The sequence below is a fragment of the Ursus maritimus genome, unplaced genomic scaffold, assembly GCF_017311325.1.
Source record: "Ursus maritimus isolate PB19 unplaced genomic scaffold, ASM1731132v1 scaffold_6, whole genome shotgun sequence".
Classification (NCBI taxonomy): domain Eukaryota; kingdom Metazoa; phylum Chordata; class Mammalia; order Carnivora; family Ursidae; genus Ursus; species Ursus maritimus.
In genome coordinates, this window is record NW_024426774.1 from 47,320,177 (window position 1) to 47,549,948 (window position 229,772).

At 47.5% G+C, this 229,772-nt stretch overlaps 8 protein-coding genes, 3 long non-coding RNA genes and 1 pseudogene across 29 annotated transcripts in view; 8 read left to right on the forward strand and 4 right to left on the reverse strand.

Annotated features, from left to right (window-relative positions):
• The window catches only part of LOC103671410, a 6,999-nt gene extending 4,872 nt beyond the window's left edge, over nucleotides 1-2,127 (reverse strand). Inside the window, exons 1-2 of one of the 3 annotated variants that reach the window (XR_005832876.1) lie at nucleotides 2,064-2,127; nucleotides 1,206-1,310 (exon numbers count right to left, since the gene is read on the reverse strand). This is a non-coding gene — a long non-coding RNA (uncharacterized LOC103671410). The other 2 variants (XR_005832875.1, XR_570885.2) reach the window with 2 other exon arrangements.
• RTKN (rhotekin) overlaps nucleotides 1-15,809 on the forward strand; it is a 30,008-nt gene extending 14,199 nt beyond the window's left edge. For 6 of the 9 annotated variants that reach the window (XM_040623285.1, XM_040623284.1, XM_040623282.1 and 3 more), the window contains 11 exons: nucleotides 9,230-9,429; nucleotides 11,186-11,247; nucleotides 11,352-11,405; nucleotides 11,504-11,621; nucleotides 11,834-12,043; nucleotides 12,787-12,881; nucleotides 12,982-13,088; nucleotides 13,325-13,453; nucleotides 14,102-14,270; nucleotides 14,431-14,535; nucleotides 15,115-15,809. In XM_040623285.1, coding sequence (XP_040479219.1) covers nucleotides 9,269-9,429; nucleotides 11,186-11,247; nucleotides 11,352-11,405; nucleotides 11,504-11,621; nucleotides 11,834-12,043; nucleotides 12,787-12,881; nucleotides 12,982-13,088; nucleotides 13,325-13,453; nucleotides 14,102-14,270; nucleotides 14,431-14,535; nucleotides 15,115-15,449 — 1,545 coding nt within the window. In that variant the 5' untranslated portion in view covers nucleotides 9,230-9,268 and the 3' untranslated portion in view covers nucleotides 15,450-15,809. Of the gene's footprint in view, nucleotides 1-839; nucleotides 1,088-2,951; nucleotides 3,181-7,251; nucleotides 7,598-9,229; nucleotides 9,430-11,185; nucleotides 11,248-11,351; nucleotides 11,406-11,503; nucleotides 11,622-11,833; nucleotides 12,044-12,786; nucleotides 12,882-12,981; nucleotides 13,089-13,324; nucleotides 13,454-14,101; nucleotides 14,271-14,430; nucleotides 14,536-15,114 lie in introns of those variants that run through there. The other 3 variants (XM_040623278.1, XM_040623279.1, XM_040623286.1) reach the window with 3 other exon arrangements.
• A 131-nt stretch (nucleotides 15,810-15,940) lies between these two features.
• WDR54 (WD repeat domain 54) lies at nucleotides 15,941-19,571 on the reverse strand. 2 transcript variants are annotated; one of them, XM_008700019.2, is made up of 10 exons: nucleotides 19,487-19,571; nucleotides 18,876-19,156; nucleotides 18,644-18,706; nucleotides 18,195-18,261; nucleotides 18,049-18,102; nucleotides 17,699-17,826; nucleotides 16,720-16,820; nucleotides 16,483-16,645; nucleotides 16,204-16,278; nucleotides 15,941-16,127 (listed from the first exon to the last, which is right to left on the reverse strand). In XM_008700019.2, exons 2-10 carry the CDS (start codon nucleotides 19,095-19,097, stop codon nucleotides 15,996-15,998), a joined length of 1,005 nt encoding a protein of 334 aa, XP_008698241.2. In that variant the 5' UTR covers nucleotides 19,098-19,156; nucleotides 19,487-19,571; the 3' UTR covers nucleotides 15,941-15,995. The 2 variants fall into 2 exon arrangements, with proteins under 2 accessions (XP_008698241.2, XP_040479234.1); XM_040623300.1 differs by lacking the exon at nucleotides 18,644-18,706.
• Nucleotides 19,572-19,667: 96 nt separating this feature from the next.
• On the forward strand, nucleotides 19,668-25,158 carry CUNH2orf81 (chromosome unknown C2orf81 homolog). Its single transcript, XM_008700018.2, has 4 exons — nucleotides 19,668-19,768; nucleotides 23,026-23,256; nucleotides 23,352-23,573; nucleotides 23,742-25,158. The coding sequence occupies exons 1-4, from the start codon at nucleotides 19,751-19,753 to the stop codon at nucleotides 25,098-25,100; spliced, it is 1,830 nt and encodes a 609-aa protein (XP_008698240.2). The 5' UTR covers nucleotides 19,668-19,750; the 3' UTR covers nucleotides 25,101-25,158.
• A 659-nt stretch (nucleotides 25,159-25,817) lies between these two features.
• Nucleotides 25,818-26,830, forward strand: LOC103671831 (dehydrogenase/reductase SDR family member 13). Its single transcript, XM_040623702.1, has 4 exons — nucleotides 25,818-25,995; nucleotides 26,131-26,370; nucleotides 26,623-26,712; nucleotides 26,820-26,830. Exons 1-4 carry the CDS (start codon nucleotides 25,818-25,820, stop codon nucleotides 26,828-26,830), a joined length of 519 nt encoding a protein of 172 aa, XP_040479636.1.
• Nucleotides 26,831-29,043: 2,213 nt separating this feature from the next.
• Nucleotides 29,044-31,561, forward strand: LOC121100954. Its single transcript, XR_005832738.1, has 3 exons — nucleotides 29,044-29,737; nucleotides 30,206-30,359; nucleotides 30,471-31,561. It is a non-coding gene; the product is annotated as an uncharacterized LOC121100954 (long non-coding RNA).
• A 12,720-nt stretch (nucleotides 31,562-44,281) lies between these two features.
• DCTN1 (dynactin subunit 1) lies at nucleotides 44,282-74,079 on the forward strand. 7 transcript variants are annotated; one of them, XM_040623301.1, is made up of 31 exons: nucleotides 44,282-44,373; nucleotides 56,962-57,207; nucleotides 57,474-57,552; nucleotides 57,753-57,787; nucleotides 62,323-62,343; nucleotides 63,591-63,782; nucleotides 64,130-64,327; nucleotides 64,473-64,677; nucleotides 64,754-64,832; nucleotides 64,953-65,112; nucleotides 65,225-65,329; nucleotides 65,504-65,695; nucleotides 65,784-65,900; nucleotides 66,135-66,287; nucleotides 66,922-67,082; nucleotides 67,189-67,357; nucleotides 67,629-67,697; nucleotides 67,926-67,988; nucleotides 68,101-68,250; nucleotides 68,413-68,574; nucleotides 68,660-68,791; nucleotides 69,012-69,137; nucleotides 69,384-69,526; nucleotides 69,813-69,979; nucleotides 71,316-71,330; nucleotides 71,522-71,655; nucleotides 71,770-71,962; nucleotides 72,224-72,303; nucleotides 72,391-72,528; nucleotides 73,102-73,191; nucleotides 73,601-74,079. In XM_040623301.1, exons 2-31 carry the CDS (start codon nucleotides 56,980-56,982, stop codon nucleotides 73,736-73,738), a joined length of 3,894 nt encoding a protein of 1,297 aa, XP_040479235.1. In that variant the 5' UTR covers nucleotides 44,282-44,373; nucleotides 56,962-56,979; the 3' UTR covers nucleotides 73,739-74,079. The 7 variants fall into 7 exon arrangements, with proteins under 7 accessions (XP_040479235.1, XP_040479239.1, XP_040479236.1 ...); XM_040623305.1 differs by lacking the exon at nucleotides 72,391-72,528; XM_040623302.1 differs by lacking the exon at nucleotides 71,316-71,330.
• Nucleotides 74,080-81,059: 6,980 nt separating this feature from the next.
• On the reverse strand, nucleotides 81,060-82,920 carry LOC121101064 (annotated as a pseudogene).
• Nucleotides 82,921-83,605: 685 nt separating this feature from the next.
• Nucleotides 83,606-87,073, forward strand: LOC103671403. The gene is made up of 3 exons (XR_570882.2): nucleotides 83,606-83,655; nucleotides 85,629-85,798; nucleotides 85,896-87,073. It is a non-coding gene; the product is annotated as an uncharacterized LOC103671403 (long non-coding RNA).
• Nucleotides 87,074-111,898: 24,825 nt separating this feature from the next.
• SLC4A5 (solute carrier family 4 member 5) lies at nucleotides 111,899-202,314 on the forward strand. The gene is made up of 26 exons (XM_040623308.1): nucleotides 111,899-112,534; nucleotides 118,951-119,142; nucleotides 130,876-131,005; nucleotides 151,828-151,988; nucleotides 152,757-152,912; nucleotides 154,199-154,294; nucleotides 156,631-156,686; nucleotides 159,884-160,041; nucleotides 160,496-160,583; nucleotides 161,484-161,638; nucleotides 161,996-162,184; nucleotides 163,834-164,008; nucleotides 164,506-164,639; nucleotides 165,335-165,606; nucleotides 169,735-169,793; nucleotides 172,048-172,248; nucleotides 176,239-176,352; nucleotides 177,578-177,739; nucleotides 178,560-178,738; nucleotides 179,958-180,030; nucleotides 192,030-192,098; nucleotides 192,758-192,931; nucleotides 195,321-195,476; nucleotides 197,248-197,332; nucleotides 198,352-198,419; nucleotides 200,363-202,314. Exons 1-25 carry the CDS (start codon nucleotides 112,456-112,458, stop codon nucleotides 198,384-198,386), a joined length of 3,348 nt encoding a protein of 1,115 aa, XP_040479242.1. The 5' UTR covers nucleotides 111,899-112,455; the 3' UTR covers nucleotides 198,387-198,419; nucleotides 200,363-202,314.
• A 706-nt stretch (nucleotides 202,315-203,020) lies between these two features.
• Nucleotides 203,021-215,514, reverse strand: MTHFD2 (methylenetetrahydrofolate dehydrogenase (NADP+ dependent) 2, methenyltetrahydrofolate cyclohydrolase). The gene is made up of 8 exons (XM_008700012.2): nucleotides 215,367-215,514; nucleotides 210,024-210,208; nucleotides 208,561-208,683; nucleotides 208,003-208,155; nucleotides 207,429-207,536; nucleotides 205,916-206,008; nucleotides 205,371-205,496; nucleotides 203,021-204,211 (listed from the first exon to the last, which is right to left on the reverse strand). The coding sequence occupies exons 1-8, from the start codon at nucleotides 215,465-215,467 to the stop codon at nucleotides 204,048-204,050; spliced, it is 1,053 nt and encodes a 350-aa protein (XP_008698234.1). The 5' UTR covers nucleotides 215,468-215,514; the 3' UTR covers nucleotides 203,021-204,047.
• A 13,484-nt stretch (nucleotides 215,515-228,998) lies between these two features.
• The window catches only part of MOB1A (MOB kinase activator 1A), a 19,233-nt gene continuing 18,459 nt past the window's right edge, over nucleotides 228,999-229,772 (forward strand). The window contains exon 1 of one of the 2 annotated variants that reach the window (XM_008700011.2): nucleotides 228,999-229,740. In XM_008700011.2, the coding sequence (XP_008698233.1) occupies nucleotides 229,727-229,740 (14 nt within the window). In that variant the 5' untranslated portion in view covers nucleotides 228,999-229,726. The remainder of the gene's footprint in view (nucleotides 229,741-229,772) is intronic. The other variant, XM_008700009.2, reaches the window with a different exon arrangement.

Sequence of the window (229,772 nt, forward strand, 5' to 3'; positions counted from 1 at the left end):
TTGGCCATCCAGCAGCAGTTGAAAAATACTATTGAGGTCAATTACCAACTCACCCTCTTAAGGCACTTAAGGTCTGGGTCCAGGGAGCTGAGGTCACCTGTGCCCCATCCAAGGGCACAAGGTGTTGCACCTGCGTCTTTATCTTCATAGCTCCACTTACGGGGCACTTGTTTTATGTGAGGCACTATGCTGGGCATTTTATAAAATACCCATGCTCGTATGTAATCCTCATAGCAACCTGAAGAATGGAGATCACTATATCCCCCAATTGAACCGATGAGAAAACTGAAGCTCAGAAGGTTCAATGACTGGGTCAAGCCTCCACGGTTAGTAAGTGACAGAACGGGATTCCTAGACGTGCTTAAGCACAGACCGACGAATTGGGTGGATGGGCCGGTAGCAGTGAGTGGGGAACTTAAAGCGGGAGGGGGACGAAGAAGGGACATTTGGGACTTCAGGAAGTTGAAATGATCACTTCGGAAGCTGCTTAGGGGTGCAGTTGGGCGCGGTCCCAGGGCCCAGCCAGAACTGCAGTGTGCCACGCGGCTATCTCTGTGGCCAAGGGATTTTCCGCGCGCAGGGAGTGGGGCTTGCCAGGTGGGGGTGGCTGGTGGGGCGGGGCTTCCCTGGGCCCGCCCCTTGCCCAGGTGAGGCGCCTGAGACTGGGACGCGACCCGATGGTGCGCCCCCGCAGTGCTCGAGAGGTGTAGGGTGCCTGGCTGTTGGGTTGTCGGGCCGGGCCTGCTTGGCGTCTTGGGACTGGCCGGGCCGGGCCTTTGGCGGGGGTGGAGAAGGAGGGTGCCGCGCCCTGCCCGGCCCAGGTGTCGTCTCCGGGGGCGGAGTTTGGGAACCGGGCTGCGGGGAGATTCCCGGCCGGACTGGCGGACGGGCGTCGAGGGACAGAAGCGGACGAGACCAGACACAGCCAAGCGGCTCAGGGAACGCACCGAGCAGGTGAAGGTGCGGGGCCGTCAGCATGTTCTCGCGAAACCACCGGAGTCGGGTCACCGTGGCCAGGGGCTCCGCCCTGGAGATGGAGTTCAAACGCGGCCGCTTCCGACTCAGCCTCTTCAGTGATCCGCCCGAGGTGAGACCCACGTCCCTGCCTTCCCCTTCCCCGGCTCCCGCAGCCCTAGCTGTCTCGGCCCCCCGCCCCCGCCCGCGCGCACGCCGAGGGGCGGAGACGCCGCGGTTCGGGTACAAACCGGTTGTTGTTGACTTCAAAAGTGAGGCGCGGACCGTCAGGAAGTTCATCGGACCCCTCAGAAAGTTCGGACACTCCCTGCCCAGTTGCGATGACTTGCCTCTGCCTGGAAAAACTCCGGGTTGGCTTCAGCGTAAGGGTCCGCAGGCTCGATTCCCAAAATATGCCTGGACCAGGCCCCTCCCGGGCATCCCCCGGCAAAGGGCGGTGGGCAGGTGGGCGGGCGCCAGACCGCTCAGACTCGGCCGGGGCGCCCGCTTCTTCCCCGGCCGGCAGCCCCGTCTCACAACCGGTCTCAGCCGTCTGCGACAGCCTTCATTCTCAACTGGACTTCTAGGCCACGTCTGACCACTTCGCTGAAGCCCTCCCCAGCTGCTCCTCTGTGCCCCTGAAGGGCTGGGAGTGTGTGTGTGTGTGTGTGGGGGGGTCCCTTTTAACGATTTGGGTTCTTTACCACACCAAAACTTTGTAGTCCCGCTTCTAGTCTGACAGTTTCCTCCCCCGGCCCACCGCTCTACCCTCGCCCGGGTCCGAGCCCTACCTGTTACTCCCAGTAGAGACTCGGGAGTTGCTGAAAGGTGTGGGCCTGAGCTAGGACTGAGAGGGCAAGTGGCGACAGCAAAAAGGCTGTCCCTGAGGTCAGCTCTCCTACCCTGCTGGGCCAGAAAAGCGTTAAGTGAGGGGGCCTTCCTCCCGCCCCCCTCTCCCTCCGGGCCGGGATTCCAGGCCTGGCTTCTGCCCTTTCCCCCCAGCCGGCCCAGAACAAAGGCCCTTTCACATCCACGTCCTGGTGTCCCGGGCCTTTTCTGACTCAGGAGCTAGAGGACCTGGGGGAGAGGGGCTTAGTCGGGTCCCTTACCAGCAACCCGGTGCGGGGCCAGCGTGGGGGAGGGAGAGGCGAGGCCCGGGGACCAGGAGGAGGGGCCTGTGGGCTGGGGCCGCCCCCGGGGTAAGTTGGGCCTGCGGGGCCGGAGCAGAGGAGCCGGGGCGGAGTCGCAGGGTCCGCCGGCCGCCGAGGGGAGTGTGACTCCGTGGGCCCGGGTTGGAGGGGGGGGGTGGCAAAGTTGCAGCTGGCTGGGAATCGGGGCTGGTTTCCTGTCTGGAAGGGAAGGGGCCCGCAGAGGGGAGCGGGGGCAGCAGCAGACAGGCACACCCCTGCCTTTCTCCCTCCCACACCTCCCTTCTGCTGGAAAAGCGAGGTAATTGTGAGCCCAGGGTGGGGCAGGCTGGATTAGGGCCCCAAGTTGGAAGAGGTGGCCCTGGGGGTTGGGCCGAATTTACCCCTTTGTCCCGCTCCCTGGGCTCACTCTCCCCACAAGTCCTCAGCTCCATCCCTCTTCTTTAGAGAGTGAGAACCCCTCTCAGAAAGCTCCGACCTCCTGCCAACCCCCACAACTCTGTAAAACCTGCATGAGGCGTCCCCTCCCTGCCCCCTTCCAGCTGTGCCTGCCCCTCACGCCCTACCCGCACACAGATTCTCTGTCCACCAGGCCAGGGATGTGGGCGGGGGCTGGGGAGGGGCCAGAGTCGGAATGAAAGGGCCTTTTTCTTCCACAGCTGGGAGAACAGCTGCCACCAAAACAAGACTGGACGCTCTGTGCCCAGAGCCCCCTCTGCAGCTGGCCTCTCTTCCTGGGACCCTGCTCATTCTCACCTCGCTTTCCTTTCCTCCCCATGCCTGGCTCCCAGCAGGGCACTGGAACAGTGGTAGGCAAGGAAGGTTTGTCACAGCAGCCAGAGGGGTGTAACAGGAGCGCAGAGGGACAGGGGCAGCCTCTGCCCTCTGCCCACCTCTTTCAAGACCAGGGGAGCAGCGGGAGGAGGAATTGTGGAGCAGCGCAGTGCCTGCCCAGCACCCCCCCTCAGGAGGGGTCCACAAGGGAAGGGGAACTGGGGGCACAGAGATGCAGGACAGATTGCACATCCTGGAGGACCTGAATATGCTCTACATTCGGCAGATGGCGCTCAGCCTGGAGGTAACGCCCCCACCCCCCGGAGTGCACCTCCTCTGCATGCAACCCAGCCTCAGTGTGTGCCCTGTCCAGTGTTGCCCGGGCTGGGATGGGGGGGCTCAAAGTGGGGAGAGGGACAGGTGGTCCTGTATGACTTGTGTTAAGTGCTGTGTGTGGACCTACGCTCAGTTCCGCCAACCAGCGCATTACGTTGGTAAAAGGGTCTTTACGCCGATTTCTGAAAGCTCTGTGGGTGGGTGTGGATGTGTGTTTTGGGCCTGAGGAGTCCTTTTAGGTGTGGGAAGAAAAGACTTCAGTGTAAGAGAGGTTTGCAGGAAGGATGTGGCCTTGCTAGAGAAGGGGAAGGGGACTCTGTGACAGGTTGTAAGGATCTGGTGGCCCTGGAGATGGCAGGGAGCTGTTTATTCGTTTATTTATTCTTAAACACTTTGAACACCTCCCATTTCTAGACCATGGGATACCTCAGTGAACCAGACAGGAAAGGCCCATTCGCCTGGGGGAACACAATAAACACGCGAACACAGAGATCATCTCCCATAGTGAAGTGATGATAGAAATGGGGATGTAACACACATCAGGTAGGGAAGGCGGTGTTCAGTGTGGAGGTCAGAGAAGGCCTGTGATGAGATCGTGAGCCGAGACCAGAAAGATATGAAGATATGTGAAGACTGGAGGAAGGGCTTTCCAGCTGGAGGGCATAGCAAGGGCAGAGGCTCTTAAATGAGAACGTGTCCCAGTTCCAGTGTGGCTGGAACATAGGAGTTGGGGCTGAGATCATGGGCAGAGCCCAGATTAAGGCCTTCGGCAAGGCCTTTTACTCTAGGTGTGATGTTGGCCTACCCAAGAGTTTTAAGCAGGGGAACGACCCATTTAATGTTTTAAAATAATGGCTTCTGTGGTGAATAGGCTAGGCAGGCGGTGGGGGGGGGCAGGGGTGGGAGAGAGGAGAGTTGACAAGAGAGGTCGCAGAAGACCACCAGATAGGAAGTGGTTATGGCCTTAGGGGAGTGAACCTGGTGGTATGGATGGAAGTGCTCATGGTGGAGACAGAGAAGGGGGTGGATTTCATATGATGGTGGTAGATCACCAGGGCCTGTTGATGGATTGGCTGTGAGGACTGGGCATGGATGGATTTGCCTCATGGCAAAGAGAGAGCTCTGGGGTGATTCCCAGGTGTGTGGTTAAGCAGCTGGGTGGTGTGGCCATTTACTGAGATGGGGGAGGTGAAGGAAGCTATGGAAGTGACCTCCTGGGTGAGGCAAGAGTTTGCTGCTGAGGAAGGTCTGAGGTGGGACTGTAAAGAGTCCAGATCAGGAATGGCAATTTATTGCCAGTGTTGCCCCTCTCAGCCCCGGCCCCCACTCCCTGGACCTTAGCAGACACTGCGAGTCAGTCCCGGCGCTCTTGACCAGCTAGCCAGACGTGGACTCCGCAGTCTTGCTCAGCATGTCCTTGGCACAAATTGGGCAGGTTGTTTCCTTCACAGGGGCGCCAGCCAGAGGCAGGAGTCCCAGCCGGGTTTCGGGGTATATCAGGAGGGGCCACCTTTATCTAACTTGCAGAAAGGTGCTCAATAAGCCGGTTGGGACTCTGATACTACCTGTAGTCCGGTATTAGCACATGGGATACAGTCTCTTCCTCTGCACCATCGGTGTTGGTAGTTACATGTGGCTACTTAAATGTGTAATTTAGTGACTTGAAATGAAATAGACAATTCCTTGGTTGCTCGAGCCACATTTCAAGATGGCTATGGAACATTTTCATCATTGCAGGAGATATTATTGAACAGAGCTGGTCTGGGTATTTAAATGTTTAAATTCAGCATCCTCTCTGGTCTTCTGTGCCCCCGCCTTCCCCATGTAATTTTTCTTCATGGGAGGTCTGTCCAGAGAAGGAGGCTTAGATTTCACTTTGGTCACCTCTCCTTCAGCTAGGGTACAGGCTGAAGCTGCTGTGTTCTTTTTCCACGAAACTTAGCAGTCCCCTACCCCCACTCCCCACTCAAGAGAGAGGTCCGTCGATAATTCAGAGATTGGCAGAGAGATAGTCATGGCAAAGTAAATCCAAGAAGACTTTCTGGAGGAAGCAACTTAAACTGCAAGTAAAGGGAAGGTGGGAGTGAGAGAAAGGTTGTTTTTGAATATGTGCTGGGTCAAGGTAGCAATTAGACTTTCTCACTTAATTCTCAAACAATACTATGAAGGAGGTGGGACACTCCCCAGTTTACAAACAGTCTCCAGAGTCTAAGTTCTCACAGCTAGTCAAATTCCCAAGCCAGGATTTGGATTTAGCCCCAGTGGAGATTCTGAAGGGAACAGAGGTGATGAGAAGCAGAGCAGTAAGTCAGGGATAGAAAAGAATGGGAGGGAGGGACAGGAAAAGACATCCACGGAGGGCCTAATGTGTGCTGGCTTCTGCCCATGACTCATCCTCCTTCAGCCCCTTGGGCCTTGACCCAGGTCCTGCTGACATCCAGCTCTAGGCTCTTTCCCAGGAGAGTCTGGTGCACTGCCTACTTCAGGAGAAAGGGGTTTGTGGGTGGGTGGGGGGACCAGAAGCTATCCCTGGGGTGGCGAGATGGGGACAAAGCACAGGGATCAAGAAACAGTGCCAGGATTCCTGAGATGCTCTGCCCAAAGGGTGGGAGCCAGGATTTCTAGGGCCCTCTCCTCCCTGGAACAGTAGGAGAGTGGATTTGGGGCCAGAGTGGGGTGGGGGTGGTAGCAGGGGTGTTCGGCTCATCCAGGCTGAGCCCAGAGACTTTTCTACAGCCCAGTTTTTCCAACTTATACACATTCCTCCCTCCCCCATGCTCCTGGGCAAGGGGTCACCTTGGAGGGCAACCGCAAAGCAGGAGGGGCCTCCGGCCTCCTGCAGCTCTATCGGCACCAAGGCCAAAGCCCTTTCCAGGGCGACATGGGAGCTCCAGGAGGCAATGTTGCACACGGCTAGGTCTCGTGGTTCCGCTGCCCCGAGCCCTGGAGCCTAGCCCCGCCAGGCACAGGGAAAGACCGCCTGCACCCTGGAGCCCCTTGACCGCTCTCGCGGCAGTTGGGAGCTGATGTCACCAGCGCCCTGAGCGCCAGGGGCGGGCGGGGGCACTTGCGGCTCCCCGACCGAGCGCGCCGCCAGCGTTGGTGCCTCAAGCGCAATGGACAGGGCTAGGGAAGGATCCGTGAGTGCTGGGGCCCGGACAAAGAGACTAGCCAGGAGAGGGCTTGAGAACGCTCCTCTGTCCCTACCCTCCCCCCTTCTCTCATCTGTCGCTGGTGTTTGTGGCAGAAGCTGGATGCAGAATGGGATGGGGGATGGCAAGCGGGAAAGCTTAGCAGAGGTGGGACTCTGGTGCAGACAGACTGAGAGGCTGGGGGAGTGGGGCGGCGGGAGCTGTGTAGTATGGGAGGGCTTCCTGGTGGAGGGGGCATTGGGACTTAGTTGGCCTACTTCTGAAGGGTCAGGAATAGAAACTGTGGGAGAGGGGTGATGAAAGTCAGGCCTAGACTGGTGGTGGCCCAGGAAATAAATTGTGAAGGAAGAGTGTGCAGGGAGTCTGGACAAGGCTTTTGAAAGTAGGAATTTAGGGTGTTTGGGTCTTGGAGACTTGAAGGCTGGAGCCACCAGGGACAGAAGCAAGTGCACAGTGTGAGAGCTGGTGTGAGGGAGAAGACAGGTTTTAGGTGATCCCATTTACCCCCCTCTTCCAGCCTGGTGCCTCCAGCTCGCTTTCTCTCGAACTGATCTCACACTGTAATGCAGTTCAGTCTTCCCCCTCTTCTCTGAAGCCTTCCCTGTCACCTCAGCCAGAAGCAAATGGGGCCTGTCTCCTGTGAGCATGTGGATGCCATGACAGGGCACTTATGGGGCAGCCATTAGTGTCTGCATCTCTCACCGCCCAGCTGGATTTTATTTATTTTTATTATTTTTTAAAGATTTTATTTATTTATTCGACAGAGATAGAGACAGCCAGCGAGAGAGGGAACACAAGCAGGGGGAGTGGGAGAGGAAGAAGCAGGCTCATAGCGGAGGAGCCTGATGTGGGGCTCGATCCCGTAATGCCGGGATCACGCCCTGAGCCGAAGGCAGACGCTCAACCGCTGTGCCACCCAGGCGCCCCCCAGCTGGATTTTAAATGCAGACCCTCAGACAGCGCAGGGATGCTCCAGGGTGTGTTGGTAAATGCTACTTCCGTCAAAGTAGCATCATTTAAAAAAAGCATCCTCACCATTCGTGGGTACTGTGTGCTGGGCACTGTGCTAAGTGCTTGACATTCCTGGTTACTGAGTCCTCACAACCCTAGCATGTGCGGACTATTTCCAACTTCATTTTATAGATGGAGAAACCAAGTCTTCGCGAGGTTGAGTAAATTTTAAATAAGTTTCTTCCCAGCTTCTCAAGACTGGCAGGACTGACCCAGACCCAGGTTCGTTTTATGTCAAACCGGTGCTCTCACCCTCCGGTCTCTGTCAAGACCTCCAGGGCTCCTTCTGAGTGAATGTTCTTGAGAATCCTGGTGCCTCTCTCAGTGTCTACCCCGCCCCCCCCCCCTTATGCACAGCCTATTTAGCCTCTCACTCCTGATCTCCTGCCCTATCTGCCTTCCCATCCCCAATCCTTGCCTCTGTCCTCAGCTTCCCAGCCTCGGAGGGCCAGCAGGTGGCAGAGCCCCTGATTTGGAGTGTGTAGAGGGTTCTGTGAAGTATGGGTGAACTCTGTAGGGGGTATGCTCCTTCTTCACAGGTCCCTTGTCAACTAGATTCCCCCCCCCCCCATCACTTGAGTCTTTGGGTAACCCAGGATGGTCTTTACTATCTTGTCTGTTTTCTTTAGTTGGTGGTTCTCAACCCTGGCTATACCTCAGAATCACTTGGGGAGTTAAAAAAAAAAGTACCCACTTTATTCTTAGAGATTCTTATTCTGCAAGTCTGAAGTAGAGCCTGGTAATGTGTGTGTATGTGCATTTAACTGAGAAGATTTAATTTTTTAAAAAGGTAACACAAGGGGTGCCTGAGTGGCTCAGTTGGTTAAGCATCCGATTCTTGATTCTGGCTCAGGCCATGATCTCAGGGTTATGAGATCCAGCCCCATATCAGGGTCCCCATTGGGGGTGAGCCTGCTTGAGATTCTCTCTCTCCAAAAAAGGGGGGGTAACAGTTTCCAATAGTACAGTAGTAAAGAAGGGTATATATTTTTTTAAAAAGTAGTATAAGTCTGTTTTCCATTCCTGGCACCCAGGCCCACAACCTCTATTTTATGCACATATATATATGAAGTGAGAAAAGAGAGTAGAACAGTATTACAGCATGCTACCATTTGTGCAATATAAGTATACTATATACGCTGTTTTACTCCTTGGGTTTTTTTTTTTTTTTTTTTTTTTTGAGAGGAGCGAGCGCATGTGCAAGCACAAGCAGGGGGAAGGACTGAGGGAGAATCCCAAGTGGACTCCTCACTGAGCACAGAGCCTGACACAGGGCTCAATCTCAGAACCCTCAGATCATGACCTGAGCCAGAATCAAGAGTCCGATGCTTAATGGACTGAGCCCCCAGGAGCCCCCTCACTTCATATATTTTGAAGATTATTTCATATGTGCATATATATGTCTACCTCAGTCTTTGATGTCTGCAATATTCCATATTCCAAGGGAATGCCGTAACTTACTTAACCAATGCCTGAGTGAAGGACTTTTAATCGGTGTTTTAAAACAATGTTGCGATGAATATGGCTTTGCTCCCATGTGTAACTCTGTTTGTAGGATAAACGCCTAGATATTGACTAGCTGGATCAGAGGATATGTGAATTTCTAGTTTTCATAGATTTTTCCAAATTGTGCTCAGAAGCAGCTGAAGGCATTTATACTCCTACTGTCAAATGCACGAGGACATCTGTATTTTCACAAAGCTTCTCTGGTTATTATTGGGCAGCTGAGGTTGAGTTGCCTGAAACATAAGTTTCTTTGTTTCTCCTGGGACACAGCCCGCTTGGGGACTGGAGGGTGCTTCAGCCTGTCCCCAGCTGCCATTTCCTTCTCATCCTTTTCCCCACTGTGTCTAGGACACAGAGTTGCAGAGAAAGCTGGACCATGAGATCCGGATGAGGGAAGGGGCCTGCAAGCTGCTGGCGGCCTGCTCCCAGAGGGAACAGGCTCTGGAAGCCACCAAGAGCCTGCTGGTGTGCAACAGCCGCATCCTCAGCTACATGGGCGAGCTGCAGCGGCGGAAGGAGGCGCAGGTGCTGGGGAAGAGCGGCCGCCGGTGAGCACGGGGGAGGCAAGGCCTCGTGGGCGTAGTAGTGCGGGGCGCGTGTGTTCGGAGCGTGGATCACCCTGAAGATGACGTCCCCACGAAGCCTTGTCAGAAGCCTGGGAGACCCCTTGGTCTTTTATCACTACACTGTGCTGCCCAGAGTTGCACGAGTGAGTAGCTAGGGCTGGACTCAGGAAAGCCATCGTATCTGGGGAAAGGCTGGCAGGCTAAGGGGTTATCATGTAAAAGTGCTCATTTGCTAGGCCCTGCCTGTGATCTGATGGGGCGGGCTGGCTGGCTTCTGGAAAGCTAATTTTCTTGAAGTCAGTTCACCAGATGGCCGGTTTACCACAAACTGAGTGTTGTGTACCTGAGGTTCACCGTCACGAGCAGTGCTGGAGAAAGGAAATCATAAAAACACGTTTAAGGGAACGCCTGCCCATTCACATAAATTAGATCACGTATTTTGAAAGGGGTCAGCTTTTGGATGCGAAGCACCAGCTACGCTGACATTCGATGCTGCCGATCTGACAAAGCTGCAGCGAAATGGCTGAGGCGAGGCTCTAGTAAAACTAAAATGTTGGAGAAAATACCTGGCAAATTTATCATTCTGAGAATTGGCCACTTTTGGTAAACGGATCATTTGGAAAACTGGCTTCTGGCAAAGTAAGCCTGCTTGACTCCACAAGGCTTAGTGGGGAGAACGTCCCAGCTGCTCACTGGCATGATGCCCATCCCAGCTCTGCCATGAAGGCTGCCACAAGGAGAGGTGGCCAGGAGCCCTCCAGAGCTCACCCGTGAAGCCCCCAGGGGAAGGCAGATAACCAGCTCTGTGGCTTCCCCCCAAAGCTAACGGGCGAGCAGACAGGGGGCAGGTCCTAGTGTGAATGTGCTGTCTCCTGAGAGGCAGCCATCAACAGGCTCTGCCCTGCCCAAGTCCCCACACAGTCTAGGCAGTGTGGGGTGAAGTACACCCCAAATCACTGACAACTAAACGCATTGCCATCAGTGCCACATCATTTAGCTTAAGGCCCTAAGTTGCTAATTACATTAGTGACATTATGAATTTGTATGGCTAAACTGACTGTCACCTTAGGAGAGACACATGCTTGGTAAGTCCTGCTGATGGGTGGGGAGGGGAGAAAGGCCAGGTGTCTGGGGCCCTGCATTGGGGGCTGAGGAACTTGGGGTACTGAGAAGGCTCAGCCGACCTAGGGACGGAGGAGGAGAAATCAAAGCTGAGGGGGAGGGAAGAGAGAGGTTTGTGGCAAATGGAACACGGATGTTCTTTATTTGGGTTCTTGATTTTCTGACTGACCCAGTGTTCTCCTATATCAAAGAAGTGATAGGATGGTGACGAACAGCCTCCTCTGTTGTTAAAAAGAAAGCCTGCGAACTCCTCCAAGTCTGGGGTTTAGTGGAGAAGAGCCCTTGAAAAGGAGTCTTTCTGCAGGCACCTGTTCCCTCAAGCCTCACTTGTGCCTGGCAGGGGCCTGGGGGGATGGTCCGAGAGGGTGCTTGGAGGGGGAGGAGCCTGGAGCTGGTACTGCCTGTGAGCTAATGTGCTTCTAGTGACCCAAGCCCAGAGAACCCCTGGGTTCCACTGACAGCTGTAACAGTCCCTCAGCCCTGCCCTGTCAGCCTGGCTGGGGACCTGGGGGCTAGGCCCTGGGCTGGAGGTGTCCTAGAGCCCTTGGGAACCAGAACGGGGGGACGGGGGAGTAATGACTAGAGGCCAGGCCAGAATATTGTGATTTGCCCACAGGCCTTCTGACAGTGGGCCGCCTACTGAGCGCTCCCCTTGCCGAGGCCGCGTCTGCATCTCCGGTAAGAAGAACAGCCCCCTCCCCCCCCCAGCCCCTGGCACTCCTTGCCCAATCACAAGAACTCCTGCTCGTCTCAACGTCTCTTCCTGCCCCTCTGCCCCTCAGACCTCCGGATTCCACTCATGTGGAAGGACACAGAATATTTCAAGAACAAAGGCGGTGAGTTCTACACATGCTGGGACAAACTACGGGGAGTAACCTGAGGTCGGAGGTTCTTGTGGGGCACTGTCTTTACCAGTTTGGGCCTCTGTCCCCAGACCTGCACCGCTGGGCTGTGTTCCTGCTGCTGCAGCTAGGGGAACACATTCAGGACACAGAGATGATCCTGGTGGACAGGACCCTCACAGACATCTCCTTTCAGAACAACGTGCTCTTGTGAGTGCCTCGGCCCTGTGGCTCCCTCCTTTCTCCCCTCCGCTGCAGCCCTTGCTGCAGTCCTCCGATGGAGCTGCAGGGGAGGAGGGGCCTTCCCTGGGGAGCTGTCCTGTACTGGCACCACATCCATCCTCCAACCCCTCCCACCCCTCGTGCCCCCCCCCCCCACTTCCCCAGGACCAGCCTCCTCTCTTCCTCCCACACTCCTATAGCACCGAGGCAGGGCCAGACTTTGAGCTGCGACTGGAGCTGTATGGGGCCTGCATGGAAGAGGAGGGGGCCCTGGCTGGAGCCCCCAAGAGGCTTGCCACCAAACTCAGCAGCTCCCTAGGCCGCTCCTCAGGGAGGCGTGTCCGGGCATCGCTGGAGAGTGCTGGGGGTTTGGGGAGCAGTCCCATTTTGCTCCCCACCCCGGCTGTGGGGTAAGGCCCTACATCCCCCCACTGCCCTCATCTGTGTCTATCCTGGCCACAGGTGGCTTCTGAACCGCGTTGAGCATGCAAGCCCGTTTTGCACTGCTGCCACAGCGTGCGTCCTACATGAGTAAGCAGCGGCTGCACAGCTGGGAGGCACCCTGGCCTATGCCCTGGAGCTGGGCCGAGGTCCCCCGAGAGGACCAGTAGGAATGCAGGGAGAGCTAAGTTCTCGGGTCTTCGGTTTTTTGCAGCAGCACATGCCTCTTATGTGGATAGAACAGAGTGCCCTGGTTGGAGCAAAGTAGCCTAGGTCCTGAGGGGTTGCCTACTGGCACCTGGAAGCACCCAGTGGAAACACTGGGTCTCTGAGAAGCAGGTTGAGAAGCTCTAGGGCAGTGACTTTGCTGCCTTTGGAGACAGACAGGAGGTCAAATTCTGGCTCCACCACTACCAACTATAAATTATGGGCAAATTTCTTGACTTCTCTAAGCCTCAAGCTGTCTCATCTATTGACGAAATAATGCCAACCTCCCAAGGCTGTTGTGGGAATACAGTGGGATAACATGTTTAAAGCACAGGACGCAGCACTTAGCAGGAGCTGGGTCAGTGTTCTCACCCCGGTGGGGAAGGCAAGCTAGTTTGCTGTGGGACAGCCTGAACAATGGGGCAGATCTGCTCCGCCCTCAGAGCTCCTGCGGTCTAGGATGCCCATCGCTGGGCTGAGGCCCACTTCTCTGTCTGTCCTGCAGTGGCCCTCGTTACCACCTCTTGGCTCACACCACGCTCACCCTGGCGGCAGTGCAAGATGGGTTCCGCACACACGACCTCACCCTCGCCAGCCATGGTATGTTATGGAGAGGAGGGGATGCTGGACAGTGAGAAGGGGGGCTGTTGGATGGTTCCTTCTCGTTCCCCACCCTTACCCTGCACTTCCTGTCCCCCAGAGGAGAACCCCGCCTGGCTTCCCCTTTATGGTAGCGTGTGTTGCCGCCTGGTGGCTCAGCCTCTCTGCATGACTCAGCCTACTGCAAATGGTACCCTCAGGGTGCAGGTGAGGGGCCCTGAGGTGTAGAAGGGAATGTGGAGGAGGCAAAGGAGAGGTGGATCATTTAGGCACCACAGGACTATTGAAAACTCAAGGTCTGGGTGGAGGAAGGAGGGTTACGGCAAGAAGACAGGAGGATCAGACACGAGGGTGGGCAGAAAGGAGCAGACTGTCAATGGGGGAGTGGGAAGAAGGGTGTTGGGGGTGTGATTCCCCCAGGAAACCTTGAGTCATTTATGCAGCAAGCTGGGGAGCTGCAGGACTGGGCGCGAGTGCATGGAGTCCTGAAAGGCACAAGCCTCTTCTGTTACCGGCAACCCGAAGACGCAGACACTGGGGAAGAGCCGTTGTTTACTATTGCCATCAACAAGGTGATGGGTCCCTTGGTGGTGAAGCTACCAGGTGCCAGGGCCCAGGAGCATCTCCTTCAGGTCCCAGGAGGGGGGTGCAGATAGATGGAAGTCTAGCCTCCTGCTCCTAACAGCACCATACCCAGCTTCAGGGCCCAGAATGTTCTAATGAGCGTCACTGGAAAAGGCTCTTCTACTCACCAGTTTCAGCCCCTGCCAAGTCCCAGAGGGTCTCGCGGCCAGTTTAGGATTTTCATCCTCTTTCCGCCTTTTCCCTCAGATTCCAGTCTGCATCTTCTTCACCCTCTCCGGCTTTCTGTCCCAACCCAAGTCCAATGACCCCTCTTGAATTCCAAGCCCTTTTGCTGGCTTTCCTGATGACTTTTACGACAGTACTGAGGGACATTAGGCCTCGGCATTCCTGCCCCCCCCCATGCCTTCCGTGCCTTACTCAGTCTCTCTTGCCCTGTCTCTGTCTGCTGCTCTTTCCTGACTGAGGGCGCAGTCTCATCACCAGTCCTTTCCTGCCATTCCTTCCCGCTCTGCTCAATAGGAGGCAAATGAGAGACCCAACCAGCAACTCCTTCTAAGCAGGGCTCTCCTCTGAGATCACTGCTGACTTCTGTGACCAAGGTGAAGGTGGAAGCAGACCCCTTCTTTCCCCTGCAGGAGACTCGAGTGCGGGCAGGTGAGCTGGACCAGACTGTAGGCCGGCCCTTCACGCTGACCATCAGTAACCGGTATGGGGAGGACGAAGTGACACACACCCTTCAGACAGAGAGTCGAGGAGCCCTGCACAGCTGGATGGAGGCTCTGTGGCAGCTTTTCTTTGACATGAGTAAGAGGAAGGGGCTGGTTTGAACCTTGGGGAGGGATGGGGTTCATTTTTATCAAAGGCCTCTATTTCCAGAAAGTGTGGAATGGAATGTAGCAGGGGAGGGGATGGCCTGGCCCTCTCGGTCTTCCTCTGCCCACCCCAGTAATTGCTGTCCCTTCAGGCCAGTGGAAGCAGTGCTGTGATGAAATTATGAAGATTGAAACCCCTGCTCCCCGGAAAACACCCCAAGTACTGGCCAAGCAGGGGTCCTTGTACCACGAGATGGGTGAGTGAAAGTACACTCTGGGAACCTGATGGGAAGTGGGGTTGGGGGCTTCAGGGGTGCCCAGATAATGGAAACAGAGAGAAAGCAATAGGCTGAGGCAGAGCTCTGGGGACCCAAGGCCCTCTCAGTCCTGTTGTATCTGTTTCTCTTCTCCAGCTCTTCTTAGAGCCATCTCCACCAAAGTTCCAAACAGACCCCCAAAGAGCCAGATTCATTTCATGGATTTCTTTCCTAATTTCTTCTTCTCTGTTTCCCTTTCTGCATGCGGATTCCTGTCTCTTCCTCTGACCCTTCACTTGCCTGGCACTGCTTTCAGTTTCCTCCTCTTTCTTAATTTTTTTCACCCACTTTTGCCCACCCCCTCATCTCCATCCCCCCGCACCCCATATCCCATAGTCTTATCAGAGCCCGTAGCTCCACGGGGCCCAGGTGAGGGGCTTCTCCTGCAGGATAACACAATCTCAGCTGAGATCCGGGCTTTGCTTTCCTATTACAGTGACAGGTGATGATCAGGGCTGGGTGGGCCTGGGCCCTGAGCTCTGACTGGCCCCTCCCCTCAACCCCTTCCTGGTGTCACAGCTATTGAGCCGCTGGATGACATCGCAGCGGTGACAGACATCCTGGCCCAGCGGGAGGGCGCAAGGCTGGAGACACCCCCACCCTGGCTAGCAATGTTTACAGAACAGCCTGCCCTGCCTAACCCCTGCTCACCTGCCTCAGTGGCCCCAGCCCCAGCTCGGACCCACCCCATGCCCTGGGGGCGACCCCGAACATTCTCCTTGGACGCTGTCCCCCCAGACCACTCCCCTGGGGCTCCCCGCTCGGTTGCCCCTCTCCCCCAGCAGCGATCCCCACGGTCCAGAGGCCTCTTCAACAAAGGCCCTCCCCGCACTTGGCTCCAGTCACCAGTATGAGAGAGAAAGGTGCTGGCAACAGGATCTGGCCAGCGGAAAAGACGACCTATGTGCAGTTGGGATCTGGACGTGGCGCTGTCAGGAGCAGGTTGGCCAGCTTGGCCTCCCCTTCCTCTGCCGGACTGGGGGGAGGCTAGGGAGGGGGAGCAGAAGCCCCTCTTCAGCTGTGTTTGCCAAGGTGCTGAGGGGCTCATTCCTGGGACTGGCTGGGACCCCCTAACCCTTCCTGGGAGAAAACTGGAACCAATCCTGCCCTACCTCCCTGCACTAACCAGCTTTGAGGATGGCACTGAAGAGCCTTGGGAGGGAGTGCACCTCCCTTGTGACTCTCACATCAACCATTAAAGTTATTTAACTGCAGCCCTCACCTGGTGCTTGAGGACGGGTTGCCTCTCTGCTTGGTCTGGGCCTGCCCCATCCCCTCATCTCTGGAATTTAGTTGACCGGTAGTTGTGAGGTACAACTATGGTACTGAGTAATCAGACAAGCGCTGGGTGGAGGGGTACTTTATAAATACCACAAGGAGAAGGGAGGGCTGCTCTTCTCTCACACGCTGCTGAATCTCAGGATCTCAGCAAGGTCATAGCCAGTCACAGCAAAGGAGCTGCCTGAGGGGTCACAGAATCGGGCACCACACACCTGGGTGTCAGGTACACACTCACCATGACAGTGTTCCACCTGGGGGAGAAGAGGGCTGTTCAGGGCCTGCTGCTCATGCTTGGGCCCCCCTTTCCGCTCCTCCCACAACACACACCTCGGTGTGGCCACTCTCTGGGCTTCTGCTCAGCTTCCAGATGTGTACAAAGGTGTCCTCAGCTGCAGAGAGAAGCTATTAAAAAAAAAAAAAAAAAAAAAAAAAAGGAGGTTGGATGAGTGGGCATTCGCACGTGCTGACGGGACAAGTAGAAGCTGGAATGCCTTGCCCAGGTGCCCAGGGAGAGGGCTCCACTGAGTAGCAGACAAGCCTGTGGAGTTCTTCTCAACATCCCAGCACCAGGAACACAGGTATGTAGGGATGGAAGAGGAGACTGACCTTGCCCACCTCGGGAGCCAGGTCCAGGGCACAGATGGCCCGGGCGTGGGCGCTGATCTGGACGTGCAGAGTTCCTGTACTGGCCTCGTACAGACGCACTTGCCCATCCCCGTAGCCTGCTGCTACTGTCCCATGCCACAGTTGCACGGAAGGGCAAGGGACCCTGCAAGGGTAATAACCCACTTTAATTTCCTCCGACGGCTCAGGAAGGCATCAGCCCCCTTCCACCTCACCTACCCAAATCCTGGAATTTGGGTCATTAATTTGAATTCGGGACCTGACCGCCAGACACACAGCAAGCCTGAGTCATCTGCCGTCACCATGTCAGCCACACAGTCCTGAGGAGAAAAGCAGGATCAGTCCCTCCCTTCCTGCCCTGCTGGGTCCTGTATACAGAGCAGGAGGGGAAGAGAGGCAGATGTGCGTCTTTGCCTCTCCAGGGAAAGGGCAAACTGTGGAGCCCTCACCGGCTGGATGCAGGGTTCCCTCAGGATGCATAAAGCGCCTTCCTTGGCTTCCTTAGTCTCACTCCCCCTGACCTGACAAACCATGTGTGGGGAGCAGGGTATATAACTGTCCTCACTGGATGGATGATGAAGCTGTCCTCACCATAGTGTGAGGTCTTGCAGTGAGCCAGTCACAGTCATGACCAGAGTCCAGGCCTCTTGACATCCCCCAACCCCAGGCAACCAACATAGCTCTGGGCCCAGCTCTGGGTAAGGTGCAGTGGAGGATATGAATTAGAACATACATATCCTGTTCTCAAGAGGTGTGTAATCCAGTTAAGGAGACGAGTTCTCTTTGAGGGTAGTACCAATTCAGGGCTCAGCCAAGGGAGGTCAGTGAGAGCAGGAATAGGGGGATGGCTTCCCGAACAGAGTGGCACTGGAGGTGGGCCTGAATAGGTAGGACTTGCCCAAGTCCAGAAAAGGAAGCTGCACATGTCAGAGTCGGAAAGCATCTTAGACACCATCTGTCCCAACTCCTCAATTCACACCAGTGTTGAAAAGTGTTCGTGAACTATTACATGCCATGTAAATGGACAATCAGGCTTTACCACCGGACTTGAGGTTGCTGAAGCCTGGGAAAGGGCAGCAATTTGCCCAAAGTGATCCAGTGGCTTGGCAGTGGCGTCAAGACTTAAACCCAGGTCTACTGCCTGGCAAAGTGGGAAGGCTCCCAGGCTCACTGGAATTGGTAGGGGGAATCCACTCACCTGTCCCTGGGCAGGCTCGGTTGCAATGTCTGTGACTGATGTCTGGTGTCCAGCCAGCTCTTCACTCAGTACAATGTTGGGACCCTTGGCTGGGATGTCAAACACCAGTACACGGCCCGACCACGTTCCTGCAGAACCAGTGCCCCACTGATGGCTTCCTGATCCTCCCGAGTCTCCAGGCACCACACATAGCACTCCCTCCATCCCAGAAACCTTCATAACAAACCCACCACTCACTGCTCCAACTGCTCTGCTCCTCCGTTGATTACCGTTGTTTCAGCATCCTCCTGGCCAAAGCCCACACCCTTATACCCCAGCACCCCCCAATGCCCGGCCTTTGGCCCCCTCACCCACACAGATGAAGCGGCCACTGGAAGCAATTCCTCGGGCAAACACAGCCTGTACTGAGAATGAAAGGGGAAAACTATTAGAAATAGCATCTCCTCCAGCCCCACCAAACACTTCCTACCCCCACCCCACTCAGTCCTGCAGGTACCTGGAGACGCATCTCCAGAGTCCAGTGCGTGCCAATAGACCATGACAGAGCCATCTGACTCATACATCTGGAAGACAAGAGCAAGGATGGGGGCACAATCCAGCTCACCTTTGCTGAGCTATGCCAAGTACTTCACACATTCATGTTAGCCTTAGCCCGTTTAATCCTCAAAACAACTCTGGGAGGCAGGCACTACTTCTATTCCCATCTCAGGCCACTAAGGCTCTGAGAAATTAAATTGCCTGAGGTCATACATCTAGTAAAGGGGCAGGTATTGGAGATGGCACTTGGGAATTGGAAAAGATGGAAGGAATGAAGATGAGAAATAAGGAAGAATGGGCTAAACGTGAAAAGTCTGTAAGTGTTTAGAGGCAAGTGGGGAAGTGTTTACAGGCCTGGGGGACGAGTTGAGAAGCCTCTAGTGGGGGAGGGTAGGAAGCTCTTCTTACCTGTATTCCTCGATGTGAGGTGAGTACCAGCAGCACTCGGAAGGGGAGGACACACCAATGGACCTAAAGGGAAGTGGCCCAGAGTAGGAAGAAGTGGTCAGAGTGGAGGATAGGAGGGCTCAAAAGAGTGGAAAATCAGAGGGTTAGGGAAGGCCTATTCCTTGAGGCTTGGAGAGAAAGGACAGAGATCAGAACTGGGTTCAGCATCACCACTCTCAACTCTATGCCTCACCTGGGTGATAAGTGGAGGGCTCACTCCAGCTCCCTCCTTAGCGTGGAGCTTGCGCTGGGCCAAGGGCACACCCTCAGGAGCAGCGCTGAGAAGCTGGGCGCTGGGTCCATGGACTACCCCAAAATGTGTGAGGTTTCGGGCGGGCACCTGCAGCACACTGAGGTTGTTGCATAGGGCTGCAGCCGAACCTCGAAGGGGAAGAGAGCGCTCCCGGCGGAACATCCTAGCGGAGAAAAGGCCCGAATCACAGGCGCGCAGGAAACAGACGGCAGTGGTGGTTCCTGCGGGAGGAATGGGGGATGCAGTCATGAGGCACTGAAGGAGACTACTGAGAGTGGGTCAGGATGCTATGGGGAACCCGAGGACGGCAACAGGGGAGTCTGGCGTGGGGAGGTCTTGGGGAGCAGGAAAGGGGAGCCCCAGGGCTGAGTCAAAGGGGCGATGGGGGAATCCCAAAGGAGGAATGGTGATGGCACAGGACCCGGTGGCCCCATGCGCCCGAGCTTAGGCGGATGAGACAGGGTAGCCCCCAGACTCTTCTTCTCTCAGCTGGCTCCCCAAAGCCCCCGGCCCGGGCCAGAGGTCACACCCGCAGCCCCAGGGTCGCTTGCCTGACTCTGGGAATCCTTCGTCCCTGCGAATCCGCCGCCACCATAGAGACGACGCACGTACGCACGGCCATTGGGCGGGGCCGAGCAACCCAAACGTGCAGAGCGCGGCGCGGTTGCCAAGGCAACCGTGGGCGGGACGAGCCGCTCAACTCTGGGTCAGCCGCAGCGTGCACCGCGCCGTTGCTAGGGCGACGGTTAGGCGAGGCGGCCGGAGCAAGGCCGGGAAGCCGCGGCAGCCCCGGGGTTGGAGCGACAGCTGCGGCGATGGCTCACGAAGGCTCGGTGAGCTTCAGCTCAGCTGGGGGTGGGCCACAGCCGGAATCCGCTTTAAAATCGGTGTGGGGAACCATGGGTCGGCCCCATGCCCGCCGCCGCCCGCCCACCATGCGGGCGTTCATGGTCACTAAGGAAGCCACGTCGGTCTTGGGCAGAAAATCTGCACCTGCGCCACGCACACTAACACGCTTTGTCACACTCGGAACCTGAGGGAAAAAGTCAAATGTATGGTGCAGAGCCCAAGAGCAGGAACTGACTTTGGAAGCAGCTGATGCATGTAATAAGTCTCTTACACTGAGGCGCCCATTTAAATGGATAAATCAGAATTGGTCAGGCCTTGGGGAGCGGTGTTGCTAAAGAAACTCCCTTTCAAGGCTTTTAGGAGGAAGGAATTGATTAAACAACAACTCTGAGGCTGCACTTGAAAGTCAAATTGCTTAAAAACCAATAATTTTTTTAAGGCTTCTTTTTATTTTAGAGAGAGCCCGCGCGAGAGGGGCGGTTGGGGAGGGGCAGAGGGAGAGAGAAAGTCTCAAGCAGACTCCCCGCTGACTGGGAGCTCCATTCTTGGGGGCTTGATCTTACCACTGTGAGATTATGACCTAAGCAGAAATGAAGAGCAGAGGCTTAACCTACTGAGCCACCCAGGTGCCCCAAAAGCCAGGAAATTTTTTAATAAAGCAGATTTGAGGAGACTTTGTGTAATAATATCTCTGACCTCTCTGGTCAGGCCACATCTAGGTACAGTCACTATCAAGGGTGGCACAGGTGAGGCTGGGAGAGTAAGTCTAAGGAACTGGCTCTCCTCTCCCAGCCCTACCTGTCCTGCTCTGCCCAAGCCTGGACTGGGCTGTGGGCTATTCCCTGGGCTTGTCACCAGGGCTGTTTTCATTACCAGAGAAGGGAAATGAGTCGTAAGGGATTTTGAGTCCAGTGTAAGGTTTAGGAAACACCAGATATAGGGAAGAATGAATTTGAGGGGACATCTGGTATGAGGCAATAGGTCGAGGGTGAGGAGGTAGAGATTTGGGAAGATTACCTTTAGAGGTAAATTTTGGAAGGAACCAAGTTCAGGGAGACTTGTAGGAAAATGAGAAGGCTCCCAAGAATCTGCTAGTAAGTTTCCTATGTCCCTAAAATGAATTTATGGAACTAGTCTTTTTCTTTTAATGTGGATTTTTCTTGATTATAAAAGAGACTCATTGTAGAGAACTTATAAAATAGAGAAGAGCACAAGAAAGAAACATACCACTGTTACAGTTTTGGTGTTTTCCTTTTTCTTTAACGTATACTGGTTTTTATATCTGAGATGATACTTGGTATGTAATTTTGTATCCTGTTTCTCTCATTTATCATTACCTATCCTATTGCAAAATAAAATTATCTTTAATCGATGCATAAAATTCCTTAGTATAGGGTACACACAATTAGCCATATGTATTCTTTTTGTTAGAAATAAGTTTTCAATATTCTGCTATTATAAATGACAACACAGGGAATATGTTGGAGGATATATTTTTATTTTCATTTCAGGATATGCCTTTGGATGTGTTCATAAAACTGGAACTGATGTTTTTGAAGGTTGGACATCTTTTCAAATGTTTCTTAGTCATTTACAGTTCCATTTTTGTGAAATGTCATGTCCTTTGCTTATTATCCTTGGGGTCTTATGATTTTATTTTTTACATGAGTTTTTAATATACTTGGGGATATTTAACCTTTTTTATATTTGTTGCAGTTTTTTAAAATTTTATTTTGGAAAGCAGGATAAAGTCAGGCTCTAGAGTCAGACAGACCTGCATATGGATTATGACTCCACTACTTCCTTGCTGTGTCATCTGGACAAATTCTGTAAAATGAGGATAAAAATAGTATGTAGTCTAAAAATGTAGGACTGGGGCACCTGGGTGGCTCAGTCAGTTAAGCATCTTCCTTTGGCTCAGGTCTTGATCCCAGGGTCCTGAGATCGAGCCCCACGTCCCCACGTCAGGCTCTGTGTTCAGCGGGGAGCCTGCTTCTCCCTCTCCCTTTGCCTACCGCTCCTCCTGCTTGTGCTCTCACGCTCTCTCTCTCTCTCTGTCAAACAAATAAATAAAATCTTTAAAAAAAAAAAAAGAAAATAAAAATGTAGGACTTGAGTCAATGCTTGTAACTTAACTTACACTTAAGTGCCAATAAATGGTAACTACTGTCAACTTGTAATTAGGAGTGTCTTAAAAATAAGTATAGGAAAATTTTGCCTATATGTATACACCTCTCTAGCTATTTCTTTCTTATTTTGTACATGATTTTTATGCTTAGGCAGTTTTTTCTAACTCAGAGATTATACGACAATTTAACCTATTTATTCCTCCATTTTATTTTTGTTTCATTTGTGTGTGTGTATCCTTTAATCCATCTGGAGTTTATTTAGATGTATATTGTAAAATGAGGATCTAAGTTGATTTGGGGGAACAGAGGAGACTCTAAAGAACACTAACCATTTTTTTTTTAAAGATTTTATTTATTTGACAGAGAGAGGCAGCAAGAGAGGGAACACAAGCACGGGGAGTGGGAGAGGGAGAAGCAGGCCTCCGGCCAAGCAGGGAGCCCGATGCGGGGCTCGATCCCAGAACGCTGGGATCATGATCTGAGACGAAGGCAGACGCTCAACGACTGAGCCACCCAGGAGCCCCAGAACACTAACCATTTATTGACTTGTTCTTAATTTCTCTGAACTCTCAAGAAATTTGAACCTTTTGAGCTAGTGCCAATAGCTGGGACTGTGGCGTTAGAGCGATACATAGCCAGTGTGTACTCTGTAATCTCAAGCAAGCAATGGCTAACTTGTGTCCTTTCAGTTTCTTTGTAAAATGGGCTTAGTGAGCTGTTATGAAAATTAAATTAGCTAGATCAGGGGCACCTGGATGGCTCAGTCAGTTAAGTCTCCCACTGTTGGGTTCAGTTCAGGTCATAATCTCAGGGTCCAGAGATGGAGCCCCATGTCTGGCTCCCCACTCAGCGGGGAGTCTGCTTGAAAGATTCTCTCCCTCTGACCCTCCCCCCATCTCTCTCAAACAAATAAATAAATCTTAAAAAAATAAATTAGCTAGGTCAAACATCTAAAATGCATCTGAAATATAGTAGGTTTTTCGTAAATCGTTCCTTTCAAAAGGCTTTTCCTTCCTACTGGACAGCTTGAGAAAGCTTCCTCCTAGCTTATAGCTGCTTCTCCATTCCACTTCTCTGTTTCCTGCCCTGATTGCCCTGTTTTTTCATCACAGAGGCAGGAGAGACAGATCCGGGACCGCGGGGTGACCCGATCCAAGGCGGAAAAGGCGCGGCCTCTTGCGGTGCAGGTGCCACAGGTGGACATCGTGCCCGGGCGGCTCACGGAGGCTGAATGGATGGCGCTCATGGCTCTAGAGGAGGGAGAGGATGTTGTGGGGGACATCTTGGCTGATCTGCTGGCGCGTGTCATAGACTCTGCCTTCAAAGTCTACTTGACCCAGCAGGTGGGCCTGGATCCAGGTTCTCCAGACCCCTCTTCACCCACCCACCCATCCCTCCGGCCCCCCCCCTGGGCTGAGACCCTCTCTCACCTCCATAGTGCATTCCATTCACCATTAGCCAGGCCCGAGAAGCCATGCTACAGATCACTGAGTGGCGCTTCCTGGCCAGGGATGAGGGAGAATCTGCAGTGGCCGAGGACCCCACGTGGGGCGAGGACGAGGAACCCTTTGCATGCACGACAGATGCCTGGGCTCAGGGATCAGTGCCCGTGCTGCATGCGCCCGCCTTCATGGGGCCGGAGGAGATCTTCCAAGGCGAGGTAAGCCCAGCCCCCAGCTCCTTCCGACCCCCACCCCCCTACCCTGAGCCCTGCTGCCTCTTCCTTCTCCTCAGGGCCTCCCTGGACTCCTCTACCTTTAGTTCCTCTGTCCTCTTTCCCACGTCTCACTACCCACCCTCCACCCCAACCCCCGATGCATTTCCCTAGGACCAAGGGAGAGTGATGGCGAGAGGCTCTCAGGAGCAGATGGAATCTTGGGAGCATTCTCCAGAGCTGCAATTCACTCCGGGCCCCCCACCTACCCCAGAGCTGTTTCAGGAGACAGGGTCTGGGGGTCCTTTAGTGGACTTGGACGTCCAGGCTAGAGACCACCAGGCCACGGTGCGGTCCTTGAACGTGAGCCGCCAGCCGTCGGTGGAGCTGGCTCCGGATGGCAGTCCCCACCCTTCTCTGGAGCTGTCCCAAGTAGCCAGCACCCAGACCTTGGCCCCGAGGGCACAGCCCCGCGACTCCCAGTCCTTGCTGGAGGACCTCCATTATTGCACGTCCCAGCCGCATGTAGCTGGGGACGGGCTGAAGCGCAAGACAGAGGATGTGCCCCGCATCAACTCGGGGGTGTCGGGGGCCGGCCTTTCCGCGGGCGCCTCCACCGCGCTGGGCCGCTTCGCCTCATTAGAGCCACGGCAGCCCAGGTTCGCGGATGCCCTGCGGGGCCGACTTCCCTACAGGATGGGCCACAAGGCTGGGGTGCGTCTGGACCCCACGCGCCTGCCACGCCATTGGGTGCGCCCGCTCGTCGAGGTTCTGGTTCCGGACTCCGAGGCACGCCCCCTGGAAGCCTACCGCGGGCGCCGAAGGGTTGCGAAGTCCGAGGCTCCCCAGCCCCCCGCCAGACCACTAGCACCCGGACCCGGTGTCTGCGTCTCCCCGACAGTTTTCTTCTCTCTCCCACCTAGCGCTCCTTTCCATGCCTTGGGCCGGAGCCCTGGCCTCCAGTCCCCCACTTTAAGCTTAGGCCTACCATCGCCAGGCTTTGGGTCAAAATTGCCCTTTCCCAGACCTGGGCTTGGCTTTCTTGCCACGCACCCAGCCTTCCCTGATCTGGCCCGGAGCCCCAGCCCCAAACTGTGGCCTGGTGCCAAGTGGCCCAGTGGCTGGGAGGGGGAGGCTGAGTTGCTGAGCGAGATGTGGGCCGGCCGTAGCCGTGTAAATCCACAGGGTCTGGATCCCAGGGACCGGGAGGGTCAGGATCCTCACAGGTGGCCACAAACAGCACCCCGAGTCCTTGAGGCCACGTCCCAGGTGATGTGGAAGCCCATGTTGCTGCTTGATGCAATGAAGCTGGCTCCTGGTGTGAGCATGCGGAACCCAAGCACCCAGGTGCTGCTCAGGGCTGCAGTACCCCAGCAGGAGGACAAAGAAAGCGGCATCTCTCTCCCCATTGAACTGCACCCCATCCAGACAGATGCCCCAAAGCCTCAGGTGTCCGTGAGACAACTGGTGAAGCACCCAACCCCCAAAGTGTGGTCACCCCTCCCCAAGCACCCGCCCTCTTCTGGGCCCTGAAGCTCAGGCAGTCCGGTCCTCCTTTCTGCTTGCCAGAATAAACACCTGAGTCGCCTTAAGAGTTGGCCTGATGTCTCTGTGAGTTTCTTCCAAGGGTGTTCACTCAGGAGCAGTTGTCCTGCAGTTCTAGAAGAATAGAGAACACTGGTGCCAGGGAATAACCCTGTTTCCACCCTTGGGAGACCCTGCACTAGGGTCACTGTTGCTCCCCAGCAGAGGCATTCTGGAGAGCCATCCCCCTCTCCACAAAGGAGTAGCCATAAGGGCCGCAACACGGGTCTGTCTCAGCTGGAATCACTCAGAGTCTCCTTGCACTAGGGGAGGAAGCTGACGGCCCTGCTTAAGCACACGATTAAAGACAGGAGGAATTTGATATCTTGCTTCTCCAATCCCTGGAATTCACCAATTCAGTTTAGGGTGCAAGTCCAGGTTTCACTTGGAGACAACCATCAGCCTGCACAAGGCTCAAAGGAGCGCTGACTCTGGGCCAGAGATAGCGGTGAGGCAATCAAATGTCCGGCTTGCGATTTAAGGTGGAATTCACTCCCCAGTCCAAACAGGTGCGTGAACAAATCTGAGAGTCGCCTCTTTAAATCTTGTGTGCTCGGCCCCGCACCAGCCTGACTGCTAATCCGCGCGCAGCTCTGTGGGGCTCCTCCCCGCCGTGCCTGCCCGCCGCAGCCCAGCTCCTCGGCGGCAGACCGGCCAGTCTTTGCCATGTCGCGGTGGTCTCTCCTCAGTGCCCCGCTCCGGGGCCCTGGCTTTGTCCTGCTCATGCTGGTCCTCCTGTTTAGACGAAGTGTGCGGCTCTGGCATGAGTCTTATCTTTGGGACCTCGAGCGGTGCGCTGCAGACCTGACTGGGAAGACAGCGGTGGTGACTGGAGCCACCAGCGGTGAGTGCTCTTCTCATCCCGCTGCCTCACCGGGTGCCTCAGTCCCCAGCAGCCCCGGTGGGGAGGGTGGGGGTTGAGGACCAGCACCTCTGGTCGCTGCCAAGGCTGGCCTGCTCTGAAGCTGCCCTTCTATAGGCATCGGGAAGGCTGTATCCCAGGAGCTGGCCCGCCGTGGGGCCCGTGTGATTCTCGCCTGCCGCAGCTGGGAGCGTGGACAGCAAGCCCTGGCTGAGATCCGAGCAGCCTCAAAGGACGACCTTCTCCTGCTTTGCCAGGTGGACTTGAGCTCCATGGCCTCCATCCGGAGCTTTGCCCGGTGGCTTCTGCAGGAGTACCCTGAGATACATCTGCTCGTTAACAATGCTGGCATCTGCGGTATGTTTCCCCCAGACATATCTCAGGAGCCCCCTTTCCAGTTCAGGGACCCTAAAGCAGGCATCCACCAAACCTAACCTGCACCTCCTGCTGAAAAACCTGAAGTCACACACAACCTTAACAAGCCTACCTTAAGTTATTGCCCCCAGCCTTGCACATACATGTCCCTGTGCGTTTCTACCGGACACCAATCTAGCTCCCAGATCTTGTCTCCTTCCATTACCCGCTGTCTGTGTTCTCCTCTCCTCCCAGGATTCCCCAGGACACTTACCCTAGAGGGCCTTGATCTCACCTTTGCCACTAACTATGTTGGGCCCTTCCTGCTTACAAATCTACTCCAAGGTAAGGAAGAATGGGTGCCTCCCTTCTGTGCCGCCCTTACTTCTCCATTCCCCTGGCATTTTTGTGGCTTACTGTCCCCATGGCCACTTCCTTTCCCTTGGCCCCAGCTGCTCACTGAGTGATGACCCAGTATGCTTCCCCCTCAACACACATACACAGCAGGGGAGCCCACCTGACACAAGTCAGGAGTAGGAGGCTGGTAATGAAGTCAGTCAGCCCCCAATACAACCAGCAAGGGATTTAAGATCTCACCTCTCCTTCCCCTAGCTCGGCATTTTACCTAGACCAGTAGAGTCAGTCATCTCCACAAAAGCTTCTTAAGGGGAGCGCTAGACCACTAGGAACATAGACACCAAGAAGACCTACTTCCTGCTCCCAGATAGCTCAAGGTCCACCAGGAATTGAGACAGAACACATCTCTGTCTTGGGCCGGAGTCCTCTGACTTTCTGATTTTTTAATACTTTCTGATTAAGGAAGTTTAGGTTCTTCCTGGGGAGGCTGGGGCAGAGTGAGGGGCAGGCGCCTTCCTCCTGACATCTTCTCCTGGACTGTGTAATAGCCTCCTTAAAATAAAATCAATCGGGGCTCCTGGGTGGCTCAGTCCTTAAGCGTCTGCCTTTGGCTCAGGTCGTGATCCCGGGGTCCTGGGATCGAGCCTCATGTCGGGCTCCCTGCTCAGCGGGAAGCCTGCTTCTCCCTCTCCCACTGCCCCTGCTTGTGTTCCCTCTCTCGCTGTCTCTCTCTCTCTGTGGGATAAATAAACTCTTAAATCAGATCAATTGTTTGGGTTAGGTAATACGTGTCCAAAACACAAAATTGAAAGTGTACAAAAAAGATTACATTTAAAAAGTCTCCTCCTCTCCTTGGAAATCAGCTACCCATTCCCCTCTTGGGAGGCAATTCCTGTTTTCAGGATCTCATGGGCTGTTCAGTGGCTAATTAAATTAACCCCAACTGGAAAGGGAACAAAGAGCAAGGCAAAACTCTATGCATTCGCAAGTAGTAACTTTGTCCCCCTTTCGACAAATCGTAACACCCTGTCTGCACCTTGCCTAGTCGTATTTTCTTAAATTGTCTTCTCTCCTTCCCTTCTCTCTCTCTTTTTTTAAACTGTCTTCTCTCCTTCCCTTCTCTCTCTTTCTCTTTTAAAGATTTTAATAATTTGTCAGAGAGAGAGAGCACAAGCAGGGGGAGTGGTAGACAACGGAGAAGCAGGCTCCCAGTGAGCAAGGAGCCCAATGTGATGCGATGTGGGGCTCCATCCCAAACCCTAAGATCATGACCTGAGCCGAAGGCAGACGCTTAACCAACTGAGCGACCCAGGTATCCCATCTCCTCCCCTTCTCTATTCTTCCTCCTGCCACTTGTAGCAATCACTTTTCACCATACCACTTGCTTAATATCCTTGGAAGGTACTCTATCCTTTAGAGGAGAAACTCTAAGTCCCTTCTCTCCATGCACAGACCCCCCCACAGACTGAGAGCCTCACCTTCCACCCTTCCTTAATCCACTCTCTCCTCTCCAGCAGTCTGTAGCTATGCTCTGTAGCTCTCGGCCCTTGTATTTTTCCCCTCTGGCTCTCCTTTTTGCACATGTGCTCGCCTCTATGTGGAATATCCTTTCCCACTCTTTTAGCTGACAGACTTTCGTTCCTCTGCCAAGACAGACCAGATACCGCCTGTGCTGTGGATCCTGCCCTGCCTCCCCCAGGAGCCCCCCATTTACAGGGCTCCCCAGCCCTGTATACATCCCCATTCCCACATCGACATTGTTCCATGAGGACCTGTCTCCAACTAGGGTGTGAGCCCCTTTGGTCTTTATGCCACTATGCCTGCAAGTCTGGGGTCTGTTCTCTTCAAGAATAATTTTCTCTCCAGTAAATTTGGGCTAAATAACACCTCAGTTTTTCATTTGTGATTTGTAATTTAAATGTACGGCTCAAAATAGTTTTGGCATTTTTAACACTGTAAACTCGTATGTGACAACTACTATTTTTCATATTTTATATAATCCAGACTTGATATAGATATAGATATATAGTAGGATAATTTTTTAAGATTTAACTTGTAGTATTGATTGTAATTCTATTTTTGTTACTTCGGAAGATAGCTGGGTTTTTAAACATTTTATTTATTTATTTATTTGTCAGGGAAAGAGAGAGAGAGCACAAGCAGGGAGAGCTGCAGGTAGAGGGAGAAGCAGGCTCCCCGCTGAGCAAGGAGCACCGTGCGTGCGGGACTCTATCTCAGAACGCTGGGATCATGACCTGAGCCAAAGGCAGATGCTTAACGGACTGAGCCACCCAGGTGTCCTGATAGCTAGATTTTTAAGAAAACACTTTCCCAAGTATCTCTACATACATTTCTTCCACCCCTCAACCTAGCACCCTTATGTCCTTAGCATCTGTCTTGGTGTTTGCCATAGTCCAGACACCTAATGAACATTCATGTGATGAATGCAGCAAAGACAGCTTTCACAGTGTCTCCAACCTTTGCTTTTCTCTCTTAGCCACCAGTGAGGGAAAACATAAACAGGGGTCAGTTAAAGTAGCTCCAGCTGACAAGTGGAAGAAAAGCAAGACAAAAATCCAAACACTACAGTAAAAGTGGAGGAAAAATGTTAGGAAAATAACTAATGAAAACGAAGTTTCCATTCACATTGAGCTGTCCTGTGCCTAGCCCAGGGAACATGGGGTTGGGGGGCCCACTGACCCTATCCTGAAAGCCCTGGATGATCTCTACTTTCTTTGAGTTTCCTGGAGCGGCAGGCTGGGGAGTGGGTATGGGAGTTCACTCCAGAACTTGGATTGAAGGAGTGTGGTCCTCTTTCCACCAGGGGCCCTACAACGGGCAGGGTCAGCCCGGGTAGTGAATGTGTCTTCCTTTCGGCATGCATATGGGTATGTTGATGAGAAACACCTGACAGGCGCTGGTAAGCCTTTGGCCTTTAACCAGAACTATGACTGCAGCAAACTGCTCTTGACCTCCTTCACTGGGGAGCTTGCCCGGAGACTTCAAGGGACAGGTAATTGCCTCTGACACCCCCTACTCCTCTATCCCCAGCACCACCTCCTAGCACTTCACATCTCATCCCAACATGTCCTGGCCATAAACTACTCCCCGTGTCCTCCAGGCCAGCTGTTAATCTCCATTCATCACCCGTGCGGCCTCTATTTCCCTCAACCCTGTCTTCACATCTCCTCTTCAGTCTTTCCAACTCTCTTACCACTCACAACACCCTTCTCCTCTCAGTATTCTCCAAAACCAACACCATCCATTGTCCCTCCTAAATTTCATCCAGCACTTTCAAATACATCCGGCTCCTCATTGGCTTGAATGCCACCATTTGTGTAAGTTCCGGAGGACTGACTTCCCTGGCACCTCCCCGAGTCTCTAGTGACCTCTGCCCAACAGACCTGGTAGGATCCTCCCGTCATTGCACACTGGAGAACCACTTTCTTCCCAACAGCCTTTCCCTCTTTCTTCCCAACAGCCCCCTCTCCTTTTACTTTGCACTGTACCTGTGTCTCGTCCTCTCAGGTGTGACTGTGAACTCCGTGGACCCAGGTGTAGTATACACAGAGATCATGAAGCATTTCTCTTGGTCCTACCGCTTCGTCTTCTGGCTCTTCTCCTTCTTCTGTAAGGTGGGGAGGGGAGGAGCTGGCTCAGCCTGGACAGGGTGGGGCAGGGCTGTGCTTCTGTGTGTCCCCAGCAAGGGAGAGACAGCTTGGCCTGACTCCTCTTCCCCTCTACAGGACATCAGACAAGGTGCGATCCCAGTCCTCTACCTGAGCTTGGCAAAGGAGCTGGACGGTGTTTCTGGAAAATATTTTAGCAGCTCCTGTATGATAACTCTTCCCACTAAAGCTGCTCAGGATCCTCAAGTGGCCCAAAGCCTCTGGAATGCCTCGGTCCGGCTAACCAACCTCGATAAGATGGACTGATGCCCTGGGATCCCTGCCCTGACTTGCCATTCAGTCGACTCCCAGCCCTTACTCTGATCGTGCCTTTTGTTTATTGGCTCCAAGCATCAATCTTCTTGTTTGGTATAGCGATCACTTCCTCTTCTTGTTGGCTCGGGGGCATGAAAGCTCACATTAGCCAGAGGATAGTTTCAGCTTCTACTTTACTGCCAGTTCTCTGATGAAAGTATTCCTCCCTTGGCTACTAGGATCTCCCAACCTACAGAATCCCACTTTGTGGTGAGAGGGAGTCAAACTCCTTCCAGTGGGAATTAGGGGTCCTGGTGAGAAGGGAAACTTCCACGTGTACCTCTTGGTTTCTTCATGTGTGCTTCCTGGTTTGGGGCAGACAGCACCACACCGTGCCCTCTGGATTAAAGCATTTATAGCATCCTGTAGGACAGCACTCCACAGAGGGTTGTCTCCCAACTGGTACTGTAGCTGAGCAGATGATCGTTCCACCTTTCCATCAGACCAAGCCAACGTCGCAAGCAATAAGCCAAGCAACGAGGTCGGTGAAGTCTGGTGCTGGGAGCCCATTGTTTTTCTCTCAGGGTCTTTGTTCATCTATATACATTTTGGGATCAGCTCTTCAAATTTCACACACACACACACACACACACACACACACACACACGGACCCTTCTGTGGTTCCATTGCATCTACTTGGGAGGATTGACATTTTTATGATATTGTTTTCCTAGCCTCGAGCAAGGTATACTCCTACCTACTTAACTCTTTCTAATATCTTTACAAAATGTTAAATAATTTTATCTGTAAAGATTTTACACCAGTTTTATTATATTTAATTCTGGTACCTTCATTTTTATGCTATTGTAAATGATGCTTTAATCTGTGTGCTGATTGTCTATCAAATGACTATAATAAATTACTTATTTTAATGAATTATCTGTAGGTGCTTTGGGTTTTTTTACATAGAAAATCACACCGTCTAGGAAAAATAACAGCTTTACTTCTTCCCTTTCCACTATTCTTTTCTTTTTCTAGAAGAAAAAGATCTACTAGTATTAAACCAAGCTTGCATTTCTGAAGTAAACACGATAACAGCCTTGCCCTCCGGGTCACTGTGTTGTACAGACATTGCTAAATTGAGCGTACTCAGGTTTTTGTTTAGCACTTTGTACCATGTTCATAAATGAGACTGGCCTGCACTTTTTTTTTAAGTTTTAGTTTTATTTACGCCATCTCTATACCCCACACAGGGCTCCAACACATGACCCCACCCCAAGATGAAGAGTTATATGCTCTTGCAACTGAACCAGCCAGGCACCCCTGGCCTGTACTTTTCTTTACCCATATTGCCATTGTCTCATTTCACTGTCATGGATCTATTCATTTCATAAAACGAATTGGGGATTCGTGTTAGTCCAGGAGCATCATCTGAGAAGCAGACGCCAAGTTGAGATTGAATGTATAAGAAACTTGTTAGGGGAAATGGCTGCGAGAGAAAATGGGAAGGAAGCTGGAGAAGCTGAGAGGGCTACCACACTGGGATCTGAGTCTGACCCTGAGTGAAGAAGGGAAAGAAGGCTGGTTGGGCGCCTCAGAGAGTAGTGGAAGGATTTTTCCAATTTAAACTCCCTCTCTTGTTTTGAAAGTGTATAATCTGTTCTTTAGTGGTTAATAAAAAAATTTCAACCTGCATATTTGACTTAGCAGTTTCTCTCTCTCTTTTTAAAGATTTTATTTATTCTAGAAAGAGAGCAGCGAGTGGGGGGGGCAGAGGCAGAATCTCAAGCCAACTCCGCAACTCCTCGCTGAGTGCAGAGCCCAGGAGAGGCTCAAGGCTCAAGGCTCCATCTCACAACCCTGAGACCATGACCTGAGCTGAAACCAAGGGTCTGGCTGCTTAACCGACTGAACCAATCAGGTGCTAGAGACTTAACATGTTGTTTCTTTAGTCAGTATTTTTATACTTCCTTCAAAAAATACATAGACATTAGAATTCTTTAACAATTATTCTCTGTGAATTTGTATGCTTTTGTAACCTGATATTGTGATGATATTGTTATTTTGTTAATTGCACAAATCAAATATACTGTTGTTATTTTAAGTAGTTCATATTTGTGTAGATTTACCCATATGTTTAATGTTTTCTTTGCCTACTCTTCTTTCTCGTGTCTCAGATCTTCCACCTGGGATTATTTTCCTTTTACCTGAAGTACATCCTTTTGAACTCCTGTGATGAGGATTTAAGGTACACAGCATTTTACTAAGACAGTTCCCTGTGCACACATTCTGTATAATCTCCTTCCCTCAACTGTGAGCAGAACTCATGAATGTGGTGGAATTTCACTCCTGTGTTTACCTTATATGCTGACAAACGGGATTTGCTGATGTAATTAAACTCTGTCAGCAGCTGACTTTGAATTCATCAAAGAGGAGATTATTTTGGGTGGACCTGACCTATCAGGTGAGCCCTTTTAAAGTGTTCAGGTCTTCCCAGAACTCAGAAAGATCGTCCTGTTTACCATGAAGAAATAAACTGCCACACTGTAGAGAGGACCACCTGGCCTCCAGGAGTCAAGGCTTCTGTTCTCCAGCCATAACAAACTGGATTCTGCCAATACCAGTGAGTCTGGGAGAGCCCCTGCAGCCCAGATGAAACTGCAGTCCTGGCTGACATCATGATTTCAGCCTGGCGACACCCTGAGCAGAGGATCCAGCTAATCTGTACCCAGACTCCCGCCGCGCAGAAACCGTGAGGCAATGCATGGGTTCTTTCAAGCCACTGAGTGTAGTGACTGGTTATGCAGCAATAGAAAACTCATACAGGGTCTAATGATAATAAACCTTCTCAGTTTTATTGGCTTGAAAATGTCTTTATTTCACCATTTCTGAGGGATCATCTTGCTGGCTAAGGAATTATAGGCGGGCAGATATTGTCTTTTATCCAGTTGAAGATAATAATCTTTCCTCTTCTGGCTTTCATTGTTGCTATGAGAAGTCAGATGTTACTCTAACAGTGCTTTTTTTGTCTCTTGCTCCTTTTATTATGTTATCCTTGTCATCACTTTCCTGCAGTTTCACTACTGTTAATCCAGATGTGTATTTCTTTTTGTTTATTCTGGTGGGAATCCCTTGGGTTTCCTGAATCTGAGGTTATATATGTCTCCTGTATTTCTATTTATTTGTTTGGTAGATTTGACATGGTACATTTTGAAAATTTAAGGTATACAGCATGTTACTTTGATACATTTATATGTTGTAATACGACTGCTGTGGAAGCAGTATTTATCGCACCACCTCATTACAGTACAATATTATTGTGGGTATCCATCATACTGTACATCAGAGCTCTACGTCTTATGTACTACTCATTACAAGTTTATGCCCTTAAACACCATTAATCTTATCCTTCACATCCCCCCTCTCCTAGGAACCACCATTTTACTTTCTGTTTTTTCATAGGTTTGACTTTTTTTTAGATTGCACATATCAATGATGTCATACAGTATTTGTCTTTCTCTGTCTGACTTATTTCACTAAGCATAGTGCTCAAGGTCCATCCTTGTTGTCACAAATGGCAAGAGATCCTTTTATCTCATGGCTGATAATATCTCATTGTGTGTATATATACATATACACAGACATACATGTATATATGCTCTCTATATCATCTACCCGTCTAGCTAGCTAGCTAGCTATCTTTTTTTATCCATTCATCCATTGATGGGTGCTTGGGTGTTTCCATATTATTTTGGCTATGGTCAATAATGTTGGGATAAACATGGGTGCATGTGTCCTGTTGAAAACCTGTTTTCATTTCCTTTGGGTATATACCCAGAAGTAGAATTGCTGGATCGTACAGTAGATCTATTTTTAATTTTTTGAGGAAACTCCATATTGTTTTCATAGTGGTTGGACTGATTTACTTTCCCACCAACAATGTAGAAGGGTTCCATTGTCACCATAGCCTTACCAGCACCTGCTGTCTCTTGTGCTCGTAATGATAGCCATTTTAACAGGCGTGTTAAAGTGGTACCTCACTGTGGTTTTTATTTTCACTTCCCTGATGATGAGTGATGTTGAGCATCTTTTCATGTACCTGTTGGTCATTTTGATGGTCCTTTCTGGAAAAAGGTCTATTTAGTTCTTCTGCCTTTTTTTTTTTTTAAAGATTTTATTTATTCATTCAATAGAGAGAGAGACAGGCAGCGAGAGAGGGAACACAAGCAGGGGGAGTGGGAGAGGAAGAACCAGGCTCGCAGCGGAGGAGCCTGATGTGGGGCTCGATCCCAGAACACCAGGATCACGCCCTGAGCCAAAGGCAGACGCTTAACGACTGAGCCACCCAGGCGCCCCAATTCTTCTGCCTTCTTTAATCAGATTGTTTTTGTAGTTAAATTGTGCTAGTTCTTCGTGTTTTTTGGATATTAATTCCTTTTCCAATATATGGTTTACAAAAATTTTCTGCCATTCTGCAGGCTGTCATTGTTCATTGTTTCTTTTGCTGTGCAGTTTTTGAGTTCGATGTAGTCCTGTTTGTTGATTTTTACTTTTGAGTTTGTGCATTTGGCGTCTTGTCCAAAAAAAATCATTGCCAAGACCAACACTGATAAGCTTCTTCTGTATTTGTCCTTTTTAAAAAAAGTTTATTTGAGAGAGAGAGTGAGAGCATGAGCAGGGGGAAGGGCAGAGGGAGAAGCAGACTCCCCATTGAGGAGGGAACCTGATGTGGGACTCGATCCCAGCACCTGGGGATCATGATCTGAGCTGAAGGCAGATGATTAACTGACTAGGCCACACAGGCACCCCTGTATTTCTCTTTAAACACAGCCTCTCCTCCATTATCTTTCTTCTCTCTTTATGAAATTACAATTAGATAAAGGTTGGACCTTCTCACTTTATCCTTCATGTCTCTTGACCTCTCTTCCACATTTTCCTTCTTGTATGTTAAAGCTGTATTTTGGTTCATTTTTATTTATTTATTTATTATTTTATTTTTATTTTTTAATTTATATTCTTAAAAAATATTTTACTTACTTTAGAGAGAGAGAAAGTGTGTGGGGAGGTGAGGAGCAGAGGGGGAGGAAGAGGGAGGGGGAAAGACTCTCAAGCAGAATCCGGTGCTGACTGCAGAGCCCAACGGAGTGTTCGATCTCACGACCCCAAGATCATGATGGGTGTTGAAACCAAGAGTCCGCCGCTTAACTGAGCCACCCAGGCGCCCCTGATTCATTTTTTTAAAATCTATTTTCCAGTTTACTAATTCTCCCTTCAACCATGATTGCATTTTTTAATTCCATCCAATAACTTTATATTACAATAATTACGGTTTTATTACTATGTTTCATAATTGGTTGTTTTGCCAATCTACCTAGTCAATTTTTTAAAAAATTTATTTATTTGAGAGAGAGTGCGAGGGCTAGTGGGGAGAGGGGCAGAGGGATAGAATCCTCAAGCAGACTCCCTTCTGAGTGGGGAGCCCAACTCAGGGCTTGATCCCACAACCCACGAGATCATGACCTGAGCCAAAACCAAGAGCTGACTGCTCAACCGACTGAGCCACCCAGGTGCCCCTACCTAGTCAATTTTAATAATCTCTTGTTCCTTCCTTATATTGTAAATCCCCCTTTATGTATGTATGTATGTATGTATGTATTTTTAACAGGATCTTAGCAGCATGCCACCAAGATCTTGTGTTTGGTTTTTTGTGTTTTTTTTAAAGATTTTATTTATTTATTTGACAGAGAGAGCGGGAGAGCACAAGCAGGGGGAACAGCAGAGGGAGAGGGAGAAGCAGGCTCCCCGCTGAGAAGCGAGCCAGACACAGGGCTTGATCCCAGGACGCTTAACCATCTGAGCCACCCAGGCGCTCCCCCTTTATGTTTTTAAAAACATATTAAACATATTCATTTTTTATACTGTAACTGAAAATTCCAGTGTCAGTAACCTTTGTAGGTGTGAATAGTTTGTGGTAGCTTGTTTCTCTGTGTGTTTGGTAACTTCGGACACTCACGGTTCTTGGAACTATAGCTATAGGACTCATTGGAGGCCTGGGATTAAAGTGTACATTTAGTTTGGCCAAGTTCCCGGGAGTACTATATCAATTTGGGACCGTTTTAAATTAGATTTTGTCTTGGAATTTTTTTGGCCACTCATGTGATATACATTCTGGTCCCAAACTTATGTGAATACAAGCTTATTATTTTGAATTATTTTGATTTTCTCCCATTACACCTTCAACCAAGGATGAGAAGCTTTTATCCTACTGTTTTCCCCGTGGGGCACTTTTTTTTTTTTTTGAAGTTCAATGTCTGGGGTGTTACTCCTTGACTCTCTTGGCTTCATGTGTGTGTGTAGGAGGGTGGTAGTTTTCTATTCCAATCTTCTCTGCTCAACCCCAGATGTGGTCTTCTGTCCCTACTTAAGGCCCTTTAAACCCCAGTTCCAGGCCACTCAGGGTTGGTTTAGCAAACACTGGCTCCAGTAATCATCTGTGCCTTGGGATTTATAATTTCACATCATCTCTAGCTTCTGAGGAATCCCCTTACTTTCCCACCAATTCATTTAGGCAATACAGGGGGCAGGTGCGTGTGCGTGTCCGTGTGCGTGCATGTGTGAATGTTGCATTCCAGCATTTTTAGTTGCACTATATCAGGTGGAATTTCCATGATATTTAGTCCTCTATTGCCAGAAATGGAAGCACCCATTTATTCCTTCCTCTCTCCTTCCCTCCCTTCTTTCTCTCCTTTTGTGTTTGTATAGCCGATTATTCCAGCACCATTTGTTGAATAGTGTGTCTCTTTTCCACCGACCAATAATATAAACTATGTCAAATATCAAACATTCATATGTATTTGTGTTTGTTTTAGGTCTAGACTCTTTTCTGTTCTAATGGTCTCCTTTTTTTTTTCTCTGTCTACATCAGTACCATATTGCCTTAATTACAACAACTTTAAAATAAGCACTGCCCCCTGAACTGTGCTCTTTTACTGGAGGAGTTTCTTGGCTATTTATGGCCCTGGGCTCTTCTCTACAGATTGACTAATTTGATAGCATAAGTTCCTAGAATATCCTGGTAGGTTATTGACTGGGATTCTTTCAAATACATAAATATGGGATAATGACTTCTTTATGACATTAAATTCTCCTGTTTGTGAATATGCTATATCTCTCATTTATTTAGGCTAACTTTAATGTCCTCAATTTTATAATTTGGTTGTTCACATATTTTGTTAAGTTTATGACTACATGCATCAACTTTGTTTAAAAATTATATTATTTAACTTTTCATTATTGATTATGGAAATGTAATTGATTTTTATGTTGCTTTTGTATCTAGCCACTTTGCTATTTTTAAATCAAATCTAATAATTTTCAGATTCCTTTTTAAAAGACTTTATTTTTATTTTTAACTTTTTTAAGATTTTAAGTAATCACCACTCAATGTGGGGCTCAAACTCATAACCCTGAGATTTGTTGTTGCATGCTGTACCAACTGAGACAGCCAGGTACCCCTTAAAGACTATTTCTAAGTAATCTCCACACCCAGTGTGGGGCTTGAACCCACAACTCTGAGAGCAAGAGTCACTCCATTGACTGATTCAGCCAGGTGTCCCAATAATTTTCAGATTCTTTTGACATTTTCTATGTAGGTCATCAGATCATCTGTGAGAAATTACAGTTTAATTTCTTCCTTCTAATTTTTATGTTTTTTTATATCTTTTTTATCTTATCAGTTACTTTCTAAAATATAATGTTGATTAGAACCAGACATATTGGACATCTCTGTATTCCTGATTTTAGGGAATCTAATGAGATCCTGATGTAACAAAACATCTGTATTTGTAGATACGGTTTTTCCCATGATTTCTACAATAGAACTTGTGTGGTCCTACGTGCCCACTGTAGGAGAAACTTTTTATGATTGTTCTGGCTTATCCCACATAGTGGGTTCTTATTACATAGTCCTCAAGGTCCCCTGAGGGACCATCCTCACACTGTCCCCACCCCTACCCCAGAAAGGAGTGGGGAACAGCAGGCCTGGCTCTCCCTGGGCCACCTTGTCCCCTCACACTCTACTAGTGTGTGGTAACAAAGCCAAGCAATGATGAATTGAACATTCGGTTCTTTTTGAAAGGCTAGAACTCTCATAAAAGTATAAAAAAGCAGAGGGAAGAAGGGTTGAAGTTCTATCTCTAGACTGTCCGATACAAAAGCACTGGCCACATGTAGCTATTAAGTACGTGAAATGTGGCTAATGTGACTGAGGAACTGAACTTTCAATTTTAATTTTAATTAAATTTAAGTTTAAAAATGTATATTCAATCCAGTATTCAAACACTTCTAAATATGTTTCAAACAAGTTGCCTACATGAATATACTTCAACTATAAATTATTTACTTATTTAAATTAATTTAATTAACATATAGTGTATTATTAGTTTCAGGGGTAGAATTTAGTGATTCATCAGTTGCATATAATACCCAGTGCTCCATTCCATCAAGTGCCCTCCTTAATGCCCATCACCCAGTTACCCCATCCCCGAGCCCCCCTCCACTCCAGCAACCCTCAGTTTGTTTCCTATAGTTAAGAGTCTCTTATGGGTTTGTCTCCCTCTCTGTTTTCATCTTATTTTTCCCTCCCTTCCCCTATGCTCCTCTGTTTTGTTTCTTAAATTCCACATATGAATGAAATCATATATTTGTCTTTCTCTGACTGACTTATTCTGCTTAGCATAATACCTTCTAGTTCCATCTACATCGTTGCAAGTGACAAGATTTCGTTTTGTGATGGCTGAGTAGTATTACATTGTATATATATACCACATCTTCTTTATCCATTCATCTGTTGATGGACATCTGGGCTCCTTCCATATTTTGGCTATTGTGGACATTGCTGCTATAAACATTGGGGCACAGGTGCCCCTTTGAATCACTATGTTTGTACCTTTGGGGTAAATACCTAGTAGTGCAATTGCTGGGTCATAGGGTAGCTCTATTTTCAACTTTTTGTGGAACTTCCATACCGTTTTCCAGAGTGGCTGCACCAGCTTGCATTCCCACCAACAGTGTAAGAGGGCTCCCCTTTCTCCAATCCTCGCCAACATCTGTCGTTTCCTGACTTGTTAATTTTAGCCATTCTGACTGGTGTGAGGCGGTATCTCATTGTGGGTTTGATTTGTATTTCCCCGATGCCGAGAGCTGTGGAGAACTTTTTCATGTGTCTGTTGGCCACTTGGATGTCTTCTTTGGAGAAATATCTGTTCATGTCTTCTGCCCATTTCTTGATTGGATTATTTGTTCTTTGGGTGTTGAGTTTGATAAGTTCTTTATAGATTTTGGATACTAGCCCTTTATCTGATAAGACATTTACAAATATCTTCTCCCATTCTGTCAGCTGTCTTTTGGTTTTGTTGACTGTTTCCTTTGCTGTGCAAAAGATTTTATCTTGATGAAGTCCCAATAGTTCATTTTTGCCTTTGTTTCCCTTGCCTTTGCTGATGTGTCTAGCAAGAAGTTGCTGCGGCCAAGGTCAAAGAGGTTGCTGCCTGTGTTCTCGTCTAGGATTTTGATAGATTCCTGTCTCACATTTAGGTCTTTTTGTCTTTCATCTGTTTTGAGTCTATTTTTGTGTATGGTATAAGAAAATGGTCCAGTTTCCTTCTTCTGCATGTGTCTTGCTGTCTACCTTTACCCAATTGCCTCTCCAAGTCTCTCAGCCTGAAGACCACCTCCTCCCTCTAGGAAACAGCATTCTTTTCCTCAAGGGGAGGTATTCCCCTCTTGGTTCCTTCCCATGTTTTGGAATGCACAGGATTCCACCTGAAGAGTACAGATATTCTCTGTTCAGCATCACAGTTTGGGAGGATGGACTCCAGTCATGCAAATTGGGATTCCCCATCAGAGGGACCCTCAGGCTGGGACCTATGAAAACAGACATAGAACAAAGAAAATATTAATTTTCCTTGAAGACCATGTAGCCTAATCCAATGTAAAAGAAACGATATTTTTCCTATTAGCGCATACTGTCCTTTAGATTCGGTGGGACCCCCTTTCGTGGTGCTGAGAAGCATTTGGGTCTTTCCTGTGTCCCCATTCTCATTCCACCTGGGGCCTGGCTGCTTCACATGAAAACTCAGCACATCTGTTAAAGGTTGTTTAAGTCACTCAGAAGGATGACTCCAGCTCAAAAAATGTACACTCAAAAAATTTTTCAAGAGATCAATATGTGCTAATATAGACAACCTCCAGGATTTAGTTTCCAGTGGAGATAAAAACAAGGTTCGGAAGGTAGATCTAGGAAGCTGCCATTTGCATCTAAAATGCTTAAGTTTTCAGAGCCTGACACTGGAATGACAAAACAAACAAAACACAGGCATTGAGCTGCTTTGGGTAGGGATCTTGGGTGATGCGACGAGTGGGATATACATGTTTAAAAAAATATGTGCATACTCACAATAGCCAAAAGGTAGAAACAACCCAAATGGCCATTGATGGGAGAATGATGAACAGAATGTGGTGTATACACACGAGGGGATATTTTTCAGCCTCAAAAAGGAAGGAAATGCTGACACGTGCTACAATATGAATGAATCTTGAAAATGTAAGCCAGGCACAAAAGGACACATATTGTATGATTCCACTTATATAAAGTACTTAGAGTAGTCAAATTCATAGAGACAGATAGTAGAACCCTTGTGCCCAGGGTCTGGGGGAGGGGAGAATAGGGAACTTGTGTTTAATGGGTACAGAGTTTCAGAAAGGAAAGATGAGACAGTTCTATAGATGGATAATGGTGATGCTTGTGCTGGGGAAGGAAAATTTCCTTTAACCTTCAAAATTCTTCTAGCTGGTCTAAGAATTAAATTGACGTGAGACAGACTAACAGGAGAAAATCAAATTTAATTACACACATACAGGGAGTCCACACTGACACGAGATTCCAAAGCAATCAAGCAAATGGAAGTGTGTATGTCATCTTGAACCAAGGAAAGGGGGGTAGAAGTCTGGGACTACAAATGGAAGGAAAGCAAGTCATGGGCACATGAAAAGAGTAAATCTTTGGTGAATAAATAGTTGCTGGGCCATCCAGAAACAAGGGACATAGAAGGAATTTTGATCAAACAGGCCTTGCTAGTGTCCTCCCTTTCTACCACCCCTTGTTCATATTATAATGTAGTTATCTATGGTGAGAGCTCTCTTCCTGAAGCAGGTCCTCCACCTAAATTATTTTAGGCAGTTAGATGGGAGGTCAAAATTTCTTCCTCCCTTGGTCCTTGATTGTTTTAGCTTGAAATAATCTGCATGTCAAAGTGGCACATTTTGGGGCAGACTGCCCTTGGTCCCTCTAGTTGCAGAATAATGTAAGTGTACTTAGTTCCACTGAACTGTATGCTTAAAAATGGTTGAAATGGGAAGTTTTATGCACGTGTTACCACAATAAAAGGTATGTGCAGGTAGTATGTTTTAGATTTATTTTTTATTTTTTAAAAAGATTTTATTTATTTATCTGACAGCACAAGCGGAGGAGGGGGGGTAGCAGAGGGAGAGGGAGAAGCAGGCTTCCCGCTGAGCAGGGACCCTGGGATCATGACCTGAGCTAAAGCCAGATGCTTAACTGACTGAGCCACCCAGGAGCCCCTAGATTCATTTTTATACGCCGTTTCTCTTTGATTGAAGGGGATGGAGGCTATTTCTACTAAAATTACAGATGCATTTATTATTTGACCAGATGTATCCTACTTGTACATACCTGCCCACATATGAAGTGTCATATGTACAGGGTGATTCACTGTAGCCTTGCTTGCAGCTTCAAAAGATTGGAAACAAAGTATCCCACTGGAAGAGGCTGGTTCATAAATTATGTATATCCAGGCAATAGAGTTCTATGTGGTGAAAAAAATAAGAGGGGTGCCTGGGTGGCTCAGCACAGAGCCTGCTTGAGATTCTCTCTCTCCATCTGCCTCCTCCACCTGCCCCACTCCCCCATCCTCTGATTTCTTTCTCTCTCTGAAAAAAAAAAACAAAAACAAAAAACCCCAAAAAACAAAAAAAACAAGAAAACCCACAGAAAACAAAAAACCAAAAACCAAACCAAAACAAAAAACCAATAAGGAAGATCTCTAACTGATTTAGAAAGATATCCAGGATATATTAAGTGAAGAAACCAAGATGCAAGTGTATATAGCATGCTACCTTTTGCATAAGAAATGGGAGGAGTAAGGCTATATATTTGCTTGCATTTGCGTAGAGCATTGAAAGGATAAACAAGAAACTAAAAACAAAGGTTACCTGTAGTGAGCAGAAGGAAGGAGTGGATGGAAATAGGTTGAAGGGAGGTTTTTCAGTGTATATTCCTTTTTTTAAAAAATATTTTATTTATTTATTTATTTGACAGAGAGAGACAGCCAGCGAGAGAGGGAACACAAGCAGGGGGAGCGGGAGAGGAAGAAGCAGGCTCCTAGCGGAGGAGCCTGATGTGGGGCTCGATCCCAGAACGCTGGGATCACGCCCTGAGCCGAAGGCAGACGCTTAACCGCTGTGCCACCCAGGCACCCCTTCCAGTGTATATTCTTTATATTGTTTTGATTTTTGAATTATGCAAATGCATTATCCATTCAATATATTAGAAATATTGATAAAATGGGAAAAAAACGGGGCCATGGTGGAGACGTTGCCCAATTCATCATTTCTACCATTTATCCTTCCACCCCCACCTCACCATCAATTTTATGGACTTTTCAGGTTGTTTTCAGTCTTAGATGAACTGAGACAAACATAACATTACAATGGTTATTATTCAGGCTCTTTATATGGATTCATTTAAATTTTCCTAACAACCTAGTAATATAGATAATATAATTAACATTCCCATTTTACAAATGAGGGAACAGGGCCATGGAAGGGTTAAGTAATCCACCCAAGATCTCGCACAGCCTGTAAATCACAGAATTCAACCCCCCATCTATCAAAACCTGGCTCTCCCAACATCCTTGTACAAGTATCTTTGAACACTTGCCCTATTATTTCATTTCTTTGACTACACTATTAGAAGTGGGTACATTGGGACAAGGAGTTTGTCCTTTTAATTTTTTTCTTTTTAAATTAAAAAGCCAAAATGCCATTACAACTACGTTGGTGTTACTTTACTTTCCCATCGTGAGGGCATGAGAATGCCTGTATCCCCATACGGATAACGTCGAGTAGCCGCAAAATTTGGTTTTTTCCTCAAGCTAACTGACCAGATATAGTTATCACTAATGTTTTAATTAGCAGTTTAGCGCTCAAAAGCTTAGTGACCCCTGGAAAATCATTTGCGCAGAGCCAGGAAACCTCCAGTCCCTTGAGCGATGCCTCCCCTCGGCCGGCAGAGGACGCATGCCTAGAGGCGCCCCTCTCCTGTGGTCCTAATTGGCTTCCCAGGCACAGTGCGCACGCGCACATTTCGCTCCAGGTGTCCAGCTTTGTGCCTGACCCAGGTCTCCTCGGCTGCGCTCAGCCCTCAGTTTTTAACCCGGGCTGGTCTTCGGGGGACAGTAGCGTGTTCCCTGGAGCCGGAGCGTCACTAGGCCTCTGGGGCGAGCGGGTGTGGGACGGGCCTCAAGGGGTCGGGCGGCGCGTCGGGCAGCCCACGCGGGCGGGGCGGGCGGGGCGGGCCTGGCAAGGACTTGGGCGTCGGTCGCCGGTGGTGGGACCGGAGCCGGGCGCGGAGCCCCTGACAGGACAGGTACGGAGGCGGCCGCCCTGCCAACCGTCTCCTCCGCCGCCCCCCGCGTGTTCGCTAGGTTCCCGGCTGTGGACGGGGGGGCCCCGGTGCTGGGCTGGGGCGCGGCGCGGAGTCCGGTGTGCGGAGCGGGGATGGTAGGGATGGGCCGCGGCGGGGTGGGCACCTGCCAGCGTCTGGGCCTGTCCGACCCACCTGCGCTCTTCAGTCTGGCCGTGTTCTCCCGGGGTCGGAGTGGTTGCGCCCCCGAATTCCTCCGCGGCGGCGAGGGTCTCCCTCCTTTCCCGGGAGCGTCTGAGGCAACCCCTGAACCCATTCCAAGCCACAGGTTTCTGTGGGCACATGGTTGAGAAGTTTGTGTCAAACGAAAACCAGAAAACCATAGAGGACTCAAGCGTGGGGGCCTGGATATGGGTTTGGTGTGTCTGTGCCTCCCACGCTTGGGGGCCGCCTTAACTGGCAGGATGACCCTTGAGAAGTCATCGTGCACATTCCACTTGTCTTTAGGCAGAAGCACAGGTAAACACACAGATGAGGAACTCCGCTGTTTTTAAAGAGGCAGTGATTTAGAAGCTTCCCCTCCTGTATTGCAGTGATGAGAACATCAAGCCCATGTTGACCACTTACTAATCCAGTACGTTGAAGGTACTGAGAGTCGAAGAACTGCAGGTCCAGGCTGACATTCTTTACCTGGTGTACAGCCAGAGCCTGAGCTACGGGGATATTAAAGGAGATTGTCATAACCTTTTTTTTTTCCTTAAGGCATTTCGTGCTCAAATATGTTTAGAGACTTCATGGTTAAAGTTTCCTACGGAATATTTCAGAGCCTTCAATATGCTAAAGATAGTTACCATGAATCTCACACTGAAAGTATGGTATGGAGGCTTTCCCAGATTTGAACGGGAAATGCTGTTTTTCTTGGGTGCTGACTCCGTTTAACATCTGAAATAGTTTGGGAAATGCAATTCCAGAATTAGAAAATCAAGGTTTGGAGGGGACAGTGTAGGTCCGTGCTTTTCAAACTTGAATGGCGCATTGTTGGGTCTACATTTCTAACCAGTTTCCAGGTGCTGCGGCTGCTGCTACTGCTGCTCCTCAGACCACACTTTGAATAGCAAGGGTGTAGATCACTGGATTGAAATTTAGAGACCGTGTTCTCCTTCCTGCTCTCTGATACAAACACTGCTGCCTTGAGAGAGCCACTTCACCTGTCCAGGCCTGTAAAATAGGAGGCTGGACTAGAAGAGCACTAAGATTCCTTTCAGATCTAAAATGCTGTGATTCAAATTCAGTTACCCTTGTGATAGTGGAAGTCCATCTAAAATATCCTTCCCAAATAGCCAATTTGGGCTTGAACATTACTAATAATGGGGAACTTACTACATTTCATCTTGAGATACCTTAGTAAGGAAGTTTTCAATTTGCTGAAATATGTCTCTGTAACTTCTATCCTGTTGGTTCTAGGTTCTCTTTTACAATTGAACAGAAAAAAAAGTACAGTCCACCTTCAAAAAGGTGACTCTTAAAGTATTAGATGATAACTTCCCACCAAGTTTTCTCTGCTGAAATTTAGTCTTTCCGTGTGGAGTGTAGAGGGGCTTTGGCTGGCCTTTGAAGCATGGGTGGGGCTTGCAGGACTAGGGAAACGTCCTAAGCAGAGTGGTGGTGCAGAGATGACACTGCATGTCAGAGCCAGGACTGTTGGATTAAAATAAGAAATGGTATGTCAGTGAAAGATCTGGGGGCATATGGGCAAAACAGTATTTTAGCGTGTGTCATTGTCTTACGTGGGATGTAATGTGGTTGGAAATGGAGAGCGAGACAGGGAGCCAGATATGCTTCACGTATCAGTGATAGAATGCCTTATATTTATGTATAAGATTTTACAGATTACAGAACCTTTCTCTCAGGCATGATCTCATTTTATTTAATAATCCTGTGAGGTAGGCGGAGCAGTTGTTATCCTGTTTCGTAGATGAGGCACCAAAGAGGGAAAATAGTTTGCCTCAATTCTCAAAGCTATTTAATGGCCAACCAAAGAGATGACAGTGGTAATGGAGGAGAAAAGAGGGATGTGGGAGGTGCTACTAAGAATTGGTGATTTGGGCCTGACTGATGGAAAGATACAAAAGAGAAGAACTTGTTAGGGAGGATTCAGAACACATGGGAGAATTGTGATACCTTTGACAACTTCCACTCTAGATTTTACTCTCCCATCTCTGTCATTGCTAGTGGCTGCCTGGAGTTACGGGTTGGGAGGGATTGTAGCAGAGGATTCGCAGGTTGCTTGGCCTGTCTGCAGCTACTGGTGGTACTGTGGGGACTTGGGTTGTCTGCCCCATACGAAGGGCAATGAGAACTGAATCCTCAGTGTCCCCTGAGGAGGTAAGTGCTGAGCGGTTGACTGATTCAAATCTGTGTTAGGGCCCTTGCCATCCTGGAGACTCTGGATTTGGCTTTCTATCACTTTTCTTTTCAAGTTCAGGCTAGTACCAGTAGCACTTGGCTAATGGATAAATTGAGCGTCCCCATGCTCCTAACATATTCCATGAGGGATTCACTTAAGCAAACACTAGACCTTTGTCACCCCTAAAGCCTCACTGAAGCTGTTTTCCCAGATCTGCATTTGCCCTAGAGTCTAGAGGTCTCTCTGTGGTCCTTTCACCATGGAAACATATGAGATTGAGAACTAGTGTCATTACCAAATTACGCAGGACATGGGGCTGTCCCTCCATTTTTAGTTTCTTAGGCTCCCGTCTGGAGAGGAAAGAGCTACATCTGCTGGGGTTCGTGTGTACATGACTTAATTTCCTCCCTGGTGGGGGGTCTTTAAGGCTGGAGCTACTCAGGGAAACTTGTCAGAGCCAGTTTATATCCCTAGAGGCTGGTGTTGGTACAGGCTTGTATTTAACATTGAATGTCTTCTGTGTTCAGTGCTTAGGATACTGAAATGAATAAAAACTCTCTTCCCTGGAGGAGTTCATGATGGGATAAGGGAGACGATATTTTAATAAAAATGTGATGTTGTAACAGAGATATGTCCAAAGTGCTGTGTGAGGGCACAGGAGGGAATGACTAGCTCTGCATGGAGACATTGGGAATCTTCAGGAAAGAGACGATAATTGAGCTGACCCTTGATGAGGAAAGAGAATGGCCCTGGTGATTTTTGCAACATTTATAGAGGCATAAGGGGGAAGGTAAGTAGATCCATGTAGCTGGAATATAAGAACTTTGGGATCAGAGGAGAGGTGATTGATGAGACTAGATATTCATAATGAGGCCAGGTTTTTAATGACCTGAAGTGCCGTGCTAAGAAGATTCAGTTTTGCAGGCAGAGAGGTGATGTGATTGTATTTTGGGAAGCTAACTGTGGTAGTAGACTAAGGGGAGAATTTAGATCAGGGACATCAGGAGACTCTTGTAATATAACATAGGCATGGTATAACACTGAACTAAGGATTAGGTCAGTGGGGGTGGAAAGGAGATGAATCTGAGTGAGACCAGAGAGACAGTCAACCTGATGTAGTGATTAACTGTTGTTGAGAATGAGAGAGGGAGTTGTTCAAGATGACTCCGTTTTCTGTTTTGGGTGGGTGGTGGTGCCAGTAGGAAAGAGGAATATAGAAGAGGAACATTTTTTGAGGGGAAAGATACCAAGTGTGTTTTGAATTATGTTGAACTTGGGGGGCATCTGTGGCACATAGCAGACAGGTGGAAGTGTGGGTCTGAAGTTCAGAAGAGAGTCTGCCTGGGGCAGTAGGTGTAAGTGGGGGTTGATGCCATGGGAATGGATGAGTCTGGCAATGCTTATAGGAGGCTGAAGATGACAGAGGAGTCAAGAAGGATTGGTGTGCAAGGTACGGGAGAATGTTGCCCAGGGAGCTAGGAGAAGAACAAGTTCCAGGAAGAGGGTCAGCAGCTTCGCTTGCTACAGGGAAGTCAAGTAGGATGAGCTTGGAAAATGCACCTTGAGACTGATCAGTTAGGAGATTGTGGTAACCAGGGCTCTTTTACTTTTTTAGTGTGAACAGCTTCTGAAAAGTGGTAGGGACAGGAGCAAGGTTGAACCAGATAGAGCAGTGGATGGGAAAGGCAGGGAGGGTGTACTCACTTGAGTAGCCTGGCAGGGAAGGAAGGGAGATGGTGCATCTCACGGAGGAGGTAGCAGAGACTAGAGACGGTTTTTCCCAGAATAGAAATCTCGAGCATAGGTTACCTGATAATGTGTGAGAGCGAGTAGAGGGGGTGCAGTTGAAGGCACAAGAGAAAAGATGATTGCTAAATCAGGTCCTCAGCGGTGGGTGGAGGGGTTGGCCCTGTAAAGAAAGGGACCTCATTTTCTTTGAAAGAGGAATGACAGAAAAAAGAAGACAATGTAGGAAGAAAGAGGCAGTGATGGTGGCAGATATATCTAAATTTGCAAAGGAATTCTCTAATAGGTTCAGTTTTCTTTCTTAGCAACTTTAATTGCTGAGGGAGGAGGTGCTGGTGTGGGCTCAGATAGGAATAGGGACTTAAAGTAGTAAGGGAAGCTTGAAATAACTGTCCAGAGGAAAGGGGCGGAGATCAGACCCGAGACTCTCTCCAAGAGTGTTGAGTACCCTCAGAACTTAAACCTCACACTGTAGGCCCCTCCTTCCTCTTTCTCACAATAATGATGGCTGATGTTTATTGAGTGCTTCGTACCAGGCACTCTTCTGAGTGCTTTTCAGGCATTCTCACAACAACTCTATTAAAGGTATTGTTAAGGTCTCTATTTTGCACAAGAGGAAATGGAGGCATGGAGGATTACTTAGGCTTAGTAGTGCTTACGCTTGATGAGTCTCTTACCTCTGCAGAAATGGCACTCTTTCCTCTGAGGCATCAGAGGAGGCAGAAATTGAATCCCAGCTCCCAGTTTCTGGACTTTGGGGGGCTGGAGTCTAGGGCTGCTAAGAAGCAGGTCTTACCTGGCCAGTGTGTGGGTGGCATGGGTGGCCAGGGCGGTGGGGGCAGTGTGGCTCCTGGCCTTTTACAACTACATAGGGAACTCTGAAGTCCTTGAAAGAGACCAGCATCCTGACTAGAAAGACAAGTGACTTTGTTGGGTATTGCAGGCTGAGACTGTGTCACCTGAGACAGTGAATACTTAAAAGAGAATTGTCCCCATCCAACCAGAAAAAGAGAATTTTTTTCTGCCAGATACGGGAGTAGGCAGACTTATAACCTTACATAATAGCATAGATTATTAACACTCACCTTTTATGTTTTCCCCTTTAACGGGATAGAATTTGCAGGTAAGGCGCACTTGAGTGAAGGGGGAGAATGGTGGGGTAGCATGGATGGAAGAGAAACGGCTTACCTTTCGCCGCTGCAGCTACTGGAGCATCATTTCCGTGTCCTTCCTCTTGTGGTTGCTATGGATACGCCTTTGCGTGGTGACTTGAGGAGATTGATTTCCATTATGATCAAATGATGACGTGGATTTAAAAAGAGAAAGGACAGAATGCTCTGCTTTTGGGGAGTGGCCGGTGAGCTGCCCAAAAGGCAGAGCCCAAGCACAGCCAAGGTGGCTGTGGCTTTGTTGGCTGCCTTGGCTTTTGCTGAAGTTGTGAAATGGTGCATCTCTCTCTTTAGAGCGCAGGCTCAGGGTTCCCTGTCTGCAGGGTCCTAGTGCCAGAGAATTGCTGGTTGATTCATGGGGAGGAACCAGCAGGAACTTCAAACACGCTGACAAGCAGGACTCCTGCTAGCACTGGGAAGGTTATAGTTCTTGAGTATGGGGCTGGGGGCTACTCGCATACCTGCCGCCTTCCTGTGAAAGTTCCTTTATTGAGGTTAAGTGAGGCATATTGTGTAGATTTCCTTCCTGGCTCTTGGAGGTCTGGACTTTTGGAGGTGGGCCTGGCAGTCACTGGGTATTCTTGGGGAAAGGGGATCCTTTGGGAGGAGGTCAAGTTGCATTCAGATTGAGAGTGGGCTGCAGACATTTCTGGGGATAACAAGGAGTTGGAAAGGTAAAGAAAGTCCATTTAGGATTAGGCCCTATCTGTAAGAGGTCTATAAGGCAGATACTGGAGGAGGACTTTGGAGCAATGGGCTGTGTAATGTCTTCTTTCTGGGTTTCTGGGTGTATCTGAATCCCAGCCTTCCATGCTTCTAGTTCCCCTTCCAGCCTCTGTTCCCCACTCAGTGAGCAAACAGCTCTTTTTTCCTGATTCCTGAGGGACTTACATCCACATTTATGCCTTCCTTACCAGTACTTTCAGAGTTGTACAATTTTGTCCTAGTCTGAAGAAAATCTGGATCTTGCTAGTTACTATTATGTTTCTTTTATCTTTGTAACCAAACTACTGTATACCCAGTGCCTGATGCAGTGCAGTTCAAGTGTGTGGACCCTGCTATGAGACTCCCTGAGATTCATACCAGCTCCTCTATGAGAGAGATGAGGGAAATCAGACAGTTGGGTTAGCTCAGGATCGAGGTTAGGTGAGATGAGACAAGAGGAGGTCAAGGGCTCAAAGGATGCTGGGGTGCTAGTAAAAGCAAGGTAGGAATAGTACAGGCTCGGTGCCAAAGAAGTTTCTCCTTCTTACTTGTTCCTTCTTAATTCTTTTTTTTTTTTTAATTTTTTAATTTTATTTTTTTAAAAGATTTTATTTATTCATTTGACACAGAGAGAGACAGCCAGCGAGAGAGGGAACACAAGCAGGGAGAGTGGGAGAGGAAGAAGCAGGCTCCCAGCAGAGGAGCCTGATGTGGGGCTCCATCCCAGAACGCTGGGATCACGCCCTGAGCCAAAGGCAGACGCTTAAGGACTGCACCACCCAGGCGCCCCTCCTTCTTAATTCTTAACAATCTACTTGCAATCCTGTCATTTTCTGAAATAATCTCCAAGACCATTGGTTACCTATTTATCAGACAGAGATTGAGATTTTTTCCCTCCTCTCTTCCCATTTTCCTAGATATTTCAACAGTATTTAATATACCTAGGGAGGAAAATGAATTAAATCCAGGGCGTATTGGTCTCATCTCTGGCTGAGGGAACATGTAACTCAGAATTGTCCTATGTGACATGGAATGGGGCCCAGGGGTGCTATGGAAGGATCACTGTCTGTACAGCTAGTCAGATGTGCGCCCCTGCCATTTTCTGGCCGTGAGACTCAGGAGAGTCATTCGACTTCTGAGACCCAGTTCCATCACCTATAGGATAGAGATAATGCTATCTGTTTTGTCTGCATCACAGGTGCATTTTGGAAGGAGATAGTGAAATACATGTGTTCGTTTATACAGTTAAATTTGCACTAGACAAGGCCCTAAGAACAAGACTTATCTTCTCTCTCCTAACATGTTCAGTTTGTTTTCCCATTTCCTCCCAATTCTCTTAATGTTTTCAATCATCATTCTTCCATTACTCATGCTTGAAAGCTCCTGAGTTCATTCATTCATTTTTTGTTCATGCATTCATTCATCCATCCATTTATTCATGCAACATTTAAATTCCTTCTGTGTGTAAGTCATCATTGATGTATCTTCTCAATAATGATGAAGACGATATCTACATTCTGTTGAGTGTATATTCTGTGCCAGGTACTGTGTTAAATGCTTTCTTCAATCTTATTTAATCCTCACAACGTCCCTGTGAGGTAGGTATTATTTCCCCTGTTTTTCAGATGAGGTAGCTGGGCTCGGAAAGTTAAATATCTTGACCAGAGTCATACAGGTGAGGAAATACAGAGAACCAAAGCTATATCTAGGTCATGTGTGTCTCTGAAGCCCATGCAGGCGCTCTGCCTCTTTCCCCATGCGTGATCTACCCTAGGGCCTTCTCAGGGCATTTTTGTACATTCTCTGAATTAGCTCCTGTCCTCTCCTGCTTCTTTCCCTCTCCCTCTCTTCCCTGGCTCAGACCCTCCTCACCCCTTGCTCATTATGTAGCAGTCTCCTTGCTGTTTTCTTGTCTTTACTCAGTTGCTCCTGCCTCCCCTCCAGCCTGCTCTGCCACCTGTTTGAGCCTCCTGACATAGTTTTCATTATGCCAGTCTCCTGCTCAGGAAGAGACCCGGTTGTTGTTACTGGATCATGAAGATGGACTTACCTATCTCTACCTGAACGTTCAACTCGCTGACTACCCACACTTACCTTCTAGTACCTCTCAGTATTGATGTGTGTTTATTTACTCAATAAATACTTGACTCCGTGGGCTAAGGGTGATGGGATCACAAAGAGGGATGTTGTGGGCTGTGCTTTAAAAGGCTTAGAGTTAGATAGAACAACTCATCTAGAATTCTTTACTAAAGGCAACCTAGTCTTCTTTAATATTCCCTAGTGAAGTAAAATTATTTTGTCTCTACTTAGTGTATTCACAGCTTACAGCGTTTGTAGGCCTTTTCACATATCCAGAAAACAGCCCGTAATTCAAGGCATAGTCAGGTACCCCTTTTCTTTTTCTTTTTTATTTTTAACCCCTTTTTAGTTCACCTTTCTTTTGTCTGTAATTCCTTATAACATGTGTTATAATGTCAATATGTTATTTTTAGAGTTATATATCATCTATTATGTCAGCTAATTTTTTGCACTTTATAGCTTCTGTATTTTTTTGCAAAGCACTTTAATGTGCTTTACCATATTCAGGCCTAGTAACGTTAACATAGAGATGGCTGATGATATTCCCATTTTATAGGAGAAGAAACAGCTTGCAAGAATTTAGGTAACCATATTAACCTGTGTGACTGGTGAGTTGTGAGGGTTCTTAGATATGAGTTCTCCTGAATCTCTGGAGACAGTGTGGTCTAGGGGAGGAGCACGGCCTAAGAAGAAGCCTAGAGAGATGTGCGGTCAACACTGAGGCTAGTGGAAAGTGCAGAGGGTTCTGGGTCAGGCTCTGGTTCCAGCTTTGGCTCCACTCCTCACCTTCTGTGTAATTTCAGGGAAGTTGCTCAGTTCTCTCGGCTTCAGTTTCCTTGTCAGCACTGTCCCTGGCCTGCCTCTCTGTGGGGTTATTGTGATGTCCAAATATGAGGATAACAGCCTCGATAATTAGCTGACTTTTGTTGAGTACTTAGTAAATACCAGGCAATGTCCTAAATGTTTTACATGGATTATCTTGGCTAATCCTCACAACAGCTCTCTGAGATATGTTCTTTGTTCCCAAATGACAGATAAGGAAATCGAATTGCAGAGATGTTAAGTAGCTGGACCAAGGTGGTTCCCAGGTGGTGAAGCCAGGAAGTGAACATAAGCAGTCCGAGTCTAGAAACAGCACTCTTAACCATAGTACTATAAAATTATGTTTTTCAAGGTGCTCTGTAGACTGTAAAGTGCTCTGAACATGCGAAGTCCAGGCTGCAAGGAGCTGCATGGCCCTGCCTACCTGAATAAATGTGAATAGGGAAGGGAAGGGGCAAACATGGAGATTTTTGTGGGGCCAAGAGAAATGGCTCCCTAGGGGTTCTGGCCAGGATTGAAGATGTGGAGAGGTGTTTTGGGGCCATATATCTGGATGTTGACTGTCATTCTACTGTTGGGCTATCTGGCCTGCCTTAGAAAGAGGGTGAAGAGGAGGAAGATTCTGTTTGGCCAGTGAAGTCCAGCGTAGACAAGACAGGTATCCCTAGATCCACACTGCAGCTAGTGGAGTTACACGGGTCAGACCTCAAGCCAACCTTGTTGAGTGCTCAGGGGCAGGGAGCATGGTGTGTTGGCTCCTAGCCCGTGTTAGATGGGTAAACGAATTCAGTGGCATCATGACATAGCCCTTAGCCCTCTGGAGATAGAATGCTTAATCTTATTAAATTAAATATTTTTAATTATAAAAGTAATATGTGGTTATTAAAGAAATTTGGTGAAATGTAGAAAAAAAAACCATCTCGTTTTTTCTGTTAAGGAGATGGCTGGGAAGCAAGGCCAAGAGTGTAAGGGGCAGGTGGTTGAGGAGGGCTGGGCCTTGAGCTACAAGGGGCATGCGGAGCTCTCTGCGGTTATTCATCCAGTTGAACCTGATAGTCTTGGGCTTTGAGCCTGGCCCTTTATAACAGCCGGAAGAGAGAAAGGGTCTGGCAAGCTTTGCTGGTGTGGGGGGAACATGGGTACTTGACTTGCCTTACTGTATGAGGTTACCTCCATTACTGCCCTTCCTTTGCTGTGCAGCGCACGCGTCTGGCTGCTTCAGCCCAGGGTGAAATTGAAATCCAGACTAATTATAGGGGTTTGGGCCCTGAGTCTAGAGTTTAGAAAAAGGAGGGAGAAAGAAGAGCCCCAGAAAGAGGGTGTAAGAGACCCTTATTTTGGCTGCGTGGAGGCCTGTAGGTAGCTGATCTCTTTGAGTGTCACTTGATGCTGTGGTCCTGCTAAGGCACATTGTGGGGGGAAGTGTTAGGGGTGGCAGCAGTGATGCTGAGGGGTACAGACTAGGAGGACCAGTCAGGGCTGTGCTCCCAGCCCGAAATAGTAACAGTTTACTCTAGAGGTGACTGCTGAGGGTCTGTGGTTTGGGTGGAGCCCCCAGTCCTGCCTTGCTTGTCTGGCCCAGGTGAAGCAGGGGGGCACTAGGACCCAGAGGCTAACACGGTTCCTGACAAGTCTAGAGCAGCACTAGCGCAGAGTGAGACTCATCAGCTGGCAAGCAGGATTCGGTGTCTCTGGGTTCAGGAATCATCAGGCAGCAGAGAGGACTTGCTCCTCAGCCCCCATCTCTGCCCCCATCCCTACCCCGGTAGGCCACCGAGTGAGGTCCATGGACTGGGGAGGGCCGCGCCTGACGGCTTCTGTGTCTGTCCATGAGGGCCTGGAGCCCTGACCCTCCTGCCTAGGTTTTTGCCTTTTCTCTCTGTCTTTGGCCCACTGGGGGAGGGGGTAGAAGCCGGGTGAGCAACATGGCCCAGAGCAAGAGGCATATGTACAGCCGGGTAAGTGGTCCTTATCTGGGATGGCCCTGGGAGGGCTTCTGGAGAAGGCCTGGGTGCCTGTGGACACTGCTGTGGGGGCTGGGGAGACAGGCTGGAGCTAGGCTGGGGCCACTCGCAGCAGGGACTGATGGTGTTAGGCTGGACAGGCCTCCCCTCCCAGAGTTGGGCCCTCAGTGGGGGCTGGCAAGGCCTGACCTTTGACTCTAATTGGACCTCTGGCTAGAGGTTTCTGAAGGGATCAGACTATGTTGGGGACTCTCAGTGGGGCTGGTGGGTTGGAATGGCCTTACAGTGACGCCTTTCTTTAGAGCTGCTCTGTTGTCTGCCACTTGCTTTCTCTGTCTTCTGGTTGAGATTGAATCTGTACCCACTATTGTGTCCACCTGGTTCTGAGAGGCTTATTAGGGTTGGGAGGTTGAGGGAGTCTCTTGAGTTTGGGGCTAGCCCTGATGTCACTGTCAGTTCTTCTTGTTGTCAGATCCATGAGAGCAACCCTGATGTCCCAGGTGCAGTTTGGGGTCCTGGAGCCCCTGCTAGCTATAGCCTTAATCTTCCTGGATGATCCCTTTGGGGAAGGGATTCGGGGAGTGACAGGCTCTGGCAGGGCTCCCTTCTGAAGCCAAGTGGAAGCATCAGAGGGAGCCCTGTGGAATCTTTAGAATCAGGGAGTCACTTTCTCATGCCTCATTCATCTGTTTGCTGCAAGGCCCTTGGTTCAAGGAGCTGCTATTGCTAAAAATGGCTTAGGTGTGATTTTTTTCTAAACCATGGCCCTCTTTAGAAACCTAATTTCATGTTGTGTCCTGTCATCACGGATGTGTCAGAAGCTGAGAACTTCCGAAGGACAATGTTTAGTCTATTCCTTTGCCTTGTCCATCCATGGGGTGATAAGCCATCCATTTGGACCACTGGGCAGAGTCTAGGGGACAGTGTAGGTCAGATCTGAGGTACCTGATTTACGTGGCCTTTGTTTTTCTTTTTATAGCAACATAGTGTGGGGGAAGGATCTCTAGAGCTTGGGGTAGGGTTGATAGAACAGGGCTCAGGCCAGGAAGAAGGGAGCTAAATGGTTGAATGGGCTGCGGTGAGGCATTTAGGAATGTCATGGTGGGTGTGTGGATGGGGTGGGGGGAGTCGGGTCTGGAAGGAGTGATGGTGACTTGAGGGTTGGAAGGAGGCCCAATTGTGTACTTTTGAAAGGGAGAGGCCTAAGAGAGCTGTTGTATCACAGGGAAGACAGACAGCAGTGGGGAGTGGAATAGGATCCTGTGGGGTCACCCATGAGTCACCTGTCTTCTCAGCTTAGGCACCTGAGTCAGGGCACTGGGTTTTGTTTGGAGAGCCTGGTCTCAATTGAGTTATTCGCTTGAGCTTCATTCCCCTCCTTGGGGGCAGTGCTCCTGAGAAAGAAGCCATGTGGTGACATTCACAGGTCTGCATTGAATTCTGATTTGTTATAAAATTTAAATATAAACTCTTAAAAATTGTGGCAGATTCCAGAGGAGTTCGGAGAAGTCTTAGAACATCACTGGTATTTTTCAAAAGGGAATTTGGGGTCCACTTCACCCTGAACATGGGGTTCAGGGAAGTGACTTCTTGTCCTTTTTCAGTCCAGGATGCTGACTGGGGCCTTTCTGGTGCATTGGGATGACACCCTCAACCTGAGGCCTTTAACTGCGTATGTTTGCACGTGTCTTTCTTTCAGACGCCCAGTGGCAGCAGAATGAGCGCAGAGGCAAGCGCCCGGCCTCTGCGAGTGGGCTCCCGTGTGGAGGTGATTGGAAAAGGCCACCGAGGCACTGTGGCCTATGTAGGAGCCACTCTCTTTGCCACTGGCAAATGGGTCGGCGTGATCCTGGATGAAGCAAAGGGCAAGAATGATGGAACTGTCCAAGGCAGGAAGTACTTCACTTGTGATGAAGGGCATGGCATCTTTGTGCGTCAGTCCCAGGTACCTATGCGCTGTTCTGAGTGTGTGCACGTGCACGTGCTCTGTTGCTTGTGCAGCTTTTGTGGGGGGCTCCCTTTTCCTGTGCATGAGTGTACGTCTCTGGTTGAGAGAGTGGGAGGTAGTGGGGGAGGGGAGATTGGTGATCCATCCTTATGTCCATCCTTTTGTGAGCTGCCCTGTACCCCAGGCTTGCTCGGCACGTGGGGAGTGGCCCAGATCACAGTCATCCTTGATCTGGCTATATTGAGTCTGTTCTCTGGCCTCAGATCCAGGTATTTGAAGATGGAGCAGATACTACTTCCCCAGAGACACCTGATTCTTCTGCCTCAAAGGTCCTCAAAAGAGGTAACAGCCACCCAGTTAAGTTGCCTTCCCACATCCAGGAGTCCCCAGGACTTCTCCCCAGAATACAGGGCCACAGTGGTTCCTGAGATTTTTCCATCACCGCCATATTCCCTTGTTACGTCTTTTCTACCTCACCACGATGGTCTCTGCCCCCACCCCTCTATACAAACACACACTTTGTTTCTGCTTGCTTTCTACAGAGGGAACAGACTCAACTGCAAAGACCAGCAAACTGGTGAGTGGTTGGGGGTGGGAGTGGAGAGTAAGAGAAAGAGGGAAAGGAGAAAGAGGAGGGAGACCACTGCTAGGCAGGTAGAAATAGTAGGTGAGTAAACGGAGTTAAGCCTTCCAGTCTCCAACCTCCCTCAGAAGGAAGCTTTCTGGTTATGAGTTGCTGCTTTAGGGGTAAAGGTGGTAGCAAGGAAGAACTGTTAGGGCCCAGAAGTTTAGGGTCATGGAGGCAAGGCTAGGGATGATAGGAAAGACATGTGTGACCCTAGTAGTGTTGTTGCCAGCTTCCTACCTTTTGGTACCCAAGGCTTCCAGGATCTTAAAGGTCGGAGGGTAGGGGTAAGGTGAGAGCTAGAAGAAGAAGGAGCTCTCCTGTTCACAAGTGAATGGTAAGGGCTACTGCTGCCTGTTTTAGGCTGCATGCCGAGGGCCCATTTTAATTCTCCTCCACTGCTCTGCGCAGGGTGTCTGAGGTGGGGATTCAGACCCTCCAGCTTCTTTGGGTCAGGGTGTAGACATCCTGGAAGCTGATCCTTGAGGGACCCCTCATCTCACTTACCCAGGAGTTGGCAGTGACCTGACTCTACCCTTTACCTGTGTATACCTGAGTTGGTCTTAACACCCCCCACCCAGGATGTCTGGCCAGCTAGCACACTGTGATGTCTGTTCTCTAACTCTGCCCTTTCCTACTCCTCATGCAGCGGGGACTGAAGCCTAAGAAGGTGGTGTGTTTACTATTTGTGCCTGGGTGGCTGAGGGCCAGGAGCCCCCTCCCCAGCTGTCCTGCATGTCCTTGGGCTGCTGCATGCATGTTTGTGTGACCTTGGGGCTGGGATGGCCAGAGGAAATGGTGGCCTTGGCTTTCAGGTTCCTTTGAGGGATGCAAGGACATCATGCTCAGTGTCCAGGCTCAGGTGGCACTTATTAGAGATGACCTCTGCACCTACTTGTCCCCTTCCCCACTGCCTTAGCACTTCTAGTCAGAGGCTCCAAGCATTTCGACTGTAAATGTAAAGCAGCAGCATGGAGTAGGGAATTTACTGAGTTACACTGGGTTTTCAGTCTGAGTTTGGGGGCAGTGGAAGGAAACACTGGGAGGTTGGGAGTGGAGAAAGTACCAAATGAGATGATTGGGCAAGGAGGCAGGAGGCCAGGGAGCAGAGCACAGGAAGAACAGTCCTGAGTTGGAAAGCCTAAGAGTCTGTGTGTTTGTTTCTATACGGGCGCTAGCCATGGATGCCCACCCTCGCTCTGCTCTCCATCAGTCTTTCCCTGCCTCTTCCTGCCTCTGGTGCTGTGCCTGAGGCCCAGCTCCCACCCTTGGCAGCCTTCCATCAGCCGTCATTGTGTGGGACTCAACTGGGCCACCCCCAGACTCTTTTTAAACCCTTAAGTCACTGCCTTGACCACTTCCTCACACCAGCCCTTGCCTCGGGCCTGTGCCCAAGCTGTCTCTGACCTGCATGTGCCTGTCTGACCTGTATGTCCTGTGCCACATGTATGGTTTTGTGATTTCCTTGTCACCAGTTGTCTCAGGCCCTTCTGACCTGCATGGAGAGCTACTGGATTGGGGCAGTGGGTGGGGAAAGGAAAACATCTTTTCAACTCCTGGTTGTTGATGGGTCCTCACTCTGGAGTCTTGCCATGGAAGAGACCACATTCTGGTATTTGCTTTGAGGTCCTGCTCAGGTGGGAGTGGGGATGTAAGAAGGAGAATAATGCTCTAAAGGATGCTGAACCCATTACAAGGTTATAGAAACTTGGCTTCTTCCCTGGATTCTTGTCTCCTGGTTGGGCTCCCAGTCTTGCCTCAGGCCTCTGAATAGAGAAGAGCACGGACCTGCAGTCTGATATCCATGGAGGAGTTCTCGCCACAGGCGGACCTGAGCCTGGGCGGGGCCTGAGCTATGTCCGGAAGCAGGGGTTTTGGCAGCTGCCTGGGGAAGTGTGGCAAAGCCCGGCCTAGGCTACCTGTGCTGCGATACAGGGCCTTCTTTGCTCGCGTGCAAAGTGCTGGTCAAATAGTCAAGTCCCCAGCAAGGTCTTCCTCTCCAGTGGTTCTCTCACAGCAGACCATTTAGCCCAGGGCTGTGTTCTCACCACCTGGGGGGAAGAGGGAGCTAGCACCAGAACCTTAAAAAAAAAAAAAAAAGGAACTTTGAGGAGGAGAGCAGAAGAGAACCCAGATGTCGCTGCAAGGTGCCCGGGCCCTTCTGGAAGGTCTTTAGAGACAGGCTTTAATCTGCCAGCAACCAGGGGAGGTTTGGGAGAGGAGCCAAACACTGCCATTAGAGCTGCTGCTGAATGTTCCCCAGGGTTTCTTAGTGTCATTGTGTGCCCCTCAGAGCGGATGCTGTCACAGGAGGGGTATTCTGGGTGCGTGTGCCTCATGAGAGACCAACCGTCAGGGCGTTGTCCGTGTGTATGAGACAAGTGAAGTTGATGGGGCTGTGGGCGGAGGGGAGTGTATGAGAGGCTGGTGGAGCAGTGAGGCTCCGTGGCCCTGCCCAGTCATGCCCCGGCCCTGGAGAGTACCATTTCTGGGATGGCCCCTAGCCCAGTTTCTTGGAGCAGACTCTTGGGGATTGGGGGTGGGAGGGAAGGGTAGGAGGAGTCAGAACCTGTTCTATGGAGGAAGAAGCAGGGCGGGTTCTGCGCAGGACTTTGTCCAGTCATGTGGAGGAGGAGGAGCCGGCAGAGCCCGGCGGTTGCTAGGTGACCGAGGAGCAGTGGCTCCACCCCCACGGATCAGAGGAGGGTGGGTGCATGACGTCAGGTGGAGCTGGTGCTGCGGCCACTGAGGCTGCCATCAGCCTTAGCTGGTGAACTGGGCCGGGCGCCTCTCCAGTGCCTGCCGGAGCCTGGCTGTCCCACTGCGCACCTGCGGGGGACTTCTGCGTCTGAGCCACAGCCGTTTGCGGGCTGGGCAGCCGGCCTGCCGGGAAGCTGAGGCTGCATTGTTGGGATTTGATGCACTAATCTCCTGTCTCCGCCGCCTTTCCCTCTGTTCGGTCTCTTTCCCTCCCTCCCTTCGTCTGTCCTTCCTCTGTGTGTTTGTCCATCCTCCTCTGTCCCTCCTTCTCTTTCCTCTCCTGGCTTTCTTTGGTTTTCTGCAATGATGAGACAGGCACCGACAGCCCGAAAGGTACTCTTGCTTGCTCTGGTCCTGCTGCCGGGTTGCCAGGGCGATGGTGGCAGCAGCCTCCTGGGGTGGGGGTGGGGGCTGATTGACTTCATCTGTCTACCTGGTTGGGGGAGGAGGGTGGGGATGAAGGTGGGGGCCAGGGAGAGGTGTGTGTCACTGCCATGCCCCACACCCTGGGCATTTGCCCCCTGCTCTGGGCTCTGACTGTGTGTTCTGGGCCTCGTACCCAGTGGCCTCACAGCCTTGGGCTTTAGTCAGCTTTTGCTGCAAACTGGCTCTGGGAGTTTCCTGTGAGAGGATGTGGGGAAGCAGGTCCCAGTGTCTTCATGCCTCTAGCAGGCCGACCTCACCCTTATCCTTTGCTAGGATGCCTCTCGGTTGTACTCCCAGCATCCCTTCTCCACCAGGGTTTGTATTAAAGGGCTTTTCCAGGGTGGGATGGAGACCCTAGAATAGTTCTATGGGGACCATAGAACAGCTATGGAGGCTTAGCTCAGGGTAGGAGGGGTGGGGTTTGATCTCCTTGGACTCAGTGTCTCCTAGAGGTAGAGTCCAAGCTAAATATGTTTTTGCTGTTTTGCTGTAAGATACTGGGTAGCAGGAACACAATTTGGAACTTGGGATTAATCATCTATTTTTGTTTAGGGCACTAGTTTCTCTATGCTGCTGCCCACCCCCATGTCCTTTCTTGCAGCTTGGGTGGGGTTACTTTGCTGAGCTCTGGGCTTCTGGTTAATGCAGTATTCATGGTCCTGACACCTGAGCCCTCTGCCCTAGGGATGGGGACTGCTGCAGGATCTGGCCCTGGGGGAGGGGATAGGGTAGGGAGGACAGCAGCACTGGTTTGCCTAGGGGGCTTGAGCCCCCCTGCTGGGGTCATATCACTCACTTCTGGGCTTCTAGCATCACTCTGCTCACATGTTATTTCTAGGGGGTCTTCTGTGGAGTCTGGCACTTGGAGGAAGGGGCTGACCTGGGAAAGTCCTTGGGAGTGGTGGGTGGGCGGGGCCTCTGGCTCTGGGCTGGAGTGTAAGAAGGACCGTCTCCAGGGACCTCCACCAGCTGCTGCCTTTGGTCTCCTGTGGCTCAGCCTAGGAGATGGGGATTTCTGGGATTTTTAGGGTGTTTGAAGGTGTGAGATCTGCAAGGGTTGGGCATAAGTGGGACAAGCAACAAATGGGGAATAGGATTCTGAGGTCCTGGAGTAGAAACAAGGTGATTGACTGGAGGGAAAAGGGGATGGGGTGGGAATGGGAGCGGGGAGGCAGTTAAGTGTAACCCCATTCCTGGTACTTCTTCTGCTCTCATTACTGTCCCTTCTGCTGTCTGTCTTTCTGCCATTATCCTTTCTTTCCTGACTCCTCCTCCTCCTCTGGCTCCTGTTGCCTGTCCAGACCACAACTCGGCGGCCCAAGGTGAGAAAAATAAAGGCCTCTGTACAAGCCACTGCTGAGTATGGACTCACATTTCAGGCATGTGCATGTGTGTGGGCATGTGTGTGAACAAGTTAAAGGTGGTCGCAGTGCATCCTGGGTCTTCTTTTTCAGAGGAGTGTGGGGACTGAGGGTGGTGGCAAGCCTCTCCTGGGAAAATGACTTCTGGCTCTTAGGAGATTGTCTGAGCCAGTAGCCTGAGTGCAGAAGAGAAACAAGAATGGTTGTGGTCAATCAGGGCTAGCTTTCTTGAAGAAGAGCATTTTGACTAGTTTTTTGATGCATGACTGGGAGTGGAAGTTGGAAGAAAGGCGAAGAACAACTTGGCAGTGTCAGTGTCAGGGGATAAGGACCTGGGGTTATCTGTGGGTAGCATGTGATCTCTGAGTGTCAGCCCATCAGGAGAGCTTCAGGGCTCCGTACTGCAAGGGAGAGCACTGGGCAGGCCTGTCTTCTCCAGGGCCTGGGGCTTCAGGGAGCTCTGCCCCAGCCCCATGGGGGCCTGGGTAAATGTTGCCTGGTTAGAGCCCCTTTGTCTTGGGGGAGGGAGATGACAGAAGGTCAGCTGTACTGACCATGTTTCAAGGGGGAGCCTAGGAGTACAACTTCCACTTTGGCCCTTTTACCTGAAAGGTCCCTAAAGTAGATCAAGGGAGGGAGAATTAGCTCAACTCCCAAAGAGTGGGATACAGAGCTTGGTACCCCTACTTTTAGCCCAGCCTTCTCTGGGAACATGAAAGTTAGAGAACAAACTCCAATTTGTTCTTTTGCTCTGGGAATGACATTGAGGCACTTTTTCTTCCTGGGGGAGGAGAGTACAGGCCCAGAACAACGATAGGACTGGGAGTATTAAGAAATTGCTAGAATGATCACAACTGGGTCACAGAGGGGAGGTTTGGGGAGTAAGGGATTCTGCTCTAAGGGGGTAGTGCCAGAGCTGGGAGGAATATGGGGTCAGTGCCAAGGGAGAAGCATTATAATCTTACGTCTTCTATCACTTCCTCCCTCTCTCCTCTGCCCGCCTCCTGCCTCCCCCATCCTTTGTCACTGTCTCTGACTCTGTGTCATTTTTCCTCTCCCCTTCACTCTGCTTCTCTGTTCTCACTGTGCTTTGATACTCTCTCACTGCCTTTTTCCTTCTCTGTCTCCTTCCCTTGGTGGATTCTCATATTCTGCCTTTCTCACCACCCATGTTCTTTTTCTGGCCTTCCTCTGCCCTCTCTGAATAGCCCACCCGCCCAGCCAGTACTGGGGTGGCTGGGGCCAGTAGCTCCCTGGGCCCCTCTGGCTCAGCATCAGCAGGTGAGCTGAGCAGCAGTGAGCCCAGCACCCCGGCTCAGACTCCGCTGGCAGCACCCATCATCCCCACACCGGCTCTCACCTCTCCTGGAGCGGCACCCCCACTGCCTTCCCCTTCCAAGGTAAGGACTGGGGTTGGAGTGAAGAAGAACCAAGACATAGGGGAGCCTGTGACCCCAGGCAGGATCTTAGAAATTTTCCATGGTTGGGGGAGACCCAGAATTTGGCTCTGAAGGGTGGGGATGTAGAGTATGGTTCTGCCGTTCACTCAGCTACCCTTTCTTTTCTGCTTTTCTTCCACATTTTCCCCTTATGCACCCGTCCTTTCTCACGTGCTCATAGGCCACTTTTGCTTTTGACCCTGGGGCCGGAATGATGTTTGCATACATTCCTGTCCTTTTGCTCCAGCTCAGCCTTGGTGGGGAGGAGGGGGAGGCTATGCACCTACTGAGAGGTCTCTCCTTTGCAGGAGGAGGAGGGGCTGAGGGCCCAGGTGCGGGACCTGGAGGAGAAACTGGAGACCCTGCGGTTGAAACGGGCAGAAGACAAGGCAAAACTAAAAGAGCTGGAGAAACATAAGATCCAGCTGGAGCAGGTGCAAGAATGGAAGAGCAAGATGCAGGAGCAGCAGGCGGACCTGCAGCGACGCCTCAAGGAGGCGCGGAAGGTGGGACTTGGGGGGAACGAGGGAGCTGAGTTGCTTAGGACCCAAGCCGGTGCACTGGACACTAGGCCAGAGCCTGGAATAGCCTGTGCAAAAGGGTGCATGAGGCGTGTCTCTGCTTGCACTCCCACCAACCTCCACCCCTCAGGAAGCCAAGGAGGCACTGGAGGCGAAGGAGCGCTACATGGAGGAGATGGCTGACACTGCCGATGCCATCGAGATGGCCACCCTGGACAAGGAGATGGCTGAAGAGCGGGCTGAGTCCCTGCAGCAGGAGGTGGAGGCGTTGAAGGAACGTGTGGATGAGCTCACCACTGACTTAGAGATCCTCAAAGCGGAGATTGAAGAGAAGGGTAAGGGGCCAGGAGCTGCTGGGGGCCAGACAGTGGGGTTGGAACCGTGTCTGAAAATGTTCATGGTCTTCCCCAGGCTCAGACGGGGCAGCGTCCAGTTACCAGCTCAAGCAGCTCGAGGAGCAGAACGCCCGCCTGAAGGATGCCCTAGTGAGGTAGGGTCACCTCCCTGCTTGGCTCCTGGGCTCACTCTCCTGTCTGTAGATGTATTAGAGCGGCCACCGCCAGTGACTCAGACATCCTTTCTCCCTTCTCCCTTCCCTGCTTCCCCGCAGGATGCGGGATCTTTCTTCCTCAGAGAAGCAGGAGCATGTGAAACTCCAGAAGCTCATGGAAAAGAAAAACCAAGAGCTGGAGGTTGTGAGGCAGCAGCGGGAGCGTCTGCAGGAGGAGCTAAGTCAGGCAGAGAGCACCATCGATGAGCTCAAGGAGCAGGTCAGGGGAGCCCAGGCCCTGGCCCAGGGGACCCCTCTCCTCTGAGGTTGGTGTTGCCTCTTTCCAGGTACCTTTTGGCAGCCCTTCTCCCTGTTCCCTCCCTGTAACGCAGGTGGACGCTGCTCTGGGTGCTGAGGAGATGGTGGAAATGCTAACAGACCGGAACCTGAATCTAGAGGAGAAAGTGCGAGAATTGAGAGAGACCGTGGGGGACTTGGTAAGAGGATAGACCCCTGACTTACCACCCTGATGGAGGGTATTTGGAAGGCACTTGCTGAAAGAGGGACTGGCATGACTCCTGACCTTTGAGCAGGCTGTGGTGAGTGGCCCCACCCTGACCTGCCACCCTGACTCTGCCTTTCCTTTGCCCTGCTGCCTTGTGGCCTCCCAGGAAGCGATGAATGAGATGAACGATGAGCTGCAGGAGAATGCTCGAGAGACGGAACTGGAGCTGCGGGAGCAGCTGGACATGGCGGGTGCACGGGTCCGGGAGGCCCAGAAGCGTGTGGAGGCAGCTCAGGAGACGGTCGCAGACTACCAGCAAACCATAAAGAAGTACCGCCAGCTGACCGCCCACCTTCAGGTGCCCGTGTACCCCCTCCTGTCCACGCGTAGTCACCCTGGGCTCCCTAGTGACTCAGCTGTGCCTCATCGTCTGTTTCTCCTCCCAGGACGTGAATCGCGAACTGACCAACCAGCAAGAAGCATCTGTGGAGAGGCAGCAGCAGCCACCCCCAGAGACTTTTGACTTCAAAATCAAGTTTGCTGAGACTAAGGCTCATGCCAAGGTCAGGACAGTGGTTAGGCCAGAGAGTGGGGAGTGTTGGGGATCCAGCCTGGGTGTGGCTGTAGGCTGATCTGGACTTCATGTGGCTGGAGGAGAGGGGATGCTTTGCTTGGGGGTCTGGAAGCCTCTTGGCCTAGGCTTGTCCCAGAAGTAGGGGACCTGGTGGAACAAGGCATGTTAGTTCCGAGGCTCTCTCCAGCCTGGCTGAGAGCCCACCTACCTGTCCACCTCACAGGCAATTGAGATGGAATTGAGGCAGATGGAGGTGGCCCAGGCCAACCGGCACATGTCCCTGCTGACAGCCTTCATGCCCGACAGCTTCCTTCGGCCGGGTGGGGACCATGACTGCGTCCTGGTGCTGCTGCTCATGCCTCGTCTCATTTGCAAGGTATGACCAATCAGACTAATCCCGTGTTCAACAGGAAGACTCTTTTGAGCTTGCTGTGTAGCAGGCCTGGAGGATGCCGAGTGAGGATCGCAGTCGGTGTCCCTGCTCACAGAGGGTTGATCGTGGAGTGGAGGAAGGTAGTTAACTAAGTCGCAGGTGGATGTGTATTACAGACGCTGGGCTGTGACGGGCAGGTGGCTTCTCTGAAACAGCACCGTTGGGGCTCTGATTTAGGTGGAAGGGTGGCACTGGAGGAAGAACATTTGAACTGAGACCCAGAAGATGATTAGGAGCTAGTTGGGGGATAACCGTCAGGATAGAATTCAGGTAAAAGGGTAGCAGAAGCAGTAGCTTTAAGGCAGGAAAGAGCTCGGTCCCACTGGTTCACTACCTTTTCTTCTCCACATCCCTAATCCTCACAACCGCCAATAATCACAGCATTATCCGTTCCCTAGGTGAGACTCCCTCCCCATCTAAGAGCTGTTTCTGTTTTCCTCCTCTGTGTGTCCATGTGTGTGTCTCTCCCCGCCCCCGCCCCGCCCCACCTAGTTGCTTAGTTTGTGTCCTGTGTTCCTGAGTCTGTGTTCTCCATCCTCTGCTCTGAGCCCCAGGTCCCTGGTGCTTCTTCCCACAGGCAGAGCTGATCCGGAAGCAGGCCCAGGAGAAGTTTGAACTAAGTGAAAACTGTTCGGAGCGGCCCGGGCTCCGAGGAGCTGCAGGGGAGCAGCTGAGCTTTGCTGCTGGGCTGGTGTACTCGCTGAGTCTGTTGCAGGCCACACTCCACCGCTATGAGCAGTGAGTGACCCCCTGGCCCCTGGTCTGAGACCACAGGGCCAAGATTGGGTGGAACTGAGATTGCCTGGCAGGCCTTGGCCTCAGAAAACCGTTCTCTGGTCTCTAGCGCCCTCTCTCAGTGCAACGTGGACGTGTATAAGAAGGTTGGCAGCCTCTACCCTGAGATGAGTGCCCATGAGCGCTCCTTGGATTTCCTCATTGAGCTGTTACACAAGGATCAGCTGGACGAGACTGTCAACGTAGAGCCTCTCACCAAGGCCATCAAATACTACCAGGTCGGCGGCGAGAATTCGGCTTGGCACAGCAGGGAGGGAAGGTTTCTCCTGCTGGGGCTGTTGCCAGCGTGGCCAAGGTTGTGGGTCCTAGGCCGGCTGCTTAAGGCTTGGCTTGCCCCTAAAGGAGTTTGCCTGAGGATGCAGTGCCTTGGGGTCTCAGATTCTCTTACACCTCCAGAGTCCTAGGATGACCGGTGCTCAAGTTGCAGTTTGGGAAGAATTCTCTATCCTTCCAGCATCTAAAGGCTGTCTCTCTGTCATTTCTCCTCAGCATCTGTATAGTATCCATCTTGCCGAACAGCCCGAGGACAGTACCATGCAGCTGGCTGACCACATTAAGGTGAGGTGTCTGGGCCAGTGGTTGAGCCCCCTGTAGAGATCAGCAGTGGAGGACATCAGGTCAAGAGATCTGGCCTTCAAGGGGTGTCCCATAAGACTGGAACAGTCAGATCGGGGAAGGTGGAGAACCGACATCTTTGTTGGTGGAGGGTGGGGACTACTTAGAAATGGCGATGGGGCAGAAGGGCTCCTGTTGGGAGCTGACAACCACAGGCATCTTTCCTTACAGTTCACCCAGAGTGCCCTGGACTGCATGAGCGTGGAGGTGGGACGGCTGCGTGCCTTCTTGCAGGTGAGAGCACAGCCGGATCTCTTTGACCTCCTCTTCCTCATTAGTCCCCACCTCCTCACCTCCTGCCCTGATGCTGTGTTGGTTCCCCATCTATTTCCTGTTCCCTGAGTAGGGTGGCCAGGAGGCTTCAGATATTGCCCTCCTACTCCGGGACCTGGAAACATCATGCAGTGACATCCGCCAGTTCTGCAAGAAGATCCGAAGGCGAATGCCAGGGACAGATGCTCCTGGGATCCCAGCTGCACTGGCCTTTGGACCACAGGTTTAGGGCAGCGAAGGGGGAAGGAAAGGAAGCTGAGTAGAACCAGGAGGGGCCTCGAGTGTTGCGATCTGCCTCTGGTCGGGGAACAAGAATGGTCTTGAGGTAGCTGGGAGCTGTGGCGTGGGACCCAGGGTGGGCTCCTGACTCTGGACTGTCGCACAGGTGTCGGACACGCTCCTAGACTGCAGGAAACACTTGACATGGGTGGTAGCTGTGCTGCAGGAGGTGGCAGCTGCTGCTGCCCAGCTCATTGCCCCGCTGGCAGAGAATGAGGGACTGCCTGTGGCTGCCCTGGAGGAGCTGGCTTTCAAAGCAAGCGAGCAGGTGGGCCTGGACGGCTGGGTGGAGGTGGTGGTGATGGAGTCATGTGGCAAGTATGGGATCTTCACTGCTGCCCTTGCTCCTGCAGATCTACGGGACCCCCTCCAGCAGCCCCTATGAGTGTCTGCGCCAGTCAAGCAACATTCTCATCAGTACCATGAACAAACTGGCCACAGCCATGCAGGAGGGCGAGTATGATGCAGAGCGGCCCCCCAGCAAGGTGGGTAGGGAACTCTTTAGAGGGGCTCGAGGATCCCAGAGGAGCCGGACTTACAGAGCTACTGCTGGTTGTGGGAGGGCTGGGAGGCAGGAGAAGGGAATCCGGAGAGCACCACCCTGCTTGGAAGGCAAGGCTTTCCCTATACCCAGCTCTCTCTGGAAGGAGGACTTTGGTGACTTCCTCTCCCCATCCCTGCCTTCTGCTCCCACCTGACTCCTAGCCTCCTCCAGTTGAGCTGAGGGCTGCAGCCCTTCGTGCAGAGATCACCGATGCTGAAGGCCTTGGCTTGAAGCTTGAAGATCGAGAGACAGTTATCAAGGAGTTGAAGAAGTCACTGAAAATCAAGGTGAGGGTGTAGTGTAGGCTCAGGGTCTGGGGGGCCAGGAAATATTGCTGAGGTATAGGACAACACTGAGTGTTGGGGATCTCCTGGGACTGAGACGGGTTGGGGGTTAAGGGAAGAAGTGGCACCTGTGATTAGTAGGGGGAGCACCTACGGGCTCTTAGGAGCTTTCTAGTTCGTGGTCTGTCCCAGGTTCTTGGGGCCCATGAGAGGATGTAAGGGAACCAGACACTCTCTGCCCTTGTCCAGGGGGAGGAGCTGAGTGAGGCCAATGTGCGACTGAGTCTCCTGGAGAAGAAGCTGGACAGCGCTGCCAAGGATGCAGACGAGCGCATCGAGAAAGTCCAGACTCGGCTGGAGGAGACGCAGGCACTGCTGCGGAAGAAGGAGAAGTCAGGCGCCTTCCCCGGGTCCCTGGTTACTGCCCTCCTCCTTCCTGCCAGCTGCTGTCCCTCCTAACCCGTCCCCTCCCCGGGCCCTCTCAGAGGGAGACCCCTTCCGGGGAACAGATGCCATTTTGCTTCCCCACTGCCAAGCCCACTGTGTCATCCCAGCGGAGCATGTGCTGCTCCTGGCTCGTCACCAGCAGGGGTACTCCGAGGACCTGTCAGGCCTGAGAAGTGGGGAAGGGGGGCTCTGGGGAAGGGACGCTGCCCAAGCACAGATTCTCTTTCACAGAGAGTTTGAGGAAACGATGGACGCACTCCAGGCTGACATTGACCAGCTAGAGGCAGAGAAGGCAGAGCTAAAGCAGCGGCTGAACAGCCAGTCGAAGCGCACAATCGAGGGGCTCCGGGGGCCCCCTCCCTCGGGTATTGCTACCCTGGTCTCTGGCATTGCTGGTGGTGAGTGTAGTGGGATAGGCAATGTCGGCCCAGATGAGATTGAATGGCTTCCCTCCTGTCTTTGCCTCAGTTTGACTTTTGCCCCCCGCTTACTGGATGTTCAGCCAGGAATGTGTTCGCCCAGTTTCGCTCTATGAAAGCTTTTTTACCAAGTTTTTACTTCTCCTGAAGATATGCACAGAGTCCCCCTGGTCAAGGTGGGGCATTACCAGCTTTTCAGTGGAGCTCAGAATTAGAACAACAGTTATACTCTAGCAGATGTCCCTTTTGGGTCTGGCCTTTCTGTGCCAGCCCTATATCCCAGAGGGTCATCAGCCTGCAGCAGATTAGACTAACTCTGCTGCTGTATCCAGCCATGCCTGATGCTTGCTCTTGATTGCTCCTCTGCTTGCACTTTGTATTTCTCCCTACTGAGTTCACGTGACTTTACCCTGTGGTGTGGTTGTCTCTTCCATTGCTGAGTTCTCCCAGTTCCACTTGGGGCTTGTGTTCTGACCTCTGCCTGGTCTCTAGTGTGGTCAGGGCTCCTTACCTGGAGTTTTTCTAGTTCTGAGGCCCAGTCTCCCCACTTTTCCTGGACCAAGGAGGTGGTCACTGCCATGTTAGTTCTCGTCTGCTCTGTAGTTTTTCAGTTTCTTTCTTACCTCCAGAAGACAGACTTCTTGCCCTGAAGCCCTCAGGATCTCTAGAGCTCCCCTGCTATGCCTGTCTTGTTCTCAACAAAACCCCCTTCGCTGGTGCCTCTTGTTCTTGGTTGGTGACCGAGTACTTGTTGGCTTTGGACTCATGTGGTACAGTTGGCTGCTGTTCTTTGGCCAAAGGGTCTCCAGAGTTACCACGTTGTGTTGTCATAGCACAGGCTCTCTAAACAGATACTGGTTCTGATTCATGAAACTTCCCACCAAAAAAGAGCGTTTTTCACCCCAGCACAATGGGGAACCTGAGGAGGAGGGAATGCGGCTGCACCTTTAACTTCAGCTTTGCTGCTGCAGAATACCAAGGGTGCAGACGTCTTAGGGTCTCGGGAGTGTTCCCTCTGCCCTTCTTGGAGATGGAGTGTGAGGCAAGGAGCAGGAACACCTCCTGCCCCAAGTGCTTCCTCCAGCACGCACCCCCACTGCCACTCTTCCTCACACCTCGCCCCTCTTTCGCACATATTTGCTCTTCCTCCAGCGCAGAGGGCAAGGGCAGCGTCTTGTTAGGGGGGAGTGATGGTTAGGAAAGGGTTTTCCTGTAGGTCATGTCCAGGATTCCTCTGGTGTGGCCCCTTAGCCCCCAAATCATCTAACTCCTCTCTCCTCTTTTCCTGCTCCCCCATGGGCAATCCCGAGCACAGAAGAACAGCAGCGAGGTAGAGAGCCACCTCGGCGAGGGGTTACCAGGGTTGTGGGAAGTGGGTCTGGGGGAGCAGGGTAAAGACTCCCTCCTTGGGAGCAACCAGGACTGGAGGTGGGAGAGGATAAGAAAGGGGATGAGCAGGGTTGGGGCCCATCTTCCACCCTCTGCGCTTGCGGCTGATGACATTTGTCTTGGTACACACAGGCGGTGCACCTGGGCAGGCTCCAGGGTCTGTGCCAGGCCCCGGGCTGGTGAAGGACTCACCACTGCTGCTTCAGCAGATCTCGGCCATGAGGCTGCACATCTCCCAGCTCCAGCATGAGAATAGCATCCTCAAGGTGAGGGCGTCACAGGAAGGACTGGGGCGCAGGTGGAGTCTACCTGCCCCACTGATGATAGATGGCAGGGTCTTCTATCATCTCTTACCACCATTCCTCTTCTTCCCCCCACAGGGAGCCCAGATGAAGGCATCTTTAGCAGCCCTGCCCCCTCTGCATGTGGCAAAGCTCTCCCCCTCACCTCACGAGGGCCCTGACAGTGAGCTAGCAGCTGGTGCGCTGTATCGTAAGACCAGCCAGCTGTTGGAGACATTGAATCAACTGAGCACACACACCCACGTAGTAGATATCACTCGTTCCAGCCCTGGTATGGACCCACCAACCCCTGAGATGTATAACATACCGCCTCTCTTTACCCTGGGGATATAACCCCTACCCAGGCAGCTGCCATACCGTAGAGGCTCTTCCTAGCATTGCTTTCTGGCCTCAGTGGTCAGTTTGCTTGATTCACCCATTCTCTTATGTACCTGCTCCACGAGAGGGTCTAATATCTGCACGCCTAACCCTTAATCCAGTACAGCGGCCTGCCTGGGCCTTGGTGAGCCTCACTAGCCTTCCTTCCCCACAGCTGCCAAGAGCCCGTCGGCCCAACTCCTGGAGCAGGTGGCTCAGCTCAAGTCCTTAAGTGACACCATCGAGAAACTCAAGGTTAGCTCAGACCCTGCCCTTCCTCAGTCTACAGAGTTTGCTTCATAACGTTCCCTGCTGGAGCCCTTAGCACATTCATTTCCACAGGCACTGCCAGAGTTCCAGTGGGCCCAGCCCTGTGCTAGACAGCCCACTGGGGAGAAGGTAGAGGGCAAGGCAGGGTTCCTGCCTCAGAAGCTCACTGTCATGGTGCAAACAGAAGACACAGTCTCATCAACAAAATGGGTTGAGCTGGGATCATTTTTATTTTATTTTTATTATTTATTTATTTATTATTTATTTATTTATTTTATTTATTTATTTTTAAAGATTTTATTTATTCATTTGACACAGAGAGAGACAGCCAGCGAGAGAGGGAACACAAGCAGGGGGAGTGGGAGAGGAGGAAGCAGGCTCCCAGTGGAGGAGCCCGATGCAGGGCTCGATCCCAGAATGGCGGGATCACACCCTGGGCCGAAGGCAGACGTTTAATGCCTGAGCCACCCAGGCGCCCCATGGGATCATTTTTAGAGTGTGGGGTTTGGGTACAGCTTCTTCAGTGCTGAGATCACTGTGGGGTAGAATGGTTGGGGATGGCTTCCCAGAGGCTGTGGAGTTTGAGTTGGGCTTCAAAGGATAGGTATCTGTAAAGTAAGGATGTTGGGTGGGGATGGGGTTGGAGTGAGAGCAAAAGTATGGTGACAGAGAGGACCAAGTCCCTGCTCTCCTCCTGATATTAGTGTCCCTGTGAAACCAGGGAGATTTTGGGCTAGCCTTGGGGGTGTCCCCAAAATGAACCCTTGTTCTACTCCTTGCCAGGATGAGGTCCTTAAGGAGACCGTATCTCAGCGCCCTGGAGCCACAGTCCCCACTGACTTTGCCACCTTCCCTTCGTCAGCCTTCCTTAGGGTAAGAGGGAGCATGGGGAGGAGTTCAGGCAGTATCGAGGCCTCAGGTGGGTCCTTCCCCTCTCCCCCAGAATATGAAGAGGCCTTTGGGGTCTCAGGTCCAACAACTGCACATCCTGAGTTAACTGGCCAAATCTCGTAAGCAACTCAGGAGTCCTTGCAGTGCTTCCAGAAATTCCAGTATTTTAGCAGTTGAACATCTTTTATGAATTGGCACCAGGAGAGGCTCAAAACTCCATTGTCAGACTATGTACCCCAGTTCTGATTTGGAGTATGTGGTCACCATAGTCTGGGAGCCCTAAAGTCTGTCTTGTGGGAGCTGCCTTGGTCTCAGTGCTCAGGGTCCCTGTTGGGCACACAGCTCAGGTGAGCCTCTGACCTGGGGGCCTCTTCTCTTTGCCAACTCCCAGGCCAAGGAAGAGCAGCAAGACGACACTGTCTACATGGGCAAAGTGATCTTCTCGTGCGCCGCTGGCCTTGGACAGCGACACCGGCTGGTGCTGACCCAGGAGCAGCTGCACCAGCTTCATGGTCGCCTCATCTCCTAAGTGCTCCTTCCGCCCCATCCACTTCTACCCTCCGCCCTCCTCGTGCCATTCTGCCCGATGCACAGCCACCTCAGCTAGTCCCCATTGTAGAACTGTGTGTGCACAGCTGTCCCTGCCCTGTTCGGCTTCACGTCCACCTGTCAGTGCCCACCCCTGCCCCTTGACTTGGGTTCCCCTATTTCCATTCCTTGGCCTCTGCCAGGATTTGCTGTTCAGCTGCTCCCTCCTTCCTGAGGGGCCTCAGGGCATGTGGGGGGTAGGCTGAGACCCCACCACCAAAGGTTCAGTGAGGTCCCCCTGATAGAGGACTTCACCCTTTGATTAAAGCAACTTCTGCTTCAGTGCTTTCCGTGTGGTGTTGAGAATGAGACTTGGGCCTTTTGGTTCAGAGCAGGAGTGGAGGAGAAGGGATCCTGAGGAGGCTTTGGCTGTGCCAGATTCGAGGGCCCCTCTCTGTAGAGACCAGTGGAACGGTGTGCCCCTCACATTCACATGCAGGAAGTTACTGTGAACAAGGGGAAAAGGGCTAGACCAGGGGCTTGACACCTAAGTTATTTATGGAGTTAGGGGAGCTAGGACTTAGGATCAGCCACCCTACCTCCATGCATCTGTCAACCGGTTCCCACTCACAGCAGAGGGACCTTTCCAGAATTTAAACTGGGCCATGTTATTCCCTGCTTTAACTCCTGAAATGATTCTTCCAACTAAAATTTGAAATTTAAATAAAATCCTAAAGTAGTTGCTCTAAGTATCTAGAACTTAAAATTTAAATGCACTAGAATTGCACACAAGGCCATTTGTGTTTTGGGTCCTGCCCACCTCTCCAGCCTCTCTTGGGGCTACTTGTCCACGTGTGCATGGTGGTCTTCCCTTAGTGAATCCCTGCAGTTGCTCTGCCACCCTGTGCTCTCTCAGGCCCCTTGCCCCTGCCCAGAAAGCCAGCCAGCCACCTCCTGCCCCACCCCACCTCAGCTGACATCCTGTTCATTTACTAGGACAGCTCTGGCATTGACACCTTAGGAAATCTCCAATTCCTGTGACCTGTTGGGTGCTCCTGTACTGGAGGGAGCAGAGAATATGAACATTTTTTCCAGGTGTGCTTGGATTTAGTTGTCTTGTTCCTTGACAAGGTTTCTAACTTTTGGTTTGCTTTCTCAATAACAGAATGGGAAGAATGACGCCTTCCAGGGTTGCCGTGAAGGCTAAAAGAGATAATGCATGCCAGCTTCATACTGGGAAGCAGCTCTTGTCATTGTAGTCATCAGTTTACCCTTGGTCACCCACTGTAGACAGACTGAGAGTTCCTAGAGGATGTCTTTTATCTTGGCATCCCCTAAAACACAGGGAGAAGAGTACGTGTTTGGGAAGGAGAACTGTGAGTTTCATTTTGGAAATGGATATGAGGTGCTTGTAAGAATGTCTGAGTGCAGATGGCCTTTGGCAGTTGGAGCTGGCTGAGTCCTGGAGCTCAGCACGAAGTCTGGTTTGGAGATACGGTTTGGGGAATGAGTTGTGTCAGTGGTGGTTGGTTTGGGTGAGGTGTAGGGTCTTAATTCAGGTTACTTAGAAAACCGAATCAGAGGCGAAGCTGAAGTGCTAGTGCTTTATAGTAGTTGCAGTCCCAAAGTACTGCGAGTGAGGGGAGGGGAGGGAAACTAGGCAGGGAAGGAGAAGAAACAAGGTTTGTTTTAATGAGTTGCCCACTGCTTCACCAAGACACAGCTAGCCACCTGCCCATGTGTGCTGTCTCTGGTTAGACTGTTCACAAACACCGTGCCTGGCTGCAACATTACATCGGGTTGAGGGAGGGATGGAGAGCAGATTCACCTGCTCTCCTTCCTGTCTTCTGTCTTACGTTGCTCCAAGTTTGCCCTGTGAGGTGTTTGCTCTCCCTCACTTGCTGGGATTGTATTACTTAGCCACCAGGAAAGCCAGACCCCATGCCCTGCAGTCCCCCAAGTCCTGAAGTAGCACAGTGAACAGAAGGGCACTGGCCTACAGGACTTGGTCAAGGCAGAGCAAGCAACTGAAGGCCTGGAAATCAGGTGAGGCCACAAGTCACCTGAGGAGAGTGTCCAGGCGCGGGGAGGGCAGTCCTAAGTGTTCAAGAGCCTGCAGTGGGGCCCAAGGGAGCATCCATTGGAGCAGAGGCTCCCAGAGGAAATGTCAGGGCCAAGGAGGAGGGATTCAGGAGATGTGGTGAGCAGCCTCTGATATAGCTCAGAGGTAATGTGGCTGCATTCTAGAAAGTAGCACCTGATTGTCAGATGCCTGGTGAGCTGACCAGAGCAGTCTCAGTGGGGTAGAGGGAGCAGAAACTGGGTCATGGTGGCCAGAAAGGGGAGAGAGCAGCATGTGTGCACTGTGTCCCAATAATCGTGGAAGCTGGGTGGCCAGCGGATGGCAGACAGCTGATGCAAGCATCATTGCCTGTGGATGGCAATGGGAGCTGCTCATGGGGCCCAAGATGGTTCTGGAAACTGGGCTGTGATGATGGGGGAGAGAGGCCTAGTGAGGCACTCTGTACCAAGGATGGGGGACAGTACAGAGACTTGAGCCTCTGCTGGCTCATCCTAGGAAACGTGCAGTGCCCCAGAGCTGATGGTGCCCTACCCAGCCTTGGGGCTGAAAGCAAACCACGAGCACGAGCATGTGGGTTCCACAGCTCCAGGTGCCCAAATGGGGAAGCTTTGTAGGATGGAATACCTTGACCCCTGTCGAGAAGGCCCAGGGGCACCTGGAGAACATGGGCTCTGCGGGTGAGGGCTCCTCCTGCCTCCCTGTGGGTGTTAGGCTCCATGTAGCCCTCTCCTCCAGGTATATTGAGAAACATGTCATTCACCCAGGCTGCTTTCATCTGTACGATGTGTGCCAGCTGAAACAGGCACTGCTGCTCCAGGGACACATGGCCACTACCGCTGAGGTGCGCAAAGGGGTGGCCTGGGACATTTGATCTCCATTCCTCTCCGCAAGCCTGGGGAGTTTGGGAGTGAGACCTAGACTCATCTTGCCCAAATAACTGGGGTCAGAGTAAATATGTCTGTCATCCTGTGTTTTGTTTTGTTACTTTTTCTCATAGGAAATTTCAACATTCAAATGAGAGTAGGGTGTAATGAATCTCCATTTGCCGATATCATTTCATGACCAATTATATTTCCTCTATACCCCTTTGCTCTCCTTTCCCTCCAGATTATTTTGAAGCAGATCCTGGGCATTATCTTATCATTTCATTTCAAAGTATTTTAGTATCCCTAAAAGATAGTGTTCTTAAAGAAAACTATAATACCATTATCACACCTAAAAAATTTAATTCATCAAATATCCAGTGTTCAGATTACCCTGATTGTCTCATAAATGTTTTGTTTTACAGCATGTGTGTTTGGGTAAGGCTCAAAGAAAAGACAATACACTACAAATAGTTGTCTCTTGAGTCCCTCTTTCTAAATTACCATTATTGCACCAAAACACATATGCTTTGTTTGCATATGCCTTAAACTTTATTTTTAATGTGTCAGCAATGTATACATATATATATACACACAAACACACACATGCATATATATAAAATCGTCTTGAGAATACAAAAAATACAATGTGAAGGAAGATTGAGAACATAAGTTGCCAGTACTTAGTCACTAATGATTGTAGAGATTTTCCTTTTTTTTTTTTTAAGATTTTATATATTTATTCATGGGAGACAGAGAGAGAGAGGCAGAGGGAGAAGCAGGCTCCCTCTTGAGCAAGGAGCCTGACGCAGGACTTGATCCTAGGACCCTGGGATCATGACCTGAGCTGAAGGCAGATGCTTAACCAATGGAGCCATTCAGGTGCCCTGAGATTTTCCTTTCAGTGTTTTCTATTTAAAACTTTAATTTAAAGATTCCCTGCCGTGGCTCTGCAAGCATAGAGCTGCTGGAACGGGAGTACAATGAAAAAAATGGACCCAAAGTAAGGAAGAGGTAAAGGAGGGAAATCAAGAGAGAATGTATTTTGAAATTAAATATAAGGATTTCCTTCATTCAGATTGCAAGCATCTGTCTTCGCTTGGGCTGCTACAGCAAAATACCATAAACTGGCTGGCTTATCAACAACAAAAATTTATTTCTCACAGTTCTAGAAGCTGGAAGTCTGAGATCAGGGTGCCAGCATGGTCATGTACTGGAGAGGGTGCTCTTCTGGTCACAGACAGCTGACATCTTGGATCCTCAAATGGCAAAAAGAGAATAAGCAAGCTCTCTGGCCTCTTAGAAATGGACTAGTCCCATTCATGAAGCTCCACACTCATGACCTAATCTCCTCCCACAAGCCCTACCTCTAAATACTATCATTTCAACATGAATTTTGAGGTACACATACATTCGGTCCATAACAGCATCCAAATACGTGCTAAGAGAAGAAATTATGTCCTCTTATTTCTGCCTCAAGTTGCCCATTAATTAAACAAATTGATAGGGCCCATTGACCTGTGAAGGAATGTTCTCCTCATAGCACTGTACACAAAAAAGGAGGCTGGGGGAAGGGAAAGTGGTGGGAGAGCAACCTGCTTTTGAGGTTCTCTAGGTGTTGGGTACTAGAGCCTTCACTTTGGGAAGCCTGTCAATTAGCTGGAGCTATGACCCTTCAACTTTGTAAATGATAATGTAACACATTTCTACTGAAGAACTTTAAGACAGATAAAAAAAAAAAAATGTTCACAGAAATGGGCAGATACCCAGGCAGCATGGCAACATAGGTACTCATCATGAGCTAAGTGGTTTCAACCTCTCTGCTCCACAGGTCAGGTTAGAAATTCTAAACGTGCCAATGATTAAACAATGGGGCAAGCACCAAGGAAAGCTTTGCTTCACGTGCAGCAACAGGATGGAACTACAAGAAAACAAACACTTCCCTAGAATATAACTGAGAGCAGCCCCTTGTACTTCCTTCATCCAAGCCACACCTACAGGCCAAAGATATGCTTCTCCAACCAACAGAAAAGAATAGTGGAGATGTCATCGACACAACCTTCTCCCATAGGAAGGGAAGTGTGAACGTACAAGAGGGTGATGGAGCTGCAGACAGCCCTGGATGCCTTGAAGAAGGGTATAGAACAGCGCCCAGAGAGGACAACTCTCTCCATCCCTACCCCTGCCCAAATTCTGGATTTATAGTCGCTCAGGTTAGTCTATCCCTTTTCAGAGAATTAGCTCAGGGGAAAAGGAAGTGCAAGGATTTCTTGTCCCTGAAATTGCTAAGTAAGACTTCACAAAGAGGTGCGCAAGGATCATGAGATGACTGAAGGACATGAAATGTAAAAGGTGGAGAAGAATTTTAGCAGATGTTAGGGGTCATTTCTCCCTGGCCTGCTGAGCCCTTCACAGTAAGCCCCAGTGCCTGCCTTGTTAATGGGCAGGAAATGGCAGATACACAGCAAGTAACGTCAAAGGGAACCACAAACCAGCTTGCACGCCATGGGAAAGCTAAGAAAAAGACTGTCCAGTAGTTTTAGTTCTGGGACAGAGAAGGGCTTTCCAACTTAAAGATTTGTGTCCCCAGGGTCATGGGTCATCTGTTTTTAATTTTTCATATTTTATTCCTGGTATTAGTAGCTTAAGAAAGTAGAGTTTTCCCAATTACTGATTTATAATGTTTATAAACAGCACACAAAATGCTCCATTTCACAAATAGTAACATTCACCGATCTCTTTAAATGCAATTTAAATCCTTATTTTATTTTTTTCCTCTTTTTTTCTAAGATTTTATTTATTTATTTGACAGAGAGACAGCCAGCGAGAGAGGGAACACAAGCAAGGGGAGTGGGAGAGGAAGAAGTGGGCTTCCAATGGAGGAGCCTGATGTGGGGCTCGATCCCAGAACGCCAGGATCACACCCTGAGCCGAAGGCAGACGCCAAACGACTGAGCCACCCAGGCGCCCCTAAATCCTTATTTTAAACTAAGTGCAATAATAATTTAATAAAGCGTAGCTAAATACACGCAAAATACGTATATCCTGAACTGCAGGAAGGTGAGGAAGTGGCTTCCATGGCCATATTTGGTTTTAATCAAGTACGTCTTTCCACAATGAACAGGAACTAACAAATATGTTAATAAAACACTACCCCAAATGCTTATTCTGCCATCAGGTCTTTAAGCAATTCCATTCCAACTACTACTAAAAGCATGTATTTTAGAAGCTTTAATCTGATCCAGGAGAATGATTTCTCCTACAGCTTGACTATATAGTGTGTATAAGCCCCAAACCTTTCAAGTCAAAAAAGCTTTCCGATGCAAGCATTCACATGAAATTTAGTTTCTCCAAAAAATCACTTGCTATCTAATGAAAAGGATAGAGCAAATTATTTTTTAAGACATAAACATTCTTACCAAAGACTATATTCCAATATCATCTACTTAACAGAAACACAAACCAGTTCACTCTCTTTATTTTTCACTTTTTATTTAAATTCCAGTTAACATACAGTGTGATATTAGTTTCACGTGTACAATATAGTGATTCAACTGTTCACTATCTTTAATAATCTGTTAGATTACTGTTGTCTAGAAACTTGAAAATACATGAAACATATTTCAGGTATCACAGGGTCAAAAGTGACATTTAGATTTCACATATTAAACAGCTATAGTATAGCTTACAATGGCAGAAAGACACCTAATACAAGTACTACTTCATCATATCTTCGAAAGTCAGAAGGAACTGTGTGGTTCGCAAGATAAGATAACTTTTGTGTGGTCATTGAAACCCAGTAAGTAATTCAAGTATGGTAATATCAAAGCAGGCAATTAAAATCTCAAATATCACTCTTAAATTGAAGACATGAAGATTTTGTGTTTTCCCATCTTCCAATTACATAGACCTTACTGCTGAAAATATTCAGTTATTATATATGGCTGCCCCACAAGATAATGAAGCTTCAGAAATTAGAAACATGTCAGGATCTATAGTAGGCTTCATCAAATTCTTTTCCAGCCTGTTTCAATTCTTCATTCACAGTAATCACGAGTAACCTTAACAAGTTTCCCTGGATCGTTTCAAATCAAGAAGATGAAATCTTCAACTTGTTCTCGACCTTGTCTTTCAACTGACATCGCCTTGTGCATCATTTCAGTGATGAACTCTATGACAAGGTCTTCAAGAATATCTGCTGGCTCCTCTGTGTAAGTATTCTGATCACCCCCCAAAAAAATATATATTGCAATTGTTTAGAAAAAATCTCTTCTGCACCTCATCTGTTTTCTTCATCAAGGATGGGGTTTTCTTCCCTATCTTCTCGTGGTCATTTTTATTCTTCAAGTCCGTTCTTGATGTTCTGCCAAGGCTATTCAGTCCTGGACTTAGTTGGATGGCTGTGGTGCCAGGTTTGGAACAGAGCTGGATGCAGGGCCAAAGTCTCCCCAAGTCTGGAGAGACTGGAGTCTGGAGACTGGAGCTGGTGTCATGACAGGAGTAGAAGCCCATCCTAAAAGGTTATCTGTGTCACTGCCTCCATGGTTAGATTTGGAATGGGTGATGGGGGCAACATGATTGCTCATGGCATCCTCTGAGGGTGGAAGGGGAATAGTGATTTTGCCTCCAAGGGCGGTTGGGAGTAAACTTAGGTCCCCAGTGCCCTGTGGTCCTGGGCTTAGAGACCCATCATCTCTTGGTTGCAATGTTCCTACTACTCAACTTGATGGTCTGTCCTTCCTTGAAGCCCAGATCCAACTTGGGCTGAGTATCTAGTTCTTGAGATTCATTGGACATCTTAGATACTTGCTTTACCCACTTGAAGTGATTTTTGCAGAAGGATATTAAAGTCAAAGGCGTCATTTGATCTATAAAGTAAATGTCAATGAAAGCACTATGCCCAGTGTCATCCTGGAACCAGATTAGACTGTAGAAGCTGGAATCTGTCACTATCTCCTCAGCAATGATAGGGTATTATTTCTACTGGTGCCCAAACAAAGAGCTCCCATGATATTTTATACTCGAGTTGATAGGAAACCTTCCCTTTTGAAGCGATTTGGAGGTGACCAGTCTAAGTAGGGTGGCCTGAAGTCCAGCCTGTAGCTGCTGTTGGAGGCACTGGGCAGAATCTGATAGATGCTGACACTCAGCTTCATACAGAGGTCAAGGCTTGTATTTCAACTGTACTATCTTGACCCTACTCTCCATGCCTACTAAGTCTCTTTTTGTCTGTAGGTTCTTTCTTGCTTTCTTTTGCCTTATAATTTATGTGTTGAAGGAACTATTTCTCAGAGTCTGGATTTAAAATATATCCTCATGGTGTTAATAGGTTCCTCTGCCTTCCATATTTCCTATAAATTTTTAGATTTACAGCTATGATTCTCAAAGTGTGGTCTCCTGACAACCAGCATCTGCACCACCTGGAAATTTGTAAGATAAGTTAATAGCCCACCAGAGGCGCTGGCCACCCCAGAGGCGCTGGCCATCAAGGTCACCATCTTGGTGAGGCTTAGCATCCCATTTTTTAGGTCATCCACTGAAGAATAGAAGTCAAAACAACTGGGGTAGGGAGGGATAAAATATTGGGTGAGATAGTAGTTGGTCTCTTGGTGGGATGGCATGCAAGTATTTCTAGGTTTTAATCAATGAAATATTAAACATTTTTTGCATTGCATCATGTCAGAACAAACGAACTGGTGGACTTATGGTTAAAAAGTTAACTTAGTTGATTTAAGGTACTTTGAAAACTGTATGCCTACTAAGGTCCAAGTTTTCCTGCCTTTCTTGGAGAAGTGTAGGGACAAGTGTTCACTCTCCCTCAATGCTTAGGCTATCAGATCTGGGCACTTTCTAGATGACAAGGTAGCTCAGAAGTGGCAGACCCTCTCCTGGAGTTTTAGGTCGCTTACGTACTTGGCAGCTGAGGACACCTTGTTTAGAAGATCCTTGGCTGGACACTTCACCTGCGGCAATGGCTTGTCAAGTGTCCATAGAGAGTTGAAATCCAGGCCTGTTTTCCCTTCTGATCTTGGTGGAGAGGGTCAGCCCATGACTGGCCATTCTAGACAATCAGAACATATGCAAACAATTGAGCAAGGACCAACAAGTGAAACAGGTAAACTTTTGTGAACTCATGGAGTAAACACAACTTGCCTACCAAATTGTCCAATCAAACTTTGTTTTCCAAAGTCTCAGATCTCAGTGGATAAAATCTAAGATCAATTACGTGAGACCCATGTTGATACTCCTTTGTAAAAAATAAATAAATTTAAAAAAGCAAAGGATAGGTTGTATGCATTTGTTAACACTCTTAGAACTGAACACTAAAAGAGAATGGATTTTACTGTATATAAACTTTTAAAAGTGGATTAATAAAGAAAAATGGACTTAGATGGACACAATGATAAAACAAGTAGTTGACCACAACTTGTTAGAGTTTTCCTACATGTTTACACAGTGATACAGGAAATTCATTTTTAAGTGGGGGGAAAGAATCCGAACTATTTTGGAAAGTAGGCAGTTGGGCTCCCGTTTTAAATGAAGATATGTTATCTGAAAAAGAAATATCCCCACTGATGCTAGGTCAGTGAGGGTCAGAGTGAGAAAGGGTACAGAGACTGGAACTTATCCATTCTGCTCTCGATGGACACTTGGGTTGCTTCCAAGTTTGAGTACCTACAAACCATGCTGTATAAATATCCTTGTTCACGTGCTCCGGTACACATGTGCGAACGTGGAATTGCTTGGTCGTTTGGTATGTGTATTTTCTTTTCTTTTTTTTCAAAGATTTTATTTATTCATTCGACAGAGATAGAGACAGCCAGCGAGAGAAGGAACACAAGCAGGGGGAGCGGGAGAGGAAGAAGCAGGCTCATAGCGGAGGAGCCTGATGTGGGGCTCGATTCCATAACGCCAGGATCACGCCCTGAGCCGAAGGCAGACGCTTAACCGCTGTGCCACCTAGGCGCCCTGGTATGTGTATTTTCATCCTTATTAAATATTGCCACATGTTTTTGCAGAGTGGCTGTACTGGTTTACCCCCCAGCACCAGGATGGGTCCCCTTGCCTGGATTCAAGTGTTCTCCTATAGAGAGTGGGGGGAGATAAGTCTTGGAAAGAATGAGGAAGCTGGGCAAAGGGAAGGCCTTGGCTGCCTATCCAAGGAGCTCAGACTTTATTTGACTGCCCTGGAAAGCCTCTGGTGATTTTGGGACAGGGGACAAAATGCAAACACGAGGTTTTAGGCAAGTGAGCCTTTAAATCTCTCAATTGGTTTGTGTTGTGGGGAGAGTGGGGATGGTCATGGGGTTAGCTAAGGCAGGCAGGAGGTTTCAAGTTCACAAGAGAGAGATTTGTGGGGAGCTGAGCAAATGCTGCGGGGCAGAGATCCGGAGCGTCCCGGCTCTACCAACGCTTGTCCCTAAGTAACCCCATTAGACTATCTCACACTGCTTGTGGGGCTGTGAAGTACCATAGTCCTTCTGGAGAACACCGTGGCAGGATTCAGCAAAGATGAAGATGCATGTACCTAAAGATCCAAATGTCTCAAATATACCAAAACAAACAGGCAAACAAATCAACCCAAAAGAAGGGATTTCAAGAAGGAAAGAATTGTCTGCAATATCAGATATACCAGAGAGGTCTATCAAGAATTCTAAGCCCTGAAAAGCATCCACAGACTTTGGCTATTAGGAGTCTGGTGATGAGCTTTGCCAGAGGAATGTTTGTAACACAGTGGGAGCAAAAATCCCAGCACAGTGGTTTGAGGGGAGAGTGAGTGGTAGCAAAAAGTAACTGAGTGTGTAACATGCTGTCAGGATGGTTGGCTGAGCACAGACTCAGCACACAGAGACATTTAGGATGTGATAAAAGTAGCATTTCGAACTATTGGAGAGAGGATACATAGTTTGACAAATGGTGATGTAGCAGGGGGGAAAATAATAAAGTTAAATCCTTATCTTACACCATACGCTAAATTTAAGTCAGTTGACTTTTAGAACTAGATGAAAATATAGGTGTACATAAACTTGGGGATGGTTAAAGTGTTTCTGAGATTGGCAACAAAACTAGAAACCTTAATGGAAAAATATGGATAAATTTGACTTTGTTAAAACTCACACATGCACATACACGAAGCCCTTCAGTAAGGAAAAAAAGGAAAGGCCATTAAAATTGAATAAAAATGACAAACTTAGAAAAATATTACAATATATGATAAGTAATTCTTATGCATAAATAAGAAAAGAGAAACATACCAATATAAACATAAATATGAATAACAATTCACAAATAATCCAGTTGTTCAATACCAGCTGAAAAAATTCAGCCTTAATAGGAATCAAAAACTCTAGTTCAAGATGAACCAAACCCTGGGGCGCCTGGGTGGCACAGCGGTTAGGCACCTGCCTTCGGCTCAGGGCGGTTCAGGGCGTGATCCCAGCGTTGTGGGATCGAGCCCCACATCAGGCTCCTACGCTATGAGCCTGCTTCTTCCTCTCCCACTCCCCCTGCTTGTGTTCCCTCTCTCGCTGGCTGTCTCTATCTCTGTCGAATAAATAAATAAATAAATCTTAAAAAAAAAAAAAAAGATGAACCGAACCCTTACATTTACTTCTCTCTCCTCCCTAAGTTCAACTGAAACTACAGTTTTTTAAAGGAAAGAAAGAAAAGAAAAGGGAAAAATTCCAAAGCAGTGCAGGAAAACAAGTATGGTAGTTCGCCCTTACCTGTGGGGTATATGTTCCTAGACCCCCAGTGGATGCCTGAAACCACAGATGTACCGAACTCCTTATATGCTATGTTTTTTCCTATACATACATACCTATGTTAATTTGTAAATTAGGCACAGTAAGAGATTAACAACAACTAAAAATAAAATAGAACAATTATAATGATATGCTGTAATAAAAGTTATGTGAATGTGCTCTCTCTCTCTCTCAAAATAGCTTATTGTATGGTACTCACCCTTCTGGTGATGCTGTGAGATGATAAAATGCCTACGTGATGAGACTACGTGAGGGGAATGACATAGGCGCTGTGATGCAAGTAGGCTTAGGCTCCTGCTGACCTGCTAATGAAGGAGGAGCGCCTGCTTCCGGACCACAGTTGACTGCAGGTAACCGAAACCACAGAAGGTGAACCTGCGGGGAAGGAGGGATTGCTGTGCGGTAGATTCTTTAGGATCTGACACCAAGCACTTGTCCCGTTGGCAGGAAAGTCCTCCAGCCTCACTCCATGCGCGTGGTTCAGGTGGGACGGCCACGTTCCTGCAGAGCCGGCTTCCTAGCTGTGGCTGAATGGCTCAGGCTGGGGCACAGTGAGGGGAAGGGATGCCTCTCACCACCCCACCCCCCCGCCCTCACCTCGGGTTCTATTTTATGGAAGAGACACATCATCGTCGATTGGAAGACCAAATACAGCTTTACCATTGGTCAAGACTTAGAAACCCTGTGGTACGTTCTTGGATAGGCTCTCTTGAGCCTATTTAATGGCCTATCGTTTCACCCTCGTAACTGGAGAGATTGGAAAGCCCCACACCTTATTTCTCAGTGTCCCTTGCTGCTAGAGTTCTGGACGTAAACTGAACTTGCATCACACTTGCTGAGCAACTGCCTCCTCACACGGAGAGAAGAGGGATCCCCTGAGAATTAGGCAGAGTGGGACAGCCCTGTGGCCCCAAGACAGCAGGCATTGTGGCAGTCGGGGGTAGTGGGGGCATGTCAGGCCGTGTGCCCCAGCCTCCACCCTCCCTGGCCCTTTGCTCACACACAGCAGGGCAGAAAGGCTCTCACAGTCAATAAGAACTCTTAGAATTATGTGCTTTGTTTTAAGCAAAAAAAAAAAAAAAAAAGAGTAAGAATGTGCATTGGTTGACAGCAAAGGTATCATTAGAGCTGGACAGAGGAAGAGGCAAGCGCTCCAGTGAACCCTCAGTGGACACGGGACACAAGCAGGAAAGCCCTTTGCTGCCAGAGCAGTCCCCTCCCTATTTCCTTTATCAGGAAGGATCCTCAGCCTGCAGACCTGTTCCCTTGGTGCATCCTGGCCCCTCACCAACTACCCAGGGTGAACCTCACCCTCTAATTCCTGCATGAAGTGAAAAACAAAAACAGACATCAAAAGCTAAAATATCTGAACTAAATACCCAAATGATTTAAGCAAAACCTGGGTGGGTAGAAACCAAAGGGTCTCCCTGGAATGCTTGGCAGTAACAGCTCAACGGGTCTTCCCTGCTGTGCTACAATCTACTCCGAAGCCAATCATTCCATTCTCATACAAAGTCCTGCTCCACATTCCTTGGAGCTCCAACTCATTTGCTGACAATTATGTCTCTCCCTAGAATGGCCCAATCCTTTTCCTCCCCAAACCTGCCCTGTACCAGGGAAACTGCCCCCCAGTTCCTGGGGTACACTGCATTCCTCCATCACTTAGGTCTTTGTGTTTATGGCTCCTTCCCTCCTGCCTGCTGTTCCAAATTCCCACCCCTATACCCTTTTCCTTCACATCATACTGAAGGCCATTTTTTCCATGAAGTGTTTCTTTTTCTTTCCTTCTTTCTTTCTTTTCCTTCTTTCCTCCCTTCCTTTCTTCCTTCCTCCCTCCTTTCTTTCTTTCTTTCTTTCTTTCTTCTTTCTTTCTTTCCCTCTCTCTCTCCCTCCCTCCCTCCCTCCCTCTCTTTTTTTTTCCAGAGAGAGAGAGAGTGTGCATGTGAGGGGGCAGTGCAGAGGGAGAAGGAGAGAGAATCTTAAGCAGGCTCCATGCCCAGTGCAGAGCCCGACATGGAGCTCCCTGAGGGGCCCACGTGGGGCCTCTGCAGGTTGAGTCTCATGACCCTGAGATCATGACCAGAGCAGAAATCAAGAGTTGGATGTTCAACCAATTCTGCCACCTAGCTGCCCCTCCATGAAGTGTTTCTTTAACACACAGGGCCTAAGCTACGGCCCAGGACTTCCAAGGTAAGCAGTGACCATTTGTGAAATGAATCAGTCCTCTAAATACATATGGTTTTTCTTTTACTGAACCCCTGCCTCCCTTTGTGCTGTTTTATGGGGCCTTGCACTCTTCTGCTTGTGTATTTGCCTAATCCCCGATTTGCTGGAAACTCCCTGAGGCTGGAGGCAGTGTTTTCTGGACCAGGCTGTACTATCTGCCCCAGATGAGGAGTTTCCTAGGTTGCAGTTCTTTCAGAGCTAAAACCAGGAGAGTGTCTGGCAAACCAAGGCGAGTCTGTCATCCTAGTCTCGCTAGTCTGATTCCATGCATTATGGAAAGAAAGTAGGATGTAGGCTTAAAGTTACAGCTCAGCCATGGCCTCCAAAACACACCTTCCCACCTGTCTGCTGCATGAAACCCCAGTGAGCTAGGAACAGAGTGAGGACTTTATAAGATGGTAAGTTTTCTAGCTGAAAGAAATGCTAAACCCTGAAATGTGGGTTTGAAGACACTCAGTAGATCTACAGTAGGGCCTGGGTAAGAAAAGGGGTGGAGTTCATTTCGCAATGGAGCTTCCAACCCCTGTTCTGCTGCCTACATCTGTAAGTCCATGGGCTAGTATTACACTCTCTGAGTCTCAGTTTCTGTATCTGCAAGGTTTCATCTGGGGATGAAAATCCTCGCCTGGCAGGACTGTTGAGAGTTAAATAAGGAAGGTGTGTGTGTCACTGAGCCCAGTGCTTGGTGTCCAGAGATGCCTAGGCTACCAGAGATTTCAGCATGCTCCTCTTTCTCATCCCTCCTACTTAGTGTGCCAACAACCCAAAACAAACCATGTGCCCACCCCCAACACTGTGTGCCCACACCCCAGCACTGTGTGCTCACATCGCCACCTGTGTACCCACACACCAACACTGTGTGCTCACACCCCAAACTGTGTGCTCACACCACCTACCTGTGTGCCCATACCCCAACACTGTGTGCTCACACCCCAACCCTGTGTGCTCACACCCCCAACCTGTGTGCCCACACCCCAACACTGTGTGCTCACACCCCAACTCTGTGTGCTCATACCCAACCCTGTGTGCCCACACCCCCAACCTGTGTGCCCACACTCCAACCCTGTGTGCTCACACCCCAGACCTGTGTACCCACACCCACTGTGTGCTCACAACCCAACCCTGTGTGCCCACACCCCAAACACTGTGTGCCCACACCCCAACCCTGTGTGCCCACACCCCAACCCTGTGTGCCCACACCCCAATGCTGTGTGCCCACACCCCAAACACTGTGTGCCCACACCCCAACACTGTGTGCCCACACCCACTGTGTGCTCTCACCCCAACCCTGTGTGCCCACACCCAAACCCTGTGTGCCCATACCCCAACCCTGTGTGCTCACAGCCAAACACTGTGTGCTCACATCCCAACCCTGTGTGCCCACACCCCAACTCTGTGTGCCCACATCCCAACCCTGTGTGCCCACATCCCAACCCTGTGTGCTCACACCCCAACCCTGTGTTCCTACACCTAACACTGTGTGTCTGACCCCCAATGTTGTGTGCCTGCACCCATATATTGTGTGCCCATACCCCCAACACTCTGGTCTGTCCCCCAGCACTGTGCGCCCACACCCCAACACTGTGTGTCCCTCCCCCACTAGCATTTCTTTTCCCCTCACTTCCTACTCACTGTCTCTGCCTTCTCCCTGCCCTCTTCCCACTGATCGCTCCCTCGTTAAATGTTTCCTACTTACAAAGCAGTTAAAATGAGGGCAAAAATCAGCAGAAAACTTAGAAAAATCACAAAGTATTCAATGTTTTTCTTGTAGGGTTTGATTTGTTCAAATGCCTTCTTCGTTTCTCTTGTCCATGTTCTTCTCTGAAAAGTCAGGAATTGGGGCTTACTGAGCTGGAGGGGCTGTGGGATGTGGAACGTGCTTCTTGATCTCAGGCCTCTGAAGACATCTTTCCCGGGGATTGTCTCTTCCAGGAGCTGGTTCTGTCCGGGGAAACGCCTCGGCTGGCTCCGATGTGCTTGGGCAAGCTAAACCCGCAAGTAATGAACCTCCTAGGAACATGCTGATTAGATAAACCAATAAGAATTGTGGAAGACACGGACATTAGATTTAAAAACTTAAAACAAATGTTACTTTTACAGTGTCTGTGAATAGACAAAGACTTTTTGGTTCTAAAATAGTTGATTGGTGAGGTAATAGAGGAGGCGCTATGTTAATAGCGGAGGTAGGAAAAAAGGAACAGTGGGTGGGTTCCAACTGCAAGGCCCACCCTCAAGGATTGGATTCAAGGGCTCCGGGAGCAACAGGCTACTGCTCCGGGGTGAGTAGAGTGGATTTTAAATATTATGGAGTTAACAGCTTGGTTGTAGGTTCTGGTTTGGGGATGCGAATGAATGAACCCAGTAGTATAGGCAGGAATCTCCAGCCCACGGAGGGTCAGGTGAGAATTTTGTTGCTTTTTGCTAAAGGCCTATGCAAGATTTAGAGAGCAAAGATAAGGAACAATCTGTTGTTTCAATTAATTTTTAACTATTTCATCATGGTGAAGGACAGGTGAGACAATGACCAGGTTGTCCTGTGGTGGTGTTGCTATTCTGCGTGCCCCTGCCCCCACCTTGGAGAGGGGAGCATCTACGTGCACGTGCATCTGTGCAACGTCAGCTGTGCTCTGAGGGGCTGAGATCTAGATCTAGTTATATTCTCTGCACGGAGGTCTAACTGCCCTTCTTAAACCCATGTTCTTCAGCCGTGGAAGTCGTGGTTGGCCCTGTGCTTACTTCAAGCTTCTTCCAATTCAATAAGGGTTATTTCCAGCATCTTCTTGGAGGCTCCTATGAGTCCAGGAAACATGAGACTTATATAAAAATCCCCACTTCAACTAAGCTTTCCTACCAGAAGGAGGTGAACTTTACCAAGGATCTGCTTTTCGGGCTCTAGGGAATGGGAGGGAGGTGATGTATGAGAAGCCAGGGAGCTAGTCCTCATCTCTCTTCCTAGATGTAACGGACTGTAGTTTTTGCGAATCAGGACTTCTGGGGATCTAGTTGTCCATCCAAGAAAGGGTCACCCAGCCCTTGATGAAATTCTAACTTAGAAATCCAGAGCCCTCAGCTCTGTGGTCTTCTGTCCCTGAGGAAGAGTTTTTTACTTTCTTACGATTTGGGACTGAGCTGTGAGCTCATGAGCTGAGGAATGTTCTCAGGAGTATCCTAAAAAGCCACCAACTATGCTCTTTCTCCCCCTCAGCCTCCTAGCTTATTTGGGTTGCCCAGTCTGCGGAGAGCCATCTCTCCCATCCGTTGAAGGTGCTCAGGAAGTGGCTTGTGCTTGACTGAATGCCTGCCCACTCTCCCTTCAGTTCAGTTCATCTTCTCAGAGAGACAGTAATCACGCACTTAGACGTACTGATGGAGATGCTCAAATGTCTCCCCTTCTCCCTCCCCGCTCTGTGACTGTTGACGGAGCCCATGCCCACAAAGGAGGTACTTCAGCACAAGAGGTGCAGTCACATGAAATAGACGGCAGAGTGTGTTCTTCGATGTTACCATCTGCAAACCAGAATCAACTGGTCTTAAGTTTCCTTCTCATAACCTTCATCTGTGGAAAATTTTGCTTCTTGAGCTACTTGAGATCTACTTCCCTATCTAAAGAGTTGGGCTCTGTGCTGCTTCTGCTAATTTATTCTCTCAGAAGTACATAATATGGATCATTTTATATAATCTTGAAGACAGGAGCCCTTTAAGATTCCTTACTCAGAAATGGATTCAGCTTGGTTTGAAGCCTAATGGGGCACTGCCGTGTTCACTCCTGCTATCGCAGGGCGTGAGCCGGGTCTGATCACACCCTCCTCTTGGGTCTTAGCCTGCTTCCCCTTAGCTCAGAACAAGAGCGGCTCTAGCAGAGAAACAGAACGTGACCATCCACATCTACGTCCTTTCTATGCCTTTTACCCTAAATCTGGGCAAACTGCAACATCATTTTATATCAGAATTCCTTGAACACAGGCTCTTTTTGATTTTTTAAAGATTTATTATTTGAGAGAGAGAGAAAGAGAGAGATCATGAGTACGGGAAAGAGCAGGGGTGGGTGGGGAGGTAGACTCCCCGCTGAGCAAGTAGCCCAATGTGGAGCTCCATCCCAGGACCCTGAGCCAAAACCAAGAGTCGAATGCTTAACCAACTGAGCCACCCAGGTGACCTTCTCCCCCCTTTCTTAAAGTGTATTTCATGAACTCAGTGATCTAGCTAAGGAATTTCGAAAGTACTGGCTGGCTGCTGCTAGCTGCTTAGCCAGTTTACCGTGGTACACGTGTACACTAGTCATGTTGTCAGCGATACTGTCCCCACGCACCAAATCATATAACCCTATGGCTTACTGAGGACATGCAAGGCTCTTTGCTGGGCTGTGGTGGCAATATGTGGATAAATAGCACATGGGCCCTGCCCTCAGAAAGCTTACAATCTAGAGGGAGGTGCAAGATATATGCATGTTAAGTAACAGTTGAAGATACTATAAGTGTTGCATTAAACAAGCATGACTCATGGGGTAAAATCAGAAAGCAACCTGGTTTTCACCTCTGATTGCTCTTTTAAATTTATTCTGTGTGACTGAATCTTACTCTGCCCCTGGATGAAATTTAGACAAGTCATATGATTGTTCTGGTAACCCTTGGCCTTGGTCTCATTTCAGAAATTATAACGTTGATCCCAGTGATAATCCAAACCTCGATCTCAATTTAAAATTGGGGCCTCTTCCCATCCCAGCCTGGTGTTGCTGAGGAAGAGAGGCCTATGGTAGTTGCTGGTCTGGATGGAAAGTCCTGGTTTCTACTCCTCCTCACTTATTTAGCTCCCAGGGGTCTGTGAACACTTCAGGGTTATTGTGTGGGGAGGGAAAAGAGGTGAGAGGAGTAGGAAAATTCGCTCTGCACATATCTGTTCTCCAGCCTCACCAGGGTCCTCAGTGGGGGACATGGCAATTCTTTTACACATCCCTGGTCTGACCCCTTGAAGGTCAACCTTTCCACTACCCTCAAAGTCCACCCCAGGCACACACTCCCACCCCTTACCTCCTTCCTCATGGAGAAAATCTATGTGGTCAGGTGGGAATTTTCTCTGCTTCTGCCCCTACCCGTCATCTCTTGCCTTCCTTTTTCTTTCCTGTCTTGGATGAAGTTGCTTGCCCTCCTCCCTTGGTCCTGCTTCAGCCTTTCACCTCTGCTCTGTATCAGGAATCCCCCAGAAGCCAGTCAGCACAGTAGGTTCACCTGGCACGGAGAATGCCAGGGTTCGGAGACCAAGGGTCCTTTTTTAGGGCTTATTCTTTGTTGTGTTTCATACATTATAGCTCCTTGTAATCAATCTCTACATCTAACATAACTCCAATCAAAGTAAAAAAAGGACTATTTTAAAAAAGTGTTTAGGGGCACCTGGGTGGCTCAGATGGTTGAGCGTCTGCCTTCGGCTCAGGTCATGCTCTCCAGGTCCTGGGAGCTCTCTCTGTCTGTCTGTCTCTCTCAAATGAATAAATAAAATCTTTATCAAAAAAAGTATTTAAAATTATATATTATCTTATTTAAAATTAAACTTAAATTATTTATTTTTTTGTGGTAGAATATATATAACAATATTTACCATTTTAACTATTTTTGAAAGTACAAATTTAATTGCATTAAGTACATTCACATTGTTGTACAACTATCACCACCATCTGTATCCAGAACTTTTTCATCTTCCCCAACTGAAACTCTGTACCCTTTAAACAGTGACTCCCCATTGCCCCTTCCCCCAGCCCCAGATCCACTATTCTGTCTTCTGTCTCTATGAATTTGGCTATTCTAGGTACTTCACATAAATGGAATCATACAGTATTTTGGGTCTGGCTTATTTCACTTAGCACAATGTCCTCAAGGTTCAGCAATGTTGTAGCATGTGTTAGAATTTCTTTCCTTTCATTTTTAAATTTTTAAAAAAAGATTTTATTTTTATGTGATCTCTACACCCAATGTGGGGCTCGAACTTACAACCCCAAGCTCAAGAGTCACATGCTCTACCAGCTGAGCCAGCCAGGCACCCCTCCTCCCTTTGAAAGTCTGAGTGATATTGAATTGCATGGATATGCCACATTTTGTTTATTCATTCATCTATAGATGAACATTTGGGTTGTTTCCACCTTTTGCCTATTGTGAGTAATGAACATTGGTATACAATACGAGTAGCTGTTTGAGCCCCTGCTTTTTAACCCTTTGGGATATATATCCAGAAGTAGACATTTATTTGTTTTTGAATAGCAAATACATCCCTATGTGGACAATATAAAAGGGACAAGAGGCTATACCAGCGGCCTCTGAGCACCTGCCTCCTGGTTCTGCTCCCAGGAAGCAGGAATCTTCAGTGAAACCAGGTTCTTCTGACTTCTTCCCTGGAGAGGCTATGCCCCCACAAGCCCACCTGCCCCCCCAAATGGTGACAAACCATAAGCCCTCTTCTACACTTTGTTTTTTCCCCCCACTTAATATTTCTAAAGAATATTTCCTAGCACTGTTTAAAGTGTATTCACTCTATTTAAAACCTTCATGGTTTTCCAAAGTACAGACAAATCTTTTTTTATCAGTCCCTGATAGAGGGACATTCAGGATGTTTCCAGTGCTTTGCTGCCACAAACCATTCTGTAATAATAACAGCCAGGATTTATTGAGCATTCGTTATGTGTCATCTTTAAATCCTTTAACATTCTTTCCATGTATTATATCATTTAATTCCCATGATAATCCTCAGATGTAAAAATGCAGGGAGGTGGGTAACTGCCCCAAACCACACATATGTCTTTACCCACAGGTGGGAGTATATTCGTAAGATAAATTTCTAGACAAAGAGTTGCTGCTACCCAAAGGTATGCGCATTTTAAAGTTTTATAAATATTGCCAAAGTGGCCCCATAGGGTCTGTGCGCAACTGCAGGGCCACAAGCCATTGTGTGGAAGAGGGCCTATTTCCTTCCACTGCTGCTGTTGTGAAACCTTTTGATATTTGTGGATTTGAAAGCTAAAAAGAGGTATTTTACTGTGGCTCTAATTTGCTTCTTTTTGAAGATTTCATTAATTTACTAGAGAGAGAGAGAGCGCGCGCATGCATGTGGGGGGACACACGCTCACGCAGGAACATGAGTGGGGGAGGGGCAGAGGGACAAGCAGACTCTCCCTGAGCAGGGAGCCTGACTGTCAGATTCCAGGACCCTGAGATCAGTATCTGAGCCAAAGGCAGATGCTTAACCACTTAACCTTAACCGACTGAGCAAACCAAGTGCACCCCCCCTTTTTTTTTAATGAGGTCGAACATCTTTTCAAATGTTTCAAGGCCACTTGTTTTACTGATGGCATTTTAAAAACTTGACAAAATGATTTCACGGTTTATCTAGAGAATATGGGCAAGGTAGCCTGGGTTCCTTAAAATTTCCATTTTGCTTCTATTTTTTTCTGAATAGGCAATACAGTCACAAGATTAAAAATTTAATAGGAATAAAAGGGTATGGAGTAGACATCCCCCCTTTCCAAGTCTCTCTTTAGCTCCCCAGTCCCTAACCCCAGACGCAATCTAAGTTCCATTTCTTGCCTGCTCCGTGGGCATAACCTGGGCCACGCTGTTGTTGAAACACCCTGAGCTGTTTCATGTGTGAAAGATTAAGTTCAAACAGCCCATTCTAACCCAGCCAGTGTCCTCTTAACTCCACACAGCACCCGACCTTCAACCTTACCAAGACTCCTCTCTCGAGGCGCCACCTGCCCCTTCCTTTCCCATCCAGGCGAGATTCTCAGCCCCTCCAGAGGCTTCGCTTCATTGCTATGCTGTCTTCTAGCCGCCCAGGCCTGGACATTCTTACTTTCTGTTTCATAGCATCTAGCTAAGAGTTGCTCACCCACAGGATTGCTTGAATTTTAAAATCTTAACAGAGGAACCACATAACTTATTGCCCAAACTGGAAGGCTTTTGAGAATGAAAGGGGGCAGTACTCACAATGAAGCCAAGACAAGTGGGCAGATGGTGACTGTCCAAGGCAAATTGGGATGCAAGTTCAACCCCAGTCTTAAGGACTATCACATTTAATTTCAGGGCAGAGATGAATGTGCTGAGTCCAATAAATAAATACATTGCTGCCTTTGTCCACTGCCCAAGCTTCTCCTGTAAGTGGAAAATTTTTTTAATAGCGCATTTCTCCAACGCTATTTTCTTTAAAAATCTATCCTTTGGAATCCCAGTTTCAGCCTCTAAACTGAAGCATATAAGAAACGTTAGTTTATTTTCTAACAGTCTCCATATGTATTTTGGGCCCCCATTAAAAAAAATGTGCTGTCTTTTCAAATCCCTGTCAGTTCAGTTTCCGTTTCACGGTCAGAGCGGGTGGGTCGCTGGATTCTTAGGGACCTACAAAGGCCCCTCCCCTTGACATCGTCTGTGCTTGTCCCATCAGTCCTTGTTTGTTGGTACCTAGAAGTCCCTGTGGAGCACCGAGTCCCTCTCCATATCTTTGTGCCACCTTGGATGAGGGGGAGGGGACAGCCTTGATCATCATAGCCATCTTCTCCTATACTTCAGTCTAGGTTTGGTCAGGAGTCTTTTCTGTTGCCCTGAGGGAAAACGCTCCTTTTAGCTCTATTTTCTGCTTTCACATGCCCTCCCTGAGGCAAAGCATGGAATGGTCTGGCTGTTTGAATGGGGGAGAGAGAATTTGTAGTAAAGAAAATAGCAGGCTGGCCATTCATTCATTCATTCAATAGCAGGCACTAGCTAATCATTCAGAACATTATTTTGCAAGGCATATGTAAATGCCTTATATAAGGTGTGCTTCCTGTTTTAACTATTATGATTTGTAATTTTCTATATCTTTTAGGAAAACCTCCCTAACTCCACCCCCCAGGCTAGTTCAGCCATTTACCAGCTATGTAAAGTTGGGCAAGTTATTTTATCCTCTCAGAGCTTTAATTTCCTTATCTATAAATGTGGATAACAGTAGTTCATATTAATTACGTGCTTGGCACTTACCAGGCACTATTCCAAATTATCTCATTTAATCCTAAGCAGAAACTCATGAGATACATACTATCATTCCCATTTTACAGATGAGGAAACCAAGTCTCAGGGTTAGAAGTAGGCTGCCCAAAGTCATGTGACCTCCTGCTCTTAACCACTGCCCGGCCCTTTCCTTCATAAATGATAATGATCACATAGGGTTGCTATAGGATTAACTGAGGTAATTTTGTAAAGCTCTTAGCCCAGATCCTAGCACATAGTAAAAGCTCCATAAATTCTAAGCTAATATCTTAACCATGATTTTTTGTCATATTTAAAATGTATATAAATTTATGAATATTGAACATATACACCCTATTCAATTTTCCCATTCAGGAATATGTTACCTATTTTACACTTCTTAGCAAAATTTTCTCATACATTCTTATATAAAATATGCATTTCTAGGCAAGTTTATTTCTAGATGTTTTAGGAGTTTTGTTCCTTTTGAAAATGAAATCTTTCCCCCCATTATATCTTTTTATGAGACAGCGTGTGTGTGTCTCCAGATTCTTGTTAATGAATCACCATCCAGAAGCCCCCAGAGGAGTGGCTTTCCCTCTCATTTTAGGCGGACAACATGAAGATCACTTGACCCACATGGGGACACACAGTCCAACAGGGAATGAGGCACAGGGTGAGGAATGGCTTTCCAGGGTGGCTCAGGTTGGTTTCCAAGGTGGCTCAGATCACTGTCCCCAGGCTCAGGAAGTACAGCCTGAGGGAAGGGAGAAGGGGGTTCCCACTCGCTGTCCCTCCTGGAGCCTCAGGGATGGATTCCCAAGCACCTGCAGTCCCCTCTGTGGCCTCAGTGGTTCATAATTGAGTTTGTCAAATGATGGCTCCAGTGGCAGCTTTGTCAAGGGCCAAGCTTACCACCTGAGGAGTGTGGCTTGCTTAAAAAAAGGGATGGCAGGGCGCCTGGGTGGCTCAGTCAGTTAAGTGTCTGCCTTCGGCTCAGGTCATGATCCCAGGGTACTGGGATCGAGCCCCGCATTGGGCTCCCTGCTCTGCGGGAAGCCTGCTTCTCCCTCTCCCACTCCCCCTGCTTGTGTTCCCTCTCTCTCTGTCAAATAAATAAAATCTTTATATATGTATATATGTATATGTGTATATACATATATATACATACATATATATGGGATGGCTCATTTTTGTTTGAGAAATATGTCATCCGTGGAGTCCTTAACATTCTCTTTTGCCAGCCTCCACCCAGGGCCTTCAGAGGGCAGCAGAGAGCAGGTCCAGAGGAGAGAAAAGGTCCCGGCGCCCTGCAGAGGGATTTTGGTTCCTAGAGAAGTAACAATGACCGCTCCATTCCTGCAAACTGCCAGGAATACCACTCCCCACCTCCTCAGAATAGGCATGGCGTGAACTTCCTGGGAGTATAATAATTATAGTATTACTACTTGATACTAATTATTTTCAGCAAGCCAGACATTGACCTAAGATTTTATATACAGGGATTCAGTCAGTTCTCATAACAACCACTGAGGTGTAGGTATGATTAATATTTCCATTTTTCAGTTGAGGAAGTTGAAGAAAAAAGTAGACAGGTGACTTGCTCAACATCCCATAGTTTGTGGAGCCAGGATTCGAACCAACCATTTATAAGCCTGTATTATAGGTGTCAGAGATACCTCAGTAAACAAGACAAAGTCCCTGCCATATCAGAGGAAGAGAAAGTAACGAATGAACAAATACATAATGTGGTTTTGGATAGAAATATAGACCAATAAGGCAGAGTTAAAGACTAGAGAGGGGCATTTTAGATAGGCTGGTCAGGGAGGACTTTCTTAGGTATATGGCATTTGACCAGAAAGCTGAGTACATGAGAGAGCTGAAGGTTGGGGAGGCAGTAAGTGCAAAGGTCCTGAGGTGGGAATGAGCTTGGGATGTTGGAGGGATGATAGGACGTGCAGTGTGGTTGGTGCAGAGTGAGCCGAGGTCTATGCTATTGCTGGCCACAGGCCACAGCAGTGATTGGGGGCAGATGGAGATGGAGGAGGGAGAGAACCCATCCTCTGCAAAACCTGAGCCTGGCCTGCTCAGGTTTCTCAGCTTCCCTTTAAGATATCTCTCAGCTTTTCTTGCCTTCCTGTACAGTCTTGACATGCCACAGTATGTTCCCTCCTCAACCCTGGATACAGTTCAAAAGCAGCTAAAGTGGACAAGAATCTGGGGCAGCCAGTCTTGTACCACCCGCCAAAGCTTGGTACAAACAATCTGAGAGCCAAAAATCACACATACTGGCATGAGGCTTGCCCAGCTTGTGGAAAACCTCTTTGGGGCAAAAGTTCTAGGTAAGCCTGCTGGGGCCCCGAATGAATCCTTATTCCCACCAACACAGGGGTAGGAAGCTCATTTTTCCTTTGTGAGACTTCACCCCCTATGCCAGGACCCAATGTCAAATCTGCCTAAGCCCTGCCATCTATTAAACCCGGGTGGGGTTCAGGTGGCATTTAGCCAGAAGATGGAAGGGAATGTGTCCCTTTGAAGTAACCACCCTTGTGTGCCAGGTCTCCAAAGGAGATGGAGGCCCAGGTGTCAAAAACTGCAAATTACTAAGGATCTTTACCCTTCCTCCCTTCTTGTAGCATCCTGGTGATTGAGGTGAGCCCGTGTGAAATACTCTTTTGGCCTGGGTTAGAGGCATTTTGGTTTCTAGAGCCACAGGGGGCTGAGCAGTCTAATCCAGGATTCTTGACCTTGGCACTATTGACATTGTGGGCCAGCTGATTCTTTGTTGTGGGGGTGTCTTGTGCATTGTAAAATGTTAGCAGCATCTCTGGCCTCTACCCACTAGAGGCCAGTAGGACTCTCATCCCAGTGTTAACAGCCAGAAATGTGTCCAGCCATTGACAAATGTCCCCTGGGCGAGTGGGGGGGGGGCAATTCTGACTAAGAACCCACTGGGTCCAATCTTTTCCCTTGCTCCTAAGCCAATGCATTGGTCTCAGCCATTATCACTCTGGTGGTGTGGAAGGACTGAAAGCCCTCAAGATTTGTCCAAGTGCTTAATGCCAGCTGGGCAAACCAGTCTCCTTAGCAGTAAGTGAAGGAGGCCAGAGGTAAGGGAGAGGAGACAAATGAAATAGCCAGATCTTCCTTCAACATTTTTCACTCACGAAATGAAACCATGGAGAAGGGCAGGGGTAGAGCTGGCCATAGGTACCATTGGACTAGGTCTGTCTCTCTCCATTCTGTCTCTTAGTCACACACACACACACACACACACACACACACACACACACACACTTCTACCACTCTCTATCTTGGTGCTGTTCTGCTCTCCTCTCCCCCTGAATACAGGCTTTCTCCAGAGACAAAAGAGAGCTCAGTACAGGAGAAGTGTAGCAGTGGGGCTGATTTAGACCAAAAGATCGGCAGGGCAGGAACAGGAGGTTATGGGTATCAGTGAAGGAAGGGTGAAGTGATTCATCATGGGGTCCAGACCAGAATGGGGGTAAAGAAGCCATGCAGGGCTGGTGGAGGGGAAGAAGAGGAAGATGTCTGGAGACTAGAGGTCTTCATCGGGTTGAAAAGCAGAAAAGAGGAGAGTCAGAGATTAGGAAGTTGTCCGCTAAGAGTCTCAGCCTTCCTCCCAGCTTCACAAATATTTGTTCTACTCCAGAGACACAGATGCGTAGAATCACAGGATGTTAAACTTGAAGGAAATTTAGAGACCGTTTAGTCCAATCAGCTCTACGTATGCTCTTTCATTAATTCATCAGCATTGGGATCTGAGGAGGATACTTCTTTACAATCTTTCCCTCTATGCTTGGAATCATATGAGAAATAATAAGGTACAGAAGTCCCATAGGTAGAAGTCAAAATAACTTTGTAACAGGTAAAGCTGATTGGAGAATTTGGTTTAGAATGTACAACCACAATCAGGTTTCCTAATTTTTTCCCCCAGAATTAAGCTTGTCTACCCAACCCTGGAGGACTCCCTACCTGCCCTGGAAGTTTGCTGTGAAGAGAGGAGGAGAGGAGCACAGCTTGGACTTTCTCTGAAGCAGGCAGTTCTCAGACGGATCTGAGCCATGGCACGTGCCCATTTTATTCTCCCAAATGTGCCAGTTGTCTGAGTCACTCATCCTCCTCTAAGTGAAAGTGAGTGAGGAGGTGGGGAGGTAAGTGAAGAGTACTCTTTCAGACTTTGGAAAGGACAGAAGCTACTGCTTTACAGGGAAGGGTAAAGGGCTTAGAGGGAGAGGGATGAGTTTCCCCCAACAAGGTACCATTTAAGTGCAAACTCTACTTCAAGAAAACTGGACTCCAGAGAGGTGAAGTGATTACCTTAAGACTGCACAGTTCTGGGGACAGAATGAGGTTCTTCAGACTTCTTTTTTTTTTTTTTTTTAAGATTTTTATTTATTTATTTGACAGAGATAGAGACAGCCAGCGAGAGAGGGAACACAAGCAGGGGGAGCGGGAGAGGAAGAAGCAGGCTCATAGCGGAGGAGCCCGACATGGGGCTCGATCCCAGAACGCCGGGATCACGCCCTGAGCCGAAGGCAGGCGCTTAACCGCTGTGCCACCCAGGCGCCCCGGTTCTTCAGACTTCTAATGCCATGACTTTCCATTTCACACTTGACATCCCAGCAGGTCAGCTTCATCTGGGGTCATTGGCCTAAGAGTCAGTAACAAGAATCTCCTACTCTCTCATTCAGGGGGTCTTCTTGCCCCTTCCCCCATCACCACTACTGTCTACGCCACCTCCTTTACTCCTCATCACCTCCAGCTATGCCTCATCGCCTCCATCCTTACCTCCACCGCCTCCACTGATGCCTCTACGACGTCTGTGTATGCCCAGCTACCATATCGCCACTGCTACCGTTCCCCCTGCCACTTCTCCCTCTACCGTTGCCACCGTCATTACCACTAGCCCCCTTTTGGTTGGCAGGCAGCCAGCACAGACCATTTGGGTGGAGAAACAGAGGTGAACTAGAAGGCTACTCACATGGCTCTGGTCCTGAGAAGTTTTCAGGGTCTTTAAGATCAAATATCTCTTCAGCTCCTGATGTCCCCTAATTCCTTCAAAAAGATCATCTTGGAGTGTTTTGAGAAGACTGTGATAGAGATACATAAGCATAAGTACACGTTTATATAGACCTCCCTTTTTAAAAAGATTCATTTATTTACTTTAGAGATAGCACATGAGTGAGGGGGGATAAGGCAGAGGGGGAGGGAGAGGGACAAGCAGACTCCGAGCTGAGTGCAAAGCCCCAGGTGGGGCTCAATCCCAGGACCCTAAGATCACGCCCTGAGCCGAAATCAAGAGTCGGATGCTCAACTGGCTGAGCCACCCAGGAGCCCCTATATAAACTCTTTGACCACAAATACAAACTGCCACAATTTCTAAGCCATGGCCTAATCTGACAGTTGCAGATTTAGGCACCTGCAGTGTGGTCAGATTCATTACTGGCATCTCAGTGGTCCTCAAAGCTCTAACGACCTAAGGGTTGAAGATATTCAAGTGAGCTGTAATTTGGGGTGCCAGGCAGCTGGGGTCCTCCAGTACACAATACCAAACCCAGGCCTCTGCAGGCTCCTGGAAGTGCTGCCACCCATCTGTAAAATGCGTGACCCTGGGGTGGGGGGTGGTCCTGATCACCTGTAAGGTCTCTTCCTGCTCTAACATCCCTCCAAGACAGAATCCAAAAAGGACTTAGGATGGAAATCATGTAGGGAGATAAACAAGCATTTAAAAACCAAGGCTGAGACACAACCCTGCCATAAGAAGGTAACTAAGTGAAAATCCAAGAAGAAATTCAGAGCAAAGCAGTCTGCCTATAATTATGGCCAGCTCTGTTCAGACCCTGCTCTACCCTGGTATGTCAGCCGAGCAGGCATCGGTCCCTTGCCCTGCAGGAGTGTCCCTTCCCCCACCCTGGTCACATGGCTGGCCTCCACTGAGCCCCACAAGTCAATCTCCAATGCCCCAAATACTGTTCAGCCTGGAAATCACAGAGCGTCCTTCTTGCCACCTAACAGCACCAGAGCAAGTGACTCTGGCCTTCCTGAGATTGGATCCTGGTTTCCAGTGCTAAGAGCGTGAAGGTAAGTTTGCAGCTTGGAGTTTCAGAGATAGTAGACAAAACTATACAGATAAGGAAAAATGTGCTTGACAATGCAAACACAGTATTTGAGAGTGAGCTTCATGCGCACTGAGAAGGAGAATACCATGAAAGCTGAATAAATCCTCCAAATGAGCATTGGATATTTGCCTTTTCTTTAAAAAAATTATACTGTTATCGTCACCCTGGTGTCTTGAGTTCACTGGTTTGGGGCATAAAACCTCACACCAAATTAACCGAAATGGCATGAAACGCACTCTCTCTGACACTCTGGCAAGTTAGTTCATTTTTGTTCTCATCTGATGGAACTGAGAATCTTTTTCTCCTAGGAAATGCAAATTTCTTTTGTCTTTGACAAATTCACAAGACTGGCTGAAATTTTTATGGGAAGTAAGCAAGAACCCTGAGACTCCCTTCTTTCCCCGAAAACTATGGGAAAATAGATTCCATCTGTTGATATAACTTCTCAGGATAGAAACGAAATAATGGCTAGCCTCCTTTCATTACACATTTCTGTTGTTAGGTTTGGATACTGCACCTGGTTTTGTTACTGGTGGTTTGCTAGGGGATGTTTTGTTTGCTTGTTTTCTCTTCCTCTTCTGGGGCATGCATGGGCCCAGAGACAATGAATAAGCTCTCAGTTGGGAGGGTGGCCCTTCTGTAGTTTCTAAGTTTAGTCTTTAAAACCCAGCAGGACCCTGTGTCATTTTTGTCAGGTCAGCTCACAAAGCCATCCCAGATGAGCTCTCCGGGAGGTCCTTTTTTGAAATACTTTGAGCTCTCAGAGAAGTTCACTGGATTCGACATTGAGCTGGTCCCTGGTCTTAGGTATAATGTCAGATGGCTTAAAAGATGGGATGGGAAGAAAGGCTCCCAAAAGCCTGACCAGTGCATGTGACACAATGCAATCTTTTTTCTAGTTCGTTTTCCCCCTGGACATATGGATGTCCAGTCTTAAGGATTTATTCCCATTTATTTTGCCCTTCCTCCCTAGTAAACTATTTTGTTCTGTTTGTTTGCATTGTCTAGAGCAAGTATCTGAAACAAAGTGGATTTGTTGGACTGACCTGATGTGCCTCTGGGGGCTTGGGGAGGGGGCAGTGTTAAATGGCCCACGATTCAATCACCAGGGTTATGATAGTCAAAATGCGCTGTATGCACATCAGGTTGGCTGTATCAGCCCCTCCTTGCTGCAGTGGACATGAAGGCGGCTTGGGTAGGGACCCTGTGTGTCTGTTCCCTGGTGTAGCACTCTGGTGCTTAGCCTTACAGGCTTAGGGCATTGATTTTGTCAGTAGGGTTTGTACTCTCAGGGATCCACCATGGGATTCCAGGCTGGTGGCAGGGTAGTAAAGTGGAATGGGTCCCTTAAGTGACTCAGGACAGAAGAGAATTTGGTCTGATCCCTCATAGTAGAGCCATACTCACCCCCAGGGTCTAAAGATGGGAGAATAATGATAAGGGAATGAAGCCGTGGAAGGGCTGGTGTAGGAAAAACTGCTGTTACAAGTTCTTTCATTTGTAGCATGCCCGGGGCTGGTGTGTTGCTAACAAATTCCTCTGGCAACATATTGTGGTGGATGGTTGTACCTGTTAATATTCTTGGATGCAAATAACTCAAATCAACTAAAGCTAGCTAAAGAGAAAAGAGGAGTTCATTATAAGGATATTGGGAGGTCTTGGAGATGGGAATTCAGCTAGACCTCAGGAAGGGCCTAGAACTCAGAAGTCGATGGCTTCTTCCAGACTTCTCTGTCTCTTATGTCTTCACGTCTTTCTTTCCTCTTCTACCCCCCTACCTCCCTTCATTTTCTCCCTCCCTTTCTCTTTTCCCTGCCTTCCTTTCTTCCTTGGGTTGGGGAATCAGAGAGAATCCAATTTCAATCTTAGCTCTGCCTGTGACACAGGAAAAATGTCTTAATTCTCTGAATATTCATTTCCTCATCTATAAAATGGGGGTGAAAATTATGCACCTCACTGAATTTTAATCAGGATTAATTGAGATTATGAAAGCAAGACATCTGACATTCAGTTAATGTACATTATACAGAATGGTGGAGATAGAAATTCTGTTTCAAGAGATAGGTCATTTTTGCAAATTTTTGTCATCAGCCGTGCAGCTGCTGATAATCTAACCATTTTGCATATGGTAGCGCTCTTCTTGAGTTGTTGCAAACGAATGGATTCCGTTGAAGATGCTCTGGGGCAGCCTGGGTTTTTTTCCTACTTCTGCATCCTCCTGGAAGGGAGCTTCTCCCGAGTTGTGAGGAGGTAGGACCCAGCACAGAGGAGTGGGGAAAGGAATGGTCTGAACTAGTGCAGAACTGGGAGGTATGCTTCTACCTGAATATGAACCACATTACATCTCTGTGCTTCTATAGTTCCATAAAGTTTTCATCTGTTTACCTCTGTTCGTCATTTTGCATTCACTTGTGTTTGGTTTCCAATCCGAAAATCCATAGTACTTGAAATATGAAAGAATATGTTTTTAAAACATGCTGGAAAATTCTATTTCATTTGTATTAGTCAGGCCCATTCAGAATTAACTGACTCAGGGAGTTACAGTGTTACCAGTACTCTGTTTCTCTACTTTTCTTGGATGCTTCCCTCCCTGTGGCAAGCAACATAGTAGCATCCAAGCTTATCAGCTTCACCAGCCAGAGCCAGAGCCAGAGCCAGAGCAGGCAGGTTTTGGATGGATCAAGTGGAGAAGTCTTAGGAAAAATTCGGAGTGGCCCAGCTTTGGGCGTGGGATCAGCACGGAACCAATCTCTGTGATGGGGAAATGGGGAGTGTTTGATGGGCCAGGCTGGGTCACATGGCCTTTGCTGGTTGTGGCTGGGGAGAGATGGTCTCTGGAGGTGGTTCTATATGGGAAAAGAGGATCTGTTATTCAGCTTTTCTTTCCTCATGCTACGAGGGTCGAGGAAAATATCAACTCTCAAAAAATCACCAACCAATTGGAGCTACTAGTGTGTCCTTGCTAAGCTTACCAGTTCACAATGCCCGGTTTGAACGCAAAGATGTGATATTGTTATGTATGTGAAACTCATGTGAATTAAACTCTGTGTATGGTGATTCAGTTTAACAGAAAATATAAATTGAAGTTATTTCCTTAAAACAGCGGTTCTCAATGTGTGGTCCCTGGATTAGCAGCTTCAGGATCAAGTGAAATCTTGTTGGAAATGCAAACTCTCAGTCTACACCTCAGATCGACAGAATCGGTAACTCTGGAGTGGAGCCCAGAAATCTAGGTTTTAACCAGCCCTCCAGATGATTCTGACACAGGCTTACGTCTGAGAACTCCTGTGAACCATTTTCTTAAAGGTTCTTTGTTTTGCAGTTTTCCTGAATATGTAAACATGATTCACTTTGAATGAACGAATTTGAAATTAACCATGGATTTTCAGGGGGATACAATTATCACATGAAGTGGGAGTATACGTGTCATAGTAAATTATTTGCCTTAAAATGTTTAAAATAAAAATAATGTATAACCATAATTAAAAATCAAGTAACACATGTAAGAGCTTATAATAAAAAACAAGAAAACTCCATTCCAGCTTTCTAAACACTCCACTGTTCCATCTCCTAAAGATGATCACCTGAAATTCTTTTAGCTTTTTCTGTTGGCTACCTACACCCCTCTAATAATATATACATATTATTTTTATATATGTATCTCCTGCTATTTAACAGAGTTGGATATTAGCCACCTACAGTAAGTAATTATCTTATACCACACCCATCTCTTCTTCATTCTCCCAATGTAGATATATCATCATTGTTTTTATTAATTCAAAAATCAGTGTTTATACTCTTATGACCGTGTACCATAATCATTTTATTTCTTGTAACTTCAATTTTTTCCTAGTACTTCTAATTGCCTTTCTTTGCATTTTCTGTCTTTGTCACTGTCTTGAATTGTTCCACATTCTCAAGAAGTGTATCAGATCTCTGGCATTTCATCTTTTCCTTGGGTGGCTCCTTCTGAAATGTCATTTTTAGCTCTACTGAGGAGGGACTAGGGCTGCAGCGCAGCTGCCAGCTAGGGACCTCCCTTCGTTATTCTTCAGCTTGGAGCCCTCTCCTGGATCCCGTTGTCTTCCCCTTCTTGGCTCATTGTGGTAACAGACTTAACTTTGTAGGAAGTTGTAAGCGAGAAGTAAAATGGTTTCTTGCATGGCTGAAGATGTCTTCTACCCTCGCTCTTGCCTGGTCGTTTGGCTGAGTGGAGAATGCTAGGTTGGAAATCATTCTCCCTCAGAATTTTGGATGAAGTGCTCCATCATCTTCTGTTATCCAAGTTGCTGATGAGAAATCAGATAGTCTGATTTTTATTCATTTGTAGGTGACCTGTTCCTGTTTCTTTCACTCTAGAAGTTTTTAGGATTTTTTTCTTCACATTTATTTAGTGTTCTAAAATTTCACAATGACATATCAAAGTGTGAGGATTTTTCCCACCAGTCATTCTTTGTGCAGGGTACTCAGCCCATTTTATTTGAGACTGTTATGTCATAGTGGTGGGGAGTTCTCTTATTTCTTTTAAAAAAACTCATTTAAAATTTTGTAATAATAAAATATTTCAAATTTGTAAATGTCTATCACTGTCCAGAATTAACAGATATTAACATTTTATCATATTTGCTTCATTTCCATCTCTATCTATCCAAAATATCAAAGATACAGCTAAAACATCAGCATTAAACTTTATCTTTCCCCAGAAGTAACCTGAAGTCAGTGTGTCTCACTCCTCTGGGTGATTTTCTGCTATTGCAGAAAACAATAAAATTTAAAACAATGTTTTTAAGTTTTATATAAATAATGTCATTTTGTTTATGTATCTTTACAACTTGCTTTTTTTACTTCTTACGTTTTTGAGATTTATACATGTCAATACACAGAAATCTAGTTCATTTGTTTGAACTCCCCATAGTATTCCATTATGTATCAGTTAGGAAGGTCTTTGTTTTTACATTTTTATTATTATTGCTTTTTAAGTAGGCTCCACGCCCAGTGTGTAGCTCAACACAGGACTTGAATTCATGACCCCAAGATCAAGACCTGAGTTGAGATCAAGAGTTGAATGCTTAACTGACTGAGCCACCCAGGCACCCCTGGGCAGGTCTTTAGCTAAAAGTAACATAAACCTTGGCTAGCAATTTAAATATGAAAAGTAGATTTCTTTTCATATAACAGGAAGCCCAGAGATAAGCAGTCTGGAGCTCAGTGACATTATCAGGAACCGAGATTTGTTCTAGCCTTCTGTTTTGTCCTCAGCCCGAGCCTTTGCTCTTCAGACCTGTCACATCATTGTTGCAAGAGGGCTGCTTCATCTAGAAGTCTCATGTCCAAGGTCTGTGCAGAAAAATAGGGAGGGTAATTGGCCAAATGTGCATTCCAGAGGGGTCTGTCACTTTTTATTAGGGAAATAAAAGCTTCCCTGGAAGTCCTACCCAATGGACTTTCATTTAAATCTCACTGGCTTGATAGGGTTACATGACTAGTCCTAAGATTGGTTACTGGTCAAAGGCCATATGATTATCATAAATAATTTAGACAGATCACAATTCATGCTTGGAGTTGGGGAAGGTGTCTACAGCAATGAAGGACCCTGTGTTTCTACCTGAACAGAATAGGCAAGACAAGGAGGGAATGGGTGTTGGAAAGTGTAGCAGACACTGTTACATGACCACTCAGTGCCCATTCCCCTTGTTTTCCTTACTAACAGAACCCAATCTTATTTGCCCAGTAAATATGGTCCCAGAGTCTTTTGTCCTATGACCCAGGTATGGTTTTGAGTAACAGAAAAGTGAACTATAGTATTTAAACAAGTGGTTTAACTGTTCTCCATAATGGGAAACCCAAGTGTGGGCTGTCCAGTGCTGTAGAATGACTCAGTGAAGACATTAAGGATTCAGGATCCTTCCTCCCCTTGTATCCACAGTTAGCATGTGGCCTCCATTTCCATGATGGCAAGATGGCTGCTGCACTTCCGGGCATCATGTCTATGCTTCAGATACAGAGATGAAATAGTTTCCCAGATAAAATACAGTCTGCCCAGTTAAATTTGAATTTCGTATAAACGATGAGTAATCTTTTTGGTATAAGTATGTCCCAAATGTTGGATGGGACATAGTTATACTAAAAAGTATTAATTGGGTATATAAAACTCAGATTTAACTGGGGAAACTCTATTTTATTTGCTAAATCTGGCAACCTTATCCAGGAAGGAAGAAGGAACAATGGAGGAACTTTCTTCCTCAGAGGCCTCATCCAGGAAAGGAATCTTATCCTAGGTTCTTTCTCCTATATCTCTTTAGAGATTGCTGAAGGGCAATTGGGGGAAGTGATTGTTTTTAGTCAGCCTCATTGCTGCCCTGAATAAAATCAGAACAGGAAGGGGGATGGACATCAGGCAGGTAGCTAGCAGTGTCCTCTACAAGTGTCTTACAACCCTCCTCCCCCTGACAATCCTCATCTCTCCCGATAGTTACATCCAATGTAGAAATTAAAAGTATTTAATAACCCATATGGCATTGACACTGACCAATTAGAATGGACACCTGAACACCAGCCACAAACAACAACATACGCATAATACTGCACATTGGTGGAATACCAGCCCTGCTTATATCACAGTTTTTGGTTAAGTTAGTATTCATTTTTATGTATTATGACTATGTAAATATTGGTCACATTTGAGTTACATAATGTTCAATGATCACCTTTCCTTTCCATGACTCTTTATTCTTGAAAGAATCTTGGTATCCTCTCAAAACAGTGAAACACATCCAGATAATTGATGAGTTTCAGGTTTTCTTGGAGAACCCATGCAGAGCCTGATCTAAGATGCACCCACTGCTCTCTGGACTGCTACACAGCTTCTTCCCAGGGCCTGCTGTAACAATCTTCTGTGGTGAATCCCATTTTCTAGATGCTATATTCCTTTCTTGGATGTACTTCTATCTTGCTGGAGTTCTTCCTTCAACTACTTCCTGAAAAAAGTGCATACATGGTAAAATTTTAAGACATTTCTTGTCCCCAAAATGCCCTTTTTCTACCCTCACATTTGATATTTTGGTTTGGACTGTAAATCTTGGTTGGAAATAAATTTTTCTCACTTTCGGAGGCATAACTCCATTGTCTTATAGCTTCCCTTGTGTCCAATGCCAGTTCTCACATCTGATTCTTTGTAGGTGACTGATTTTCTTCTTCTAGAAAGTTTTTAGGGTCTTCTCTTTATATGTGGTATTCTAACACTTTGTAATGATGTCACTTGGAGTGGATTTTGTTTTAAATTCATTTTTGTGAGCTCTCAGCAAGTTCTTTCCACCAGGAAATTCAAATGCTGGTTTGGGAAATATTCTCAGGTCCTAAATAATTTCCCCTCCATTATTTTTTCTGATCTCTCTTTGAGAACTTCTGTTGCTTTGATGTTAGACCCCTGGATTGGTCCTCTGATTTCCTTGTTTTTTTCCTACTATTTAAAGAAATTTTTTGTATTTGTGCTTTATTATCTCAAGTATTTTTTCAACTTTATGTTCCAACTCTTTTACTGAAATTTTTCTTCTGATATGTCTTTAATTTCCAAAAGTTCTTTCTTATTCTTTAAAAGTTCCAGGTTTATAGCATTCTAGTTTTCTTTTTGTCATGGATACAAGGTCTTTTCTAGTCTACTTGAAGATGTGAATTACCTGCTTTTTAAATCGTTCTCTGGCTGCCTGTATTGCTCCTGTTCCCTTGAACTTCCTCTCTTCTTGTTTGTTTTGGTCTCTTTCTGGTGATTCTTGGCTGGCCATCATTTTGGAGTGGAGCTGTCAAAGAACTTTTTGACAGTCTGGACTTATGGAATGATAGACTCATGCTGGGCAATTGGGTGGAGCCCTCACCATTTGTTAGAGGTCCCCAAAATGTCAGGATCTGTAAGTCCTCCAATTTCCCACCTGGAGTGTGTAACCTTCATTAGAGTTCTAGGAATCAAGTAGGCAGAGGGCTGAGTGGCTTACTGCCTTCGCTTAAATCCTCTCCCCACCTCTCCCTCAATGAAATGACTCCTTCTTGCCCTTAGTTATCCAGAGGTCTTCTGGCTTAACCCCTCCATATTCTAGAGGGGGGCTCATGCTAAGAGCCTGGAGCCTGAGAGAGAGATATCTGAGGGTTTAATTGACCCCTTATGAAGATTTTCAACCAACTTTCCTGCTTTTAGTTCTACCCTGTATTCTGGTCTTTAGATGCATCTACTGCCTCCAATTTCCTTTTTTTTTTTCCTACTTTTCAAGAGCATTTTGTATCACTTAGAGACTATCTAATCCTTGAAGGTTCAGATAAAACATTTTTTTAAAACTGTCTGCTCCTGGTGTTTATTTTTCTTTTCACTATAGGAAAAAAATCAGACAAAACAAAAATAGAAAAAAATGATGATCCTTTTGTACCTATAATCCAGGTTCAATAATTATACATGGTATATGGGAAAGGCTGTTTGTAATGATTTTCCCAGAAACATTTCAGTTAATGGTTATTGGTTAATTGAGGTTTTCTAATTCTTTTAAAGTCAACTTTGATCACTTCTGTTATTTTTCTAATAAAATATCCATTTATCAGCCTCATGGCTAAGAGCTTTAATTCCAGAAACAGATTGCCTGGGTTTGAATCTCTGTTCCTTCATTTGGGCAGTCATTTAAGCTCTTGTGCCTCAGTTTCCTCATCTGTAAAATGGAAATAATAATGTTACTTATCTCATAAGGTTGTTGAGAAGACGCAATTAAGTCATTCATGCAGAGCATTTAAAATAGTTCCTGGCACATTGAAATGGTAATTATTATTATTATCAGAGTTAAAATGTATTGGCATGAAGTTTTCATGGCATTCTTTTTTAATTTTTAAATTCTTCACTATATTTTTAGTTATGTCTCTTTTTCATTCCTAATATTGTTTACTCATGAATATTCCTTTTTCTTCTTGGTTAGTTTTGCATAGTTTGCCTATTTTAATAATCTTTCAAATAATTTTCTTTGGATTTATTAACCATCTATTCTTGTTTCTATTTCATTATTTTTTGGTTTTCTATTTTTTATTTACATTTTTCTACTTTCTTTGGGTTTTCTTTTTTTTTTTCCCTAGGTTCTTTAGTTGAATGCTTATCACATTTATTTTCCTCCCTCCTCTACTTCCTTCCCTGTTTCCTCTAAATATGTTGCATCCCATAAGTTTCAACATTTAGTGGTTGTAATTGTTGAGTTCTAAATATTTAATAATTTCCATTGTGGTTTCCTTTTAAATCCATGAGTAGAAATTACTTTTAGTTTCTAAAGTTATATATATGTGTGTGTGTATTACATATATATATATATGTAAGAATATCTTACATCTTCCACACACACACACATTCTTGCTGTAGAAGTATGATACAGATTCTTTGAAATTTACTAAGGCTTTCCTGTGACCTAGATATGTGCTTTCTATAAATGTTCTATTTGTACTTGAAAAAGAGATCTGTTCTCTATTTGTTAGAGTTAGTTATTTGAGCTTCTTCAATTTGTTTTATATTCTTTTGCCTTAGTTTTTTCATCTGCTTTAGGGTGTCCTACTATGGGTGTGGATCTGGCCATTTCTCCTTGAATCCTACCTTTTTGTGTTGTATGTATTTTGAGGCTGTGTTCATTTTTTATAGTTATGAAGGTGGAAGAAGAGAAGGCTGGGGTAGGGAAGCTGGACCCCGCTAACTACAGGAGAAGATGTCAGGATCAGGAAGGTAAGGTCATTTTGAGAACTTGATGCAAATCCTAGGGGTGTCTGCCAATTTCTTAAATATCCTTATAACATACCTCCAGTGGGGAAATCTAGAGAGCTGGTCCCTTTCCCTGATCCACGCATGGTGTCTTCTCTGGATCCAATGGGACCAGGCTTCACAGTATCTTAAAGAGACCACATAGTTGGGCCAAAGACAGGAAACTAGTGCTTTGTTTCTATGAATTAGGGCATAGCATCCCCAACACAAAATTCAACTTACCTAATTTTATAAGATCTGCAAACCATACAAGATGCCACCATTATATAGATTCTAAAAATGACAGCTCCGTTAAAACTAGTGCAAGAGGATATTGAATGGGGGTATCTCTTGCTCCAAAATCGCTGATGCAGAAGACCTAAATTCCTACACTCTACAGAGAAGCAACCACAGGACTTATGAAGAGGCAACCAGACAGGCTACTGTCCTGCCACTGCCCCAGCCCCACTTGGAGGAAACACTAATCTCACTGCCCAGCTGGATGTTTGCTGAGCTGCAGAATGTGTAGAGCCATTTTGGGGCTGTCAATGGAGAAGAATGCCGTTGAGGAGTTTCTAGGAGAACTTGGCATTGTCCTGAGTCAAACTGCAAGATGTTCACAGTGAGTGGAGAGGTCCCGCAGAACGAAGGAGGAGGCTTGGGAGAGGGCTAGCCATTCTCCACAGTTCACTAGCTACTCAGCCACACTCTGATGATCATGATGGGAGCGAGGAAGAAAAGGGACAAGTTAGATCCAGGGCAGAAAGTAACATATTTTCCTGATACCTATATCCCCTGATTTCTTTAATAAGCATATTCTTCATGTGTATAGCCCTTACAATTTTCTGATGATGTTCCCATATACCATCCCATTATATCTTCTCAAAAACCTTGCCCAGACAGTAGAGAAGGGATTTTATTCCCACATTATAGGTGAGGACACTGAGTCCTTGAGAGGCAGATGTTCATGGCCATAGAGCAAGTGAAGAACAAGCCAGGGAGCATCCCGGGCAGGTGACTCTTGGCAGAGGTCTTTCTGATATATCAGCTGCCTCTCATTTCTGTTCCTGGCCTCAGTGGTGGAGAATAGGAACTCATTTGCTAAGCCTTTAGATTAAAACTACTTACCTCTTACTGGTGTCCATGGCATACTCGAATAACAGCTTGCTTAAGAAATGGTAGACTTGTGGGGCGCCTGGGTGGTGCAGTCATTAAGCGTCTGCCTTCGGCTCAGGGCGTGATCCCAAGGCATGTTCTGGGATCGAGCCCCACATCAAGCTTCTCCACTGGGAGCCTGCTTCTTCCTCTCCCACTCCTCCTGCTTGTGTTCCCTCTCTCGCTGGCTGTCTCTCTCTGTCAGATAAATAAATAAAATAAAATCTTAAAAAAAAAAGAAATGGTAGACTCGAGCAAGGGAAGTCACACCATACTGGAGGGAGAGGAGGGAAGGAAGGAGGAGCACCCAACATTCTGATATTGGTCCACTAGAAAGCAAGGCTGTACTTCATAAAAATCTCCACCTCACCTTCCTGGTTACAGCCAAGAAAGACTGGAGGTTCCGAAGAGTGAGCAGTGAGGTAAGCTCAGGTGAGCTGGGCTCTAAAGAGATTTGGACACTGACATCCAGCTAAACTCACTTTCCCATGCCTAGGAATGACTCATCGAGTCTTTTCACCAGAGTAGACACTCAACATATCTCTAAAAGGCTTAGGTAGATATGCTTCTCCAAGGTTCAGCTGATGTAGTTTCTGTGTGATATCTACAGTCAATGAATGCCCAGACATTAGCAGCTGCATTTCAGAAGTTTGAGCCAAGAGGCAGACCTCCCCTCAAGGAAAATAAAATCAAGTTAATGTAGATCTTGACGTAAGAACACAGAGTCTAATTTCCCATTCTGCAGCAGCTTTCAACTCTCAGTTGCCGTCCTTGGGCTTTAAAAAGATGTAGTCCCCCCTTATCTGTGATTTCACTCTCTTCAGTTTCAGTTACCCGTATTCAACCATGGTTTGGAAGCAAATAGATTCTCTTTCGGACACATCATCAGAAGGTTAGTAGCAGCCCAACACTATGTCATAGTGCCTGTGTCATTTATCTTACTTCATCTCGTCATGTAAGCATTTTATTATCTTGCATCTTCACAAGAAGAAAGGTGAATACAGCACAATAGGATATCTTGAGAGAGATAGAGAGAGACCTCATTCACCTAACTTTTATTATAAAATATTATTACAATTATTCTATTTTATTATTTAGTATTGTTAATCTCTTACTATGCCTAATTTATACATTAAACTTGATCATAGGTATGTATGTGTAGGAAAAAGCATGGTATATATAGGGTTCAGTGCTATCTGCAGTTTTAGGCATCCACTAGGGAACTTGGAGCATATCCCCTGTGGAAAGGGGGAATTACTGTAGTTACAATAATATTTTTTGTCCAGCCTGCTCTTTGGAAAATTGTCACCATGGAATTCCAGACTCAAACTTATCCTAAACTAGTGGTTGTCAAACATTTTTGCTGCAGTTCACATAAGCAGAGAAAAAGATCTTCCCACTCATTTACCCCACCCATTCTCATTTCTCTGCAGAAAGAAGAAAAAAAAGAAAAGACAACAAAGTGTAAAGGCCCAAAAGAGGAAAGTAGCTTTAGTATTCAGGAAGGGGAGGGATGAATAGGTGAAGCACAGGGAATTTTTAGGCTGGTGAAACTATTCTGTATGATACTATAATGGTAGATGCATGTCATTATGCATTTGTCAAAACCCATTAAACTATACAACACTAAGAGTGAAACAATGTAAACAATAGACTATAGCTAATCATAATATATCAATTTTGGTTGGTTAATTGTAACAAATGTACCACACTAATGCAAATTGTTAATAATAGGGTAATCTATTCATACCAATAAATGCCTACATTAAGAAAAAAGAAGGAGGGGTTCCTGGGTGGCTCAGTCGTTAAGCGTCTGCCTTCGGCTCAGGGCATGATCCTGGCATTCTGGGATCGAGCCCCACATCAGGCTCCTCCGCTGGGAGCCTGCTTCTTCCTCTCCCACTCCCCCTGCTTGTGTTCCCTCTCTTGCTGGCTGTCTCTCTCCCTGTCAAATAAATAAATAAAATCTTAAAAAAAAAAAGAAAAGAAAAAAGAAGGAGCCCAAGTAAACAACCTAACTTTACACCTCAGAGAACTAGAAAAAGAAGAACAAACTAAGCCCAAAGTTAGTAGAGGGAGGAGATAACAAAGATATGAGAAGAAATAAGTAAAATAGAGACTAAAAAGACAATAGAAAAGATCAATGAAACTAAGAACTATTTTTTGAAAAGACAAACAAAATAGACAAATCTTTAGCTAGACTTACCAAGGGGGAAAAAAAAGAGAAGACTCAAATAAATAAAATTAGAAATGAAAGAAAGGACATTACAACTGAAAGCACACAAATACAAAAGACCAAAAGAGACTCCTGTGAAAAGTTATATGTGAACAATTTGGACAACTTAGAAGAAATGGATGAATTCCTAAAGATACAACTTACTAAAACTAAGTAGTGAAGAAACAGAAATCCTGAACAGACAAATTACTAGTAAGGAGATTGAATCAGCAATGAAAAACCCCCCAACAAACAAAAGTTCAGGAACAGAGGACTTAATTGGCTAATTCTACCAAACATTTATATAAGAATTAATACCAATCCTTCTCAAACTCTTTCAAAAGATAGAAGAGAAGGGAACACTTTCAAATTCATTTTATGACACTAACATTACCCAGATATCAAAAACAGACTAGGACACTACAGGGAAAAAAAAATTTTGTGCCAATATCTCTGGTGACAAAGGTGCAAAAATCCTCAACAAAATATTGGGAAACCAAATTCAACAATACATTAAAAGGGTCTTGCACCATGATCAAGTAGGATTTATTTCAGGAGTGCAAGGATGGTTCAACACCTGCAAATCAATCAATGTGATATACCCCCATTAACAAAATGAAGGATAAAGATCATGTGGTCATCCCAATAGATGCAGAAAATGTATTTGACAAAATTCAACATGTATTCATTATCAAAAATATCAACAAACTGAGTATAGAGGGAATGTACCTCAACATAACAAAGGCCATATATGACAAGCTCACAGCTAACATAGTCAACAATGAAAAGCTGAGAGCTTTTCCTCTAAAACCAGGAATAAGATCAGGATGCCCACTCTCACCACTTTTATTCAGAATTGTACTGGAAGTCCTAGCCAGAGCAATTAGTCAAGAAAAAGAAATAAAAGGCATTCAAATTAGAAAGGCAGAAGTAAAACCGTTTCTATTTGCAGATGACACATTATATATGGAAAACCCTAAAGACTCCACCAAAAAATCATTAGAACTAATAAACAAATTCAGTAAAGTTGCAGGATACAAAATCAATATACAAAAATCAATACAAAAAGTACATTTCTATATACTAATATTGAAGTTTCAGGAGAAATTGAGAAAAAAATTCTATTTATAATTGCTACAAAAAGAATAAAATACATAGGAATGAATAAACTTAACAAAGGAGGTGAGAGACTTATACGCTGAAAACTATAAGACATTGATGAAAGAAACTGAAGACACAAATAAATAGAAAGATATTCCATGCTCACGGATTGGATGAATTAATATTTTTAAAGTGTCCATGCTACCCAAAGCAATCTACAGATTCAATGCAATCCCTATCAAAATTGCAATGGTGTTTTTCACAGAAATAGAACAAATAATTCTAAAATTTGTATGGAACCATGAAGAACCCTGAATAACCAAAGTGATCTTGCAAAAGAACAAAGCTGGAGGCATCACGCTTCCTGATTCAAAAGATATTACAAAGTTATACTAATCAATACAGTATAGTACTGGCATAAAAACAGACACATAGTGCAATGGAAAAGAATAGAGAGCCCAGATATATAGCCACACTTTTAAGTTCAATTAATTTATGATGAAGGAACCAAGAATATACAGTGGGGGAAAGGATAGTCTCCCTGATGAGAAAACTAGACAACCACATGCATAAGAATTAAATTGGACCACTATCTTACATCTTACACCATACACACACACACACACACACACACACACACACACACACCTCAAAATGGATAGAAGACTGATGTAACACCTGAAACAACAAAATGCCAAGAAGAAAACACAGAGGGTTAGCTCCTTGGCAGTCTCGGCAATGACAGAGAAAGACAAATACTGTATGATCTTATTTGTATGTGGAATCTAAAGAACCAAACTCATAGAAACAGAGAATAGATCAGTGGTTTCAGAGACAGGAGTTTGGGGGTGGGCAAAAGGGGTGAAAGTAGTCAAAGGTACAAACTTCCAGTTATAAGATAAATAAGTTCTGGGGATAGAGTGTACAGCATGGTAAGTATAGTTAGCAATCTGTATTGTATATTTGAAAGTTGTCAAGAGAATAGATTCTAAAAGTTCTCATTGCAAGAAAAAAGTGCAGCTGTGTGGGGTGATGGATATTAACTAGACTTCTTGTGGTGATCATTTTGCAACATACACATCTATCAAGTTAGTATGTTGCACACCTTGCACGAGTGCAGTGTTATATGTCAATTCTACCTCAATTAAAAAAAAATAAGAGAAACTGTTTGTGGAGTGGGGGTCTGAGGGTGGGTAGGATGGAAGTCTAGCTTCCTATGTGCTATCTGCTCAATTCTGTAAATATAAAACTAAATCTATTGATTGTTTTAAAAACTTTTGACCAATTCAAGCCAACATATGTAACACTGATAGCAGAATGTCCATCCTGAGAGCTGGAAAAATTCAGCGACTTTTGTGTGCAAAGGCCCCCGGAAGCGTCACAGAGCAGCCAGGCTTCTTAGTGGAATTTGAAATTAAGGTTCTTGGTGATTCTAGTTCTTGAAAATGCTAGTATACAAAACCAGCTTTGAGAAATCCTTAGTCACTCACTTTTCTCGTAAATATTCTATGTAGTCTTTGGTTATGAGTAAAAGCAGCCCTCAGTGGAAATACATACAGCTTTCCCAAAGAGGGGGGTTGGCATTTTGGACTAAATCTGTGACTCACTGAGGGACTATATCCCAGGCCATGTGTCATAAGCGTTACGTGGTTACTGATGTTCTGGACAAGCAAGAACAGAGTGATGGGAGTTCTGCTCATTCCAATTGAGTTCTAACTACAGCACTAAGGGTATCGTTTCCAGCAACTGCTGGGTTGTTCAGAAATGGAATTCTGTCAAACCCAAGACTCGGGGCAGTGGCCCTGGCCAGGAATCCCATGTCTTCCATTTTGCTTTGGTGGCCCTAGCTCTTTGTAATTGCAGGACATTAGGGAGAAACGCCCATTTTCAGTAATCCTTGCCCCACCCCCCTTTTTTGCTGTGCCCACAGATTGCCGTTCCATCCACATTGGGCTTTCAGTCCCCAGTTACCCTCAAAGGAAAAGAGACCAGCAGGGACGTCTTCCGGGCCTGCAAAAGGTCTGCTGGGGCCTCCAGCCGGACAAGCCGCAGCAGGAACTGACTGGCGCGGGCAACAGGGGAAGCAGCCGGGACAGCAATGTGGATCATGTCAGCAGGACCCGTGAGTTCTTGGGGGGCGCATCTGGGGGGAGCCATCTGCTGGGGAGCCCAGATGCGGCGACATCCTCTGGAGACTCAGTGATGTCCCACTGGGGTCAGGGGTCTCAGCACCCCCTGCTCTGCTGCCCCTGCAGACCAACCTCCTTGCCCAGGGACACCTTTAGTCAGGCTGAGCCCCGTCTCTCTCTCTAGTGACTTTGAGACTTCCGCTCTGATCCATTCCAACTTGATTTCATGGTTTAATTCTTTTCCTCATTTCCAAATTCCTAGGGGCCACACAGCCATTGCCCTAACCACAGACTTGACTGTTTGGCAGGAGGCATTGTGCTCAGTTAAACTGAATTTCACATCACATTACCTCCACCCTCTTTCCTCACCGGAGCTTGAAGGCATGGTACAGAATTGTCTAGGCACCTGCATGGTAGCTTGCAGACCCCTGGGAAGCTCTCTCCCAGGCCAGCAAATCCCCTGAGGCCTTCTGCTGTTGCTGCAGAAATCAGTTCTGGGCTGATTAAAAATCAATCTTTCATTCCTTCCTGTGGAAAGAAAAGTCTTAATCTTAAGAAAAGTGAAAAGACTGGAATCCTTAGAGCCCAGCTGTGACATTTTATTCTTTTGAGACTTCACTGTTTCTAGGGACATGATTTCACCCCAGCATATCCTAAATCTGCACAATAAATGGTATTTCATGGTCTCTATTATATATTTCCACTGTCTTGAGCAAGGCAAAATTAGTTATTTTACCATCTAAACCTTCAAAGGAATATCAGAGGCAGTAACAGTGTCTCAGTGTCCCTGTAGGAAGAGATCTGACATACATGCTCCCAAAGGCCAACCTTGCAGCTGCCCTGAACAACTGCTCTCCTTGGCACCAAGTCCACCAAGGCCTGTGGCTTTTTCAGAGTAAACGTGTCTATATGGGAGATGGGTTAATGGAAGTCCCTTGGAGCTTTCTAGCATAAGAGATGAGCGCTGATGAAACCACGCATGCGCACATGGACCAGCTCAGGGGTAGGAACATCAGAGACCCAGAGGCAAGCAACCTGTTGGGAAGACCTTCTTTTTTTTTTTTTTTTTTTTTTAAAGATTTTATTTATTTATTCGACAGAGATAGAGACAGCCAGCGAGAGAGGGAACACAAGCAGGGGGAGTGGGAGAGGAAGAAGCAGGCTCATAGTGGAGGAGCCTGATGTGGGGCTCGATCCCACAACGCCAGGATCACGCCCTGAGCCGAAGGCAGACGCTTAACCGCTGTGCCACCCAGGCGCCCCGGGAAGACCTTCTGCTCCCCATGTTGGATCTGGATGCCTCACCTTCCCCTTCTGGGGCATTCACCTGTAAACCCCCCCACACACACATATAGGGATGAGATGCCCTTTTAAAATTGAGTTTGCTGAGTCCCTCCTGAGGCAGGCAAGAAATAAATAATATGGTGGGTGTGTGGTAGGCGCTTAATAGATGTTAGTTCAACTAATACACATTAACCCAATTTAAGAGCAAGGATCCCAAGTCTTTTTCCTCTACAAGTGGATATTGGTTTGGCTGTCCTTATTGGTACCAAGGGCTTATGAGATCCTTCTGGTGGGAGGGGTGTGAAAAATTATTAAGGTCTTCTTCTACTTGCCCGGTATTAACTCTGGGGTTGCTAAAACCACCCCAAGATGAGCAGTAAAGGAGAGAAAGGCTGTTATCCAGCCAGGCATTTCAGCCTCATATTGAGCTTCATCCCAGGGCCTTAGGATCAAGGATATATTTCATTTGGTCTTCTGTTGTCATTTCTGATGAGGAAGGAGCACGGGTTGAGACAGAACACATACTTGTCTCTAAAGCGTCTCCTCCAGAATAGTTCCTGAAACAGGCTATTTCCAACATAGGTGCAAAGACAGTCGAGGTTCTTTTAGAGTTTGAAGCTTTAAAATGGGGTAGCTACCTTCCCTTTGTGTACCTTACAAATTTGTGTCTTGGAAGAATACAACTTGGAGAGAGACAGGAGAAAGGAAGACAAAAAAGGAGAAAGAATGAGGATCGTTCCAGACTTTATATGCCCCCTTTGGGCTGGGGGGGGGCAGGCAGGAAAGCAAATTAAAACATATTTCCCAAAAGAAGCATGTATTTTCTCTCTCTTCTTGTCCTTTGACACTTTAAAACCTGGATCTCCTGGAGTTATCAACATATACAGCATTCCCTCCCTAGCCATGAGGGCTGTTCTAAACACAAACAAAAAATCCTATTAGAAAAGAATCCTGAGTTAGTGACCTTAAGACCTTGAGGGGAAAATGGGGTTGAGAGTCCAAGTTTGCAAGTGAACCAAGGAAAGTGCTAATACTGGATAGTTTTCATACACCATACGTTAGCCAGGTTTACTGTGTTCCTGGAGAATTAGCTGAAGTGGTCTCCCTGGCTTCATCCTGGGGGAGGTCCACGTCTTTGCCGAAATTGCTGTGTATTCCCAGGGCTGCCAATCTCAGTGTCACCCTGGCTCCAAGTCCCTCCCTGTCATCTCCCTGTGTTTCACCTCCTATACCTGTCCTCTGCCTTCACCTCCAGGCCAGCTCAGGCATGGAGTTCATACCTTCTTTGGTTTCTCCAGAATTGGTCACATATGGCATACTTGTGAGGGGCAGGCTTTGCCAGAGTTTCAGAACCAAGTTTAATGTCGCAGAGATACACAATTTTTAAAATGAGATACTAGACATCCCTGTTCTTAAAAATCCTCTGGCCACTGGAAATTTCCCACTGGGCATTCTCCTCTGCAGTTCCAGCCTCCCACCATATTCTGGGGGGACTCCTGCCCAGCCCCTGTCCCCTCCCAAATCCCCTTACATCTCCTTGCTTTCAGCGCTGAGCCCCCTCCTCACACACACACACCCAGTCCCCTCACTTTTCAGTCACAACAATTTCTCTTTCCGCCCCTCCTTGGCTCAGGGCCCATTTTCGCATAGCTGAGGCCACATAATGAGTGGACCTAAACACAGAGACCGTCTCCTCTAAGTCTAGCCCTTCGAAGACCTGAAAGAGGCTTGCCGCTTCCTTCTCCCCCTTCCCCCTCCCCATGGGCCTCTGCAGGCCATGTCAGGATTCCCTGTGTGACTCGGGGCCCGCACATCCCTGATGGCCTAGGCAGGAGACGCAGCAACTGTCTGTTTTGATTTTAAATCACAATTTCTTCACTTTACTGCATTTATTGTCACTAAAACAAAACATGTGAATTGAAGACTATTGGTAACATCTCACACACCTTACACGATAAATAATGGCTATGGTACAATCAATTGCCTCTTACTATTTTGTCTCCCCAGAACTGTTAGAACCTCCTCCCGCAGGGCTCCAGCGAGAGGAGTGTCACTGTTCTCTTTTCTCTGGGGAGTCTCCTGCAAATGCTCCAAGTCTGATTTCCTGTTGAGGTTGATGCCCTTCCCAGGGAAGGCTGAGGGAACCTCTTATTTGAATCTGGGTGAGTCTCCGGCTTGCCCAGCACACCAAGATCTTCCAGCCTTGGTTCCACCCACGGGCCTGTAAGGGAGCCAGCAGTGCCCTTGCCAGGCTCCGCCCATCCTCTGGCGCAGCTCCGCCCTCCACCAGGGCCAGGGCCAGGGCCAGGGTTTCTTTGCCTTGACCTTACTTCTTTTCTTGCTTTTGGCCTGCTCTGCCATTGCTTTTCTCCCCTCATTTACTAATTCCCCATTCTTTCTTATCCTAACTGTTCTTACTACAGTGACTCAACGTCCTTTATAACTCTTACACTTGGGGTTCTTGAGAAGGTACATAGAAGAAAATTTCCATACCCTAGAATTTCATATAAGGGGCACTCATGATTAAGAAGGTAATTTGATCACAAGTATCCGAAACCTATCTGAGCTGGCTTGGGCAAGGAGGGAATGTGTGTGTGTGTGTGTGTGTGTGTGTGTGTGTGTGTTGATATCATAAGACCAAAGAAGCCTCTCACGGTCCCAAAGCAGAATAAACAGCCAGGCTCAGCAAGTGGACACAGCACCTCTCAATCCCCTCTCCAGGATGGATGGCCTCTTCCTCTGCCTCTCCTGTGGTTCTGCTCCATTCCCCTCCATCTGTAACCTTTTCTGCATCTTCTGTGCCCTTGTCTTCCAGTTTACATGCTCTCTCTCTTCCGGAGACCATCAGGAAAGACCCCAGCTATCTTAGAGACCCAATTCAAAGTTTCCAGGCTTGGGTCAGATGATCAGTGAACTGTTCGTGGTCTGATTACCTGTAGCCAAGGGGCACAGGTCCTACATTCCACCAACATAGCTACCAGAGGGTCATCATTTTGGGGAGGGGTATGGGCTGGGCTGAAATCTCTAAATCCCTGTAAACACTTAACGGGGGCAGATTCTCTTCATCTTCTCTCAGAGAGTACATTTGGAGTTTTAGGAGAGCTTCCTAGAAAAAGAACTTTACTGTCCATGAAATTAGGACTTGGAGCCTTCACATCGCCTCTCGAGACCCTCTTCATACAATTTCAAGAATGGCTTTAGAACTCTAGGTCAGTCTCCCACTCCCCAGTATTCAGTGGCCTTGAGCTATCCAAAGTCCCCACCCAGCTCCACCCCCAGCAGCATTCCCTTGTCCTTGGCTCCTTTCTTGCCAAGCCTAATCCCAGCTGATACACTCAGTGTTAATCAGTGAAATTCATTCACCCAGCAAATATTTATTGAGTGCCCATGCTGTGTGAGCTCTGTGCTGGGGGCCAGCAGCATGACCGGAGCAAGGCAGACTCCAACCTTGCAAAGCTGGCAAACTAGAGATCCGCGTGGAGTCCAAGAGAGAGGGAGGGAACCTCTGAAAGGGCTCCCCCAGAGCCCAGGGCCCCAGGACCAAGTCCTCATCTTGACTTCCTGACTGTCCTAAATACCTTCCAGGTCTTTACTAGGGTTGAAGCCTTGCTGGTTTGTAGTCCACTAGATCATTCTGTGCTTTGCTCATCCAGTGACTGGACAGTCCCCACTCAGTGAAAGCACAGTTCTGCTTGCCTCTCTTCTCGGGCTTCCTGAAGCTGGCTCCTGCTCGGTTATGTTTTTCCCAGCAGCTGCTGCTGGAGCCCAGTCCTCCAGCCGTCACTATGTGAGCCTCAGCTGTGTGCTGTCAACCACAGGGGCTATTATCTGTGGCGTTCCTCATTATGGGGATTAACTTCTGATGTGCTGCCTGCACGTGGGGCCCACAGTGCTTTAGAGTCACCCTGATCCGGGAGCCCTGCATGTGGTTGCGCTAAGCCTTCTGTGCGCAGGAGGGAGGGGCCGAGAGAGTGGAGGGGCCTCGGGGTGGAGGGTCAGGAGGTAGCACGGAAGCTGCGTGGGCATTTAGAGCCTGAAAAGGATCGAGCCCTTGCAATTTGAAAAGGGCCAGGCTGATGACTGGTAATAAGGGAGAAAGGCGTCAGACCCATTGGCAGCAATGGTAATAGCTGGAGCTTGTACTGGGTGGTTGGTGTATACTGAGCACTGTGCCAGCCCCATCACATATATTATCTCACTTAATGCCCACCACAGTCTAGTGAGGTATGCGTGATTAGCCCCACTTTATAGAGGGGGAAACTAAGGCTCCGAGAGCTTCATGCTTTGCCAGCTCCTACTGCTAGTAATTAGCGGAGTCAGGTGTTAAGCCCAGGTTTGGGCTCTTAAAGCACCGCAGGAATAAAGAGAAGCCTCTGGCGTCCTTGGTGCTCTCGCTGGGTGTTTCTGTGGTGTTTCGGGGCCACCCCCAGCCCCTGACCTAGTGTGGCGTGTAGTAGCCACCCAGGGGCGCTCAGGAGATGGGCTGGCTTCAGCCACATTGCAGTGTGACCTGTAGAGCCTGGGACCCTGGGGAGGGGCCTGTCTCCTCCGTGTCCTGTCCTGCTGAGGAGTCTGCCTTGGCAGAAAGTCCCGGACGGTGGTGTTTGCTTGGAGCCCGGCACCTAAACACACGTCCCTGCCCTTCCGCTGCTGTTTCCTCAACTTGAAAGCGAGCGTCCATGATCCTTGAGCCTCAGGTATGAAAATGTGATGAGTGGGGCCAGCCACGGGTGGGCAGTGTGGGTTAGAGGACGTCGGCAGACTTTGCTCTCCTCTAGGCTCCCCAAATTTGGGGCCTGCTGGGGCCTTCTGTGGTGTGAACTGGGTTTCCAGTTTCTCATCTGGGAAGTAAAGGGCTTGTGGATTCGACAGCGGCTGAACGCCGCCCTAGCGCAGAGACAGAGCAGCCCTCGGAGCAGCAGCCGCCCAGTGACCTCTAATCAACCTTGGCACATTCTAAGTAGGCAGTAAGCACTTGTTGAACCGAACCCAGGAGATTAGGAATTTCTCAGCAGAGCAAAATAATTCCCCAGTGGGGTTCCCCACACACCCTCAAGTGACCAGTTCCCACCGTCCGTCCTCGGGCTCTCAGGAAACACCCACGGAGGGATGGTGTTTGGCACTTTGTCATGGAAGTAGATGAAGACGGAGAGGATGAGGAGTTTGGGTTTAGAGTTGGGGACAGAGAGAAGCCAGGTGCATGGAGCTTTATTGACCAAGCGTGGTTGCTTTGAAACACGAGACCCCACAGCAACCCTCCCAAACCACCCGCCTCCTCTGGGGCCGTGTCCTGCTGAGAGAACGCTGCCTTGGCAGCCAGCTCTCCACCAGCTCACCTGTGGCCAAGGCTCTTAAGGAGGCCCCAGGGAGTCTCCCGGCAAATCCTACCTCTGCCTTTATAAAGGGGCCTGAGGCGAGGTGCCTGGGCTCTCCTGCAGCCCTCATGGGGGAGGGGGGACAGGGCAGTTCCACCGGCGCTCTCACAGGCCCGCCGCCACCGCCCCTGCTGCTGTGAAGCCTCGGCTGCTTGCTGGAGCCTCTGTGGCGCCACTGAGCCCTTCTCTCTCCAGTGCACTTGAGGACCCCCGCCCCTCACATTGCTCTCTCACATTCTCTCTCTCTCTCTCTCTCTCACACACACACACACACACACACACCTCTCTCATACCCACGGTATCTTTAATTCACCCTCAACACAGCCTTTCTCTCTTACATACAATTTCTCTCACACTTACTACATCTCTCTTCTCTCCCCCATACAGCCCTCTCTCTCCACCTCCCCAGTCTTTCCCACCTTCCTTCTCTGCCTCTCTTTCTGCCTCTCTTTCTGCCTTTCTCTGTCTGTCTGTCTGTCTGTCTCTCTCTCCCTCTTCTCTCCCCACACCTCCCCTGGTGCTTAACTGGAAACAAAAGTGAGTTTGTTGTGACCCGGCGGGGAAGAGGACGTTTGGAGGCAGTGGCCAGGGGGGCAGCAGCAGAAACAGGCTGGGGCCAGAGGCAGTGCCAACAGCCGGAGACCGCAGCGCTCAGCTGTTCCAGGGAGCAGGTAATGTCCCAGACAGGGCTGCTTCAGGCATCCCGCTCTCTGCCCTGTCTCCTCTCTCTATGACTGTTCCATCTATTGTCTTCTTATCTGGCCTTGAAGGGGAAGGGGAATTCCAAACGTAGGGAGCAGTAGGCAGAAGGATCCAGGGCGTGAGGTGCCCTCCTCTTCAGAGAACTGTCTGTGGTCCGATGTGGCTGCGGTGCAGGCCATCTGGGATTGGGGGTCGCTGGGGTCTGGGGGTGTCTGTGGTCAGAGATAGCTGGGGTCAAAGGTATCTGACACTGGGAGTGGCTGGGGTCAAGGGTATCGGGGGTTAAGGGTGACCAGGTTCTCGGGTATTTGGCTGAGGAACGTGATAGAACCTAAAAAGGCAGGTAAGGGCCAGATCACAAGGGTTGTTTTGAGCCATGTCCTAGACCCTCAGCTCTAAGTAATGCAGAGCCTATTAGGGGTTTTTCACCTGGAGAGTAACATAATCAAATTTACATTTTAAAAGAGTAGTTCTTGAACTCCGGTTTCATGGAGAATTGGTATGTCCTCTCAGAATCAGAGTCCTAGTCTGCTCCCAGTCTAAAGAAAAAAATAAAGTTATTTGTCCAATTGTTAGTTTTTCTTCTATAAAACTTCCTTAACCTTTGATGTCTGCTAGCAAGTGTCAGCAATCAACCCAATGAAAAGACTATGTTTAAAGTAACAGAAAAATTCAGAAATAAAATTCATCTAAAGGTAGATTGAGCTATATACAGATAATTTTACTAGCAGAAAATACTATTAATTTATTTCTAACTCCTATGCAAAATATTTTATGGTGCTGCCCAAGGAGCACCATGACTCCCAGAAGTGTATCACGTGAATATGTTTGAAATGTTTTAAAAGCAAACTGCTGCCACGTAGGGAGTGGGGGGTGGATTATGCAACCGGGGCCATAGGAGCAGTAGGAGGCTCTCACAGTGATAGGATCAGGAAATAATGAGAACCTGAACTAAAATGGAGGCAGTGTGCAAAAAAAAGTGGGGGGGGGGGAGGGCTGAAAAGCATTTAGGAAGCAAGGGAAAGAAGTTAGTGGCTGATTGGACATGAATGGTGAGAGAGAGAGAGGCTTCAGGAGTGAGTCCAGTATTTCTTATCTGGATGGCTGGGTAGCTAGCAGTGCTATCATTCAAAACAGAGAAGGGCAGGGTTGGGGTGCTGGAATAAGGAAACCGTTTTGAATATACTGAGGTTGACTTGCGAAGGCTGCAGAATTCCCAGCTGGAGTAATCCAGTTGACTGTTGGAAATGCTCAATACAGGCAGGGTCTGGAGACATGGTGACCTCATCTATAGGGTGACGCCATAAAGAACACAAGATAGTGTAGAGTGTAGAAAGAGAAAAGAAAAGAAGGCCAAGGAGAAAATCTTGGGAAAGATGAAGATTTAAATAAGACCAGCAAGAGGGGCCCAGGGAAAGATACTTAGGAGTCCACAAAGACATAGGAAAAAGTATCAAGAAAGTACTGTTATGAGACCCAAGAGTAGAATGTCCGTTCAGAGGGAGCAGTAAGCACCACTGATAAGCCAGACTTGTTGGTTTGCTTGCTTTTATTAATTTACTGGTTTGAGAATAAGAGAAGAGTGATCTGAGGGCAGGGTTGTAAACTCAGGTGCATAACATAAATGAGATTAGTAGGGTAGAGTAGGGAGCAGTGGGGGCTGTGGCAAACTAAAATGCATATGCCTATAACATTGTGTGTCAACTATACTCAAATAGAAGGACTTTTAAAAAATATGTATGCCCACCTAAAAGCAGCCATCACTCAGCCCTAGTTGATTGTTGCCAAGCAGGAATGTAGGCACAGTCATCAGAGCATCTGAATTTTCAGAAATCTGGATTGTTCTATGAAATCTCACAATTCTTTATGTTAGCAACAATTTCAAAAACTTTTATACTCTGTGAGGGCTAAATTAAACATAACTTTGAGCTGCCAGTTTGAAATTTCTGTCCCTTAGTGTGGTAGGGCTGAACCAGTTGCAGCAGATTGGAAACTGGTTGGACAAGGAGGAAGTGGAGATGGCAAGTAGAGACCACTACTTCAAGAAGTTGGAGGGAAAGGAGAGCAGAGAGCTTGGAAGGCAGGCGGGGTCAGGGGAGAATGTTCTAGGTTAGGAAGAACTGTTTATAGGCTGGAAGAAAAAGAGTGGAGATAGGAAGTTGAAGACAAAGGTAAGGAAAGGCTAGTTGATAAAATAAGAATCCAGCAGAAGAGAATAAATAGGGCCAGAGATTAAGCGGGAGGAAGGACTCCTTTGTTCAAAAATGGACTACAAAGTGGTAAGGGTACAGAAGAACTAGAAGGGAGAGCGCAATGGATTTCACATCTGGAGGCCTTTATTTCCTTGGTGAGGTGGGTAGGAGATGGACCAAGAGGCTTGTAGAGAGGAGCAAGGTTAGGAATGGCATCGAGGGACATGGGACATGGTGCTGACAAGAATGTGTGGGAGGTAGCGGCACTTCTGAGACCTGCTGGAATGGAAACCCTCTATTTGCACAGTTGGATGGTTTTCTCCATCACGGCTCATGAGCCTGGGTGCTGGGGTTGGTGGTGAAGGGGATACACTCCAGGCCGTGTCATGCATCTTATTCTCCTTATCTGACTTACCTCCTTGCTCCTCCCAACAACCCTGCTCACTCAGACTAAACACCCATGAGCAAGTGGCAACTCTTGGATTCATACCCACATCGAGCTGGATTGCAAGCCCATTGTGCGCCTTGTCTCCACCATACCACAATATCACACTGTCTCTCCCTGTGCCCCCAGGACACTCTTGTAGAGGTGGACTGGGCCAGTGAATTCTTGTTTGCCATTGGTTGCCTGGTTTTACTGGGAAGTCAAGGAATAAGAGTGGGGAGTATGATGACCAAGTAGTTGAAATTATTGACCATTGAGAATCCATGAAGAAATGAGTGAGGGCCAGTGGGGATGATAAATTGAGGGGACGGAGGGGGGAAGAGGAAGGGGAAGACTTGATGGAGCCCAGGAGACAATCAATGAGAGATTGAACTGGGCAGGGGCAAAGGGATTGGTGAAGAGGGAAGTATTCTTGAAAACTTTCAATAGGGGGATGGAGGTGAGAGAAAGTGGTTGAGGTGAAGATGACTCAAGGGTGTCTAGCCTGTACAGTTGGGTGGACAGCTATGCCTTTAACCAAGGCTTTCCACATCACATCCTGCCTCTCTCTTGCTCACCGTGCTCTAGACACAACGGCCAACACATTCTCACTTCAGGGTCTGTGAAACACTTGGAGCACTCTTTTTCCAGAAATGCAGAAGTGGCTCATTCTCCTCTTCCAAGTCACAATTCAAACACACACTCCTCAGAGGGGTCTTTCTTAACCAATCTCTCTAATGTAGTTCTCCTGTTGCTCTATTTTATCTTTTTTCAGAATGCTTATCATTACCTGAAATGATCGCTATGCTTTTGCTTACCTGTTTTTGTCTGTTTCTACCACTAGAATAGACATTCAAGAGAGCAGGGATGTATGGGCCTTCATTCCAGCTTTGTTTTCCAACACCTGGAACAATGCCTGGCACATAGTAGACTTTCATGAAATAAAGAAAGGAAAGAAAAGGGATGCCTGGCTGGCTCAGTTCATGATCCCAGGGTCAATCATGGGATCGAGCCCCATGTCGGGCTCTCTGCTCAGCAGGGAGCCTGCTTCTCCCTCTCCCTCTGCCTGCTGCTCATTCCCCTGCTTGTGCTCTGTCAAATAAAATCTTAAAAAAAAAACCCAAAAAACAGGAAGCAGAAGCATGTGTGGGGAAGGGTACATGTTCAGTGCTGGAACACTGACTTTTGAGGTACCTGAGAGACAGCCAGGAGGTGACATGCAGTGGGCAGTTGGAAAGCAGCATGGGAGCTCAGGAATAGGTTGTCACCATGCCCGTGAAGAAGGTGGGCTCCCCCAGCACACTGGTACAAGCACGTCCTTTCACAGGCTGACTGCCCCTTCAAGGCCAACACTGGGAGTTGACTGGTTTGGCGCCCAGTGGGAAAAGGGGTCCCTCTGGGTTTGTTATGCTGAAGTTGGGTCAGAGTTTTCCTCACTTCTCACTTCTCTGTTTCCCGTCCTTGCTGCTGCCCACCTTTGGCCATTTTGTATCCTTTTTCATTGTCAGCTACAAGACCCTGGTGTCTGAATGAAGACCAAATCCTCTTATCCCCTTTATCGCGAAGAATATCTCACCCACGTCTAACCCACAGAGGCTTGAGTCTAGCTTCACCTGGAAGCTGGACTTAGTTTTACTAACTTTGGAAATACTTTTCCCTTGAGCTTGGCTTCTGCTGCATTTCAGTTGGCCTTGCAGCCCTTAGCCTCCCGCAGGCCATTCAGCAGACCCTGCTGCCCTCTTTCTGCAGGGTCTCCAGCTGCTGAGCAGCTCCAGGACATCCTGGGGGAGGAAGATGAGGCTCCCAACCCCACCCTCTTCACAGAGATGGACACTCTGCAGCACGATGGAGACCAGATGGAGTGGAAGGAGTCAGCCAGGTGAGGTGGAGTCCCGGGAAAGGGAGAAGGTGGCTTCCCACGGCAGTCTGTCTGGGGCCCAGGCTGAGCTGACCCTCCTGGTGGGAAGGACCATTGACCAGTGGCATCTTGCACCTTGTGTTCAGCTGTGGCACTCCCTGGCCCCTAAAGACCTCCACATCTGCCTGCCTTGGTGTCCAGAACTGGGCTGGACACTGAGCACACAGATACTTATCACTTTCTTTATTCTCAAATTAAAATCCAAGTGGGAAAGTAGAACAGACCCCCATGAGGCCATGAGAGAATAATACAAGGACATATATTCTTTCTTGTCAAATCTTTCAAACTAAATGCTATAGGAGAAGGGAAAGCACCAAGGGGCTGGGGTAGGCAGGGAGGGCTTCCTGGAGGAAGAAAAATGTATGTCATGAAAAATCCAAGTGGAGTGGTCCAGTGGGCCTCTGAAGAAAAGAAACTCAGAGTTTGGGGTGGGACAAACAGAGTGGAGCTCTGGAGGCACATGTGAGGGGCAGAGGAACTGCAAATATAGGGGCAGTAGAAGGAGAAGAGTCAGAAGACTGTTGGGGAACCACGTGGTGAGGATGTGGGGCCAAGGGAGGATTGGAGTAAGGAGTACCGCTGGTCATAGCCAGTGCCTGGGACAAGGTGGCCTAACTGAACGGGACTGGTCAGCAACACCAAATGCCGCCAAGAGTCTAAGGAAAAGGAAGGCTATGGTAGGAGGCAGCAAGAAGAGCTGGTGAGAGAGGAGGGACCCTGGGAAGCAAGTTGAGAAAGTCCAGAAGATGGACCATACATACCAATTTTTCTCAACCTTATTTTTGTATTAGTGTGCCCTCATGCCCAAGAAACTTTAGTTTAAATTAACTTTATTAAATTAGTATTTGATTTAATTTATTTCTAACGAGAGGAATTAAATACCAAGGGATGTGATTCTGTCATGTTGGCTTGAATTTTGGAATGCCATAAACCATGGCAATCTCTAAAACTTTTTGCTTCCCCAAGACCCCTTTGGGGCTGCTATTGCCCCAGCTGAGAATGCCTGGACTAACCGCTACCTGTGTCTGGGACTGGCTCTGCCTGGGGGCCACCAGGACGCCCAGATCCTGGCCCCTGCTCCATCCATGGCCTGGGCTCCTCCCTCACCCACCAACCTCGCTCACCTGGGCAGTTGCTCTGCAGAGTAAGGAAGGGCAAGTTTGGACATCCCCAAGCCTCCCCCTTCTAATCTCTCCTGGAAGAAAGGCCACTGGGTGGACTTCCAAATCCCTGCGGGCCTCTGGGAAGGAATGAATTCTAGCCTCGTGGCCTGCCCCAATCTCTGTCTGGAAGCTCTTGAGCCTCTACTTACCAGCCATTCAGTGAGCCCTTACCATATGCTAAATAGTTTACAGGCTCATCTAAGCAAGCTGCACAATGACCCCAAGGATGTGGGAGCTATTATTATCTCCATTTTATAGATGAGGATACTGAGGTTTAGAGGGGGAAATAGCTTGCAAGGGTCAGAGTGTGCGTGCTGCTGAGTCTGGCTTCTAGCCCAGGCCTGTCTGACCCTAGCTTGAGGGCTTATGTACTTTGTCATCCTTTCCCCATTTTCTCAGCTACCTCCCTCTCCTTCCTCCAACTTCCAGGGACTCGGTTTGGGTTTTCATGAGAGTCTGGAGGCAATTTCACTGGGATGGGAAATAAATGGAGATAGTCACAGAGCCCAGGGCTTCTATTCAGGGCTGAGAAGAGAGAGTAGGATGTTTTAAAAGACCAGGGCCCAGTCTGGGCTATGGTGTCTTAATGCCTGTGAGGAGCTAGTGCTTCCTCTCCCTTTCTTGTCAAAGGTGGGCAAATAGAAGAAACGTTGAGAAGGGCCTTTTTAGAGACCCAGTAAGAAGAGGGTGTTCTCTCCCCTGGGCAAGGTCTGCATCAAGGACCCCTGGCAACAAATGCCAGGACCAGACCTTCCACGAGGACCTATCATACACGCCCACAGAGCCCTTGCTCAAAGGTCTCAGAGCCCTCAGAGACAGGATTGCCACCATAGACAAAATACTGTTTCTGGTCTCTCTGAGAATGGATTCACTGAGTCTTCTGCACTCTAGACCCTGTAATGAAACTGATAAACTGTAGGTGGTGTTTCTAGAAGGAGGCTCCTCCTGAAATAGAAAGGAGTCTGATTTGACAGTTACCATGTGCAAGCTGGTGGGTTTCCCTGCAAGGTAGGCTTTGTGAGGACGGCATCTGAGGTGATCCTAGAAGGGTCCTGAGTGGACCTCAAATCAATAGTAAGAGGAAAGTAATGGGTAGAAGAAGTTAAAATGGCTGAACCCAATTCCAGGCAGATGTGAGGGGGAAGCAGCTTGGCGTCCAACTTGGAGCAGGAAACAATGGGAGGAGAGGAGCTCAGGCCTCCCTACCTCGAGTCCCCCTTCTCTACCTTGCCTCCTTTAATCTTTTGTCCAGCTAACCACATCAGGTATGCAGCTCACTGTTGGAGGTTTGACCAACAAGCCTGTAGAAAGTTCAGAGGAAGGGCTTGACCATTGGCCAACAAATCTACCTTGGCCTGGATAGTTGTGCCGGCGACTCCTCCAGGCAAACTGCAACAGTAGAGGTGCTTGGGGCCAGGCCACACCCCCACAAAGGAATGGGAAGCATTTCCCTCAGCTGACAGGCTGTGAGATCTCCTCCGGGAAGCCAGAGGTCTTAGAAGTTTCCAGAATCCAAGAATCTGCAAATCCTAGTGGGTTCTGGCCTCCTTGGGGTAATGGGAGAAAATGATGGTGGTGTAGGGGGTGGATAACCCCTCACACAGACACTCAGGCCCTGGGAGGGATGCAGGCCTACACCCACATCAAAGGGAATAGAGGAGGGGACCCTTTAATAAAAGTATTTAATTTGTGGCAGGAGTATTTGCTTTATTGAGTTAGGAGATTAACAGAGTGAAAATCTCAAATCCGCAAGGAATTTTCCCTGGTGGTGCTTTGTCAGGGGTTATTAGTTTGAGGGATGTTTTGAGCCCTTGGAGAAGGAGTCACCTCTGGACGGATTTAAATGGCTTTTTGAGCTCCACTGAAGCCTTGCCCTGCGTGCATGTTGGAGTCTGTGTGTGCAGGCATTACTTCTAGTGTGATCAATGCTGGTAGGTCAGGCTGTTAACAAGATAGATTTTTACTAACTCGATCTCTTTAGCATTCCCGGGAGGGAAATGCAGCTGGCTGTTTGCTGATACTGACCTTGCCTGAAGGGAGGGCTGGGTCAGGTGAGTGGGGGCACACAACCCCCTCACTACTAGCAAACAGTTTACCCAGAATGCTGTCCTCTCTCAGACCCAAGTCGGCTTGGCTGCAAGGACAGGAAAAGAATGACCTGGGCTGGAACCCACCCAAGTGTGGAGGGCCCTTTGGGGTTACTCAGAGATAGCCAAGAGTTTAGAGCTTTCCAAGACTTCTGAGAGAGAATTCCAAATCCAAGCTGCCTCTGATCTCAACTCAGAGCAGACCAAAAGAGTGAACTTTCCAGAGGTTCTTATGAGACACCTATGCTTTGAGGACATTTGTGTGATGACTAGGAAAGGGCAGCAAGAAGGGCAGAAAAAGTGGGTCAGCTTAGTTGGGTCAAACCAGACCAGTATATTTTCAAAAGCCTCTATGTGTGGAGATGCTGGCACATTCCCTATGTGATAGAGGGGGAAGCCTGAACTTTGTCTCAACTTTGAAACTGCTCCCACTTAAGATCTTGTAGAATGCCTTCCTAGTATCATTTCCCTGCTTAACCTGGGAGGGGGGCAGAATGCACCCCCAGCCCTCTGGTCTCTCTACTCACCTGGGACCATTCTATGGATTAAAGCAGAGTAGGAAGCTGAGAGCTCTTAGCACAGAGGTCAGCAAACCTCATTCATTCAAGTATGATTTACAGAGTGTTTACTGTCTATAAACCTGAGCCAGCTGCTGGAGATATAAAAATGAACATGGCCGATGCCATCCCGACTCACTTGGGCCTTCCGTCGAATGGGGCACAAAAGTGGATGAACAGGCATTTGATGACGGCGTGCTGTGAAAGCACAGTGTGGGGGCACGTAGCCCAGACAGCAGGGGTTAAGAAAGACAAACAGGAGTAAGAGGTGTTCACCCTGAGACCTGAAAGATAGGTCAGAGTTAGCCAGGAGAGGGTATGGAGGGGGCCAGGAGAGGCTCTGGGAACACGGAGAACAGACACACAGAGGAAGGCGCAGAAATGCCCTGTGGCTGGGCTGCAGAGGGCCCAGTCGTGGAGGCCTACACAGGCCATGCTGTGCAGTTTGAACCTGATGCTGGGAGCTTCAGAGGACCACCGAGGGGGAGAGGAGCAGATGGTCTGGGAGAGGCCACTCTGGCTTCAGGGTGGAGAATGTATTAAAAGAGGCAAGACCATTGAAAGATGGGACCCTGAACCAAGAAGTTGGCAGTGGGAACAGAAGGGGAGGATTTGAGACCTATGTTTTCGAGCATATAATTTAATATATATACACACATATATTAATATATATATTCCGTTTAAATATACCTTATTTTTTAGAGCAGTTTTAGATTCACAACAAAAGTGAGCAGAAGGTGCAGAGTTCCCATGTGAATCCTGCCCCTGAGCATGCAGCGCCTCCCCTGTGACCGACGTCCTCCATGAGCGTGGTCCTTTTGTCACTGTTGATGGCCTGCACTGCATGTCATCACCCAAAGTCCAGAGTTTACATTAGGGTTCACTCTTGGTGTTGGACCTACTATGGGTCTGGACACACGTGGAGGGACATGCACCCACCATGAGAGTATCCTACACAGTAGCGTCCCTGCCCTAAACATCCTCTGTGCTCTGCTTATTCACGTCGCTCTCTTCCTTACTCCCCGGCAGCCACTGCTCCTTTTACAGGATGTGAGACCTGTCTCAGCAGGAAGAATTGACAGGACTTGGTGACAGGTGCCATGTTGGGGACCAGGAGAGTCCGGGAGATGCCCAGCTTTCCCGCTTGAGCAAGTGCATAACTCGGGGTAGCAATTGAGGAAACACAAGAGGAATAGCAAGTTCTTGTTGTGTTGGGCATTGTGTTTTGTTCTGGTGGACGCTGGTGATGAGGTTCCTGTGGGACACGTTCTGTTTGGGGAAACTGCAAGTGGAGGTGTCCAGCAGGTCACCATGTAGGTACGGAGGTCTAGAGCTCCATGCAGAAGCCTAGATTTGTCAGTGCTCGGCGTCTAGAGGGGAATCAAACCCATAGAAAATGGTAAGGTTGCCCCCGAGAACTGTGATGTGAAGAGAGTTCCCAGGGCAGACCCCCCAGGTCACTAACATTTGAGGGGTGGGCAGAGGGTGTGGAACCCACCACAGAGACTGGGAAGAAGCCACAGAGAAGTAGGAGGGGAGCAAGAGGAGTGCCGTGTCCTGGAAACCAGGGGCAGACATTCAAGACGGAAGGAGTGGCCACCAAGTGGGGGAGGAACAGAAGAATATCCATAGGATGGAGAGACGAGAGCAGTCTCAGGGGAGACATGGGGCGGTGGGTGGGTTCAGTGGAATGGTTCTTCCAAGATGCTTGTCTGTGAAAAGTGGCGGTGAGTGAGGTCTCTCAAGGGAGGCTTTTGTTCCTTGTCTGTGAGCGTGAGAGATCTGAGCATGCTGAACACTGATGGAAAGGAGCCAGATGAAGGAGAGTGGTGTAAAGATCCATGAGCCAGAGAGGAGCTGCTGGGGGAGGGGGCAGGGCCCTGAGCCCCCAGCTAGGAAGGCCACACCCCTTCTGTGTGACAGGCCCAAGAAAGGAGCAGAGGGCAGGGCAGCTGCAGCGAGGCTTGGGGTCTCCTAGAAGGAGTGGAGAGGGCTGGTGGTGGTTGGAGGAGGGGGTGGAGCGGAAGAGCAGACTGCGGGAGCTATAGGGGGCCAGGTGGTCCTGGGGCCTCCCATTTGAGTGCAGTGGAGCCACATATGGAGATTTGTGGTCAGATGAACATTTTGAAGGTTTTTGACTTTGACTAGATGCTTATTTCCTGGTCTGAATAGTCACACAGTCTTTATCAAGCTGCTTACACACCCAGTAGCTAACATGGTGCTTCCCTCTCCCTCGGCTAGTCAAACACTGATACCTGACACTTATGCTGGGTAAGTGGGGAAGAAGTGATTTTATACAAAGCAGAACTTGGATCAAGGCCCAGGTAGAAGTAGGCAGTGTTCCCCCAGGCCTCAGAGGCCCTGGTTGCAGCCAGCGCTCTCACCTGTGAGTTGTGTGAACTCAGAACAATGGGGGAGGGAGTACTGTGCCAGGGTGTGTGTCCCCCCAGGGATTTCCTGATCACTTCTAGTTAGCACAGCTCAGGGTGGGGGCTGCCTGAGGCCTGACACACCAGGAGGGGCCACCTTCAAAGTGCCTTCAAAGCATCAGGTTGGGTAAGCACCAGTCCGTCCCCATGGGGACGGCCAGAGAGTGACACAAGGCCATTACCTGGTGGACTCAGGACGGCAAGATAGGATTAGCCAGCCAGTGAGTGGGCTAGGAAGGCTAGCTAAGTGAGGAGAGGGCAGAATGCTTCACAGATGTGGCTTGACTGGCTGTCAGTTCCTCAGAACCCCTAGAGGCTGGCCAGCAGGAAGGATCACCTCTCCACAACCAAGGACATCCTCGGGTGGCTCCCTCAGATGCAGTTGTCAGGAGGGAAGAAAGCCCATCATCAGACGACCTTGCCTGACAAGACGACAGTTGGTTTATAGACATAGACATATACGCACATACATATATATGTGTATATGATATATATGTAAATATGTATTCATCTAAATCTAAATATATATATTTAACTTTTAAATATCTAAATATCTATAATTTTTTATTATGGAAAGTTTCAAACACAGAAAGTAGAGAGAACAGTGTAATGAGTCCCCATGTATCTATTACCCCATTTCTTTTTGTTGTTGTTAAGATTTTATTTGTCAGAGAGCAAGCACAAGCAGGGGGAACAGCAGGCAGAGGGAGAAGCAGACTCCCCAATGGGCAAGGACCCTGGGATCATGACCTGAGCTGAAGGCAGACGCTTAACCGTCTGAGCCACCCAGGCATTCCTATACCCATTTTCATCAATGATTAATATTGATCTCCACCACTTTTTTTGTTTGCTTTTAGAAATTTTGTTTTGTTGTTTGTTTCTACCACAATGTTTTAAAGAAAATCCCACATGTTGTAAACATTTTAGTATACAACTTTATGAAATTAGACTTCTTTTATAAACACAATTAGACTTCTTTTATAAACACAACCACAATGCCATCATATCTCCTGACAAAACTGAGAGCAACTCCTTAATATGGCATTTAGTCTACATTTAAATATCCCTAATTTTCTCAAAAACATCCCTTTACTGTTGGTTTGTACAACTTCAAATCAAAACAAGGTCCACACATTGATTTTGGTTGTTTTGTCTCCTGTCTTGTTGGGATCAGAGCTGTCAGACTCCGGAGATGCTGAAGGAATAGACTCCCTGGAAACACTGTCAGGTGGTGTTTGTGCTAAAGGCAAGAGCCTCCCCATCTGATCCATGGAGCTCCCCAGCCACAGCCTAAGCTCAAGTGAGCTGTCAGGGCCTGTGCAGGATGGCCAAGGGAGAGAGAAATGCCCTGTCATTGTTAGGGCATTTTAGGCTGCAAGTAACAAAAGCCTGCTCAAGCTAACTTATGCAAAAAGAGGGAGCATCAGCAGAATATGGGGTGACCTCATGGTACCCAGGGATGGTCGGATATCTTAAGGCCCGGGCCCAGGAAGCCAGGCTGCCCTCTTTCTCTGTTTCTGGTCTCTCCCTCTCTCTGAGCAGCGTCTTCACTCTTCTGCAGCTGGCTCCCCCCCCCCCGCCCCCGTTTGTCCCTGTCCTTGGAAATTCCTTAGCTTCCATGTTTACGTCTGTTCTACTCAAGGGACCATCCTACAATGTGTAGTTATTTCTTAACCCCAATTCCTAATTTTTCAAAGAGCATCTGATTTGCCTAACTTTGGTTGTCCCATCACTGTGACCCATATCAGAGTTATGGGGAGCTATGGGGTGAGCTGGCCTGGGGAACATATCCCCATGAATGGCAGCAGAACAGACATCCCAAATATGTCTTTTTCACATATGTAGTAGTGAAGATATGCACTTCATGTAATCTATTCTTTGGCTGCAATTGTACTTCTAATGCCAACCAGAATTTCCAGAAGTCTTCAGGCTTTCTCCTTTCATTCTAAAAATATTGTAGGGGATGTTGTGTTAGGTTCTATGGGAGAAATGAAATGAGACAGGTATGAATCTGTTCTTGAGATGCTTATGCTCTAGTGCAGGTGTCAACAAAATTCTTCTAAGGGGCAGTAGTAAGCATTTTAGGCTTTCTGTTCCTGTATGATCTCTTCCTCCTTTTCTTCCTCCTTTCTTACTACCCTTTAAAAATGTAAACACTATTCTTAGCTGGCCATACAAAAGCAACTGTGAGGCACTCTTAACACATAGGATGTGGTTTTTTAACCCCAATCTAGTGTAAAAGGCAGGCATGGGCTCATAGACACAGATAACTAAAACCCAGGGGCATTCCGTGAAGTGGTCAGAACAGAGCTCTGGGGTCAAAAGACTCGCCCGCAAACCCTGCCTCTTATAGCTGCATGACCTTGAGCAGGTTCTTTGTCCTCTAAGTCTCTGGCCTCCTAACCTGGACAATGAGAATAGAACAGACCTTCCTCAAGGGGCTGATCTGAGGATTAAGTGAGATAATATATGTAAAGCTCTTAGTATAACACCTGGTGCATAGTATGTGCTCAGTAAGCTTTAGCCACTGTTGTTATCTTAAGTGCCATGTGGTAAATGTCACAGGATGGGATGGGAGTTAGAGGAAGGAGGAGTCTCTTCAAGCTGGGTCCCTGGGGAGGCTTTGCATGGATGAAGTGACCTTTGAACTAGGGCCTGAATAGCAGAAGTGAGGGAGGGAGCACCCACATAGAGAAGAGTGCTTTTCCTGAGAGACAGGGAGGAGCGGGTGCCAGCAGACTCTGAGGGAGACCGTCAAGCCAAGGTCCTTCCTGGACACACAGACAAATGGCCTTCAGAGAGATCTGGCTCCAGAAGCCTTTCCCTGAAGGAACCAGTTAGGAATTTGCCGTAGCTGTGTCTGATGGCATTCACTTAGCTAGGGGCTCCCCCTTACCCCTGAATGAAGACATGATATGCAGCAGGACGGACCCTTCATCAAATGTATGACCTTGGGGGCAGAGTGCCCACCCCCATTCCATTCACAACAGCTCCCGGAATGACACAGCTCTGCCTGCCCCCTGCTGGCAAACTGCTGGGTGCACTTTCTGAGAAGTGGTGCTCCAGTAATGCCCAAATTGCACTGCATAACCAGAGGCCCTTAGAGGAGACTCCTGTGCTAGCAAAAGGAAAGATTTTCAATCACAGGGAGTTAGTCAGCCGTGGAAGCATGTGGGGTTCACTCCAGAACAGTCTACAACTGAGGTGCCCACTTGTCTGGTCCCAGTCCCAGACAAATCTCATTTGCAGAGATGTAAGATTACAGACATTTTATCCTGTCTATTAAACATTTGAGTCACTTAGCCTCAATTCTGATTCTGTATCTTTCTGATGATAATTTGGCTTTCCCCATGCATCTGCCTAAAAGGAGAGAAAGCAAGGGCTGCAAGATGACAGTAACTAACTCCATAACTGTTGGAAACCTCCTTGTAAATTTGGGTTTATACATCAGTCCTTGTGAACTTGGTTAATATCAGTCATAGCCTTGGAACTAATCATCTCTGGGACAATAAAAAGACAAATTTCTGAGTCTAGTCTGGGGTAGATTCCCCAAGAGACCTGTGAGGTTTTTCTCCTCCTGGTACCTTCTAAACTTCTGCATATACATGTTGACCCTTGACTCATGCCTGCCCACTCAGTCTTCTATACTTTATAGTCTTTCAAATTCACTGTCAAGTTTGGTTTGTGAACATAAATACAATATGTGGAATTTTAGTCAGTTGTAGAAATAACTTTTTTATTACTTTACATTTATATTTAATGCATGTGCTTATCATTATGTAGGAAGAATTTGCCAAGTAAATTGTAGGAATGGACAAGAATTTGTTTAGGAGTCCCCATTTTGAAAAACTTTTCTTCCAAGTATCATCTCTTGGTGCCTCTTTCAAAGACTGAAACTAGGGAATATCTAATGCTATTTCAGATATCTCCAGGAAGATTCTGGCTTTTGGTTTCTACTGGAAAATCAGGATATTGATATGACTCAAAGTGAAGTTAAATAGCTTTGCTGGATGATGGGGGAAAACTCACATTCATGTCACTCTTAAATGAATCTGTTAAAGTTACAAAATTTTTTTACCAGCTGGCCCCACGCAGCAAGCAAAAACACCATGTCTTGATGCTTTGTAACTGATACATGGAAGTCAAGTCTTTGGACAATGGGTGATGGGGTAGGGATGGGAGAGGTACAGAATAAAGTTAGTGAGGCCAAGTAGATGGAGAATTACCACAGTGTAGTATGTACTTCTCAACTTTCAGGCGAGTAAATGTAACTTTTTGTTTAAGTTTATTTATTTGACAGAGAGCACAAGCAGGGGGAGCAGCAGGCAGAGGGAGAGGGAATCAGAGGGAGAAGCAAGCTCCCCAGGACACTGAGATCGTGACCTGAGCTGAAGGCAGGCGCTTAACCAACTAGCCACCCAGGTGCCCCAACATAACTTTATCTAAGCAATAATTCACACAAATATAAGTCTTACAACAAATGTTTAGAGGCAAATGTTTAACCTTAACATTGAAGGTTGCATTTTATAGGAGATTACTTTTTTTAATCTTTATTTTTTTTGAAGTTTTTAGTTTATTTAAGTAATCTCTGCCCTCGACGTGGGGCGCAAACTCAACCCCAAGATCAAGAGTCGCGTGTTCTTCTGACTGAGCCAGCCCTGCATGCCTACATTTTTTTAATCTTTAAATTTAGGATGTTCTAGGGGAATTTTGCGAACAAATTAACCAGGACATAATCTAATGATAATGATATGCAAAATAAGCACAGCAAGACCTTCGCTCTAATCAAAATGTTTGTCTATATTCTCCAGATTTTACTCTTTGGTAAGCACACCTAATGGCCTGCTCATTGTCCTCTTAAAGACCTTTGTCTTTCTAAAAGTACTGATGTCCGATTCTCAGGCCCCTGAGATTCTGATGTCGTTACTCTGGGGTTCAGCCCTAGGTGTTGGAATTTGTCACAAGCTCCCAGATGACACTAGTGCAGCTGAGATTAAGAGTGATGGATACGCTAGCCAGTGCAGGGTGAGTGGGGTTATAATTTAAGTCTCCATCCACGGAGCTAGAATCAGGTCTCCTGGTTTTCGCCTCTTTCCAGGGCCTAAAAGGAGAACCCCCTCTTCTTCTCACATCCTGGGTTTAAGTGTTGGAAAGCCTTGGCTGTACCAGGTAGCTTGCCCCTATGACACTTTCTACCACTCTAGATATTAACTGAATGGTGATTTCTCTAATTGTGTCTGTGGCCGAGTTACAAGTCACAGAAAAGGCCTCTGTTCCAGACCCTCTTTGCGTGACAGGGAACTGCTTTCTGGGACATGTGACTCTTCAAGGTTCTGTTCAGCTCCACCCCAGCCACAAGAGGGGCACCTGGTGCCCGCCCCCGAGCCTGGACAAAATCCCTGCGGGTTCTTTCCTAGCGGGAGATTTTCTTTCCACTTGACCTGCTTCTCTAACTCTAATTCCCTACTTTCTTGAAGCCAACCACGGTATAAAGGTCACTTTGCAATGAGTTGCTTGGGATCACACATTAACCATTTTATCAGGCTTCTGAGAGTTTTTAAAGCAGGCTCTGGTCAAAGGCTCTTTAAAGAGCCCAAGCCTTCATTCCTTCAGAAAAGTGGTTACACATTTTATTACGGAAAATTTAAATTTAAAAGTAGTATGTAGTAGAATGAACCCCCACGTACCCATCACCCAGATTCAATGGTTACCAGCTAACTCATGGCCAATCTTGTGTCTCTCTCCCCTGCTTGCCAGCCACCCCCCCCGCCACACACACACTGGATCACGCTGACACGAATCCCAGACATTCAGCATTCCATCTGCAAATATTTCAGTGTATGCTTCTAAAAGATAATGCATCTTTCTTCCTTTCTTTTCCATTTTTTTATTGTAAAATATACTTAGCATAATGCTTACCATCTTAGCTATTTTTTAGGCATGCAGTGCAGTGATTTTGAATACATTCTTAATGCTGTACAGCCATCACCACCATTCATCCTCACAGCTCTTTCAGCTTCTAAAACTGAAACCTGGTACCCATGAAGCAATAACTCTCCTTTCTCCCCCTCCCTCCAGCCCCTGGAAACCACCATTCTACCTTCTGTCTCCAAGATTTTGACGACTCTAAATACCTCTTAGAACTGGAACCATACCGTATTTATCTTTTCACGACTGGCTTCTTCTACTTTGCATAATGTCCTCCAGGTTCATGCATGTTGTAGGATATGCCAGAATTTCCTTCCTTTTTAAGGATCAGTAATAGTCCACCGTATGCATATACTACATTTTGCTTATCCATTCATCCGTTGGCAGACGCTTGGGTTGTTTCCACATTTTAGTTATTGTGAATAAAGCTGTGACCATGGATCTTGATCCACAGACCATCTTCAAGACCCTGTTTTCAATTATTTGGATATCATTTCAACCATAGTATCACTGTCCCATCTTTTTTTTTTTTTTTTTTAAATGATTTTTTATTATATTATGTTAGTCACCATACAGTACATCCCCGGTTTCCGATGTAAGGCTCGATGATTCATTAGTTGTGTATAACACCCAGTGCACCATGCAATACGTGCCCTCCTTACTACCCATCACCGGTCTATCCCATTCCCCCACCCCCCTCCCCTCTGAAGTCCTCAGTTTGTTTCTCATAGTCCATAGTCTCTCATGTTTCATTCCCCCTTCTGATTACCCCCCCTTTCTTTATCCCTTTCTTCCCCTACCGATCATCCTAGTTCTTATGTTCCATAGATGAGAGAAATCATATGATAGTTGTCTTTCTCTGTTTGACTTATTTCACTTAGCATTATCTCCTCCAGTGCTGTCCATGTTGTAGCAAATGTTGAGAACTCGTTCTTTCTGATAGCTGAGTAATATTCCATTGTATATATGGACCACAACTTCTTAATCCAGTCATCTGTTGAAGGGCATCTCGGCTCCTTCCACGATTTAGCTATTGTGGACATTGCTGCTATGAACATTGGGGTGCATATGGCCCTTCTCTTCACTACGTCTGTATCTTTGGGGTAAATACCCAGTAGTGCAATGGCTGGATCATAGGGTAGCTCAATTTTTAACTTTTTAAGGGACCTCCACACTGTTTTCCAGAGTGGCTGTACCAACTTGCATTCCCACCAACAATGTAGGAGGGATCCCCTTTCTCCACATCCTCTCCAACAATTGTTGTTTCTTGCCTTGTCTATTTTTGCCATTCTAACTGGCGTAAGGTCACTGTCCCATCTTTTTAAGAAAATGACACTAATTCTTCATTTTTAAAAATTTTTTGTGGGGGGAGGGGCAGAGGGAGAGAATCTTAGGCAGGCTCCATGCCCAGCTCGGAGCCTGACATGGGGCTCAACCCCAGGATCATGACCTGAGCCGAAATCAAGAGTTGGATGCTTAACCAACTGAGCCACCCAGGCACCCCTAATTCTTTATTTTAATGGAATTATCTAGGCAATGTCTATATTTCCCAGATCATCTCCTATTTTTAAAAGTATAATTGGTCCAGGGGTGCCTGGGTGGTTCGGGTGGCATTATCTATCTATCTATCTATCTATCTATCTATCTATCTATCTATCTATCTATCTATAATCAGTCCACATACTGCATTTGGGAGATAGGCCTCTGAAGTCATTTTTACTCTACAGGTTCCTCCTCCTCTATTTTTCCTTCGCAATTGTTATTGCTAAAGAAACGGCATCATTCGTCCTATAGGTTTTGCACCTTCTGGATTGCATTGTGTCTCTGCAATGGTGTTTAACATCTCTATTTCTTATAAAGTGATGGTGGGGTTTAGGCTTGTCTTATTCCTGTCTGCCTTTTTCAGAAGCCTATTTCACAGGTGGCAGTGTCTACTTCTATCAGGAGGCCATTCCGGCCCCACTGATCTTTGTGTGTGTGTCTGTGATGGTGCTAGACTCATGGTCATTGCTTAGATTGTTCTCAGTATTTTTAAATACAGTTAAGACCCACCATTGTCTCTTTTCTCCAGTCATTTCCTCCTAGCTAGGCGTCCACCCAAAGTGATCAGCCTCACTACCCTCAAGCAGGAGGGAGCAAGCAATTAATGACGGTAAGGGGACACCAGTGAGGGAACAGTGGTCCTGTCCTCAAGAAGCTTAATGTCTATTTGGGGAAGCAGGTATATATCCAAATAACCAAAAAACATCATTGACTACAATTAATTGTTTATTTTAGCCTCTGAGCCCCAGAAGTCAGGAACTTTACCTAGAATAGTCTATAGCAGAGTTGCCTAGGTCCCACTCAGGTATTCTGGAGATCTTATTTATTTATTTGACAGAGAGAGCACACACACAAGCAGGGGGAGCGGGAGGGAGAGGGAGAAGCAGGCTCCCTGATCAGCAGGGAGCCTGATGTGGGGCTCGATCCCAGGACCCTGGATCTTGATCTGAGCCCCTGGGATCTCGACCTGAGCTGAAGGCAGATACTTCACTCACTGAGCCCCCCAGGTGCCCCCTACTCAGGTATTCTGATGTAAATTGGTCTAGGATAGATCTAGACAATAAGGTTTTAAAAGCATCCGAGTTATTTTTCTGTGCAGCCCGTTTTAAGAATCATTATCCTAGGATAGGCGTTCTTAAAATGTGGTCCCTAGATCACAGCATCAGCATCACCTGGGAACTTGTAAGAAATGTCCAAATTCTTGGTGCTCCTTCCCCTGTACCCGAGACCTATGAACTCAAACTCTGGTGAGACCCGGTAATCTGTGTTTCCTAAGCCTTCCAGTGATACTGATGTGTGCTTAAGTTTGAGAACCCTGTCCTCAGTGTTTACTATCGGAGAAATAACCAGGGTGACTGGGAAAGGTTTGAGAGGAAGAGGCCCTCTTGCTGGGAATGAAGTAGAGAATGAAGGGGTCAGATCTGGAAAACAGAGAGGAAAGAGGACATTTCACTGTATAGATCCATGACCCTCAAAAGTAATCTGGAGACCAGCAGCACAGGCATGCCTGAAAGCTTGTTAGCAATGCAGAATCTGGGACCCCACTCCAGACCTGCTGAATCAGAATCCGTATTTTAACAATATCTCTATGTGATTTGTATGTACATTAAAGTTTGAGTGAGACACACTGGTGTAGAGTATGTACTCCAATTATAAAAGTCAAAGAAACAAAAACAAAAAAATGGCCATGCTAGGAAAGAGACTCTGGAGATATGGTTCTGCTCTTTCAGCTGGTGTTCTCAAAGCCATGTTTCCTGTTGTATAAGGAGAGTGGGACCCATGTGCACAGAGCTGTGTGTCTGCACTGGGACCCCAGACAAGTCCAGCTATCCCTGTGTGACACAGTTCTATATGATTCCAAAGCAAGGGCTCCTCAACCCTCGCACAGTCACATAAACTGGGAGCTTTCGTGGCTAGGCCACACTCCGGAAGGGGTGACCATCCAGGCATCTGTATTTTACAAAATCTCCCCACGCACTTCTAATCGATAGCCAAAGTTAAAAATCACTGCTGCATATCTTGGGTCCTCCATGTTTCCATGTTCTACTCAAGGCAAAAGTGAGCTCAATGTCTAGTAGTTGCCACCAAAAACGTAAGTTTCAGGGTACAGGCTCACTGTTCCAACATCTGGATTCCCAAAATAGTTGCAAGGAGGACCTGGACAGCTGTTCCTAGTAAAGTTGTTGAGTATCCTGGAATTTTTTGAAATCAGTTTCTCCAGGGATGCTGGCATTGCCCTGAACCTGGAAAAGGTAACTTTGCTCTTCTGCAGACTGTGCTCAGGTAGGTTGACATCCTTGTGTGTGTGTCTGTAGAGCTGATGTTTTGTGGGGACCTAACACAGTGCAAAGAGTTGAAGTTCTGGGAGGCAGAGAGAACCGATTGTCCTTGCTATCTGGAGTTAACAGAAGATGTTTCAAAGAGAAGGTATGCTCTCACCCACTCCTTCTGGGTAGAGTTGCATTTGTATAGGCAGAAAACAGAAGAACAGATGTCATGGCAGAGAGCTGCCCAAGAATGTCCACCCAGGATGTTTATGAGACAGTGTAGAGAGCAATCAACCCTAGAGCCCCGTGCACTGGGATACATCACACCGTTGGGTGGATAGGGCAAGGCCGTAGAGTAGCAAAGGGTCTTCAGTGACAAGGTGATAGTATAATTTATCTTGTGTATTTTAGAGAAAAAACAGGGCAATATGATTGCTTGTATGGGAGAAAGACTCAGGGAGAAGGTAAGCATCTTCTCAATCAAAACATTTGGACTTATCCTTTGATCTCTTCCTTACCAACCCTTATATTAATACATCTTTTAGAAAAACTTTGTATTGACTTCATACAGACTTGGATCTACCATAATTTAGCTGATGTTTCCCAAGCAGATTTTTCCCACTTAAAAAAGTCCGCTACACTTTGGTAAACCCTGAGGCTAGTGTATGTGTGGTCTCCGCTCCAGCCCCCATGTCGTAGGTCTTCACCTCCCAAGCCTCTTTTAATCAAACCTCCCATCCTGTATCCGTTCAAGCCCTCAAGGCCCTGCCAGGCACCTGGTTAACTGGTCTCAAATAAACGCATTAAATCAGGATGTTAGACATTCATAATGCAAAGTACTCACACAATTGTGTAAAGAGGAAATCTGACAAAGGAAAACATTTTCAGCCTCACTAGTAATCAGAAGAATGCAAATGTGATGTAAAATTTCAATTACCAAAAGAACAAAAGTGAAAAAGAATGACAATACCAGGGTTTGAAAGACTTCAGAGGAAGGCGAGGTTTCCTGTACATTGGTGGAGATGTAAATTGGCAGAAGCTTGCTGGAGAACAGTTTGACAATGTATATCATACACTTAAAAATGTACAGACATAGCAATTCCACCTCTGAGAATTTATCCTAAGGAAATTATTGAGCAGGGCCAAGGATATTCAAGCCAGCCTTGTTTATAATAAAGAATAATTAGGGGGCGGCTGGGCGGCTCAGTCAGTTAAGCGTCTGCCTTCGGGTCATGATCTCAGGGTCTTGGGATTGAGCCCCACATGGGGCTCCCTGCTCAGTGGGGAGTCTGCTTCTCCCTCTTCCTCTGACCCTCCCCGTTCCTACTCGTACTCACTCTCTCAAATGAATAAATAAAATCTTAAAAAAAAGAACCTAAATGTCCACCAAGTGAGGGTTATTCATATCAATTGTGGTCTATTCATACAGTAAAATAAATACTAAACAGCCTTTAAAATGATATAAATATTTATAGACATTTGTAGACATGAAAGAATGTCCAGTAGTTATGTCCTTATGGTGTCATTAATGTAAAACTGTGTGCGCACATGTACACACGTGCTTTCACGCACACAGAGATCTATAATGATAGTCATGGAGGGGCGTCTGAGTGGCTCAGTCGGTTAAGTGTCAAACTCTTGATTTCGGGTCAGGTCATGATTTCAGGGTTGAGGGATCGAGCTCCACATCAGGCTCCACGCTGGACATGGAGCCTGCTTAAGAGTCTCTGTCTTTTTCTCCTTCCACCTTTGCCCACCCCCCGCCCTTGCATGCACAAGTGTGTTCTCTCTCTAAAAATTAAATAATAATAATGATAGTCATCAAAATATCAACCATAGTGTCCTCTGGTTGGGAGATCTTTGAATGCCTCTACTTTATTTTTTGTTTCTAAAATTACAAAAGCAATATTCTTTATTTTTACATTAATAGCTAACACATCATGTGCATTTTGTGCTGGGCTCTGCTCTAACTGCTACATAGTATTGTTATTCCTGAAGAAAACAAAATGATAAGGTCCACAGCTAATAAATGATAGAGCTGGGACTCACAGCCTGGTTGTCTGGCTGCACAGGCTGCCCTGTTACTACGCTAATTAACCCAGAGTCAGAGTCTCTTAGCCCCTCCTCCACCAGCAAACCCACCCCTCTCCCCAGACTCCTATAACTATTTGACAGGTAGCCTTCCAAAGCTTCTGCCAGGCACTTTTAGACACCTGTGGCCAAACACACGGATGCGTGTGTTTCTTTTTTTAAAATGGGATGGTATTGTCCATCCTGTCAGTATGCAGAGTTCACCCTCATACTCTACCTCTGCAGCCGGGATGTAGGGAATCGTTGTGACCTTCCTCCTACTGGAAACTGGCAGTTTCCTGTCCTTCACCTTAATGAACAAAGCTGCAGTGAACATCCTTGTATGCATTTGACTATATGCAGGTATGTAATGATACTTCTGTGATAATTTCCTGGAAATGGAACCACTGCATCAAAAGACATGCACACTAAATGCTGAAAGCAGCTGCCCAGTTCCCCACACCAGGACTGTGCTGTTCCTCTGTACACATACAGCGTATGCACACATGCAGACACTATGTACGCACACCCACTAATCTCGCACTTCCCGCGGCGATGTTCTCACCAACACCAGAAGTCACCAGTCTTTTTCACCTTTGCCAATACGAGAAATGAAGAATGTCATTCCATCTGCAGTAATTTGAATATTCTCAATTCCTAGTAAAGTTGAAAGTCTCTTGATCATCTTCATTTCTTTCCAGAATTGTTCACTTTTCAGTTGGGTAATTTGAGTTTTTCTTATTGATGTGAAGGAATTGTGTTATAAATACCAATTTTTTGATGCCCTGTGTGTTGTAAATATTTTCCCACTTGTTGCATTTCTTGGAACTTTGTCTTATTTTGTCATACAGAAATTTTATTATGTGCCAAAAGCTGCCCATTTTTCTTTTGTGGTTTTATATCTTATTTAGGAATTCTTTTTATACAACCAAGAATATAAGAAGACTCTCCTATATTCTCTTCTAGTATATTTGCATTGTTGTTTATACATTTTAAATTATTTATTTTAATTGTGGTAAAATATATATAACATGAATTTTACCATTTCAACCGTTGTTAAGTGTACAGTTCAGTGGCCTTAGATACAGTCACCTAAGGTGATGGAGTCACCATCACCACCATGTATCTCTGGAACTTTTTTCATCTTGCAAAACTGAAACTCTACTCATCCAACGGTAGCTCCCACTCCCCGCTCCCTGGCAGCCACCACTCTACTTCCTGTCTCTACGAATTTAGTTACTTCAGGTCTGGTCTCCGCAGAAGTGGAATCGCGCAGTGTTCATCTTTTGCGCCTGGCTCCTGTCACCTAATAGAAAGTCTTCAAGGTTCATCCATGTGGTAGCATGTGTCAGAGTTTCTTCTATTTTTAAGAGTCAATAATATTCTATCATAGATTTAACTTTATGTTTAGACTTTTTTTTTTTTTAAGATTTTATTTATTTATTTGACAGAGATAGCCAGCGAGAGAGGGAACACAAACAGGGGGAGTGGGAGAGGAAGAAGCAGGCTCCCAGCGGAGGAGCCCGATGTGGGGCTCGATCCCATAACGCGGGGATCACGCCCTGAGCCGAAGGCAGACGCCCAACGACTGCGCCACCCAGGCGCCCCTATGTTTAGACTTTAATCCATGTAGAATTTAATAGTTTGCTGAGAAGTAGGTGGCAGGTAAGTTTTTTTTATTTTTAATTTTTAAGTTGGTCATCTTTTAAACAACTTCTCTATCAAAACCGAAATTCCCATGAGGGCCTAGGTCTGCTTCTGGACGGTTGTTCATTGATCCCTTTGTCTATATCTGGACTGGAACCACGTGCCAGCTTTTAGGCAAGTTTCTGTATCTGCTAACAGCATAGCCATCCCCATTCTTCTTACTTAGACATTCCGCAACCATTTTCAGACATTTACTTTTTCAGAAGAACTTCAGAATTAATCATGAGTTCCAAAACTACTCTTTTGGGATTTTGATTGGAATAGCTTGAAGCTACCCACTAACTTGGGCTTGACATCTTGCAAAGCAAGCCTGCTGGAGGTGCGCTCCTGGCAGCTCTCCAGGCTGTCTGCTGCTGCCCTCTGCTGGGCCGCCCCGGGCCTTTCCACTGGGCTCGTCCACCCAGCCTCTGTTCTGTCTTCTAGAAAGAACGAATTCCTATACGCCCTTGGTTTAATTTCTTTGCTTCCCCAGATGACATATGGATTTTAAGATGAACTATGAGAACCAGAACCTAGAGTGGACGTGTAGAATCCCCAGGCCCTGCAGCAGAAGCTGTGGGGAAATACTTTTATCAGGAACGCTTTCTCTGTTCCCCACAAACAATACCCCCTGTAAGGCAAACCCTGCACACATGTGAGACCGGCCCTGGATAGCCAGGTTCCAGTTGATACTTTTTTTTAACAGCTTTATAATTATAGGTTATCGTCAACTTCCCTCATTTTAACTGTACAATTAGATGATTTTTGGTGAATGAACAGGTGCAACCATCACCAGAAACATTTCTGCCACCCGCAAAAAGACCCCTCATGCCCGTTTATGTCCTCCTCTGGAATGTCACTTTACTCTGAGCACAACATCAGAAGTGGGGGGTAGAGTGAAGGGTTTCCCAAGATCCTCTGCCTGTGAGACATCCCGACATGCAGCGCATGCGCATGACTTGCCGGCCAATACCCCTTGCCCCGAGGAGACCCGCCGGTGGGGGCTGCTCTTGAGGGCAGTGGCCACGCTGAGCCCCATCCTAACCCCTTCCAGGTGGATAAAGTTTGAAGAAAAGGTAGAGGAAGGAGGCGAACGCTGGAGCAAGCCCCACGTGTCCACACTGTCGCTGCACAGCCTCTTCGAGCTGCGGACCTGCTTACAGACGGGGACGGTGCTGCTGGATTTGGACAGTGGCTCCTTACCACAGATCATAGGTGAGGCAGGGACTTCCAGGCCCCTGAAAGCCCTGGCAGCCTCGTGCCCGCGCCGGGTCTGTGTGACACCCGCCGGATTCTGCAGAGACCAGGCTCTGGGTCTGACGCTCCCAAGACAGCGGCACAGTGACTTCCAGGTCTCGGTCCCATGTAGAGCTCTGACGGGGAGAACACCATCCTCTAAATCGCCATCCAGCAAGGGAGCAAAAGGGAGAGGGGCTTCCTAGCATTGACACAGATACCTATTGCCATGGCAACCTGTTTCTGGTCAGAGTAAATGGATCATCATTTACCTTTAGGAAATCAGCTCTCATTTGGTGGAGTGGTGAAGGGAGACAATAAGGCTGGTCTTTTGTCCCTAAAACATTTTGCAAATTTTGTTCTACCACATTCAGATTTGCCACAAGTATGTTGCCCCAAATGCTTTTCTAAAAGGAATTCATGTTAGGAGTAAAACCATCAAACACAGAACACTTTTGTGCTTCTTAGGGTACTTCATTGACTTTTCACAATAGCATTGATAGAGTGTGGAATTATATACACACACATAGACACACATGCGTACACATACCCACAGGTCTGTGACCTCATGTTTCCACAGTTTGAGGCAAAGCTGGGACTATTTCCACATCTCCTGCCTCCTCTAGTCACTTTTAATCCCACTGATAACAGATGAAACCGAAGACACACACACCCCCCCCCCCCCCCCCCCGTCAACGCCTGGTCCTTCTGTCCCACATGGACGAGGCATGTCTGTTCCCCACTTAGATGATGTCATTGAGAAGCAAATCGAGGACGGCCTCCTGCGGCCCGAGCTCCGGGAGAGGGTCAGCTATGTCCTCCTGAGAAAACACCGTCACCAAACCAAGAAGCCCATCCACCGCTCCTTGGTCGACATTGGAAAGTCTGTCTCCTCCACCACCAGTGAGTTGGGCCATATGCTGGTGGGCGATGGGCATGTGGGGGCTGGTGTCAGGTCCCAGGGTCCGGGTGAGCCCACCTTGGTGGCTGAATAGTCTTGGCAATGTGGAAGCTTCCTGGACTTTGTATTCCCAGAGAAATTCTGAGGCTCTGGGGATCCCTCAGCTTCCTTCTCTGGCAGGCCTGCAGAGACCCCAGCCATACTGCAATGTTGTCCCCACCAGCAGAACAGAACTAGTCCTAGGAAGAGAGCTGGTTCTCTGCCTGGGCTGCACATGGCAATCACCTGGGAGTATGAAACATGTCCCAGTGCCTCAGCCTCACCCTGAGAGTTGGATTCAGTTGGTCTGGGGTATGGCCTGGGAACGGGGAGTTTAGAAAGCTCCCCAGGAGATTCTGTTGTGCGGTTGGGATTGCAAAATGCTGGTAGAGATGGCATGTGTGTGGAAGGAGCTCGAAAGTCTCCCACTGAATCCCCAAGAAGTGCCAAGAGCCTTGGCTGAAAATGAAGTACATCAAGGTGATAGAAGGCTCTGGGTTCATCTCAAGTGTGCCTGGGCTTGTAAATCTGGCAGCTGTGTCACTGTGATTGGCAGAGCCTAGGGCCGTTAGGGAGAGTGATTGTTCCAAGCACACATCTCCAACCTGCAATCCTCCACTCTTAATACTGCAGAGTCGAGACGCCCAGACAGTAGCCTCGCTGAACCTGCCAGATAAATGCAGTAATCAGAACAAAGTCGATGAGGTTGCTAAAGAAAGAACCTTGAGGAATCTCTTTAGATGAATTGTTTTAGAATGGCAAGTGTTTAGCATGGTAACAACAGCAGGTTAGAGTCAGCGCTTAGCATGTTCCAGGCACTGTTCTGAGTGCTCCACATGCGTTAACTCACTCCATCTTCACAGAAACCCTGTGGCTGGGTGCTGTTCTTGTTCTCCCCATTTTACAGATGAGCAGCCTGAGGCACCGAGAGCCTAGGTGACTTGCCTAAGATCACACAGCTAGTAAGTGGTGGAGTCGGGGATGAACCCAGCAGTCTACAACACCTGCTGCCTATTTGATAATTGTGTATCTATCTCACTCTCAAGAGTACGAATACTTTCTCTGGAATCTTGTTCAGACTATTAACTTACTTCAAAGGAAAAACATAAAACAACCAAAATAGGCTTTCTTCCTGAAAGGGGAAGAGACACGTCTCACGGCCCAGCTTTGTTTAGGTGGAATGACTGGAAATGTAAGCCATGCTGACAGCAGGCTGCTGACGCCAAATTCCTTCTGTTCCTCCCCCCAGATCGCAGCCCAGCGCGGGGCCCAGTGGCTGGTCCGAGCCTCCACCACTCCACCGAGGACCTGAGGATGCGACAAAGTGCCAATTACGGCCAGCTGTGTGAGTGTGCTCTCGGCTGCCGCACGACAACACGACAGCTGCCCGTGGCGGCTGGGGCATGCCAGCTTCCATAAGCTTTCGTGGGTCGGGGAGATAAAGGCCAGGGCCTATCTAGAATTCTCAGGACAGGCATCGGGAGAAATCTAACCTCCACCCCAAACCCGGGCTGTCCTTGGGGCCTAACTTACTACCCTAAGTGTCTAGGTAATTGCTCTGACAGATGCAAGTCTAAATCAAGTGCTCGCATGATCAGTACCCAATCCTATGTGCTAGGCATTTTTGTCTTAGTCTGTACCTTTGTTTCCACCAAAATGATCATCAGTCCCATTTTTGGTAAGAAATCTTCCTCGAAACTGAATTAGAAACAGGCCTGGAACTTTCCCCTGGGACAGTCAGAGAACACTGCCATCACTGGATGACAGCCTTGTGCATGACGACCATGGGATGCTGGCAGTCACAACCCCCCCCTCCGCCCCCCGCCGAGTCCTGGGAATGGGTGAAGGGGCTTGTGAGGTGCACAGTCACAGACAGGGCTTTTCAGGCAGTTCATCGGGGGAAACACACAGGTGAGCTGTGAAGCAAAGAAAAGAGAGAACCTGCAAAATGAAAAGAAAAAGGAGTGAGAAGGGTATGTTCCTTTAAGTACTTTTACTAAAAGGCCAAAATATGAGCAAGTTATACCAGCTGTGCCCTGACCAAGCCCAAGGGATGATTTGGAGGGCAGTGTGGGCCCTGGCCAAGGCCTCAGCTATAGTCTTTTCTCTCTGTTGTTGGTGCCCCTGGGTCCCTAGTCCTCCTGGCCTTGGTTATTACATGTAGGGATGCCAGGAGGCAGCAGGCACCAAATGGCTTTGGGGCAAGTCTTCCTCCCAGTTATTCATTGTGTCTGAGGTCACCCTTGTGCCCAACACCATGGAGAAGGAGGCCCAGAGAAAAGGTTTTTGTGTGCATACCATCCTACCCCACGGTGGCCCCTGGAAGGCTCAAAGAGGAGACATGCCTGAGTCTTGGAGAATAAATAGGGGTTTTCTAGGAGCATGTGGTGGGGTGAGGGTGATGGGGGAGAAGGGTGTTCTAAGCAAAAGAAACAAAGAGCAGAAGGAAGGCACTGTGAAGGGGGCGGTTCACTTCAGGAGGAGGGCAGGGCCTGAGGGCAAGAAGGTCAAACTGAAGAGGGCCCACATGCCCTACAAAAGGACCCTCCCTGCCTCTATTGTGAAGGTAATGGGGACCTCGGAGAAGCTTTAAGTGGAGGCACACCAGGATCAGATTCCTATTTGAGAAAGAACGGGGACAAGATTGGAAGAGAAAGACTGTCAGAGCAAGACTGGAGAGGAAAGGGTCAAGGTGGGATGCGAGAAGCAGGAGGTGAGGAAGTGGAGAAGGCAAGGCTGGCACCCAGGCTGGTGATGGGAGGGAGGGACACTGAGCAGAGTAAGGTGTGGAATGGGAGTCATTTGGTGGAAGTCAGTGAGCTCTGTTTCCCAGTGTGTTGAGTGTAAGATCCAGGTGGGGCTGCCCGGTAGATTCTGGGGCCCGGGAGAGAGGTATGGAACAGAGACCCAATCTGGGCATCCTCAGCCCAGGGTGGGCATGAAGTGATGCGGGTAGATCTGATTGAACAAGGATGGAGGGGGTGAAGCCGCAGCAGGGAGTGAAGGCAAAGCAAGGCCCTGAGCCCAGCAGGAGAGGATCCTGGATACAAATAAGAAGGGAGCCAAGGGAGGGCAGAGTGCTGGAAACCAGGGGGTGCGACAGGCCACAGAAAGCCAAGAAATAACAGGTCTGAGAGTGCCCCTTGGATGTGGCTGCTGCTGGGAAATGAGAGCTGACTTTCTCCTGCCTGGACAGGGGAAGGAACCATTGGGAAGTTCAAATAATTTGCCATCACTGTTCTCCCCACAGAGAGCCCCACCTTTCTTCCCTCTGCCAGCCAAACCCCTGACCATCTTGTAGCACTCACATGGGTCATGGAGGACAGAGGTGAAAGTGGTCTTCTCTCTCCAAGTCTAAGCTCAGTGACACCTGGCAACTCTCCTGATAATGTGTCGTGTCCCCCCCCCCCCCCCAGGACCTGGCACAGAGCAGACATCTTGGTCTCTGCCCAAGGAGGGGCGGGTGGAGGGGTGGAGTGCAACAGACTGAGGAGTGAGGAGGGAAAAAGAGAACCTGCAGTGGAAGGAAAGAAAGAGAAGAAAAAGAAGTAGAGGCTAGCTCCAGGGGGCGAGGGGAGAAGGGGTCTTGCTTTGGTTGTGAAGCTGGGAGAAGTGTGTGTAGGGACCAAGGGAAAAGGATCTGCAAGAACCTGACTTCTCCTTCTCTTCCTTCTCTCCTAGGTCACGCCCAGAGCAGAAGCATGAATGATATTTCTCGCACCCCAAACACAGACCAGGTAGTAAAGACCCTGCACTGGCTGCTGTGAAGGCGCAGGGCAGGAAGGCGCCGTTGGTTTCAGGGGCAGGGAGGCCCTACGGGCAGAACTCCACTCCCATGAAGGAGTAGGAGTCCCCAGGAAGGATCCAGGCGGGGGCTCAGGGCTGCCTTGGTGACTAGCCAGCCCATCAGTCAGGTACTGATCAAGCCTTATATGTGGGCGCTGTGCCAGGCACTGGGGGCAGTGGGGGACAGAGAAGCATGATCAGGTGAAACACCAGCCATCCCTGAGCTTGGGATTTGTTGGACAGAGACCAGCACACAGAGTCTCACCTCCTCCATGGCCCCCGAGCAACCTTAAGGAGGGAGTGGGGATTTGGGCTGGCAGAGAAGAGCAGTGGGGCCTCCCCGTGAAGACAGCAGGGCCGGTGGATCCCCTGGACTGCCCACAAGTGGGTCTTATCCTAGGCCAGGGGAAGATAATGTCAGTTCTTATCTCCCACCAGCTTGGCTGAAACCCCCGTGAGCAGATCAGAACCCTACAAACAGGTTGAGTCCAAGTTCTAAGGCCCACAGCCCAGGTAACCCATGACTAGAGCCCCCAGGGGAACCCCAGTGGGAGCCCCCTTCCAGTGCAACCCCCACACATCTTGAGGGCAGCAGTCCCCTTGCCTGTACCCCCAGGAATAGGAAGAGAGGTGATGAAGGAAACCTGAAATTTGGTGAGAACCCCTCAGGAGCTTGGGGGACCTCCAGGCCTTCAAGGCACCCCGAAGTTTGGTGGAAGGCAAAACAAAAACAGTCTCTCATCTCAGAGTCTCAGGGCCCTTTGGTGGCTAAAATAAGAAGAACAACATAAACCCACATTTAAGGTCCACACACTGCACACACTACCCCGTGCTAAGCTGTTGTGTGCAGGGCGAAGGTGCTCTTAACATCTCTACTGGTGAGGACCCTGAGGCTTAAAGCAGTTAAATAATGTGCCCAAGTCCATGCGGCTGAAGGGTAACAGAACTGTGATTTAACCCAGGCAGTCTGATTCTAAAGCCCTTACTTTGGGAGCAACGTAGGAAGGAATATTCTGGAATGTTATTTAGAGAGGAATCCTGCTTTACTATAGTCATGCACACAGACGGTGAAGCCATGATAAGAAAGCATTGCCCGGTGAAAGTCTCTCAGAGACGATTTTAATAACTATCTAAGTAGTACTAAGAATACTAGCTGTCGCTTTCCCTGGGTAATACTGCCTTGATCTAGGGGTTGGAGCCCAGCGTCCAGCTGTCTTGACCAAGTGGGACTGCTTCTCCGTATCTGCAGCTGCGTGGCTGGTGGGCACAATGGCTTGGAAGCCAGTGGGTGCCCCTCAGATGCATCTTCCTTCGAAACCCCACACCCGCCCTGGACAGGCCAGCAGGTTCCCAGTGAGCAGAGCGTGGATTCGCTGTGTGCAGAGACTCAGCAGAGGTGGACAGAGTCCCCACGGGGTTCAGGAAGTGGGGTCAACATTGGATAAACCCATGTTCAGACTGTGGCGGAGCCAGGATGGCCAGAAGGCCAGTGTGGCTCATCTGGGATGCCACCAGGGCAGCCTCCTTAGCAAACATGCCACAATCTGCAAGGGAGGACCCCGGCCCTTCTCCTCTCCTGGTTTATGGGTGTGCTGCTTGGAACAACACCCTTGTTGTTTTCAAAGCCTGGTTCTCCAGGGCACTCTTGCCACCCTTCCTCTCCTCCTGTCCCCTGGATTCCTCCCTGCTAGAAGCTCAGGGGCACGGAACTGGCAGGGGGACCGCAGCTGCCCAGGGAACCCCCAGCTGCTTATGAATCAGCTGACAGCGCCTACAACGGAGGGACTCTGGCCTTCCTGTTTAACTCCTGGCCACGCTTAGTCTTGCTGTGTTAGTGTCCTTGGGACTGTGGCCTGGGGGCCTGTGAAGAGTTTTGTTTGTTTGTTTGGATTTTAAAGATGATAAGGGTGTAGCCGTCACTCATGTGCCTTTCCTTGTGCTGGTAGGCCACCCAGCCCCGTGTGTATCATACCCCCCATCAGGGACCAGCTGTGAGCCATGCCCATGCCCAGGGACAGGAAGAGACACAAGGAGTCTGTGTCCTCACTGTGCTTATGAGAAACAGGAGAGACTCCAGCCAAGGAGGAAAGGGTGGCAAAATTGTGGTGTCCACAGGCTCTCTTTAGCACTTGCCTCCCTCTCTGGCCCTTTCTTCCTATGTTGGCCACTGTGGACTTCCAACATCCCTGCCCTCACAAAAGCCTCTGTCCCCATCCTCTCTGTACAAAGTGATCTCTGTCCCTTGCCCACCCCCTTGCTGCCGGAGGGGAAGCAATCTGAGAAACCACTGCATCCTATGATGTTAAAGACGAGGAACAGCTTGTATGTGACTGTCCCTGAGGCATTTTCATTGTACAGTGGGACTCAGAAGGAGTCCGTGTCTTAACCCCTAGGAATGAAGTCTGACATGTGGAGAGTGGGAATAAGTTTGGGACAAGGGCCTGTCTCCGGTACCTCTCATATTGGACCCCACTCTCTCTGCCTATTTGACCTTCCTGTCCTGAACAGACACTAGCCCCTAGCATTTCGATGGTCTTAGTTGGAAAATCTAAGAAGCTATGAGTTTCCTGGGAGTTCCCCTGGGGGTGACTAGGGGGCATGGAAGTCTCCTGCAGATTGGGAGGTGGGGTCCAGGGGCTCCTGTCAGCCCGGAAGCTGATGGCAAAGGGAAAACAAAACATGTCTGCCCTGGTCATCAGAATGGGCCTCATCCTTCCCACAGCCATCCAAGGTGAAGACAGAGAGGGAGGGCTGGGCGCCCAGCATGAAAGAGCTGACTCCCATCTGCTTGGGCCGCAGGGGGCTGGGGGGTGAGGCCTGGTGTCCAGCAAGCCTGGGCTCTCTTGTCTGACCCCTCGGCTCACACTTCAGTTGAGCAAAGTTCCCACCCATCTGGGAATGTCTTAGGGGTCAAGTCATTGCCTGTTCCTTCCTGTCTCCCAAGGCTTGCTTGGTCCTGGGGTTAACCCATTTTGCGTTTCCTCATCTGCAGAACAGGGCAAAGTATTTGGTTATTTCAGTCTCCTGAAGAGCGCTTGGAGAATTTGTTAAAGTCAGGCCTTCAGAGCAATCTGAAGGGGGGGGGACTGAGAGCTGAAACCACTGATGAGAATATCCATGGGCATCTTGTTTCCCCCTCCCTGACCAGCGGAAAAACAAATTCATGAAGAAGATCCCCAAGGACTCAGAAGCTTCCAACGTGCTCGTGGGCGAGGTGGACTTCCTGGACCAGCCGTTCATTGCCTTTGTGCGTCTCATCCAGTCGGCCATGCTGGGAGGAGTGACTGAGGTCCCTGTCCCCACCAGGTGAGGGTCACTGAAATCTGACACCTCCCCCCACCGACCTGAAGGAAGCCAGCTGTCCATGCAGTCATCACAAACTGCTGTTGGAGACAACCCTGAAACGTAGAAGGAAAATTAGGGAATTGCTGGTGAGGGAAATTTTCTGACTAAGGGAGAGTTTGAGTTTATTTAAAATAATCATAAAAAAAGAAGGAGCTGAGACAGACACTGTTGGCTGGGCTTGGGCAACAAGACAATGGTGAGGATGCTCAAGGGGAAGCTGGTGGAGGTGAAGAAGAAATGTCTTTCCAGAGCAAATATGGGATTCAAAGGAGGAAAGAGACAAGTGTGTGGTCAATTCATGAATTAACAATGAGTAATGTCCAGGGCCAGAGAATCCCTCTCTTCACCTGCTTCTATTTTTCCTTCTTGCTTTCTTCCTCCTCTTCCTCCTCCTCTTCCTCCATCTTCCTTGCAGATTTCTGTTCATACTGCTTGGACCTTCTGGGAGAGCAAAATCCTACAATGAAATTGGCCGAGCCATTGCAACCCTCATGGTAGACGATGTAAGTGGTAACGAGAAGCACGTACTCCTGACCGTCACGGCTCCTGTATAAGCACTGGGCCTTCATTCACTCACTTATCCAACAGGCACATTCAAGCATCTATGTGCCAGGGTGCTGAGGGTTATGAGAATCGGGGGACAGTCACTGCCCTTTAGGAGCACCAATTAAGTGGGAGAGACAGACCTGTAACTCTGAAGTGAACCCCATCCTAACTGTCCCAGGCAAGGCTTGACACAGAAGAGGGCCTTCTGCAAGGATGAGCAGGAGTTAGGTCTACCCCGCACAAGCCTAAGAGGCAGGCATTCCAGACAAAGGGAAAAGGAGCCAAAGCTTGGAGATGGAGAAGCTGGATAGAAGTGATTCAACTTAGGCTCAGTGTAAGAACTTCAAGAGCAGGAGGGGAGCCGGAGATGACACAGAGCCTGTAGGCACAGCTTCGAGCTCTCTCTGTCCCAGAGGTGATGGGGAGCCTAGAAGATGTTCAACACAGGCGCGATCTGTACGTCAGAAAGAATGCCCTGGACACAGCCTGGAAGGGTGTAGCCTGACCCTCCAAGGATGAGGGGTTAGGAAGTTATAATCAGATCTAAAATATCTGAGCTTCTGGGACTGGGCTCTGAACAAGTTTTTGAATGGGCTTGCTCCATGCAAAACTGAAAGCAGAAAGGTGAAGTCATTCAGCCAAAGTCCTACAGCTAGGACAAGGAGACCTGGCCCTCAGGTCCTCCCCCAAGGTCCGCAGCTCCCCACTGTGCAGAATTTCATCTGCAGGGCTCTGTCCTTCCCTAAAGACAGACAATGAGCTGGCAGGAGATTTTTCTCCGACGCTATACGTGATGTGCTCCCAAGAGGTGGCTAAGAAGTAGACCTCAAGATGTCCCCTTCCTCTTTCCTTGCCAGCTCTTCAGTGACGTGGCCTATAAAGCCCGGAATCGGGAAGATCTGATAGCGGGGATTGATGAGTTTCTGGATGAGGTCATCGTCCTTCCCCCTGGGGAATGGGACCCAAATATCCGAATTGAACCCCCCAAGAAAGTTCCCTCTGCTGACAAGAGGTGTGTATGTGGATGGAGGGGTGGCAAGGAGGGAAGTGGTTCAAAGGGAGTCCCGAGTCTGTCCATGGCTTTTCTGGTTAGCATAGATGGGTTTATACTATTTCTTTTTCTGGTGTCATTTTATTTCTCAAAAAACAAACAAACAAAAAACAAGCAATATGCTGCACGTGAACGTCTGTAACATCTGGGTGACCTGTACATGGTACTGGGAGATCATTCTCTACATTTGTCTCTGTATTTTAATGTATTTCATGATTTTTGTGGGAGAGGTAAGGTGTTCTCCGGACAGTTCTGGAGGGGCTAAGCTCGTCCAAGGATTGGGAGTCCCACAGTCCCCTTCCCCCGTGCTCCTTACAGGAAATCCGTGTTCTCGCTGATGGAGCTAGGCCAGATGAACGGCTCTGCAGGGGGAGGCGGCGGGGCGGCCGCAGGAGGCGGAGGCGGTGGCGGTGGCAGTGGCGGCGGGGCCGGCGGAGGGAGCAACGGGGATGACGGAGAGATGCCAGCCATGCACGAAATCGGGGAAGAGCTTATCTGGACAGGAAGGTGCCCACCCCAGGCCTGACGATGATGCCCCCCAACCTTTAGGCTTGCCTTCTTCTCACCCAGCTGCGGGCACCTTCCCCACCTCTGCCTGCAGCGCCCCCTCCCGGCCACGGGATCTGGCCACGGCACTCTTTTCCTCCCCACGCCCCCCAAACCCCTCTGGATCTGGCAAAGGGTTGCTGCAGGAGTAGGGAAGTGGCGCCCAGCACATGAGTGGAGGAAGCCGAACTTTTCTCTAAACACTGTTACTCTATGAGTCTTCTAGGGCTGTCCTAACAAAGTATCACATTGTAGGTGGCTTAAGCAGTAGAAGTTTTCTCTCACAGTTCTGGAGGGTAGAAGTTCCAATCAAGGCCTCGGCAAGGCCAGCTCCCTCTGAGACTCTGGGTGGCATCCTTCCTTGCTTCTCCTGAGCTTCTGGCGGCGGCCAGGGATCCTTTGTATCCTTGGCTTGCAGCAGTGTGGCTCTGGTCTCTGCGTCTGTTCTCACGTGGTGTTCCCCCCACCTGTGGCACTTTTCTCCTCTTCTGAGCACACTGGTCATATTGGATTAGGGCCCACCCCCATGACCTCCTCTTAACTTGATTACATCAGCAAAGACCCTATTTCCCTATAAGGTCACATTCACAGGTACTGGGGTTAGGATTTCAATGTGTCTTTGGGGGTGACACAATTTAATCCGTAACAGTACCATTTGAATTTTTTTCTCTTTTTTCTTTCTTTAACAGAGAGAAATTGGGTTGGGTTTCCTAGCTGACTCTTAGAATAATTCAGGTCGCTTTGAATTTAGGAAAGGACATGGCCCTGCAAAGCTATGTGGAAATCGACTTTGAGAATGGAATCATGTTTTATATACCTTTGGCTTTATGCCAGCCAGCGGTTCCAAACTGGGGGTAACTTTGCCTGCACCGCTATCCTCCCCCAGGAGACATTTGGCAATGTCCGGAGACATTTTTGTTTGCCACAACTAGAGAGGGGGTGCTGCTGGCATCTAGTGGACAGAGGCCAGAGATGCTGCTCAGCGTGCTATGAGGCACAGGACAGCCCCACGACAAAGGAGCACCCAGCCTGACGTGTCAGTAGTACCGAGGCCGAGAAACCCTGCTCCGTGCCAAGCGTTGCATTAGGAGCTGTGGGGAATAGTAGACCCAATAAACACTGTCTCCAAACCTAAAATTCCCCACTCAGTTGTTCCAGAGAATAAGGAAACCAGTTATAAGATTCAGAACCTGCCCTTGATGAACCTGGGATGTCTCTCTCCCCTAAAGTTGGACACACCTATGTCTACCAAGCACAGGCAGGTGCCCCACGGATGATCAGGGACATATCTGAGGAGGATGGCCAGACTTCTGTAGACCGCGTGATTCCTGTTCCCCATGCAATGTTATGTCTACTCCAGGACCCTCCCCATCAGGCCCCCCCCCATCCAGGCTGTCCACGACCACCGCAGTGAGGATGATGCTGACCACAAACTTTCAGTCCCGTGAAAATCCTTCCCTGCCTTTAAGTGTTCTGGTAGAACATTTGTCCCCATCCCTCTCTAGTCAAGTTCCCTTCCTCGCCCCAGATTCTGCAGCTCCTGTAAAATACCCCTGCCCCTGCGCTGGTGTTTGTGGGGAGAAAGCAGCCCCTGGGCCTGTCTTGAGCAGGTTCTTCGGTGGCCTGTGTCTGGATATCAAGAGGAAGCTGCCCTGGTTCCCAAGTGACTTCTACGATGGCTTCCACATCCAGTCCATCTCTGCCATCCTGTTCATCTACCTCGGCTGCATCACCAACGCAATCACCTTTGGTGGGCTTCTGGGGGATGCCACTGACAATTATCAGGTGTGTGTGTGAGGGCGGGGGCCAGGAGGGCAAACTTCCGTAAGACCTGCTGCCACCAGGTGGCGGTAAGGAGCTTCATCCCATAACCCCAAAACCAAGGCTTGGGTTTCATCCGCCATGGGGTTCAGACCATCATTTTTAGTAATCCTTTACCCTTCAAAAAATAATAAGCCAACATTTGAAAAGACCTAAAGATAAATCATGTTTCTAAAGTCCAAATGTGAGGATGACATAAATCAAACTTTTTCAACATTTATTATATGTATTAAGTAGTGTTAATTGCACTCTATTCTTTTTTGTTAATTTTTATTATTGAAGTATAGTCGACATGCAATCTTATATTAGTTATATTAGATATACAACATAGTGAATTTTGGGAGGAGAGGGCCCAAAAGAAAAGATGAACACTGTGGCCTGAGCCCTTGGCTGGGTTCTAGCCAGTACCGAGAGGCCCCTTCTCCTGCCTCCATTGAGCCTCATACTCCTCATGCCCCCAGGGAGTGATGGAGAGCTTCCTGGGCACTGCCATGGCCGGCTCCTTGTTCTGCCTCTTCTCGGGACAGCCTCTCATCATTCTCAGCAGCACAGGGCCCATCCTCATCTTTGAGAAGCTCCTCTTCGACTTCAGCAAGTAGGTGCCTTTGGTAGCCCCTGGTGCCTGCTCTTGCACCTAGGGCAGTATACCAAGGCCAGGACAGGGGAATAGGCCCAAAAGGGAGGCAGGGGTGAGGAGGAGGTACCAAAGCTGCCTTTATTACCTATGGGAAGGACTGCCAGGGGGTCCCCCCTGACTCCCTCCAGCTACTTGCCTTTAGCCATCCTAGTGCATTTTAGCATAGCTGATAGGGAGACACCAAGGTAAGACAAGAGGAGACAATTCCCACTAAGTGTTTATGAACAATTATGACTGGAAGTCAGTGTGGCCTTGAGCTGGATGTCCGAACGCTATACCCCGAACCAGGCAGCTCCTGTCACCACTCTGGGCTCAGTTGCCTCATCTAAAACATGAGGCCATTTTAAGGCCACCCCCTAGCTCCATCACCCTGATATTTCCTGTTTTTCATTTACCCTGGGTGTTTGTTACCAAATGTGTGAGAATTGAGATGTCTTAGCACCTTCCTGCCACTCCTGTGAGATTCTTTCCCAGAATTTGCAAAGATGAGACAACCCCACCCAGGAACTGTCCCTGTCCCTGGTCTTCTCACAGTTCCTAGGAGGGCATCTGTGCCACAGGAGGGACAGATGAGCCACTAACAGTGGGTCTGGGGGGCCAAGCTCATCCAAGAGCCCTGGGCTCGAGGCCCCTTCCTTCCCTCTGTCTTCCAGAGGCAACGGTCTGGACTACATGGAGTTCCGCCTCTGGATTGGCCTCCACTCCGCCGTCCAGTGCCTGATCCTGGTGGCCACGGATGCCAGCTTTATCATCAAGTACATCACCCGCTTCACCGAAGAGGGCTTCTCCACGCTCATCAGCTTCATCTTCATCTATGATGCCATCAAGAAGATGATTGGCGCCTTCAAGTACTACCCCATCAACGTGGACTTCAAGCCTGACTCCATCACCACCTACAAATGCGAGTGTGTCGCCCCTGACACAGGTGACCGGTAATCCCAGATGTGCCCTGGGCCCCCACCACTCACTCTCCCCCCACCACAGCTCTCTACTCAAATGTAGGAGATACCACCCTGAGAGGTATCAGCCCCCTTGGGTGGTAACAAATGACCTGAACACTACCTGGATGTCCATCTGCCAAGGGTTATGTAGAAAGAATTCCTGGGGTGCCCAGGTGGCTCAGTCGGTTAAGTGCCGACCCTTGGTTTTGGCTCAGGTCATGATGTCAGGGCATAAGATCGAGCCCCGCATCAGGCTCTGTGCTGAGCATGGAGCCTGCTTAAGATTCTCTCTCCCCCTCTCCCTTTGCTCCCCACCATCCCTGCTATCTTGCTCTCTCTCAAAAAAAAAAAAAAAAAAAAAAAAAAAAAAAAAAAAAAAGCCTGCACTGGGTGGGAGGTTGAATCAACCAACTGATCAACCCGCTAATACTCAGTGTCGTTCCTGTGGCATTCCTTACTGACCAAAACAGTGTCATCTGTATAGTTAGGGCTTCCTATAATCTCAACCCCTGGCCTCCCTTCACAGTCCAGTCGTGCCCTCAAAGCCTTCAGTGGGCTGTGCCTGGGGTGGCCAGGATGCTGCGAGCAGAGACACCCACAGATACATAGATCTAGAGAGAGAGAGAGAGAGAGAGAGATACCCATCCATATATCTTTGAGCACCACCAAGATGGACTCACAGAGAGCAAACTGAGGTCCAGAGACCACCCAGGGACACAATGAACCTCAGTTTCCCTAGGTGTGAAAGAGGGATATCAATGCTGGCCCTAGCCAGTCTCATGGAACTCTTGTGAGGCTTTCAAATCTATACCAGATTAGACTGGAATTTGACACAAGTAGATTTTGTGTTCTTTAACACTAGAACACATGTTATTGATAAAAGAGTGATCATAAGTCAATCCAAAATATTTACTGTACGGTCACTGTGCACCTTGCTTTAGACTAGGCCTCATGGAGAGGAAGATCTCCTGACCTCAGGTAGTATAGTTTTGGTAATACCCCCTCTCTCTCTGCTACTGCACTGGTTTTGTAAAGAATTCTAGACTTACTTTTTTTCTATCATTAATTTAGACTTATTTCATTAAAATCCAACAATAGGTGAAGTTATCATTTGTCCCAAGCCAGAACATATTGCTTGCCCAGGGGATGGAAAAGATCCTACTTGCAGGCCCTTTTCATTCGGCCCTGGATTGAGTCTCTCCTCTGTGGCCTGGGCCCCATCAGGGCACTCCCATTTGCTGCTTGTGCCCACTGGACGGTGGCTTCGTTGTACTGACTGAACACAAATGTTCCCACAAATATGGCTTTTGGAAGTACATGGCCTCAATCTCCTTTAGAAACAGTCCAAATTCTGGGGTCATATGTGGCACTTTGGTCGTTCTGAGAATCATCTGTCCACAGGAGAAACCAAACAGACATGCCCTAAGAACAGGGGACATAGGTTTGGATTTGAAGGCCTTAATAAAATCTATTTGCCTCCAAATAGCGCCCCCTCTGGTCTTGCCCAGGTGCCTGATGTCACCTCATCATGTTGGGTCACTCTACTGCCATGGTTCTCAAAGTGTGGTCCTCATAAAGCAGCATTAGCACCTCCAGGAACTTGTTAGAAATACAAATTCTTGGGTCTCACCCCATACCTGTTAATCAGAAATTCTGCGGTAGGACTAGCTGAATAGTAAGAAGCCTTCCAGGTGATTCTGATGCATGCTTAAGTTTGAGAATTGCTCTATTGAACTATTAGTAATGTGTAGCCATTATTAGCCACTAACCCTGGTAAGATTAGATTTTCAGTTTCTTCACCAAGAGTAAAGGAACTGGAATCAGGACCAGTTCATTTTGATTAGAATATGAAAAGGAAAGTTCTTGACCACAGGAGATGGGGGAGGGGGGACCTAAGTGAGGAGGGTTTCTTTCCCAGTCCATGGGCCACTTGCTTACCAAATGTCCCATGTTCCTAGCTTTACTGCAAAGTCCAGTCTGGCAAAGGCACCCTATCATTCTTCCCGACTCTTGACTCTTGATCCTAAGAGCTCATTGTGTGGGGGTGCTCTTTTTAAATTTAATCTTGTTTCCATTGTAACTGGTTTGTATTCTATTTATGGATGCTGCATACACTGATTTGGCTGCTTTCAATCCCAAGTGAGTACCACTTTGTAAACACTAGAATTTAAAAATATTTGATACTTGGACAGTTTCTGGAATTTTCCATGTTATATTTCATCCTTCTTCATCTCAAAGTGGCTTTCAGATAAACCCTACCCAATAAAAAAGAATGGCTCAGCCTAAGCAGAAGACATCAAAGGAGTGTCTGGTCTGACAAGCTTGGGCAATGGAAAGGCGCCTGAACTCCCTAGGCTCAAGTGTCGACTGGGAGTCCTCTAGTGTTTGTGAGGGTAGCCCTGAGTTAGCCTTGCCCACTTTCTCTTCTCTGTTGTTAACTGTGCGTCATGTTGTCTTGGTCAGTGGTATGAGGTAAGGCAGCAGATGTCCTGATTTGTAAGTGAAGCTTTCTTCAGAATAATCATAACATATCTCTGGTTTGTAGAACTTTTAGGAATATTCTGCCCTGGGTCAAGAATGAATTCCTTAGTTGCTCCCAGCCCCAACTACCCCAGAAGTGGGCAACACAGAGGAGAGGGGCCCTGTGATCACATCCATCCCATGACAGCTTTTTGGAAGTTGAAGGAAGCTTCAAGAATAGCCTCTACTTCACTCTGGGTTCCTAACCAACCATGGACAGCTAGCAGGAGCCAAATAGCTTGCCATGCATTTCAGATTTATTGCCAGCAAGCTGCCTAGCTGGCCGCCTCCCTCCCACCCCCAAACCTGCTGCATTGAAACTACTTAATGAGCCTTCACTGGGTGAAGAAAGGCAAGGAGGACCTGGCCCTTCTCCACCCATGCAGTGCAGGAGTGAGAGAAAAGGCAAACAGCAGCCTCCAAGGCCTGCCTTTTTAAGGAATGGCTACATCCCCCAGGAAGGGAATTACAGCTCTCAATTCTTCTCGTGGCCTGTGATGGGAGCCCTTTTATATGCTCTACTTACAGTTCGGGACACAAGGCTGGGTAGAGGAGTGTCCAGACGAGGGATGTGCTCAACCGCTCAGAGCAGCACTCTGGGTTCTGATTCTCCTTCAGGTCCTGGACTTGGGTTTAATATTCTGCAGCATGCATTTAGGGGCAGGTTAGAAAATTCAATATCAAAGCCAATGTGTTCTTACAGTTGACCTACAAAAAGCACATGTGGACAGGGGCTGGGAGAGAACGGCAGCATTTGTACAGGAAGGGACACCTGCCGTGTAGAGCTTGGAGGCACACAGTCTGGGCCAGTCTGCCTGGGATCCGAGCTGTGCGACTGGGGCAATGGGCAGGTTACTTAACCTCCCTGGGCTTCAGTGACCTCATCTTTAAAAAGGGGGGAGATAGGGGCACCTGGGTGGCTCAGTCATTAAGTGTCTGCCTTCGGCTCAGGGTGTGATCCCAGAGTCCTGGGATTGAGCCCCTCATCAGGCTCCCTGCTCCGCTGGGAGCCTGCTTCTCCCTCTCCCACTCCCCCTGCTTGTGTTCCCTCTCTCGCTGGCTGTCTCCCTCTGTCAAATAAATAAATAAATCTTTAAAAAATTAAAAAAAAATAAAAGGGGGGAGACGACTTGGGAGTTTAGGAACTTGGCCAGATGATGTGTGTAAGGTTTGGCATAGTGTGTGGCCTAGAGTGAGTCTTGAAAATGTCTTAGAGCACAGATGTGGATCCAGGTGCTGGTAGGGATTCACAAGGCCCGTTACCCACCAGCTTGTGTCCGCACTGTGTCTTGGCAGCAGGTCCCTTACTTTGGTTTTTAAAGCCAGCGCTTCAGGGTCAGACAGGAGCTGTCCTAGACTGACCCAGTGGGTCTGTCAGAGCTCTGACCCAGGCTCCTCCAGCACCCCTGTCCTCACTGGGCAGAGTGAGGAGAGTGGCGAGAGGCCAGGGCACGATGAGCTGCCCTCACAAGGGAAGTCACTCCTGGGCTCTGAGCAATGGCGGGAGATGGAAAATGTGGGGACCTGGCGAGGGCCACAGGCTCCCAGCCCAGCAGCTGCTGACCCTTTCCGTGTCCTGTGCTCATCCACAGCGAATACAACCGTGTTCAATGCTTCAGCCCTGCTGACACCAAACACCAACACTTCTCTGGTAAGTGTCCTCTCCTCTTACTCCGACATTCAAGGGCTTTTGTTTGTGGGGAGAGTGAGAGAAATTGGGAAACAGGCCATTTCATGGCAAGCCAGACTTGCAAAGGTCAGTCCCAGTTGCACATCAGGGTCACCTGTGGAGCTGTGTAAATGCATACTTTTATTGTAAGTATATACTGTCAAAACCTCCCCTTTAAAACATGTCCTATTAAATCCATGTGCATAAATACCACACACACAGGCTCACACACATGAAGGGGAGGCAGAGGTGAGGAATGGTTGCAGAAACAGCAGTATGAACACAGTTTCCCAGCCAGGTTTCCACCTTCTTCCTTGCCTTTCCACCTAGCACCTCCTACTCCCACCTAACAGTGCCACTCCCCAGCCCCAGAAAGGTTGTTAATGCTACTGCTCCGAGTCCCTGTCATGTCTGGTCTGCCTCTCCCCAGAATGATGAGCAGTGGCCCTCAGGAGAGGGGCCCAGCCTGAGTGGCTCCAACGGTGGGAAGTCCAGAAGCAGCAGAGTGGCTCCTGGTGGGCTTTGGGGGAGATCTTTGGACTTTCTGTGTCCCTGAGGTTGCTCCTTTAGTCACCCCTGCAGAGGCAGCCCACTGCTCAGTTGGCAACTTAACCTAAGGTCTTTCAAATATCTGATTTCGAGGGAGGAAGAATGGAATCAGCCAGTGCCTATGCCTGGATACTTACTATGTGTGAGGTACTGGGTACACTCTGAGGGCTGAAAGGACACAAAAAACCAGAGGTGGCCCCTGCCTGCCTTCCAGCTTGCGTGTAATATACGTGTGGAGATGAACATGAAGGCTAACGGGACAGAGAAGCAGAGAATGCCATGTGTCAAATATAGGTCAAATGTGTCCTTCCAGCCAAGGAGACAGGAGGCACCCTGCAAGCTGGAGAAGAAAGCCTCAGAAAGTGGAATGTCATCTGGTCTTGAAGGTCAGGAAAGTTGGTTCCCTAGAGAGCAGCACATTCCAGGCCCAGGGACCAGCACAGACAGAAGGGCAAACAAGGAAAACACAAAACATGTCCTGAGGACAGTGCGTGGACCAGCCCGGCCGAGACAGCCTGAGGGTGTGGGGACCACAAGAGATGAGCTGGGAGAGAGATGTGGGGCGGCACTGGTGGGGCAGTGGAAGCATCCTGCCCGACAGGGGGCAGCTTTAATAGCTTCGGTGACTGAGGGAAGCCCTGACATTCAGCAGATGTCTTGCAAATCTGGATTTCTCTCTTCATGTGGTGTTTTCTGATCCTGAGCTGTCCCACAGTATGGCGGTCTCACATTTCCAAGAGGGTGAGAGCAGAGCCTGCAAGGCTCCTCAAGGCATTGGCTCCAGAACCTGCTCAGAGCCACCTCCTCCCCATTCCTTTGGTCTGAGCAGACCCAGGGCCAGGCCAGGTTCAAAAGGGTGGAGGAATAGACCACTTTTTGATGAGATGACATTTGGTGTAACGTGGAGGCATGTGGACACAGGGAGGCGTGAGTCATTGGAAACCACTATTATATCAAAGTCCCACACCCCCCTTAATCCAGACATTCATTACAGGTGGTTGCAAACACCTGTTTACTTCATTTTTCAGGTTCCTGTATATTTATGCAGTAATTTTTTGAAATGTATATGAAATTTTATTATAAATTATTCTGCTTTTATTACACTTAGAAACGTGTATGAACACGTATTTGTGTATATACACATGTATGTCTATATATGCACTCATGCATACACTGAGATGTGTGTGTATATATATATATATTTCCATATATGTAATTGTTTTGTGTACCTGGATTTTAGTCATCTAGACATGAAAAGGGGAAGTGACTGACCCAAGAGAGATCTGACGAGGGTGGGGTGTAAGCCCCAACATGTGAAAAGCTGTGCATAGAGGAAGAGAAAGGAAGAATAAACATAACATGCTCCAGGAAAGAGATCCATAGGTGACTGAGCTGGTAGCCAAGCCTGCCGTAGGAGAGGGCATCCCACCGTCCGAGCTGCTTCTCCTCACTAACTCAGCAGTACATCCTAGAACACACTGGAAACACTTGTCAGCTCCTAATCTTCCCAGGGGCCCTGCAGTTTGTTGTTCCTTGACACAGCCTGTCTCCAGGAACATAATTCTGTTGCTGGGCCCTGTGGAGGATCGGAGGGGTGTGGGGGCTGCCTGAGGGACTCTAGGGGCAAGGATACAGCTGACTCCCCAGGAAGGCCCTGACCCTTTCTCTCCTGTGCTTGGTCTCCAAGTACAACCCCCTTAACCTCACAGCACTGGACTGGTCTCTGCTGAGCAAGAAGGAGTGTCTGAACTACGGTGGGCAGCTGCTTGGGAATTCCTGCCAGTTCATTCCAGACCTGGCACTCATGTCCTTCATCCTTTTCTTTGGGACGTACTCCATGACCCTGACCCTGAAGAAGTTCAAATTCAGCCGCTATTTCCCTACCAAGGTAAGCTCACCCTGCAGTGAGGAAGGGGCCTGCAGTTAGGCAGTTCAGAAGGAAACCCCACTGAGTTTCCCTCTGAGGGTTCTGGCCCACTGACAGGATGGATACCACTACCTCAGCACTGGCTCACCCACCAGGATTTTCCAGATTGAGAGCACAGATTTGGAGTCAGAGAGAAGTGAGTTCCCTTGTTATCAAGCCCTCTTGGCAACACTTGGTATTGTAAGACTTTTATCTTTAGTCTTTCTGTGCAGTAGTATCTCATTGTGTTTTTAAATTTTTCATTTCCCCAGTAACTAATGAAGTTGAAAATCTTGTGTGTTTATTGGCCACATAGCCATTTGACTTTCTTCTTGGAAGTGCCTATTCAACTCTCACACATTTTCTATTGGGCAATCTGTCTTTTTCTTTCTGATTTGCAAGAGTTCTTTACATATTCTAGATAGAAAACTTTTTGTAATCATATGTGTTGCAAATATCTTCTCTTATGTGACTGGCCTTTTTACTTTATTAGTGGTATCTTTTGACTAATAGAAATTCTTAGTTTTATTGTAATCAAATGTATCAGAATTTTCCTCAAGGAAAATATTGGACAAGAAGATATTCTGTTGTCTTCTAAAAGTGTTATTGTTTTTCCTTTCATGTTATATCAGAATTACTTTTGACATACAGTGTGAGATAGTGTTTCTTTTTATATGTATATAAATAGAACTTTTTAAAAAAAAGACTGTCTTTTCCCACAGCTCTGCAATGCTTCCTTTGCCAGATGTCAAATATTCAGATATGATGAGGTCTGTTTCTAGGTTCTTTATTCTGTTTCACTGGTTTATTTTTCCGCTTATTTCATAGTCTTCATTTGTATGGCTCATAATAAGTCTGTATGTGTTATGGACCAAACTCTCCCTCTTTGTCGTCCTTTTCTAAGAATCATCTTAAATTTTACTAAAATAAAAACTTGTTGGAATTTTGATAGGATTACATTGACCCTAAATGTCAATTTGGGGAGGATTGACACCTTTTAAATTTGGAGTCCTCAGATCCATGAATATTCTGTGCTTCACCATTTATTTGGGTCTTTTTTTCTCTCCATTTTTTTTCTTTTTCTTTTTTCTTCTTCTTCTTTTTTTTTTTTTTTTTTTTTAGGTTTTGGCCTTAAGCTCTTGCACACTTTTTATTAGATTTAATCTTAAGCCCTTGATTTTTTGTGTTATTGACATATTAAATACTAATTTTAATTGCATTTTCTGTAGTCAGAATAAAACATTAATTAATCAAAACAGCACTTGCATACATGAGCAATAGCTGTGCCATGGGGAGGGATGCTCAGAAGAATTTCAGCAACACACTTCCACCATAAATCCCACAAGCACTCTCCTAAAGCCATCTTTCTAAAGTTTATTTATCTTTAGTAATCTCTACACCCAATGTGGGGCTCGAACTCATGACCCCAAGATCAAGAGTCTCATGCTCTACTGAGCCAGCCAGGCACCCCTCTCCTAAAGCCATCTTGAATAAATATTACTGCTACTACTACTACTACACCTGATGATAATGATGATAAAATTGATATAAATAATTGAATTTTTCTCAATATTTATTAACAATAAAAGACTGTTTAAGAAGTTTTGCAATGTACGAGCTGAGGAAAAAACAGTGTGCTTGCAACACAAATGCATCCTTAAGACAAATTCCCTCCCTTCCTCCCTGCTTCCAACCAGATCATATCCAGGTAAGCTCTTTTGTAAAAGATCTAGAGCAGTGATTACATCTGAGATGGTCTATTTCCTGAAGGATGAAATATAATTCATATAGTAGGAAATTCTTTTATCACCAACATTTTCCCCCTTAAATTCTTACGAATTGCTCTGTTACCTCCTGGAATTTAGTGTTGCAGAGAAGAATGAGACTATACCACTTCGTACCCATCAGATTGGTAAAGATATGAAGGTCTTGGAATACCAAGTGTTGGAGGTGAAAAGGGGGGGGGGAATATAAATACGCACAAGCAGTTCAGCCGCTGGCCCTCTCCGATAGAGCTGAAGATGGGTTTGACCTTCCAGTGGGCATTTCCACTCCCAGGAATACACCCCAGAGAAATTCTCATATGTGTGCAAGAATGTTCACAGAAGTATTGATAATAAGAGGAAAGCAATGAAAATAATCTAAGTTGATATATCAAGAGGAGAATGAAGAAACAAATGGCAAACAGTCATACATTAAGCTGCAGTGCACATACACGTAGACCAGAACTATATCCACAAGGAAAAATAGCACCAACATAATATTGAGCAAATAAGGCAAATTGCAGAAGATTGCAAATAATATGAAACCATGTATGTAGAATTTTAAAATGTGCAAAACAACACCATATTTTGTTTAGGGCTATATACATATTTAGTAAAAGTATTAAGACATTTGTGGGAAGAATAAAGTCCAAATTCTGAGCAGTGGGTCTCTCTAGAGAGCAGAGACAGGGATGCCACTGGATCACAGAGAAGGATTGACTGGGTATATTTTCATAAGGTACGGGGAGTTCACAGCTGTTCATCATAGCCATCTTTATGCTAGGTCAGACCGTACGAAATGGAGTGCATTGGACTGTTTTGCCCTGCAAAAAAACGGCAAATTCATATGGTTTAACTTAATAACTTTTTGATCTGGATGCTGGGAATATTGCAGGAAAACAACTGTAACCCTGCACACTGCTTGGCTTACATGGTCAGAGTACTATAAAGCTGCTATTGATTTTCAACTTTCAGAATCACCTTACAGATAAACTACAGAAGACATGTGTTTATGGAACACAGTGCTCTCAGCTTTGGCAATGTAAAGATCCACAGGGAAGGGTCACAGGCGGAACAGGATGGGGAGGGGAGGTGGTGGGAAGGGAGGCAGCTAGCCTCACATGACGGGGCACGCCAGTGATTGGCAAAGTCAGCAGAAAGAGAAGCTTCACTGTATGATTTGAAAGTACAAAGGAAACCCATAGAGTTTGAAAATAACTCTCAAAGATTGGGATTGAGGAAAGGGCAGGAGGAACGGTGCAAGTAAGCCAAATCTTTATCAGTAGATCATGCTTTAAATTAATCAAAATATAAAAGTATAGCGTATTAGATAATGACGTGGAGGAAACCACCAGAACAACTAAAATCAAGCAGACATATGGGTACATCTGGAGTGAGGAAAGGTGAGGTGGCAGACTTGGCTTTCTACACCATATGGGTTTTTCATTAATTACAGATGTTATTTTAATAACAATTTTAAAGGGGAGTGGGGGTACAGGGAATGCTTTCAATGTGCCATCACCTGCCCTGCCCTGCCTAACCTCTTTCCCTGTTGTTCTCTGGAAACTGCTCTCTTTGAGGAGATATAGGAAAGGCAGCAGTGTGGACGTTGGTCAGAGGGCAGGGGGCGTGAGGTCGGGAACCTGGCCTAGGATGGGCATCCTGAGACACAGGAGCAAGAGATGAAGGACTCCTAGTGGACAGAAGGTCTGAGAGCAGACGGGTTCCCAGCAGAATCGGGGACCTCCGTCCCAGCCCACGTGGCCGCGCAGCCATCTGCCACACATTTTCAGGAGCTAGGATTTCCTTTAGCGTTCAGCCTTGCCCTCACCACCCTTTACGCGTGACCCAGTTCCATCTGTCACACTGGAAAATGTTTTCAGCAGTGGTGACGTGCCACATGGCTGATAACAATTCCCACATTCACGAACCTATGCCAAGCCGTCTGAATGTGTCATAGTGCAGCACTTATGTCTATGAGGTAGGTGCTATCATTATGTCCATTTTACAGATCAAGAAACTGAGGCTCCAAGAGATGCCCTGCTTCCCCAAAGTCACATAGCTGGCAAGGGCAGAGCCAGGATTTGAGCCTCGGTCTGCTGACGCTGAAGCCCGAGTTCTTACCTGTGCTCCTCGTGGGGCAGGGAAGGACTGAGCCCTCCGGGACGTGGGCAGGTGCTTCCCTCACTTGCCCATCTCCTTCCTGCAGGTCCGGGCCCTGGTAGCCGACTTTTCCATTATCTTCTCCATCCTGCTGTTCTGTGGCATTGATGCCTGCTTCGGCCTGGCGACCCCAAAGCTGCACGTGCCCAGTGTCATCAAGGTTTGCCCCTGGCCCCTGCTCTAGGCATTAGCCCTGCCTGTCCACCAGCTGCAGTTCCTTTCCCCTCTATGCCGATCGAACTTCCGTAGACTCTCAGCCAACCGACCTGGGGGGTTCTCTGGGTATGCTCCACCCTTCCTCCACACAGCCTCCCAGGGGGCAGTCCCTTGGGATGGTAGGTTGGGGACATATTCACAGTGAAATCCTGCTGTGGAGTCACGGACTGGGGAAGGTGCTGAGCCCCCCAACCCCCGCCAGCCCAGCAGAAGGCCCCTGACTTCCACTTATGGGGCTGTGGTCCCCTGGCTCCAGCAGTCTTTAAGCGGGGTCACCTGGGGTCTGTTGAAAATGATCCCTAGAACACTGATTCTCAGAATGTGGTCCTCAGACTAACATCACATCATCACCTGAGAACTTGTTAGAAATCATCTTCTCAGCCCCACCCCAGACCTGTGGAATCAGAAAGTCTGGGGATGGGGCCCAGAGTTCTGCATTTTAATCAACGCTCCTCGCCCCCCACCCCCGCCCCTGAAAAGGCCTGCCGAGCTTGAGAATGACTGCCGCAGCAAGTTCCAATCAGTCCTGAGTTGGCGCTGTTTGCTTGCAGCTCAGCTCAAGCCGGCTCCCTCAGGAAGGGGCACGAACCACCTACCCTGGGCGTGGGTACAGGGTCTAGCACGGGCCCTCCCTGCCTTTGACAGCTTGACCTCTCACGATTGCTTCAGGGTTCTCTTTAGTAGCTTAAACACAAAAAGTACCTCTTGCTCTTAAGTAAAACAAAAGATTTCAGCCCAGCTCCTGCACAGACGAGCCCTTGTTGTTAATATGCAAGTCTGAATTAATGTTTGGGGTTGTACAGACCATCCTGAAATGCTCCCCAGACAGATGACTCAGAGGAGAGGCAGAAGCGTCAGGCACCAGGCCCGTCAAATTCCTTATTCTCACCTGTTGGGCCTCATTCCTGCGTCTCGTTACCTTGCAGTTAGTGGACTGCACGCTCTCTCCCAACAGCCTGTGGCTCTGCACCTCCCCATTCCCAGCCAACCCCCGCGCAGCAGACACCATGCCCTTCCCAAGGCTGTCTGCATCTGTGGCCTTGACAGGAAAAGATTGCACTCACACAGCACCCCGGAGCGGAGGGAGGTCAGGGAGAGTGGGGCCCTGGGCCACAAGTGCACTGGGACAGGGGAGAGAGGAAGGGGCCGTTTCCGTTTGCTCCGCTCAGCCCACTCGGCCTGACCGAGGCTGGTTCGTGGCCCCCTTCGGGAAGAACCCTTGGTGGGTGTACCTGGCGAGCACCCTGCCCGCCCTGCTGGTGACCATCCTGATCTTCATGGACCAGCAGATCACCGCCGTCATAGTCAACCGGAAGGAGAACAAGCTGAGGGTAAGGCGGCTGCTGGGGGCAGGAGCACAACCTCTCTCTTCCCCCAAAGTCAGAAGGAGCAAAGAAGGAAGATGGTGTGTCTATCAAAATGTGGGGCCGTTTATAAAGCGAGATGTGAGGTCAGAAGACTGGAGTTCTGGTGCATGTGTGGGCAGATGTGACCTCCAGATGCTCCAGATGTGGGTAAGGCCACCAGGGCCAGGGTGATTTGATCCAAGGACCAGGACCAAGGCCAGGGTGGGCCACTAGGCACAGGCTCCTTGCTTGTCCCCAAGTGGCCTTTCAGCTCTGTGCCTCCTGACCAGGAACTTGGGAGTCCAAGCGCATCTGGGGTTTTGACCCAGAACCCTGAGGCAGAGGAGAATCCTTAACCCTCCTGGTCCCTGCAGCTCCCCTCCCTGCCTCTGGGTTTGAAGAGATTCAGGCTACCCTTCCCCCATCCCAATCTAAACCACTCTTAGCTTGGCCTAGAGCCTGCCCTGGCCAAGACCCCTCGTTCATGAATTGCAGAGATACTGTGGCCCCTGGTAGGAGCCCTTCTTCCCAAGGACCCAAGCCCAGGGCCTCTCCAAGCCCAAATGCCCCTCGCCTCCCTTTCCTGTGTCTCTTCCCCGGCTCAACAAACCCTGGGGTTGGTGATGCCTGAACACCTCAGGGTGGTGACATCCTAAGAGTACCTAACGGAGGCCGAGGGGAGCCTTTGAGCCATGTTCCACAAAACGGCTGCTCTGGGGAGATTTCTATCTCCCTCCCCCCAAACCAACAGGTGGTCAGGTGCAGACCCCCGAGACAGCTTCTCCCCTCCCACTACCCCATGCAGAAGGCTGCTGGCTACCATCTGGACCTGTTCTGGGTGGGCATCCTCATGGCCCTGTGCTCCTTCATGGGGCTCCCCTGGTATGTGGCGGCCACCGTCATCTCCATCGCCCACATTGACAGCCTCAAGATGGAGACGGAGACCAGCGCCCCTGGGGAGCAGCCCCAGTTCCTAGGGGTCAGGTAGGTGGGGAGCAGTGACTGGGGACCACCCGAGCAGCGGTATTTAGGTGGGGAGAAGGGAAGCAGGTTTTTCTTACCATCAAGTTATCTGGGCAAAAAGGGCCCCTGTTCTGACAGCCCAGCAACTGTGAGAATAGGAGTGATATTCCCAAGGGAGAGAGGAGGGAGACAAAAATTCAGTTCTAAGTGGTGCTTTTTTGGTAATGGATTGTAAGCAGTACGCCACCACGACCCACGTGCACACTGACCTCTCACCTGCATGGGCTACTCAATGTCCCCACTGCCCCCTCTGACCCGTCCTCTTGTCTCTTCTTCTTAAAGACCCCCGCCCCCACCGTTCCCCAGCTCCTCCTGTGGGTACAGGTCCTCCCCAGTCTCCATTCTTCTGGAAAGTCTTCCCAGGACCACTCCCACTCCCTAGATGGTGGCCCATGGCCTGTCACTTCCATGCCCTCCTCCTCCTCTCATGCCCGCGTCTGCTCCCTTACCTGTTACTGGCAGCCATGTGCATCTTCCACCTCTTAGGGCCTCCAGGGTGAGCCCACACCAGACACTGGCTGTCCAGAGACTTTCTCCTCACTGCCTCGGGACACCTGGGCTACCCAGCCTGCCCCGGCTGAGCCTTCTCTGGCCAGGGCAGGGTCCCGTCCTGGAATCCTGAGCCCCAGAGGACTGGGCCTGAGCAGTGTGCCCCTGCTGGCACCTGGATTGCTGCCTGGGCCTGGGCACTCAGGAAAGCATAGCTGCTCTCCCGTCCCTCACGCCGGCTCTGCCAGCCTCCGATTCCCTTAGTCATGCCCCACAGACATGGGATCTTCCTGCAGTCGAAGGACAGGGATCATTAGCAGTGCACATTCCCATTTCATCCTCACAACGACTCCCAAGGCAGTTGCCACTATCTTGCTTCTACTGAGGCTGAAGACATGGAGGGCCTCGCCTGATGCCACACAGCTGAGCTCGAGGTCACCGCTCCAGCACCTCCACCATTAGTCACTGCACTGGACACCCTCCCAAATGCCCCTCCAGCTGCCTCGTCAGGGCTCCCTCTCTTCCCATGAGCCGGTCAGGGCCTCAGGCAGCAGGTTTATTCTCTGGAATGGGGGAACAGGGCAGAGGCCAGGGCGTGGACACCACCATTCGGTGCACACAGAGGGCCAGAGGCTAGAATGGTCAGGGAGCCTCTCCCAGTCCACCCTGACCGTGTGCCCTTGTCTGCTAGGGAACAAAGAGTGACCGGCACCATCGTCTTCATCCTGACGGGCATCTCTGTCTTCCTGGCCCCTGTCCTGAAGGTGAGGCTCTGCGCCCTCCACCAGGGCCTGTCAGCCTGCGAGAGCACCGGCCGGATGCGTCAGGGGTCGGGAGAGGGTCTCCATGTGGACCCTCAAGGGGCAGGACCCGAAGAGAGGTTTCATCATCATCCTTGTTTTCTGGAATATTGCATTGTTTAGCAGCACCAGGCAATCCTCACTGCTCTTTTCCACTCTTCCCAGGGTCCATCCTCCCCTTTCTGGAGGACGCTCCTCCCTCAGAAAGTTTGGCCAAGTTCCATCCCTTTTGTCTTCCTTCTTCCTTCCTTCCTTCCTTCCTTCCTTCCTTCCTTCCAAGATTTTATTTATTTGTCAGAGCACAAGCAGGGGGAGCAGCAGGCAGAGGGAGAAGCAGACTCCCCACTGAGCAAGGAGCCCAATGTGAGACTTGATCCCAGGACCCTGGAATCATGACCTGAGCTGAAGGCAGCCGCTTCACCAACTGAGCCACCCCGGCGTCCTTGGCCGAGTCCCATCCTTGCTTAGATCAGGAGCTTGCCGAGCTGGCTGTGTCTCCACGCTGTGGTTTAGGGCTCGCCAGACACCTCTTTGCTCACCTGTCGTCTGAAGCTTCACACTTACAGGGGAAGGCTTCTGTAGATTTTCCTGTGGCCTGTTCTCCGCTCCTCTGTCTTGCAATGTCTTGGGCACGTAACTGATTTTCCCCCCACATGGTTTGAAGCTCCTTTTGCTCACGTCCCTCCAGACCACCTGGAAGAGACGAAATCAAGTGGGAGTTCGTTCCGAGTGGGCGTCCACGACCCCTCTCTGCTCAGGTTTCTCCGTCTCTGCCATTCAGCTGCTCACCTGTTCTGTTCACCTGCTGCCATGACACAGTACCGCAGACCGGGCAGCTGAAACACTTATTTTCGCACAGAAGTTCATGATCAGAGTGTCACCAGGTTTGGTCTCTTCTGAAGCCAGATACGGGGAAAAGTTGATTATTGCTCTGGCCATCATGGAGAAATTTCCGTGAGTCTGCCTGGCTCCAAAGGCTCTGTCTGATATTGTCTTTGTATTCAATGACAAACGATCGGAAAAATCCTACCCTACCCCACCCCCCAAAATCTTACCCAGGTTCTTTTCAAATAAGAGTAGAAAAAATATAATATTGTATTCACCACCAATTATCTATTTGATAAATTTTATAACAGAGAAGACCTATCTAGATTTTTATTGATCATAAGATTTAGGATTTCTCATTTGATTGTATTAAGGTATATATCTTTTCATTTTATGTGTTTATTTATATTTTTATACCTTTTTATAAAGATAGGCCTTCAGAAGAAGTCAACAACTTTGCACATAGCTCTTCAAGGACAAACTGATTCCGCTCAAAACTGCTCCTTGGCATAATAGCTTAAGTGTCCTTGAGGCAGACCTTCCCCATCACAACTTGACAACTATCCATGGTCTTCCATCTTAACCAAGCAAAATAAAATCATTTCTAACAACAACAACAACAACAGACTGGCTTTCAAAATCGTTTTCGTTAAGTGATTAAAGCATTATCACTAGCTGACGCCAGTACTAAATATTAGGGTAATTTTACGTTAAAGGGAAGATATTTTATATAGCCAGTTCAAGAAAAATATAACAACCCAGATCTGAGGTCCTAGATTTAATCCCTGCATTTATTTCCACCAAGAAGAAACTGGGTGGCTCAGTTGGTTAAGCGTCTGCCTTCAGCTCAGGTCATGATCCCAGGGTCCTGGTGTCAGGCTCTCTGCTCAGCAGGGAGTCTACTTCTCCCTCTTCCTCTACCCCCCGCCCCCCCCCATTTGTGCTCTCTTGCATGCATACACGCTCTCTCTCTCTCAAATAAATACATAAAATTTTGAAAGAAAAATTTTCCATAAAGCTTATTTAAATTTTTGCAACTGTGTGTTTGCCCATGTCTGTCAAATTAGGCATAGCTGAGTACATACCAGATTCAGAGAACTTACATTGGACAGCAGTCTACCCAAGACATACTCCAGTTGAGATCTTAACTTCTTTTCTTTTTTAAGATTTATTTATTTATTTGAGGGAAGGGGGGAGGGGCAGAGAGAGAGAATCCTCAAGCAGACTCCTTGCTGAGCATGGGGCCTGTCGCAGGGTTTGATTCCAGGACCCTGAGATCATGACCGGAGCCGAAACCAAGAGTTGGACACTTACCTGACTAAGCCACCCAGGCGTCCTTGGATCTTCGATTCCTGTTTATGTAGCAAACAGGGAAGAGATCTCCTTGGTGCCACAGATTTTAGAGGGTGCAAATTGGATCCTAGTTATTAGTGTTTTTATTTTTATCAATGTTTCTAAATCAATTATTAACTATACCTTTGTACCAGTTTCTCCAGTAGAATTCTGCTCTAGGGCTTCTCAAATTTTAATGTGTATAAAAATCACCTGGGAGGGGCATCTCTGTGACTCAGTCAATTAAGTGTCTGACTCTTGATCTCAGCTCAGGTCTTGATCTCAGGGTTGTGTGTTCAAGCCCCTCATTGGGCTCCATGCTGGGCGTGGAGCCTACTTTAAAAAAAGGAAAAAAATGTTTTCTTTTTATTTATATATCATATATATATTTATTTGTATGTGTGTATATATATATGTGTGTATATATGTGTATGTGTGTGTGTGTATATATATATTATATATATATATAATATAATATAATATATAATCTTTAACAAGATTCCCAGGTAATTATATATATATATATATAATATATAATATATAATATTATATATATATATAATTACCTGGGAATCTTGTTAAAGATACTAATATAACACTGTATGTTAACTATTCTGGAATTAGAATTAAAACTTAATAAGAAAAAAAGATACTGATTCAGTAGGTCTGGGTAGGGACCCAAAATTCTCCATTTAAAAAAAAATTTTTTTATTATATTATGTTAGTCACCATACAGTATATCCCTGGTTTTTGATGTAAAGTTTGATGTTTCATTAGTTGCGTATAACACCCAGTGCACCATGCAATACGTGCCCTCCTTACTACCCATCACCAGCCTATCCCATTCCCCACTCTCCTCTGAAGCCCCTCAGTTTGTTTCTCAGAGTCCATAGTGTCTCTGCTTCATTCCCCCTCTGATTACCCCCTCTTTTATCCCTTTCTTCCCCACACCGATCTTCCTAGTTCCTTAGTAACTTCATAGATGAGAGAAATCATATGATAACTGTCTTTCTCTGCTTGACTTATTTCACTTAGCATTATCTCCTCCAGTGCCGTCCATGTTGCAGCAAATGTGAGAACTGTCTTTCTGATAGCTGAGTAATATTCCATTGTATATAAGGACCACAACTTTCTTAATCCAGTCATCTGTTGAAGGGCATCTTGTTCCTTCCACGATTTAGCTATTATGGACAATGCTGCTATGAACATTGGGGTGCATATGGCCCTTCTCTTCACTACATCTGTATCTTTGGGGTAAATACCCAGTAGTGCAAAGGCTGTGTCATAGGGTAGCTCAATTTTTAACTTTTTAAGGGACCTCCACACTTTTCTAGAGTGGCTGTACCAACTTGCATTCCCACCAACAATGTAGGAAGGATCCCCTTTCTCCACATCCTCTCCAGCAATTGTTGTTTCTTGCCTTGTCAATTTTTGCCATTCTAACTGGCGTAAGGTGGATGGCTTAGTGTGGTTTTGATTTGAATTTCCCTGATGGCTAATGATTTTGAACATTTTTTCATGTGTCTGTTAGCCATTTGTATGTCATCATTGGAAAAGTGTCTGTTCATATCTTCTGCCCATTTTATGATTTGTTTATTTGTTTCTCACGTATTGAGTTTGAGAAGTTCTTTGTAGATCTTGGATACCAGTCTTTTATCTGTAGTATCATTTGCAAATATATTCTCCCATTCCGTGGGCTGCCTCTTAGGTTTTCTGACTGTTTCCTTGGCTGTGCAGAAGATTTTTATCTTGATAAAGTCCCACAAATTCATTTTATCTTCTGTTTCTCTTGCCTTTGGAGATGTGTCATGAAAAGGTTGCTTTAGCCGATGTCATAGAGGTTGCTGCCTATGTTCTCCTCTAGGATTTTGATGGATTCCTGTCTCACATCGAGGTCTTTCATCTATTTGGAGTTTATCTTTGTGTATGATGTGAGAGAGTGGTCAAGTTTCATTCTTTTGCATGTAGCTGTCCAATTTTCCCAGCACCATTTATTGAAGAGACTGTCTCTTTTTCACCAGATGTTTTTTCCTGCTTTATCAAAGATTAGGTGCCCAAAGAGCCAAGGGTCCATTTCTGTCTCTATTCTGTTCCATTGGTCTATGTGTCTATTTTGTGCCAGTACCATGCTGTCTTTGTGATCACAGCTTTGTAGTACAGCTCGAATCCGGCATTGTGATGCCCCGGCTTTGTTTTTCCTTTTCAACAGTTCCTTGGCGACTGGGCCTTTCTGGTTCCATACAAATTTAAGGACTATTTGTTCCAGTTCTTTGAAAAATGTCATCGGTATTTTGATCGGGATAGCATTGAAAGTGTAGATTGCTCTGGGTAGCATGGACATTTTAACTATGTTAATTCTTCCAATCCATGAGCATGGAATATTTTCCCATCTTTTTGTGTCTTCTTCAATGTCCTTCAAGAGTGATTTATAGTTTCTAGAATATAGGTCCTTTACGTCTCTGGTTAAGTTAATTCCAAGGTAACGTATGGTTTTTGGTGCTATTGTAAATGGGATGGAATCCCTAATTTCTCTTTCTTCAGTCTCATTATTCGTGTATAGAAATGCAACTGATTTCTGAGCATTGATTTTGTATCCCGCCACATTACTGAATTGCTCTATAACTTCTAATAGTTTGGGAGTGGATTCTTTTGGGTTTTCCATATAGAGTATCATGTCATCTGCGAAGAGAGACATTTTGACTTCTTTGCCGATTTGGATACCTTTTATCCCTTTTTGTTGTCTGATTGCTGTTGCAACGACTTCTAGTACTATGTTGAATAATAGTGGTGAGAGCGGGCATCCTTGTCGTGTTCCTGATCTTAAGGGAAAGGCTTCCAGCTTTTCCCCATTGAGAATGATATCGCTGTAGGCTTTTCATAGATGGTTTTTATGAGATTGAGGAATGTACCCTCTATCCCTACACTCTGAAGGGTTTTAATCAGGAAAGGATGCTGTATTTTGTCAAATGCTTTTTCTGCATCTACTGAGAGAATCATATGATTTTTGAGTTTTTCTTTCTGGATAAAATCTATGACATTGATTGATTTGCGAATGTTGAACAACCCTTGCATCCCAGGGATGAATCCCACTTGGTCATGATGGATAATCCTTTTAATGTACTGTCGGATTCTATTAGCCAGGATCTTGTTGAGGATTTTGGCATCCATATTCATTAGGGAAATCGGTCTGTAATTCTCCTTTTTGATGGGGTCTTTGCCTGGTTTGGGGATCAAGGTAATATTGGCCTCATAGAATGAGTTTGGTAGCTTTCTTCTGTTTCTATTTTTTGAAATAGCTTTTAGGAGAATAGGTATTATTTCTTCTTTGAATGTTTGTGTAGAATTCCCAGGAAAACCATCCGGCCTGGAGTTTTGTTTTTTGGAAGGTTGTTTAACACTGTTTCAATCTCTTCATAATTAATTGGCCTGTTTAAAAAATCAGTTTCTTCCTGTTTCAGTCTTGGTAGTTTATAGGTTTCCAGGAAGGCCTCCATCTCTTCCAGATTGCTTAGTTTATTGGCATAAAGCTGTTGATAAAAGTTTCTAATAATCCTTCCAATTTCATTGGTGTTGGTTGTGACCTCTCCTTTTTCATTCATAATTTTATTAATTTGGATCCTTTCTCTATTCTTTTGGATAAGTCTTGCCAGTGGTCTGTCAATTTTATTAATTCTCTCAAAGAACCAGCTTCTAGTTCTGTTGATCTGCTCTACTGTACTCCTGGTTTCTAATTCATTGATTTCTGCTCTAATCTTGGTCAACTGCTTCCTCGTGCGTGAATTAGGCCTGTCCCTCTGTTGCTGTTCCAGCTTCTTGAGGTGAGAATATAAAACTGCATTTTAGATTTTTCTATTCTTTTGAGCGGAGGCTTGATGGCTATATTTCCTTTAGACTGCCTTGCAGTATCTCATAGGTTTTGGACCGTTGTGTTTTCATTCTCGTTGGTCTCCATAAATTGTTTAAATTGATTTTTGATTTCCTGGTTTATCAAATCATTCCTGAGCAGGATGGTTCTTAGTCTCCAAGTGTTTCTGAGTTTCTTCCAAATTTTCCTTGTGGGAGTTCCAATGTCAGAGCGTTAGGTCTGGAGAATATGCAGGGAATAATTTCAGTCTGGTATCAAGTTGAGACCTGTTTTGTGACCACAAGAACATGGTCTGTTCCTTGAGAATGTCTCCATGGACATTAGAATAGAATGAGTATTCTTGGTTCTGGGGTAGTGTTCTATATATATCTATGAGGTCCAACTCATCGATATGGCATTCAAAGCCCTTGTTTCTTTTGTCAATTTTCTGCATGGGTGCCTCTATTTCTTATAGTGGAGTGCTGGAGTCCTTACCGCATTTTTATCTATATGTCTCTTTATTCTTGGTTAAGAGTTGGCTTTGTGTATCTTGTTGCTCTCTGTTGGGGGCATATATATATAATTGTCATATTCAATTTGTTGGATACTTGCCCTTAAGAATAATATAGTGCCCTTCTGTGTCTCTAACTGTAGTCTTTAGTTTAAAATCCACCTGTCTGATATGAGAATTGCTACCCCCAGCTTTCTTTGAGGTCCATTGGCGTGAAAGATGGTATTCCATCTTTTACTTTCAATCTGAATGTATCTTTAGGTTCAAAATGAGTCTCTTGTAGACAGCAAATGGATGGGTCGTGTCTTTTTATCCAATCTGCAACCCTGTGGCATTTATGGAAGCATTTAGGCCATTTACATTGAGACTGATTATTGAGAGATATGATTTTAATGATGCCATGTTGCCAGTAAGTCTTTGTTTCTATAGATTGTGACTTTCTGTTCTGTATCACTCTTGGGGCCTTTTTACTTTTATAGAACCCCCCTTAATATCTCCTGTAGGGCTGGTTTCATGGTTACGAAATTTGTCAATGACTGGCGATTCTGGAAGGTCTTTATTTCTCCATCAATTCTTTTTTTTTTTTAAGATTTTATTTATTTATTTGACAGAGAAACAGCCAGTGAGAAAGGGAACACAGCGAGGGGAGGGAGAGGAAGAAGCAGGCTCCTAGCGAGAGAGAGCCTGATGTGGGGCTCTTCGATCCTCATGCATGAGGATCACGCCCTGAGCCGAAGGCAGACGCTTAATGACTGCACTACCCAGGCACCCCTATTTCTCCATCAACTCTGAATGACAGCCTTGCTGGATAAAGGATCCTTGGCTGCATGTTTTTCTCTGAAAGAACTTTAAAAATGCCCCCCCAACCCTTTCTCTCATTCCAGGTCTGTGTAGACAGGTCTGATGTAGTTCTGATACCTTTGCCTTGGTACATGAGAAATTTCTTTGCCCTGGCTGCTTTCAATACTGTATCCTTGGATTCATTATTTGGCGACTGTACTATGACGTGACGTGGTGTAGGTTTGTCGTGGTTGAGCTTGGGAGAGGTCCTCTCTGCCTCTTGGACACGAATGTTTGTTTCCCTTGCTAGTTAGGGAAGTTTTCAGCTACAATTTGTTCAAATATCTCTTCTAGACCTCTGTTTTTCTCCACCCTCTCGAGGATGCTGATGATTCTGACATTGGACGTTTCATTGAGTCAGTAATCTCCCGTAACCTACATTCATGAGAATGGATTTTTTTCAGTCCAGATTCTATTTTAGCTTTCTCTTCTACTAACCCATCCTCCAATTCGCTGATACGTTCTTCTGCCTCATTCACCCTGGCCGTCAGAGCCTCTAGTTTTGACTGCATTTGGCTCATAGAATTTTTAATTTCTGCCAGATTCACTCTCATTTCCACCCTTAGAGATTCCATATTCTCATTAAAATTTTTGTTAATACTTTTTTCAAGTCTACACATCATCTTGACCATTGTTACTCTGAATTCCATATCTGATAATTTGGTTATATCCATATCCATTAGTTCTGTGGCAGAGGCCACAGACTCATTGTCTTTTCTCTGCTGGGGGGGGATTTCTCCTTCTCGTCATTCTGATGAGGAGAGGTTGCGGGGTTGTCCAGAGCCCAAATTATTGACCAGGACCCAGGCCATGCGCCCTTGTTTTATAGGGATCTTAGGGATGTGGGCTTCTTGATATTTCAGCCTGTCTTCTGGGGGAGGGGCCTGCCGCGCCGATACTCAGGCAGCCCTGTTTGGGTAGAGTCTCCGTGTCCCCTGCGAGGGGGGATGGGGATGGGCGCACTGTGAGCCGGTATTTCCAGGCTTTTGTTCTCTGGCGGCTTTCCCTGGGGGTTTGCTGTGCCTCTTCTGAGAGTCAGAGCAGCAGTGGCCGAATCTCAGCCTCTGTCTCAGAACAGAGGGATTGCAGACCGTTCTCCACTGAGGTTCTGGCCACTTTAACTCTGTTTCTGTTGGTGCTGCTCAACCCTGCAGCGTCCCGGGATGTGCGCCCCACACCCGGCGTCCCAGCCCTCACTTCCAGGGCCGGCGCGTCTCTGTCCTTTGTGTTTCTAACGCTGCCAGCCGCCAGCCGCCCCCACGCGCTCCCGGAGCTCCCGGTCTCAGCCTGGTTCCAGTGAGCACACAGGAGCTCCGAGCTCCGTTTCAGTCTGGTCGCGTGTTCCCCGGCTCACGGTCTCAGTCCGCTCTCTCACGGGTGCGTCCGTGAGCCCCGCCCGCTCTCCCGTGCAAGTGGCTACCGCTTCCCAGCGCCCGAACGCGGCGGCTCCCTCCCCCTTCCGTTTATCTTCCGATATCTGTGCGCGGTTTCACGGCTCCCTGCTTTGTACCTCAATACTCAGCGCTGGAGATGTTCATTTGTAGAGATCCAGATGCATCTTCCTGCGTCTCTGGCTGGTTCCGTGGTTGTTTAGGCTGGTCTGGTACCTATCCAGCTCGACTCAGGGGACCGGCTGAAAAAGGGGTCCCCTACTCCTCCGCCATCTTAACTCCCCTCCTGTAGGCCAAAATTCTCCATTTTTAACAAGCTCACAGGCAATGCCAGTAATGGTGGTCCAAAGATCACACTTTGAGCAGTAAGGGATGAAATTTCTCTCTCAGTGGATGGTTGTACTGATTGAGACACAGTGATTTTTAGTGCTAGAGGATCAGTGATGATCTTCAGCCCTGTCATCACCAATCTGCAAAGTTTCGGTTATCTTGCCAAGTGAGGGCGTTGGAGGATGAGGTGGCCACGTTTCTGACAGGTGGCATAAACACCTTACACACTCTGTTCTGCAGATCCCTGGTCCTTCCCAAGCCCTGAGGGGTTGTCCTGTTCTGTTCATGTTTTGCTCGCACCTTGCCGCTGTTCTTCAGGACCGTGGGTTTCAGCATTCTGCCTCAGGGGAACCCCTGGCCATATCAGAAGCTCCCCCTCTGATCCCCATGAGGTGTTCTCATGGTCTCAGCTGCAAATCATATGGGAAGGCTGCAATGTCCTTATGTTTGTGGGATTGTGATCATTGTCAACTCCTCCAACATAGAGTAAAAAACTAACACTAGAGGCACCTTTTTTGCCATTTTACTGTTTCATTAATGTTTGAAAAGGGCTTTCTGTGGGGATCCTAGGAAGATTTGTGTGGATTAATCTAGAATTCTAGATCACAGCCCCATCACTTGTCAGTGTGATGTCATGGACCTTTGGGATTTGCCAAGCAAGCTGTTTGAATCTGCAAATGACAGGACAGGAGATATTTTCCTAGGGTTGAAGGGTGACTTTTCAATCAGGCATGGATAACTGCAAATTCTCTAACACTTAGCCCAGTTCTCCTCATGAGGTCCAAAGGGAAGTTTTAAGCCATCTAGAATTTGTGTTATTACAGACTATAGCTAAGTCTTTTATCTAAGATTTTATTTTGTGGGCCACCCAGGTGGCTCAGATGGTTAAGTGTCTGCCCTTGGCTCAGGTCAAGATCCCAGGGTCCTGGGATCAAGCCCCATGTTGGGCTTCCTTGCTCAGGAGGGAGCCTGTTTCTTCCTCTCCCTCTGCCCCCTACCCCACTTGTGCTCTCTCTCACTTGCTTTCTCTCTCAAATAAATAAATAAAATCTTAGGGAAAAAAAGATTTTATTTCTCTCTCAATTGCTCCCACATTTTGAGAATGATTAGGATAGTGTTCATGGGAATTTTTACTTTGTTTCATAACTGGGCAAAAAATCTCATAAGCCACATACAAATGGAATGAAGCAGTGGCCCATATTTCCCTTCTTTACTTTAAGATCAAATGTCTTGGATTGAGGTTTACAGCATATGGGTCCGAATCATGGTTTGTGTTTAAAAAATGAACCCAGTCTAACTTATGTTAAAAGAGGTTACTTATTTATTGGACATCCTAAGTGGCATCTTAAAGTTGAGCACAGGACTTTGTATTTCCCACGTGTTCCAACATGACTGCCCTGGAACCGAGGCAGAGCCTTGTTCACAGTGGCACATGTCAAAGGGGCAGATAAAGGGAAGGAGGAGGGGGTGCTGGGCGGCTCAGTTGGTTGAGCATCCGATTCTTGATTTCAGTGCAGGTCATGATCTCAGGGTTGTGAGATTGAGCCCCACATTGGGGTCTACATTGGGCATGACATGGAGTCTGCTTAAGATTCTCTCTCTCGGGGTGCCTGGGTGGCACAGCGGTTAAGCGTCTGCCTTCGGCTCAGGGCGTGGTCCCAGCGATCTGGGATCGAGCCCCACATCAGGCTCTTCTGCTATGAGCCTGCTTCTTCCTCTCCCACTCCCCCTGCTTGTGTTCCCTCTCTCGCTGGCTGTCTCTATCTCTGTCGAATAAATAAATAAAATCTTTTAAAAAAAAATATTCTCTCTCTCCCTCTCCCTCTGCCCCACCCCTGGCCCCTTGCTCTCTCTCTCTCTCAAAAAGAAAGAGGGCGCCTGGGTGGCGCGGTCGTTAAGCATCTGCCTTCGGCTCAGGGTGTGATCACGGCGTTCTGGGATCAAGCCCCACATCGGGCTCCTCTGCTGGGAGCCTGCTTCTTCCTCTCCCACTCCCCCTGCTTGTGTTCCCTCTCTCGCTGGCTGTCTCTCTGTCAAATAAATAAAATCTTAAGAAAGAAAGAAAGAAAAAGAAAGAAAGAAAGAAAGAAAGAGAGAGAGAGAGAGAGAGAAAAAAAAGAAAGAGGGAAAGAAAGAGAAAAAAGAAAAAAGTGGGGGAGGGGGAAGAATGAAAGAAGCAGAAATATAGCTTAAAGAGACTGGATAAATACCTCAAAAGGCTTCTAAAGAGTCATAATGATGATTGTAGAACAGTATGAGTGATATGGTCCAATTTTTGAAAAAGCTAACAAGTTACCTGTGAGCATGATCAGAAGGAAAGATGCCCACCAGACCATTAGCCATTAGTTGGCAATTAGTGGTGGTTGGTTTACCTATGCACATCTGTTTTGTTTCTTTTTTAAATCCAATTGTGTAGGGTATGTAATTCTTGTTAATCAGCACGTGCTCTGCTGAGGGAGGTCAGCTCAATAAAGATTCCCAGAGCAATACAGCTTTGTGGGGTCCTCAGCTGGGGCTGGGAGGGGAAAGGAGCTGACAAGAACAAGCAGGGGGTTTCTATGGAGCTTTCTTACGTCCCAGAAGGTGTGTCTTCAGCCAAACCACATGGCTGCTGCAGGGACAGAAGCAGGACAGCAGGGCGTCTAGGCTGGGGGAGCAGCTGCATAAAGAGAAGGGGGCAGGACAGCCCTCCCCACCAACACTGGCTCCAGATCTGCTCTCAGAGGCTCAGTTCCCCTAAACATCCAGCTCCTTCATGGCTTGGGGAAAGCCAAGGCAGGCCAGGCTGCCTCTGTGACTTGGCAGATGCTGTCATACAGAACAGGGTGGCCAACAGCCCGCCCCGGGCAAAGACCCAGTCCAAAGCTCTGCTTCCCTCTCTCATTTTCAGTACATCCCCATGCCCGTGCTGTATGGAGTCTTCCTCTACATGGGCGTGGCCTCCCTGAATGGCATCCAGGTAAGCTCTCCCCACCCCACAGAGCCCCGGAGTCAGCTCTCCACGTCTGCTGCCATATTACCAAAACCCCAAGTGCTTCCTTTCCCAGTTCAGCGGAAGAATAAGGGTGATAAAGATACTACCATATACTGTGTGCCAAGTAAAATCACTATGCCAGGCCCTTCACAGATGTTCTGTAATGAGATCTGTGTAATAGGTGCCGTGAAACCTAGTTTACAGACGAGGGAAAGGCTCATGATTCACAACACCGATGGGGCTGACTCCAGTGAGCCTTTCACTACATCTCTCTTCTTCTCTAAGGCAACTCCAGCAGAAGAAAATGTTTTCTTTTGTTTTGTTCTTTATTTAGCAGGATACACCAGATGTCTTGGATATCTTTGTGTTGCAATTAGTTGCATTTTCCTTGAATGGGGGCAGTGTCCATTTGTGGCCGGCTTCAGGCCTGTGCCCCACAGACAGGGCTCAGGCCTCCTCCCCTAAGGGCTCCCTGTGCGTCTTCCTAGACCTGCAGTCCCCCTCCGGTGCATTCTTAGTCCGGACAAGGGGCTACCTTCTATGAGACCCCACCGCACCACCCCTTCCCGCAGTCCCAAGCCCCCAGCAGGGCCCCCTCCCTCGCGGGGTCCCCACTGCCTGGCTGAGCTCGCGCCCTCCACCAGTTCTGGGAACGCTGCAAGCTCTTCCTGATGCCGGCCAAGCACCAGCCGGACCACGCCTTCCTGCGGCACGTGCCCCTGCGCCGGATCCACCTCTTCACGCTGGTGCAGATACTCTGCCTGGCGGTGCTCTGGATCCTCAAGTCCACGATGGCCGCCATCATCTTCCCGGTCATGGTAAGGTGGGCGCGGGCTCCCCATCCTGCTCGGCCAATTGGGCCTGGGCAGGCGTCCCCGGCGGGGAGATCCGCCGTCACAGATGGCCCGCCTCTCTCAGGGTCACAGAGGCAAGCACAGAACAAGATTCGGGTCGTGAGACCAGGCCAGATAGAGAGGGGGGTGTTGGGGGGCAGTGCGGGAGCCTGTGGGCTAATGCTTCGGGAAAGCGTACAGGGCTGGACTGGGGGCCAAAGTGAGGACAGAGAGGCAGGATTTGAAATATGCCCACCTGGGATTCTCAACCCTGGGTGACCATTGGAATCACTTGGGAGCTTTTCAAACTTGTTCCCGGGCCTCACCCCAGATCAGTTAAATCAGTATCTGTCCATGACACCGAGGCATTGGTGCCTGTAGTAAGTCTGCAAGTGAGCATAAATGTGCAGTCAAGGTTGGGAACCACCACTCCAGGGAAAGGGAATGGGTCCCCTCCAACAGGGCCCTCATGGGGTTTAGCGGTAACAAGAGGAAAGGAAAGGAAATTATGGGCACGATTAGCATGTGTGGAGTGCTGTTTCATTTAGTCCACAGCAGCCTTGAAGTACTACTACCCCATTTTACAGGTGAGAAAACTGAGGCTCCGAGAGCATGTGTGAGTGACCCAAACCGCACAACCGAAAGGACCTGAGCCAAGATCCATACCCTCCCCCTATTGATTTTTTAAAAATTTACATGCAGTAAAATTCACTCTGTGGTTCTATGAGTTTTAACAAATGCACAGGTTGGGGCACCCGGGTGGCACAGCGGTTAAGCGTCTGCCTTCAGCTCAGGGTGTGATCCTGGCGTTATGGGATCGAGCCCCACATCAGGCTCTTCCGCTATGAGCCTGCTTCTTCCTCTCCCACTCCCCCTGCTTGTGTTCCCTCTCTCGCTGGCTGTCTCTCTCTGTCGAATAAATAAATAAAATCTTTAAAAAACACACACACACAAAAAAACAAATGCACAGGTTAGTGGTTCCACAGCCACAGTCATGATACAGAACAGTTCCGTCACGCCTAAAATTCCCTCAAGCCATTTCTTTTCTTTTTTGAGAGAAAGTGAGTGAGCACATATGTGCAACAGCAGGAGCAAGGGGGAGGGGGCAGAGGGAGACTCTTAAGCAGGCTCCATGCCTCTCACAGAGCCCGACAGGGGGCTCGATCTCACAACCCTGGGCTGATATCAAGAGTGGGACACTTAACTGACTGAGCCCCCCAGGAGCCCCCCACTCATGCCATTTCTATACAGACAGTGCTTCTTCCCACCCCTGCCCCTAGCAACCACTAATTTGTTTTCAGAGCCAGGATTTTTATTTTTTTTTTATTTTTTATTTTTTATTTTTTAAAGATTTTATTTATTTATGTGACAGAGAGACAGCCAGCGAGAGAGGGAACACAGCAGGGGGAGTGGGAGAGGAAGAAGCAGGCTCATAGCGGAAGAGCCTGATGTGGGACTCGATCCCGGATCGCCAGGATCACGCCCTGAGCCGAAGGCAGATGCTTTAACGACTGCGCTACCCAGGCGCCCCAGAGCCAGGATTTTTAAAACCCAGGTCTGTCCAGCTCTCAACCTCTACTTGCTCCCAAGAAGCAGGTCAGTGAGGAACCAGAGTTAAATCCTGGCTGGTTTTCTCCCTGACTTCACTTAGTGGCTGGTTCTTGGGAGTGAAGGGGCAATATTTATAACTAGTTACCCTGGGCCCATTGAGTTTGTTAAAAGGCCAGTATTTAATCCTTCCCCAAAGCACACATTTTTCCCCCCTTAATTTGTGTATGCTGAACAGAACCAAACTTTCTAGAGTTTACTGTAAAAATTCCTGATATCCCAGTACACTTTATTCAGTGTACTTTATACTTGTTAACAGAGAGATTGGCAGCTCTCAGAAATAGGGACAGAGGGACAGTGGGTCTCAGAGCATGGTCTCTGATGCTGAAGTATCAGCATCTCCTAGGAAACTTATTAGAGATGCAGATTCTCGGGCCCCACGCCAGACCTGCTGACGCAGAACCTCTGGGGGTAGCCCCCAGCAGTGTATGTGTTAACAGCCCTCCAGGTGTTTTGATGGAAGCTCAAGTTTGAGGATCACAGATTTAAAGAATAACTGTAGTTCTGTGGCCCTTGGTCTCTGCCTGGCTCCCCCACCTCAGCTATCACAGGCTCTGTCCCCTGGCTCATTGGTAGGCTTTGCCACTCAACTGAGGAAAGGCCAGATGAGAGGAACCAAGCTGGGCAGGTGGTAAATGATGCTTTGTCAGAGCTCTTGAGATGGCTCCAAAGATACCAGAGAAAGTTCCTAAACATAGCTGAGGGAGAAAAAACTGTCTGAGTTTGGATCCTTGAGCCCATGGTTTTCTCTGAACTCTCCCCACAGATCCTGGGCCTCATCATTGTTCGAAGGCTTCTGGACCTCATCTTCTCCCAGCACGATCTGGCCTGGATTGACAACATCCTTCCAGAGAAGGAGAAGAAGGAGACAGATAAGAAGAAGAAGAGAAGGAAAGGGACCCATGAAGACAGTGATGAGGAGGTGGGGAGAATGTGAGGCCAGGGCTGAGGGAAGAGACCAAGTCAGGTGGCCAGCTGTGATCACCTCCACTTCTGCCCAGGTCAGGTGGCCAGCTGTGATCACCTGGGCCTAGTCTGGGATGAGCTGAGGCTTCTGCCTGTGTTGGTGTGGGGTGCTGAGAGTTTGTCTGCTTATGGGAGTATCCTCAGCGTGGGCCATAGTGAATGAGCCCCCCGCCCCCAACCCAAGGAAAGGCTGGTTGCCACACCCATTCTTTCCCATTTCTGTGAGCTCCTGGGGCCGTTATCAACAGCAGGGCAGGTCCTTGATGGAACAGGGCAGAAGACTCAGCTCCATCATGGGGGAGGTTATGAGGACCGACCTCCAAAGAATGGAGTAGGTCTCAGGGGAAGAGTCTGATGGGCACCAATTAGTAGACTGGACTCCTGGACAGGTGGAAGGACTGGGAACAAGGTTTGCCTGCCCCTGGGGTATTAGGGAAGAAGGTGGGGAGAGAGGCATGTCCTCACTGGAAGGAGGGTGGCTACATTCCCCAGATGCTGGGGACCACCTGGTTGCCCCATCTACTCTTCTCTCATGCTTCCTCCCCATCCCACCCCCAAAACAGGGAGTCAACAGACAGGAAGCCAGTCCAGACTTAGAGTTCACAAAATGTGAAGCAGAAAGATTGTCTAGTTCAAGTACTCATTACAGATGATGAAACGGTCCTCCAAAAGGGAAGTGGTTCACCCAAGATGGACATATGGCTAAATGTCTAAAAGGGAATTAAGAAAACCATTCCTGATTTTTCATTTTATTATTATTTTAAAGATTTTATTCATTTGAGAGAGAGCATGAGTGGGGGGAGGGGCAGAGGGAAAAGCAGGCTTCCGGCTGAGCAGGGAGCCAGATGCAGGCCTAGATCCCAGGACCCTGAGATCATGACCTGAGCTGAAGGCAGACACTTCACTGACTGAGCCACCCAGGCGCCCCCTGTTCCTGACTTTGAATGTGATCATTTCTAATATGCTAAGCTGTCCATGCCATCTAGCCACATGCCTGGCTCCCGTTCTCCCAGGCCTGACCTGAACCCACATCCCTGTATCCACCTGAACCATCCTAGTGGTTTTGCCTTTTGCAGATCAAAGCTGTTCATTTGCTGGCTGATTGGTGGCAATCAAATCATCTTCTGATGGTAGTGATAGATCCAAACTCCCCTGTCCTTAATTGCTTTCCTCTTCCAGGTAGGAAGAGGCCCATCATTCATTCACATGTTTTTCATTGACAATTTAGATGGTTTGCAAAGACAGGACTTGAGAACAAAGAAACTGAGAATCTAAGTGCCTTTTAAAGACAAATGCTTACTCTTTCATTGATTCATTCAATAAATATTTGTGTGGCTACCACGTGCCAGGAACTATTTCAGGGTTGGGGAAAAGCATGATATATTCAGTGGAAAAATGGGATTCAATTTGCACAAATTCATTTTACACGTCTTTACAGCAACAGCAGCTATAGTGTGAGATTCACTCCTGAGAGATTGGTTACTGTGACAGTTGAAACTGTTCTGATCAGTAATGTTCCTGGAAGAGTTCTGTCCTGTTTAGGACAGCAGGCTAACTGTGATTGCCCCTCAGTGAGCCCCAGAGGATTTGCGGCACCCTGTTTAGACTGGATGTAGAGAGGATTGGTGGTTGGCACATTGTGGATGCATGTATTTTCCAACTTGGCAAGAGAGTCAAAGCTGTTGAATTGGTGGTGTTTATCAGCTTTTCCCACTGTTTCTCTCCAGCCCCAGTTCCCTCCTCCCTCAGTTATAAAGATTCCCATGGAAAGTGTCCAATCAGATTCCCAAAATGGTATCCACTGCATTGCCAGTAAGTAAAACACATGGTGTCTCTCCCTTCCTACTTACTACTAATTCTCCACCTCTTCCTCCAAGGAACTTCCATCTTTAACTCAGGGGGACCTAATGGTCTTAGATGCTAGAGGACTCCTGTGGTAGGCAGAGTTCAGTGAGAACTGGGCCACAAGGATTCAGACTTCAACCAGTGGAATCCCCAAATCAAATCCTGCAGATGCCAGATCAAGCTTCACTTCCATTTAGGCAAAGCCCCTCATTCCTTCCTTTCCCCTGGTACCTCCTGATGCCGGTGGTACCATCTGGCCCTCTCTTGCATTGTGTCAGACCACATCGATCCAAACATGACCTGCTGAGCCTCCCATGCTTTCCAGTGGTTGTTGAAAATGATTGAGGGTTCAAATCCAAGCTGAGCTGTCCCCTTTAGAGAAACAGGCAGCAAAGCATTTGGATCATAAATTGGAAGGTCCTAGTGGTTGGGCTGTGATTCTGGATGACTAACTGCTGAAAGGGAGGCTGCCTGGGAGGGATTGGGCATTGCTTACAAAGATCCTGGGGGATTCGGTGGCTGCCTTTACCCCCTCCCAGCTTCAGCTCCCTACCGGAGGGCGGTCTTGTCATCAAGACCATAGCCTATCCTTGGAGTAATCAGAAAGATCCCGCTTGAGTCCTCATCTCGGTGGTCTTAATGCAGAGCTTGCCACTTTGCTAAAAGACCCAGATTAGGCTCCTGCCAGGGCCCTTGAGGGGCTTCCCACCACATCTCCGTCATTAGTACCTCTTTTTTAGTTGCTAACTCTCTTTCCCATTTGTATACTTCCATCACCCTTTCTCACTCTTCCCTGGCCCTGGCCCTGCCCCACACCCACCTATCCTGGCTGACAGCCCTCTGGGGAAGGAGTAACTGAGCCAGAAGCAATCTGTGAGGCCCCTGATTTCCTCTTCCGTAGTGTTGGCTGTTGGGTTTAGAGAAAGGTCTTCTCCAGCATCCTCCTCAAACCTGCTCCACAACTGACGTTGTCATTTTCCTGCCAGGAAAAAGATCTTCCAGTTGGAGTTACTCATTCTGATTCTTCCTTCAGTGACTCAGAACTCGACCGAAGGTAATGGCCGTGGGCTAGACTCCTTGGGTATTAGATAAGAGACTAAGCAGTGGCCAGGAGGGTGGAGGGACTAGGATTTCCCAGGTTAGCCAGTGTCTCAGTAAAACGCCTTTGCCGGTCCACCTTGGGAGACAGAGGGGGTCAGACCTGATTATTGGTGTCAAGTAACAAATCTGTCCTCTTACTGACATAACATGATTACAATACACGAAGGTATTCTACTTTAGAAAAGGAAATTACAAAATACTATGTAAAACTGAAAACACTGGGGGGAAAACAATATAGAGAAAAACTACATATGACTGAAGTATACATTATTGAATGCCAGGATAACTGAGCTCAAAGATCAACACTAGGTACTCCAGTACTTTGTGGAATAAAGTACTAGCATGGTTAATTAGGAAAGGTCAGAAGCCTAACTAAACATCAAAGATTAAGTGGAGCGTGCGACTCTTGATCTCGGAATAGTGAGTTCAGGCCCCAGGTCGGGCATAGAGATTACTTTAAAAAAAAAAAAATGGAGAGGATAGTCAAGAAAGGATTCCAGGCCTAGTTTCCAGGGGCCCCTGTGCCAACTGTGATACCTTAGTGTTGTTAATGAGAAGCCATGAAAAAAGTGGACAACTTGATGACTGAAAACAAGGAGGGCTCAAAAATAGAAGAGAAAGTCAGCCTCAGCTCTTACTGGGGAAGATGGTAGGGCGCCCCTACGTGGTGCCCTAAACGGGATGGGAATCACTCTACTACATCACACACGAGCAAAGGCACAGGCTAGCCCAAAGCTACAGGTAGAATAACCTCTGGGCTTAGATGCAGTCATCCACGAGATTTTAGAAAACATGAATGAGATCGTCTAAGAAGTCAAAGTTGTTAGCACATTGCCAGGATGAGACGGGACGTCGTAACAAGCCCCCGTACAGCAGACCCAAGGGCACTCTAGCCTAGGAGTGTCACACGTCCAAATTACATCGCCGCCTGCCTTCTCATCCTACCTGCCCAGTCAGGGTTCCTACGCCGTTACACGAATGCCACTGATTTTATATATGAGGGTGTTGGGAGAAAAGCAGTCTATCCTGATTTATTTTCATTTTTAAGTAGCCTACACCAAATCGAACCTCTAATTGCTCCAATTTCAGTCCATGGAGAGAAAATATGGACCAGGATGGGGCATTTCCACATACAAACATGGTACAGCTGCACTGGTGTTTCACCAGCTCTGTGTAAGTAGGTGGAAGGAGACCACTGAACAGGTCCGTTTCAGTGAAGGAAAAGGCTCAGCAACATGATCTAGTTTAACAAAGGTTAAGCATCCGAGATTCCCCAGGCATGATGCTTAATCCCTGGGGGTCTAGAAAGACAGGCCTTCGAACAAAGACTTACGGCTCCGTGAGCCGAGAACAATGGAGCACACATAAGAGAAAGGACAGTGTCTGAGGGGGGGATCGGCCTTATCTTGAGAGTCCAAGAACGATACATGGGAGTCTGCCAGGTGCACAGAATAAAGAAGAAAAGAGACAAAAGAAGGGCATTTCAGGCAGTGGGAACAATCCTGAAATACCATTTGAAAGTAGACCCACAGTGAAGACTGCTGGGCTGGACAGGCAGTCAAATCAGAAATAGTCAGGAGTGCAAAGTAGAAGGCCCTGTGTGGCCACACTAAGGAGCTTGGATTCTACCTCTTGAACGGTGAGAATCACAGACAGATCTGTGATCCAGAAAGCTCGCCTTGGCAGCAATGTGAAAACCGGGCTGAGGCCCCTGGCGAGACTAGCTCAGCAAGCACAGCCGCAGGCCAGGCGCAGAGGATGCCGCTCGCTACCTTGACGTGTTCAGTTCCTAAGCCAGGACCAAACCACTTGCTTTAGAGCCCTGCTCCGGGCGAGAGCGTGGAAAACACCAAGTACTAGATAACGCCCTCTTCTTTCCCTCTTTTTCTCATCCAGCATCACACTGCACTTCAGAATTTCCTGTCCAGCTTCACCTGCTTTCAACTATTCACAGAGCCCAGTGTTCATGGTGCCACAGGTGAAGATAGAAATGGAGTCAGACTGTGACTTCACAGACGTGGACAGATACGGAAGAGAAACTGATGGCGAGACCACCCTCTAGGACACAGCTGCCCCCAGACAGGGCTTCAGCTTCACCGTGGGAGGGCACGGTTGCATCGTCACTGTGCGGTCTGGGCCAGACCCCTGAACTTCTGAGCCGGTTTCCTTATTTGCCAAACAGCTGGAGTCATTCCACTTGATAGGAAACTGATCTGTGGATGAAAAGTACTACTTACGTGCAAAGCTGTCTCCTCCTTTCTGTAGTTATGAAAACAACCAACGGAAACATGGTACCTTATTTTAAAATGCAGTCCAGGATAGAAATTGTAACGTTTCTTGAAATGAAAACAGTGCTTGCCCCCTAAAATATAGCTGAGATAAAGGGGGCAATAGTAAATTTTTATTGAAACAAATAACAGATTTTTTTTAAAGCTTAGATTTTAAAGTATCTAGATGGTCTTGAACAAACCACTGAAACGCTCATACTTCAGTAGACCAAAGTTGGAAAATTTGTTTTGCAACTTGGCATAGTAAGAAATGCATAGAAGGCCCTATCTTCCCTTCCCATCTCGTGCAGCTTTCTAAGGCTCCTGTGGCAAGTCTGTGCCATCTGCATGCGTTGTGGGCCCTGGGCCAGCACAGAAGTGTGACTGGAGCGTCCCCAGACTGAAAAGCCAGTTCCCAAAGTCTGCTAATGAAAGAACCAACACATGAAAGTGGGCACATTTTCAAAATAAAATCGCTCTTGTTAAAATGAAACTTTCAACCACATTATCTCAACAAAATGATCCTTTAAATTAACATCACTGGTCTTTCACATCCAGAGTAAGACTTCCTTCCACCCTCGGGTAGGTCCTTCCTACAGGTTTTCAACGGCCTTGCTCCCAAAGTCAAACGCCCACCCACAGGTCCACTGCGTGTTAAGCAGCGCTAATGTAAAATGATTATAACTTTGCAGTATTAGATTAGTACTTTAAAGGAACGATTGGAAGTTGGGTAGATTAATAACTCAATAAGCAAACCCTTCCTCATGAAACTTACTACCAGTCTATCTTTAATCCCCACTTACCAAACACCAACCTTGTTTATTCAACACCTACTATGTGCCTGACAGCCACAACGCAGCTGACATGTACTTTCTCCGAAACAACTATGGATTTGAATCTCAAGGAAATCACTTCGGTTAGTTATTACGTTTACTCATGATGACCAAAGCAGGTGCTTTTTTTTCTTCGTTCTTTTCTGTTTTTTAAAAAGACAAATGACACTAGAGCATCAACACTTTGGGTACGAGGACAGCTAATTGTGTTTGCGATCCTCAGAGCTTCATACAGTGCCTGGTCCCTAGAAAACTGTGTTGATTAAGTAAATCTCAGAGCTCCCTTCCAAGGGATACTGCCAAGAGGTAAAGCTCTAAACTTCTGCTGTACTGATTGCAGCAAAATGACTTAGCTGCTCACTAATCCAGAACCATCCCCTGAATTTAAGGATAAATTCTCTATCTTCAGCTGCACCAATCCTGGGAGATCTAACAATCGACCCTTAACATTTCAGTTTTAAAACTTGGCTGATTTCCAATAGCACTTTGTCCAAATTAAACTGTAGAAATGTTATGGATTCCGGAGTAAATGTGCTTGATTAATCAAGTTGGAAACTACAATGTTAATTTTTTGTTGCTGTAAATTGATCACTGTAACTTTCACCTTATTATGTCATTTATATTTTGTATATACATGAACATTTTAATTTTGACAGCTTTTAACAGGTTGACATTGTTACGTCTCCATGTAGCAGGTCAGAATTCCACTTGTAACTATAATTCAATAAAACTTAACCCTGTCTGCTCACCTTGCTCCATGTTTAATAATTTTGGTCAAGTCAGCAAACATGGGATGTGGACATGAGCTAAACCTCACTTACAAAAACATCTCCAGCAAACTATCCTCTTTCATCTCCAGGAAACTATCAAAAGAATAAAGGCAGCTGGCAGAAGGAGGAAGTCAGCTCCCCATTGTTCTTTTCTTTCTACCTCAAGCTGCCTGGAGCAGGAGCAGGGGGATCTGCTTGGAAGCCAAAATACTCAGCCCTGGTAGAGAACAGAGGATACACAGGGACCTATCCCAGCCTCAAAATGTGCACAGCAAATACTTTCCTATCTGTCAAATCAAACACACACACTGAAAAAATAATTGTATAGACAGCAGAGAGCGGGGAGCTTGAAGGAGGGGGCTGTCAGCAGGCACATGAAGAAGTCCTTTGTAAATCCAACAATGTGTAAATTGAACTGCATGGTTTAGAAAACACCCAGAACAAGCCTAACCACTTAAATGACTCTTACAGATTAAACTCCCAGCTTGGCACAGCTGTTGGGACATCAGACTGAAAGGACTTGACTGGTTTCTCCACAGCGCTTTGTATCAGGTTAAGGCACAGGATTAGGTGTCACCAAATATAGGAATATCGACATCCGTTACATCCAGTGAGAAAGATTAATTATGATTAGATCACAACTATGTAGCAGCAAGATACCGTATTTTGGAAAACTCATTCCACACCAGTCAGAAGTGTTTTATTAAAAAAAAATAAAATAGTGAAACACACACAAAAAAAACCCTTTTAATCAGAAAGTCTGATTAAATTCAATATGAACTCAAGTTCTCAAAAACCCATTGGGGAAAGCCAACAGGTACATCAGAGAAAAGCAGGCAGCTGCTGACAAGTCTTTGGTGGAAAAGTAAGTTGCCTACTTATACAAGCTGCCCTAATCCTAATGATTATCAAGCCCAAGTTCTGTTTTTCAAAAATAGGTTTCAAGATATCCCAAGGAAACCATACAGACATCCCCAAGAGTACAAAGATGTAACAATGAAGTTTAAGGATAGAGGAAAAGCCAAATATGACAACACACACAATCTATAAAATAAAATAAGCCTTTCAATCCTAGAGAAAAATGGGAAAGCCTTGTGAATGTAACACATGTGGGACGAGGACTGACAGCACGCAGAACTACCCTGAATGTCTTCCCAATGACTAAGCCACAGAATGACAGCTAAGGACATCATTCACATGTACTTTTACATACCATCGGTATGTAAAATTACAGTAATGTTTTTTTCTACTCAATTATCATTTCTTCCTTTTGACTTTTTCCCCTAATTTTCTCTAGCAACATTTTTCCTTTGGTTTGACCAGTTGAACTCAAAAGGTTTGGAACCTAAAGCGAGTATCAACTCTTATTGGAATAGCACTTGGGAAATGCAATCCTAGAAAAGGCAAATTTTAACTGAAGTGGCCTGACCAAGTTAAGCACCCACTCTCAATGGGACGATGTCCTCCACGTTCATCGCCAGATGAACGGCGTCTCTTGGCAGCTCACGCGACGCAGTAGGAGGCCGGCGTGCTCCGTGGTGAGGTATGGCAGAGCCATGCCCACACACCCCCACCCATTTCAGCTTTCAATAAATACAAAGCATCATTTTAAACCATTTCAGTAAAATAAATAAAAAATATTGCATTTCTATTGGCCTGTTTCGCCTCTCGGACTGGCTTGGCGTGGTGTTCGTGACAGAAGACACAACAGTTAGTTGGTTGCTACTCCACGCTCCTTAGGCTTCAATGCTTCCCGCTCTTCAAGCCTCAGCACCTTTTTTGCAGCAATAATGGTGTTCTTCATCAGCATCGCCACTGTCATGGGACCAACACCCCCAGGGACTGGAGTGATGTAACCGGCTTTCTTTCTGACTCCTACGTAGAAACAAGACAGGTAGACTGCCTTAATCATGGCAAAGGAAATGTATGCATCTTAACGTACCACGGAAGAAGCATTCAAAGAAAAAGAAAGAATATACATAAGCACCTTCATAAGCCTCAAACTCGTAACAACAAAAAAAGTCCTATCTACATTACTCAGGAGTAAAGGCTTTTAAACATACTAAAAGAACATGTAATAAGAGTTGTTCAATGAATATTTATACACCTAAATAACCTATAATTTACCATCCATACTTTTCTTCCATATTAAATCAGTTTAAAAAGAAATACCTCAATGGGTTAACTATATGTGACGTATAACTATAATTATATTATTAATATATTACCAATTAATACCTGCCTACAACATTTTCTTACTTTTACTCTATCTTATTTACTATATTTATTTAACTATACTGTTTGCCCAAAGCACCAAGGCAATTTTCTGGAAACTGAGAAGATTTTTTTCTAACCCAATCTTAAAGGAAAAATACTTAGATACCTAGGCTTGTGTATGATTGCTTTATTAGAAATAGAAAACTAGAAATAGGTTTACCAACCTAAAATTGAGATAAACATGATAAGAACTGAAAGGAGAAATCTAATATATTTTAAAATCCAGGAACGTGCTCTTTCCTGGACCATTTTTCCTATTCCAGGTCTGTGATCTCTCCTTTCAATGTGAAAATGATAACTCTGTAACACCTTCTAGAAGACTCAATGGTTTCAGAGAGTCATTCATTAAATTTTCAGATCTGTTAAAAGTGATGGAGTCATTTTAATTATTAAGTAACCCTAAGGAAAGAACAAACAGCTCCCTGAAAAATTTATACCCGGTCCCCCTAATTTTATGATATGAACAACTAAAATGGTTCTAGAATAACTATAATTTAAGTTTCTCTTAATTCATGTGGAATGCATTTTGAATTACCAGAGTAACATAAGCTGTTTTTTTTTTTTAATTTTTTAAAGTAATTTATCCCTCAACGTGGGGCTCGAACTCACAACCCTGAGATCAAGAGTCACATGCTCCACTGACTGAGCCAGCCAGGTGCCCCCAGAGTAAGTAAGTTAAAAGTAAATGATCTGTCCTAAATGTCCATTAAAGGTAGTATTTACTGATTTTATATTTTAAGAAAATTATACCATTTACCTTCAAAATCCACATCTCCAACTAACTTGGGTTTAGCAGTGATGGGATCTTGAACTCTATTTATTCCCACATCGATGACTGCAGCTCCCTCCTTGATCATATCTGCTGTGATCAGATTTGGAATGCCTGCAAACGAGGGAGGAATGAGAGGAATGATCACTAGTCCTGAAAGGAAGATTCTACTTGTCAGTCTTATCTGATTTCAATTTTCAATTTCAGTCAGTCTTATCTGATTTGGAAGAACTAATTAGCTTCTCTGATGAAAACCTGTAAAAACCATTAGCCAAGGAACCACTGGAACTTCATACAGTGGACAGACATATTCAGAGGTTTTTGAAGTAACATTCACCCATCAAGTCAAGAGTGGAGTGCCAGAAACCAATGCCGCAAACACGGTTCTCGCCTTATCCTTATGGGCCGCAGACAGTATCACTGCTAGGAGAATGGTGAATGGGGCAGCAGGGAGGCAGACGAATTGCACGATAAGAGGTCTGTCGTCACCCTTGTGAGGTGAGGTCCTTCCATCCCCTCCCTGAGGTTCTTACCTGCGGCAGAGATCACAATGTCTGCAAGAACCGTATGTTTCTTTAGTTGCTCTTTGGGAGTGTATCGATGAGATATTGTAACAGTGGCGTCACCTAGGAATTAAAAAGTACATTCTTGATTTCGGAATCAAAGCTGAGATTGGATTAGGTCCCAACCAGGCAACCCAGCTTAGAAATTCACCATCTCCGAAGAAGTAACTGACTTAATTCGTGTACCCCATTTTCTGGACAGCTAAGTACCAGTTGCTTTTCAGCAATTAATACCCAGTTTCTTTTTTTTAATTTAAATTCAATTAATTAACATATAGTGTATTATTAGTTTCAGAAGTAGAGTTCAGTGATTCATTACTTACATGTAACACCCAGTGCTCAGTACAAGTGCCCTCTTTAATGCCCATCACCCAATTACCCCATCCCCCCCACCCACCTCCCTTCCAGCAACCCTCAGTTTGTTCCCTATAGTCAAGAGTCTCTTATGGTTTGTCTCCCTCTGATTTCGTCTTATTTTTCCCTCCCTTCCCCTAGGATCCTGTTTTCTTAAATTCCACATGAATGAAATCTTAGGATAATTGCCTTTCTCTGATTGACTTATTTCACTTAGCATAATACCTTCTAGTTCTATCCACATGGTTGCAAATGGTAAGATCTCTCTCTTTTTTTTTTTTTACAGCTGAGTAGTATTCCATTGTGTATATATACCACCTCTTCTTTATCCATTCATCTGTTGATGGACATCTGGGCTCTTTCCATAGTTTGGCTACGGCGGACACTGGGGTGCAGGTGTCCCTTCAGATCACTATGTTTGTATCCTTTGGATGAATACCCAGTTTTTTATAACTTTTATCCCCTCATCCTAGCTCTTTGGAATCATTTAAAATTAAATTCATTCCTTATCCTATTTAGCAGTCTTTCAAGAATTTTACCTTTCCTAAGCAAAGTATCACTAGAATTATTCAAGGTTGGAAAAAAAAAAAAAAGCGTGCTAAAAGGTATCTAAAAATACATAGTTTTGCTGTTATTTCTGATATAATCATGTAAGGTCCTGTGATAACCACACGTGACAACTGATTTCTGAGTCTTTTTCTCAAATTATCTGATTTGAGTCTTTTTCTCAAATTATCAGAACTTGACATAATGACACATTACAGTCCTATCAAGTCAATCCTTTGCAATGGTCTAAGATTTTTTTTCTATCAAATGACAATGGGATACCAACTTTGAACTGTTTCTTAGTTCAAACTATCAAAGCCATAACTGAAAATGTCTGATTGCCTACGACCGTGCTTACACTCAGAACTCAAATATATTTCTGAGGCATACCCATTTCTGTACTAGTTCCCTAACAAATGAATATAAGGAGCCTCAAGTGATAGTTAGCTTCTCCTACAAAGATTACTCCCCAAATCTCTGCTAACAAAATTGCAACAAATACAAAGTTTAACAAACACAGGACACCCTCTGAAGGTTCGCATGGCAGGGAGCAGGGACACTCCTCTGAAAGCCATTTCCTTACCTCCAGGGCGTTCGTGCGCCCCGTCCGTGTGGAGCAGCATTGCAATGGGCATTCCAACATTTTTTGACCTCCCAGCCACAACCACATTCCTCCCTAGGGTTGGAATGCCTACGAAGAAACATATATTTGCATGAAAAGGAGTTGCCAGACTATGTCAGAAGGAGCATCAAAGAAGGCAGGCAGAGGGCCTAGGACATGAATCTAACTGTGACAAGGAAGGGAGTTACTCAGCTTGTTGCCTCATCAGTCAAGGGGGCCCATCACTTGCTACCCATCCTGAAGGCGGAAAGAACATGAGAGAAAGCACCCTGGAAGCTACAAAATGTTATGAGTGTGCACTATCAACACAATGAAACCTTACGTTCCCCTCAGGGAGGCTTCTGGATTAACAGCAACGCAGTCAATACAGGCAAATACAGTCAAAACAGGCAACCGCAGGGAGAGGCGGGCTCTGGGGGCAGGACCGGAGGACGTGTGGCCTGAGTGTCCACTCTGCGACTGTAGGTACTGTTATCACAGGCAAGTTCTGTTTTCATGATACTAACACAGACATACAACTATGGGATACACCTACCGGTTCGCTGAATTATTTCCCAGACACCCCACGGGGTAGCCGGTAACATGGAGTACTGGTCCAGACACATTCGCCCTACGTTAATTACATGAAAGCCATCAACATCCTTGTCTGGGGAAACAGCGTTGCAGATCTTCCGCTCGTCGATGTGCTCTGAAAGAGAAATCAGAGCAGCGGCCTGAAGTCACTGTTGCATACTTGCGCTGCCTGACTCCAGCTTATCTGGTTTATCGTCCAACCCGTTCCCCCTCCATGACTTTTCTCTGTGATTGACTTCTTGGTCTGCACAGAAGGAACACACACCACGCAAAGCCAAATGCCAACACCAAAGGCAGTACCCTCTTGTACAACTGCTTCCCTCCGTTGCCAGTTTGTATCAAGATCTCAATTCCAACTCAAGGAGTAACTGGTATTCTGAATAGTCGGCACATACCTGATAAAATATTCACTCTCTCTAGTTTACCTCCTGTGTAAGTCAGATCCACGCGGGGCCAGGTGTATAAAGTAGCTAAGAATCCTCTACTCAGAAATCATTCTGAGTGACAGTCCAAAACTCACCTGGAAGAGGCAGCTGAACAAGGAGGCCATCGACATTATCATCATTATTTAGTTTATTGATTAAATTCAACAGTTCTTCCTCGGAAATTGAAGCTGGCTTCACAATTGTCTCACTGTTGATTCCTATAAGAAAATTCCAAAGTTAAAAAAAATATATCGAGGCATTTAATGAGCAATGATAAGTTGCCTGCCCTGGTATCCTAACATAGACATTCTTTATCATACCCAACCCTGGTAGCTAAAAAGCCCAAATCAGTTCCCAAGGCACCTAAAAAAGTAACTTCACAAATATACATGCTAGAGAATGCTGGCTGGACAATTATCTACGTTATTCTACACTATTCTCATGAACTACAATTTACAGACAAGGAGACTGAGGCTCAGCAGAACTGAAACACAAGCCAGCTAATGATGAAGGCAGTCCTTCCAGTTCTGGAGTCCGTGTTCTTTCCATTGCACTGTGCTTCCTCCTGGTATCTTAAAAAGCCACAGCTTGCCATTTTCTAGAGGTTCTAAAGGTTTTTTGAAGAAAAGGGCAGGCCTCAATCCTTAGTGATATCAAGAACTCACGGCCCAGTCAATGGCCCCACAGCCCCAGTGGTTTCACAGCCTTTCAGAAGGGAAGGGCACCCAGGGCTCATACCACCGACCCACAGAGGAGCAGGAAGAGGCAGAGCCAAGCCCACCCACCCCAGGTCTACATCACACAGAGTCTGTGGTATAGTGAGACCTTGAACACAAACTTCCCATCACCCATTCCAAACTCTAACCACTGCATGATTTTTTTTTAAAGATTTTTATGTAAAACAGCAAGCGAATATGAGAGCAGGGGGAGGGACAGAGGGGGAGGGAGAGCGAGAGAAAGAGAGAGAGAATCCACAAGCAGACTCCACACTGAGTACAGAGTCTGACGTGGGGCTCGATCCCAGGACCCTGAGACCATGACCTGAGCTGAGATCAAGAGTTGGTGCTTAACCAACTGAGCACCCAGGTGCCCCCCACTGTATGATTTAATTGGCTTTGGACCCAGTTGGTAGAGAAGCAGAAAGCTATTTCCCAGAAGTCAGTCACATCCTTCAAACCAAGGACTGTGTTCTAGGCCATAGCACTGAGGCCTCCTCAACCAAATGCTCAAGCATTTCAGCCAGACTCTCACTACTGGTCAAGGAAAGCACGTGTAAACCGTGGTCAAGGTCCCTTGTCCGCTGCTAAGACTAAAGACAGAATTTAGTTTATATTCCGGAAGACACCGAGAATACCAACCATATTCCTTCCATCCTAGTCTAGAAGCCTCCTCAACAGATAGGCCTAATTTCTTTATGACCACATTTTGGATACAGTTCAATCCCAGCAGCCTCCTCTGCTTGAGTCTTCTAATCAGAAGAAAGAATCACGAATGACAATGGAGTTGGCCTGGAGAAGCCGCAATCTGACAGCAGCCAGGGCCTGCGAGGAACACATACCCACTTCTGCAGCTGCCCGGGTTTTGTTGAGGACGTAGGAGTGACTTGCAGGATTCTCGCCCACCAGAACCACACTCAGGTGCGGCCGCTTGTTGCCCAACGCCACCCATTCCTCCACCTCCTGCCGCACTTCCTGCTTGATCTGCTGGGCAAGTTTCCTTCCAGAAATGACAACGGCTTCATTTCTGCAGGAGGTAACAACAGTCACAAAACCAAGTAGTTTAAATTTTTGTGAAAAGTAAAGATCAGACTACCAAAAAAAAAAAAAGTTATTAAATACCCCAAACTTAAAAAGTAGATGAAAACATATGGTGCCCACGCCAAGGGACAACGGAAATCTGAAGGGCAACGTCAGCATGGTAAATCTGTGTCCAGCCACATGTTTAGGGAGATGAAGTTGACCGAAATAGTTACTGTCGTTACCCGGAAGCTTGGCTTTCATAGCCAGCTCTGTCTGAATCCAGAGGCCAGGCTCTTACCACTGCACCATCCTGCCCCCGATCACTGACAGATTGATAGACCAAAAACAAAAAGAAAAGTTTTCCACTGTTTTAATTCGAATTGTTTTATTCGACCTGTCACCACTATGAGGTTTGTGTCTCCTTTGTGCTTATATGCCATTTTGTAGTTTGTGTTATGCCTGTGTTATTAGCATCCAGTCATGTGTTTCAAACCATTTCCCAGTTAAGTCACTTGGCTTTTAATTTCTATGATGCTTTCAAATATACAAATTATGCTATGCAATTAAACCAACAGACAATGTTCTGGACAGGTCAAACCTCAAAATTACCACTGCTCCCCACAGCCCCTCCTGGAGAAGACTTTCCGTAAGAACAAGGAGGGTCCACCCCGTGGGTGACAGTGTGCTCCACCCTGGGACCCCAGTGGCCCATCCACAGCTGACAGACCAGGAGTGAGTATCTGAAGCCAAGGACAACTTCTAGGCTGGCCAGCGGTCCAGCTGGCGCACAAGCTCAGCGCGACAGGAGCGATGGTATAGCTAACCAGACTGGTAAGAGCTTCGCCCCGAAACACATTCACGCGCTAGAACCAAAGAGGACTTGTTGGTGGGAGGAGCTGAAGAAAGACATAGAAAAAAGTAGAGACAGAGAGAACAGCAGTCACACTCATGGTAGGACAGAGTAAGAGATGCGGAAACTGCTGTTGATGGGGCAACGAGAAAATTCAGGGTCTAGAAGAAACTCCAGTTCCCAAAACCATGTTCCAATCTCTGAAAGACCACTTCTTCCCAATAAGAACTGTTTCTGCAGCTCTTCCTAGATTCTAATGTAGAAGATTCCTGGTTTTCTTATTTCTGTACATATCCATAATAAAGTTCCCAGTTCTTAATGTAGGATGAGCATCTGTTCTTTAAACATAAAGGTCTCAGTGGAAACAAGTCTTTCCCTTTAGTTTCCTTTCTGTCCTGGGTATCATGAAGAACGCTTCAACCTCAAGACCAATGAGACACACGATTGTCTGAAATACTGAAAAAATTTCCCCTTATAGCACGTATTTAATTCTCAGGGATAACACCAAGGTACTGGTTATCTTGAATGGTCAGATATGATTCACTCTCTCTCTTTTTTTTTAAGTAATCTCTATGCCCAACATGGGGCTCGAACTTACAACCCCGAGATCAAGAGCCGCACGCTCCACCGACTGAGCCAGCCAGGCTCCCCAGGTATGATTCATTCTTAAGACCACTGCTAATTAAAATGGAATTTTAAAGCTTCAACAGTCTTTATTTTTTTTTTTAAGATTTATTTATTTATTTATTTATTTATTTATTTATTTGACAGAGATTGTGACAGCCAGCGAGAGAGGGAACACAAGCAGGGGGAGTGGGAGAGGAAGAAGCAGGTTCATAGCGGAGGAGCCTGATGTGGGGCTCGATCCCAGTACGCCAGGATCACACCCTGAGCCTAAGGCAGACGCTTAACCGCTGTGCCACCCAGGCGCCCCTAAAGCTTCAACAGTCTTTAAACCTTCCATGCTTCCTTTCCATTAAGATTAAATACCTACTTTAAACCAGATCGAAATGTCTTAGATATAAAGCAGTAATTTTATATCTAAACCTTATATTAATTTGTATTTGTATCTTGGAAGGTATTAAAAAGATAAAATTTTATAGCAAACAGTACTTTCACCCAAATTTTATGTAATGATACTAGCATAGCACAAAATATATAATAGCATTTCACATACACCCATGGTATATTAAGGAACTGAAAACATGTTAACGTTTGCAAATCTATTTTAGAACTAGAGTTGAAGGGGACTTCATTCAAAGGGCTTTGGACACGAACACCTCTGGCAGCACTTCTGGGGAATAGCCCCAGTCCAGAAATGCATTCGCAACCCTGGAATGCTGAAGAATGAAAGATTACTATAAAAGAGCTTACAGCAGTGATTTATACTGAATGAAATAACATATATAAAGTGCAAGGCATATATATTCAATAAAAATTAATTTCTTACTCTATATAATATATATGTACTTACTCATAAGGATATGTACATAAACATATATACACACATATAAATATTCAATTAAGTCTTAAATTGCATTTCCTTAAAAAGTTCCTTTTGAGGGGGTGACTGGGTGGCTCAGTCAGTTAAGCGTCAGCCTTCAGTGCAGGTTGTGATCTCAGGGTTGTGTGACAGGCCCCTATCAGGCTCCACCCTTGTCTCTCTCCCTCTGCTCCTCCCCCACCCAAACCCACCCCACCCCACACTCTCTCTGACTCTCTCAAATAAATAAAATCTTTAAAAAAAAAAATTGAAAGCAATGAACTTAGACAAAATGGTGGCAGCACATTTGGGCTAAGAGTGATCTACTACAGTTAAGAACACAGGGTTCTGGGAGAACCCAGTGTTCCAAGTCCCAAAGGCAGGTTCTGGATGTTATGCCAATTAGCTTTTAAAAAACTGTCAAAGAGCAACAAGAACCAAAAACAAAGCAACAATACAGTGAGTATCTTCCGTACTATCAGCTGCTTTAGCCGTCCTGTGCATATACAACTCTGCAAAATGTGAAACACAGTCCTGCCAGTGAGTCATGACCTCATGTCCCATCATCTCTGTTGCCAAAGGGCAGATAAAGTAACTGCTACCCCAAAAGAAACAGAAACAGAGGCTCAGCTCAGTCCCACAGGGAATCTGAAATGTATTAACTATATTAGCTAACGCTCATGTAGGAATTAAATGCTTTTCACAGATGTGCTTAATAATTCATTAAAATTACAAATGAGAACAAAATAAAATGAGTGAACAGACTAGAAAAAAGTTACAAGGACTGTTCAAATAAAATTCAAAACTAAAATCCAACTCAGCAGTATCTTTGCTTTCCTAATTCAGTAGCTTACAGCACTGTAATTTTCCATAAAAACAATTACTAGGTGCATTTTACAAGTCATGATCAGGTTATTCTGGAGAGAGTTCGAGTATCTACTAATTACATACAAAGGGGGATGGAACTAACATTTCTTAAACACTAGGTATTTTGCTAAGAGTTTTACATACATTACTCTCATTTACCTCGGGGTTATTATACTAATACTGGTATACATAAGGGGAAAGTAGAACAAGATTCAAATGCAAACCAACCCCTGCCTCCAAAGTCCATTTTTCCCAGTGTACTATAGTACTATCTCTCCAACCATGAGTTTATGTTCCTGAAATCCTCCCCCTCAAAAGCAAGACGTGCAGACTCATAAAAGATATTATTGTTTTACATTTACTAGCCAGCAGTGATCAAAGCCAAACAAGGAAACCATAAATACCATAGTATTGCCTTCAGAGATATGGAAGTCTACTTGTTCATTCAGAAACATAAGTGAAAGGAGGGCATCTGTTACTGGAGAGTGAATAAACTGGTTCAGTTTTCTAGGTGATGAATTAGAGGGTCTTTACAAATCTCTTCAATCATGAAAGCCACAGGCACACGCGGCCAGAACTCAGGAAGGGAGCAATGGAGAGAACAGACAGTAATGAGGGATGGGGCTGGAAAGGCAGGTCAGGGTCAGAAGAAGAAAAGGGCAGAGTATCCCAGGTCTTCTTTCAAGAACGCATTAATGGGCATTCTGTGCTACGACAGCACCTTTGCAATGTTTCTAATAACATTTCTTTACACTGAGTGGAAAGTACATACGTGTTCTGCCCCTTGACAGGTAAGTGAGTTCCACTGGCAAACAGGACTTATGACCATCCCTGAATTCACACTGCCTAGCGCGGTGCCTGGATGAAAGAAGCGGCTGCTGTTACAAGGCTCAGCTCGCTGGCAATGCAAAGGCTCTAAAGATGGGCGGGAGTGTGCAGATTTAGGGAGAGAAATCATAAGCCCCCAGAAGACTCTTCCACCTAGATTTAAGAATGGGAGTTTGAGGGGCGCCTGGGTAGCCCAGTCAAGTGTCTGCCTTCGGCTCAGGGAGTGATCCCTTAGTCCTGGGGTCGAGCCCCACATCAGGCTCCTCCGTTGGGAGCCTGCTTCTTCCTCTCCCACTCCCCCTGCCTGTGTTCCCTCTTGCTGGCTGTCTCTCTGTCAAATAAATATTAAAAAAAAAAAAAAGGGAGTTTGAGGTCTAGAAAGATCAGAAAAATCCTATTAACCTCCCTAAGAAAAGGCAAACAGAGCTCTTTCTCTCCTCCTCTAGGGTATTTTTCTCTTCAATTTACTCAGCCTGGCAGTGACTAGCCCTGGGTGGCCCTCATCAAAGCCCTGGTGACCACGGCACATTTATTTTCTTGGGAAGGAGAGGGGCAGCTTGAAGAACTGCGGGAGCCACATCCACCTCCCGAAGGAGGAGGGAAGAGCGGGTACCCGGCAAGCAAGCCGGCTCTGGGATTTCATCAGACTGCACCAACCCCCTCCGCCGCTAGGATCCCGACGCGCTCTGAAGGCTGCTCATTCAGAGCCCTTCCCCGCGCTCGCCAAAGCGTGTCCTCTGCTTCGCCAAGCGGCTTGGCAATACCGCCAAGGGCGATCGGCAGGTTCTGGCCGGTAACCTCCGAGCGGTCCCGTGTAAATCCGGGCGCCCCAGAGCCAGCTTGCGCCTTCACTCCGTGCCGTGGGCCCCGTCCCGCCTACGGACTAGCCCCGAGAGAGGGCGACGCCTCGGGGCTGCGGAGACCGGCTCCGTCTGAAAGGCGGGCTCCGGGCATCAGCCCGCCCCACGGAGCGAGCGCCCAGACTGCGGCCGCGCTCGGCTGCCACGTCGCCCCGTCACCGCCTGGGACAGAGATGCTCAGTAGAACCCTCGGCGCTCCTCCGGAGCCCCGGCGGCCCCCCACCCTCGGTCCCCCTCGGCTTTCGGCGCTGACCCAGCTCCCGGACCCTCTTACCGAACTACCGAAAGGTGGAAGGGGCGATGACGGAGACGGCAGCTCTGCGCGGGCCGGAGCAGCCGGGTGGCCAACGTAGACACGATGGAAACAGTAGCCATCACCCGCGCCAAGGTCCGCGCCAGGAGAGAAGCGCGCGCGCGGGCCCTGCGGTTATACCGCGGCCGCGTGGCAGGGCCCGCCTCCCGCCCGCACCCATTGGCCCCTTCCCAGTAAAGCCCTGCTTGTGATTGGGGCAAGAAGAGCCAGCGACGAGACCCTGGGAGGCTCGGAAGCCTCGGTAGCCTGCAGAGATTGGCCAAGGAAGGCAAGCCCCTGCCTACGCAGCGGGTGTCACGGAAGCCGGGCCAGCGCGAGCGAGAGTTTGTTCATTCATTGCTTGAAGAAATATCCGAGCGCCTACTGTGTGCCAGGCAGCGTAGAAAGTAGATAAAAAGACAGGCAGATAGAAGAATGATGGAGTTAGAAAGAAACTATTTGGCAAAATCATAGTAAAACCGGATCATCAATGGATGTCAAAACAACCGAATGAAGCTGGATGAGGAACAAGGTATGTACTTATTGGGTTGCCAAATCTTGCAAATAAAAATAGAAGACACTCAATTAAATTTGAATTTTAGATAAATAATTTAGGAGGAGGGGTCATACTTGTATTAGGATAGTATTCGAAGGTCATCTGCGATTAAAATTAAACTGGGCTTCCTGTATTTTATCTGGCTACCCTTTTTGCATTGTGTCAAAGTATCTCTCCCACAAAATAGTTACTAATAGCAAAGGGGGGGGGGGAATAGTAAATTCACAACAGGGAAACCCGAAAGTCACGACCTTAAATAAGTGATCAAAGTTAACACCATCAGTAATGGAACAAACACACATTATGATGCATTAAGGAGGACACATCACTTCGTAACTCTTCACAAGTCTGCAAATTGAATGAAGTGATTTTTTCCTAAACCATTAAGCCCCCTAAAAACTATTACAGCTTTTTCATTTACACGTTGAGAGGAGAGAACACAGACCTGGAATATTAAAACAGTCCCAGAAAAAGCCATATTCCTGAAATTTTGGAATATACTGGTGAATCTTAATCTAATCACAAGGAAATACCAGATAAGCCCAAACTGAGAGACATTCTACAAGAAAAGCAGCCTTTGCTTTTTGAAAAATGTCAAAGTCATGAAAAACAAAACATGAGGTAGTGTTCTAGATTAGAAAAGTCTAGACATGACAAATGTAACATGTGATTTGGAACCAAAAAAAATTATTTTTCTTTCTCTTTATTTCACTTTTTTCCTTTCTCTTTGCTGTAAAGGATATTACAGGACAATTGGCAAAATATTAATAAAGTCTGTAGATCAGCTAATAGCATGGTATCAGTGTTAATTTCCTGCTTTACCTAATCATATTGTGGTTACATAAAAGAATGTACTTGCCTTTAGAAATAAAGAGACATCATGTCTTCAAATGGTTCAGAAAAAAAATATATATAATATAACATAGCATAATATAATATGGTTGACTTTTGAATAACAGGGGGGTTATGCACACCCTCACATGGTCGAAAATCCTTGTATCACTTTTGACTCCCCAGAAACTTAACTACTAATATCCTACTGTTGACCAAAAGCTTTACTGATAACAAGTCAATTAACATATACTTTATGTTATATGTATTATATCCACATATTTTTTTACAATAAAGTAAGCTAGAGAGGGGCGCCTGGGTGGCTCAGTCAGTTAAGCATCGGGCTTTGGCTCAGGTCACGCTCTGTTTCTGGGTCCTGGGCTTGGCCCTGTGTCGGGCTCCCTGCTCAGTGGGAAGTTGGCTTCTCTCTCTCCTCCTCACCCTGCTCATGCTCTCTCTCTCTTTCTCAAATAAATGGATAAAATCTTTAAAATTAAAAAAAAAAGTAAGGGACACCTGGGTGGCTCAGTCAGTTAAGCGTCTGCCTTCACCTTAGGTCATGATCCCAGTGTCCTGGGATCGAGTCCCGCATCAAGCTCCTTGCTCATCCGGGAGCCTGTTTCTCCCTCTGCCTGCCACTCCCCCTGCTTGTGTGCTCTCTCTCTCTTTCTCTCTCTCTCTGACAAGTAAATGAATAAAGAAAGAAAAAAAAAGGTAAGCTAGAGAAAAGAAAATGTTATCAAGAAAATCAAGGAAGAGAGAAATACATTTATAGTACTGTATTTATCAGAAAAATTCTACATGGTGGACCCAAGCAGTTCAAACCGGTGTGGTTCAAGGGTCACCTGTATAAATATTAGTTTGTTAAGGGTGTCATAACAGAATATCACAGACTGGGTAGCTTAAACAACAGAAATTTATTTTGTCCCGGTTCTAGAGGCTGGAAGTCCATGATCAAGGTGTCCACAGGGCTTTTTCTCTCTTGAGACCTCTCTCCTTGCCTTGCATATGGCTGCCCTCTCGCTGTCCTCACGTGGCCTTTTCCCTATGGCAGAACACCTCTGCTATGTCTCTCTGGATATCTTAATTGCCTCTTCTTATAAGGACACCAGTCAGATTGGATTTGGAGATACCCTAACCACCTCACTTTAACTTCATTATGTTTTTAAAGGCTCTATTTCCAAATACAGTCACATTCTAAAGTACTAGGGATGAGAGATTCATAAATGACTTTTGGGAAAGGCACAATGCAGTCCATGACAATGTATATACACAAAGAGAAACTGATACACCATATGGCAAATGTAACATATTAACAACTGGGAAGTGGGTGAAGAGCTCTGAACTTTTCCTGCAACCTTCCTATGGGTCTGAAATTTTTTCAAAATTAAAAAAGAAAAAGACTAGTGGGGCACCTGGGTGGCTTAGTGAAGCAGCCGACTCTTGGTTTTGGCTCAGGCCATGATCTCAGGGTCTGGCACTGTGCTCAGTGGGGAGTCTGCTTTAGGATTCTCTCTCCCTCTGCCTCTCCCCCCACTTGCTCATGCCTGCTCTCTCTCTCTCTCTCTCTCTCTCAAATAAATCTTAAAAAAAAAAAAGTTAAAAAAGAAAAAAAACAGTAAAATTTCTGCCCTCTTGGCGTTTGGGGATAAGGCAGACGTAACAGTGAACAAGAAAAGAAAGTAAAAATAAAAATGTGGTACTGAGAACCCTTAAGACAGCAGATGTGAACAAATACTATTGTGCTTGGAAGTAAGGATATAAAACTGTCAAGTAAAATGCAAACTCAGACTACCCAGATTTTTAGCCCAGTGGGCTGAAAGACAAATCATGTTAGCAGTTGAGTGGATAAGTGATAGAGGTATGCCCAGGGGGCTCTGGGAGCTTAGTGGAGGGACCCATAATTCATGGCAAATTCCTCTTCTTGACTTTAGACTGGAATCGCCTCTATGGCCATAGTGACAGTGTAAGCTGGGAGAAGGAAGCCAGGGAGCACATCCAGCCTTTTTGGCAGGGCCTTTGACAGGGAAAAGAAGCCCCGGAGGTTCACAGGCAGTACATCCTAGCTCATAAAAAGCTGGGAATGGGGCACCAGGGTGGCTCAGTTGTTACGCATCCGTCTCTTGGTTTCAGCTCAGGCTGTGATCTCATGGGTAGTGGGATCAAGCCCCGAGTGGGGCTCCACACTCAGCTGGGAGTCTGCTTGAAAGATTCTCTCCCTGTGCCCCTCCCCCTGCTCGTGCTTGCAAGCTCTCTCTCTCTCAAAAATAAAATAATAATAATTAAAAAAAAAGAATCTTGTGTTTGGAGAATACTGGCCTCAGAATTTCCAAGATTTAGGTTCTTTCTTCAGTTCTCTTTCTTGTCTTTTGAACTGGGGGGTCCTTCAGTTTGAGGGGTTCCTCTGTATCTGGGGGAAGCAGTGTGGTACCCTGAAGTGATACAACTCAGTTTTCTTCTAATTTCTTTATTTATTTTTTTAAGATTTTTTTTATTCCTTTGAGGAGAGAGAGCATGAGCAGAGGGGAGAGGCAGAGGGAGAGGGAGGAGCAGACTACCTGCTGAGCAGGGAGCCTGACACAGGGCTCCAAGCCCAGGCCCCAGACCCCGTGTGTGACCTGAGCCGAAGGCAGATGCTTAACCATCTGAGCCAGCCAGGCACCCCTAGAATTTCAAGGAGAAGTAAGTAAACCTGACTCTATTTGGCAGGAAAGGAAAGGGGACAGGGAGTGAGAGGTTGGAGAAGAAGGGAACTAAATTCATAAACCATTAGCCACATGCCAGGAACTGTGCTAGGTACTTGCCTTACATTTGCTCACATAATCTTATCATTCCTGGGACGTCATTCTATTGTTATCTCTATTATAGAAGAGACAAATTCACAAATTTAAAGTAATTTGCCTGTGATCAGCAGCTCGTAATGGCAGTGCCAGTGTTAAACATAGGTGTGTCTTCATCCAGAACTAATGCTCTTCCACAGAACATGTCTATCACTGTCGTGTTAGGTCAGATGGAAGACAGTGCATCTGGCAGAAGATAGTGGCCAGAATGTAGAACAAGGAATCCTGACAAGGTTATAGAACATTTAAGGACATGATTCTCCCGGAAGCTTATACTCTGACAAGCCTTCCTTTGTTTCCCCTTCTTCTTTGTCTTCTTCTTCCTCCTTCTCCTTTTTTTTTTTGTTTTTGCCAGCTAAAATGAACTCATTAAATTTTTACCATTTACAAAAATGTTGTATGATTATATATATATATATGTGTGTGTGTGTGTGTGTGTGTGTGTGTGTGTGTGTTTGTTTTTTTTTTTTAATAAAGATGATAGGGATGCCTGGGTGTCTCAGTGGGTTAAGTGTCTGCCTTCAGCTCAGGTCATGATCCCAGGGTCCTGGGATTGAGCCCCACATCGGGCTCCCTGCTCAGCAGGGAGTCTGCTCCCTCTCCCTCTGCCCCTCTGCCTGCTTGTGCTCACTCTCTCTCTCAAGTAAATATTTTTTTAAAAAAATAGAGATGCTGCTTTACCAGAGTGCTTAAAAATACATGATTCTGAGAGCAGCACCAAGGATTGTTATGGAAAATTCTGCTTATCTCCCAAATATCAGTACTTGGATGCCAATCCAGGATGTTCTTGCTTATTATCTCCTTATAATTAATTATAAATCAATTACAACATGTATTTTATCATGAAAATAATTCTTTTTTTTTAAAGATTTTATTTATTTATTTGACAGAGATAGAGACAGCCAGCGAGAGAGGGAACACAAGCAGGGGGAGTGGGAGAGGAAGAAGCAGACTCATAGTGGAGGAGCCTGATGTGCGGCTGGATCCCAGAACGCTGGGATCACACCCTGAGCCAAAGGCAGATGCTTAACCGCTGTGCCACCCAGGCGCCCCTATCATGAAAATAATTCTACACACTTTCTATTTGTCCCGGTTTTATCCCATTTAAGATTAAAGGTGGTACTAATATTGAGGGGAATGATTTGCTGCAGAGAACAACATAACTAACAGGTAGCACTTACCTGTTACTGTGTGCCGGGCTTTGTGTTCTAAATGCTTTATGCTTAATAACTCATTTCGTGCTCACAACAACCCTATAAAGTAGTATACTACAATATCCTATTTTATAGGTCAAGAAACCGAGGCACAGAGAGGTTAGTAACTTTCCCAGAATCACATGGCTAGTAAATAGCAGATCTAATTTTCGAATTCATTTCTTTTCCTTTTTTTTTTTTTTAAGATTTATTTATTTATTAGAGAGAGAGCTGGGGGAGAGTGAGAGGGAGAGAGAGAATCCACAAGCAGACCCCCCACCGAGCAGAGAGTGCAACCGTGGGGGGCTCGATCCCAGGACCCTGAAATCAGGACCTGAGCTGAAACCAAGAGTCAGCCGCTCAACCAACTGAGCCACCCAGGTGTCCCACCTTTCCTTCTTGAAGACGCCAAGAAAATTCGTTTTTGAACATTAAGAGAAAAGGAAAGAAGTTAATAACCCAAACTTTGGTTTTTGAGACTAACAATAGCCAACATACACTAGGCACAGTTTTAAGTGTTTTCCATGTATTATCTAATCCTCACACCTATCGTATTATTATCCTTGTTTTACCGATGGGGAAAGTAAGACACAAAGAGCTGAAATAACTTGCCCTCAGTGCACAGCTGGTAAGTGGCAGAATTAATAGAGCAAAGTAAAATGGTGAAAAAATATGAGAGAAAAGGCATTTAAAACTTTGGGGTCATTGGGGTCTCCATGGCAGAGAGCAACTTGACCTGATTTTGTTTCTCCATTTCTCACTCAAGAAAGACTGCTTTCAGAGAAAGCTGCTCTTGAGTGAGTGGAGCAGGCCATGCCTGGGTGACAGAGGTTTTCATCAGTACATCTGGTTCCTGCCCGGGTCCCTCCCCCCACACGGATGGCGGCTTACAAGGCTTCTGTCCTGAATCACTGAGGTGAAACCTAAAGCTGAGAAAGCTGTCACATTTCCCCACGGTCGCTGCTTTCATAGACTTTCCCTTTAGTCCTCATCTTACTGGAAACTTTGAGATCATTCAGCAGGATTGACCCTCTCTCTTATCCTTCGAAACTCTGCTCTCGCTTTCATAAGATCCCCTCCTACTTTCCCTTCTACTTCTCTGGCTGCTTCTCCTCCAAGTTCTCCTCTATGTGGCTTTTTTTTAAGATTTTATTTTTATTTATTCGACAGAGATAGAGACAGCCAGCGAGAGAGGGAACACAAGCAGGGGGAGTGGGAGAGGAAGAAGCAGGCTCATAGCGGAGGAGCCTGATGTGGGGCTCGATCCTATAGCGCCGGGATAATGCCCTGAGCTGAAGGCAGAGGCTTAACCGCTGTGCCACCCAGGCGCCCCTCTATGTGGCTTTTAAATATGTGGTTCTTTTTTTTTTTTTTTAAGATTTTATTTATTTATTTGACAGAGACAGCCAGCCAGCAAGAGAGGGAACACAAGCAAGGGGAGTGGGAGAAGAAGAAGCAGGCTCCCAGCAGAGGAGCCTGATGCGGGGCTCGATCCCAGATCGCCGGGATCACGCCCTGAGCCGAAGGCCGACGCTTAACGACTGCGCCACCCAGGCGCCCCTAAATATGTGGTTCTATCCTGGCACTCTTTACCCATCCCTCGGCTATTTTAGTCTCTGCCATAGTCTCTGCCATGGCTGTAAATACCTACATGCTGCTAACTCCCAAGTTGTTTTGTTTTTAAGATATTAACATTTATTGGAGAGAGAGGGAGAGCATGCGCACACCAGCAGGGGGAGGGTTAGAGGAGGAGGGTGAAGTAGGCCACCTACTGAGCGCCACCCGCCCCCCCATATGGAGCTCTAGCAGGGCTCGATCCCAAAACCGGGAAATCATGACCCAAGCCGAAGGCAGATGCTTAACCGACTGAGCCACCCAGGCGCCCTGCTAACTCTCAGGTTTAGCCCCATCCTGGTCTCTTCTCTGAGCTCCACATCTGAGTGTATCTGTATTGTCAGCATTTCAGAGTTAACACATTGAGAACAGAACTCCCAATCTACACCCAAAGCTGCTTTTCCTCCCAGTCTTTTCTAGCTTAGTAATTGGGACAAACCAGCGACCTGTTAGTCGTTTGTGCCGGAAACACAGGACCCAGCCTTGACCACATCCAGCTCTGCACTGAGACCTGCTTATTCTTTCTTTCCAGAATAGATCTCAGTTCCATCTACCTCTCTCAGCAGCTCCAGTCCAGCTCAACTCCATCCCCCCGCCCAGACAACGGCAATAACCTCTTAACTGCTTCAGCGTTTTACAGTGTAGCTGGCATCGTCCTTCTGAAAACCTCTCGGTGACTGGCCACCTTGCTTCACATAAGATCCAAGATTCCCGGTGACTGCCTTCTGCTCCCTTCACTTTTCCCTTGCCTGCCACATTTGCTGACTTCTTTCGGTGCCTTGATCAGAGCAAAGGCCCACTTCAAAGCCTTTGCAAATGCTGTTGACTCAGGGTGGACCCTCTCCCCCTCTCTACAGTTGGCTAACTCATCTTCTGGGGGCTCGGCTTCAATGGCATTTCCTAAGACTCCCCAGGCTCTCTTAAGTCTCTCATGACACTCTCAGAAGGCTCTTAATGCATTCTGTGCTTTTCCTCCTAAGAGTAGCTCTGTGATTATTTGCTTAATACCTATCTCCTCCAACTGAATGTAAGCTCCAGGAGGACAAGGACCATGTATTTTATTCACCAGTCCAGGTGACTGGCAGAGGTCTGACCTTAAGATATTTTCAAAGTGGGAACGTTCATCTGGCTTCTTGGCTGATTGTTTTCGGTGTCTGATACAATGGGATTTTTCTTTCACAATCTGCCACCTGAGCCCTGAGATAACAGGCAAGAACGGCTTAGGAACTTCACTGCTGTCTTTTTTCACTCACTTGTGACCGGGGCTGAAACACTAGCTGCTGCCGAGAGACCCGGCTAGCCGGGAGGGGCGGGAACCCTGCCCTGAGCCACGTGGGAAGAGGCCCTGCCTGCGGGTGGGGTGGGTGCGGCAAAGCTGGAGATCTGCGAATGATGAGACAGGACACTTACAGAGAATGAAAATGCGAGGTTGCAAATGCTGTCCGAGAGAGCTGGAAAGGGGAACTGCGTGATGAATGGGGGTGGGGGTGGCGGTGGGGGCTGGGAGAGGTTCAGAAAAGGCAGTACTGGCTACTTTATAATTTACTGCTTAGCTTCTGCTTTCAGCATCTGCTGTGAACAGATGGTGGGCAATGATCTCTTTAGCCAACTGAGCCAAGGAGGGAGTAAACCTCCCCGGTCTTCATAAACTATAGGCTGTGCGTGTTGGCTCGGGAAGGGGGCAATTGCCCTGCAGCAATTGGTAATTAGTTCGAGATCTCCCTCCCCCAACTCAGAAAGCTTTTTTTTTTTTTTAAGATTTTATTTATTTATTTGCCAGAGAGTGTGAGCGTGAGAGTATAAGGGGGGGGGGCAGGCAGAGGGAGAAGCAGGCTCCCCCCTTAACAAGTAGCCCCATGCGGGACTTGATCCCAGGATTGTGGGATCATGACCTGAGCAGAAGGCAGACGCTTAACCAACTGAGACACCCAGGCGTCCCCCAACTCAGAAATCCTATCTTTGATTCCTAAGTGAAGTGTATTGATATCCTGGTCAAATACTGACCTAGGTTTTTCCCCAATACTTGAGACTCCTCACTTCCCCACCCCTAAATCTAGCTATCCTGAAAGGATTTTTAATAAATGGGTGGCCTTTCATATCCTCAGAGGAGATGCCCAAGTTGAACAATCCCATTAGAAGTGGGAAGAACTTTCATGAATTCCTTTCTCCCCATGCTGTTTGGAAATATTTTCATGGTAATTACATTATTTAAATAATATAAATTATTATAAAACTATAAGTCCATACATGATTTTATGTTTATAGCTTTTTACACTTGATCTTAGCCAAAAGGCCGAGAAGCGATTATGTTTATAGCTTTTTAACAGCTATCAATAAACACAGTTATAAATTAAACACCAACGAAACTACTGAAGTTCATAAAATCAAAATACCATCATCACTTAACGTGCGGGCTATACTTGGAGGAAATGAAATCACCTGCAGTACGGATATGCTAGTGACGGGCACGGGGCAAGGTCTTCGGCACTGGGCATCGTGCACCACCATCTACTGAGCTATGACTTTTTCTCCCACAATTTTTCTTTTCCTTGGTTTCTTCATTCCAACGTGGCATCATGTAGCTCTCACTTGGTGCTAATGCATTGTTTTCACATCATTTGCTTCTGTTAATGTTTCATTAGATCATAGCAACTTGGCACTTTGGTATCAACAAGAGCAAGCACAAATGGACCCACGGTACTGAAATCGTGTTATCAGAGGGTCATACAGTTGATGGAGAATGACACCATCCCATAGGGCAGCCACTAGTCATATGTGGCTACTGAGCACTTGAAATGTGGATAGTCTGAATTAAGCTGCGTGTATGTAAAATACCCTCATATCATATTTTGATGACTTAGAATGAAAAAAAGCAACAAAGCTCATTCAATATTTTAAAATTGATTCCACGTTAAAATCACATTATTTGGGGTATATTGGGTTAAATAAAATATATTGTCAAGATTAATTCCACCTGGGGACACCTGGGTGGCTCAGTCGGTTAAGCTCAGGTCATGATCCCATGGTCCTGGGATCGAGTCCCGCTTCAGGCTCCCTGCTCAGCAGAGAGCCTGCTTCTCCCTCTGCCTGCTGCTCCCCCTGCTTGTGCTCTCTCTCTCTCTCTGTCACATAAATGAAAACTTTTTAAAAAAAAATTAATTCCACCTGGGGTTTTTGTTTGTGTTTATGTTTGCTTTTTAAGATATATACCCTAGAGAGGGACCTGGGTGGCTCAGTTGGTTAAGTGTCTGCCTTTGGCTCAGGTCATGATCCCAGGGGCCTGGGATCCAGCCCCAGCCATCACAGCAGTGGCCATCACAGCAGTGGCAGTGGCAGTGGCAGCAGTGGGCTCCCTGCTCAGTGGGGACTCTGCTTCTCCCTCTCCCTCTGCCTATCCCCCCGGCTCATGCTCTTCCTCTCTCTCACTCTCTCTCTCTCTCCTAGAAAGTTTTAAATTACACATGCAGCTCACACTGTAATTCTGTAAGACTACATGGTCTAGAATAATTGTGTGTGAGGGAGAAAGAGAACATGTGTACAACAAGCTGAAAATACTATATAAAAAATTCTCATAGGAAACACATGGGTATCCAAAACACATAGACCTAGTTTCCAGTTTACCACTGCTCTAGCATTTAATGGCTGTGTTCTTTCTCAGAAGCCAAGGGTACAGAATTTCCTCAGCTTTCCCTCCAGTATCCTAGTGATATATTTCTGTGGTTCTCCCACATGGTAAAAGTGCCTGGGGAAGGCACTTCCATCACTCCCAGAACATATGTACTGCCGTATATGGTCATTTCACAGTCATGTGATCAAAAATTGTTCTCCACTGGGGAAACCCATGGTAGATAAAAGACCAAAAAAAAAAAAAAAAAAAAAAAGTGAGCATGTACTTTCTGGGCAAAGAGATATAAATTCTTCCCAAGCTACACAAAACTACTGAAATTCAGGGACTACATCAGTTAAGGAATTAGTCTAAAATCATATATAGGCGTGCCTGCGTGGCTCCGTTGGTTGAGTATCTGACTCTGGGTTTTAGCTCAGGTCGTGGTCTCTGGGTCGTGGGATTGGGCTCCAAGTCGGGTTCCGTGCTCAGCATCCCTTTCCCTCCTCCCCCCAACTCTCTTTCTTTAAAATAAATAAATAAATTTTTAAAAAATCATAAATTAAATTAAATAATATATAGCCAGCTATCCAATTGCATTCACGTGGCAAGTAGTTTCTGAATATCTACTCTGACACAAGGCCCCACAGTAGACACGTGTAAAACACAAAGGTAAATAAATCAGAGATTTGCTGTCAGGAAGTTGGCCATCCAATAAAGGGGATAATGACATGGGTGGGACTGGTCTGAGGACCCAGAGGGGGTCCCACAGGACTAGTGAAGAGGGTCCTTGGCTTCATGCAGGATGGAAATCAAACCTGAGCCAGCAGTAGGTGAAAGCAGAGTTTATTGAATATATATATATATATATATATACAGAGAGAGTGAGAGAGATACAGACGGAACCTCCAGGAGATTTGGAAGGGAAAAGAGTATAAGTCTCCTCTTTGCTTGGGGCCTGGGGTTTTATTAGTGATTGTGGTCTGTTGTAGTGCATGCATCCTCTTGGGCATTCAGGAACTGGTCAGAACAAGGATAGGATCCAGGTGTCCGTAAGTCACTCATTCCCTGAAGCCAGGTGTCTAGGCATCGAGGTATCTGGAGTCAGTGGTCTTAGAGAACCGTTATGATGACCTCACCGGGTCACTCCATAGATGTTATCATATACTGTGGTGGAGGACTCCAAAGACATTATTATCTCTTTGTCCCTCACAAGGAGGACATATACTATTGCATTACAAGGTGTGTGTAGAGTGGGGTAGGGGTGCAGCTCCTAGCAAGGATAGAAGCTGGAAGAGAAGCAAAGAGGGGGAAAAAAAAGCTTTTTTTTTTCATGGGGTCCCTTCAGTTTCTCTGTCTCAATAAGACATGTCAAAATGTCTTCTTTTTTAAATAGCAAAAGTTAATACAGTATATGTTCCAAGAATAGTCTAAGTCGAGTTCTATACCTGAACTCGTTTAATCCCCGTAACCCTATGAGGTTGTTCCCCATTTTACAGATGAGAAAACTGAGTCAAAGGGTTATAAAATACCTAAAAGTTCATGTGATTGTTAAGTAGCACTGGCAGGTTTCAAACACAGACAGTCATCTGAGCTTTTTAGTCACTCTTCTATCTTGCTTCACTTTATCATTATTTTTTAAAGACTTTATTTTTAACTGATCTCAAAGTCTAGTCGGAAAGAAAATATAAGACAGTTCAGATGGAAATACAAACAATGTGGGTTTCTGTCACTTGTTACCAAAAAAATGTGGCTAAAGTAAACTATTACAACATTCTGGCCATGGTTTTCCTTTTCTGTGTCCCCCAGTCGCACCTTAAAATACCAGATCACAGCGAGTAAGAAAGAGGTTTTTTTTGTTTTTTAAGAAAGAGATTCTTGAAAAATGAAATCACTGTGATCAAATGAGTCTGGTAGGATGGGCCAGATAGAACTAAGTGGCAAGAAAAATAAGGACTGAAAAATACCCATGGAATATAGAAGCTAAGACACTGGAGAGCTTGATGAGCCAAATTTTTTCGGGAGGCCGGGTGGAGTGCAGAATCTGGACTGACGGGTGTTGAGGAACAGAGGGATGGTGATCTCATGGAGACAGTGAACTATGTTATTGAACTGGAAACCCTTTTATGTTGTTGTACCATCCTTTAAGGGGCTGAGATAACTTTAAAGGGAGATAAAAATAAATTTCTTCCATATGGCCCATAAGCAGATGAAGATTCTCAACAGCAGCCAACAGGGACATTCAAATAAAAGTCACAATGAGATTATCACTTCACACCACTAAGATAGCTCCAATAAAAAAGACAATAGTGGGGTGGCTGGGTGGCGCAGTCAGTTGAGAGTGGACTCTTGATTTCAGCTCAGGTCACGGTCTTGGGGTCATGGCATCAAACCCCACACCAAGCCCCATCTGGAACCCCTCATTGGGCTCCAGCCTCAGTGGGAAGTCTGCTTGGGAATCTATCTCTCTGCCCCTCCCATGGCTTGCATACACACTCTCTCTCTGTCTAAAATAAATAAATTAATCTTTTTTTAAAAAAGGTAAATGCAGCCAGAAACACTTAAAAAAAAAAGACAATAGCAAATGTCATCAAGGATATGGAAATATTACAACCCTCAGACATGTGCCAGTGTGAATGTAAAATGATGCTGCCAATTCGGAAAACAGTTTGGGAGTTCCTCAAAAAGTTAAACATATAGTTACCATATGACCCAGACACTCCCAGGTATAATACCCCAAGGAAACGAACACATTTGTCCATACAAAAACCACTATAGGAATGTTTGTAGCGGCCTTAATTATAATAGTCAAAAAGTAGAAATAACTCAATGCCCATCAACCGATGAATGGGCAGACAAAATAGGTACAGTCATACAATGGAATATTATTCAGCCATAAAAAGGAATGCTACAATGTAGATGAACCTAGAAAACTTTATACTAAGTGAAAGAAGCCAGTCACAAGACCATTTACTGTGTAAACCCAGTTATGTGAAATGTCCAGGTGATGCAAGTCCATATAAAAAAAAAAAAGGTAGACTAGTTGTTGGCAAGGGTTGCCAGGAGGGAGGAAGGGGAATGACTGCTAATGGGTTTCTTTTCTGGGTGATGAAAATGTTCTAGAATTAGAGGTGATGGTTGCTAACTCTGAATAGAGGAAAAATACCACTGGAGTGTAAATTTTTAAAGCATTAATTTCATGTTATGTGAATTATATCTTAACTTAAAAGCAAAATAAATTCTTAAAAATTGCAGCGCTTTTGGAGACCCCCAGCCTTATCAAGACGATGCCGGCAAACCAACCGCAACCACCCGAACCAAACACAAGGTGAGCCACTCCCCCAGGCCAGGGACCACGAACTGACCACGCCCCCAGGAGGAGGAAGTCCCGGCTTGGAGGCCGCTGATTGGCTGAACTTTAAGAGAGGGCGGGGCGAAGAGGGGTGCGTCGAGTCCCCCTCGCAGGGGCGGGGCGTGCCGAAGCCTTCGCTCGCGAGATTTTGCTGGTTCCGCATTTCGGGTCGGCAAGGTGGGGGAGGCTAGCGCAGCTACTTGCACCGGCTCGACCCTCGGTTCGGAGCAGCGGTGACCGGTGCTTCCGCTGGCCGCGAGCTGAGGACTGTCCGCTTCCTCGTGGTTCCCGCGCGGGCTCCGAATCCAGACCGCGGCGGGGGCCAGCGGCCCCTCCCCTCCGAGGATAGAAGATGAGCTTCCTCTTGTGAGTGTGGCCGGGCCGAGGGCCCCGAGGGC

Excerpts from the sequence above, each read along its gene's own strand:
- MTHFD2 (XM_008700012.2), bottom strand. The coding sequence starts at position 215,467 with ATGGCTACTGTTTCCATCGTGTCTACGTTGGCCACCCGGCTGCTCCGG. Across the intron at positions 205,497-205,915 it reads CATTGTGATCTCTGCCGCAG|GCATTCCAAATCTGATCACA; the intron begins GTAAGAACCTCA and ends CCTCGTTTGCAG. Across the intron at positions 204,212-205,370 it reads TGGAGATGTGGATTTTGAAG|GAGTCAGAAAGAAAGCCGGT; the intron begins GTAAATGGTATA and ends GTTTCTACGTAG.
- WDR54 (XM_008700019.2), bottom strand. The coding sequence starts at position 19,097 with ATGTTCCGCCGGGAGCGCTCTCTTCCCCTTCGAGGTTCGGCTGCAGCC. Across the intron at positions 18,707-18,875 it reads GCCCTCCACTTATCACCCAG|GTCCATTGGTGTGTCCTCCC; the intron begins GTGAGGCATAGA and ends ACTTCCCTTTAG. Across the intron at positions 16,646-16,719 it reads ACCCAAATTCCAGGATTTGG|GGTCCCTTGCCCTTCCGTGC; the intron begins GTAGGTGAGGTG and ends TTACCCTTGCAG.
- SLC4A5 (XM_040623308.1), top strand. The coding sequence starts at position 112,456 with ATGAAGGTGGAAGAAGAGAAGGCTGGGGTAGGGAAGCTGGACCCCGCT. Across the intron at positions 151,989-152,756 it reads CTCCTTACCACAGATCATAG|ATGATGTCATTGAGAAGCAA; the intron begins GTGAGGCAGGGA and ends TTCCCCACTTAG. Across the intron at positions 178,739-179,957 it reads CCCCAGTTCCTAGGGGTCAG|GGAACAAAGAGTGACCGGCA; the intron begins GTAGGTGGGGAG and ends CTTGTCTGCTAG.
- DCTN1 (XM_040623301.1), top strand. The coding sequence starts at position 56,980 with ATGAGCGCAGAGGCAAGCGCCCGGCCTCTGCGAGTGGGCTCCCGTGTG. Across the intron at positions 65,901-66,134 it reads AGACTAAGGCTCATGCCAAG|GCAATTGAGATGGAATTGAG; the intron begins GTCAGGACAGTG and ends TCCACCTCACAG. Across the intron at positions 72,529-73,101 it reads CAGTCTCATCAACAAAATGG|GATGAGGTCCTTAAGGAGAC; the intron begins GTTGAGCTGGGA and ends ACTCCTTGCCAG.
- CUNH2orf81 (XM_008700018.2), top strand. Across the intron at positions 23,257-23,351 it reads AAGTCTACTTGACCCAGCAG|TGCATTCCATTCACCATTAG; the intron begins GTGGGCCTGGAT and ends TCACCTCCATAG. Across the intron at positions 23,574-23,741 it reads AGGAGATCTTCCAAGGCGAG|GACCAAGGGAGAGTGATGGC; the intron begins GTAAGCCCAGCC and ends GCATTTCCCTAG.
- LOC103671831 (XM_040623702.1), top strand. The coding sequence starts at position 25,818 with ATGTCGCGGTGGTCTCTCCTCAGTGCCCCGCTCCGGGGCCCTGGCTTT. Across the intron at positions 25,996-26,130 it reads GGTGACTGGAGCCACCAGCG|GCATCGGGAAGGCTGTATCC; the intron begins GTGAGTGCTCTT and ends GCCCTTCTATAG. Across the intron at positions 26,371-26,622 it reads TAACAATGCTGGCATCTGCG|GATTCCCCAGGACACTTACC; the intron begins GTATGTTTCCCC and ends CTCTCCTCCCAG.